The sequence below is a fragment of the Equus quagga genome, chromosome 20 (genome assembly GCF_021613505.1).
Source record: "Equus quagga isolate Etosha38 chromosome 20, UCLA_HA_Equagga_1.0, whole genome shotgun sequence".
Lineage (NCBI taxonomy): Eukaryota > Metazoa > Chordata > Mammalia > Perissodactyla > Equidae > Equus > Equus quagga.
In genome coordinates this window covers 40,454,924-40,663,643 of record NC_060286.1, presented here as the reverse complement: position 1 = coordinate 40,663,643, position 208,720 = coordinate 40,454,924, and the positions used below count along the sequence as shown (strand labels likewise).

At 48.4% G+C, this 208,720-nt stretch overlaps 2 protein-coding genes and 1 long non-coding RNA gene across 8 annotated transcripts; 2 read left to right on the top strand and 1 right to left on the bottom strand.

Moving 5' to 3' along the window:
• The first annotated feature begins 10,061 nt into the window (after nucleotides 1-10,061).
• LOC124230685 (uncharacterized) lies at nucleotides 10,062-17,281 on the top strand. 3 transcript variants are annotated; one of them, XR_006886273.1, is made up of 4 exons: nucleotides 10,062-10,773; nucleotides 11,546-12,618; nucleotides 12,849-14,004; nucleotides 16,035-17,281. It is a non-coding gene; the product is annotated as an uncharacterized LOC124230685 (long non-coding RNA). The 3 variants fall into 3 exon arrangements; XR_006886274.1 differs by lacking the exon at nucleotides 16,035-17,281 and having other exon boundaries at nucleotides 11,546-11,710; nucleotides 12,507-12,618; nucleotides 12,849-14,935; XR_006886272.1 differs by lacking the exon at nucleotides 16,035-17,281 and having other exon boundaries at nucleotides 12,849-14,935.
• An 11,068-nt stretch (nucleotides 17,282-28,349) lies between these two features.
• Nucleotides 28,350-48,586, top strand: DEGS2 (delta 4-desaturase, sphingolipid 2). The gene is made up of 3 exons (XM_046647217.1): nucleotides 28,350-28,490; nucleotides 43,303-44,045; nucleotides 45,516-48,586. Exons 1-3 carry the CDS (start codon nucleotides 28,409-28,411, stop codon nucleotides 45,660-45,662), a joined length of 972 nt encoding a protein of 323 aa, XP_046503173.1. The 5' UTR covers nucleotides 28,350-28,408; the 3' UTR covers nucleotides 45,663-48,586.
• Nucleotides 48,587-48,631: 45 nt separating this feature from the next.
• On the bottom strand, nucleotides 48,632-175,074 carry EVL (Enah/Vasp-like). 4 transcript variants are annotated; one of them, XM_046647215.1, is made up of 14 exons: nucleotides 174,944-175,074; nucleotides 111,515-111,683; nucleotides 103,154-103,331; nucleotides 69,960-70,023; nucleotides 66,616-66,677; nucleotides 64,680-64,909; nucleotides 63,766-63,887; nucleotides 60,188-60,248; nucleotides 56,898-56,961; nucleotides 55,045-55,111; nucleotides 54,887-54,949; nucleotides 51,294-51,360; nucleotides 50,795-50,852; nucleotides 48,632-48,844 (listed from the first exon to the last, which is right to left on the bottom strand). In XM_046647215.1, exons 1-14 carry the CDS (start codon nucleotides 174,964-174,966, stop codon nucleotides 48,807-48,809), a joined length of 1,266 nt encoding a protein of 421 aa, XP_046503171.1. In that variant the 5' UTR covers nucleotides 174,967-175,074; the 3' UTR covers nucleotides 48,632-48,806. The 4 variants fall into 4 exon arrangements, with proteins under 4 accessions (XP_046503171.1, XP_046503172.1, XP_046503169.1 ...); XM_046647216.1 differs by lacking the exon at nucleotides 174,944-175,074 and adding an exon at nucleotides 156,435-156,469; XM_046647213.1 differs by lacking the exon at nucleotides 174,944-175,074 and adding an exon at nucleotides 130,419-130,500.
• Between the last annotated feature and the right edge of the window lie 33,646 nt (nucleotides 175,075-208,720).

The following is a 208,720-nucleotide window of genomic DNA, read 5'->3' as shown; positions in this document are numbered from 1 at the left end:
CGGCTGGTTGGCCCGGCGGCGGCGCGTGACGCCCGCGGCCAATCCCCGCGCCGGCGGGCAGGGCGGGCCAGCGCGGACCGGCCGGCAGGGGGCGGCAGAGGGCGGGGCTGCAGGACGCGCTCGTCCCCGCGCGGGGCCCCGAGCGGCGGCTCCCGGGCCGGGACCTGGCCGAACGACCGTCCCGATGAACTTCCCGTGACCCTGTGTCGCCGAGGCCACCCGGCGTCCGGCGTCCGCTGTCCGCTGGGCAGCGATCGCTTCTCGTGCGGTCCGGCCCGTCGTCACTGTCCCAGCCCGCTCTGCCCAGCCTCGGGTCCTGGCCTCGGAGGGTCACAGGGACCCGTTGGAGATATTGGAGTTACGACAAGTCCCCTCTCCTTCTCCATCCCCCCTGGGTTAGGTCCCGACCTCCAAGCGCCATCGTGCACGCCGCCTCCTCCGGGAAGCCTTCCGAGAGCCCCGGCGGCTCGACTCCCGGGCGCTCCGCGCTGTTCTCTCGGCCTGGGAGCATCGTTACCTGGGGATGTTTCTCCTGGAGGGCCTGCGCGGGGGCCCCTCCCCAGCAAGGGCCGCAGGCTCTTTGGGGGTCCATCGAGGCGAAGTAAAGAGCAGAAGTTGGCCAGAACCATCTCCCGCCACCCACCCTCAACTGACTCGGAGGAGATGCAGACGGGGAGGCCCCTGCCAAGGCCCGCAGTCCCCTACGAGGAGCGTGGGCTGGGAAGCCTGAAAGCGTCCTCTGGCCTCTCCGAACCTCCACCCGTGCCAGTGCGGATGGGGACCGGTGACTGGCCTGGACCCCTTCCAATGGTCGAGGTGGTGAGGTGGGATTGATGCTCCTTAGAAAGCATCCGAGGGAGGATCATTTGTGCCCAGTATTTAACCTTAGCATCAAACGTGGGGAAACAAGGGGCCGGCGCGGTCGCATAGCGGATAAGTTTGCGGACTCCGCTTTGACGGCCGGGCTTGGCCAGCATGGATCCCAGGCGCGGACCTACGCACCGCTTATGAAACCATGCGCTGTCAGGCGTCCCACGTATAAAGTAGAGGAAGATGGGCACAGATGTTCGCTCAGTCTTCCTCAAAAAAAAAAAAAAAAAAGGGAAATGCACCAAGACGTGCACACAGCAAAGCTTCGGAAAACGGACTCCTCTACAAAACATGGTGCATGGAATTGAACTTTACTGGTTTGTCTTGTTATGGCCTCTCTCCCCATCTAGAAAGTCAGCTCTAAAGACACCAAAGGGTGTGCAGTGAAAAGTTTACCCCTTATCATTTTCTTTAGTGTATTTGTATATCTAGCATCTTCTTAACTAGAGCAACTGCTGATTTAGCTATTTTCAATTTTTAAAAATTTATATCTACTAGATTTATTTCATTTGGATTAGTTCTCCTTTTTTCTAAATGATTTTACACTTTGATCTTTATTTCTATTGGTTTGTTGTTGTTGTTGTTGTTGACCTCTCCCTTGAATGAGATTCTTAGTTCATTAGTTTTAATTCGTCCTTGTTAATATCAGAATTTAAAGCTATGAATTTCCCTCTGAGTACTGATTTAGCTGTTTACCTTAGGTCCTGATATGCAGTGTTTCAATTATGATTGTTTTCTAGACATTCTGAAATTTCAACTTGATTTCCTTTCTGACCCAAGAGCAATTTAGGAGTTTTAAAATTCACAGGTAGTAACAATGGGAGAAGATATTTGCAATCCATGTATCTGGTAAGGAGTTAATATCCAAAATATATAAAGAACTCATACATCTCAACAACAAAAAAACTAATAACCCAATTAAAAAATGGGCAAAAGTTCTGAACAGACGTTTCTTCAAAGAAGATACACAGATGGCCAACAGGCACATGAAAAGATGTCCAACATCACTAACCTTCAGGGAAATGCAGGGGCTGGCCTGGTGGCACAGCAGTTTAGTTCACACGTTCCACTTCAGTGGCCTGCAGTTTGCCAGTTTGGATCCTGGGTGTGGACATGGCACCGCTTGTCAAGCCATGCTGTGGCAGGCATCCCACATATAAAGTAGAGGAAGATGGGCACAGATGTTAGCTCAAGGCCAGTCTTCCTCAGCAAAAAGAGGAGGATTGGCAGCAGACGTTAGCTCAGGGCTAATCTTCCTCAAAAAAAAAAAAAAAAAAATCAGGGAAATGCAAACCGAAACTACAATGAGAGGGGCTGGCCTAGTGGTATAGTGGTTAAGTTTTTGTACTCTGCTTTGGCAGCCAAGGGTTCACAGGTTTGGATACCCTATATGGACCTACACACCGCTCATCAAGCCATGCTGTGGTGGCATCCCACATACAAAATAGAGGAAGACTGGCACAGATGTTAGCTCAGGGCCAATCTTCCTCAAGCAAAAAGAGGAAGATTGGCACAGATGTTAGCTCAGGGCCAATCTTCCTCAAGCAAAAAGAGGAAGATTGGCAACAGATGTTAGCTCAGGGCCAATCTTCCTCACCAGAAAAAATAAAAAACCAAAACTACAACGAGATATCACCTCACACCCATCAGGATGGCCATAATTAACAAGACAGGAAATAACAAGTGTTGGAGAGGATGTGGAGAAAAGGGAACTCTCATCCACTGCTGGTGGGAGTGCAAACTGGTACAGCAACCATGGAAAACAGTATGGAGAGTCCTCAAAAAATTAGAATAGAACCGCCGTACAATGCAGCTATTTTACTGCTGGGTATTTACCCAAAGAACATGAAAACACAAATGCACAAAGGTACATGCACCTCTGTGTCCACTGCAGCCTTATTCACAACAGCCAAGACGGAAGCAACCTACGGGCCCATCGAGAGACAAATAAATAAAGAAGATGTGGTATATATACACAATGGAATACTACCCAGCCATTTTTTATGAAATCTTGCCATTTGTCCGTGAGGGTTTTATGATAAGCAAAATAAGTCAGAGGGAGAAAGTCAAATACCGTATGATCTCACTCATAAGTAGAAGATAAAAACAACAACAAACAATGACATAGCAACAGAGATTGGATTGGTGCTTACCAAGGGGAGGGGGGAGGGGGGAGGGAGAAAGGGCTGACTAGGCGCACGCCTGTGGCGATGGATTGTAGTTAGTCTTCTGGTGGTGAACATGATGCAATCTGCACAGAAACTGAAATATAATTATGTGCACCTGAAATTCATATAATGTTATAAACCAATGTTACCACAATTAAAAACAATTACGGGTAATGAGGTCTTTTTGTTTTGTAGTTTGGTTATTAATTTCTGGTTTGATTTACATTGTGATTGGAGAATGCTGTCTGTTCCATATCCACTTTTTGGAAAATATTGTTTTGTTTTGTTTTGTTTTTGCTGAGGGAGATTCCCCCTGAGCTAACATCTGTGCCATTCTTCCTCTATTTTGTATGTGGCATGCTGCCACGGCATGGCTGCTGACAAGTGGTGCAGGTCCGCACCCAGGAACCGAACCCAGGCTACCAAAGCAGAGCACACTGAACTTAACCACTAGGCCATGTGGCCAGCCCCTGTACTGGTTCTTGAAAAATGGTTTGATGTGAGGCCGGCCTGGCAGCACAACGGTTAAGTTTGCACGTTCCATTTTGGCGGCCCAGGGTTCACTCCTTCGGATCCCGGGTGCGGACCTACACACTTCTTGACAAGCCATGCTGTGGCGGGCATCCCACGTATAAAGTAGAGGAAGATGGGCACAGATGTTAGCTCAAGGCCAGTCTTCCTCAGCAAAAAGAGGAGGATTGGCAGCAGTTAGCTCAGGGCTAAACTTCCTCAAAAAAAAAAAGTTTTGATGTATGTAGTCGATCTTTGTGAATGTTCATATGTCAATCTACACAAGTGTAGTCTGTTTTTAGGGTAGAGAGTTTGACATAAATTAACTGAATCTATCTCACTGATTATATTATTAGATCATTAATCTTACTTAATTTTTTGTGCACATATCTGTGAGAGATGAATTAAAATCCCTACTCCTGATGTACTTTTTTTTTTTTGAGGAAGATTAGCCCTGAGCTAACATCTGCTGCCAATCCTCCTCTTTTTGCTGAGGAAGACTGGCCCTGAGCTAACATCCATGCCCATCTTCCTCTACTTTATACATGGGATGCTTACCATAGCATGGCTTTGCCAAGCAGTGCCATGTCCGCACCCAGGATCCGAACTGGTGAACCCCAGGCTGCAGAAGCGGAATGTGTGCACTTAACTGCTGTGCCACTGGACCGGCCCCTCCTGATGTACTTTTTGCTCTCTCCTTGTAGTTCTTCCATTGTATGAATGCAGATGCTGTGTTATTTGATGCATCCATATTCGAGCATGCTATTTGCCAGCTCTGTGATAGCTTCATTGTGCCTTACATTCATTCTCATTATAAAGTGCTCCTTTGGGCCTCATCTAACGTATGCCTTGAATTTGACCCCTGCTTTCTGTTTGTTCGCATTTGCCTGTTGCCCCTTGAACCTTCCTTTTATTTTCATTCTTTCTGAGTCTTCTCATTTGGAGAGTGTCTTTCGCCTCCAGCTTAGAGCTGAATGTGAACCATCTGACAGGCATTTCCCTTTACAGAGGAGTTAACCTATTTTCATATCTCAATGTGACAAATCTATCTCAGTCTCAATGAAGTCATCTTATTATGCTTCCTATTTTTTTCTTTTTCTTTTATTTTTTTTACTTTATTTATTTATTTATTTTTGAGGAAGCCTGGCCCTGAGCTAACATCCATGCCCATCTTCCTCTACTTTCTATGTGGGACGCCTACCACAGCATGGCTTGTCAAGCGGTGCCATGTCCGCACCCGGGATCTGAACCGGCGAACCCTGGGCCGCCGAAGCAGAACATGCGCACTTAACCGCTGTGCCGCCAGGCCTGCCCCTCTGCTTCCTATTTTTGTAGGTTATAAAATATTTGCTTAATTAGAGTGCAAGTGTTTCTTCTGATATCTGGAAATTTTGTAGCTGGTCCTTGTGGTTACTTTTATAATTTTATATAACACACTTAATGCTTTATTTCTCTAAAGAGTATCTATTGACTCCCAAGTATAGGTGAGGATAACACTGTTAGGTTTTCTTTGCCTCCTTCCTTCTCTCTACTTTCCCTATCACAATGTAATTTTATTTTATTTAAACTATTTTTTTTTTTAAAGATTGGCACCTGAGCTAACAACTGTGCCAATCTTCTTTTTCTTTTCTTTCTTCTTCTCCCCAAAGCCCCCCAGTACATAGTTGTATATTCTGGTTGTGAGTGCCTCTGGTTGTGCTATGTGGGACGCCGCCTCAATGTGGCCTGATGAGCGGTGCCATGTCTGCGCCCAGGATCCGAACCAGCGAAACCCTGGGCCGCTGAAGTGAACTTAACCCTTGGCCACATGGCCGGCCCCCACAGTGTAATTTTAAATGAAAACAAATATCAGGCTAAATACATTAATTTACATCATATATGTGATATATGTATAAAAATATATCCTTGTGTCTAAGAGGTCATTGATTTTAAGATATTCCATGATGTAGTGTGAGAGAATAGAAAATATATATTGGTCTCTGCCCCGGGTTCCCAGGCTCCTGAAACCGTCGGAATTTCCTACGTGATAAGAGCACCAGGAGCGGCGCTTGTTCTCATGTTTGGTCTCTGCCCCGGGGTCTGGCACTGAGGCCTAAAACCCTTGGAATTTCCTGGGCGATAGGAGTGTCTCTCGCTCTAATGAGGCGACTCTGGGTGGGCTCCCAGAGTGGGGCTGGTCACCAGAACCACCAGCCATGATTCGAAGCCTGGAATTTGCAGCTCTCCTCCCACTTCCCCAGAGAGGGGAGGGGTCCGGAGATGGAGTTAATGATTGACCGTGCCCACGTGAGGAAGCCTCCATGAAATCCCAATGGGACGGGGTTCAGGGAGCTTCTGGGTGGGTGACCACGTCCACACTGGGAGGGTGATGTACCCCAGCTCCACGGGGACAGAAGCTCCTGCACTCGGGACCCTCCCAGACGCCGCCACTCCCCCCGCCCCATGCATCTCTTCATCTGGCTGTTCATCTGTATCCTTTATCAGCTCCTTTAAGAAACTGATCAGTGCAAGTCAGTGTTTCCCTGAGTTCTATGAGCTGCTCCAGCAAATTAATTGAACCAGAGGAGGGGGTCATGGGAACCTCCGATCTATAGCCGGGTGATCAGAAGCACAGAGATAACTGGTGTCTGAAGTGGGGGTGCGGGTGGCAGACTTGTGGGGCTGAGCACTTACCTGTAGGATCTGACATTGTCTTCAGGTAGATAGTGTCAGAATTGAGACAAATTGTAGGACACCCAGCTGGCGTCAGAAACTTGCCTGTCGTTGTGGGGAAAACCCACACATTTGGTGACCAGATGTGTCAGAAGTGAAATGCTCCGTGTGGCAGTAAAGGAGACTCACAGGAGAGACACACAGGAGGAAGGGCTGGGTTTTCCCTACCCTGGGAGGAAATAACTGAGTTTGTTCCTTTATATGTAGCAACAGCTTTTTGAATGAAAATGAAACTCTGTCCCATCCCGCAGGCCCTACAGAGGGCTAACAGCGCTCCTGCCTGAGACGGAGGCTGGGGGCATCTTCATTTTCTTCCTTCTGGACCCTGTGTCCCTCCTGGGCTGCCCAGCAGAGGCCTGCCCTCCCTTAGGCCCCTTGGAGGAGGCTTCGGTGTCCTTGCCAGTGATCACAGCCCTGAGAGTCTCAGCAGGAGCCACCTGGGTGCAGGGGCTCGGACTGTGTCACCTGGGTTCCAGGTGGCACCAGGCCCTGTGTCTAGGTGTGCCAGGTGGATGACGTCAGATCCATCCTGCTGGATGCTCCTCTTCCTCCAGCTTCTTTCATGAATCTGGACGTGGCTGACACTAGCGCAAAAGCAAATCATGTTCGATATCATCTTATTAAAAAGCATTCTGGAACTTTCTCAGGACCCTGGAGTTCCCAGAAGAACCCAGCATTTCCCAGTGCCAACTTGTGACTGTGCTGGCCACACTCCCCTGATGAGCCTCCTCCAGCTCCTGCATGCCAGCCCAACCAGGGCGCCCCCATCCCAACCACACGGGGTTCCTGCCTCCCCTGAGGCCTCTGCTTCTGCTGTTTCTTCCACCTGGGCTGCCATCCTCCCTCCAGTTTTTTTTTTGTTTATTTTTTTTTGAGGAAGATTAGCCCTGAGCTAACATCTGCTGCCAACCCTCCTCTTTTTGCTGAGGAAGACTGGCCCTGAGCTAACATCCGTGCCCATCTTCCTCTACTTACCACAGCATGGCTTGATGAGTGGTGCCATGTCCGCACCCGGGATCTGACCGACGAACCCCAGGCCGCCGAAGCGGAACATGTGCACTTAACTGCTGCACCACCAGCCCGGCCCCCTCCCTCCAGTTTTTGTGGTTTAAACCTTGCCCATTTTCTAAGACTCAGCCTGAACATCACCTCCTGCTGGAAGCATTGGTCCCTCCCTCCTCTGGCCCTCAGCCTGGCGGTGGAACTAGCCACAGTGCCCACTGGAAGCTCAGGCTCCATCCTCTGACTCACGTCTCTGCCTCCCCTCCCAGAGCTGGGGCGGCCACAGAAGTTTCTGGAAGGAGCTTTGGAGTCAGACAAGACCCGGCTTCCACGCACCGCCATTTCCTCGGTTGTAAACAGGGGATACTGGCTGTTCTCCATTGTGGTTGTGAGGATGGATGGCGAGAGTCACCCCCCCAGGGCCTGGGTACCCAGCAGGTGGCAGCCCTGCACTTGACTCTGGGGACACGGTGGCAGACAGCCCTGCCTGCCTGCAGGAAAGGGGCTCACAACAGGGAACTATCATTAGTACCAGCGGTATGTTATTATATCAGTTTTATTGGTGTATTTACATGAAAGCGCAAAATCTTATGTGAGCAACCAGAGGGATTTTTCCATACGTCCACGCTGGCTCCACGCAGACCGAGTTACAGCACATTTCAGCTCTCGGGAAGCCCCCTCCAAGGGCACTCTTTAGACTTCGACCATCGCAGATTAATTTGGTCTGTGTTCTGAGCTTTATATAAATAGAATTACACAGTGTGTGCTCTCTTGGGTGTGGCTTCTTTCACGGAACATCAATATATATTATTTGTCCCTGTATTATTGCAACAACAATCATAATAATATTTGTATCCCCTCCCCCTGGGGCCTGGCATGTGGCAAGTGATTAATTAACAGTGAGTCTTGGTTGAGGGAACTTGACCAGTTCAGCTTTTTTTTTATACTAGAATGTGACCTGAGTTGAAGCCATTGTTGAAAAGGCACTGAAGGGGAAACTGGGGCAGCCGAGAAGGCCGAGGAGCTCAGTTTACGGGTCACTGGCATCTGCGGTTTGGCTTGGCTGTTTATAAATGCCCCTGGCAGCATCCTGAGGTCACCTCGGGCAGGTGGCTGTGGTCCATCCCTGGGGTCACCGGGCCCTGTGCCTCCGCTCCTCCCAGGTCCGCCCAGGGAGGGTGCCTGCTCCCCACCCAGCCTCGGCGTCTCCACCTGCCAAATGGGTTCCAGCTCTTGTCCTCTGTGGTCTGGGGTGGGCACCCAGGAAGTGAGACTTGTGAGGCACCCCTAGGCTTGGTCTCAAAGGGAGAAAACATCCCCTGAGCCTGCTCCAGAGTCCCCAAGTAGAAATCTCTGGGTGCCTGCCTTTGCCCTGGGGGAGGGGGGGTGGTCCCTAGGGGTGGGTTCCCACTGGTCCCAAAGTGTGCACCAGGTCACTCCTGGAACCACAGGCCCTGGCTGCTCTCCCCAGCATCCATTTCACGGGTGAGAAACTGAGGCTGGGACTGCAGGCTGAGTCTGTATTCAGTGAGGAATGCACCAGGCCTGCACCTATTAGACACCTGCTGCGTGCCCTGACTTGGCACCAAGGACCCTGGGATAAGCCGACCTGCCAGGGCCAAGGAGAGCCATGTTCAGGGGAGGGGTCTGGAGAACTTCACCAGGTAGTGGCCTTTGAAGGGCGAGTGGGACTTTTGCCAGGCTAAGTGCGGGCATGCCAGGCAGACGGGACTGACTGAGCAAAGGCAGAGCCAGTGAAGGTGTTCGAAGGCCAACAATGGGCTGCATGTGTGAGAGGAACATTCAGGAGAGAGGCTTGGTGCAAGCTGGTCAGGGACCCTGCTCAGAGGTGGTGCCCACAAACCCTGAGACTCTTTTGGGGCAGTGCAGGACCCAGTTCTAGGCTCTCCATTCCCCTCTCTGGGTGACCCTGCGCTGGCTTTCTGTAAATCCTCCCTGTGGCAGATGGATGAACAGGGCGGGAGGGGCGCAGTGAGTCAGTGAAGGGGGTTTGAAAGCTGTGCTCAGGGCCTGGGAGGCAGACTGGAGCCAACGAGCCAGGCTGCTAGGGCTGCGGGGTGGTTAAGTCAACACAAGGATTAGCCCCGGTGATATTAGTCATGTTCTCTGTTCTCGCCTCCTGGAGCAGGCCATTCTTGCACCCCACCCTCCCAGAGGACAACCACGGTTTCTCTGGCAGGGTCACCGAGAGGCTTGACCGCCTCCCCTGGTTCAATTAGTGACCAACTTGCTGCATGCACTTTGTTGCAAGGCCTCAGCTGTAGTCCCGGGTTTGCCCTTGCTTTTTTCGGAGGTGCAGGGGTCGCTGACCCAGGCCCTGCCAAGCCGGCCCCTGGAGCAGGGCCCCAGGAAGAAATGTTCAAGGAGGATTCACTCTTGAACGGATTCGTTTGACAGGGCCGTTAACGGTCCTCTCTTGCGTCTGCACCTCATCCAGGCGCCTCTCCCCCAGCACCTCTGGCGCCCTCCGAGCCCCTGGAGATTGCCCTTTCTCAGCCGCAGCCCGGGCCGCAGCAGGCGCCCCTCCCCACGGCCAGGCCTCTGTCCGGAGGCGCCCTCCGCTGGGAATCTCACCCTTCCTCTCCCTCTTCGTCGTCCTTGGAGGCCCGAACCCACACCTTCAGGGCTCCTCCCACCGCCCGGCCCGGGCCACCAGGCCGTTAACCTCTGGGGGAATCCGAGCAGCTCTGCACCTCCTCCCGCCCGGGCCGGGGCGTGACTGGTGCTGCGCGCGTGCGCAGAGCCCTGAGCGGGGCCCAGGGAGGGGCCGGTTGCGCCCCCTCTCCCCAGAGAGGGGACAGATAGGGCGGCGGGAGAGGGGTTAAGATAAGGACTTCAAGAGCGAGTTTCTCCTCCCCACGTTGGGACGCTGGCCCTGGGTTCCCGACCCTCTGCGGGCGCGCATCTCGGGCCGTCGCAGGCGGGAGGGTGGGATGGGGCCTCGGGCGGCGCGCGCCGCGGTTCCCACCGGCTACATGCACATCCCTGCCCCACGAGAGCCCCGGGTGGGGACCGGGACGGGCTGGGCTGGGCTGCGTCCGCGGGCCTGACTTCGGGCTCGGCCCGCGGTGCTCCCGGGACGGTCACCGCGAGCAGAGGCCCCGCGGCCTGGGGACCCGGCTGGCGCGGGCGCGGGTGGACCTCCCGGCCGGCAGGGGGCGCGAGGCGGGGATGCTGGCCCCGAGGGGTCCACGGATTTTGAGAACATTAAATTCGACTTCTTTTATGCTTTTCAGTGACCCACGCTGGTAAAACTCAAACAGGGCAGAAGCATTAAAATAACCACCGTCGTCCCACAGCCTTGCCTCGCGAAGGAATCCCGGCCTCCAGTTCGGGAGCATCTTCCCAGGCCTCCTCCAGAACATTCGCTCACACACGGATACTCAGGCTCGCAGACGTATACGGACGCACACGCATATGTACGCAGACACACGTGCACCCAGACTCACAGGAACACGCGGACACGTGGGAACACTGATTACGTAAAGAGGTTGGTCAGAATATTCTGTGGTGTGGGTGTATTTATGCAGAGTTTCTAGGGATGAATCAAGGCGCATTTGATTTTTACGGGTTTTGCTATAAGAAACCCCACCTCCTTTTCCGGCCCTCCTCCTGCCGCCCCATCAAAGGCATGCCGTGTTACCAGTCTGTCTCCCTCGCCGTGGGGCGTGGCGGAACTGAAGTTGCTAGGTGCAGGGTGGCCCGTGTCTAAACACTTCATGGCTGATGACACATTGCCAGGGCTGTTTGGCTGGTGGTGATGGGTTGCCCTGGGGTGTGGAAATGGGGTAGCATCCACCCCTCAAGATCCAGGAAGATGCCCTGGGCGTGAGAGCAAAGCCAAGGAGAGAAGTCTGAGGCCAGCTGCTGGACAGGACCCTTGACCTTCTTGAGGGAGGTGTCTGAGGCCTTTGGGGCTCTCTGGATTTGTGTGGGCCACAAGCATTGACTATCCCCTGAAAATGCAGTTACAACCAACTAAAATAGACCCCCCCCCTCCCCCCAGAGACCCCTATGGAGAGGGCTCTCCCACGCCGGGGGTTTTCTGTGAACATGTAGGTGACCTGTTACTCTGCCTGGGTTCCACATTACCCCACGATCTGTTGAGTGCTGGGGAGTTCTCTTCAAATTCACTCTCCCCTGATGGGGGTGACCCTAACCACAGCAGGGCCGGGGGTTTGACTGGTTGACACTGACTCCCGAGGTGTGTGAGTGTGTGTGTTGGGGCGAGGGGGCTGAGCATCTTCCTGTCTCCCTGCCAGCATTCCCCCTCCTCAGCTTCCTCTGTCTGTGGACCAGCTCCGCGCACCAGCTCTGAAGGTGTTTCCATTGGGTGAAGGCACTTGGTGGCCTTGCACGCTGCACGAGTTCTGAGCTTCAGAATGTGTCACTGCAGGCTGTTGGGTTCAGGAGCCAGTCTCACACAGGTGAATCCCGACAGGACCCACAGACAGATGAGGACGGAGACAGGAGGAGACTGAGTCTGCAGTGTGCCAACCCTGGGCTGCCCCTGTGCTTGGCTGCCACACTGTCTCACCTGGGTCTGGGCTGAGGACCTGGCCCTGGAGACCAAGGACATTCCAGAGCTTTGGTTTGGAATCCTCAGTTCCGTGGACGTGGATGTCCTCGTGGAGTGTGCACGAGCCAGACAGGCCTGGGCTGGAGCTCGTGCCTCTGCTCTCTGCGAGTCTGTTTCCCCATGGTCAGATGGGAGAGTGAGGGCTCCCAGCTTGCAGAAGGGCAGGAACTGGTGCTGTTGACCCGGGGTGGCACTGGCATGATCTGGAGAAGAACCTGGCTTCTGGTTTGGGGTTGGCCCCCACCCGTGAGGCTGGTACCTGTTTTGTCTGTGGACAAGTTATGCTGTGAGATTGTCTTTGCCAATAATTTATTTAACACAAGTTCACTGGGATTATAACAATTTCACAAGCCAGTAGCATACAGGATAATGTCTCTTAATAAGGCAATAAAGAAATAAAAAGGGGCTGGCCCTGCGGCCTAGTGGTTAAGTTTGGCACGCTCCACTTCGGCAGTCTGGGTTTGGTTCCTGGGCACAGACCTACACCACTTGTCAGCAGCCACACTGTGGCAGCAGCTCGCTCACAAAATCGAGGAAGATTGGCACAGATGTTACCTTAGGGCAAATCTTCCTCAGCAAAAAAAGAAAAAGAAAGAAATTGTATACTCCAAACCAATGATCGACTAATTACACTCTTGTTCCAGGCAAAGGGGAGAGGAAAGAAATAAAGTCCAAATTTACTTGAGGTGTCCCTTTCTCTGAGCTGATTCTTGGACAAGTCGACTTAGAGCTGACATCCAGCTGCCATTGCAAAGTGTAAGTCCCTTGTTGGTAGAGCACGTTGCTGGGGAACAAAGGCTGGTGTTGGTGGGCAAGATCATCTTCACGGGGTGCAGCATGGTTTTCACCATGCTAGCAAGGAGTCACCTTGCCAGGGCAGCAGCGAATGTCCCAGGGTTTTTGGAGAGCTGTTTAGATCAGCGAAAGGTCGCCTTGCCTGCACCGAATGCTCTCAGTAAGTTCTCATGAGCTCTTGGTCTTTAAAGTCCAGCTGTTCCCTGGCCACAGTCGCTCTGCCACGGTTCTTGTGGAGAAGACCCCAGCAGCGCCTGTCACCTGCGCTCCTGCGTGCTTACAGACAACAAATGACGAATGTCAACGACGGCTTCCTGGCACGGCTTCCTCGGCGTGGACAACCTCAGATGGGGCAGCTCCACTCTTGTCCTACATAAGTGGGCTTGAAGTCGCGTCAAACCGAGACACAGCAGCCCCGCGTCCCATGCTGCAGACATCCACACCCGACTGGGGTGGTTTGTGTGCCGCATGCGGTTGGAATTCCTCCCCAGAAACAGGGCAGACTTCTCCAACCGGTTTTTATTTTGTCCTTAAGCCACATATTTGAAAATTGCTTAATCAAAGAGGGTCATGAACTAAATCTCAGGCCTGGCTCTGGGGCCCCAGGAGGGGAGTTCGTGAACGTGGGCATCACTGGGCAGCTGATGGCTCCCTCCGGGTCCTGTGCACGCCCTGTCTCGGTGGACTGGGTCTCCCACCTGGCCACGGCCATTGATTGAGGGCCTACTATGTGCCAGGCAAGGTCTTGGGTGTTTCCCACAAACGCTCTTGCGCACAACCACCCTGGGAAGGAGGGTGGCTACCCCCACTTTGCAAGTGAGGAAGCTAAAGCTCAGAGATGAAGTGGCTTGCCCTAGTTCACGCAGCGGGTGAGAGGCAGAGCTGGGATGTCAGATGCCAGATCCCACATCCTCTGTCTGTGTCCAGAGGCTGTCTGCCCCTCGGGCAGGACGGGAAGACCAAGACCACAGACGTAGTGACCTGTGTCACTGGGAGAGAGCGGAAGAGAGATGAGCCTCTGGCTCAGGCAGACAAATCAGGGAAGCTTCTGGGAGGTGGCCCTCGGCCTTGGCATGAGGGATCTAGAGAGAGATGGGAAGGCATGCAGGATAAGAGATTTGTGAATACAGGGAGGCAGTGGGAGCGATTGTGGGATGTGGCTGGAGGAGCGCACTCAGGCAGATGGGCCAGTGCTGGCCTGGTCTGGGCTCACTGGGACAGACCGGGGGCAGACTGTCCTGGGAGAGAGGCCAGCGTGGGCTGGGCGTGAGGGCCTGCGCCACCATCTTCCTGCGCACAGCGTCACCGGTGAGAAGTCTGTGGCCAGGCTGACTTGTTCTTTTGGAGGTAATTTATTTCCTGTCTCTTCTTGGAGGCTTTCGGGATTTTTCTCTTTGTTTGGGTGCTCAGAAATTTCTCTACGGTGTTCCTAGAGGGTGATGTCTGGCTTTTTTGTTGTTATTGTTTCATTTTGTGTTCACTTTTTAATTAAAGTGTGACGCATATAAAACACACACATCTTAAGCATATGGCTCGAGGAGCTTTTACGTTTGTCTCCACTCACGTAACCACCACCTCAGTGCGATGCAGACCACTGCTTCCAGGCCCCCTTCCATCCCCGGAGGAAACGATTAGTTTTGCCTGTTTTTGGACTGCCTGTGAATGGGAACATACAGTTGGGTACTTTTTCATACTTTTTAAAAATAATCTTTTAGAATTTGAGAACAGTTTTAGATTTACACAGTTACTGGGAAGATAATAGGGAGAGTTCTTGCATACTGAGTGCCCGTTTCCCCTTTTATTAACATCTTAGTGCGGTAGATCTGTGAAAAGTGATAAACACTGATACACTGTTACTAACTAGACTCCATTCTTTATTTGGATTTCCTCAGTTTTCCCCTAATGTCCTTTTTCTGTCCCAAGATCCCGTCCAGGCCTCCACAGGACGTTCAGTCGTCATAGCTTCTCAGGCTCCTGTGGGCTGTGACAGTTGCTCTGACTTGCCTTGTTTGTGATGATCTTGGCGGTTTTTCAGAGGACTGGCTGGGTATTTTGTATAATATTTCTCAACTGGGATTTGTCTGATGTTTTTCTCCTGATTAGTCGAGTTACAGGTTTTGGGGAGGACTGCCACAGAGGCCGTTCTTAGAACATTGTACTGTGGGGGACTGGCATTGGCCACCCCAAGATATGTCTCTTTGGCACAAGGATTATTTGGCGCTGGTTACTTTTAATAAACTGCAGACAGGAAGGAGGCTCTGAGGAGTGGAACTTGCTTGCCCTTTGTTAGGAGACATTTACATTGTAAAGGAAATCTCCATCTGTAAAGATGTCTCCCTCTCTGTACCAGGAAGAAGGGGGGATGACCTTATCTCTAGAAACTCTTAATCAGTGCCAAAGGCAAGGACTTAAAGCTGTGTTTGTTTATTGTGCTTGTCTGGTAACCTCCTGTAACTGACTCCCCCCACCCCCAACATCCTCCTTTGTCTTTAGCTGGATATGATATTTAAGATGGGGGCTTCAGCCATTTTGGCGAGTTGTTCAGCTTGCCTGAGCCTCTCCCATGTATACATGTTATAAAGCTTTTTAAAATTTTCTCCTGTTATTCTGTCTCATGTGAATTTAATTCATTCTCTGGCCAGACGAACCCAGAGAGGGTAGAGGAAATGTCTTCCTCCCGTACAGTACCAAGGGTACGTCCTGTCGACATGACTGTCCTTGTTGACGTTGCCCTTGACCGCCAGGTTGAGGTGTGTTGGTCAGGTTTCTCCGCTGGAAAGTGGAGCCCCCGCCCCTGAGTCCTCTTTGGAAGGAGTCACTGTGCAGCCCCCACTGAGGAGTGGGGGGCTGGGCAGCCCCCGAGGGATGGGCCTCTGCACAAAGGGTGTGGAATTCTTCTGCTGGGAGGTTTCTCTCTTCTCCTCCCTGTAGTTATTTACTCATTTATTTATATCAGTGTGGACTCGTGGATATCTATTTTATACTTTGGACTATAATCTGGTGCTACTTTGTTTGTTTGGTTGCTCAAATTGTTCTGGCCATTGGGAGCTCTTTCCGTTGGCCCTTGTGTCCTTTGACATACCCCTGTGTGTGTGTGTGTGCGTGTGTGTGTGTGTGTGTCTATCTGTGTGTGTGTATGTCTCTGTGTGTGTGTGTGTCTGTGTCTGTGTGTATGTGTACTGAGGACTTCCTTACTTTCTGGGGCTACGAGATCCTCCAGGCTCCCTTTGTATATTCCCTGCCCCAGTCCTAGAATCTGCCATTTCTCCAAGGAGCCCTGGTTCTGTCACTGACTAATTGCCCCAGAAACTCAAGGATGGGTTTGGAAGCATTTAACTATTTTTCCAAATTGTTTTTTTCCCTTTGGTTATTTTAAGGAGATGCCATCACCAGCCTCCCTGACCACAGCAAGCCTCACCACGAGAGGCCTTGTTGTTAATGCTAAGGTCTCTCCAGGAGGAGCTTAGGCCTCTTATCGTAACCTGAAGTGTACGTGGAAGCGTGTTTTCCAACTGAGCCTGCGCAAGAGGATACCCACCTCTCCCTTTTGAATATTCATCCCCCATCCCAAATAAATGTCCCTGCTTCCCGTTGTCTGGGGACGCCATGACTCTGGAGATGATAGACAACTACTTCTGGCGGAGAGTCTGATTTAACTCGCTAGGAGGGACCCCCTTCGGTTTCGGTAACAGTTCCTTTTACTGGAGAAGGGCTTTCTCCAGGGAGAAATCCAGATTGCATGTGACCACAGCTACTGGATGTGCCTGCTTTCAGGTGCTCTCAGGGGACAAAGCAAGGAGTTAGATGTGTGTCTGGTAACCCCTGTGTGTACACATCTGCAACTGTTGATGATGAGGATCAAGGCTGCCCCAGGGAGAAGCCCAAGGTGACCTGCCCTACATACCCATCTATATCATCCTCCGGAAACACAGGATGTCCTGACCTGATCCGATCTGATCCTTATCTAAAGTTATAGGACCCCCCAATAACCGGACCCCACCTACACTGACACCATTTTAATGACTTTTTTACATGATCTTTCCTTTGTCTTGTAAAGAAATAACTCACATACCTATGCCTTATAAATTTAGCTTTAACCGTCAACACATTGCAGCTCTTACTGCCCATGGGTCCTGTCCCCATGCTACCCCATGCTGTGCTCTGAATAAAACAACACTAGTGCCAGACCTTGAGAGTCCAAGAAAGCTTTCTTTCTGCTCCTCGGCTCACTGAGCCCGCGTCGTTTCTACATGTAACTCTTTGTATCTATATCAAGGCAAACATAAGTTTATATTGATCTCTTCCACTCGAATCCATTACCACAGGGAACATTGTAGCCTCTTCCCCTTGCTTATCTGTAATCTCCCGCTGCAACAGTCGGAAACCTGCCTTCCACCATCTGCTACTTGTTTACCCACTTCTTCAATTGCGGCACACGCGCAGTGGTTGCAGAATTGTGAACTCGTGCTCCTGCGGGAAACAACCTTATCAACTAGAGTAAGTCCTTTTGCCTTTGGTCCTGTAGCCTCTACTCATTTCCAAAGTTACTTAGGTCAGCGCCTCATTCTCCCCTGCTCCTCAGTGAGGTTGTTTCCTACGTTTCTAACACAATTAGATTCTTTTCTCACTTTCTGCATTCAACCCTAGGATCCTTTTTTTTTTTTTTTTTTTTTTGAGGGAGATCAGCCCTGAGCTAACATCTGCTGCCAATCCTCCTGTTTGTTTTTGCTGAGGAAGACTGGCCCTGAGCTAACATCCCTGCCCATCTTCCTCCACTTTATATGTGGGATGCCTACCACAGCATGGCTTGCCAAGCAGTGTGCAGGTCTGCACCTGGGATCTGAACCGGCGAACCCCGGGCTGCCAAAGTGGAACATGCGAACTTAACCAGGCTGGCCCTGCTAGGATCCTTGACTCCTAAATGCTTTTTAAAAGTTTTCCATACATTAAGGGTCGCTCTTTATGACATCAAGTTCCATAAGTTTTGACAAATGCTTGTGTCTTATATTCATGATTATAGTCTCATACACAATAATTTCACCTCCTTAAAAATTCCCTTCTGCTTCCCCACCCCCAGCACCCCTGGCAACACTGTCCTCTTTATAGTCTTGATAGCTTTGCCTTTTCCAAAATGTTACACAATTGGAATCTTACCATACGTAGCATTTTCAGTCTGGCTTCTTTCACTTAGTTGTATGCATTTAAGATTCGTCTGTGTCTTTCATGGCTTGTTAGCTCATTTCTTTGTATCTCTGAATACCATTCCATTGAATGGCTGTAGCACAGTTTATCCATTCACCAATTGAAGGCCATCTTGGTTGCTTCCAGTTTTAGGTAATCATAAATAAAGCTGCTGTAAACATTCCCATGCAGGTTCTTGTGTAGACGTAAGTTTTATAATCAGTTAGGTAAACACCTAGGAGTGCAAGTATTGGATTGTATGTTAAGACTATGTTTAGTTTTTTAAAGAAACTGTTGAACTGTCTTCCAAAGTGACTGTAGCATTTTGCATTCCCACCAGCAACGAATGAGAGTTCCTGTTGCTCCATATCCTTGTCAGCACTTGGTGTTGTCAGTGTTTTGGATTTTAGCCATTCTGATAGGCATGTAGTGCTATCTCATTATTGTTCTAAGTTGCATTTCCCTGAGGACAAATGATGTTGAGCATCTTTCCTATCCTTCTTTGTCATCGGTATGTCTTCCATGGTGATGTGTCTGTTCAGATCTTTGGCCTATTTGTTAATTGGGTTATTTGTTTTGTTACTGTTGACTTTTAAGAATTGTTTATATATTTTGGATACAAATCCTTTAACAGATATGTGTTTTGCAGATGTTTTCTCCCAGTCTGTGGCTTTGTCACTGACTAATTGCCCCGAGGAACTCAAGAGTGGGTTTGGAAGAATTTCCAAATTTTTTTTTTTAAACAAAGATACTTTAAAAAAAAAAAAATGGCACCTGAGCTAACAACTGTTGCCAATCTTCTTTTTTTTTCTTCTCCTTCTCCCCAAAGCCCCCCAGTACATAGTTTTATATTCTAGTTGTGAGTGCCCCTACTTGTGCTATGTGGGATGCCACCTCAGCATGGCTTCATGAGCAGTGCCACGTCCGCGCCCAGGATCCGAACCAGCAAAACCCTGGGCCACGGAAGCAGAGCACGTGAACTTAACCACTCAGCCACGGGGCGGCCCCTTTTCCTTTTGTTATGTTAAGGAGACACAATCACCAATCTCCCTGAACCAGACCACACCTCACCATGAGAGCTCCGCCTATGACCTATGACCTATGACCTTTGCTTATTTTTAATGCTAAGACCTCTCCAGGAGGAGCTCAGGCCTTCTTCCCCTACCCTGCAGTGTATGTGGAAGCCAGTTTTTCACCTGAGCCTGTGCAAGCAAATAAATACCTGAAATAAAATGTCCCTGCCTCCCTTTGTTTGGGGACGCCATGACTTGGGAAATGATTCTGCATCTTCTCCTATTTGCTGCATACACTTCACTTTGTGAGACGACTGCTTCTGGTGGACGGTCTGATTGAACTCAGCAGGAGGGAACCCACTTTGGTTTCGGTAACAGTTTGTCTTTTCATTCTTTTAACAGTGTCTTTTACAGGGCAAAAGTTTTAAATAATAAAGTTGAAACTATGGTTTTTTCTCTTTCATGGATTGTACTGTTGGTATTGTATTTAAAAACTCATCACCAAATTCAAGGTCATGAAGATTTTTCTCCTATGTTTTCTTCAAGAAGTTTTATCATTTTGCATTTTACGTCTATGATCCTTTTTTTCTTTTTTTGAGGAAGATTAGCCCTGAGCTAACATCTACCGCCAATCCTCCTCTTTTTGCTGAGGAAGACTGGCCCTGAGCTAACACCCATGCCCATCTTCCTCTACTTTATATGTGGGACGTCTGCCACAGCATCGCTTGCCAAGCGGTATGCAGGTCCACACTTGAGATCCAAATCGGCGAACCCCCGGCCACTGAAGCAGAACGTGCAAACTTAACCGCTGTGCCACTGGGCTGGCCCTATGACCCATTTGAGTGAGTGTTTGTGTCAGGTCTGTGTCTAGCTCATTTATTCTTTTGCATGTGGGCATCCTGCGGTACCAGCACCGTCTGCTGAAGCCACTCTCCGTTCTCCACTGAATTGCCTTTGCTCTGCTGGCAAAGACCTGTTGACTCTAGCTGTGTGGGTCTATTTCTGGGCTTTCTATTCTGTTCCATTGATCTGTGCATCTGTTTTTTCACTCATGATGCATTGTCTTAAAATCTAGTAACATGAAGCCCCCAACTTTGTAGCTCTTTGGTATTGTGGTGCGTGGGCTCTGGATTGGCTCGTTCGCGTCTGGAAGGCACTCTCCCACGCTAGCCATTTACCATCTCTAGGAACTGGTTAGCCCTGGGCGGGGCAGTCTCTTTGTGGTCACCAAGGCCCCGAGACGTCATAGCGTCAGAATTGCATAAAATAAAAAGGCACGTTGAATACAATTGGTCCTCTGCTGCCTTGACATCATGTTAAGGCATCTTTGAGGTGACGTTAGAGAGCAGGGCCTGTTTCCATGAACAGCATCGAAAACATTTTTCAGAGACTAGAAAGGAGGGACACCAGTGGAAATGTTAGGAGTGCTTCTAGGCTGGCCCGTGACTCAATTTCTCATTATATGGCATTACCCAAGAAAAGAGATCTGAAATTTCCAGTCTCCAATAACAATATCTCAGACTTGTAGAGTGTGTCGAAAGTATAAGATAGCGGAGGGGTCCCCCGCTCAGAGGCAGGTGCCCCTGGGGGAGAGCAATAGCTCCATTAGTTTTCAGCCTGGCACAGACAGTAGTAACTTCCATCAGATTCCCTTAGGCTTGGGGGTGTGGGTGTGTACGTCTCAGCAGAGAGCAAGGAGCGTGCCAGGATCATGACCAAACAGGCAGTGAGCTCAAAAACGTAATAGATCCCTGCTCTCAAGGGAAGAAAAGCAATCCATGTCCACGTCCACTTCGTGCCTCGGCAGAGGCCGTCCATGGGTGTTACTGGGGCCGGGGTGAAGCTGTCTCTGGTGCAGGAAGAGATGTCATCTCTGGCAATGAGCTCCCAAGCCAGGGTGATGTCATCTGGGATGTGGGCCTGGGGTACACTTTCCAAGAGGGTCCCCACTCAGGCCAATGTGGGTCTGGTTCTTGTGACTGGTGTTGTGACGAGGCTGAGCTGGGACTCCAACTTGAGCCTACAGGCGGGCCTTCCAATCAGGCCAATTACTCTGGGCCCTTCGCCTCAGTTGTTGGTTTCGTTGGTGGGAAAGTGGCAAGGTCGTTGGGTTGTGAGCCTCGTCTTAGCCAAACTTGATGCCTGTTTGAAACGATGGCTCCCTTGGAGGGTTCAGCCTCTGATTACAAACCAATGAAAGCTCCCAGGCCAACAGTAATGAGCCCCGTAGTCAACAGAATGGTGTGTGCCACTCTTGACGGGCTTTATGTTTCCTGTGTGTGTGTGTGTGTGTGTGTGTAAGTAAGTTTAGGCTCAAGTGGGTCCCCATCAGATGAGCAACTGCCTGGCCCGTGGGCCCAGCTACCGTTAATGTGTCCCAGGAGAATGTGTGCCCTCACTCTGGCCTCCAGCCCTTATGGGATGAGAGCGAGATAGAAACTTTATAAGGGTGAGGGAGCTGTTATTAAAGCCCTCATAAGTAACGAGAAGGGGCAGATCCCCCATCCTCGGTGGTCCAGAGCCTCCACGGGCGGGAGGGGAGGTTGCCGAAGCCTCTACAGTGAGGGAGTCTCAGGCATTGATGGGAGGGCCTGTTGGGTTTAATTTGGACAGATTCTAGAGGCTTTTTTTTTTTTTTTTTTTTTGAGGAGGATCAGCTCTGAGCTAACATCTGCTGCCAATCCTCCTCTTTTTGCCGAGGAAGACTGGCCCTGAGCTAACATCTGTGCCCATCTTCCTCTACTTTATATGTGGGCACCTGCCACAGCATGGCTTGCTGAGTGGTGCCATGTCTGAACCCAGGATCTGAACCGGTGAACCCTGGGCCGCTGAAGCAGAACGTGCGCACTTAACCACTGCGCCACCGGGCCGGCCCCAGATTCTAGAGGCTTTTAAGATGGGCTGATTTGTAAGTGGCAGCTTCAGTGAGGTTAAGTAAAATTTGTAAATGAGGAATATGGCGCCACTAGAACCCAAAAAGGACTAAAAGATGTTGGACTTGTATATCCTTAATGAGCGTGTGAGATAAATCTCCTTGCAGGAGGATGTCATCAGCGCAGTGCCATCCCCGTGCTCCTGGAGGACGGTGGCTGCAGTGAAGATCCCATCTGCAGAGATGGCGTGTGAGGGCGTAGCTGTCGCGGTGCCCCACGGGCAGCCTGGCAGAGCTGTGTGTGTCCCTTCGGAGGTAAAGGCAAGCTTCAGCTGAGAACCTGTTGAAACAGGCACTAAATGGAATGTATTCGCCAAATCTATAAGAGCAAAATGTGTACTGGGGTGGAGGCTGGGTGGAGGTAGTGATCGTAACAGCATTGGATGCTGGGCGTGGGGGTCTGAGTGGATCGGACGACAGCATTACTGTTGCAGTGGGTCCACCAGGAGGCGCCGTAGGGATAACCACCGCTTTATTAGTCAGGTTTCATGTAAGTGTTACTCCCCGGAGACCCTGTTTCACTTACATTGGGCCATATTAACTTTTTTTTTTTTTGAGGAGGAGGATTAGCCCTGGGCTGACTACTGCCAGTCCTCCTCTTTTTGCTGAGGAAGACTGGCCCTGAACTAACATCCATGCCCATCTTCCTCTACTTTATATGTGGGACGCCTACCACAGCATGGTGTGCCAAGCGGTGCCATGTCTGCACCTGGGATCCCAACCGGTGAACCCCGGGCCACTGAGAAGCGGAACGTGCGAACTTAACCGCTGCACCACCGGGCCGGCCCCTTATATTAACTGTTTTAACTGGGGGTCCAGTTAATCAAGCCAGTTTGTCAATGCCAAAAACTTACTTTAATTTTAATTTATTATTCTTTGTGTTAGCGCATCTTTGCCTGATGTGGGATATTTTTGGACAAAGAGTACTATGACTATGGGAAATTAGGCAAGGCTGCGGTTCGAGTGAGGTCTGTCTGTTTTCCCTCTGTTTTATATTTAGTGACTTCCCAAGGTGATAGGGACTACGATGTTTACGTCTAGTGGGATCCCCAGCTGTGACTCTCCTTTGAGCCCCAGTGTTGATTAAGGCCGTGAAGTTTGTCAATGGGTGCATCTTAGCAAATAATTTAGCACCTACGTGCACCCAAGCCAACTGGCACATTTAAAAATCTTTTTGTTATATAAATTATTTTTGTATATAGATAAATTCTGTTGTATATTTGTTATGTATAATTATTATACATATAATTTGTTATGTTGATTTTTAGCATATAAACTTTGGATTTCCAATTGGGTCAAATTATGGACCTTTGTTTTAATATATGTAAAATTTATTTATTGTATATTTTGTAGCTGTATTAAAAATATTGAAAAATGGATAATATATTTATTCGCCTTTTGCTTTCTTCCCCTGTATCTAGGGGGAGTTTTCCTCCCCCCCTTTTTCCTGCTTCAGGCTTTTAGCTCCCATCTTGGGCTGATAGGGAAAAGGGAGCAGGGAGACGGGGCCCAGTGCCTGCCTCTAGGCAGCAGCCGAGACCTGGGATGGCCCCTTCTTCCTGTGTCTCCCTCCTCCTCGTTCCCTTCTTTCCCCTCCCCATTCTCACCCTCCTCCTCCCCCTCCTCCCACCTCCCCCTTCTTCTCCTCCTCTTCTCCCTTCTTTCCCCCTTTCTTCTCCTTCCCCAAGATCTGCAAGGATGTGACCCCTCCTACCCTACTGGGTCAGGGGAAGAATCCAGAAGGCAGCAAGGCAAACACACAACAGTTTCAACCCTTGCCACAGCACCTCAGGGTGCCACAGCCTCTGAGGTGGCGGCCCCCACCCCGACTCATGTGGGGTTCACGGCTCACGGGCTCCTCTGAGGAGCACTCCCTCGGCTCCCCGGGGCAGGCCGAAAGGTAGAGAACGTGGCATCTCGGTGTGCCTGGGACACGGTCAGCGCTGCCTGGTCCGGCCCGGCCACCACACTTGGAGGGAAGTCACACCCGTCTTCCTTTGGAGGTGCCTTTCCTAAACGTGGCTAGTCCACCAAGAAAAACAGATGCCCGAGCACGTCCTCCCGGGATCCAGGCGAGTGACGGCTCAGACCAGCACTCGAGGAGGCCTCGGCTTTGGAGTTCTAAATGGGGATCCACAGCCGCGCCCGGCAAACGCACCAGCAGCCATCACGCCAAGGGCAAGTGGTGCCAGCAGGCAGCGGCACCCTCCCGGTCTGCCAGTGGCGTCTGGTGGAACCAGTCAGTGAGGCGAGAGCCGTCCAGTGGCTTATCCTTCTAGTTTGATGCCAAACCACCTGCTTGCTGTACTGAGGGTTTTAAAACGTAGGTTTTATTATTATTCAGGTATGGTGAGGCCAAGCGATCAGGAGACAACTGCCATTGGCCAGATGGCTTGTTCTGTATGGTTCTTAGGAGGCAGGGCACAGCACGCCCAGCAGGGCCACGTGGGGCAGCACCAGGTCAGCCAGGGGCAGAGGGAGTGAGGGGAGGCTCTGCAGGAGCTGTGGTCCCACGGGGGAGGAGCTGTGAGTCAGGGGAAGCAGGCTTACGATTGGCTGGTTGGAACAAGTTCATTCCAGCTACCTGTCAAGTTGGCAGGTACCCAGCCCTGGGCTGACCCGGGCAGGGGAATGTGGGCCCTGAGTGGGAGAGCTGTTGGAGAAGGCAGTGGCAGAGGCAGATGTAGCCTCGGGATTGGTGAGTTTGCATGTGAAAGGTGTGCTCCCAGGCTAGGCATTTACTGTCCCTATGAAATGGCCAGCACCGGGAGGGACAGGCTCTGCAGGGTCAGCGACACCGAAAGACGTCACAGCCTCAGAAATATGGAAAATAAAAAGGCACGAGTAACACGCCGTCTGGGTGTGTGTATCAGTCCCTCCTGTTGGATCGCTTTATGTCATTCCAGCGTGCGGATCCAGCACGAGGTGTCTGCCTGGTCTCCCGTGGCTGGAGCTGGGGGTGTCTCCAGCATTAGGCTCTGGGCAATGACGCTGCCTCGGATCCTCCTGCGCATGTCTTTGGTGGATATATATATTTTCATTTCTTTGGGCTGAAGTGTGAAATTCCTGGATGGTAAGGCCGATGTATGTGGAGCTTCAGGAGATATTGCCGTAGGGTTTTCCAAAGTGGTCAAAGCAAGTTTTAATCTTGTTGACACATTTGAGCCTGGTCTGAAGACTCGTGTCTTTCTTCTGGTCTGGGGAACCCTCATTTATTACTTGTTTAACGTGACTCACTCCTTCTTCCATTTAGCAAGTCATTATGGAGGGCATCTCCTGGTCTAGCCGTTAGGGTTACCAGGGGTGAACCCAGAAGAACAACACACGCTCGGCGGGGGGACAGACAAGCAAGTAAATAAATATAGGCTACAAACGTTTATTTCAGATAGGGATAATCATACTCACATATAATTATATTATAATTATAGTGTCAGCGAGAGATGACTTCTGTGAAGAAAACAAGGTGGCGTAGAGATAAATGTCACCTCTCCTCCATTTTCTCTATTCTAGAAATCTTGTTAGACGGATGCTGGGACTCTGCACCTCCTTCCAAGTCGAGTTTCTTTCATGTGCTTCCATCCCAGTCGAGGGCTGGTGTTTTTTTTGAGGAAGATTAGTCCTGAGCTAACTGCTGCCAATCCTCCTCTTTTGGCTGAGGAAGACTGGCCCTGAGCCAACATCTATGCCCATCTTCCTCTACTTTATACGTGGCATGCCTACCACAGCATGGCTTGCCAAGCCGTGCCATATCCGCACCCAGGATCTGAACCGCCGAACCCTGGGCCACCGAAGCGGAACGTGTGCACTTAACTGCTGTGCCACCGGGCCGGCCCCATGAAGGTTGTTTTTTAACAAGCAGTTTATAAACGTCCATCTCTGGTTTGCTTATTTGTTTATTTTAATGGATGAAATAGCCTTTGGAGTCCCTTGGGAGATGTCACTCTCATTCCTCAGTCTGCTTCTGCCTTCTCCAATGGCTGTTTTGCCAGGTGGAAAGTCCTACTCTTTCCTGGGGTGGGCGCCCGTCTTTGGTGGAGTCATTGCCCTCCGATGCTGGCCGACGCTGGGTCACGGGCTGTCAGGCAGCTGGCTCCAGGGCGGGCTGGGAAGGGCTGGATGGAATGCATTCTGGCCTGTTTTCTGCAAACATGGGGCAAAGAGGACTTTCTGCTGGGGAAGCAAACACAGTTAGGACTTGTGGGTGCAGGTGCTCCCTGCTCCTCACAGACACCAGAGCCCTCTGACCAAGGGCCCTCCTGAGAGTCAGGGAACCCCACCAGGGCTGGCGCCCGGCCCAGCGAAGTTGGGCCTGGAAGGTGTGCAGGAGCCCCCGTCAGCTTCCTCGGCTTCCATCCACCAGAGTCCCTGTTTTCCAGTTCTGTTAGGAATTTAACGACAGCAACTACATATATATATGTGTTTAAAAAATACTTCCTTTTAAAAATAAACTTTATTCTTTATTTATTCATTTGCTCAGGAAGATTGGCCCTGAGCTAACATCTGTGCCCATCTTCCTCTATTTTATGTGGGATGCTTGATGAGTGGTGCCAGGTCTGCATCCAGGATCCAAACCCCCGAACTGGGGCCATCAAAGTGGAGCAGGCCGAACTTAACCACTACACCACCACGCTGGCCCCAAAATAAACTTTATTTTTAACAACAGTTTTAAATTTACAGAAAAATTGTGAAAATAGTATTCATAGTTCATATAGCTTCCACATTCAGTTTTAATATCTTCTAACAGTATGGTGCATTTGTTACAAGAATGAACCAATATTAATACACTATTACTAATTCACGTCTATACTTTATTCAGACTCCCTTAGTTTTTACCTAATGCCCTGTTTCTAGTCGGGGATCCCACCCAGGACACCACGTTACAGACGAGGATGTCTTCTCTTCCGTTTCTAGGACTGGGGACGTGGTGGGCCTGTGCCGTGTGCTGGAAGCAAGCTCCCCATCTTGGAGCTGAGTTTCTATGGTCCAAGCAGACAATTTTCTCATCTGTAAAATGAAAGCATTGTGCTGGTTTCAACTGGCAGAGCCCTGGGGTAGGTGTCTGGGTGGAGGGAGTGGCAGGGACAGTGGTGTCCCGGAGGCCACAGCTGGGACCCGGGTCGCACTGAGCTCAAGGTGGGGGCCAGCACTCTGGCTTTGGCTTTTCAAGTCAAAAAGAAGGTTCGCTGCTTATTTAAGGTCCTTTTCATCTCTGAGCCTCAGTTTCCCCATCTGTACAGTGGTGGCTGGTGGGATGACTTCTGAGGGTCCCTCTGCCTGGGATTAGAGGAGGTTGTGCCGGGGAGAGTACTGAGCTCTGTTTCTGGAGTGTGCATGCGGGGCCCCATGACCCCGTTGGGTGCTGAATGGGGTGGTGGCAATGCTAGGCTGTGAGGGTCTCCCTGTCTGGCAGGAATCCAGCCTCTGTGTCCACCCGTTTCCCACATCTCACCCAGGGGCAGGCGGCTGGCGGTCACCGGATGCCCACACAGTCACCTTTCTTCTCTGCTAGGCCTGCCTTTGGCCCTGGGTGGAGCGAGGCCTGCCAAGAGTACAACACCCGTGACCACAGACTTCTCCTGGAGAGAAGCTCCCCATGATTCCCTGCCTGCCTTGTGGTGGCTTTGGCTGCCAGGCCAGTCTGCTACCCAGGCGGCTCCCAGCACAGGCCAGGCTCCAGTCCTCGGGTCCACCAGGTACACCCTCCAAAGTGCCAAAGGAGGGAGAGGAAGAAGAGAGGATGCCCTGAGAAGATGAAAATGAGGAGCCCGGTGCCCCACTCCCCCCGACCGGACTCTCCATTCCAACAGTGTCCAGGTTCTTCCAAGGTTCTGAGCGTTTGTATCTTCTGTTCCCTCTATCACCAACGCCCTCCTCCCTTTTTAGCCGTTGAACTCCTACTCATCCTTCAAGGCCTAATGCAAAAGACCCCTCTACTGGACCTTAGCTGTCCCAGGGCCTCCCTCTGTCATGGCACATATCACCCTGAGTCATAATAGGCCTCTTCCGTCTGTGTCCCTGTGTTCCTCAATTTCCCTGAAGGCAGAGGTGGGGCTGACACCTCCACGAGGTTGTCACAGGCGCATCATCCGCCCTCTGTGTAACTGTGAAAGAGGTGGGTAGAAGGGATAATTGCCCTGGCAAATCTTTCCTGAGCACCTTCTGTTTACTGGCCCTGTCACAGCCATTTAATCTCCATCCTTCCGACGCTCCCCCAGCTCTGCGCACACCGGCTAGTCGGTGGGGCAGGGGCGGCAGGAGCGCGAGCAGGTCTGGGCCACGGAGAGAAGTGGCGCTCAGCCGCGGTGGGGCCTCCGTGAATCCGACGACCGGCCGCGGAGAGCGGGGCGGGGAGGGTGGCTGAGTGCACACGGCGTCCGCGCACAACCCGGCCCCGGGGACTCGCGCGGAATCGTCCCCTTTTCCCCACCAGGGGACGGAGGCTCCGAGAGCCCCCGCGACCGCCCAGGTCAGGGCGCCGGCGACGCCCCGAGGCCCCAGGCCCCGCGCACCTGGCCCCGCCCCCGGAGGCCCCGCCCCGGCCCCGAACTCGGCTCGGGCGGCGCGGCTGGGCAGGTGCAGTGGAGCCTAGCCCGCCTTGCGCCGGTGCCGCGCTCCCCGCCCCACCATGGGCAACAGCGCGGGCCGCAGCGACTTCGAGTGGGTCTACACCGACCAGCCGCACACGCAGCGGCGCAAGGAGATGCTCGGTGAGCACGGGCCCCGCGGCGGGAGGGGACAGCCCCGCGGGGCCGGCTGGAGTGGCGGGCCAGCCCGAGCCACGCGGTGGCTCTTGCGGGGCCCGGATGCCCAGCAGGCTCTCCCTACCCATGCTCGAAGGAGGGCGGGAGCGCCACTCCCCTCCCCAGCGTCGCCTGTCCGCGTCCCCGAGGGTCCCTCGCTCCCGGTCTGAAACTCCTCTGCGTCTCTGCCTCGGTCCTGGGATCCGGGACCCGAGGATCCGAGCCCGGATCCGCGCGCCGGGGAGCGCCTCTCAGCTGCTCCATCCCGCCTGTGGGACGTGAGCCACTCCCGGGGCGCGGACCGCAGCGGCGCAGGGTCGGCTCCGGGGCACGGTGTGTCCGGGATGCGCCGCCCGCGCGCCCCCCGCGCCTGTGCGCGGAGCTCCTGGGTCCCGCGGTCGCCCGAGCTCAGGGCGGAATGAGCGCCTCCGAGGACGCGAACGCGAAGGAGAGACAACTTTTCTTAAAAACAAAGATTGTCCCAGACCATCCCGTCCGCCTGTCCTGTATTTTATGGTGAATACGCGGTGGCCGCTCCTCTGTGTGGCTTAGTGCCCCGCGAGGTCGCCTTTTGTACATGGGCGCCCGTCCTGCGGATTCACCGTCATTGATGCCAGCGGCTCCGTCTTGACCCAGGACCGTCCCTTACCCGGAGTTCGGGTTAAAGGGCGCCCACCTCCAGAAAAGCCTTTACCGGACGCCACCGGGTCGTCCCCGCAGCGCCAGGCCTGCTTCCAGCAGGCTGGACGCGCTCCCCGTCCCCAGGAACGGTCCCGGTTTCCCCACACCCTCGCCTACACCTGGCGATTAAACCTACAGATTAAACCTTTTAATCTTTACCGATCAGACTAATGAAGCAATACTCTTTTATTGTGGGCTTAATCTGCATTTATTCGCTGATTGGTTTCAATGTTTCATTGGCCATTTTAACCTTTTCTTTTTTCTCTTGGGTTGGTCTTTTGCTTGCCCAGTGTTAAAGCTCTTTGTATAGCTCTTTTAACCCTTTGTCTTAGATGTCGCGGACATTTTTCCCCTTTATAATTTGTCTTGCTATTGCAGCAGCTTTTTTTTTTTTTTTTAATGCGTTCCAATCGATTGTTTTTTTTTGTTAGAGTTTTCCCTTTGGTGTCTTCCTGCCCCACCTCAAGACTATGGAAAGATCCAGCCCATTACTTTTAAACCTTTCGGACACAAGATGCGCTGAGTGGTTAGCGCATGACCATACCCTGCTGTGGCTGGGGGTTAAGGGCTGGAGGCCCCTCCGGGTGGGTTTGTGACTTCCGAGGTTTTCTTCTGTGAGGTGAGCAGTAACTGTTTGAGGTCTCAGCAGTGGCAGCATCCTCTCCCCCAGAGCTGGGAACTTCCTGGGGGTGGCTCAGAGGGGTCTTGGCGATCATCTGGTCCTCCCTCCCCCCAGAGGGCAGGGGTGTTGGCTGCTGCCCCCCAGCAGGTCCAAGGCAGGGCTGTATTTCCTTCCCCTCCCCTGGCTGTCCCCCCACGTCCCCTCACAGCCCCCCTGGGCACCTGGCCCCAGGTGGAGAAGGCCGAGAGACATATCCTGGCCCACGGAGAGGCCTGGAGGGATCCCCACACTCTGGGCAGCAGCCTCAGTTTCCCAGTCTGCACAGCGGGTGCAGTCTTTTCTGGCAGGGTAGGTAGGAGGATGAAAGGTGGTCTTGGAAGGGATGTGCCCAGTGTGGTACCCAGCACTCCTGGACAGGGAGAAGGTTCTCTCTCTAAAGAGAGAAGCCACAGGCCCTGGAACCAACCCAGGCAGCTTCCTGGAGGGGTGGCCGGCGAGGCTGGGAGACTTGGAGCACAGGGAGGCGACGGGCCAGGGCGGGGACAGCACAGCTTCTCGAGGCTGACTCTTCAGGGAGCTTTGCTCAGTCGTGGCTTCCACTGGCTGCCAGGGATGCCTCCACACGGGTCCAGTTTTGAGCTCAAGAATGTGGAATGTGCCGTTCCCTCTCGCTCCCAGGCATTTGCACAAGCTGTTCCTCTGCCTGGATGTCCTTCCTTCCCGCTCTGCCCGGCTTGCTCTTGCTCAGTGCCACCTCCTGCAGGAAGCCCCCCTGGCTGCCCTTGTGGACCCTGGCTGCCCTCGTGGACCCTGGCCTGGGCTGGGTGAGGGCGCTCCTCTGGGATTCCCCTCCGTGGCGCCAGCCCACGGCCTTCTTATCTCTCTGGGGCAGTCTGCAGAGGGCTGGAGCTTGGCTGTGTTGCAGATATCCTGGCAAGGATCTCAGCACTCACTCATTAGTCACGTGACGCTGGGCAAGTCAATAAAGAGATGAGGAAATTGAGGCTTGGTTGAGTTAAAAGGGGTTAATGCCAATGCTTTGCTTACGGAGTTGCTGTTTGGATTAAATGAGGTAGTGATATGCGCCAAGCCCAGCACTCAATCAATGTTAGCTGCCATGTTATTCCTTCTCACACTCAGGCCTGTGTTCTCCCCAAAGACAGGGAGTCCCTTCCCATCTCTGCTTCCCTGATGCCTGTGCCATTCCCAGCCCGAGAGAAATCCTGTAGGTCTTTACAGAAGAGGCAGCAGAGTGGGGCTCAGAGAGGGGAAGTGATTGGCCTAGGGTCACACAGCTCAGAGGCCACAGAGGCCAGCTTGGTGCTCAGGCAGACACCTGCTCGAGGATGTGCTCCGGCCCCACCCAGGTGGCTTCTCAGCCCATGCCAACCTCCTGGGGGCCATCGGATGCTCAATAAAGATCCTAATCTCAGAGTCAGAACTCAGGAAGTCCCTGCACAGAGGTGGCTGCGGTGCTGTTTGGGCAGGACCAAAGTCCATCTCTCAGCTCCTGCCTGGATGGGGACATGCTTCCCAGGGCACATGGGGTCCCACTGCCCCCCAGTAGCCATGTCTCCCCAGCCGGGGCTGCGGCTCCCTGTACTGGGAGGCAGGCACTGAGCCACAGGACTGGTCCCATCGGAGATCAGAGTCTGCCGGGTGTGGCCAGCGGCTTAAGAAGCAGGCTTTGGATCTCTCTTTTCAAAAACAAATAGCTTTGTGATTTTGTCTCTGTTTTGTTTTACTTATTTATTTTTCACTTATAAAAGCAGGGCACACACCTGGTAAAAAAAAGACATTCAAATAACCAAAGGAAAACAAGGAAGTCAGACTCTTGGCAGCTGGTGGCTCATTTGTTTAGGCGAGGCCCTGGCCGGGGCTCTCTCGGTGTAAAATCCAGAACAGAACTGTCCGAAGCTCTCAGGGGAGCTTGTGGACTCTCCTCGCCCAGCCGCAGGGATGTCAGCGGGCCGCAAGGCCAGTCTCCCTGTGCTCCTCATCCCCACTGCAGTCAGCATGTGGCCCTCGTCTTCCTCCATCAGGCAGGCCTCAGGCAGCACCAGGCCGGTGTCCGCCCAGCTCTGAGACTCCACCGAGGAAAGAGGCGCTCCGTGCCTCCTGCCCCAAGGAGCACGCCCTCCCCTGGAGGCAGCCCACATCGGCCAGTGCTGCGAGTCCTGGGATTGGCCAGTGGGCAGGGGGCTGTGATGGGCGAGCCCCATAGCATCACCTGGTAAGGACAGAGACAAACAGCTCTCCAAGAAAGGCAAGGCACTCTGTGACCCTGCGCTGGGTGGGGAGGATGGAGGCGTCTGGGGTACACAGGTGCACGGCAGCACAGACAACAGGCGATCCCTAAGAGGTCACTCCTGGACTGTATTTGACCTGTTGTGTCCTCCCTCGCTCGACTCCTCCAAGGGCTTCCCTTCCTAAAATCCCGTCTCTGCCCTGGCGTGTTAGGCACCCCCATGCTCTGGCCCCTGCCCTTTGCCCTTTCTCTTTCCTTTTTGACCTCTAGCCATTTTGTGGAGTGCTCCCCCATCTGTCGATTTTTTTACTTCATGGCTTTTGCAAATGCTGTTCCCTCTGCTTGAATTCTTTTCCCCTACTATTCATCTACCAAACTCCTATGCACCCTTCAGGTCTCAGCCTGAATGTCCTTTTCTCAGAAACACTCTGTAAGAACACACACACACACACAGTATCCTGGTAAACATAAATAATTGACTCTCAATTGTTTATTGTTTGACACTCATAAACACTTGGACAGAAAGCCCTGATTTGCAAATTGGCATTTGCCTATTTCTATAAATATTTCCATTGTGGCCAATTTCAAGCTACCAACAAGCATCGCTGAGCACGGAGATGGGGGCTGCTTGCCATGCCACTGCTTACTTTCCCCCTAGGCACCCCCTCCCTGGTCCTCCTGCGGGGTGCCGTGCACTTTGACCTCCTGGCCTTTGTCCCATCTGTGACTCTATTAATGTGTGGGGTGATCGCTTCAGTTGTTTGAGTCTCCTGAGGGCAGGGCCAGGCCCACACCCACCTCCCCCGAGGCCGTTCCCCAGGCGGGCCCACAGCAGCTCCCAGGGGAGGGAGCCCGGGAGGTAGTGGGCAGCTGCACGGGTTTTGCCCTCTCTAGTCCAGTGCCCACCAGGAACGCCGCCGGGTTCCCTCCCTCCCTCCCTCCCTGCCTCCCTCGGGGCCGGGGACCTGTCACGCTGCTCTGCACGCGCGCGCAGCTTGTGCAGCTTAACTCTCACCACTGGTTGGGGGAGTCGGGACACATCCCGTCTGAATTGGCATTTCTGAGCTGGATGGTGAGGTTGAGTACTTCTTCTTTGATTTTGCTCCTCCTTCTTTTGTGAATTTTCTCCTCATGTCCTCGGCTCCTTTGTCCATCGGAGCCATCCTTTTTCTTGATTCCTAAGAGATTTTTACATATTACAGCTAGGAGCCCTGTGTTCGCCACAAGTATCTTCCCCATCTGGCCCTTGTCTCTTGGAGGAGGACTTCTTTCTTTTCGACTTGTGGCCGGTTACACCTTCTGTGCACCGCAGGCCCCTGGGAGGTTAGGTTGGTGGCCGAGCTCACTCACCCGGCCTGCGCTGGCCCTCGCCCCCATTGCATCCTCTTCTCTGTGGGGCCCTGACCATGGCCGCAGGGCGTCCTCAGTCCCTGCCACACGACTGCTGTGCGGCTGCCAGCTCACGTGTCCCCGGGGCCTTCTTCAGTCCAGCCCTGTGTGGATGCGTGTGCTGGGCCTTCCACCTGGCATTCCTTCCCCCGTGTTCTTTAATTTCTACCAGCTTTTATGAGGCAGGATTTATGTACCATAAAATTCACTTGTATAAAGGTGCAGCCCGTTGATTTTTAGTAAAGATACCTAATCCAGTTTGAGAGTATTTTCATCATCGAGAGAGCTCCTCAGAGCCCTGTGGTCACCCTGCAGCCCCGCCCTTATTCTCGCAGGCAGCCCTTCTCCTCCCACTTGCAGGTCGACTGTGACGGACTCTGTGTGTGTCCCTCGCGGCACGTTCCAGCGGCGCCGGGGCCAGGCCAGCAGGGGTGACACCCCCGCCCGCACTTGCCAGGTGCCCCTCCCTCTCTGTGGTCCGGGGCCCGGCTGGCCACAGACCTTCAGCAAATATTTATCAATGAACCAAAAGCAGCTTTAGCAAGAGGCAGCGAGGAGGCCGAGCACAGTGACTTCTGAAGGCACTTTGGGCCACTTCCCGCGTTTTCGATGGTGAAGCGGCTCCCCACGGTGCCTCCCACACTGACCAGACAGGGATGGGCTCGCGTTTCGGCTCTGGGCTTGGCGTTAGGGCCCGGGCTGCGAGGAAAGGGGGCGTGAAGGGGACTGGTGCCCCTGTTGGCAGGGGCTGTGGGGTGAAGGCACTCCGCTGTGGGCAGGAGAGCCGAGGGGTGGAGTGCTGGGCTCCTGGGCTCCCCAGTAGCCTGTGGGGGGCCAGGGTCAAGTGGGAGCTGGGAAGCAGGTGGGCAGCAGGGAGCTGATGTGTGGGATGGAGGATCTGAGACTTGGGTCACTTGGGTGATGAAAGGCGATGACAGGGACATCCCCCATATCCAGCGAGACTGTCGTGCGCCGGCATTTGGCCTCTGGGGCGGTGGTAGGAGGACCCAGCCCTGGATAGGACCAGGGCGGGTGCAGGGACGGGTCCAGGGTGGAAGGGACGAAGCCCGTGTGCTCCTGGCATTCCTGCTGGAGGCCAGAGAGAAGTGACGTCATGGCCAGCCGGGCGCCGGCCCGGGGACCTCCTTCGCAGCCCAGCAGCCTCCCGCCGCAGCTGCCTTTCTCCCGTCTTCCTGCCCTCTTGCTGGCTCAGCAGAATTTGCCGAGAGAAGTTCTGGGAATAACCAAGTATCCACCGGAAGACTGTTCTGTGGGACTGGTGGGGGGGCGTTGGGGTCAGGCTGCCCTCCCTTCCAGCAGGCGCGTCCTCCTGCTCTGCTCTCTGCGTCCTCAGGAACAAGTGTGTCATGCATGTAAATATATGAACTGCATGTACATGTACAGTTCTGCGGGAGCCAAGTTTCCCAACACGCCAGCGCCTCCTGCCGCCTCCCCCTCCCACACTCCATCTCCGTGGGCTCACAGCCCCAGGGCTGTCAGAGCCAGCACCTTAGAGATGGTGAGTAAGGAAGCCAGCCCAGAGAGGGACAGGGGCTTGCCCAAGGGCACACAGTAGTTGGGCTGAGCCAGGCTGCAGTGTGGCTCTCCTGACCTGGGACCCAGGGTTTTCTCTGGGCGCTTTGCCCCTAGGTGGCCCAGCTCTGGAGCCAGTGCCTCTGGGGGCTGAGGCAGCCTGCGGAGTGTCTTCCCTCTCTCTGGAGGGGCCAGTGGAAATCAACCTGTTTCCTCATCTCCCAGATGAGGGCATGGTCCCCTGCTGGGCAGGGTGGTGAAGCCTGCATGAGTAAGTGTGTGTCAGACACTGGGCATGTGACACCTGCTGATGTCCCCGTCCATGCCTGGGCCCTGGCTCACTTCCTGTAGGCCCTGAGTCTGAGGTCCATTCTCAGCCCTGTTGACCTTGCCCTGCCTTCTTTCTGGACCCTTTCTGGGCCTCCCTGGCCCTCACACCCGCCTTTCTGTGTCATGCCTGGACAGTGTGAATTCTAGCAATGATGGCTGCTGCTCATGGCCAGTGGCCCAGCTGCCGTGGACCCTGCCCGGGGCCGCTGCTGGAAGAGCATTTGCATGGATCTATTTGTCTTTGGTTCCAGGAGGCTGGGCTCCAGGCCGCCCCACGGACAGAGGGTCTTCGAGGCATGCCTGTCCTAGTCCAGCTACTCCTGTCCTCTGAGCTGGAGGTCTGAGCGGGCAGGTCTGCCCGAGGTCAGCTGGGATCCCCCCGGGGCCCAGAGAAGATGGAGCCCAAGGCCGTGGAGCCTAGCGTCTCTCCTCATCCCTGTCTCTCTTCCCTGAGCCCCTGGAAGAGGCCCCCTCCTGTTGAGCCAGCACCCGTTGCCTTCTCCATGACCCCCGCCCAGCATCCCTGTCCCCTGCTTCTGCTGTCCCCTGGCGTCTGTCTCTCTTCCTGACACCGCAGCCGGCCCCCCTCCCCCCACGCCTGCACTCACCACATCCACCCCTCAGCTCCTCACCTAGCTGCTACGCTGCCCCTGGCCATCTGAGACGGCTCCTGCTGAGGCCCTGTGACCTTGCTAAGTCCAGCGGGTGCCTGTCCTGTCTTCCTGTCTGTGACCCTCCTTGACCCCCGCAGCTGGACACCCCCAAGCCCATGGCTCCAGTTACCCCAGATCCTGACTGTGCCTGGTGACCTCAGCTTCCTGTCTGTGTGGCTACTGGTGCCCTGAGCATCTTCCCCCAGGAGGTCCCCAGGCCTCCCACCTCCCCAGGGACCCGGGAGCTGGGGAATTGAGAAGTTAAATGTTGGCTGTTTGCCTTGGGCAAGGGTTGAGTCCTCCGCAGGAGGGCGATGGGCTGCTGGGCCGGCTTGCCCCGGAGCTCACCGGTGCTCTTAGGGGGGTCCGTCCCTAGGGTCTCCACTGAAGGCCCGGGGTGTTCAGTGAGCTCTCCCAGCCCATGCCGCCTCTGGAACCCACAGGACTCCCAGCTCCCTGGCACTGTCCCTGAGCCCTTATGGGGTCTTGCCCGCACACACCTTTAGCCAAGGCCTCCCTGGTGGCTGTGCTCGGCCGGCGCTGCTTGTTGGGGCCCTGCCTGCCTGCACTGTGGTCCAGAAGGGGCCTCCGCAAGTGGAGGTGACCCGGGGCTCACGTGCTTGGACCCTCTGAGGGCTCGCCACATGCTGCCTGGCGTCCAGCTTGTATGTCAGCTCCCTTTGTCGTTGCTTCCAGCAGGATGGCCTCGCCCAGTGACCTTCATGCCTGGGAACACGGGGCCTGTTCTTGTAGGTCACAGCAAGCCCGGGGCCAGATCAGCCTCCAAGACCTGTACCCACAGCCCTAGAGGTCAGAAATGGGACGTTTTCACTCTCAAATCAGAAAACTGTATTTAATAGCGACAATAAAAAACAGCTCCCAGGGCTCAGAGCTGTCACCGCAGCCTCACCACAGCCTACCTCCCAGATGCAGGGACCGAGGCTGGGCAGGTGGGGCGGCCACAACTGGCCCTGGCCTGCTCCGTCAGCCTGGGTGACGGGCTGGGGACCAGGCACCCCAGGCCCTGTTGCGGCTGTGCCAAGCTGGGGGCAGCTGAGTCCTTGGGAACCTGTCGTGAAGGAGGAAGGGGCACTGGGCTCCCTGAAGGTGGGCGGGGCAGGGGTGGGGCAAGGAAGGGACTGCCAGGGGTGTTCTCCTTTGAGCCCCCATATCCTACCCCACAGGTAGGACTTATTATCTTTGATCAATGTATGGGGCACCTGGGGCCCACAGTCCAAGGTCACAACTGCCGGGCTCTGTTAATTCTCCTGCCTCTGGAGGGCAGGGAGTGGCTTGTGTGCTGGCCTGGATCCCAGGAGCTGGGGTCCTGGACCCGGTGCCCCAGAGCTTGCCAGTCTGTGCTCACCTGGTGCAGGTGTGGCCTGCCCTGGCCTCCTTCCCCAGGCTTGGCCTCCTTCCAAGGGGAAGCAGGGGAGGCCTGCCCCATGGGGGCTGGTGGCCTCCAGCCACCTGGCTCAGCTCTCAAATATGCCTCAGCAGGCGAGGGCCTGGTCCCCGGTTGCCCGAGCAGGGAGGCTGGTGGAGCCCTGTGGCCTGCGGTCCCAGCCCAACCTCCAGGTATGCAAAGGTTCTCAGGACTTTGCACGCGATTTCCCAGGCACTGGGTTGTGGTCGTGAGCATCCCTGACAGCTGGGTGCCAGCACATCCTCTCGTCCTGGCTACAGGAAGACACCTCTTCCTTTGCTGGCTCCACCTCACTGCAGCTCCCACCCCCAGGCCCCCAGCCACTCCCTGGAAGCACCCATCTTCCCAGGCAAGCCTGAGGCCCACCCTCTGAAGTGTCGCTGCTCACTCGGACCCCTTTTGGGGCAGGGACAAGCTGGGCTAAGGCCTTCTCCTGCACCCCCTCTCGAATGGGGCTCACATGTCAGCCCCTGCCCCCAGACCTGGGTCCTTTTGTGTCTCTTGCCCTACCTGGCAGGATGATGCTGGCCGAGCAGCACCATGCCAGCTCATCCACCTGGGCCAGGGCTGGCAGGTAGCGGGGCCCTGGAGGAGCCGGGCTGGGCATGAGTCCCCACCGTGCCCAGTGCCTGGCACGGGCCAGTGGAGGGATGGGGCAGGAGGAACAGGCTGGTGTGTTTTCCGGGCTGCTAGAGCCCCGGCTGTTTTCTTGTCCCGGGTCCAGTTGCTGTGTGAGTTTCCTAGGACTGCGGTGACAATTCACCGAAAGCTTGGGGGCTTGGAACAACACACTTCAAATCCTACAGTTGTGGAGGTCCGAAGTCTGACACGGCCTCCCTGGGCGACAGCAGGGCCGAGCTCCAGCTGGAGGCCCCAGTGGGAGGATCTGTTTCCTGGTCTTGCCAGTTTCTGGAGGCCGCCTGCTCCGCCCCGGGCTCCAGGCCCCTCCTGCATCTGCAGCCAGGAGTGGCGATGGAGTCCTCCCCGGGCCACCCTGCCTGCCTCCTCTCCTGCCTGCTCTTCCACTGGTGGACCTGGGATGATGCTGGGCTGCCTGGAGAATCCAGGACCTCCTCCTGTTGTCAGGTCAGCTGACGGCAGCCTGAATGCCACGTGCAGCCTTGGTTCTCCTTGCCCCAGACTCTCACGAGCGCACAGGCCGTGCCATTAGGACTGGACATCTTTGAGGGGCCATTAGCTGCCCACCACGGCTGCCAGTCTCTCCCTCCACCCCGTGCTCAGCTCTCCTGGTTTACAGCCACGGGGCCTTCGTGCCCCTCCCTCGTCTTCCTCCTCTGGCCTCTGCAGCCGCCAGGTCGCCTCCCGTGGCTCAGGCCCAACACCAGCGGCTGCATCAGGCCACGTGGGCAGTCCGGAGGAGAGTAGTTAATGAGCCCACGCTGCTCCATCCCCATTGTCTCCACCACCCTCCAGCCGTGCTGGCTCTTTTCCGCAGCAGTAAACCGTCTGCAGTCTGCGGTTGGCCTCCTGGGGGCTGCCTCTTAAAGCTCGCCTCCTCCCCGGTGCTTGTGTGGACTCATCCGTCAAGCCCGGGCCTGGCATCCGTCTGCGCGCAGCCCGCGCTCTCTGAGCCTTAGCTGTTAATCCTCCCGCTGGCCTGGTTTATGGTTCAGAGATGAAGGAGCCGTGGAGCTGAGGTCCCCTGCCTGGAGCTGGGATTTTTTTAAACATTTTTTTATTGTGGTAAAACATATGTAACATAAAATTAGCCATTTAGCCCTGTTTTGGTGTGTGCTTTGGTGGCATTAATTACATCACAGTGTTGAGCAGCCATCGCTACTATTTCCGAAAGCTTTCATCATGCCACACGGAAACTCCACACTCCTTTCGGGGGCCCGGCCCCTCGCCAGCCCCTGCTGCCCTCTACTTTCTGTCTTTGTGCCAGACATTTCATATGGGTGGAATCAGACAATACGTGGCCTTTTGTGACTGGCTGGTTTCATGTAGCTTAACATTTTCGAGGTTCATCCGTGTTGTAGCTTGTGTGAGTGCTTCATTTTTTTTTTTGGGTGCTGGTAGATTATTCGGGAATCAATTCCAGGGAGTAGAATTAAGGGAGTTGGAATCGTGAAACAGAGAAGGTGGAAAATCCAAATAAGAGTGTTTTTGTAATTGAGGTATAATTAACATATAACGTTATATGAGTTTCAGGTGTACAGCATAATGATTCGATATCTGTTTATGTTGCAAAATGATCACCACAGTGAGTCTGGTTAACATCCGTCACCACATACAGTTACAAAATTTTTTTTCTTTTTTTTTTAAGATTGTCCCTGAGCTAACATCTGTCGCCAATCTTTTTTTTCTTCTTCTTCTTCTCCCCAAAACCCCCCAGTACATAGTTTTATATTCTAGTTGTAGGTCCCTCTAGTTGTGGCATGTGGGACACCTGCCAAGCATGGCCTGATGAGCGGGGCCATGTCCGTGCCCAGGATCTGAACCCACGAACCCCGGGCCCCCAAATCAGCGCACGCGAACTTACCCACTCGGCCATGAGGCGGCCCAAAGTTTTTTCTTGTGATGAGAACTTTTAAGATCTACTCTCTTAGCAACTTTCAAATATACGATACAGTATTATTAGCTATAGTCACCATGCTGTACATGACATCCCCAGCACTTATTTATCTTATAACTGCAAGTTTCATTCCTTTTTAAGGTTGAATAATCATTGTTTGTGTGGCTAGACCACATTTTGTTTTCCATTCATCAACTGATGGACACGTGGGTGGTTTCCACCTGTGGGCTATTGTGACTAGTTCTAGGAACATTGGTGTACAAGAATCTGTGTCCCTGATTTGAATTCATTTGGGTATATATTTAGGTAGGAATGGAACTGCAGGGTCATTTGGTAATTCTGTGTTTAACTCTTTGAAGAACTGCCAAATTGCTTTCCACAGCAGCTGCACCATTTTGCGTCCCTGTCAGCAGTGTACAGACAAGGGTTCCAATTTTTCTGCCTCCTTGTCAGCACTTGTTATTTGCTGTTGTTTGAATCTAGCCGTCCTAGTGGGTGTGATGGGGTGTCTCACTGTGGGTTTTTTTTCCTGAGGAAGATTGGCCCTGAGCTAACATCTGTGACAATCTTCCTTTATTTGTGTATGTGGGATGCTGCCACAGCATGGCTTGATGAGCGGTGTGCAGGTCCACGCCCAGGACCCGAACCACCAAATCCTGGGTGTCGAAGTGGAGCATGAACTTAACCACTATGCCACTGAGCCCGTCCCTCACTGTGGTTTTGATTTACATTTCCCTAGTGACTGATGGTGTTGACCATCTTTTCGTGTGCTTATTGGCCAGTTGTACATCTTTGGAGCAATGTCTATTTTTCAAATCCTTTGCCCATTTTTAAATTGGGTTGTTTGTCTTTTTGTTGTGGAGCTGTAGGAGATCTTTATAGATTCTGGACATTAAACCCTTGTCCAGAGCTAGGATTTGAACTTGCTCTGACTCTGCTCCCTCCCAGCCCCCCAGGGATGCTGTGGCCCCTGTGGTCCCCTGTGGCCCCTGTTTATGGGGCTGAGGTTTGTTACCCTGTTGCTGGGCTTGCTCGTGCTTTCTGAGGTTTTCTTTTATCCGCACACCATGACCACCATCCTTGTGGATCTGTTGGGTGGTGTCCTTGGCCGGCTTCCGGGAGAGAGCTCCTGAGGTCAAAGTGTGTGTATATTTGTGTGTGTGTGTGTCAGGGGAGTTCTGGTTCTGCTCGCCCCTGCTGGCTGTGTGGAGTTCAGACCCCACATCGGCCACTCACAGGCTGTCCGGGGGACTGTGTGGAGCCACTGCTCACTTGGTTGGAGCCAAGACACCCATAGCTGCCAGATGAGGCAAGGGCTTGGTGGCAGCGCTGGTGTGTAGACAGCAGGGGTGGAAAAGCTGCCGGGGGATTCTGTTGGCTCTTCCTGGGTAGTCGTGGCCCGTGGTTCAAGGATGTGGGAACCCCAACTCTCCCACAGCATCTCCAGCAGGACGATTCAGTGGGGACAAACACCCTGTGAAGCACATCACACCCTTGCTATCTTACTCTTGGACACCGAGGCCCAGAGAGGGTGGGAATGCACCATGGCCACACAGTGAGATTGAGACTGACCCCGAGACAGGCTTGTGGCGTGGCAGCTTGGGCAGCAGGATTTTGAGCCTGAGTCTCCCCTCCAACTGGGGCAGAATCCCTTTCCCCATGTTGTGATTCTCTTTGCATACCCCTAGGGACAGGTAGTTCACCACCTCTGAAGCAGCCTGTTCCACTGCTGGGTGTCTCTGACACAAAGTTCTTGGGGCTGGGAGGAAGGGGGTGGGGCCTAGCCGAGGGGGCCTTGGGTGGCTGAACTGAGCTGTCACATCTTCTCATTCTGAGCACAAAGGGGCAGCGACTTCCTGGGTCACGTGGAGGAAAGAGCCAGGCAGGATCTGACCTTGGCCTGGCCAACTCCAGTCGGGACCCAGCCTCTGCCGCAGCCCTGGGGACCCTTCATGGGCCAGTCTGAGGAGGGCGAGCACGAGGCTGGGCGGCAGCTCACTGGGCAGGAAGGGTGGACACTGAAGGCACTGCAGATGGACACAGGTGACCGAGGGTGCCCTGGGACAAGCCCCTGCCCTTGCCGGCATCAGTTTCCCCATCTGTGCATCACGGTGCTGGCTCCCTCCCTGAGGGCTGTCTGTCCTGCCTGGGAAACCAGGGGATAGAGCAGACCTGGGGGTGTCTGTCACCCTGAGCATGTGATGACCCCTGGCCTTGTCCCTCCTTGCTCCTGGACGCAGCACCAGCCTCCTCACCCACCTTCTGCCTGGCCCAGCCAACCACAGAGGTTTCTGGAAGGCACCACTGTCCTGCCCTGAGGGGGCACAGCTGTCCTGCACTGAGGGCGCCCACCCCACCCGCTTTTGTTGAGGTTTGCGGGGTCTGGCTGCTCCCTGGCCCTCCCCTGCTTGGCCAACTCCCACTCTCATTGTTTTTCCCTTTCCTGTAATAAAACAAAATACAGGAAAGTAGAGAGAGTGTAAGAAGCACCCACCGCCCGAAATAAACGTGTCCAACATTGTATCCTGTTTCCTTCGGATCTGGTTGGTTTTCAGAACCGGCGCACGCAGAGCGGAGCCCTGCGCGTTCTCCCCGCCGGCCTCCCTTGCCCCCCAAGTCTGACAAGTGTGGGGCGTCCAATCGCCCCCCGATCAGTCTCGGGCTGCACGGAATGCGCACCCGCCCCGACGCGTGCATCTAACCTGCTGCTCGTGGAGCTGCTTGGATCTCCAGCATTATGTTTCTGTGACCCGGGGGTGACACCTGCTCTTCATTTATTTATTTTTAATTTTTTTAAGATCGGCCCTGAGCTATCATCTGTTGCCAACCTTCTTTCTTTTTTCCCCTTCTTCTCCTCCTGAAAGGCCCCTGGTACATGGTTGTGTATTTTAGTCGTAGGTCGTCTGGGTTGTGCTATGTGGGACGCCACCTCAGCGTGGCCTGATGAGCTGTGCTCTGTCCGCGCCCAGGATCCGAACCGGTGAGACCCTGGGCCGCCGAAGCCGAGTGTGTGAACTTAACCACTCGGCCACGGGGCCGGCCCGCCACCTGCTCTTTATTTCGGCTGGTGGCAAACATCCCCCCTCTGGGAGGCCTCCCCAGAGGGGCGCCCCCCCATGGTGGGGAGGCAGGCCTGCCTGTTCCTAGGCCCCAGAGGTCTTAGGGATCCTCGAGGAGCAAGTTTATCTCCGTGTCACTGCCTGGGGGCTTAATGGGTGGTAGAAGGAGTGGGGGAGGGAAGAGGGCAGGAAGGAAAGAGGAAGGAAGGAAGGGGGGAGGGAGGAAGGGAGGGGAGCAGGCCTCGGGCGGCCCCTGCGGCCAGTGTCCCCCTCACACCTCTCTATCCTGGTCCCGCCTGCAGCCAAGTACCCAGCCATCAAGGCCCTGATGCGGCCGGACCCTCACCTCAAGTGGACAGTGCTGGGGATGGTGCTGGTGCAGCTGCTGGCCTGCTGGCTGGTGCGGGGGCTGGCGTGGCGCTGGCTGCTCTTCTGGGCCTACGCCTTCGGGGGCTGTGTGAACCACTCGCTGACGCTGGCCATCCACGACATCTCGCACAACGCCGCCTTCGGCACGGCGCGCGCCTCCCACAACCGCTGGTTCGCCGTCTTTGCCAACCTGCCCATGGGTGTGCCCTACGCCGCCTCCTTCAAGAAGTACCACGTGGACCACCACCGCTACCTGGGCGGCGACGGGCTGGACGTGGACGTGCCCACGCGCCTCGAGGGCTGGCTCTTCTGCACGCCGGCCCGCAAGCTGCTCTGGCTGGCGCTGCAGCCCTTCTTCTACTCGCTGCGGCCGCTCTGCGTGAACCCCAAGGCCGTGACCCGCATGGAGGTGCTCAATGCCCTGGTGCAGCTGGCGGCTGATGCCACCATCTTCGCCCTCGGGGGACTCAAGCCCATGGTCTACCTGCTGGCCAGCTCGCTGCTGGGCCTGGGCCTGCACCCCATCTCGGGCCACTTTGTGGCGGAGCACTACATGTTCCTCAAGGGCCACGAGACCTACTCCTACTACGGGCCCCTCAACTGGATCACCTTCAACGTGGGCTACCACATGGAGCATCATGACTTCCCCAGCATCCCGGGCTGCAACCTGCCCCTGGTATGTGGCCACGGCCGGCAGGGCTGCAGTGGGCGAGGGGCGCACGGGGGCCTTAGGAGGTGGGGAGGTGTGCAGAGGGTGCTGGGCCGTGCTCTGGCCTCCTTTTCCTTTCATGCTGATCGTGGGATGGCCACATTCTGAGCTGTGGTCCTCATGGCAATGGGAAAGGTCACACGGTACAGGTGAGTGCTGGGCTGCAGAATAAGGTGAATTCAGGGAGGGCAGAGGCTGGAGGAGCATTTTAGTTTAGGCCGTTTGGTTTAATGAAAAGCTGTTTGAATACAGCTATGATACGTACTGGGTGTGTGTCCTCGGGCAAGCCCCTTGCCCTCTCTGTGCCTTGGCTTCCTCTTCTGTAAAATGGGGCAGCAGTGTCCATACTGCACGTGAAGCCCTTCTCCTTCCTGGCTCCCGACTCCCTCTCCCTGCTACTTGTTGCTGCTCTGTGACCTTCCAGGGGCTCCCTTGTGGCACAGAGAGGACAGGGTGGGCCTTGCCCTGTGTGACCAAGAGGGTGGCCTGAGCTGCCACAGAGCGGAAGCCTCTAGGACTGGCGCCTCTGTCTGGGAGACCTGGGCTTGGAGAACGTCTGCAGAAAGGGGGCGGGGGAGGAGGAGGAGTTCCAGCCGGGCCCTGGGGGCTAGAGAGAGCTGAGGAGACCCGAGGGAGCAGGGGTGGGGTGTCAGTGTGCAAGTCTGGGTGTGTGCCTGTCTGTGTGTGCATGTGTCCCTGAGGTGTGAGTACACGTGTGTGTGCATGCATGGTCAGTGACCCATGTGCATGGGCGTGTGCATGCCTGTGTGTGCAGGTGTTTGCACGGATGCCCGAGTGTGCTCCCGTGTGTACACGTGTTGGTGCACATGGTTATATGTGAGCACTTGCCTGGGGTTGCAGGTGTTTGTGACTCTGGGGTCCCACAGCCCGTGTGTCCAGCCCTGGCTGTGCAGCCCCCTCTCTTCCCCTCCCCTCCCCCCTGCTAAGGGCACCGTCTCACTCGAGCCCTGCCACAACCCGTGCACAGGTGCCCACATTACCCTTGTCCCCATTTCACAGATGGGAAGGCAGAGGCTCAGAGAGGGCAGGTACTTGTTTCAGGAAGTGGCAAAGCCAGAGTCCTCAAGCTGTCACGGAAGCCCTTGCCCTTGGCTGTGAGCCTTTACTTCTCCCAAGCAGTCAAGGCTCCCTGCAGGTCGCCTCGTGGGCCCCTCGGCCTCTTGGATCCGAAACTCTGGGCAGCGAGGGCTCCGGGCGGGGAGGTGCATAGCTCCTCACCCCCATGGGGCAGGTGCCCGGGGCCAACGGCCCCTCTGTCTTCAGGCAGCACACCAGCCTCCTGCCTGGCTGAGCCGGACACAGGGACAGGGTGTGTGCTCATGCTCATGTGTGCCTGTACGCTCACACGTGTGCTCGTGCGTGCACATGGACGTGCACACATGCTCACGGCCCCTGACCTGCTGGCCCTCTCTGCAGGTGCGGAAGATCGCGCCCGAGTACTACGACCACCTGCCGCAGCATCACTCGTGGGTGAAGGTGCTCTGGGATTTTGTGTTCGAGGACTCCCTAGGGCCATACGCCAGGGTGAAGCGGGTGTGCAAGCTGGCAGAGGACCACCTGTGAGCCCGGCCTGCTGGCGCCCGGACTGGACGGACCTGCCACGCCTCGGCCCTCCTGCTGGTGCCTCAGTGCTGAGGTGGGAGCCGGGCCTGCGGCTCGCCCCACCCTGCCCACCTGCTGCAGAGCTGGCTGTCACTGTCCCTTCCTTGGCTAGTGCCCAGAACTGGTTTGGCTGCCTTTGGTTCCCGTACCCTGGGCTGCTGCTCGGGGCCATGCCTGGCGACAGCGGACACAGACTGCAGCCTGGAGAAGCTGGGTCTGCACTGGACACGCTGCCGACCTGGGGTTGCGCCCTCTGTTTCCGGGCCTCCCAGGGCGAGGCCGGGCCCTGCCCCAGGGGCATCCTTGGAGCGGAGCTTCCCATGCCCTCGAATAAATCAGCATTGGTGTGTTTCCACACGCACGGATTGTTTCCGTGGCTGGTCTTGGCTCCACCTGGGCCTCAGAGAATGGCCCCCGGCCGGCCCTGGAGGCCTCACCAGCCTCCCCCTCTGGCAGCCCCTGGTCGTACCTCTGCTCCCCACTGCTTGGGCACTGCTTTGCTCACACACTTTGGTGCTTAGGCAGCATTCCCTGGGGGCCTTGTCATTGTGGGTGGCCGGCCTCTGGGAGTGCAGACAGCAGAAGGCCCTTGCCTGCCCTGGAGGTTCACGTGGCCCTGAAGCCCCTCAGTACCAGCCCTCCCCTCTCCACCGCCTCCCCTCGGCCCATGTCGCCGGCTGCTGCCTCACCTTGAGCCCTCACCCCTGCGAGAAGCCTTCCCCGAGCCCCGAGAGTTCAAGCTGGACACCACAGGGTCTGTCTCCTCCACCGCCCTAGATGTGCGACTTGAGAAGATTCTCACCGAACAGGCGCCACAGGCCAGACAGACGGTGGGTGGACAGGTGGTTGGACGCACAAGTGGCTGCCCAAGTGAACTACAGCTGGAGGGCAGGAGGCCGATGGCACAGCTGCAGCCTAGGGAGGCATCCTTCTCGTCAGCCCCCTGGCCCTAGGGGGCTGCACTAGGGTGGGGTGGGGTCCTGGTCTCCCAGAAGCAGGCAGGCAGGCAGCAGGAAGGGTGCGTGGGTGGGGCTGCCCTGCCCCAGAAGTGTGGGGGCGAGGCCCTGCAGCTCCCACGGCAGCCCCTGCAGCAGCCCCAGGGAAAGGGAGCCCGTGGGTGTGAGGCTGGGAGGCCGAGGACCATCCCCCCAGGGGTGGGCAGGGTGGGGGCTGTCTTAGCTGACCCAGGAAAGGGAGGGCTGGCAGGAAGGCCCGTTGCATCCTCTGTCTGCCCAGTGCCTGACACCCGGCAGGCGCTGAGCAAGGACTTCCTGCCCTGGGCTGGGAGTGGCCTCGTGTAGTGCCTGGCGCCCCTGTCTCCGAACGGTCTGACCACTGAGATGGCCTGGGGAAGAGGTCCCTGGACCCTGGGCTTGCCGTGCAGGGAAGTGAAGTTCAGCCTGGGAATACTTGAGCCTCGGCAGGCAGCCCCTCCTTGTGCACACAAGCTAACCCAGGCCTTGGGGAGCCCCCCGAGAACCCGCTCCTACCGCAGCTGAGCCCCCGGGCTCTTCTGTGTCCGCCAGGGCGCTTATCTGCAGACAGGGCAGAGGGGCACATCCCAGCCTCACCACAAGCCCGGCAGAGTTCTCCTGAGGAGAAGGCTGCCTGGGTAGGGGGAGTGCCTTGTCACCACCTGCCAGCTCCCCCACCCCCAGGCTCTGAGACTACAGGATTCCTGGACCCTGGGAGGTGGAAGGCAGCAGGAGAGCAGCTCCTGGAGCTGTGGAATCTGCTGGCTCTGGGTTAACACCGCCACGGGACCTGGGGAAACCAGTGAGATCTGAGCCTCGGGCTGCTCACTTCCTAGCGGCAGACCAGTCCTTTTCCCGTCTTCTTGGGTTGGTTGGGAGCACTCAATGAGATGAACTATGTCCACAGCTGGGTCAGAAAACAGTAGTGCCCCTGTCATTAGCCAGATGGGGCCCATGCTTCCTCCCTCCCTCCTATGGCCTCCAGAGGATGTTTGGGCACACTGTTGTGTCCGCTGTGGCTGTGGGATGGTCCCAGCATTTCAAGGCCCACCCACTGGCTGGGGCCTGGCTCCTGGCCCAGGGGTAGCAGTGGCTGAGGCTGAGTCAGACCCTCTCTGGCTGTGATGGGGAACTTGCACGCTCTGAGAAATGACTCGGGTGGGCATTCAGGCGCCCCTGCTGCCCTGGAGACGGGGACCGTGTCCTCCCTGGAGGATGCAGGAGGAGACTTTGTGGGGCAGAGCGGAAGGCAAAGCCTGCCTTCATTCCCACCCCACTTGCGGAGCCCGAGATGCAGCCCCCCATCTGTGCAGTGGTGGGTGAACAGGCACATCCTCCCTGCCAGTCAGAACGCACAAGGCGTCCCTTAGATGTTCCAGGCATGGGCACCACTCAGGGCCTGTCTCCCTGGGGGAGTCTGTGGGGGTGGCTCCCTGAGGTAGGACCTGAGGCCTTCCCCAGGAGCCCCGGCCGGAAGTGCCTGAGATGCCCTGCTCACCCTCCCCGCCCCTCCCTGTGTCTGAATTCCGCCCAGCCACCTGTCCAAGGCCCTATCTTGCTCCTACTATTCTCGGCCACCACTGTCGTGGGCCCTTCCTCAGAAAGGGGCCTCCCCCCCCAGGGTCGACCAGGAGCCGGTGTGAGAGAGTGAGAGCTGGAGCCGGGGGTGTGGACAGTAAGCGTTTATTACGATGTGGACACAGACACCGCGGGGCGTGGACAGACCCTCACCACCAGGATGCTGGGGAGGAGCTGAGTGTGGACAGCTCGCCACTGCCAGCCAAGGTGCTAACAGCGTCACCTAGGAGGAAACTGGGAAGCCATCTAATGAAGTGTGATTTGGGGGTGTCTTCTCTATAAACCAAAAGAAATGTACACTTAAATAGGCAAATATAAAATACAAAAAAAGTAGACCTGGTGTTCTGTGTCAGGTAGAATTTAAAAAAATCCAGGAACTGAACTTTTTTCCTCATTTTAATATTTTATCACAGGTTAAGACTTTTAAATGAAGCACATCCTAGCTTCAGTGCGTGCTCATGTGTGCTGGAGGCCTGGGCCGGCTGGGCTCCTCACTGTCCCCCGCCGCGGGGTAGACTGGCGTCTCGGGCGGTGGCGGCAGGGGCCGGGCGCACTACGAGGTGCTGATCCCACTCAGCTCCTGCCTGATGGCTGAGGGACAGGACAGGAGAGGGAGGCTCAGGCGCAGCAGGGACAAGCCCACATGCTCCTCCGCAGGGCCCTGCCCCCACACTTCTGGTGAGGTCCTTTCTGGTGTTTGCTCTGCTCCATCTCCTGAGAGCCCTGCCCAGGCTCCCACCCCAGTCTTTGGGGTGACAGCAAAGCCCCTGTGGGTCTCTAATCTACCATTTCTTGAGCCAGCAGAGTCCCTTGAGGGTGGTCCTGCCTCCCCCCTCCCCCATCCTTAGAGAATGAGCTGAGGTTAGGGGAGTGTGACCCGCCCACAGCCTCAGAGGTGGTGAGGGGCTGGCGGGCATCAGGAGCCCTGGAAAGGTCTGGACAGGGGCATCCTGGTTCTGCCTGGAGGACCTGGGAGCCGCTCCCCTGCCGGCAGCAGCAGGAGGCCCCTGGCTTTGAGCAGGCTGGACGGCTCCTGCCCCCCCACTCCCCTGGCCTGAGCTCTTTCCCCTCCAGGGAGGGGCAGGGGCTTCTCTTGCTCTTCTCTCCAGCTTCTTCCTGCCCCACCCCTTAGGGTTCTCCCCCAGATTTGGTCTTTTCCCCAGATAAACCCCACTGGGCCTGGAGCCAAAACCCAGGAGAAAGAGCTGAGGGCTCAAGTAACAAGGGGAAGTTTCTTGGGCCCCTGCTTGCCCTCCTCCGCCCCAGCCTACTCTGCTGCCCACCCGCTAGGCAGCTTCCACCTGTGGCTGCACCTTCGGCAGATGGGGACGTTGAAGCCCAGAGAAGGGTGTCCCATCACCCCCACTGCCTCCATCCCCCTGTTCCCTCTGCAGACAGGCTGGCTAGGCAGCCTTGCCACTGGCCCCACACCAGTCTAGCCCTGGGGGCATAGGCAGCCCCCCAAATGGGGGCACCAGCACTAAGCAGAGTTCATAGTTGGCCTCTGGGACTCCCTTTTGGCTCCAGCTCTATCTCATCCTCTTCATTCATTAACTCCTTATCTGCCCAGCCCAGACCTGCAGGGAAACTGGACAAACAGGAACCGAGTGCTCTCTGCTGGGACAAGGAGAGGGTGTGGCCTGGTCAGCCACCTCTGGGCAGGGGGATCCAGGTCTGTGGGGCCCTCAGGCAGGCTCCCACCCTGGCATCCCCTCTCCAGAGTCCTGGCAGCCCTCTGCTACCAGCGCCCACCCCTGTGAGTTCATGGAAACCTCTCCTGCCCAGGTCCCCTCTGATGCCCCGGGGGCCAGGCCTGCCCCAGGTGTGACCTCATCCCTTGCCTCTGCTTGGGGAGGAGACGGGTGGCCCAGGCTGTGCCTCAGTGCACAGACCTGGCCAAACCTTTCCTTTTCCTCTGGCTCCAGATCTGAGCCAGCGCATCAAAGGCTCTGGTGGGAACAGGAAGGACGGATGTGATTCACTGTGACGAGGCCCCGCCCGCTGGAGCCAGAGGCTGCTCCCCCAGCCCAGGGCCAAGCAGGCTGTGGACTAGGTCAGGCCCAAAGGTCGTTCTGTGGCTTCTTGGTCTCCCTAAACCTCTGGGAAGGCAGGAATCACCCGCATAACCCCAAAGCCAGTGACTGGAGGTGGCAGAATCAAAGAGGCGCTCTAAGTCCAGATACTGAAGGAAACACAGGTCACTCAAGCTGTGGCGACTGCTCTTGGCTCTGGAGCGCACAGGGCTGTTCTCCCTTCTGTGCGCTCCCCAAGGGTCCTCCCCGGGAAGCGCCCCTGGGAGGGAAGATTTAGGTGTCGTGCCACCAGGGACGTGCGTATACTCAGGCAAGTCACTTAACTTGTCTGAGCCCCAGCTGCTCAGCTAGACAATGAAGAGGGTGATGTGGGCTGTCCGGAGGGAGAAGGACGCCACCCAAGGACAGCCGCAGGCCTGCCGGGCCATCCTGGCTCCAGCGCTTGGCAGCCCCGGACAACAGCAGCTCTGCGCGATCTCAAGGACCCCTGGGTGGGCCCTCCACTCACCGTCGATGATCTCCTCCTTGACTTTGTGGAGCTCTCGGACCACCTCCTCGAGGATCTCCTGTTGGCAGCAGAGACGGGAAGCTGGCCTTGCTGGGGGCAGTGTATCTGAAGGGGCAGGGGCACCCTGGGCCTCCCTCCAGAACCTCAGCCCTCACCCCCACCATGTCCTAAGCTGGGGAAGGATGGAGTGTGAACTGGGGGCGGGACACGCTGGCAGGTTCTGCTGACGCCCACACCTCAGGCACACTCTGGAGAAACTAAGGGACGCCCTGGAGGAGACAGTCCCACAAGAGGCTGGGAGTGCCCAGAAGGGCAGAGACTTCGTTCTGGAGATGGCGGGGGCTGGGGACGAATGCTGCACGTGGGCACCCCCTCCTCCACTGCTGGCTCCCTAACTGTGGCAGCTATGTGGGCTCGCTGGGCCTGCCTGCCCACGCGGACCTGAGATGGTGCCCAGCCTCGTGCTGCTCCACAGCCTCTCAGAAAAGGACAGACTCACCTGTTTCATCCGGTCTAAATCTAAGGCATCCAGGGCCACGTCGTTCACACTCCCCGCTGGCTTCATCCTGGGGACAGATGGCAGGGCGCGGTAAAGCGGGTGGCGGGGCCTGCAGGCGCCAGCCTCGCTGGAGGGCCGAGCGTGGATAGGCAAGTGGGGTGCACAGGGCCTCCCTGCTTGGGGGCCGGGCACTGCCCTCTTCCCTCCGTCCTTCAAATGCTTCCTGCTTTGACCTCTGGCTACTCTTTAGCTACTTGAAAAGGACTCTAATGCCCTGTCTCCACCTCAAGAGGGTCTCTCTCATGGATACTGTGACCATATTTCCCAACCCAAGAGTCAGGACTTGGGCTCCACCAGGGGAGCTGTCTTCTGATTTGAGAGCTCTCACACAGATGTGGCAATGTGAGCAGACAGCGTTACATGGCACATGCTGCCTCCCCTGGAAAGAAAACAACGTCAATATGCTACTCCTCCGTGTGGGGGTCTCCGTTCCTGGCTAAACTGAGGCTGGGGGAAAACTAGGAATGATAGCCTTACATACAATGTGCACCACACAACCGTCCAGTAACTCCTCCTCCTCAAGGACCCACTTCCCACACAACCAGGGCCCCAGGTGCTGGGAAGTGGCTCTCGTGCGTCACCGCGTCTTCAGGAAACGTCCTTGCTGTGGTTTTGCTCTTTTGGGGCAAGGTATCAGTCTCATGGATTGTACTTCTTTGAAATTTTCTGAACTGAGGTTAGCTTGTTTGAAATTTCATGTCTCTTGCACATGAATCGACCCTGGAAAATCTTGGCAAATGCTCGTCTAACCACCTGGCCTTCAACACAGGCCGACGGTGCCAAAGGGCATGCTTTCTGGATCAATTTCTCTGCCCATGTGGAGAGAACGGCTGGAGCCTGCAGGTTCAGGGAAGTAATGTGAACCAAGCCAGTGAGAGGGACTGTCGAAGTGATGGTTGGTGGACACACACTTAATCTGGCAGGGCCAGCCCAGCCACAGGGCATCACCTAATCTGGGGTACAGGTTAGGACCATGTGGTGAAATCAAGGACCGTCTGCAGCTGAGGAGGACAAGCATGAACACTAACATGCTGATGCAGCAAGTGTGGAGAACAGCATGGAGAGTCCTCAAAAAATTAAAACACCACTCCCACAGTGGAGAACAGTGTGGAGGGTCCTCAAAAAATTAAAACACCACTCTCATAGGAGCCAGCAACCCTGCTTCCAAGTGTACATGTGAAGGAGATGAAATCACTACCCTGAAGAGACACCTGCCCCGTCATGTTCACTGCAGCACTGTCACAACAGCCAAGGTGGGGAAACAGCCTGAGCAGGCACAGACGGATGAATGGATGGAGAAGACGTGGTGCAGACACACAATGGAATAGTATTCAGCCATGAGGAAGCAGGAAATCCTGCTGCTTCTGACAACATGGGTAGAACTTGAAGGCATTATACTAAATGAAATAAGCCAGACAGAGAAAGACAAACACTGCGTGATCTCACTTACACGTGGAATCTGAAGAAGCTGAATGCCTAGAAACAGTAGACTGGTGGCTGCCAGTGGCTGTGGCAGGGGGTGGGGAAATGGGTGAAGGTGGTCAATGGGCGGACACCTCCAGGCTTGAGATGAATGAGTTCGGGGGTGCACTGTACAGCACGGTGACTAGAGTTAACCGTGCTGTACTACGGACTTGAATGTAGCTGAGAGAGCAGATCTTGAAAGTTCTTACCACACACAAAAAGGAAACTATGTGATGACTAGTGTTAAGTAACACTACGGTGGTAATCATTTTACAATATATACATATATCAAATCACCATGTTGTACATCTTAAACTTACACAACAGATGTCAATTAATCTCGATAAATCTGGAAAAACACCCCAGTGAATGCTACATAAATGAAATGTTAGTTGTTCAGTGTACAAACCGGGATTAAAAAAATAAAGAAAAATAAAGTGCTCCCACACCCCTCCTGGGTGAACTCAAGAGGTGAAAACGTGGTGCTGAATGAGTTTGTAAGTAATTTTGGGTCCCAATGGGGAAAAAGGTCCAGCCCAAGGTCCCTGGGCTCATCACACCTGTCCTGCAGGCTCGAGTTCTTGTACCAGTGACAGTTTTCTGGGTCACCTGGGCAAACCACTTCACCCCTATGGCCTCAGTTCTGCCCCTCTGCACACCTGACGGCCCCCCGATGACAAGCCCAACACGCTCTGTGAGCTCTGCAGCACCACAGCCTGAGGGCCCCTTGTGACACGTCCCCTTGGAAGCCATCTGTGAAACCAGAGAACAGATTGTCTCAGAGTTGGAGAGCCCCATTCTGAGTGGGAATGCCCTTGACAATATCCTTGCTCTGTGAGGGCACTTGGCCACTCAGAACTTGGCCAGGGGGACGGCCTTGCTTTCTCTTCTTGGAACTTGCCAGGTTGGTCACCTGCTCAGGGCCTCAGCACTTATGTCCCTTCAGCTTGGAAGGCTGTCCCCACAATCCATCCAGGTCAACTCAAACACCACCTCTGAGAGAGGCCTGCCCCAGCCCACGTGCTGAAGCACCTCTGTCCCTGGCACTGTCACTCTGTCCCTGGCACTGTCACCCTGCTATGTCTTCTCCAGAGCACCTCTCAGAACCCAGTGTCTAATGATGGGCCTTTCCAATAGAAAAATGAACTCCTTGCAGGCAGGGCCCAGCAGGGCCCAGCTCAGAGCCTGGCTGAACACAGGCCCTCGACAAATCCTGGCTGACCGCCGAGACCTCCTCATCCCTGTTCACCCGTGTCTGTCATCACCATTCCTGCCAGGGCCAGGCCAGAGCTCTCTCTGCTCGTCACCCTGCTTCTCTTTGCAAGATCAGACTCGAATGCCACCTGCTCTGTGGTAAGAGCTGTCTCCCTTCCATTTGTGGGCAATAGAGACATTGCTTAGTCCATTTCTGGAGACCTGCAAATTCAGGCCACACTTGGCCTCTGCTTACTGTGTGGCTGTTTGTCTCTGACTTTTCGGGCAACCTCAGTTTCAAAGATCCTATCCTGTTATCACACCAGCTTTTGGTTTGGGAAATATGGTCAGTGTATCTCTGGGGAAAACTGGCTGTGTGTGCTATGTGCCAAGGAAGGAGATGAGGCAGGGTGCCGGGCCAGACCCAGGAGCAGTTGAGCCGTCGGGTGTAGCTATGGCTAGTGAGCACTTCCTGTGTCCAGCTGTTGTCCAAACAGCTGTCCCCATGATTGCCCTATGAGGCAGGGGTTAAGTGACCTCTTTATGGGGTGGGGGTGGAGGCCTGGAGAGGTCCCCTGGCTTGCCCAGTGACACCATGAGCGAGTCCAGAGCTGGACTCTGTCTCAGCCCCACTTCACTGTCTCTTTGGATGGGGCACTCCCTCCCCAGGCCTCAGGCTCTCCCTCTGAGAGGAGAGGAAGGAGCAGGCCTGCAGCGTCCCTGAAGGCCTCCAGCCCGACCTTCCGCCGGAGCTGAAAGGAGAACAGACACCCTTCCCCAGAGCAAACTGTTAGGTGACAGGACATGGGACAGGGTCCGGGGGTGTTAGTCACGAGCAGGGGACAAAGGAGGCCCAGAGACGGGTTGTTCGGTACCTAGAGTGAGGCTGCGACTGAAGGGGGCTCTTAGCTTCAGGGCTCTTTGCCACAGACGGGGTTCTACGGCAATGGAATGAAACAGACACGTGAATTGGCACTGTTACCCGCCTTGGCCCCCCTGGACTCGCAGCTCGGGCCTTCTCAGGGCAGCTCACCTGGTCAGTAACGAGGACACGGGTTTCTCCACTGAGTTGCTCCGCTCCCAGGGCTTCCGGCCAGCCTCTGTCAATTCATTTTATGGATGAAGAGCCTCAGAGCTGAGAGGACTCTCAGTGGCCACCCCTATGCCCTCAACACCCCTAGCAAGACACCCCCCCCCCGACACTGAGGGTGCAGAGCTCCCCCATCAGGAAGGTCTGGTTTGAGCGGGGCTGAAACCTGGCTCCTCACTCTCAGCACCCCTTTGGCCCAGGCAGCCCTTGCAGGGTTGTAGATGGCACTGCTGTCACCCTGTGTTCCCCCACTCAGGACACAAGCTCCCTTTCCCTGGACCCGGTTGACCTTGACTTGTGGCCTGGTTTCCAGTCCTCTCACCATGGTTGGGTCTGTCCTTGGAATGTGAACCAACTGGTGAGAGAACCTCTTCACTACAACTTCTAGAATCAACCTGTGACCCCAGCAATGGGCTGAGCAAGACAGAGGAAACCCCTCACCCTGGACACTCTCAGGCAGTCTCAGATGCACACTGCTTTTGGGGCCAGGCCCCTGGGCCCAGGAGCACCCACTGTCCGCTGACTCCTTGGTCTTCCCCACACACACAGCAGCTGGCTCTTTCCCATCCCGGGCTTGAAAGATGGTCTGTCTTTTCTTTTTCTTTTTTAACTTAAGTGGCATTAAATTATATTTCATTTTATTTCAAGAGATTTGTTGAACTTAACTGAATTCAATGAGTTTGCAAATGAGCAGAGAGCAGCAGGGAAGCTGACTGCCCCAAACTGAGCACTGAGACTTGGCAGGCTGAACGCACATCTGAGGCAGGTCTCTTCAAAGCCACCCTAGGGGACACATGCTGGGTCTGCAGGCAAGAGAGCTCCAAGAGAGCATCCAAGCTCCAGGCATGTGGCCTTGAGCAAACCACTTAACCACAATGAGCTGCAACTCCTAAACCGGGAGACACCTAACCCAGCCGCTGAGAGGTGAGGTCTGCATGCAGTCAGGAATCCACGACAGCGCCGTCTGAGGACACGGAGCACAAGCAGGCCACCAGAGCCTTCGGACGCGAAGCCTGTGCAGGTGCGGAGCCCTGTCCCAGCGAGACAGCCAACAGCTGGTGAGAGCCTCCCTCCCGTGGGGGGGCAGCCGGGTTCCTTTCTGCCTCTCCCCACGGTGCTTAAAAGCACAGGCCTGGCTCAGAGCAGATGCTGAGCAAATGTTTGTGAATGACTGAGCAACCAACACAAGCATCTTCTTCCCACTGTGCAGCCTCAAGGCACTTTTCTAATCACATCTCCATGTCCTAGAGCTCAGATTGGGGATTTGGGACTGTTTCTGGTGGAGCAAGACTCACTGGTGGTCACTGTAACAGCACTCATAGTTGGCATGGGGCAGGGAGATGTGAATACAACATTTGAACACTCCTCTTCAAAACCCTGGCCCCAAGCCGGCAACCTGAGCCCCAGGCACAATCTCCCGCTGCTTCATACACGCTGGCAGGCCAGCTCCTTCCCTTGTGGGGAAAATGGGAGGGCTGGACAGTGGGCTTCAACGGCTGGCCAGCTCTGATGCCCCAACAAGGCCAGGTCATCCCCTGGGCTGCCAGCATGGGCAGCCGCTGTAGCACGTCCGTGCTCCTGCTCGGGCTCAGTGTGGGGGCCACAGCTGAGCTTGCCCCTGGCTCCTCAAGGAGGTTCAGGGCTCCCAGGAGTGGGGCTTCCGCAGAAGAGGGCAGGGAGACCTGCTAACATAGCGTCTGGTCCTCTCTGCTCCTCCGTGAAGCGAGGTGGTCAGATCAGCTCATCCTCCTGCTCTAGGATGTGGGGCTGGTGCAGGGCAGCACGGAGCCTCTTACCTGACGAATTAGGCGGCTGGCTGGCTGCTCGGCTCCCCGGAGATGGAGAGGTGCTCGGCTCTTCCTAAGATGGGAACAAAGGCTCTGCCATCAGTCTGCTTAGGAAGGCTGGTTGGGGCAGGATACCTCCAACCAGGTCATCTAGAAAACCGCAGTTTTCCCATTTTCCTAATGAATAGATATTGCTTTTATAATTAGCAAAACAATGAATATTAACAAATGAAAACTCGAAATCTCGGTGAGGAGTTAGTCTAGCCTGAGACTCGGGCAAGGAGAAGGCTGCAGGGAGACAGTCTCCTCAAAGCAAGGCAGGTCTTCTTCATGGCCCAACATGACCCGACCCATCATTGAGCCTGCCCCGCCTGGCCGACTTCCCAGGAGCACGACAAACGTGGCCCGAGCTCCTGGGCTGTGCCAGCGCTGTGCACAGCATGCACTGTTGTTACCAAGGAGCTTCTGCTCCCTTGATCACTGTGACGGCATTAGCCCGGTGGGACCCACCTAAGGGACCTCCCGCCATCAGGCCTGGGTCACCCCTTTCTTGGCTGGTGTGAGGACCAGATGTCTGGGTGACCCTAGAGGGTGCTGTGCAGGTAGACCAGCTGCATGGCTGGGTCAGGGCTGCTCACGGGCACAGCCTATGTCCCAGAGAGCTGGTATGGAAGACCTCAGGCGTACTTCACTTGTCTTTCACAAAGACAGAAGGGAGTGCTGAGAATCTAAGGCTATCTCTATCTCCAGCCAGCCCTCAGGTGCATCCTTGTTGTGGCCAAAGGGTTCTAAAACCTAGGCCTGTCCTCACTAGCCCTCTGCTAAAAGCCCCTGATGTCGCCCAAGTGCTCGTGGTAGGCAGGCTCGAGTGGTGGGCAAGGCAGAACCCTGGCCCTGGCAGCCCCAGCATCCCTCTGGCGCCTCTCACCACCACCTGCCATGGGCCCACGTGGGTCATTCTCCCAACTAGCCCACCTCTCCATGCCTTTGCGTATGCTGCCCTCTTTGCTATGCCACTTTCTGCTCTGTCTCTGCCCTGAAAACTCCAGCTCATGTTTTAAAGCTCAGGGCAAACACCACTCCTCCTGGTTGACTTCTCCCTTGACTCCCAGAGCCCCTGGGGCTCTGCTCTCTGCCCTCAGTGCTTTCTTTGTCGACAGTCTCTTGGTTGGGTCCTCTCCCTCCAGGACAGTGGCCATGTCCTATCCATCTCTGAATCCCACGCACACAGTGCCTGGCCCAGGGCGGGGCTCCATGAAGCCTGGCAAATGCATGACTGTTCTGCCCATGAAATAGGTCTGTGGTGATGCTCAAATAATGGAGGCGCATAATCCAACAGTAATAAAAGCTGACATTATTATGCATGCGTACTTTGGAAAGATTTTATACTATCAAGAAAATGGCATTTATTAAATAATCAAAAATAATTAATAAGAATCCTCCTTGCACAAACGGAAGCCATGCTTCAGTTCCAAGCTAGGAAGGAGGCTGCCACAGCAGCTCCCCAGCACCTTTGTATAGCTGTCTGAGCTCACAGGGCTCTGCACCTGCCTTGCTCTGCTGGGCATACAGCCTCCGGGCTGCCGGGCTGGTGCACTGTGGGGGCATCATTTCCTCATGGTGGAACTGGTCCTTAGAGTGGTACCATAATCGGACCGTGGCCAGCAATTGGCAGAGCGCCTGCCCGAGCCATCTGACTCCACATTCGGGGCTCCTGCCGTCTTTTAAATAATGTTTGCTTGTTTCTCCATTAGTTATAAAGCTAGCACATGTTCTGTGAAGAGAATTTGGAAAATATTGAAAAGTATAAAAAAGAAAGCCGCCCGTCAGTGGCCTGCCCACACTGCGCTTGCTCTGCTGTATGGCGCTCTCCTAGCCCCGCTCCCGTGAGACCCTCGTCCCAGGTGTGGGAAGGGCCTCCTGACCGTGTGTGGGACCAAGGCAAATGGAACTAGCAGTGACCAGGAGGCCTACTAAAAAAGGAAAGAAAAGTGGGAGTCAGAAGAAAGAACACATTTAGCGGTGAAGGTTTCTTCTGGAAGTCCCTGGGACTTGAAACCCACTACTCTTTGAGCCCTTGCAGTGGGGAGACTGGGTGTGTGGGGACCGTGGCTGGGAAGCGCCACAGTGGCCTGAGAAGCGCTGGAGCTCTAAGGCCACTGGCCGAGACAAGGCCACAGCCTTCAGCCTTCTGATACCTGGGATCATCCTGTGGCTCGCGGCCAGACAGGCCTCTGCACTTTTAGAAACTCATGGTGAGTCAGTTGGATGAACTCCAGACTCGGTGCAAGGCACAGGGACAGTGGAATCCTCAGGCCTGGCCCTCACAAGGCTTAGGATCCGGCAGGGAAGAGCGAGTCTGAACAAGAAAAATGCATGTGCTAAGGGCCCGAGGAGAAGAACGGGGTGGGGGCTAGGGATCAAGCAGTGGGGAGCTTTACCTAGCCTGGGGATCTGAGAGGCTATTTCTCAGGGAGTAATGTTTATGCCAAGAAGTGGAGGCTGAGGAGGAGTTAGCCACTGGGGCCAAGCAGACCGCATGTGTCCAGGTGTGGGGATCAGAGGAAGGGAAAACAGGCCGGCAGGGCTGGAGCCCAGGGTCACCCCAGGTTAGCCTCACCCTGCTGGTGGGGGAGATAAGTCAGCAAGTATGCACTGGTGCCTGGTGTTTGTATTTCTGTCTCCTTCTGCCACTGAGATGTAACCTGTCTGCCATTTGTAGTTAAGGTCTAAACTTAGCAGTTTCAATAGGAGTCTATTTTTATAGGGAAAGCTTAACACAGAGGAAAAGAGAATTAGCCACCCTAAGTGGAAGCAGATGCTTGGAGCTAAGTGTGGCCAGACTAGGCTCCAGGATGCCCACTAAGGACAAAAGCCAGAGTCCAGGTTCCTCCACCTAGCTCACTGGCAGCTCCTGCTGGAACTGATGGACTCAGGTGGAGTCATTAAGGACAGAAATAATTTGAAAATAAAAACTGCCCTGGTCTGCCAGCAGACATTCCCCACTGCAAGTGCACTCTCTGTGGCGAGGCTGCGAGCTCCAGAGCAGACCAGTGTCTGCCAGATGCTCGGTGAGTGCAGGCGTGCCAACTGAGGGCTCCTCAGGCCCTCCTGTCCTGCTGCCCCCTACCTCCCCACCTGGCATGTCCCCTGCTCTCCTACAAATCACCTGGTGAAGTATCTATCATGTGTTTGTCCACATCACGTGCACCTCGGTGCCCAAAGGCCTGGCTTGAGGCCGGAGAGCCTTCCTGGTCTACTCACACTGCAGGGGTGGGTGATGGGTGGGCATCCCTTACCGTTTGGCTTTCATCTTCCTTTTTATCAGCTGGCTTGTCTGTTTGGGAGGCTGCTTTTCTCCTAATGCAAGGAGGAAGAAGACAGACATCAGCTCCTGAAGGTTTTCACACTGATGTCTCCTCTGTGCTGGAGACAGCATGGTCCTCAGACGGCCCAGTGGTAGGGTCTGCCCCTTGCTTTGTGTGAAGGAAGCACTTGTCCAAGCCCCCATGTGGTCCATGGCAATGAGCAGGGGAGTGTCCAGGCCTTCTGTGCTTGTCCCATGGCCCTGGACACAGAAGTGGCCTGGGCAGAGAGGATGGAGTCTGGGGGACACTGCCATCTCTGTTTACAGCAGCTGAAGGCTGGAGGAAGTTGGTTTGTGCCCTCTCTAGGCTTCCTGGAGGGCCTGGGCTTGGCTGGGTGGCAGCTATTCTTCCAGGACACTCAAGGCCTGGCCACATGGGACAGGGAGAGGTGCCCCTCTGGGCCGCAGGCTGTCAGAGGTCAGGGCTGCGGGAATGTTCTGTCTGCAGGCTGCCTGGATTGAGTAAGCGGACCCCACCACCTTGTGAGAGGGAAGAAGAACCCTTTTTCTCTTACCCTAAAGCTCCTATCTTTTTTTCTTTTTGGTGAGGAAGATTTGCCCTGAGCTAACATCTGTTGCCAATCTTCCTTTTTGCTTGAGGAAGACTGGCCCTGAGCTAACATCTGTGCCCATCTTCCTCTATTTTGCATGTGTGACGCCATCCTAGCACGGCTTGATGAGCAGTGTGCAGGTCTGTGCCCAGGATCCAAGCTCATGAACTCTGGGCCACTGAAGTGGAACTCATGAACCTAACTACTATGCTACCAGGCCGGCCCCAAAGCTCCTCCTATCTTGGAGCTCAGTTACCCAGCCACACTCTTCCCAATCTGGAACGCCACCAATAACCTGGACATGCTCAGAAAGGAAAGACTGAATAAGCGCAAATTGATGCCTGTAGTCAATTCACACCTTTCCCCTACAGGCAAGAAGTCTCTTTCCATGTACTCTAAAAACTCACTCACACTTTCTGGCCCCAGAGGTCACCCATACCTTGCTAACTCTCAGGTCTATACAGGCAGACCCTTAATATTCCCCAAAGACATGCCTTTGGGGATCTTCAACTCTGTGAAGCTGCCAGAGCATATGACTCTCAGAACTCAGGAGGTGAGCTGCCCATCGAGAGGGAGGTTGGCCTGATGAGTGGTGAGGGTTGCCGGCTGGCCGTCAGCAGTCGAGTGACGGGCCCCCCCATAGCTCCCTCAGCCCCACAGGGGCCTCCTTCTTCAGTCTTCTCATCTCAGGAAGCACAGATCTACCCACCAACGCTCCTCCCACAAACCTGGGATCATCCTCAACACCAGCTTCTTCCTCACCACAGGAAAGCCCAGCCAATTCCACCTGCATTCGACTTCAAGTCTGTCTTTTCCCATCTTCACTTCCAACACCGAGTGCAGGCCACCATCATCTCTTCTGGTCTGCAGCAGTCTCCTCACCACTGCCCACTGCTACTGCGCCCCGTGATGTTCTGTTCCTACCCAGAGCCAGCATTTAATCTTTTAAGAATACAAAGCAGACCAGGCCGTTCCAGTCCTGGGAAGGTTCAACGAGCTAAACGTCCATGAAAGCGCTCAGCACAGAGCTGCTCTCAGCAATACTGATTTTCCCTCTCGTGCTCCACTGCCGGGACAAAGACTCAACTGCAGCCCTCGGGGAGGAGCAGAACATCCCAAGAACCTTCCTTAAAGAGTCTGCAAGGGCATTCTCAGGGTCAGCTCCGCCCAGCAGCCATCACAAGGGGGTTTCAAAGAGCGGCTTCATTGATCCTTGCTGGGCAGTGCAAAGTGTGTTTGTTCTCAGTAGGGGCTTGACTCTCTACCAGCATCTGGCCGTCTCCCTGGCTCCTGGCAACACTGGCCTTTTCCTGTTCTCAGGAACTTCCTCTCCCTAGGTCTCAACCACCTAGGCCAAGCTGTTATTGTTAATGGGTTGGTTCTGGACTTGGGGACAGCGTTAACATTTTCTTTTTGAGAAACACCTATGATGAGGCCCCATTCACCTCTCTGAGATGGCATCTCCTGTGCTTGCACAACAAGGCTCCCTATTCCAGCCTGATGTCTGGTCAATCTCCTCTGTGACCCCTGCTCTAGGCACAGTGGACACCTCAGCCTCCCCAGGTACATTAACACTGCCCACTGCACCTCTGCTCTTCTTTCTGCATGAATGTGCTCCTCTCCCACCTCAGCTTGGAGAATCAGTCTCGACCTTCAAGGCTGAGCACATGGGGAACCTCCTCTGTGAAGCCCTCCTGGCTCTCTCCACCAGGGAGCTGTTCCCACCATTGTGCAGCCACAGTCACCCTGCACATCTCCAGTCATTGCTGTATGACAAGTGCTCAGAAGTTTGTCCCCTGCCTTGGTTACCTATGTATGCTCAGGCCCAGCTGGAGGCTCAGGAAAGGCCTGTGCTATGGATCAACCTCACTGCTCCTTCTGCCGCTTGTGGTAGGCTCTCCTCTGTGCCGTCCCTTGCTGTGTGCACAGAAGCCCTGGGCAAGAAAAGTGGCTCTGGTCCTGCCATGAAGCGCCAGACCAGCCACCTGCACTTTGTGGGCTTCTGTGTCCCCCTTCCTCCTCGCAGAGCTGTGTGGATTTAATGAGGTGAAAACCCCAGCCCACAGTGAGTTCACACTCAAGGGTTAGTGACTGGGAGGGCAGCAGGAAGAGCCTGAGAGTGAGAGAGGCCGGAGGGTCACTGCTGGAGCAAGGCCCCTGCCACGGCTTTTCTTGGACAAGAAGGAGCGTTCTGACAGGTGAGGCTGGCTCCTGGGCCCTGTGGTGCCCAGGTGAGCTATGGCACTGGTAGCCTATGTCAGCACATTCCTGCTACCAGGCCACATTTACAAGTGAAATCCCAGCTTTGCAACTCTTCTGAGAAGGAGCTGTCTGATTTCTCCACTTGCTCAGGTTTCAGTTGGGAAACAACCAAGAGCCATAGTGACAGGCTAATGGCTTTGGGCCAGCTAGAGCCACACCTGCTAGTGTGGATGGATAAGTGGATGACGAGGCACCCAGAGCCCAACCATGACGTGGATGGAACTGTTCTTCCATCTCTCAGGGGTCATGACCCCTGGGCTCCTGCCCCTTCCTAATTCCTTCTTCTGTGTCCTCCCTATCGGTCCTGTAGGGTTGGCCCCTCGCCTGCATTCACCACGCTGTGCTCGAGCAGCTCAAGCACTGGGGCCACACCTTGTTTACCGTGCGATCTTAAGTTCAGGGAATACTCCTCTTTTCCCTCTGAATTTATCTCTGACATTATCTCCAAATTTCTCTCTGCTCAGGACAGGGCCAGCACGTGGAAGATGCTTCAATAACCACTTGTCATACAGAAATGAAGGAGGGTTTAGAGTAGAGACTCCTTTTGCCCTGATGCCTCAGAGTGACCCCTTAAGAAGGGAGAAGTTGATCTGCAGTTCCCCTGCTTGGCTAGCCCAGGTAACAATGGCTTCGCTGGACGATGCTAAGGCACAGGTGTTCCGGACAAGAGCTGAGTTTGGGGAAGACTAACACCTACCTCTTGGCCAGCAGTTTGTTCATTTCTTCCATGAGGCCTCCTCCTCCACCCCCACTGCTTGCCCGGTTGGCGTCAGACTTGGAGGTCCCGCTGGGACTGGAGCCTCCAGATGCATCTTCTGGCTAAGGGGAAAGGGTGCAGCGTTTATGTCTGCTCTCTGTGGCAGGACATTACTGGAGAGGGTGAAGGGCATGTGTGTGAACGTGGATGTGTGTTCTCATCCTGGCAGCGCAGGAAGAGGCCTGAGGGAGAAGTCATCTCGTCCAATCTCCCCCAACCCCACAGGCAACAAAACCAGAGTCCAGAGCGAGACCAGGACTGGCCGGTCACACATGGGCAGACACTCCCCAGGTCTACTGGCTCATAGTCAGTGTCCATGCCAAGACGGTGTGATATGAGGGGGGAGGAGAGGCAATTCTGTGGAAGAGGTGTTCTTAGAACCACAGCCACACGTAGTGTATGCCAGAAGTTCCACCTTCCAGGACATCTGTGGAAGGGCTGGGGAAGAGAAGCTGAGTCTGATGGAATTGATTTCCATGACAGAACCTGGTACAGTGGAAAGAGAGATGGACTTAAGTTTGTGACCCACGGCCTGAGTCCAAACTCTGCAACTGATAAACTGCGTGACTTGAACAAGTTGTTTAAACATCTGTGCCTCAGTTTCCTGATCTATAAAGAGGGAAATATTTCTTGCCCTACTCAAGAAGGGCAATTTATATAACTGAAAGCACCTTATGGTCTACACAGCACTGTCTCGTGTTTTCTCATCTAACAACAACCAGCAGAGGTGTTGTCTAGGTTGGGGGAGGGCGGTGCTTTGCTCTGTCTCTCGCAGGTGACATGGGAAGGCTCTGTCCATTTGGCAGTTAGAAACTGGTCCCCCAACCCATCCACATGCGCCTGGGGATGCTTACCCGCTGGACTCTTCTCAGTTTGGCCCCAGCCAGGGCAGCGGCCAGTCCTGACACGGAGCTCTCGTCGTGGCTGGCACCCTGGGCTCCTCCAGCTGGCAGTGGGGGTGGTGGAGGGGGGGTAGCCCCTGTGGGTGGAGGTGGGACAGGGGGTGGGGGAGGGGGTGGAGGCCCGCTACACGAGAGGGGGGCGCTGGCTGCAGATGAGGGGTGCCCTGGTGGAAGGATGGGTCCTGAAACACAACAGTGGGGCTCAGTCAGTCCCTAGCCCCTAGCTGGTGTTGTCCTGGGAGGAAGGACAGAGGGCAGCCTGCTCCTCCAAGGGATGAGGAATAGCTCAAGGTTGCCTCTTCCAGGAAGCCCCTGTGGGATGTGCTGGGCACTGTTCCAGTCATTCCCTATGCTGGTCTCCCCAGAATTCTGGGGCCAGGCTTGACCCACAATGTTACACACTTGGTTAACATGCCTTGAGCTCAGCTAATTTTCCTTTGCTCCAATCATGGTCTTCCAGTGGGAGGGGAAGCTCTTTGGTGGCACAAAGTGTACCTTTTTTTCCTTCTCTGTTCCTTCTCAGTACCTAGCACCATCCTAGGCACTGGGAGATGTTGGTTCCTGAGATGCGGCTGTGACCGACCCTTGGCCTTTAGGGGCTGTGGCAGGTAACTGCGGGTCACAGGGCTGACTGTGGCATATATGTTAGGGAGCAATGGTGAGTGCTGGGCTGTCCCCTGCCCCCTGTCCATCCCTCCAACCAGCCCTCCCTCCCACGATGTCTGAGCCTCTACTGTGTGCCCAGCACTGTGCCAGGTGCAGGGAAAAATGGCCACAGGCCCTCTGTTCACGGTGCTTGTGGCCTGGTGGGGAAGCAATCGAGCATTCCCAGATGAATGCACAATCGTTACTGGGGCAGGCTGACAAGTGCCACCAAGAGCAGGCACACAATGCCATCTTGGCATACAAAGCAGGGCTCCAACCTGGCCAGAAGTTCGTGGAAGCCCTCCTTGGGGAAGTACTGACTGCACCGGGACGCGAGGAAGAGCAGGAGTTCAGTGGTGAAGGGGGAGTGAGTGCAAGGAAGGAGGAAGAGGACGAGAGGAGGCTCACAGGCACTGGAGGCACCGAAAGCAGATACCAGGAGGGGAGAGCTGGGCAGGAGGTGTGCAGGAACCAGGCCTGTGCTCCTGCAAGCTGTGCCACGGAGGTCGGGCTGTTCAGGAGTGACTGGGAAGGGGTGACAGGGTCAGACCCACATTAGAAATGCAGAGGGTAGACCAGCGCTGGAGCAGGAGGCCGAGAGGGGGTGGTATCAGCCAGCATTCTCATAAGCAGGGGTGCCTGCAACCAGCGAGGGCTCAGTTTTCCCATCAGTAAAACAGGATAATATTCACCTGTTTACTTCCCAGGGCATTTGAGAGAATTAAGTAAGACAGGATATGAAAGCACTTTGTAAGTTATGAAGTGCTGTACTTACTAACCAACATTGCAATTTTCCAGACAACCCTTCTGCTTTACTGTGCTGAGCCCTGGCCAATGTTCAGAACTGACCCCAGGCTGATTGGGCCCTTCTCTGTGTAGCTCTGAGCCTCACTTGGTCAGCTCGTGTGCTCAGTGATGATCCAGGGTCTCCTTGGCTGAAGAGTGGGCTCCCCAGGGGAGGGGCTGTACCTGCCTCCTCCATCGCTGTGTCCCCACACTTAGCATGGTGCCCGAGACACAGCAGGTACTCGGGGAATGTGTGGTGGGCAGGGCCAGACCAAGCTGAGCTCACCCTCCACCTTCTTCTCTGTCCTCTTCTTCCCCTCCTTTCATCGGACGTGACTGCCACATTTTGAGACCTTTGCAACCAACAGCTCTTCACAGAGGGCCCAACGTGCCCCTGGCACCATCCAAGTGAAGGGGCTGCCAACCGGGCACAGGTACAGGAAGGAGGGGCTCTCACCTGTGGCTGAGGTTCTTCTCTCTAGAGATTCCTGACGCTGCTGCTGCTGCTCCATCACTTGTCTGAAAAGCAACAATATCAGAGCTGGTCTGACTTCTCAGAGCCGAGAACAACGCGGCTGTGTCCACAGAGCTCTGGCTTTAGAGTCAGGTTTTGCCAGCACTTCCTGAGCCCCCTGCACACCCTGGGCTGGGCACTCGGCAGCGAGCTCCTCTCATCCCGCCCCTGGCTCCAACTGCTGAGCCTGCTGCCCTCACTTAATAGAGGCGGGGCACGTGACTGGTTCAAGGCCCCCAAACAGGGGAGTGGGGCAGCCCTCTGAGTCTCAGGCACTCGTGAACAGGAAGCCCCTCACCACGACTTGGGTGACTGTCTGGCTGAGTGACCAAGCTTTTCCCTAGGCTGGATGGGCTCAGCTGGCTTTTGGGGCCAATGGCCTCAGCAGATCCGACCCCAGGATCACCCATTCCTACTGCACCTGGCTAAGCTCCCTGGAACAACTGTCAGGCATTGTTAGTTGTCAGAAGTGGACATACGGCTGCATGTCCTCGTTCTCTTTACCACAGATCTAGGCGCAGGCCTGGCCTCTATTTAGAGGGCCATTTGGCACGCTGCACTGCAATGCTCTGAGCACCCCAGTGGGAACTAACATCCTAGTTCCTTATGGCAGAGTGGCCTCAGGGTGCTAGTAAAGGCTGGTCGAGTGAAGACACCGACCCATAAACACATCCACAGAACCAGGGACTGAGTTGCCAGAGCAGGGGGGGTCGCAGCAAGGCCTCAACTGGTGTGGAGCCAACTCTAAGTGCCTGCTAATGGTGCACGAGGCCGAGGGGTGTCTGAGGTCCTGGAGGCCAGCAGTAGTCTCTGCCACGGCAGGGAGGGCGGGAAGGACGTGAGGCTGCAGGCCATGTGTCTGCACCCTTGGCCTGCAATGAGCTAGGGTTTCTCTGGTGCTGGCACTGTGTCTGGCACACAGCAGCTGCTAAGTGCTTTGTGAAGGAATAAATACATGAATCTTGTCCAGCTGCTTTCATCTTAGAGGAAGGTCAAATGGGACCCCAAGTTGACTGCAAAGACCATTTAGAGGTACAGAGCTGTCTGGTTCCCGTTCTGGGATTCACAGCTTTGTGATCACAGGCAAGTCATTTCCCTTTCCTGGGTCTCAGATTCTTCTCTGTAAAATAAGCATAGAACACCTGTTTCATGGGTTCTTGTAAGGATTACTCCTGATACCGAAAACAATTGGCAAAGACCCCTTTGGCATTAAAGGTGTTTGAAAACCTCCCAGCAGCATCTGCAGTAGCCTCTCCGTCTAACTGCCAAAACATCACCCAAACTCAAACCTCCCCAGCAGGAGCCACATGCTTAGAAACCCTTGCCAAATGAGGACTTCTGGAAATATTTAAAAATCAGGTGCGAACTTATGATACTGTTTTTGTAAAAACAGGAAGGTTCCTGTGCGGCCCAGCACCAACTGTCGCTCTCCTGGGGCTCCCCCTGTGTTACCCGCAGGGACCAGGGTTTGTGGTTTGCGTCCTTGTTCCGTGGTTTAACTCCTGCAGTTCACACACTGACACCCAGGGGGCGTTCTGGCCTGTGACAGTGGACTGCAGGCAACACTGAACCGCCCTCTGCAGCCAGCAGCCTTGGGCATCCTGGACTTGGATGGGGTTAAGATAATGCAGCGCTGTGTTTAACCAATGCTGAGAGAGCAACTGAAGGATCTGTTTGGGACCTGTGTGCCCCCGTACATTCATTCCTTGAGTCTGGTGGGGTTCATGCATGCCCTTTTCTGGGTGGAGGAGCCCTGGGACCCGGCAGAGGGCTGAGCTGGGGCCAGGGCAGGCTTCCAGTTCTGGTTCTGCCTCTAACTCCTGGCTACTTTGGGCAAGTCCTTTCCATTCTCTGAGCCTCAGCTGGCTCATGTGAGAAGCAGTACCAGTAACAGCAACCCCTGAGGGTTAGTGTGAGGATTAAAAGGAGACAAAGCGTATAAAAGCCCTTCGAAAAACTGCAGCGTCCTGTATTCCTGAGAAGCTACAAGACAGGCCAGACCCACTGGATCAGTAAACACGTGGGAATTAATAAAAAGGACTCTCTAGGAGGCATATTCACACGTGTACCTCCTGTGCTTGAGATAAGCAGAGCAAGGATTCACATCGTTATCTTCAAACAGGGAAAGTGAGGCCTAGAGCAGTAACATGCCCAAGGTCACGAAGACATCAGAGCCAGAAGGCGCCCCAAAGAGCATTCACCCTTGGCTTTCATTCCGCAAAGTGGGGTGGGAGTAGAGAAAAGAACGTCCTGAGAGGGCCTCTTAGCTAGGTGAGGGCCTCCCCAGCCACAGCCTGGGCTCTACTTGATCTAGCCACAGGCCCCTGGAATCACTCCCTCTTCAGGGACCCTGGGTGAGGATGGCTTTGACCAGGCGTCCCTCCTCAGCGCAGCTCCCACAGAGCTGGGCTTCAAAGCCTCTCGGAGAGTCAGAGCCCCTGCCGGGCGATGGCGGACGGGGTTCAAGCCCTGGCCCTGCCACTCCTGGTAATGTGACCGGGGGAGGCTGCTCCCTCCTTGGCCACCATGCCCTTTTCTGTAACTTCAGGACACAACAGCACTGGCCTTACCCCCTGGTTCTAACCCTGCAGAAGCTCCTCGGAAGGGGTGGGTGTCATCCCATGGTCCATATCCCTGGGGAGCTGCCTCCTGCACAGGCAGCCCAACGACGACATCAACACGGCCCTGGCCGAGCCATCGAAGTGCAGCTCAGCCCACAGAGTGCTCTCACGGTCTCTGCCCGCTTGGACCTCACTGGGAGGTTAGCAGGCAGTGGGTGGAGGCCCTAGAGAGGCCATGGTATCTGCCCAAGGCTTCCAGCGAGAGAGCGGCAGCACCAGAGCTCACAAGACCTTCGGACAGAATGTGAGGAGAGCAGCATGGACGGGGTGAAGGCCAAGGCCTCAGCCAGACAGACCCGGGTGGGTCGTGTCTACCCATCTCCAGCAGGACGGCCTTCGCCTCGTTAGTGAACCCTCCAGTTCTGACAGCTACCTCCTGATACACTCGGGAGGGCTGACTTAAGTAAGAACGGACAGCTCTCAGGATACTACCTGGCTTATCACGAGGGCTGCCTGGCTCGAAGTCAGCGGTGCTCTATCTCTGTGAACCACACACACCATCACTGCTCTAGCAAAGCAGCAGTGAACTTGCTTCCTCCTCCTCCTGGTCAGGCCTGCTCCCCCTGCCCGTGTCTTGGGAGGCCTGGCTCTAGCCACAGGTGTGTCCTCGGCTCACTGAAGGGCACCTCGGGCCCCGAGGCCGGCCCTCGCCGGGTGGGGGGTTACCTTCTCTGGACGTCCATCTCCTCAGGAGAGGGGCCATTCTGCACCTGCCGCTGGGTGGAGGGGCCTGCGGGCAGAGAAGCACAGCAGCACGGTGGTTAGCGGAGAGGACAGGCCCCGGCACACTCCTGGGGCGCCACCCGTCTCTGCCCCTCCTGCTCCCACAAGACGGGCCCTGACTTTTCTAGCTTTGCTCTCTGTCCCGTGTGACCCCCGTCCCCATCTTGTCCACTCAGTCATCCCTCTCTCTCTCTTATCTCATGGCTCTTCTCTCGGAGCCAATAAATGGGATTACATTTTTGACATGGTTCAAAAACATCCCTTTCAGCTATCGACCCCTCTCTCCTTCCCTCTCAAAGTGCACCTGCTGTTTCTACTTCCTCACCTGCCATTGTCGCCTCAACCCTCTAACATCTGGCCCTGGCCTCTCCTCGTCTCATGAAGCTGTTCTAACTAAAATCACCTGTGGACTTCGCATTACCAAACCCAGTAGATCCATTTTATTCCACTTTTGAGCAAAGGAGTGACCCTTAGAGCAGGTAAGTCTCAGAGCCAGGGTTTAGCACTGGGCCGTCTGAGCCCCAGCCCATGTTCCTCCTTGCCATGTGATGCCCTCCTCCCGCCTCTAGGGGCCTGCAGCTGTGGGGTGGGAAGGAGCAGGCAGAAGCAGAGGTGGCAGAGGCTGTCACTGACAGCGCACCCATGGAGATTCCAGGCCACACCCTCACCCTGGACCCCGAAGGGTGGGCCCCAGAGCAGGTGAACCCCGTGTTCAGACGGGGGCTGGTGCTGTGCCACATTTACAAGAAAATCCAGGCTTTTGCCCCAACCTGAGAAAGAGCCGACTGTTCCTTTTTGCCAGCTCAGGTGTCACTGAGGAACTGCACAGAGTCACAGTGACAGGGGAGGGACTCTGGGCAGGCTGCTCTCACGCCTTGCTGACTCGATGGGGAAGGGGATTTGTCTCCTCTCTGGAATGAGCTGACAGGAACACTCAGCCTACACACAATCCAGGACGTGCAGAAGGCCTCTCCCGCAGGCGCTTTGAGCAGCTGTGGGATTAGCAGGTTGTCCCCAGATCAGGGGCACGGTGGGATAGAGAGTAACAGAATCTCAAAGCTGAAACAGATCATCTGACTCTAGAGCAACCTCCTGCCCAGCACCGGGACCCTCTGTGCCTTCCAGGCAGGCCCTCTGAGCATAATCTCAGCAATGGAAGCTGTGACCTCCAGGTGACCAAGCTCTTTCTGAAACTGAGGTCCCAAATCTACCCACCCATTGAAGGTCCTGTTTCCACATCAAGTGTGACACAACCTGGGTGGAACCCTTTTCTGTGCTTGAGTGCCCTTCTCATGCCCAAAGCTGGCTTCCATAGTGGGCGCTTTCAGGACACGCTGTCCTGGGCCCCAGTATCTGCTTCAGCCAAGTTTCCAGTGAGCTATGCTTTGCCGCCCTCCTGGCCCTGATGTGGATGTTTCAGGTGGGAAAAGGGGAGGCTCCAGATGGTGGGCAGTGGGCCTGCTGCTTGGTGGGGGGAGAAGTAGGCCTCCCAGCACTTGAGGAGGAAGTCCTTCCCGGGGTGGACCTGCCTGACCCTGTCCTTGCTCAGCACCCCTTGTGCTCTCAGAGGACGGGCAGGAGAGAAGATGTCTGGGCACTTCATACACAGATGACTTATGTCAGTATCTGGCGTGGTGGCCTGGCATGCGGGAGGCATGAAATAAAGATTAGTTTTCTTTCCCTATCTCTAAACACATTCTTTTTGCTTTATTTATTTAACATATAATAATTTTGCTCTTTTTAAAAAATTGGTTTTTCTGACTATAAATAACATGTAATATATTTTCAGTATAGACATTAGAAAGTGTAAAAGTTTAATAAAGAAAATAAACATTCCCAATTAAAAAAAAAATCCCCAACAGGGGATCTCTCTTCTGTTTCACAAGGCCCCGGTGTGAGGGCTCCTTCTCTCCTCGTTCCAGGAAACCAGAGCAAGAATACGAGAACGCTACTTTACAGTGGTGCCAGGGCACTTTTCTTAATTTAACTTAAATTTATTTAAATTCTCAAACCCTATAAGACAGCTCCCACAGGACTTGTAACATGTAAGGAAACGGCCCAGAAAGGGTAAGTGACTTGCCAAGGGCCTCACAGACAGCACGTGGCAGAGCCAGACTCAAACTACCTACAAAATGCCACTTTCTCCCTTAAATTCAATCACACTGGTGTTCGACTGAGACTGGCTTGAAGAATGAAGACCGAGGGGGAGGCTGGCATGCTGCCAGAGGAGCCATGGGCACAAGGGGCTGCAGCCCTCGGTGGTGCTCTCAGGCCCTGCCTGGTGTGCACACAGTGGTTACGTGTCCCCCAAAGGCTGTGTGCTGTGCCCACGCATCCTGGCTGAGGCAGGAGGGATTCAAGACATCTCAGCCCAGCGTTCTGGGGCTCAGGCCCGAGTTGCTCTGCCCCTCGCTGGGCCCCAGCCTTGGGCTCGGCCTGGGCCTTGGGCTCCAGGTCAGACAACTGGAATTATGTTTTGTTTTAAGACCTGGCCCACTCCTGAATTGGGATTCTGTCCTTCTTCCAGGGGCTGAGCCCTATTCTGCAGACCTTGTCTAGCACCTGGTCTGAAAACTAGAGCCCACACTTACCCTGGCCAGGACTGAGGTCTTGCAATGCTAGGGCACCAGAGATCTCTCTGCACCTGCTGGCCTGGCCTGGGCTCGTTTCCCATCTGTTTGTCAGGACTCCAGATGGCTGCCAGCTACCTCCATGGTGGTCTGTTGCGGCCCTGCACTTGGGGTCCTCATTCTGCTGGGCTGGACTTCCTCCCCACCCCCTCAGCCAGACTGTTCCTCCAGAGGGTGGGCGAAGTCTGACAGAAGCCCTTGCTGCTCCCAGGGGGCTCTGGCCCCTGCACTTGAGACATATTTCAAAACCAGAGAGCTGGACTGTTAGATTCTACAGAGCAGAAAGAGAGAACACTTGTTGCATGAAGCCTTTCATTCTTCTTAAACTAAGAAAACGTTAGTCTGCTTTGAGCTATGAGGGTCCTAAACATTAGGAAGCACAGTCCCTTTGTTTTAGAGGTGGGAGCTAAGGCTTGGGGAAGGGGTCTGTCCAGCGTCACACAGGGTATCTGCAGCAGGTGTGAGATTCCCACTGTCTCCAAACTCCTGGCCTAGTCCACTCACTGGCCACAGCTGCACCAATGGCAAAGACAGGGAGGAGAGTCTTTCCTTCAGAACTGTCTAGGGTCCCTGGGGAATACCAGGCAGCGGCCCATTTAGGCGCCTCTGCAGCGTTGAAATATCAGGGTGGGAGCATGTGGGTGGCTGGTCATCACTCTCATTTGTTCCAGTGTCCAGTTAGTCCCAATGATTCACTGCATGGTGCAATCAGAAGCAAAGATGGAGTCACACCTCAGGTCAGCCATACTCCTGCCTTCAGGATCCAGCTGAGGGAGTAGGTGGGAACCCCAGCTCCCCCTTCTCCACCTCCCATGTCTCGTTAGCCACTGAGTCTTATGGCTGCTGTGTCTGAGATCCCTACAGAATTCATTCGTCTCTCCTACGTGGCTGCCTGAGCATCTCTCTCCTGGACGGATGCCTCAGTCTACCAACGGGACCTTCTGCTTCCATTGTCTCCCCTTCCCCCGTCCGTCTTCCACACTGACATCACAGCCTACGTAACCTCTGGAAAACACAGGCCTGACCCCTGTGAGGTTAGGTCCAAGCTCCACCGAGTAAGATTCCAGCCCACCCTGCAGCCGCTCCTCCCGGACCCTCCTGCACGTGGACTCTCTGCATCTGCTCCCTAAGCCTGGTGACAGGCAGGGCTTCCCACCTCTCTGTCTCTGTGTGGGCTATCAACCCACCCGGGACGCCTTCTTCGCCTGCCAGGCCTTCAAGGCCCAACTCCACAGTTGCCTCTTCTAGGAAGTCCTCCCCTGTCTTCATGCTCCTCCTGCCTAATACCCAAGGGCCTCTCTCATAACGCAACTTTCTAACTAATATTACGGGGATTTGAGGGTATGTCTTCTCTTCCCTACGAGATCTTGAGCCTCTTGAGGGCAGAGACCACATTTCTTACTCCTCCCTCCAGGCTCAAGGCCTGGCTCACATCAGATCCTTGGTATATTTTATCACACAGAGTTGGGAAGGGTATAGGGAACCTGCAATCACCAAGAATGGGGAAAGCACAGGTGAAGGAATGGGGCCGAACCGGCTCATATGAGAATAAAACCAGAGGTGAGCCACAGAAACACAGGGACCCCCCAATTCACGCTTGTTGGAGAGGAGGCTCACCAAGGGACACTTCCCGGCTAACTTTACTGCCAGCACCAGGAACCCACTGCCGACCAGAGGCCTTGGGGCAGACCCAAGAGATGGGGCTGCTGAGCCAGCCTGTGTGGCAGGGCACTCTGCTTCAGACGTGCTCGCTGGCAGAGGACAACCCTCGGTTCTGCCTGCAGCTGCGTGCTGACTCTGCAGTCCCCTTCTGCAGTCATGCAGTGCCCCTCTTTGTAAAGCAAACGTATGGAGACACTCGTTTGAAGATCACATTTAACTGCCTTGTCCCCACAAGGTACGACAATCCTGAACAGGCAGCGGGAGTGAGGACGAAGACTGGCCTGAGCTCTGCCCACGCCTGTTAGCTGTGCCGCCTGTGTAAATCCACCTGTTTCCTCATCTATAAAATAGAAATACGAAATTAATACTAACACTAATAGTGGCACCTCACAAAGCTGTGGTGAGGAATAAGCGAGCTGCATGAGAAAAAGCACTTGGTAAACCATAAAGCCCTGAATAGTGTTAGCTCTTAGTACTATTTAGAACAAATTCTTGGTGGACCTCTCCACTGAGTCAAATCTCTCTCGCTAATCATTAACCCACGTGTGGACTTGCACATGGGAATGGCCCTTCGCCCCCAGCCAGGTCTGCTGGTGCTGCTAGAGAGGCCCCTCAGCCTGTTCCCAGGGCGCTTTCATCTCTGCCGACCCCCTGCTGTCTGCCCTCACTGCCCGGCAGGTCCCACCCTGGCCCCAGGAGGTACACAGAATGAGTGGTGGTGATTCCAAGAGGCAAAGGGACTTGCCTAAGGCCCTGAGGCTCATGATCCTGGCCTTAGTGTCACAAGCTTGTCATTCTGGCAGCTGACCTTGCAAGAGGTAGAGGTCTGGCCCACCCACTGGGGAGCATCCAACTAAGACAACTCTTATCCTTCTCTCACCCACTTCAAGTAGGTTTCGCCAGAGTCAAAATCAAGAGCCTATTCACATTACAGACACACGGAAAGAGGAAAGGAAAATTAAGGTGGAACATCAAACAAATGTCAGGAGAAGCAGGGTGCCTGTGAATTACTGTTGTTTGGTGGGTCTGGCCCATGGCATCAGAGCTCACACCCTGGTGGCAGGCCAGGGCAGAGAGTGACACATACCCTGACGGACTTCCTGTCCGAACACAGAGAGGAGCAAGGAACAGGGGGCAAGACCCCAAATGACACTTGCATCCAGGCTCATCTGCTCTAAGTCCCACTGGACCATGATGCTTCTTGGGGAAGGAACTGACTTCTCACTGTCTCTGAGGCCCACTTTCCAGCTTCAGGTCTAAGTCCTATCAAACATCTACTCTTACAAAACACGGTGGTGACTTGGAGGAGGTCTTTTATCCTTGGGAGACATGAGGTAGGGAACACAGAGAAGAAAATCAAACTCAAAGACGGGCTGAGGCTGGCCACATTCCAGTCATGAGCATACCTGGGAGGGGGCAATGGAGGTGACGCCAGCCACAGGAGATGGGAGCTGGCCCTGCACCGCAGATGCTGAAGGACCTAAGGGGAGAGTATGATTGACTTGAGGCACTGCTGTTGGCCAGCCTGAGGCAGAAAGTGGGGCCAGGAGGTCTGAAGTCACCTCTGAGTGGTGGCACATGCAGGTGAGATGGCTGACGGTACCTGTACCTGGGACTCCGAGGACTCGGGGCAGGCCACTTCCCCTCAGTTCCTCACCTGTGAGCGGGTGTTAATGGTCGCCACATCCATCACAGGTGGGCTATTCCCAGGTGGGATGAGAGCGTATTCAGTACCGGTACTGCACCCTTTCTAAAGGCCTTTACAGACTCTGTCTTGGACAAAAGATTCCAACACAAGGCACGACCATCTTTGCGAAAGCTGACCTTGTTTAACAGGAAGGGGCAGGGGAGGGCAGATGGGAGTGAAAACTTGGTTGCACATGATTAGGCTTCCAGGAGAATGCACCAGATGTGGCTGACGCCCCCTCCCCCTAGGCCTGCTGCGGGGCTGAGAGGTGGGCAGGGACAGGCAGGGCCTAAGTCAGGTTTGGCTGTGCAGGGGGCACCTCCTCATGGGGACTCCGCTGGCGCCGAGCCCCTCGCCCACTAGGACACATTAGGTACACCCGTACACACCAGGAAAGACAGTGAAAAGAGCCCAGGCAAACAGGGCAGCTGGACTTGTCATCTCTGGGGACACGACTGTTGAGTTCTCCTCCGTATTCCCAGCACTTAATGTAGTTCTCGGCATATGGTCAATAATTAATATTTATTGAGTAAATGAATGATAGGGCCCCAGGCAAACTGTCTGAAGGTCTCCAGCCAGGTGTTGAGACTGGGACAGGTGACATATTCTTGAAGCTCTCACCTCACAGCTCGCAACAGTCAGTGGCTTTGCTGAGGACTGTGCCTCATAAGCCTTGAGACATTAGAGCAGGTGAGACACTGCAGGTCCCCAATAGGGGTGGTACTTGGAAAATACAATGGGAGGCGATAAGAGGAGTGAGAACTCATGGTCACTGAGTAGTCACTGTGCTATGTGCTAGGTCCTGTGCCAAAGACTTCACAAATGATACTTAATCCTCACACTCGTCCTGGAAGCCTTGGTATGATCTGTATTTTATCCATAAGAAAGCTGGAAAGTTGGAGAACTTAAGTGACATCTTCTCGGCCACTCAGCAGGTAAACAGTAAGACCACGTTTGAACCCAGGAACAGAGGACTCTAAAGCGAACGCCCCTCGCTGGCTCACCGTGACTTCAGCACATGTTAGACACGGGCTGTTGAACTTCTCCACCTCCAGAGGAAGGAAGGGTGGGGAAGAGGAGCTGGCAGGAGAGGGGTGGAGGGTCCTCAAGAGGAGCAAGCAGAGCTGAGCAAAAGAAAGCCCCGGGTGCGGGTAGAGGCTGCCTTGGCGAGGAGGCAGAGGACTGCCGTTCAAAGCATCCTGGCGCACTCCTTTCTCGGCAGGAGCCCCGCCCACACGGCTGCCTCTCAGCATCCAATGGCCCCTGGAAAGTGAGACAGTGGGTCTGCCTGCCAGCTGCCATCCTGCCTGTCCTGGCCTCGGTGCCCCGTCCACGCAGTACTTGGATCAAGTGTGCAAACAGATGTTCCTGTCCCTGGAGAAAGATCCAGATCCCAGGCTCACAAAGCTATACGGAACCTGAAGGGCCCAGCCTCGCAGTGATGGGCTGATACGTGTGAAGGGGCTTAATCGCCCCAGTGAGGTGAAACCCTGGAGGCAGTCCCAGTGTAGGGGCAGATCTCCTGCCACAAAATCTTCCTCCTCATGGGCTGAAATCCATCTTGGTAGCACTGTTCCCAATGGTCCCTATCAGGACCAGATAGGTGGCCTTTCAAGTGATGGCCTGCTGGGTCTTGGGACAGTGGAGAACAATGCTCACGCTCCCCATCCAGTTCTCACCGAGGAAACAGCCCCAGTCCTCCCACTGCGCCTCACTCCTGTTTTGCAGTCCCTCCTCTTTCCTGGCTGGCCTCTTTTGGACTGTTCCAGTTATACAAATCCCCTTCAGAGCGAACTTGGAACCAGGAGACCCAAGTTCTTGTTGGAGTTCTGCCGCTAAGTAGTTAAGACCCTGTCCTCTCTGGGCTTCAGTTTCCTATAAAGTTAGAAGGATGGAACCAAGGATCATCTAGTTCTAAATCTCTGCAAAGGAGGAAATACACCAAAATGTAAACAGTAGCTCTCTCTGGATTGTGGGATTATTTTCCTCTTTTTGAAATTCCAAATTACGCACAAGTAGGATGCATTACCATATAACACACAGATAAATGGCTGAGAGTCCCCACAGAGGGGACAAGCACTCCTCTGTAACTTCATCCCCGCGAGTGTGGCAAGTGCAGGGCAGGCAGAGGCTGTTACAGCTCCTGTCCCAGGCACTGCACTTTAAGTTTTACAGCCTCAGGTTGGCAGAGGAGGCGAGGCATTGCTGACACCTCCTCCTGAGAAAGGCCGTCTTCCTGCCTATTCATTAACATTTATGAGGCTCTGGGACACCAGCCCCCAGCTCCTCTGGGACAGAGGGACAGACTAAGTTTCCAGTTAGTCTCTATAGGAAAGGCATCCCCTGGGCCTCCTGAAAAGATGGAACCTGAGATCCCAGGAGTGCCACAGACAAAGGATCCAGCACCTGCTCAGTGATGCTTGATGGAATTTATGGCCAACAAGCGACAGCCACCTGGTCTGGGCTGGGCACTGTCCCAAGCCCTCCTGAGTCCCCCTCTCCCCTCCACCATCTCTCTGGTCAGCTCCTTCTCCTTTCTCCAGAGGGTCCCTCCATTTTGGATTGGCTTAGAGTGACACTTTGAGATGGGGTGCAGCTGTCCCTGGACCAAGTCCCCAGCACACCTTTCCTTGTTTCAAGGTTCCTACTGCCCAGCAAGCAAGTGTCCAGGTGGGAACGGAGTCTGTGACCTGGGCCTAAGCCCTGGCCTGGTCGTGGTCTCAGAGTCACCTTGCCAAGGTCACAGAGGAATTGGTGGCAGAGCTGGGACCAGTGCCCAGGACAAACGTCTCCCAGCCCAGAGCTCTGTCTACCCCAGCACACTGCCGCTCAGCTCTGTTTAGACAGGCAGCTGCCTCCCAACCTCCGCACTGAGGAAGCCAAGGCAGTGGTACTTAACCCGCCTCCTGCACTCAGCTCAGCAGCAGACATGTCCTGACTGCCACCTCCCTGCTTTCATGCCAGCTTAGTTGCTTGCTTAAAGTTACCCTGGGTGAATTTTCTAGTGCCTTTTCTGCTCTGTTCTTGCTAATGACTTTAGGCTCACAGCAGGCCGATATGTGAAGCAGTTTGTTTTTACTCAGATCACCAGAGCCAGCTGACTTATCCCCACTACAACCCTGTAATACACCCCCATCCGTGGGTTCAACCCCATGGTGACAAAGAGTTAAAGCTGTGTCTAAGAGGCCAGTGTCTAAATGACCTGTAGACCTGGAAGGTCAGCATGTGCAGACATGGAGAGTGCAATTCAGAGGTGCTAACTGCCCAAGGCACACGGTCGGAAGCACCTACCATCTCTAGCAATTAAGCACCAACGTGGTACGGTGGAGAGGAATGGCCTTTTCACTCTGACACTGAGAGCAGTGGGCCCGCCGGGCCGTCCTGGGTGCTAGTGAGCAGCACCACCTCCCTGTCCCTCTCCTTGCATAGGGTAGTCCTGAGGCCTGGGGAAAGGGAGGGACATGTCCTAAACCGGGGTAAGCAGGGCTAGAACCTAGGTTTCCCAGCTTCTAGGCCAGGACACTGCCAACCAGCCTGCTTGGTCCTACTCAGACTGTGGTCCTCAGGCCACTTACTTTCCTAGTAAAATACTTTTTCTGTTTTTTCTAATAAGCTCATTTTGGGACACATAACAAATTTGAAAAGAATCTCAAACAGAATAAAGTACAATAAAAATTAGTCACGCCTTTATAGCATGTGAGACAAAGTACCTTTGCATCATTTTTGTGATTAATCTGCTCAACCATCCAGGGTGAGGCCTATCAGACCTATTTTACAGATGGGGAAACTGAGGCTCAGAAAGCGTGAGTGACTCGTCCAAGGCTACACGTCCTCAAGTGAAGGGTGCTGCTGGGACAGGAACCCATACCTCCAGATGCCCAGTCCGCATGCTGCTGCTTCTGCCCACCACTTCTGCAAGGCCTCAGTGCCAAACAGCATCTTAACCTTCTCACTGCTCAAGGACAGGGACTTCATCCCAGGATCCAGAACTCATGCCTCCCCGCCCCCACCCCAGAGCAGCTGGGAGCAAAAGGAGAGGCCCGTGAGGAGCAGGAAGGAGAGGGAGGAGCTCCCGTCACCTACAGTTCACTCTGCAAAGCACGGTGCAGTCGCAGTGGCAGAAGCAGAAGCAGTGGCAGGTCCACTCCCTGCTGACCATTACGGGCTGGCCCCTGGCGCAGTCTGGGAGCTGCGCTTCTCGCATCCTGGCGACTTACCTCTCCTTCCTCAGCTGCCTGGCTTACACAGTGGGAAACCGATATGCCAGCCAGCCGTGAAATGGACTTCACCGCTTCAATCTTTAATGAGGCTTCCCAGCTAACCTATCAGAACCCTCCTGTCTACCTGATTCCAACAAGCTCTGGGGCCCTGGAGGAGGGTCCAGACCCCTCGTGGGGCCAGCTCATGGACCTTGATGACACCAGGTGTCTGCCAGAAGAAATCTCCTGTCGTGGCTCTCCTCTTGTCCCCTGTGGGTGATGGGATAGGACAGGGTGGGTACAGAGCCAGAAGGGAAGAGGTGACCGGACAAAGGAAGAGTCCCCAGTCACTGTTCAACTCAGCCACCCATTCTTCCAGGCTCTCTCCAGGTGGTCCTGCTTGGCTGTCCTTGGCCTTCTTGTCCACGCTATCACATCTGCTTACTCTCTTATCCAATCTCTGCCACTCCTGTTTTCTGTCTCAGCCCAGTTAGCTCCAAGGCCTGCAGGAAATCAATCCTTCAACCTGCTAGCAAGCATGCCTCTCTTCCAACCCCCTGGGACCCTTACTGCCATCACGCGTGTAGGCACGGAGGCTGGGAAGGCTTGTCTGCACTTCCCTAACTGGCAAACCCCCAGGACCCATAAAGCCATAAAGCCCAGCTTAAGTGGGTCTCTGTCCCTGTGGAGCCCTCCCTGGCTCCTCAGGTGGCAGCGTGGGCAGCTTCCTCTTCTTCTCCCCAGCTGCTCCGCTGTAGTATCCTGTACCTCAGTGTCCTGAGGAATGTGCTCACTGCCAATTTTTGAGTTTCTGTTTAGTCCACTGAACTGTGAGCTCCTTGAGAGTGAATGCCACGTCTCGCCCCACACAGAGCCTGGCATAAAGTGTGCAGAGAACATCTGTGGGACGTGCCCAAATTCGGCATCACCTCCAACCCTGTGTTGGAAACCCAAGTTAGCATCTTCTCACAAAAGCAACGCCCATTTCCCCAGTCTGACTTTGGTTTCTCTCGCTCTCTGCCCTCTACTGGACAGGAAATGCTGTCTCCCGCAAACTGTCTCTCAGGTCCACCTTCTCTGGCCTGTCTAGATCCTAGCCTCATGCTCCCTCACTTGGGGGTCTTTCCAGCAGCCCCTAACTAGTCTGTCTGCCTCGGCCTGGCCCCTTAAGCTCAGGTTTTCACATGAAACATCACAAGCATAGCTCTTCCTGTTGTTCCCCAGTCAGGAACATATTGGTTCCTATGGGAAATCCTTACTTTGGGACCTGAGGCCTCCTACACTCTGACTGGCTGGCCCAGCCCCCAGCCCCTCCTCCAGTCCCCTTTTTCCCTAGGAGTGACCTACTTGGGTCAGGCACCGTCTCCCTTGGAGTCTTTCCTCATGGGTACTGACTGTTCCCTCTTTACTTCCTCAGACTAAAATGCAAATATGTAAAATATGCAAAGGTATTTGTAAGGTACAACACTGGCCTTCAAAGGAATCTGAGATCCCCCCAGGCCTGCTGCCTAGGAGGGGCACCTGAAGGTTGGCATCTCAACTCCCCCTCTATTTCCTCCCTGACACAGGGCTCACACGGCCCTGCCTGTCCAAATCCTTCACTGGATGATTAGCACATGGATCCTAGCGGGCTTTGGACCCTTGGGCCGGTAGTCACATTCCCTCTTTGGGACTGAATTTTCCCACCTTTGGGCTGAACTAGAGAGGAAGCACCATGATGGTGACAGCAGCACCCACTACTTATGGAGTGCTCACTGCATGCCAGGCCCTGCTCTGAGCAAGTGGACTTGAAGCCACTTAGAGCTAAATTTGAGTACTGGCTCTGTCTCATTGATCTTGGGCAGGTTGCTGAATCTCTTTAACTCTGCTTTCTTGTTCGAAACATAACAAGAACATGGTTTGTCTTGGGGGTGGATCAATGAGATGTTAGTGTCAGCCTAGAGTCTGATATAGTACAACTCCACACTGCTGTTTTCTCTCCTACTTAGGCAATTCTGAGCGATTAACATTTTGTATTTGTATCTACTAAATTTTCATAACACACCCCATGAAGGGGTCACGAGTGCTATTATCATTATCTGATCAGGCCAGGGATGCCCAGAGATTAAAAACTTGCCTAAGTCAAATTAGTGAGTGAGAGTCAGAACCAGAAGCAGGTCCTGCAGCTTCCAATCGCGTGCTCTGTCACAACTAGCTTCCTCTGTCTCTTCAGAGGTCACCTCCACAACAAGTTATGTGTGAAAGCTGCCCAAAGGAGAGACCTTCAGGAGCAGTCTATCTCCTTGGTATCCATTGGTCAGAAACCCAACTCAAGGCCTGCCCACCAGCAGTGGACCACTTCTGCTTAAAAGAGTGGTAAGTGTCGGGAAAAAGCCGCTGGAGAAACTGAAGGTGAAGTAGGAACCAAACCTTCAGTCTCTCCGTCACTTCCAACTGAAGAAAATGTGTCGGATGGGATCCGTGGAATTTCACATCCTCCCAGGTGGGCAGGGCCCACATCCCCTAGCACGGCTCAGATCCTGACCGAGCTGCCAGCTCTACTTCTAGGTGCTTGGTGCCCCAGGAAGCGAGCAGTGAAATTTCAATATCAGGGTTTGCATAAGGGAATCAGGAAGGATGTGCACTACCAAAACACAACTGAGCAAACAGCTGGATTTGAGCCCTGATTCTGCCAGTGTTGACTTTATGAGCTAGTCTCTCCATCAATAAAACTAGACTCTTGGCTGATATGGCCCATTCTGACACTATGAGCCTACGAACTAGGTAATTAAATGCATTTGTTTCTTTAACCAGTATTTATTCTTAAGTTTTTACTCCAACGGAGGAAGGCAGTGGAGGGAAGTTATTTCTAGACCAGATCACGTAAAGACACTCTGCTCATTATGCTTGGCTTGGCTGATCTCTGCTGTGCCGGCTTCCTGAGGTCAAACCTGGCAGCTGGCAGTCTCTCTAAGCTGGCCCCTCCTGCATTCTGCTACTGAGGCCCAAAATGGGCCCCTCTGCCTCGAGCAGATCCTTCCAACTTGGGAGTGGGAACCCCAACAGCTTGGTGTGCTCTAGGGGTGTGTGGAGAAACAGGGAGAACACTGACTACCCTTCCAGGGCATCGGTTTTACTGAATGGGAAATAATTCAAAATAGGGAAATAAGTACAGATCTATCATGGAGTAGAATGTAACATCTGTGCGAGCTTTTTTTTTTTTTAAGATTTTATTTTTTCCTTTTTCTCCCCAAAGTCCCCCAGTACATAGTCATATATTCTTCGTTGTGGGTCCTTCTAGTTGTGGCATATGGGACGCTGCCTCAGCGTGGTTTGATGAGCAGTGCCATGTCCGTGCCCAGGATTCGAATCAACGAAACACTGGGCCACCTGCAGCGGAGCGTGCGAACTTAACCACTTGGCCACGGGGCCAGCCCCTGTGCAAGTTTTTACAATACAGCACAAGACTCCCAAGGACTTTGGAGACTGGGGGGGTCTCTTTGGGCTACACCACACACTAGCCCCAGGAAAGCAGGCTCTGGCTGGCATCCAAGGCCCCTGGACTCACACTCGGAGCTGAGCCTCCAGCTGCTCTCTTGCCTGACCTCTGCTGTCCTTCAGTAGGTTACGTGCAACGTTTCTTCCTGAAATGCTTCGTTCCTGCCTTTCTCTGGTGGTTCCTGTGCCTGTGAAGCAGCATGTTCCCATTTCTGCCTCACGAGGCCCAGCATCCTCTGAGGCCTGCTCAGGGACTTCCACGAAGCGCCTCCTAACATCCTCCCAGAGAACGCGCCTCCTCTGAGCCCTGCCCTGCCCGGCGCCCAGGCTGCTGCCCCTGCCGGACTGGGAGCACCTTGCATAAGAGAAATAGCCTACATTTATGCTTCCACATCACTGTGTCTAATTCTCAAAACAATCTGACAAGCTGTTATTATCACTTCATGTAACAGACCAGAAAATGGAGTTTCAGAGGCAGGAATCACTCATCGAATTGGTGGTAAAGCCGGGTCAGGCCAGGACTCTTTCAGCTATGCCTTTCTGCCACCCTAAACAGCGCTCTGTGTTCCTCTGAAGCCGGGAGACAGCAGGGGTGCTGCCCATGCACAGCGGTTATGGAGCCAGTTGGCCAGAGCAAACCATCACCGACCCCATTCAGGAAGAACTCACGGAGCTGCCCTGCAGTCGGGCGGGGAGGCAGAGCCCGCAGCGCTCAGGCCTCAGAAAGCTGCAGGCCAGCTGGGACTCTGCCGGGAGGCTCTCTAAGTCCTGCTAAGAGCCGTGGCTCCAGGGCAGGGATATCCAGGCTGTGATTTTTCGCCTCTGAAGAGCTGTCTGGCAGAGAGAGGAGGCTACAAAGGCCTGGGCCTCCTTCCTCACAGCTCCAAGAGCAGGTCTAAGCCTAGGATATTATACTCAAAGGCTGCCCTTCAAGACCTGGCCCTGCCTATTCCTCACCGCACCTGTCTTCCCACATCATCCAGGACGGGTAGTGCTCCTGTGCACGGTGTCACTCTCAAACACATCTCTGCATCTTTGCATGTGCAGCTGCCTCTCTTCGGACTGTTCCTTTCTCTTTTCTAACTGGCAAACTTCTATCTATCCTTTAAGACGCAGATTAGGCACGCCCACCCCCCGAGGCTTTCCTGATAGCTCTGTCCCTACACCTCAGCCTGCCTTCCAGGCCTCCTCTCCAGGCTCCTGTGGGCCCTGTACTTCCCTCTGTCATAGCACTTGCCACACTGTACTGTCAAGTCTCTCTTCCCCACCTGACTGCACTTCGAGAACGCAGGAAGCATGTCTTATTCATCTTTATGTGGTGATGCACAGCCCAGAATAGATGCTCAGTAAATGTCCATTCATTCATTCGTTCATCACACATGTATCACTGTGCGAGGCACTGGGGATACATCCTTAAAGTGGGGACAACAAACTGCTCTCCTGAACTTAGGTCCTAGAGAGGAGAGGCAAGCAACAAAGATACAACATGTGAGAAGAACACAGCAGGGAAGAGAACTGAAGTGGCAGGTGTGTGGGTCCCACCTCTTCGATGAGGTCATGCGTGAGCAGAGGCGTGCGGGAAGGAGCCATGGTATTTGGAGGTAAGAACATTTTAGGGAGAAGGGACGTTAGGTGCAAAGGTCCTGAGCTGGGAGCATGCGTGGGATGCTCGGGGAAACAATGAGGCGGCCAGTGCGACTGGAAATAGGTGAGGTAGAGTGGGAAGTGAATCAGGAAGGCAGCCAGGGCCCTGTGGTCCATGCAGGCCTTGGCAAGGATTTGGATTTTATTCTGAATAAGATTGGAAGTCCCTGGAATATCTTGAGCAAGGGCTGACCTGACCTAACCTAGACTTGAAAAGATCAATCTGCTCCTGTGTGGAGAACAGACTATGGCAGGCTAAGCGCAGAAGCAGGCAAATTGAGTAGGTGTCTATTGTGAAAACCCAGTCGTCTGCTGAGTGAATAAATGGAGGAATCAAGGCAGGCAGCACAAGCAGTTGGGGGGCAGGGCCTCAAATGCTCACACCCTGTCCACTCTAGAAACTGCAAGTCCTAGCCCAATTTCAGCACGTGGGTTTCTGAGTCCCTGGAATGGTTACTTATTAAGATATCTGAGCTGGTTCTTATCCTGTGTGAGCTAAACTTGGCAGAAGGCTGACTTGTGAAATTAACATTCTTTAGGATGATATATCATTCTCTAGATATTATACATGCTAAGTGAGAAAAAAGAAAATGGATGCTAATGAACATTTGACTAACTTCAGGTATTTGGCTATAAAGATGGGCCAGGATAAATGCCCAGAATAATCAAGCCGTGAACAAGCTGGGCTATGACTCAGACAGCATGGAGGCCACCAGCTGACCACGGTCTCTTTTAAGAGGCAAGCTGGTCCAATGGACAGAGACCTGGACTTGAAATTAGGAGACCAGGACTCCGTCACTCGCCAGCGTGGTTTTGGGCAAGTCACTTGCTGCTGTGAGCCTCTGCTTCTTCATGCTTCACGTGGGGACAACAATTCCTAAGTCTCCCTGACAGTCTCAGGACGGTGCTGTGAAGACCCAATGAAGAGGGGCATGTACAACAGAGGACATGTTCCTTTCCTTATGGAGTATGTGCATTAGCCCCAGGGAGGTGTCACAGCTTCTCCTCCCACCAGTAATGGCTTTGGCCACTGTTGACAGTGCCAGTAGGACAGTGTTTTGGGATTGGTTGCCCCAGGAACAACAATGACAACTGGTATTCTTATGGTGCTTCACAGCTTACAAATCACATTCTCATCTATTTTATCGTTTGAGCCTCACAACAACTTTGCAGGCAGTTATTACACCCATTTTAAAGATGAGGAAACTAAGGCTCAAGGTGCTGAAACGGCTTGCTCAAGGTTTCACAACTGCTACATGTGACAGAGCCTAAAGCTAGGGCATGACATTCTGTCACCTGCCCCCGTAGTCTGTGCCATTTCTGTCAATCATATGTGCTGCCCACAGGCTGCTCATCATTGCCCCAAGCTGAGGCGTATCAGGCAGGAACTGGTGAGACAGCATTCTGTAATGGACCATTTGATAGCTCAAGCCCTAACTGGGCGTGCAGTGTCTAGGCCATATCTATGGAAAACTAAAAGCTCCAGAGAAATCTTCCCATTAGTGTTTGGGAGATGATCCTGGGGCCGGTGGACGGAGGTCTTTTTTCTCTAGGATGTGAACTGCAAACCAACCAGCAGCTCCGAAAGGAAGACAACAGCAACAGCAGGCTGCTAGTGGGATGCTCAGAAAGTAGGGAGCCCCAAGAGGGGGACACAGTACTGCCAATGCACAGCGGGAGACTGCAAGGGTCAGGCAGACCTTCTTCTCAGACCTTGATTTGAAGTCCCAAACCACCAAGATCTGCTTGTGCCCCCATCTTCCTTACTGTCAGGTCCCCCCCAACCACCCTCGATCCTGCAGGCCTGATTCCAGCCCCGTCCCCGCCCCCTCACCAGCCCAGCCCAAGCAGCCTGGCCTCCCTCTGTCTCCCAAAGCATGGGCTGTGAGTATCACCACAGGAGCTGATATTGTTAGACTTTTCAAATATTAAATAAAAAGAGTAACTTCAAATTGTTACAGTTATTTAAAGCTGACAAAGAACTTGTACAAACATCATCTCATGTTATCCTCACAACAACCCTGTGAGGTAGGTATGGTTAACCAATTGTACAGATAGAGGAATTGAGTCTCTGAAAGGTGAAGCAACTTGCCCAAGGGCACGCCCTTGGCACAAGCAGTGCTTGATTCCAGATGTGTCTGACTCCACATCTGACGGGCACACCTCGGGGCCACAGAGAGCTGTGGGTCCATGGAAACAAGGCCTCTGGCTGGGGAAGGCGCGCTCCATTGTTTAGTGGTGGTAGGCGGGCCAAGGTGACGGGTGCGATTTCTGTGTGAGACAATTCTATTTGCCATGTCCCTCAATCACAGATAGCACCCCTCACCTTGAGCCCAGGTTCACAGGCTTGGGAGCGTTGCTGGCTCAGGAACGTCGTCTTGGTCTGCAGAGGATGGTGCGATGGCAGGAAGCTCCAGGCTACATGAGGCACGCAGACAGACACGGGAAACAACAGGCATGCTTGCTCACTCACCAAACACCTAGGATGGGTCAGCCCTTCTTCAGGGTGCCGGAGACTTGGAAAGCACAGTGCCTGTCCTCCAGGGCTCACAGTCTAGACAAGCAAATCACGAGTTCCAACTGGGGGACAACAGTGTGTCCAGAGTTAGGGAAGGCGCCCTATGGTCTGCTGGGGCGCTGGGCTGGATCCCCAGCACAGTAATGTGGAGGAGGGCAGGTCAGCAGCAGACAGAGGGACCTCAAGTGCAACAGCACTGGGAGTGGAGAGCACGGCATGGCCTGGTGTGGCCTGAGCACAAAGTATGAGCAGAACATAAGTGAGGCAGGAGCAAGGCCATGAAGGGGCTTGTGAAATTGCCCTGAGTTCTGTGGAAAGGTCACGTTAGAAGTGCCAGTAAGGAGGACAGACTGAAGAAGGAGAAAAGAGGCTGATCAGGCAGGTCCTGCTACAACCCTTCAATGGAGAAACAATGAGTATATGGGGTTGAGGTGGTGCCAGGGAGGAGACGAGGAGTCACATGTGTGTCTGGGGTCAGGCCCAGAACACACCCTTCATTAGTACAAACTGCCCAGTGCAATCCCAACACAGAGCTGGGGGCCTGGGCTGAGAGTCCCAAGACCCAGCAAGCCCCTGAGTCTTGGTCTGCTCACCCAACGTGGTATGGATACAGCAAGGGTTAAGTTAGACACTGTGCTGGTTTTTGAGAGTCCAGAGACAAACAGGACACTTTCTGACTCCCCAGCCTGACTGCATTCACATGCTGGAACAATAGGACATGCCAAGTGGTGTCAACCTAAGTTATAATGGAGGCAAAAAGACAGCATGTGGGGGTAAGGGGAAGGAGCGATCTCATTATGGTGGCTGGAAAAGGCTTCATCTGAGTAGCAACGTTGTGAGAGGAGGCATGGGGCTTGTAAATGTGGGGAAAAGTGAGAGGGGACAACGTCAGGGGGCACTCTGGGGAACGTGTGGTGGCGTGCCCTGTGTAGCTGTTGGCACGGATGAAGTCGAGGGCCCTGACTAATCCCAGGCTGGTGAGGAACCAGCCTGCCTGGTGCTCAGGAAGTGGCCACCAGAGGGCAGTCAGGAGGGGATGAGGCCGTGCCGAGCAGCTGTCCTATCCTTTCAAATGGGGCCATGCTGCGTCTACTTTCTGGTTGTTCTGGTTCTATCTCTGGTGGGGCAGAAAGTGCCAATGGCCTCAGCAGGAGGCAGATGAAGACAGGTAGGTATATTTTTAGGAGAAAAACGTAGGGAATTTTCAACAGAAACGTCTATGAGAAGCAAAATCTGGCCCCACTCTAAGTAGCTGTGAGGTGGAACAACGTGAGGAACGGCACTGGGCCTCTCTTCATGAGAAGGCTGGGCTGTGTAGGAGCCCCTTGCCTGCACAGCTTCCCCTGCTAATGTTGATGCTGCACTGGGCACGGATTAAGGACGTGGGACACTGGAAAAATTGGGAAAACATTTATCATCCAGCACCAGGAGAGTCATATCTTGAAATATACCAATGATGTTATTACAAGCAAACCAAGTAAGAAAAAGACACACTGTTATGTTCGGAGAGGCCAATGAGACTAAGCACTTCATCATGTGTTCACTTCATCATGGGAAAGAAACTAAGCACATCATCCACCTCACGTGGATTCCCAGTAAGCTGCCAGGTTTTTCTTCTGTTTCTTTCTGTCAGAGTCCCAAAGGACAAAACAGATAAAGCAGAACTATTCTGCTTGCATCCGATACCCAGGTGGACCTTTAGAACTCCTCAAAATAACCAGTGTGAAATTTGCTGCATTCAACCCAAAAAACTGTAGACGAAGTTGCCTTTGACTACACATGCTTCTGTGCCACCCCTTGCCTGCCCCTCCAACACCAGGCTCTAACGCTCTGAGGCACGCACACGTCTGATCTTGTGGCTAACGCTTTTAAAGGAGATCTGCACTCCAGCTTGGGGACACAAGGCGCTAACTGAATTTCCAGGTCGAGGTTGTTCTCGCCAGCCAGTCTTCAGAGCTCCTGCCATCAGTACTGTGCTTTGCTGCGCCCCATGACCTCATCTGAGATAGGCATTACCACCTCATTTTATAGATGGAGAAACTGACACTTGGGGAAGAGCTGTCTTGCCCAAGGTCAGACAGCCTGTCTGCAACAGCCAGGCCACTACCCTGTTCTACCCTGTGAACACAACTTCACCCTATCGTCTAGCAGGATAACTACTGTTCCAGGAGGCCAGTCCTGCTATAGAAGTCCAGGCACTGGGGCACATGCACTCTGGTACCCGTTCCTGGGGGGCTCCATGGCTCCAGAAGTCCTAAGATTCTGGGGCAAAGGGGCTCCTTCCTCCAGCTCTGGGTACAATGGCTGTCTACTAGAAGTGGCCCCAGACCCCAGTGGTTCACGGGGAAGGCCTAATATGTGGTGGGAAGGGGTTCTCTGGGTCTTCTCTTCCACTCTTCCCCACGCATTCAGGCGCAATCACAACACGAAGTTTGGCCAGCTCCCCTCGTCACTCCCAGAGACCTACTGGGAACGTCTATGACTTTGGGATGAGTTAGGGGTTGCCAGATCTTCTGATCTGGAAAGAGTTTCTTGGGCTCTTAGCAGGAGTTGAAAGCGAACCCTCTGTTTGGTTTGGGGTCTCCCCACTCTGTCCTGAGTTGAGAGTAAGAAAGGTGAGGCTGTGGGAGAGTGAGCTGAAGGCAAGAACAGTGGAGAAGCTTGCCAGAAAGGGCAGATTGTTCTACACACTGGGAAGGTCTGACTGGATTTCATTAGAGACCCAGAAGGGAAAAAATGGGGCAAAATCAAGCTAACGCAAGCCCCCCTGAGCACTGACTTCCAAGTTCCTCAGCGCTCTTCCTAAAGTCCCACCCTGGTCCTAGGCCCCAGGGAAAATTCTTTTTTAGGAAGGAACGGGTGTATCAAACCTGGGTTGTCTGGGATAGCGGGAGAAGCCTTGGGTGCAGGCCCCGGCTCTGCCCCTGACTGCTGTGTGACCCTCCCCTTACTGGGTCTCAGTTCTGTCATCTGTAAATGTACGCTCTGTTCCTTCTCTAGGTCCCACTCATCAGGCCCACCTGGGCCTCAACCATCTGTCTTCCACACCACAGAGGCTTTGAGGAAGAAAGTTTTCTCAAAAATTCACTCCTACCAGGTGGCTGGATCCCATCAGTTTGGGGCCCTGCTCTCCTGGAACAACGGGAGACGACTGTACAATGATTGTGGTAAGTTTGGAGAGAACTTAAAGGAGCTGAAAGAAGAGTACTGGACCTGAGGACAAAAAGTGGAGCCCAGTGGAGGGCAGCCAGAAGGAGACAAGCTTCACTTACTGGACACCTACAGGTACAAGGGGTCTTACATAGGTATTGTGTCAGATAACCCTCAACAATCAATGGTATTATGACACCTATTTTCAAGATGAAGTGCCTTGCTCAGGGTCACACTGCGTAGAAGCAGCAGCGCAGAATCTGAACCCAAGAGTGGAGAGTGGTGCATCAGAGAGCAGGGGAGCTCTGCGCCCTTCCCCCAGCCCATGCCCTTGGCATGTGGCCCACCTGGCTGTTCCGGAATTGTACCTTTACAATAAGCCAGTCATCTAAGTAAGCAAAATGTCTTCCTGAGTTCTGTGAACCACTCTAGCAAATTTATTGAACCTGAGGGGGTCATGGGAACCTCTAATTTATAGCCTGTCAGAAGCACAGGTGACAATCTGGACTTGCGACTGGTGTCTGAAATGGGAGGTGGCTGGGCGGGCAGTCTTGGGGACTGAGCCCTTAACCTGTGGGATCTGATGCTATCTCCAGGCAGACAGGTCAGAATTGAGTAAAACTGTAGGACACCAAGCTGGTGTCGCAGAATTGCTGAGTGTGCGGAAAACACACCATGTGTATCAGAGTGAAGCTGTGTTTAGTCAAGTCCCAAGAGCAGAGGAGACACACAGGAGGAGTGAGTTGTTTTCCTTCATCCCAAGGTAGCCTGGCTCCAAAATGCGCATTCTTCCCTCAGTACCACATTGCTTCTATGACAGCTCCTTCTCTCTGGAGGAGAGGAAGAGGCGTTCTAATTGCAGCTTCTCTTACTGCCTGTCTGTAAGTGGTGTGGGCCGAGTCCTCACTTCCCCCCTCGGGGGCTCAGTCTTCTCAGCTGTAAGATGGGCGCAGACACAGTGCTATCCACCTGGCACTGTAAGTGGTGATGAAATGGGACAAGAGATGTGATGCGAGAAGGAGCTAGTCTACTTTCACAGAGCTCCCAGTCTACCCTGTTAGACTCAGTGGCCCCTTTTTCTTACAAACATTTTGTAATGTTCCCTGTATTATCTTGAAGTGAAATTCATAGATATAACCTACCTACATAAATGAGAAAAAAAATAATGCCTTAAGTGTACTATAAAGGAGAGATAAGAGAGAAGTGATCTATAGTATAACATACTGCAACATGAGAAAGCACAGACACAGCTACACTGGGAGACAGAATGGGTCAGATGCATGCACATACCCGCAGACTCAGTGCACGCGACCGCTACAAACACATCTGACAAAGGGGAGTTGTGTGGATGATGAAAAATCTCACAGTGACAATGCTTCCAAAACAGAAAACAATTCCCAGTAAAGTTACAAACAAACTAAAGCACAATTCTATCTTGAAGTATGTGGTAGTCGCATTCCTAGGAAATTCAGCACATATTAACTGGTAAAAAAACAACAACAGTGCTTTTTCTTAAAACAGAGTTAGGTTCTGGCTAAGATGATTAAGTTTTTCACTTCCACGTGTTTGGTGGGACATGCAAAACAGTACTTCACCGTGCGGGACAGCCTGCACACTGCACCAGGCCCAGCACTCCCGGCCCCTCTGTCTGAGTCTGCAAACAGCTCCTCGCCCCTCCCACGCTGTCCCTGTTGAGAACTACTTGTCCAGTCCAGCCCTGCCCCTTCAGGGTGTAAACACCAGCGCCTATGCAGGAGATAAAACGTGCCTGAAATCACACGCGAGGTAGTGGCTGACGGGCCAAGAACCAGACTCCTGCTTCTAGACCAGGCTCTTCCCTCAGACTCAAGGAAACTCCCAGAGGGTCAAATTTTCTCAGGAATTTCAGACACTGTGGCAGGGGAGGTATTTTCCTCAGTTGAATGGGACTTAGCCAAGCCACTACTGCTGGTCCCCATCGCAGCCTGTCACATCTGCTGCGGCATGCTGAACACCTCAGAACCCTTCTGTATCAGCACCTCCTCGCACTCTCATGCTGTGAGGCGGACATGCCACCCCATCTTACAGATGAAGAAACCGAGGCTCAGATAAGGAAGTGATCTGCCCTGGTCACATGTAGGTAAGTGGCATGGCCAGGCCCAACATCTGGGTCTGCTGACTTCCTCGCCACCACAGCCTTTTCCTCACTAGAGCAGATGGCAGCTCACCTGGCAACACAAAGAAAGGGCTACGATCGGCCTCTAGCCTGGTGGAGACCTCGGGGGACAACCAGCACTTCCTCTTGCAGATGAGAGAACTGAGGCCCACAAAGGTCACTGGACCTGATCGAGGTCACATAGTCAGTGAGCAATGGGGCTAGGACCAGAGCCAGGCCTCCCAAGTTCCCATCCAGAAGAACAGCACTCAGGGACTCTGTTCCTTCCAGGGTTGCTGAGATTCAGAAGGTCAAAAGGGTCGATGTAGCCCTCACACGTTTCCTGAGTTCCCACCATGTGCCTCCCCTGCACTAGTTCTAGAGAGACAGAGGTGACTGAGACAATATCGGTCCTACTACAGGAGAACTAGCGGTCTAGTGGGAGGGCAGGCACGACAGAGGTATTCTGAATAAAACAGGCTAAGCATCACGGTGGAGTGAATGTGCAGGGGCCAAGGGTGCTGGCTGCAGCTGCCCAAACCAAGAGGCAGAAGGGCATACAGCAAGTGTGCGGCCTGGGTGTTAGCAGGACCGGCAAGGTCTGTGCTCTCTGGAGCCTGCAGCTCCACAAAGCCCCCCACAAGGTCAGCTCCTCTCTATCCTTCCCCATCAGCCAGAGAAGTAGCTCCAAAGGTGAAAAAAACTGGACTAAATAGCTCTAAGATCCCTCTCATCTTTAAATTTATTTCTAAATATAAGTAAACATAAATATATAGTAAATGTAAATATATAGCTCGGTGAGGGAATTATTTCTCTACACTTGATTTTCCAATGGGAATAGCCATTTTTTTTTTCACATTACTGCAGTAAATCATTCAGGGAAAAACCTTCCCAAAGGGGCACCCAGACTCCTGATAGCTTGAAATAAAAATCACCGTTACTACTGTTATTGTTTTTATTATTATTATTATTTGTTGTTGGTGGTGAGGAAGATTCGCCCTGAGCTAACATCCGTTGCCGATCTTCCTCTGGTCTTGCTGGAGGAAGAGCAGCCCTGAGCTAACACCTGTGCCATCCTCCTCTACCCTGCACTGGAACACTGCCACAGCACGGCTGGTGAGTGGAGTAGGTCCGCACCCAGGATCTGAACCTGCGAAACCCGGGCCACCAAAGCGGAGTGTGGAACTTTACCTACTCGGCCAAGGGGCCGGCCTCCTGTTTTTATTATTTTTAATGTATAGCCACTTCATCCCCATCATAATGGCAGCTTTGCAAGAATTATAAAAAGAGGTCTAAGAAAAAGGAAAAGAATAGGAGAGAAGGAAAGGCGAGGGCAGATTCTCACCGGCTTGGAGCTGCACCTGCTAGAGGTGCCAGGGCTTTGCTGCCTGAGGTCCTCACACTGCTGTGGAATTTTCACAAATAAACCAAGTAGCCAACTTCGCCAGTTAGGAGGAAATAACTCACAATGTGAGACAGTATTATCCACATTAACAACCAATTCACTAAATACGAGAAAAGGAGTCCCAAAGCCAGGGATCTGATCAACAGTGAGAAGTCACAGCCAAGAGTCTGACAGAGAGGAAGGAGATACAAAACACTCTCCCCTAACACCTAGGAGAACTTGATAAGGGAAGTCTTTCAGGCCGCTGAATGCAGAGGCGACCTGCGCACTCGCTCCCAGCCCAGTGCCACCTGGAAAGGTCAGAGTGGGCTTTAAAGGACAGCGTGCACTTACCGAGCACGCAGCGTGTCACGAGCCATCCTCGGCACTTTATGGGGATGAGCACAGTGAACGCTCCCCACAACCTGGGAGGCCTGGCACGAGCACCACCATCCCCCCTTACGGCTCAGGAGACTGGGCACAGAGGCGTAAGCTCACGCCACGCACGTACGTGTGTAACACCTACATAATGCACACAAACCAACCTGCGGCTGTGAATACAGAAGCGGCTAACGTGACTCCTGCTCTCAGGAACACATATTTAGGCACTCAACAGTTCTTTCTGAGTGCTGCTGATGCGGCAAGCACTGCGATGGGTGCTGTGGGTCCGCTGGGGAACAGGTCAGACGTGACCCCCCTCCTAGCAGCCAGGCTTTAACTTCACAAGTGGTGGATGTGGACAGGGAAGCACTGGGAGCACACAGAAGGGGCACCTCATCAGACCTGGGGTGGGGCAACGAGGGGGCCCAGAAATCTTCCCAGAGAAGGCGACATCCAGGGAGAGAGAAAAGGTGAGCATCCAAGACAGCAGAATGGAGAAGAAATGGAGAGAGAGAGAGGCAGGAGCCACCTATCACAGGAGGCCAGAGGTGGGGGCCGAGAAGGTAGGATGAGAATTACTGAGATGAGAGTTAGCAGGGGACAGGGCTGGGGAGGATTTTGATAAGTAAAGATGGTAAGAAAACATTCCAAGGGAGGGGACATTTGAAAAAGCTTGGCATCCAACCCCTATGGGGTTCTGCCCTTTCTAGATTTGTCCTTGGCTGTGTGCCCTTATTCTATCATTGCCATATTCTTTGGAAAAAACGCAAACTCATCAGAAGGCTCCCTATGTGCCCTTCTTGTCACTTTTGGTATCCTTTCTTCTTTTTTAAAAAAAATCCCTGGGTAACTTAAAATTACAAGCTTTCCAGCCCTCTCAACCCCAGAGCCATCGAATCCCATCCCTCTGGTTCCTGTCCATCTCTAAAAGTAGGGTACAGTAGGACAGTGGGTGCCCGGATCAGTAGGCAGCAGAGAAATACCCTGGTCAGAAGCACCCTGTAGGAGAAGGAGGAAGGTAAGTGGGGGCTGCACTGATGAGGAAACCGCCCGACCTTCCAGCTGGTGCTTCTGGCAGAATCCGAGGTCTTTCAACTCCAAGACCCCTCTTCCTTTCTTTAAGAAGCCAAATGAAGGAACAGCCAAGGAATCTCTCTGTGACCTACCAACATGATTCTAGATACTAAAGGTGAAGAAGTTCCTCCAGCGGAAGTAAAGGTCCAGCGAATGAACGGGAAGGAAGGCGAGCGTTTTCTTCTTTGGCTATGCAGATGAACACAAACAACGACGACTCATAAAACACGGATAGTGTGGATGCTGCCTTACAGCAGCTTGGTGAGGCCCATGTATTTATTATCCATCATGACCTCAAACACACCATATGACACCAGACAGCCTCCACTCACTCGCCGAAGGAGACACAAGGTCCCCTTGTCATCAGAGGACGCACACATTCTGGGAGTGGGAAATTACGGAGATGTGACTAAAGGTGCAAGAGGCATGCGTTCCTCCGTGCTGTACTGCACTTAATTAAAGCTACTACTGAAAACAATGTGAAAAATGAAATCACCAACCAGTGTACGAAAATCTTCATCCATACTAGTAATCAAAAATGCAAAGTATGGGGCCAGCCTAGTGGCACAGTGATTAAGTGCACACGTTCTGCTTCAGCTGCCTGGGGTTTGCCGGTTCGGATCCCGGGTGCAGCCATGGCACCGCTTGGCAAGCCATGCTGTGGTATGTGTCCCACATATAAAGCAGAGGAAGATGGACACGGATGCTAGCTCAGGGCCAGACTTCCTCAGCAAAAAGAGGAGGCTTGGCAGTAGATGTTAGCTCAGGGCTAATCTTCCTCAAAAAAAAAAGCAAATTAAAATGATATATTTTCCCTTCCCTTGAGTTTACTAAGATTATTAAGAGCACTAATGCCTAGACTGGTGAAGGCTGGGGCAGTGGGTGACTGTCGTGCGTGCTGGACAGAGCATAAACTAGTACACTCATTCTGGAAGGCATTTTGGCAAGATATATCAAAGCTTTAAAAATTTATATATTGTTGGACACATAAATATGCCCAAGAAATAACTGGACAGGTGAGCAAAGACGGACACATCAGATACAAAGCATGTGTACAAATAAACACACAAAAAAGCCCTCTACTACATAAACATAATAATGTGAAATGGGACAACCTGCACGTCTAAACGTAGAAGACTGGTTAAATTATGGAACATCTTTATATGGTATTCACTGAAACGGCCTGACGATCTGACCTCTTTGACACAGAAAGACATTCATACCATAGAGTGAAGTGAGAAAAGCAGATTATAAGACAGAATGTATAGACTACTTCTGGGGAATAGCTATGAATTCACATATGAACACAAAAAAGTCTGGAAGGGTATATGTGTTAAAGCAGTTGGAGGAACAGAGGTAATTTTTGTCTGCTTGTCTGTATTTTCTACTTTTCAATAGCACACAAAGACTGACTGACTCAGCAACTATGGATGATGAGGGAGCCTGGCTTCCAGAGGTGCTGGGGTCCTCCAGGAGGTAAAGAAGGACATTCTGCTGTTCCAGCTTCTTCACAGCGTTTTACCCACTCCTAGCAACGGCCAAGTGACAATACCTGCAAGTGGTGAACTAGAATTCACTCCTGCCCAGACAACATACATCAAACCATAAGCCATTTGAGCTGGGAGGACTTGCAGAGATCTTGATCAAGTCCATATCCCTCCTCCCAAAGATGGGGACACTGAAACCCACAGACAAGTGGCCTGTTTAATGTCACATATGTCAGAAGCAGACTCCTGTTAAAGCACGAGGAAGCAATTGCCGTTCTAAGGCTACCAAATTGTGAGCGGATACCCGCTAAGAGAAGAACGTGTGGGGGAGGGAAGCCGAGCTGGGCTGGGGTGTGGAGCGCAGCCTGTAAACATTCCGCCCCGTCCTCTCCCCCCACCTCCCCGTCTGACAACTGGCCACTAAAGACAGCAGACAGAGGAAGTCTAGGTAAGTGCTTTCTGGGGTTGACATCAGCAATTCAGGAGTTGTGATGGTGCAGACCCACCGACACTGAGGCCCGTGTCCTCGGTCATCCTTCTGCAAGTGGCTGCACCCTGCCACGAGCCCCACTCACTGCCACGCCCAAGACCCTGTGATCCCCAAAGTAAGAGGCCCGCCTGGAGCTGTGGGTGCAGGCTGGGCTCATGGAGCACTAGCCTCCTGACCTTCCTCTCTGACCTACTGAGGCAGTGCAGAGTAGTAGAAAAACCAATGGATTTTCAACCGGAAACCCTACATTTGAGTCTCAGTTCCACTGGAAGATGCTGGCAGATGTGTCACTTTTTTTTTTTAACACTTTCTCAGCTAATGATTTACTTTCTCACAAACATTTCTATTTTTTTGTTTGTTTGTTTCGAGGAAGATTAGCCCTGAGCTAACTTAACATCTGCCGCCAATCCTCTTCTTTTGCTGAGGAAGAGTGGCCCTGAGCTAACATCCGTGCCCATCTTCCTCTGCTTTATATGTGGGACGCCTGCCACAGTGTGGCCTGCCAAGCGGTGCGGAGGTCCGAACGGGTGAATCCCAGGCCACCCAAGCAGAACGTGCGAACCCAACTGCTATACCACCAGGCCAGCCGCAGATGTGTCACTTTTTAAAATCTCAACCCCCTCTCTGAATAAATATGTATAACAGTAGCTGGCCTGGCTACGTACTGGAAATTAAAGACAAATTATAAGCACTTTAGAGTATAAGGAAGCACTTCCTTAGCCAGACAAGGTCTTGTGTGGCTGCTGGGCCCTCATCCTCGAGGCTGTTTGGTTAGTGGGAGCCTTTCCTTAAGAAGGTCAGGGAAGGGGCATATGGGAAAAGGAACCTGGTAAAAAACAAAAGCCTAGGCTTTGAAGAGAAAGTCTAGATATTATTAGTATCAGTATAATCATTATCTTTGTCAATCAACTGGCCAAAGAAGCCCCACTCTGAGTTCCCAGCTAAGCATATGCACCATCCTTGGCCATCACACCTTGTCACGCAGCAGCCAGAAACCCAGAAAAGCTGGGCCACGTGGTCTGTGAGCCAAGCCTGCAAACAGCAGGGGGCCAGCAATGCACACAGCCAGCTGCGACCATAGGAAGGCTGCAGCCCTGCATTTGCACCGATTTTCTTCTCCTTTCCTCAGAAGATAGGCATGCATTAGGAACCAGACAGCTCCTCCTTGCCCCTCAAAACAACCTCCAGATGTTAGTTTCTCTAGAAAAAGCCCCCATAACCCAGTGACTGTCCCTATCCACTGAGATAACCCCTGAACCCCGAGCCTTGTGGGGCCCAGGAGAATCTTAAGCTGGCTCTGCACTCCTGTCCCTGACCCAGGGAACTGGAGTCACCAGCCCCCGGACGACTATTTTACTTGCTAAATTAACTTTAGGTTCCCCAGGTTGGGCCTGAAGTTGAAGAATGAGTATCCAAAGCTCACTGCTGTAAACAGACAGATTTTGTGGGTGCCAAGGAACAATGTCAGAAAAACAGATTTTTCAAGGGTCAAATGCCTGACTCTCTCTTCCATGTAGAAATTAGGCAGCAAAAATATTTCTCTGTTATCCCCATTCTTTCTGTAGAACAACCTCAAGAATCCTGGCTCAACAGTAGCCTCCACTAGGTTGGGAGGCAGGAAGGAACAAAGACAGAGCGCAGAGTACAGCTCGCTGCCTGTCTTCAGCACACAGATAATGCAAACTGTGAACGAGTAAAGTTCCGGGTTTGGATTGCAGCTGATTCTCTGGAAGTGGAATTACAGGGAAGTCACTTCCCTCTCTGAGCCTTGGCTTCCTGACCTTGGGAACAGGGAGGTTATCTGGGATGTCACCTCCAGGGCTGTGGCGAGAATCAGGTAAGAGAGGGGGATGTGAAACCATTCAGTCCAATGTCCTCGGCATCTACAATTTTCTCTGATTTGCTTTCAGGTTTGTATATAAGTGTCTTGTATCTGCCAGGTTTGGAAGACCCCACAGGAGGCCCCACTAGTGTCTGCCTGTACATGAGGAGGGAAGGCGGGAAACAACGAGCAAGACCCAACCTGAGGAGACGGTGAGTCTTAGAAAACACCACGATCTGAGCGCCCCAGATGCCCACCACAGAACAGGACATGCCAGAGAAGAGAAGAAGCAGTGAGAGAGCATTTACAAGTGCCAGGTGCCACGCCGGGCCCTTGGATGCTCTCCACAACTTTGTAAGTGGGACTTATGACCCTGTTTTACAAATAAGGACACTGAAATTTACAAAAGTAACCACATTTCACAAGACCAAAAGGGAAAGAACCAGTATTATTTGTGCTCTTATCACATACCAGGCACGATACGCTAAGTGCTTTATAAACATTTCAAAATTTAGTCTTCATAACAACCCCAGGAAGTAGGGTTTATTACCCCAAGGCCACAGGTGGCACAGCAAAGACTTACTATAAGATCCACCTGCCCCAAACAAGTACTTTTTTTGACTACAGCACATTGCCTCCCACCGAGGGAGTAGGATGGACTTGCCCGACACTGACAGGCTTTAATGAAAAGCATCACAACTATGTGGCAGCAAGAGGGCTTCTGCCATAGCTGGTGGACAGAGATGGGTGGTCAAGAGGCTGCCTGCGAGCTCTAAAGGCTGAACTATGGAGCAGAGAGGCTGGATCTACGAGGCACAGCACATCACGGAGCAGCACACCACAGTGACAAAGAACCACCTATGGAGACACTTGATTCTGGGGACGAATCCCTCAAATATAACGTGGAGGGAAAGAATCAGGTACAAAAGCACACACTGCGCGAGTCCATTCACATGAAGTTCAAACACAGGCAAAAGTGTTCTGCTGTCACAGAAGCTGACATCCTCGTTGTCCTGGGGGAGGGGGCAGGAGGGCTACCGCCTCCATCAGGACCTGGTGGGGGCACACGGCGTGCATACGTCTAAAAGCTCATCGAGCTGCACACTTCTCTGCATGGCAGTGTTGGCAGGTTACAGTTCAGGTGAAGAAAATGCTTAATTCTCAGTGGGCCCAGGACCTCCCCTCCACCAAAGGTCACGCCCGCAGAAGCAGGAGGTCAGGCCACGGCCAAGAAACTGGGAGGAGCAACTGCTACTCCAGATGCAAGCTGGAAATCAGGCCCCTCTCACCTCATGACCACACACCCAAAACCAGATGGGGACCCTCACTCCCACACCAACAAAGATATCTATTCAACCCAAAGGAGATGTGGGAGGGAGGGCTCTGAATCTGAGTTACTACCTGACACCAGCCAGTTATTTCCTCATAATGGTCACAGTTTTCTTATTGGAAAATAACAGTGGATTAACTGATTTCCTTGTGATTTTATGGTGAATTTAATAAAGAAATTAATAGTTTTTATTTAATTTAAGCAGTTGCTTGAAAGAGTTAGTTGTGTGATTAAATTAAAACTTTTTTTTGTCCCTCGATGTATCCATATGCATAGATAAAATAAAGCTTGACTCTCCCATCCTGGGGCAGGTGAGGTAGTCAGATGGGGAACCTTACACTCAGCTCGCTGTACCGTGAAGCTCAGGCTTTTGGGTGGAAAACAGACAGCCGAAGAAACATTTATTGGGTGCCTTTGACGTTTTGGGCCCTGTGCTCGTCACTCAGTGCCACTGTGGTCGAGCAGCTTCCTCACTACACATCCCAGTTCTCAGCAGAAAATCCCCAAACCTTGGAGCCTTTCCCTGGTGGGAAAGCACTCTACAAGTACCCACCCATTCTGTGTATGACCTATGGGAAGCATCCTCAAAACGCGTTATTTATCTACTTAAAAACATTCTCCTAGGGTTTAAATTGGATCCCAAAGCTCTAATATATCAGGCACAATAGATATTTAAAAGCCATCTCCCTCCAGGTTCAAGTACCATGTCTCCTCACTTGCCATTCCAATTCTGGCAGCAGCAGCAGCAGCAATGAGAATAATAATACTCACAAATACTAATACTGGGTGATTAATATGTGTCAGGCAGGCTGATAAACATTTTACATTCTAGAGCATTTAAATGTGAAAATAATCCCATGTCACCCCCAGTTTATAGATAAGGAAATTGAACCACAGAAAAATGAAGTAACTTGTCCAAGGGTTCCTCAGCTAGAACATAGCAGAATCAAGACTCACACTGAGCACTGTGACCCCAAACCTGGTTCTTAACTACGATGCTCTACTAAGGTCAGATCTCTAGCAGAGCACAGGATCATGTCCGTGGCCATCAAGACACCCGTGCCCTGGAAAGCCTCCGTCCGCCCTCTGAAGCTAACACTGTAAATTTCCAATAAAAGTCACATGTATTTCTGCTTCTGTGCTTAACTGCCCTGCTTAGAAACTCTTGCTAGCACCAACCCGCCACCCCTGCACTGTCTATACCGAGTATCCAGCCCACCCAGAGTCTTCTAGGTTGCAGCCTTTCATTGTGCAATGCCCACTGCCCTTCCAATGCCATTTCCAACTCTCTCCTGTCTGCACCTGAGGCCCCAGAAACAGTGCAGTGGACTCTGTCCCAGCATGTGCCGAGCTTTCATGACCGTGTCCTTGGGCACTTGCTGCTCCCTTTGCCTGGGAAGCCCATGCCCACCTCTGCCTTGAACTCTTCACCCTTCAGAACTCCAGCTCAAATGTCACCAGCCCCGAGAAGCCTCCCTCGGCAGCCCAGATGGGCAGGTGCTTCCTTCCCTTTCTGTGCTCCTTAGTCCCCTGCTCATGCCTTGTTAGAGCGATTATCACAACACGGTATAATTAGCAGCTTATGAATCTATTCCAAAATACCAAGTGACTTGAGGGGAAGGACTCCATCTATCCATTTCTTATCTATTCTGCATGGCCAGTTTCTTACATCTGTAAATATTTAGTAAAAGTTTATTAAACATATGAATGAATAACTTAATAACTGAATAAACTGTCACTTGTTCCCTCCAAGCTCTGCTAAATATGTGTTCTAGAATACAAAGCAGGACGACAAACGTAAAACACATCTGGATAGACAGCTTTAGGAACACATCAGTAGAAATCTGTATCTCACAAAGGGCAAAAAAAGATGTAAACGTCATTCTCTCCTCCTTCAAATTGTTAACGTCTCTTTAAATCTAGAGTCAGGCAGGAGGTTTCTCTGAGAACCCCTATATCATCAGCTCCAGCAGTCGAGGCCGGGACATCCTGAGAGCCAGGGCCTCGGGAGGGCAGAGGTAGAACAGGAGAGGATCTTGGCGCCAGGCCGAGACAAAGCCCCGCTTACCTCCTTCTTGGGAATTCATGATGTTGAGGGCAAATAGCATGGCATTGGAGAACGTGGTCGCCTCTTCCTTACTTGCAAAGTTTAAGCCGTAGACCTGGCGGGCGTCTCGCCACTGATGGAAGGTTGGTGTTGCCTGATTGTACTTCAGCCCTTTCACGATTGAATAATTGATCACAACCTAGAGGAGAAAGAGAGAAACATGTGTAAATAAATAAAAGGTAGGTGAGCAGGAGGGAGCTGTTATGCGGCAAGGATACTGTGTCCCCTGCGGCTACAAGAGGACAGGGAGAGTAGGATGGGGTCAGAAGAATGGGAAAGCATGACCAGGCAGTTTTTCAGCATGACCCATAGAACAACGAGGGTTTGAAAGCCAGTTATTTCCTTTACTAATGCTGTGTAGTCACAACCTCCAGATGAGAGACCTGAGCTGGGGGTGAGGTCCCCAGGGTCCTGGCTCTGGTCCTGCCTCCTAGCCGAGTCACCCAAGGCAGTCACTGCACTTCTCTAAGGCTTACTTTCTCCAATTAAAAAATCAAGATAATAATCCTGGTTCGACCGACCTCACAGGGTTACTGCAGAGGTCACACTGCGATACATATCTAATGTAGATTTCTAGATATAAAGATCCTTAAGGGCAAGAGTCTTTTCTGATTCATATTTATGCCTCCCATAGCCTTCTGCATAGTGTCTAGTACTTAGAATGTATTAATAAATGGGTTATTAGCTAAAAGGATAACTTGGAAAAGCTAATGTCACACAGATGTACAGTGTTATTAATATCTTTATTATTAATCAATCAATAAACATCAACTGACTGCCAGGAAGCAATGCTAGACTCCCTCAGCAGGGAAAGATACAGAGAAGACTAAGATAGAATCCAGACGATCAGGTGCTTACACGCAGTCAGGGGATTCCACACCAGGTCCACCTGACCTCTAAACTTGGCTCTTTCAGACATTTAACTGAGAATTATTTCAAAGTTCTTCAAGACTACACTTAGTAAGTGGGGCTCAGTGAAGGCAGTGGGAGGCCTAGAGCCATCATTCTTGGTCCCTATCCCCTCTGCTCGGAGTCACATGATCTAACATCAGGGAACTCATTAGTTATCAGTTTTCTTAACTGTAAAATGAGGAAGAACGTGATGTGACTATGGCACGGCACCTTCAGAGCGCATTGTAAGGACTAAATCATGCACGTGAAAGCACCTAACACAGCTGCTGGCACACAGCAGGTTGTCAACAGTGTTAACTGAGAAACACTAAGGTCCCTAGATATGAAAGCATGCAAGCAGAGTCCGGATGAAGCTAAATGGCCTGCTGCTAGTGAGGTGATGGAGGGACTTTTGCTCTAGGAGAGGTACAGGATGATTTCTCAGCTCTCCTCTGGCTTTGAGGCTCCAGGGTTTTGTGATCTGAAGTTGGAGATAACCGTTTACTGTCGCTCTCGTCAGGAAGGTGAGCTCTGGAAAAGATGCAGAGATGCAAAGGGACGTGGCCAAGACACTCTGCTAGTTGGGTGGGGCACTAAGATGAGAACGCTGATGTATTGCTCTCCTTTACTGCTCTATAATGCTATGCTGTCGGATAAAATAAGGCCAGAGGATAGCAAATATGGGCACTATCCAGAACAGCTTCTATCCAAGTCTTAGTCAGGCAGAAGGTGGGTTTGGGTTGTTCTATAGTGAAGAGAGAGAAAGAGCAAGCAAGAAAGAGAATGTGTGCTCTAAATCAGCTATAGAAATGCGAATGTTTCATAACTTAATTGTTACATACTGACACACAGAAATTTTGACCAGCATCTATACTCAGGTTCCTGGGGTGCTTCTCTCTCTAGGTTTAGCTCTTACTCATCAGAAAAAGGGCTGGAAGTTTTATGGCATACATGCATGATGAGAAGCATAGTGACTTCTGGTTAAACAATTAAGATTGGAGGATACATTAACAGCGTGTAGTGGCCAGAATGAGGGTTAAGACCCTGTTCCTTTCTGCCGTGGTAAGTCCATATTAGGAGTTCTGTGTTCAAGTGTTTTTGTTTTTGGTGCTGCCTTTTAGTGGATATTGACAAACCGGAGCAAGCCAGAGGGAAATGTTTTAAATGGAAGAAAGTTGGGAAACCACATTCTGCTCAGAATGGTTGAGGATCCTGAAGCAAGACGAAAGGAAACTCTTCAGGGTATCACGACTACCATCTGCAGGTACTGGAGGGGATGTTCTGGGGAGGTGAGATTTAGAATTCTATGATTTGAAATTTCTGGTTGGCGATGTTCTTGGAGGCGGACTTAGGGTGCATGGGAACTGGGGGAGGCTGATGCCTATCCAGAATAGGAAACCGTATGGCCAAAAGAATCAGTGAAAGGAACTCAAAGAGACCACAGAGAATATCTAACACAATCTTCTTTCTACACTTGGGAAAACTGAGGCCCAGAGAGGATGAGTGACTTGCCCAAGTTACACAGTCAGTTAACAGCAGAAGTGAATTGAGAAGCCAAGTCTGTAGCCCAGGACTTTGTGCTGCTTCTGATTGCCAGTATAAAGAGTTGAAATCTTTCTTCCCATAACTCCCTCTCTGGTCCCAGCTCTAACCCCTGGAGCCTCATGAACTGATTCCCTACTTCTGGAGAAGATTTTTAGATATTAGGTCGGGAGAGTGCGATGGAGCTGTTCTAGAGGATGCACCCCTGTTCTAGAAGTTTTCTGGGTTCTTTGCTGCACATGGCTGGTCTCTCATCTGACTGCAGCTCTCGGGACTGCCATTTCTGTTCTGTCTATACCGAGAGTATAGGGGCTGCTCACCAAGTGCTGCTGTCTGCTAGTTAGACACAGCCCACAACAGTCTAGATTGCTCTGAAGACAACTATGGTACTAGGTACAAGGAACGAGCAGCGGGTTTTGAGTCAAATAGTTCTGGGTTAAGTCTGGCTTTATCACTTTGCAGCTGAATAACTTTGGACAAGTTACTGACATTCGCCTCTTCACAGGTAAAATGAAGATAGTATTATAAATAATGCTCCAGTGAATATCCTTGTGCATATATCCATGCGAACACATATTTCTATAGGATATATTCCTGTAAGTGGAACTGCTGGATCAATGGACATGACCATTTAAAAACTCATATTTACTATTTGAAAAGGTACTTCTAAGCTGCCTTCTAAAAAAAGGAAACTCACGCACTGTATTTTGGATGTATGTGCAGATGACACCCAGCCGATATGTCACTTGACCATCTGACGACAGGTAGCTAGCATTCATTAACTGCCAGACAGACCTTTTGGGCTGATAAAATCTCTGCACCTAGCTAATGGTTCCATTCCTTTGTGTACTCTGCTTAGAACGTGCGCATGACTGCAAGTCCCTTTGGGGGTGTGGACCAGACATTTAATACCCCTTTCCCAATGTTGCTCCCCAGAGAGGACGACATTTCTGACTCATCACCAGTTAGTCACCAGTTTCTGACTCTTGTCAGTTACTTTTGCCTGTTCTTAAAGTACACAGAAATGGATTCAATGGTATGTACTCTTCTGTTTCTGGCTTCTTTCACTCAATATCCTGTCTGTGAGATTCATCCATGTTATTGCATTTATAAGTATTTAATTTTTTTTTTTTTTTTTTTTTTTTGGTAAGGAAGATTGGCCTTGGGCTAACACCTGTGCCAATCTTCCTCTATTTTGTATGTGGGATGCCGCCACAGCATGGCTTAACGAGTGGTGTGTAGGTCTGTGCCCAGGATCCGAACCTGAAAATCCCAGGCCGCCAAAGCAGAGCGTGTGAACTTAACCACTACGCCACTGGGTCAGCCCTTAATGGTGTCTTTTGATAAAGAATTTTTTTTTTTTTTGGTGAGTAAGATTGTCCCTGAGCTAACATCTGTGCCAATCTTCCTCTATTTTGTACGTGTGATGCCACCTCAGCAAGGCTTGATGAGTGGTATGTTGGTCCGTACCTGGGATCTGAACCTGTGAACCCCAGGCTGCCGAAGCAGAACACACAAGCTTAACCACTAAACCACTGGGCCAGCCCCAAGAAAATTTCTTAACTTTAAAAGACTTTTTTCATATTGATATCTGATTATTCTGGGATCATTTGTTGAAAGGTCATCTTTTCCTCACCGAAAGCAAGGGTGCCTTTGTCATAAATCAAGTGACCATACATGTATGGGTCTATCTAGACTCTTTTTTCAAAGAACCAAAACATTTTGTTTTTCTCTATTGTGTATCTGCTATTTCATTAGATTTTAGTTTTTGTTTTCATTTTTTCCTGCTACTTCTGTTGGGTTTAATTTGCTTTTGTTTTTTCTAACTGCTTGAGATAGAAACTTAGACCACTGATTTTCAATCATCCTTTGCCTAAAATATGGATTTATAGCTATAAATTTCCCTATAAGTACTGCCTTAGCTGCATCCCCCAAGATTTGCTATACTGCATTTCCATAATTCTTCCATTCAAAATACTTACTAATTTACATTGTGATTTTTTTTTTTGGTCCCATGGCTTATTTAGTAGTATACTGCTTAATTTCCAAACATCTGGAGATTTTCTAGTTATCCTTCTGTTACTGATGTATGGCTTAATTCCTCTGTGGTCAAAGAAAATACTCTGTATGATTTTAATATTTGTTAATTTACTGCAACTGGCTTTATGGCCTAGCACATGGTCAATTTTGGTAAATGTTCAATGTACACTTGAGAGGACTATATACTTTATAGTTGTTGGCCACAGTTTCTATAAACGTAAATTAGGTCAAGTTGGTTAATAATGCTATAAAAATTTTCTATGTCTTTACTTATTTCCATCTGCTTGCTCAGTCAGTTTCTTGGAGGTATGGTTAGAATCTCCAACTATGCTTCTGGATGTGTCTACTTCTCCCTTTAGATCTGTCCGTTTTTGCTTTATATATTTTGAAGATATATTATTAGATACATGCAAATTTAGGATTGTTACATCTTCCTGTTATCATTAAAAAGGTCCTTCTTTATCTTTAGTAAGACTTCTCCCCTAAAGTCTATTTTGTATAATATCAACATAGCTACACTAGTTTCTGTTGGTCAGTGTTAATAAGATTTATCTTTTTCCACTCTGTTACTTTCAACCTGTGTCTTTATTAGCTTTATTTTAAAAATAATTCTCCAAGCTTTGGTAGGACTAATCTGGACAATTCCTGAAGGATAGGCTTATTTTAAAAGGTCACACTTTGTGCACAGCAGCCCCCAGTGACAGTGTGCACATGTCTTATTTTGGGGAGTGCAGGAATAAGTGGGAGTGCTGTTCTGGTCCTTCTAAAGGAGGGCCTTGCAACTCCAAATACTGGTCAACACGTTTCTGAGGCTTCTGAGTAAAAATACTCAAGAGCCCTTTACAGAAAAAGACTGATGGTGGAGAACTGTCTTCCTGATCCACTTACTCACCTTGATCTAAAAGCCACAGACTACAGGTTGGCAAAGGCCTTTGAGGTCTCATCTCACCCAAATCTCCACCCAATGATGGAATGTCCTTCTCAGAATTCTTACTAAATGGCCAGCTAGCTCATAGGCTCACACAGCAATACATTCCATCTTTCAACAGTATGCTTGTAAGAAAGTTCTTCCTTTTACTGCATTCAAATCTTCTTCATTACAGTATTCATGCAGTATTCCTAGTTCTGTTTTCTGGAGTATACAGAAAAAGTGAGATTTCTCCTCTACACGGCAGCCCTTCAGAGATTTGAAAACTGTGGCCATGCCCCCTTCAGTTTTTCTCTTCCCCAAGTAAAGATCCCGTTACTCCTTCAATTGTTCCACTTATTATGCAGCTTTCAGACCTCTCACCAGTTTGGATGCCCTCCTCCTTAGAGATTCCAGTTTGTAGCACTCAGGTTTGGTCCCAACATTCTTGGTGAAGTGTGACCACTGCAGAACAGAGAAGGACTATAATCTCCCTCCTTGTGGATCTCTACTTGTATTAATTCAGCCTGAGAACTCGCTAACATTTCTGGTGGCCATAACTCATTCTCACCTAAAAATCATCTGTTTTTTTCCATCCTCAACGTGAGATTCAGGTTACATCTTGTCTAATGATACTATAACTTACCAGTCCTCTTCCCCACAAATGATCACTTTTGTTTTGTTTTGTTTTGTTTTCCCTTGGTGAGGAAGATTAGCTCTGAGCTAACATCTGTGCCAATCTTCCTCTATTTTGTATGTGGGTCACTGACACAGAATGGCTGATGAATGGTGTAGGTCAGTGTCCGGGATCCGAACCCACAGAATCTGAGCCACCAAAGAGGAGCATGCTGAACTTAACCACTATGCCATGGGGCCAGCCCCTTCACCTGGTTTTATATCCACCTATTTAGCAAAAAGGGGTGATAATTCTTGTACCGTTATCTTCGTGGGATTATTGGGAAACTGAAATAATAGACATGAAAAGTGCTCCACAAACCATAAAGAGCATTAACACATAAGATATTCCTATTTGGTCATAAAATCAGGAATCTGTCTCTCAAAATATTTGCCTCGTAATCCATACTGACTGGAAAACAGACCTGTGAAAATCATCTTTTCTCCTGAGGTCCATAAAAGTTATCATGGACCAGGCTTCCTGCCACTTTCTCCAATGCCGTGGTTTACTGAGAACTTTGCCTGTTCCCAGCTAACATGCCCCATCCACCTGGGGAGGGAGTCTCAGTCCCACTCTAGAAGCCTGTCTCTTGAACACGCAATTCCAAGTGGAAGGCTGTGTTGGTAACTACTCTGTCAGATTCCAGGAAATCTCTAAGTTAGAGTCAACACAGCCTCTTTGAATTTATCCAGGAGGTCACTGAGAACTGCTGCCAGGCCCTCTCTGCATGGGGAAAAGGTTTCTTCCCAAATGAGCCCCAGCATGCAGTTTCCTCTGAAGGAGCAGTGAGGTGCTGAGGCTCCTGAGAACAAGGTGCGTGTTGGTTTCAGGCAATCTAGTTTTCCAGTCCTATGCCCTCACCAGCACACCATGCTATCTTCCTACTGTGCCCTGGAGCACAGCCAAGACGCATGAAGGGAATGGAAAACTTGTCACAATAAAAGAAATCACTTAGGGAACAGCCACTATGATTCAGGAACTGAACTAGGTAATGAACCTCATGTCAAAGGCAAGTACCAGGGTCGTCCTGCCACACCAGCCTCTGCCCATGGGTTATGGAAATTTGTGAGATGTTTTGGGTTGTCACCATAATTGGGGCTAATGGTGCTATATCCTGCAATGTATGGCAGTGTGTCTCTAAAAGGCAGAGCTAGAATCAATGAATTGGAAGAACAGGGCAACAGCTTCTAGAATGTTTCTAGAAAAACCTTCCTACCAGTAAGCCTCATCAGCAAGAGAAAGGGATGCCCCCTGAAGGTACCAAGAGTTCCAGGTTAGACAGACTATTTCTAACCAGGGGTCCTGAAGTGGGGATATCCCTTTTAGCCACAAGACTCTGAAACTTAATAGGGCTATTTCGGCTAACGCAGAAACCTATTCAACAAGCAACATACTAAAAATAGAGCCTTAAGTTTCTGTTCTCTCCTTTCTAAATGCTAGCACGCTGATTCTTGCAGAGATAGCAGCTAACCTGCTGCTCAACTTAGCCAACACTACACCAACACAGGATGTCAGAAGATGCTATTTAGGTGAAGTTTTTCACAAATACCAAAACTACAGCTCTGTTAACTTCCCTGCTAAAAATGTCCTTGTCAATCTCTAACAAGAGAGCTGGAGGGAGAGCACTGAAGCACTAACCAACGTCACTGTGGTTAAGTGCACAACTCCTTTCTCCACATCTCTATTTTCGTCCATGTCACACCACACTACTCCGTCTTGGTCATGCGTGCATGGCTATTCCTGACACAGGTGGATTTATCTTGTGTTTGCACAGGTACTTACCAGGTAGACTCACAAATTATCTCATCTAATTAGCCCAGGATGTACTACTAGGGAGAGAAATGATCCCAAATTCTTCAAATCATCTTGATATTCCCTCCGAAGTAAGACAAAAGGGGTTGATGAACCAAAAATCTTCATAGCCAAATTACTCATGGATATGTAGGCATAGAAGAATACTAACACATTTGTACAATATGTTTTTCAAAGCTGTTTCACATCTATTATTTTATTCTAATATGACAACACTATAGTGAGGTAGGCAGGGTGGGGATTACTGTCTCTATATGACAGATGTGAAGATGAAGCTCAGAAAAGATAGTTTGCTCAAGGTCTCGTACCTCGGAGTACGAGAATATGGAGTTGGAATTTGAACCCAGACCTTCTGACTCTAAATCTTGCCCTTATTTTTTTCTGACCTCCTTTCACTATACTTGTGTGTGTGTGGTGCGGGTTCGTGGGTACAATCTGTTACTCCAGCACTCACCTGCTGATCCTGAAGCTTGACTCCGACGACTCTGAAGGTGTTGCTGGCAGTGTTGTGGTAGATGGTGATCCGGCTGAATCCCTGCTGGCCAGGTTTGATTGGTACCCATTTCTTACTGGTGTCATCGTAGACCATCACAGAAGCCCGGGCTTGGCAGATACTCTGTTCACTGCAGAGCAAGAGAAAACTTAAGCGTCAGCCTCAGCTACAAGGAGTGGAAGCTGGCTTTGCCCTTTTCTAAAACAGAGACCAACTGCTACTCGACACAAAGGAACTTTCTAATTGCCAGAGCTCTCAAGTGTTTATGGAAGGGCTGCTCTGTGACATGACGAGCTTTCGTTCTCTAAAGACTTTGGGGAGTGAAGAAGAGGTTTTGTGCCAAAAAGTTTTGATAGCATGAAAAAGACTCACAGCTTTGCCTTCAGGAGAAAAGGCGCTTGAATAAGAAAGGAATTACAGCTACAATTTGCCAGCTGTCTACAGTATTCTAGACATTGTGTTAAACCAGACAATGCAATAAAGCACCTAAGATCCACAAGTTAGGTAGTAGCTATTTATTACCCCCATTCTGGAGATGAGGAAAGGGTGGCTCAGAGACTTGGAAAGATTTATACAAATTCACATAATTCAGTGATTAAATTTGGGATTTCCAACCAGTTCTGTCTGACTATGTCTTGTAAGACATAGATAATATTCTTTACAACATCCAAGAAAATGCCCAATTTATGAGATTATGATAGGGTAGCATCACACAAGCTATGTCAACAATAAAATGATTGGGTGATCTTCTAGAGAACAGAGCGATATATATCAAAATAAAGAGATGGCTGCTCCCCACTTTGCTGAAGACATGCAGATAGCAACTTCATCTGTTCAGACTATGACAGAAAACCAGGGGAAAAGCAAAGTAAGTCCCTGCACAGAGAAAAGAGTCACCACTAAAATCACTGCATTACAACTCCTGCCACTGTATTCAGAGGACGTCTCTCAGAGCCCACTGGCCTCTCCACGTACACGCCAGCCTAATAACCTTGAACGTTTACTTTCTCGGTCTCCAGAATATTAGAATTCTCAAATTAAAAAGGTAAGATGTGGTTGTTAAAGGTAGGCACACCAACAGCAGGGAGGAGCGGCCATTATCAGAAAGGAAGGCATACAAACACAACTGGAGAATTAGAAACAAGAAGTTGAAGCCCAACAATTTGGGGCCAATTAATATAGTAGCAGAAGTATGTACAATAACAGATAATCATAATGATGAGATCAGCAGTCAAGAGAAAGGTCACATCATGTTCACTTTACCATATTTAAGAAGGCAGGTAAACAAAGTATTTGAAAAAGATCCCTATACCCAGTCAATAGTCACCGGGTGAGAAAATAGTGGTTTTTAGGAGATTAGCCCTCAGTGACTTGGAAACCTCAACTCGGCCCATGTAGTCAGTTCCAAAGTGTTCAGAGGGTGGAGCTTCCTCTGGACCCAGCCCTCTGATGACTCAGGGATGGTGGATGATCCAGCGGACAGATTATTACAATCTTCACAAGAATTCTGTGTATAGCGCATACACAAGCCTTTCCACACATATTCTCTCACCTACTTTACCTGAATCCCTACGTACGTTTTGATTGTCCAGCCAATGACTTAATGTGCCAGTGCTGGGTCTGAAACCCACTCCAAATGCCTATGCTGCTGGGTCTCAATCTTGCTGCTGACGCCTCAGCTCTGCTCTGGGATTTAGGAGGCTAGGGTACGCTTGACATCAGCTGTCCAAGCCTTGTGTTAAGGGTTCTGTCTGTGGACAGATGGACCAGGAGTGAATCATAAGGGTTTTGTTGTGCAATTGTGCTGCATCTTTTTTTTCCATAGTTCATCATTAATTCAACAAATATTTAAGGGGAAATCAGTGACCATGAAAACAGGCACGGGTCTTCTCAGAAGACAGCTATATTATACTGGCAGGGAGAAAAAAGAAAAAAAACCCAAAACAGTACTATGCTTTGCCTACTCTGAGTTTTCGAGCCCGAAACCACGTATCCTCTAAGAGAATATGCTTTGGAGGAGTTGCTCCTGCCCTAAGTCTTTGGGGCCCTGTTCTCATGAAATCTAGTAGAAATTAGAGTAAACTGTACATAGAGTCACAGAGACCTTGGTTCAAATCCTAGTTCCATCCCAACATACACAGACGACAAATCAAGCTCTGGGCTAAGCTGTGTCACCTAGTGCTACTGCTACCAAGTTGCTAACTGTGACAGTAGGTGTGTGTTCCAGCTGCTGTCTCAGGAGCTGGGAGAGAGCCTGAGACACAGCATGGTATTAGTTAAGAAACACGGACTTCATTAAGTCAGAGGGATCTGAGCTGAAATCCCAGTTTTACCACTTGCTGGCATGTGACCACAGAAGGATGTTTCTGGGGGAGTAAATCCAGGAAGGTACTGTGTGATAGGGCGATGCTTTCTAGAATCCTGTGTAGCAGCCATGGAAGTGTGCCCTTCAGATCTCCTCCAAGAGAGCCTGTTATGGGAGCAGAGCTGACCAATGGTCCCAGCTACGGCCTCTCTGGATGCCCACTGGTTTGCAACAGATCATGCTTCTCCAGGCCTGCGCTCCACCAATGACTGAACACGGCAGGGCTATCAGCGCCGGCCCATTCCTTCTGGACGTGGGGCTCTTCCATGGGGGAAACCTCCACTCGAGGCCCCTTCCTCAGCCTGTACGCTGTGTGGTCAGAGACACTTCCTCCTCAGTCCTTCCTGCGCTTTCTCCTTCGCAGACAGCAACCTGCATCATGGCCTGAGGCTCTCCCTGTCGGCTCCTGCTCCTTCTATCCTTCACTGATGTTCCTGATAGACCTCTTGCACTCTCACCCTCCACAAGGTCTTGGTGTCTGCTTCTTGAAAGACCCAAAGTAGCACACACTGTTATATAGCGCAGGTTCCCTGAGGGCAGGGGCATGCTTGTCTCATTCTCCGCTGTGCCTCCAGAACCCGGCACAGAGCAGGCGCCTAATAAATGCTCACTGTAGAATCTCGGGGCTAAAAAGAGCTCTAGAGAGGACCTAATCCCCTCTCAGGTCAATACAGCATGCCTCTGAAAGCAGCCCTAAGTGCACACTGAGCCTCTGAACGAAAACTGCCAGGGACGGGAACTTCCTGCTCTCCAAAGCAGCCCCTATCGTTGTGAAATGGCTTTAGTAGTGAGGTACTCCCTCCTTGTTCTGTTACATTCCACTCCTGCCCTCCGGAGTTACAAAGGCGCTCTGGACAGCCTATGACAGCCCAGTGGACAACGGAAGGAATATCTTGGTCCTTCCATCCATTATTCATACGACAAAGCTACAAGCCTCCTTGCCATCCCAGGTGCTCTCTTCTAGCGCGTCCCAATTTGTCACATTTTCTCTTAGTGTCTGGGTCCTACGACTGGGTATGATACTTCCATTTCAGCCTGACAGGCACAGATGCCAGTGAGTTAGAAAATATTTAGTGATGAGATGAATGTGACAGTCCCTGCTCTCAGTGAGCTCACAGCTACTCAGGAAATGGGACAAATGACTACACCCCTTACTCTGCCTGGAGGGGTTGCAGGAAGCAGGGGAGACTTTCTGAAGAAAATGCTGTGTAGGCTCAGAGATGAAGAGCTTTCAGCCCCCAGCGAATTCAGGAAGGGGATGTGGGATTCTAGGTGGGGGAGGCAACAGCCTGCGGAGGCTGGCAGGCAAGCAGAGCGTGTAGGCAAGGAACTGCAAGCCCAAAGGGGCTGAAGCGTACCTGGGGATGCCACACCACCCAAGGCTGCTCGGACAGAGAGGACAGAAAGAAAGCATCCACTACTGTGGGTGCTTAAATGTCAGTAACTCTGTTTCTTATTGTAATTATTGCCACAGGTTCCTTTTTTAGTTGTTGTTTTTAACACTTCAGGTTCAAATTGAACTTGTGGTTAACCAAAAAACCCTGTTTTCTTTTTTCCCATTTGAGTATCACTTGTCTGTCTGCTTATTTTATTATCACTAACAAAACCTAAAAGCAAGAAAATATTCATTTATTCTACTGAAGATTCATCTTGCTTATTATCCTTTTGGGATTTTTGTTTTGTTCGGATTTAATAGAATCTCGATAGCTACCAAGCCTAGACATTGCCTCTGAGCTCCGTTCATTCAACTGTCTTCTCAACATCTTCCTGGATGAATATGCAAACTCTGTACTACACACATATCCACAGGCATCATAAACGCTGTTTGTCTAAATCAGTTATCGTTTGAGGAAAGTGAATTTGATAGACAAATATTTTCTTTTTAAAAATACAATTTATTGAATGAGTGAACTATTTCTTTGAACATGTACACACAAAATTTCCTTTACTAAATGAAAAAAGACTCCCTACTCCCCCTGTATGGGCCACAGGCCCCATAGAATTTGTGCTTGTGTAGACACGGCCTCAGAGCTCCCCACTGTCCTCTGGCTCCAAGGAACACCAAGCCACACGCAGCTGGAGAGGAAAGCTGAGGCGGAGCCTTACGAGGGCTCATCTCTGACAGGCTGCCTTCATATGATCAAAACAACCAGTTGATTACTGGGGAAAATCTGTCAAAATACGCTGTTTGGTTTTTTCTACACGGTGTTGAACTACCAGGATGATGGACGTTTTCCCCCGAGGACCTAACAAGCTGCTCTGAGCAGTAGGTACAGCCAGAGCTTCTCTCCCAGAAGAAGCCTCTTTTAGAACAAGCAGTCCAATTCCACTGTCAATTTGGGCTTTTGTACAGGTATCTGTGGGCAGTGTAAAAAATTCAAGCCTGTAATTTCCCTCCCAGTGGCACATGAGACATAAGCTAACAAAGCTTTGGACTGCCCTTTGTCAGGAGCTTAGAGAACAAAGACTGTGTGACTCTGGGTCAATTTCCTCGTCTGTACAAAGCTAGTCCAACCTTGGTGGTCCCTCAGACAGCGCTGAGTACTCACAGCTCTGCCCAAGAGCCCAGTCCCGACCAAGGCCGAGTCTAGGCCTTGCCACTGGTCGCAGTTCAGTCCTTTAGACGATACACCAGAGACCACTACTGAGTATCTATTGAAATCTCTTACTTAAAAAGAAAAAAAGCAAAACACACCCCAAACTTTCTGCATATACCTGTGAAACCTAATCAGGATCTCCCTGGACCTGACATAAGAAACCACCCATGCATCTGGAGAGAGAACTAACACACAGGGAAGAAACCTGCGGCACACCACACAGTGAAGGCAGCCGCAGTCTCTCCCTCTGTTGAAGCCTCTGGACCAGCACAGACTCCGCCTCACCAGCTGTCGGGACTCTGGCTTCACCATTCCCTACATGCCCGGGAATGAGGTTTCTGAACTTCTTGAAGGCTAACACAGACACTCCATCCAGCCATGCTCTTCCCTGTGCACAACGTGGAATTGCTTCCCACCCTACACGTATCTTCCAGGCCTTTACTACAACAACTTGAAGGATGCAGTGTAAATTCACAAAGGGCAGAAGGATGTAAAGCCAGAAAAGGAAGAGAGAGGAACAGGGCTAACTACAAGATGCTTCCTGGAAAGCTGAGTCCAGGGTTGAGCTTGAGAAAAGTAAAGCACCTAGACCTGTAAGACAGGAGACCGGCTCCTGCAGCACCTTGCTCATTTCTGCCTCTTGGCACAGCACTCATCAGCAGTTTGTCCTGCTCTCAACATCTGCATTAGCATCTGTCTGCCCCACGAGGCTGTGCGCTCCTTGAAGGCGGGGTCTCTGTTGTTTTTCCCTTGGTAAACCCAGTTCCTTGAATGCTGTAGACACCAATAAATGTGTGTGGAATTAATGACTAACTGGGAATAGTCATTTATGATTGTGCACCCATGGGAATATTCCACTTACAATCCTACTCCACTTATTCTGGGAGAGAGTAGCTGCCAAATAAAAGCCTCCGTTACAGATTACCGTCAGCCTCCTATCTCACGACAGCCTGGGATCGCAGAGCCAGGAAAGCACAGCTCGGAGGGCGGCCTACTGTGCAGAGTGGGGCTGCAGCCTGCGAAGGCACCTCGGCTCCAGGGCCAGCCTGGGAAACGCGGGCTGCCTCCTCAGCCCCTCTGGGGGTTGGCCTAGGAGCCACATGCTCTGTTGCTTGAATCTCTTACTGGAAAGATGAGGATCAGCGCCTCCCTCTCTCCTGCAGCACTGGCACAGTGGTCCTGCTCAGCCCAATGCCCTGACTTCGTCACCCCCTTCAGACAGAACAACTCACCACACTGTCAGATCCTGTCTCCCAGCAGGACCAGGAACCCAGGTTGCCTGAGACTGAGGGGTTTCCTGGGAGGTAGGACATTCAGCACTAAAACCAGGATAGTCCCAGGCAGGCCAGGGTGAGTAGTAACCTGACTGGGAGCTCCTCTCTCCCCACAGTTACCATCCCAGGGGTAAGGACCTAATCAGCACCCACTGAATGGGAGTTTGGCTGATGTCAGCTGATACGAGCTGCCACCTCCAGCTCTTTTCTCTTCCCTCCAGCTCCTATCTGCTTGTTTCTCCCTTTCCTCACCACTCACTCCCTCCCCGAGTCCCAGCGGAGCCCGGCTCAGTCCCTAATACACACTCGAACACTCCAGACAAGGTTATCGACTCGGCCCTCTCCAACTCCAGAGGGTGCTTTTCAGTTCTCGGATCACTTGATCTCTCTTCCTGAACTCAACACTGCTGACGACACGCTCACTCTGAAAACCTCTCCTGATTGACCCCAATCTGATTCTCCTGGTTCTCCATTTCTCTCTGGTGAGTCCTTCACAGCCTCCTTCATAGGTTTTGCTGTGCTCACCGCCTACATCAGGGGTTCTTCCACTGGGGTCCATGGAAAGGTTTAAAGAGCCTAAGAATCCCCTGACACGATTTACAGAAGTGAGAGTGCAAGCTTTTTCCGAAGTAGGCTTTCACTGTGTCTCCAATGGGTCTTGCTCCAAAACAGACTTTAAAGCCACCTTAAATCTTGATGTTCCCCAACGTGAACTACTTAGAGTTCCTTTTCTCTTCACTCCATGCCCACGGTTCTCAAAACTGTGCGCATCGGACGAATCAGGAGAGGTGTCTATTAAAATAGAGATTCTCAAATCCCTCTTTAGGAGATTCTCATTCAGTGTGTCTCAGGTGGGGCTTGGGTCTCTGATTTTAACACATATTCTTGCTGATTCTGATGCAAAGGGTCCACGAAGTAAATTCGAGAAACACTGACTTTCAAATCTCTCCATGGGCTCTTTCACCTGTGGCTGGGGTTGACACGATCACCAACATGTTGACAAATCCTACCATGCTGAACCTCTGATCTTGAACTTTCTTCTAACCTACGGAGCTGTATTTCTCACTACCAGACGTTTCCACCTGGACATACCTCAGAGACCTCCAAACTCAACGTGCTGGAAACAGAAAGTTTCCCTGCTGCAGGGAACGGCAGGACCCTACCCTGTCTCCAGGTCTGACATTGGAAAGTAGTTCCAGACAACTCTTTTTGCCTGCTGCGGGGAACGGCAGGACCCTAACCCGTCTCCAGGTCTGACATTGGAAAGTCGTTCCAGACACCTCTTTTCGCCTCACCGTCTATGGCTGTCATCTCTTATACTTCTTAAACTTCTTTCAGATCTGTTCCTTTCTCTCTCTCCTTGTTGCTGTGTCATTTGTCATCTAGACCACCACTGCAGGCTCCTGGCTATTCTGCCTGCCTCCAGGTTCAAGTCTCATGCCCCCACAACTCACCTTTCATCATCAGCACCAGAAAGACCTTTATAAAATGCAAATCTGATTGCGCCTTTCTCCCGCTGGGAGTTCTGCCACTTACCAGCCACGTGACCTCAGACAAATACTGAGCTTCTCTTTTCCTCAGTGTCCTCATCTGTTTCTTTCGTTACCTTCTTCACGGAGTTGTAGTGAGAACTCTAAGACTTAAGGTGTGTCAGCACCTGGAGCCATACCCGGCACCCAACAGTGCTGAAGAATGCGATTCACTATTATTACAGGACACAATGCCAGCTCCTTGGCAGGCACCTGTGGCCCTTCACATGCTGGTCCTCACTTACCTGTTCACAGCTGACCCACCAACCCTGGGCTTAGCCTGGTGGAGACACTCAGGACCCCCCACACGCCCTCTTCTCCATGGCCCCTCTGCTCCAGCTCTGCCTGGGATGCTTTTTCCAGCCCAGCTTACCAGTATTTATCCTGAAGACTTCAGATATACGTTCAGTCTTTATTTATTATTATTATTAAAAATATTTTCCTTAAGCTTCAGCGCATAGTTGTGTATCCTAGCTGTTAGTATAGTTCTCTATGTGAGCTGCCACCACAGTATGACAACTACCTGACAGACGGGTGGTGTGGTTCCACGACCAGGAAATGAACCCAGGCTGCAGCGGTGAGAGTGCCAAATCTTAACCACGCAGGGCTGGCTCATGTGTTCCTCCTTCAGAAAGCCCTCCTTGAAGCCCCAGGTTGAGTGAGATGGTCCTCTGAGCCTTGTTAGCATATCCGTGCCTTAGCACCATAACTGCTCCCACCACAGGGTACTGCAACAATTGTCCACTTTAGGTCCCTCTGCTGGGTGTGAGTGCCACCACGGCAAGGACTATTTCCTCAAGACAGGCTTCCTTCCCTTCAGCTGATCAAAGGTCTGGGCCACAGTTCCCTTCCCACCTGTTAATCCTTGGAGGTCCAAGACAATAGGGCAGATTCTTTGCTGGCCCAGGAAACCTCCCTGTTTGCTCTCCAGGAACTGATGCTGTCCACACCCTGCCTGGCGGAAATCAGTAAGGAAAAGGGCAGTCTGTCTGCACAGCCCAACCAGCAGACTGGTGGTAAAGCCAGGTCTGAGAGCAAAAGCATCCTTCTGATATTTGGGCTAATTAAAATGACTTTCTGGTATTACTCAAGGAATTAAAGAAGAAAGATGCTTCCTCTGCCTAAGATGCTTTCTCATTCCGACACCTATAGGTTTGCATCTTATCTTTTCTCAAGCTCAGGTCAAGTCACCGCCTTCAGAAAACATCTATCCACTCATTCCCTTTCACTTAATAGCTACTAAGAGGAAGGGACTCTGCTAGGCTCTGGGAATGAAAGTGACATGCTCTGCCCTTAAGGAGATTAAAGTCTACAGGAAAAACAGATAAGACAGCTACAAAATGGGTACCCGATGGTACGGGGGGTTCTGAGGAATAATTCTCGTCTGTAAAACAGAGCTAATAAAACTTAAGTATTTTCCTATGGCGATTAACTGAAACAAGATATATGAAGGTGCCCAGTATCCAGTGCATTCTATGTGCCTCTCATGTCTGCCTCTGCCCCCCACCCCACTCTGAGGCCCTGTGTGCCTTTGATCACTTTCAGGCTTTCGTGATAGTTATTTAGAGGTTATCTTCCTCCTGAGACCGTGAGCCTCCTGAGGATAGGCCCAGGGCTGAGCCATCAAGATCCCTTGCCTAACCTCCTCGGTGTAGCATGTTACCTCCACCTCAGCAGGCGTGGGCTCAATAGCTGGCGAGGGAATTAATAAGTAAGTGAGGGAACAGTAGGAGGCCAGAGAGAAGTGGCTATAAATAAATGTTCCCAAACCAAGCAGAAACAGAGCCAGTCTCTGAGGCAGTTTGTAAAGTCCTGACTTGTTTACTTTCAACATACAAGCAATAAAAGTGAACTTGAAAAGTGGGCTGAGAATCATCTGGAAGGCTGCCTCTCAGCTGGGAGCAGAGCAGCCGACACTGAGAAGCAAGGGCTGTGAAAACCTGTCCAGGTGCTCCAGGACAGAGTGAGCTCGTGTTTACCTCCTGAACACCAAGGAAAGGAGCAGTGGGGACAAGGACACAGGGCCTCGCCTTTGCTGAGTTCCAGTCTCTCGGAAGCACACCTCCTGCTAGTGCAGTAGGCCTTCTGTAGGCCAAACACTGTGTGATTTCACGTGATGCTCAAAACAGTCGTTAGGAGGCAGTGATTACACTTATCCCTTTATATTAAGCAACTTGTTTGGAGTCACCCAGGGAGTAAGAGACACCACTGGCTGGGACCCTGTCCTCTTCCTCCTTTCTCTAGAGGCCTCTCCTTGTGGCTTCTGGGTCTCACTCCTTCAGTGTTCTCAACTCACATATTGAACTCTGCCCTCCACTCACAAACACGCTCCACTCCTCTCTCCCTGAGGCCACCACGCCATCTCCCCAGGTCCCAGGCCACAGAGCTCAGGCCCTCTTACCACTCTGCTCCAGCTGATCTCTCTGAGGTCAGCAGTGACTTTCTGGCCACCAGAGCTGACAGGCTTGCCCTCGTGCTTGTCCTCTTAGTCCCCTTTCTGACACTTTTCCATTGGCTCTTGTGACAGTGCTAGCTTGGTTCGTCTCTGGACTGCCCCTTTTCTGACCACTTTCTTTCTCAAGGTGGACAGGGCCAGAGAGAAAGTCTGATTGGCTGGTGCCTGTCAGGGACCAGAGATATACCAGAAAGACAGCTCATGAACATCTAAGTAATGCTGTCACTCATGGAGACAGTGTGGGGAAGTAAAGGGAGCACCAGATCAGAGTCTGAGCAATGCCCAGGCCTGGCTCTGTCATTTGCTAACCACGGGACCTCAGGGAAGGCAGTGTATGCTGTGTAAAATGAGGGTAATGATCTTTCTTGATTAGCTTTTAAAGTCTGTTGGAGGGGCCGGCGCAGTGGCATAGTAGCTAAGTTTGTGTGCTCTGCTTCAGTGGCCTGGATACTGGGTGTGGACCTCACACTGCTCTTCAAGCCATGCTGTGGTGGCATCCCACATACAAAACACAGGAAGATTGGCACAGATGTTAGCTCAGGGCCAATCTTCCTCACCGAAAAAAAAAAAGTTTGTTGGAGCTCGAATAAGACTGAGGAAATAAACAGGAGTGCAGTTTACTAAACAGGACTAGCACTGAAGATACTATCTTGAATAAGGAAAATGCTGGTTCAAATAAGAGCAAATCTGCATGAGGTGAGGATTAAGGTGGAATCAGTATGAAGCATTTTCTGTGTCCACATGCAGAGCTGTTATTACTCTTAGTCTTTTAACCTCTAAGGAGAAAACCAAGGTCGCAGGTTCCTAAACGGGGCCTGGAGCATCGCCTTGGGCGTCCAGGTAGGACACAGGCTGTCAGCCCTGTCTGTGTGGAGCACCCCAGTGCTGAGGCTCATCCACTGGAGGGGAGGCCTCACTGTGGGGCATCATCCCCCACAGGTCTCAAGTCCTGCTTTGCCCTCGTACACTCCTCATGTGTCACCTCCTGCCAGAGTGATTCCCTACCCCCACAGGAAAGACTCAGCTTAACTTTTCTTCCTACCATTTATCATACTCATCGCTGTACTGAAGGTCTGTTTATTTTCTCTCTCTCCTCTCATGAGGCAGGTTTTTCTGGGGTGGGTTTGTTAAAAATATTATTCATCTCTGTAGCCCAGTAACTGGGATCTAGTGATTGCTCAGTAAATATCTCTGAACAAACGCTTGCTTTTGAGTTTGCCTAGTTCTTTGCCAGGGATCTCAGCCTCTGAGGATTCTTTGTGGGGGGAAGCATGACTCACCTGAGATCTGGCTACCTCTGCTTTCTCTATCTCTCTTCCTGCATTCATTTAAAAAATAAACCGAGAAAACATCCCATTTACTGAGGACAGACTATGTACCAAATATATTCTCGTGCCTAGTACTTAAAAGAAATGCAACTCTCTGTTGAAGAAAAGATGCGGTCTCTGTCCTCAAGTGGAAGGCACACATGCACAAGCAAACAGCCCACAATGCTGTGAGTGCCGCCTCCAGGTGTGAACAAAGAGCCACCGGTGCAAGAGAAAGGCATACATCATCTTGCCCGGGAGGCAATGGACCACTTCAGGCAAAGCGAAGTCACAGGGGAGAGCGCAGCCTCTTCAGCCATCACCCTGGGCCTCCCGTCACCTCTCAACATGTATTCAAGGGGAATGAGGAAACCCACATCACAGATGTTGTCACCATGTCCCAATTCAGCGACTGAGAAACAGAGAGACTGAGAATCACAGCCTTGTCAGAGCTGAGAAACATTCAGGAGCACTTTTTTTAGATGGAGGAAACAGGCCTAGAGAAGGAAGTAAGTTTCCCAACGTCCCAGGGCCAGCATGAGGAAGGGCTGGGACTAGAGTACAGATCTCACTTTCTGCTGCAAGACAGGGCTTTCTGCTCAGTAAAGCGTTTTTACCACATGAATTTTCTCTTTCGATGTCATTTTTTTCTGAACCATTTGAAAGTAAATTGCAGATATCGTGATACTTCAGTCCTAAGGTTTTTAGCACACATTTATTTAAAATAAGGACATTTTAACATATAACTTAAATACCATTATTACATCTAGGAAAATTAATAATTTACTAATAAATCTAATACAGAGCCCGTATTAAGCTACCCAATTCTCCCCCAATTTTTTTGGCTTTTATGGATTCAGGATCCACTCAGGCACTGTATCTGGTTGGGTTGTCTGCTTATTCTCTTTTAAGCTAGAATGTGAGGCCACTTTTTCGTTTTTCACTGATACTGATTTTTTTGTGTGAAGGCTTCAGGCTGTCCTGCAGGCTGACCCTGTTCTGGATTGTTTCCTAGTGATTAAATTCAGAGAAAGGAGCAGGAGCACTCCTTGGTGACCGTGGGTACTCATTCTATCTCACCGCATCAGGCAGCACATGATGTTGGCTGCCTAACAAGAGGCATTTCAACCCTTGGCAATTAGTAAATCAGTAAATCATCCACAGGGTGACATATATTTTTTCTTAATAGGAACAGGCTTGAAACAGGTTTAATGTTGTCTTCTAAACTTAGAATGTTTATTATGAAATATTCCATGCCTATAAGAAGTCAGTTCCCGTGATCCCACTACTCAGTCTAGGAAATGTGAAGTTACCTCACAAAGCTGTTTAGTTCAAGAGAAGCCCCTGCATCCTCTTCCAGTCCCAGGACCCTCTCTCTATCAGTGGGAGTCATCATCTTGAACAGGGCACTTACCAGTTCTGTGCACGCTTTTTGAAGTGCAGTCATATAACAATGTTTTAGAGAAGTGGTCCTAAAAACTTTCGTCGTCTCAGGACCCCTTTATACCCATAAAAATTACTGAGGATGTCAAAAAGCTTCTGTTTATGTAGATTAAGTCTATCCATATTTACCATGTTTGAAATTAAAACTGGGAATTTTTTAAAACACAAGAATACACAAAGGGCACATATCATTTCTTGTCACAGTGACAATGTCAACACACGTCAGGTAGCCTCTGGAAAATTCCACCGTGCACTTGTGAGACAAGAGTGAAAAAGGCAAATAATGTCTCAGCATTATTATAAATATAGTTGTGACTTATGACCCCTAAAAGGGTAGATCTCCTGACCACATTTTGAGAACTGCTATATTACAGTAATGAAAACAGTAAATTAGATCTGCATATATTAACATGCAGAAACTCAAATGGTGACTTTTGAGCCCCATTTTGTGAGGGTTGGAATTAAAGAAATGAAGCCTAAACTCATTAAACCCAGACATCCTCTCTTCTGTCCACATTGCTGGGAGGACCAGACGGCTGACACGTGTAATCAAGACGTTTGCCTTTTCGCCACTCTAGTGCCACCCCCCAGATGCCTGGACAGCTGGTTCCCACTTCTCTGTGCAGTCCAGTAGAAACTGGAAAAAACACTCCAACCAACTGTTGAGAGAGTCTGATTTTCTTAGATTGAACCTGTCTCACCCCACTTCCCACACCTGCTTTCAAGGCCACCAATGTGGCCCTTTTCTTAGGGAGCCATCTGATAGGCCATATGGACATTCAGGCTCCTCTAACCTTAAAAACATTTACATTCTGATACATGTTGTGTCCCCTGAGTCTGCGACTCTGATCACTTGTGGCAGTGGAAGGGGTCCCCACACAGCCTCGGGACAGCAGTAGAGATCCGCTGGGCAAAGGATTGGGGCCATATGCTCATCTCCGAGGGTAAATCAACAGCCTGAGAATGAGACCTGGGTGAGCCCCAGCTAACACCCCAATTAAATCATCTGCATATGTGGCAATTTGGCTCAACTCAATACACATCCGAGTACGTGCACACCGTTTACTAGGCACAGGGACAGACAGAAATGAGTGACACCGCGTCTTGTCCTCAAAGTGCTCTAGGCTGGAGGGGAGACAGTGAAGGATAGAAGCTTGACAGCGACAAGCATGAGGTACTACAGGAGGACAAAGGACTGTTTCTCCCAGTATTAACAGTGTAAATCAGAGACTGCAAAGGATAACAGAGATTAGGAGGCCTTGATTCTAACCTTGACTCTGCGATTTTGGGCAAGTTCCTTCAAGAGGCCACAGCTAAGCTTAGCTTTTGAAAACACAACAGATCTGGCTTCAAATCCCAACTCTGCGAAGTGATACCAGTGTGACCTAGAACGAGTAACCTAACTTTGCTGCCTTGTTTTCTTATCTGTAAGATGGGAAGGACAATGCAACACTTCAGAGGACGAAGACAAAAGACAACATATAATATAATTAGCATAACGCTGAGCATGTAACACTCCAAAACAGCGCAGCTGTTGTTATTTTTCTCCTTTTGGATTCAGTTACCACAGTGAAGCCACTGGACAGTTCCCAAGCGTTTTCTGCCCCAGGACACTTGAGGAACACAACATGCTCTCGTGAGAATAGCCTAGAATCATTACGGTAATGTTTCCCAACTGGAGGCACATTGGATCCTTTGTAATAGACGAAGATAGAGAAATTTCAGGAAGCTCTCCAAATGATCTGGCTACACGGGCCAGGGGAAGAGTAGCTAGACAACATGCTCTCTGAGGGCTTGTTCGGTTGTAAGCTTCCGGGATTCTCTGACTCGTCTGTGAGGACAAGAATATGTCAAAGGAAATACCAGCTGCTCTTAGAGACTGTCTTGCAAACCCGTCGCAGAGGCAAGGGTGGGGGCTGGAGGGACTGTGGGGTGGACCTGGGCTATGGGAGACTTCTATCTTTACATATTCAGCATCTGCAGGACAGTGGAATAAGCAGGAATTACTGTACCCAGGCAGCCATCAATCGACTGTGCAGAGGGCCTCGGAGCCTTCACTACCTGAGAGCAGGCGGAATGTCTGCTTTTCTGGCCTCTTCTCTAACATGCCACGGCAGGAAGCTCCACTGAGCAGGAACTTTGGTAGCCCAGGCATCTCCAGTGTTATAAACCAGAAGGAGTTAAGCAAATCCAACAATTTAATAAATGCGTATTGCCAAGCAATGTTTTAGGCACTGAGGATACATCGATGAGTAAAGAGACAAAAGTCCCTCCCTTCTTGGAACTGACATTCCAGAGAGGGGGAGACAGATGACAAAGAATAAAAACAATACATAAAAAAGTTATGTAATACATTAGAAGGTGATAAGTGCTTTAGAAACAAAGCAAAACCACCACCAAGCACGATAAGGACAAGACGGAGACATAGGAAGGGACTGACATTGGCTGGCTCCAGCAGAAAGGCTCAGACATACCACTCCTTCAGGTGGCTTTTCTTGCTGCACTCTGATATCAGGGGCTGCCTGCTTAGTTCAGCCTTGTTCTACAATCACTGGGAACCTGTTCTGCACAGGCTCAAAAAACCCTACCAATCCCCAGCTAGCACTCCAGATGCTTCTAGCAAGCCTTCTCCATTGTGGTAAAGGAAACCACTGTTCACCTGATGCAGGTTTGATTCATTCCTTTCCTTCAGAGTCACATCGCATCCATCAGGAAGTCGTGGAGGCTAGACCTTCAAAGCACATCTGGAAACCAGCTACTCCTCCCACCTACACCAACTGCTCTATCACTAGTCCAAACCACCACCACCCCTTACTGGATGACTGCAACAGCCTCCCGGAGGTCCTCCTGCCTCCATTCTCATCACGCTACAGACCTTAGCCGCCCAGTGGCCAGAGTAATTTTTCTTATCCTCTATCAGATGTCTTTCTCTTTGCTTGAATCCCTCCAAAGGCTTCCCATGACACAAAGAATAAAATCTACAGTCCTCACCAGGCTCGCAGGCTCCGTGTGGGAAGGCCTGTCTAATTCTCTGCTCTTGTCTCCCTTCACCCTCCCCTTATTCATGTAGCTTCAGCCGGGATCCCTGTTCTCTTTCTGACCCTTGAGCCCACTGAATTGTTCCCATCTCGGGGCCTTTACACTTGCAGTCCCTCCCTGCGTGCTCCCCATCTCATGTTTTCATCTTCGGATTTTTGCATAGCTGCCCCCTGTCACCACTGAGGTCTCAAAGTCAATGTCCCCACTATGAGCATTAGCTAAGGCAGTGGCCCAGTCACTCTCTATTGCATTGCTTTAGCCTGTCTTTTTCTCACCTCTTATTTATGATTTCTTGACTGTATTCTCCCTCCTCACCCTGCTCGCAGCACAGTTCCAGGACAAGACTGCCTGTCACGTTCACCTCTGTATCCCTGGCACCTAGAGCAGGCCCTGTGTGACGCTGAGACACTTGCTCAGTCCATTTTTAAAATCACCCCATCCTTCAGAATTTACCAGATCCCACTTCCTCCTGGAAGTCTTTCCTGATGGCCTCAACTTCTCAAGTCTTGTTGCTTTTCCTGTCTACGCTGCTTATTGTCTATACCGTGTGGCACTTGTGCCTCGTGGTCTCTCCATTTCTGAGAGTCTCCACGTCTCCAGGCAGAGATCAGCTCCAACTTGGTGTGTAAGGGCCAAATGACAAAGCTGCAGTCAGGGGGCAAGGTACGTTTCCCGTCAAGTACTCACTCCTTCTCTGCCTTGGTTTCTTCCTCTATGAAAAGGGAACAATGGAAGCAATACTTGCCACTTCCAGGATTGTTGTAAGAATTAAATGAAATAATGCAGTGAGAGCACGCCGTACACTGCCATGCGCTCAAGAGAACTCCAGCTCCCGGTGCAGAGCTAAAGGCTCAGAAAACATTTCTTGATTGATGGATGGCCAGAGCTGGGGCTAAGATAGGTATTCCCGATACGAAGACCCTTTGTATCCTCACCAGAGGCACCATGTGACTTAGGAATCTAGATATTATATCCCCATTATGTCAGTATGAAGAAAACCAAAAAGTTTAGTTTTTATAGCATGGTACTCGCAGCTCCACTGCCGCTGCTCCCGCAGTCCTGTGAGAGGCCAGAGCCTTGCCCCGGTCAAGGGAAGCACAGAAAACCTGCCTCTGGGTTTGTTTGAGCCACTAATTCACCAAAGACAAGTCCTGCCCCGACTCTGGGCCTTAATATCCTCATCTGTGTACCTCAGAGCTAGGTAGTTTTCAGACTTCAAAATCATCACAAACAATACAACTTTTTTTCCTCAAAGAAATCTAGAGGAATACTTAAAAAAGATAAAAGAGAATTAATTTGGTTGAAGAGGAGAGTGAGATGCCTGAAGCACCATTAACCTCAATGTCCTACTGCAGACGGTCTCTAATGCCCTTTCCAGATGGAAACTTCCAAGATTCCACAATTTAAAAAGACCTTGAAAACAGCTGCTTTGTCTCCTCCCCATTTTCTTTCGGCACCAGTTTCTGCAGTCAGTAGTTGACAGGATAGAGTAAACTGCCCGAGCTTTCACAGTGTAATTTACAACTCAAAATGACTTTGGAAGTTAACCCGCCTCTGAAATGGAAAGTATGCTGTGCTCCACAAATCCGTTAACGCTAAAGGAAAATTATTAAAATGATAGGAAACTGGCTGCACAGGAGCAGGAACAAAGCCAACCATAAAAAAACCGGGTGTTTCCCTGGCCCTGTGAGACTCTGGGGCCTAGAGGAGGTGATTCCAACAGCGCGGCCAAGACTCCACCCCGAGGGAGAGCCATGCTCCCTCACCAAAGCCCTCTTCTGCTGACCAGGAGCATCAGACAAGTTCTATTCACTGTGATGCCAATTTTAATAACTCACTACAAAATGCTTCTAGAGAGCCTGTGTAGCGTCCTGGAAAAAACACCGGACGAAACCGTCCCGGTTGGTTCCAGTTCCAGGCCTTCCTCACCCAGCCATGCGATGCTGAGCTACTGCCACAACTTTCAGAGGTGGGGCTTCCTCATCCCCAAACAGGAGAGAACACCTTCCTGATCTACCCAACAGGTTTTTATAGCAGGATTGAAAGAAGCAAATAAGAAAATTGGTGAAACAGCAATTTGGAAGCTGTTTAAGGTGGGGGATTATAATTTTATGCTAAGACACAAAGCTGTAATGAGTCAATCAAGCGAATGCCAAAAATCCCGGAGGACAAAACTCTGTCCTATCACCTGCAGTCTTTCATGGAGTCTAGGGCAGAAGGGAGTCATGTCTAAAACGTAACCCCACCTTTGGAAAGAACACTCACAATGAGAGGTGCAGGAGGGAGGCCGGCTACAGCTGACACAAGGGCTAAACAGCAACAGTCTACGTGACCTATGGCCTACACCAGTCACAAGTCTTCCAAGCAGAAGAGCAAGACACTGCTATTACAGTCCGTGAAGTTTCTACTATAAAAGGAACCTCCGTTCTTCCTCTTTGCCCAGTATTCAGAGAAAACAACATGAATGTTTTTGGACCATTCTAGAGAGGAGAGACAGAACCCATCCACAGCACCTCTAAGCCAAACCACAACCCTTTACATAGTTGAGACCCCTCCACATCCGAGACAGGTGTCTGACTTCTGAGTCAGTGCTTTGACACAGAAGCCATTAAATCTCACAGGCATTGAGAGGCACAGGCCCGTGTAATGGACAGACCAGCAGATGGAGAGTGAGTGGGCTCTGCCGCTAACTTGCTGTGCAACCTTGGGTAAGTCCTTTGCCCTCGGGTCCTTGATCTCTCACTAGTATAACAAGAGTATCTGGGATGATTTCTGTGGCCCCTTCAGCTCTACACCGTTATGATTCTAGGTTTCCTCTTGATATCCCTCTGTCCCCATTTTGGTCCCCATACTCACCCCGTGGCCATGGCTGAAAGGCTTGAGCACATGGAACCCTGAGGAGGTGAGTGCTGTCCTCCCACCAGGCTACGCTGCTCAGAGGACCACAGACCCTGAGATGGCAGCAACTTGATCTTTAGACTACTTAAAACCAAACAGGAAAAGGAAGCTAAACCAGAGACAAAGGGGAAACAAACCCCATTTAAAAACTGAAAGCTAGGTAGAGAATAGAGAAACAAGAGGCTCACAGAGCAGAGCCCCACCAGCGTGGGTGGCTGAGAGCCACTGCGCGGCCTGAAACCCCCAAGGCTGGCAACCTCAAACCTTGAAGCGCTTCCTGCAAGGCCAGAGGCAGCCTGGGCTGGGGGTGGGGACCAGGCTGTGGGGCCGGCTCCACCAAGTTGCTCTACAAGTCTTTCGAAAGGTCTAGGCCTCGGCTTTCTCATCCGTTATAGAAAGTGGAGGGTCAGCTCAGATGGTTTCCTAAAGGCCTTTATGAAAAGGCTCCAAGAACTCAAAAGCATCCTTGTTCATCCTCCAGAGAATAAAAGACTACATGATGATGTTTTAATAGCTGAAAAAGGCTTAACAGTTTACTCTGGTCAACTTTCGCACTTCTGCTGGGGAGACACTTCTCTCTAATGGTGCTATTTCAGTCAGCAATTTAGGGCCTGAAAGGAAAATGTTTGAGGAACACTGGAAACCTGGGCTTGTCACAGTTCATGAGGTGAGCCTGGGCTGCAGTTTCCTCAACTGTAAGATGGGGCTAATAATCCTTATTTTGCCTGTTTCCACAGAGTTCTCATGAAGATAAGAACCACTCCCAATCTTTCATTCAAAATTTACTGAGAACCCACAAAATGTCATGTATTCTGCCAGAAACTAGAAAGAAAACATCGAAAAGAGCAGCAGTTCTTATCCTTAAAGGCCTTTTACAGTTTAGGAAAGAAGAGACTGATATGTTAGCAAACAGATGTGTTAAAATGCTATTATTAATATAGTGAAAAATAGCTGTACAGAGTACAGTACAAAAAAAAGATAAGTTGCAACTGGAGAGCTGAAAGCACTTTGAATGTTGAAAACGTATTTTAAATGGCTTTCAAAGATGTACATTTCCCTTTAAGCACCACTCTAGGTGGAAACCACAAATTTTTACACATTGTGGTTTTCATTATCTTTTAGTTCAAAATATTTTCTATTTTTCCTTGTGATTTCCATGGATTATTTAGAAGTATTTTGTTTACTTTCTAAATATTTGGTGTTTTCCTACATCTGTTATTGTTATTTACTTCTAATTTAATTCTACTGTGGTCAAAGAACACACTTAGTATAATTTCTTCTTTTGTTTTTCCTGGTATGATTTTAATCCTTTAAAATTTATGGAAACTTGTTTTATGGCCTAGCATGCAGTTTATCGTGGTGAATGACTATGCGCACAAGAAAGGAAAGTGTGTATATTCTGAAATTGGGTGCAATGTTCTAAAAATATCAGTTAGCTCAAGTGTTGTTCAGATCTTCTGTGTTTTTACTGGTTTGTTGCTGTTGATTTGTTTTTGTCTAATTGCTTATGAACTTTTCAGAGAAAGGTTTAAAATCTCCCACTGTGATTGTGTATTTGTCTATTTCTCTTCTTAATTCTGTCAATTTTTATTTCACGTATTTTGAAGCTCTTGTTAGGTACATCTACTTTTATGACTATTATATCTTCCTGATGAATCGACTCTTTGATCAGTATGACATCTCCCTCTTTATCTCTATTAACACTCTTTAAGTTTACTTTATTTGATGTTAACGTAGTCACTCAAGCTTTCTTAGGCTATTTGCCTGCTATATCTTTTTCCATCCTGTACTGGTTTTCTATTGGTGCTATAACTTATAGTTTATGAAACAAATTTATTGAGGTATAATTCACAAAAATTGCGTACATTCAAGGTGTATGATTTGATGTTTTGATATACATACACATGGTGAAAAAAATCACCACAATAGAGCTAATTAACATATCCATTACCTCACATAATTACCATTTTCTTTTCTTTTCTTTTGTAAATTCTCCACTTAAAGGGCCCACTGGATAATCCAGGATAACTGCCCATCTCAAGTCCATGACTTTACTCACATCTGCCAAGTCCACTTTGCCACGTAAGGTAACATATTCATAGGTTCTGGGGATTAGGGTGGGGGGTAATATTACTCTGCCTACTACACATCCTTTTACTTTCAATCTGTCTGTGCCTTTGTATTCAAAGAGTGTCTCCTGTAGACAGTATACGATGAGTCTTGCATTTCCATCCTGTCTGACAATCCCAATCTTTTAACTGGAGTATTAGTCCATTTACAGGTAATTTATTGATATGGTTCTACCATGTTGCTATTTGTTTTATGTTTGTCTCATCTGTTTTTGGTTTCCCTGTTCCTTTCTTCTGTTCTTTTGGGTTAACTAAATATTTTTTAGAATTCTTTTTTTAATTTCTCTATTGTCGTTTTAGCTATATCTCTTTATACTATTTTTTAGAGTTCTTTCTAGGGATTACAGTGTACTTAGAATTAACATTCTACTACTTCACGTAAAATCTAAGAACTTTGCAACTGCATAAATTCATTCCCATCCTTTATGGTATAGTGGTCATATATATTACATACTCACAATACAATGTTATATATTTTTGTTTTAAATGGTCATACATACACATACACTCATCTATATCTTAATTATGAAAAAAAGTCTTTCATATGTACCCATATATTTATCTTTTCCAGTATTCGTCATCCCTTCTTCAACATCTGAGTTTCCTGGTATCATTTTTCTTCAGCCTGAGGAACTTCCATTAGCATTTCTTGTATATCAGATATGCTGGCAATAAATTCTTTCAGTTTTTTTTTCATCTGAAAAATATCTTTATTTTGCCTACACACTTGGAGGTACTTTTTTCTGAATAGAGAATTGTGAGATTTTCTTTCTTTCAGTACTTAAACAAATGTTGTTCTACTTTCTTTTGGCATCCATGGTTTCTGATGAGAAACCAGCCATCATTCATACTATTGTCCTCTGTATATATCATTTTTCCTCTGGTCACTTTTAATATTTTCTCTTTTTCTTTGGTTTCCAGCGGTGTGACTATGATGGGCTTAGGTGTGGCTTTTTTGTATTTACCCTGCTAGGGGATTGCTGAGATTCTTAGAGATATAAGGTTTTTCACCAAATTTGGGACGTTTTTGGTAATTATTTCTTCAAACATTATTCTTCTGCTCCATTCTCTTTCTCTTCTCCCTCTGGGACTCCAATTACACATATGTAGACCTCCTGGTATTATCCCACAAGTCACTATTAATTTTTTTCAATATTCTTTCTCTGTTTTTCAGATTTGATGATTTCTATTGATCAGTCTCCAGGTCCACCAACCCTTTCTAACACAGTCTCTGATCCACTTTTAGTCTCATCCAGTGAATTCTTAAATTTCCCATTTGTGGTACTAGAATTTCCATTTGGTAAATTTTTTATAATTTCCATCTCTCTGTCAAGATTCTCCATCTATTTGCTCATTTTATCCATCTTTTCCTTTAAGTCTTTGAATATATTTATAATAGCAACTTTGAAGTACTTGCCTGCTAATTCCAACTTCAGAGTCATCTCAGGGTCTATCAATTGCTTTTTTTTCCTTAAGTGTAGGTCACATCTTCTGACTTTGTACATGTCCACTAATTGATGATTGTATGTTAGACATTGTTATGATACATTGTAGAGAATATGGATTATGCTGTCTTCCTTTAAAGGTGTTGAGTTTGTCCTGGCAGGTGGGTAAATTATTGGCAGATCCTTTTGGTGCTGTCGAGCTTGCATTAATTCTTTCTTAAGTTCTATTTCCATTTTGAACTTAGCCCTAGGGACTGGCCCTTATTCAAGGGTGCAGTCCTTACTCATAAGGTGTGGCTGTTCTGGGTCTCAACTGAATGCCTAAGGTACTCAGTGAGGTCTCTTCATTCAGGTTGACTGGAATCTCCAACATCTCCCAGAACTGCACGGCCTTTGGCATCATCACTCAGTTCTTACACTACAGCAGGCAATCTGTGCTAGGCCTCATGGAGAGTTTCAATCCATACACACACAGCCAGCCCTCAGCCAACAACCCAAAGTGAATCCCTACACAAAACTCTGCTATCCTTGCTCCTACCATGAGGCTTCCACTTCTCTATTTCCTTGTCTTGCAACCATCTAGCTATTTCAGTAGCCTGGAATTCCAATATTTGCCTCTTGAGCTCCTTAAAATCAGCTTTTAGCTTGAGCTCTATCATTCTGTGCCAAGATCAGAAAGAGACTCCAGGCAGAAGGTCACAGCCATTGTGGAGCTTATGTGTGTTTCTTCACTCAAAGATCAGAGTCCTGTCCTGCCTGTCAATGCCTGAGAACAGCAAGAATTTAATATTCTGTGTGAGTTTCAGTATCCCTTGTATATTCAGGTGCTTCATATATTTTGTTCAGTGTCATAGTTGTTTTTGTCAAGAGAGCAAGTCCATTACCATTACTCTGTCATGGCCAGAAGCAGAAGTGAACCATGATTATTAAAGGGCCAAAGGGTATTCTTTTTCATTTTCTCAGCATTTCCTGAAGATGTTAGCCTGAGTGTGAGAATTCACTGTGAGAATGGGCCTTTCACTTCCATCTCTCATTTCCTCTTGTCCTTCACAGACATTACTACCATCTTCTGCTGGTTTCAATAAGTAGGTAACAGGTAAGAGTGAACCTTTTGGGGACATTCTTTTAATTCTACCATCTAGCTTTAATAAGGCACTTGAGTAGAATTATGAGGAGTAAGAAACATGGAGATTTCCGGCCAGGGTGTTACAAGATATGGGTTCTAGCCCAAGCTTTATGATTGACATGGTCTATGTCCTTGGGCATTCATTTCCCCACTCACGACCCTGGCCTCCTCATCTGTTCAATGAAGTGACTGGCTGTATTAATAACTATGGACTGCAGGTATAGCATCAATTCCTAAATCAATCATGTCAGGGCAACAGAAAATGTAAGAAAAATAGGATAGGAGCTTTGACACTTGAAGAGTAATTTAGTAACAGAGTTAAGAAACGTCCTGTTTAAGGCAGAGCCTTATAATGTGTTACTATGAACAGAGCTCAGCACCTAGTACTGTTTAGGATGCAGTACGTACATGGTAAATGTTGACTGCGTGAATGAATACATGAATGAATGAATAAGACAAGGGCACCAAATCTCACACAGGATATTAAATGCTAAGGCATCTGGCTCTGGATCTTGAACATAGCAAATGCTCAACAAATGAAAACTATAATGACTTGGATTGAAAGAGGTGTTTTCCATGTGTCTAGATCTCAATGGAAAGCAGAATGGTTGACAACAAATCAGGTAGCTATACTAAAAGACACTCTACTTAGGAGATCTAGTCAAAAGACTTGCTGTGTGGCTTGGGAGAGTCATCCTACTTCTGTGGATCTTAGCTACCTTTCCTGTAAACAGACTAATCTCTCTTCTACCCTCTCCTGGAACGTTTAAGCATAAAAAGGTCTTTGAGTAAGAAATATAGGAAAAAATTATGCTTGTATAATACTGGCTTTTCATAAGAATTTGTATTAAAAAGAAGGCAGGGTGTTCTGAGTAGATCCTGTATCCTAGGAGTGGAGAAAATGGGGATGGAGAAATGGCCACACAGAATTAGTTACCATCACTGACTCATGAAAACCTGTTAGGAATACTGCATGACCAGCTGTAGTTGAACGCGGGTTTGCTCTTCAAGATCCAATTTACGTATTACCTCTTCAATGAACTGTTTAATGAACCCCTAAGATAGAGAAAATTATTCCTGCTGCTGTTACTTCTGTATTTCTCAATATTATCAGTTTAGTTGTCACAGATCATTGTCCTTTAGATAGGGGCTATTATATTTTATTCATCTTTTTAACCAATTGTGCCCAGCACAATTCTTGGTATATAGTGGGTGTTCAGAATATTTGTTAAGCTATTCTGCTGAAAAGACTGGGACTTAAGAAGTGTATGAACTACTAAAGGTACAGAGAGGGTACAGATATGACCTTGCTTTTCAAATCTCAGCATTTGGAAAGGGACTGGTTGAGCCTAGTCTGCAATACTACGGTGCTCTGTCCCGAGGAACTTCCATCCCAACCAAGCTCCTTGCCAAACTCATCTGCAGCAGAAGTAGACATTACTAGCCAAAGCACTTGAATGTTCCAAGGAAATAACGATGAACTTACAGGGGAAAATTATAGCACCTCTGAGAACTGCAAGCACTATAAAAGAACGACAACAAACGAAGCAAGCTGTGATAGATAAGAAATATATATTTGGTCTTTATCCCTGTTTCTGGGCCACAGCTCCCAAAACCCTTAGATTTCCAAAGCATAAGAGCAATGGAAGTATCCTTTGTCATAATATTTGGTCTTTTGTTTTCATTTCCTGAAATAACTTCAGAGTAATAAAAGTGAAATGGCTGTCTTTTGTTTTTCAAAACAAGCCCCTTTCAACCAACCCTGAGTTTAATGAGGTGACTTCGGGGAAAGTCCTTAAGAATGGGGGCTGGTTGCCAGGGGAACGAATCATACCATTAGAGGGTTGGAACTTTCGGCCCCAGTCTTGACCTCTGACTTCCAGGGAGAGCAGAATCATGCCCATGTAAAGAAGATTTCATAAAATCCCAAAAGAACAGGGTTTGGAGAACTTCCAGACAGGTGAACCAGAATGCATCCATGTGCTGGGAGGGTGGTGCACCCTAAACACAAAGATAGAAGCTCCTGTGCTTGGGACCCTTCTAAACCTCACTTTTTCTATCTTTTCATCTGGCTGTTCGTTGTATCCTTTAATATCCTTTGTAATAAACCAGTAATCTAGCAAGTACACCGATTTCCTGAATTCTGCAAGTTGCTCTAGCAAATTAATCAAACCCAAGAAAGGGGTCATGGGAGCTTCCAATTTACAGCCAGTTGGTCAGAAGTACAGGTACAACCTGGACTTGCGATTGGTATCTGAAGTGGGAGGTGGGGATCAGTCACGTGGGACTGAGCCTTTCACCTGCGGGATCTGAGGCTATCTCCAGCTAGATAGTATCAGAATTGAGTTAAACTGTAATATACACAGCTGGAGTCACAGAACTGCTTGATGTGTGGAAAACCTACATACTTGGCGTCAAAAGTGAAGTAGTGTAGTAGAGTAGCATGAGAGTAAAGGAAGCAGGCAGAAGTAAGTTCTTCCTTTAGACAGCCTATGCCATGGGAAACAGAATTTGAAAACTCAATAAGCATAATAAGTGCCATTGGAGAGAGAGAAGATACTTAAAATATGAGGTGGGAATAAGCAATGAGGGAGAAGAACCAAGCAATTTTTTTTACATAAAAATATAATTGTTGAAATAAAGAACTCAATAAATAGGCTAAGCAGAAGAACAGAGAGATGAAAAACATAAAATCAGGCCAAAAACTGACCTAGACACATTAGGAAGGGAAAAAGAGACAGGGAGGACAGAAGCAGAAGTATCAATTTCTGTGAAAAAGGCATCTCAGAAAGAAAGACAGACAAAGAGTTGGAATCTTTGGAGAAATAATGACAGAGAATTCTGCAGAATTCAAGAAAGATGTAAAAGCTCAGACTGAAAAGGCTAACAGAGTGACAAATAGAATTGATAAGTAAAAAACGTAAGTGTGCATGCGTGTACACATAAGGATTATAATATTTAAGAACATCAAAGAGAGAATTCTAAAAAGCTTTCCAAGTAAAACCAGCTCATCTATAAAAGAAGAAAAACCAGACCAGACTTGTACATCCTAGCTGCAATAAGACAATAGGATGTTATCTTCAGAATGCTGGAGGAAAAACTTTGAACCTTACATTTCATACCTAGCCAAACTACTATTTCAATATGGTGGTAAATAAATATATTTTCAGAAGGTACACAAGATCTCAGAAAGTTTTCCAGGTACAGACCTTCTTTAGAAGAACTTTTACTGGATATATTCTGGCACAAAAGAAAATGTAGGTAGGAAGAAATACAGTAGTCTCCCCTATCTGAGGTTTCACTTTCCAGTTTCAGTTACCTGAGGTCAACTGTGGTCTGAAAGCAGATAATCCTCCTCCTGACCTATCTCAGAAGGTCAACAGTAGCCCAATGCTACGTCACAATGCCTACACCATTCCCCTCCTTTCATCTCATCACATAGGCATTTTATCATCTCACATCATCACAAGAAGAAAGGTGAGTACAGCACAAAAGATACTTTGAGAGAGACGACATTCACATCACTTTTATTACAGTACATTGTTATAACTGGTCTATTTTATTATTAGTTACTGTTTTTAATCCCTTATGGTGCCTAATTTATAAATGAAAGCTTATCATAGACATGTATGTACAGAGGAAAATATCGTATATATAGAGTTTAGGACTATCTGTGGTTTCAAGCATCCATGGGGGGTCTTGGAACGTATTCCCCGTGGATAAGGGGGGACTACTGTAACAAGATATGAAAAGTGGGAGTATACAATTGAATACCATTCCAACGTAAAAAGGATGTACTGATACATGCTACAACATGGATGGATCTTGAAAACATTACACTAAGTGAAAAAAACCAGACATGAAAGGTTACATATTGTATGATTCATTTATATGAAATATCCAGAATAGGCAAATTCATAGGACAGAACACAGGCGAGTGCTGTGACGGGGTGGTGGTAATTTGTGCCTGTGTCTTAATCTATAAAGGCGACTGAGTGACGACAACACCATTAAAAGAAAAGTTTAATGTTACTCACAGTTCCCCGTGAAATGAGGGGCATGGTATTGGGGAAGCACCAGTGTTGGTCAGGAGGCAGGAAGGAGTAAGGGGAAGGCAGAGGCCACAGCCTTCATTGAGATTTCCGTGGGAAAGGCAGGGCAGCGTAAACAGATTAGAACTGGCTAGTTTGAACAATTCCAGTGGGCTTTGGAGCACAGTGCTGTTCCTAGTTGTGTGGTTCCTGGTCCTGGGTTGATTTAGGGCAGGGGAAACAGCGGCTTGGTCTGTGAGACTTAGATAAAGGAGGTGGTTAGGGGTATGGACTTGGGACTGGTTGCTTTGTATATGAAAGGTGGGCTCACCAACAAGTTTACTGTAGATAGGAATTAGCTAGCCTTGGGAGGGGCAGTCTTTCTCCAGCCAGCAAAGCCCCTCAAAGATGTTGAAACATCAAACATAAAAAATATAATTAATGGGGGGGGAGGTACAGGAAGAGACTGCTTAATGAGAATGGAGTTTCCTTTCGGGCTGATGAAAATGTTTTGAAACTAGATAGTGGTGATGGCTGCACAACATTGTGAATGCACTGAATACCACTGAAGTGTACACTGCAAAATGATTAAAATGGTTTTAACAATAGTTTAGAAAATTTGGGGGGAGCAAAAATCTAACAAAGTTTCTTATTGCCTGAGGTTTAATTATGCATGAATAAGCAATGATAATCAATGACTTTTGTGTGTGTGTGTGTGAGGAAGACTGGCCCTGAGCTAACATCTGTTGTCAATCTTCCTCTTTTTGCTTGACGAAGACTGTTGCTGAGCTAACATCTGTGCCAATCATCCTCTGCTTTATGTGGGATGCCACCACAGCGTGGTGTGACAAGCAGTGCTAGGTCTGTGCCTGGGATTCAAACTTGTGAAGCCTGTACCATGGAGGTGGAGCACATGAACTCAACCACTATGCCACGGGGCTGGCCCCCGATGACCATCTTTAAGGAAAGTATATCTATAACTTTGAATAAAAATAACAGATACACTAGCTTTTGTGTGTGTGAGTATCACTCTATGAGGAACAGAAGGAAGTAAGAGAAGCTTAGGACTCAGAGAAGCCATAGACACCGACAAGCCTTAAAACAAAATGGTAATGAAAGATAAGCATAAGTATGGGCCACGATAAGTTAGGAGTGGCAATCAGGAGAATGAAAACAGAACCTACAGTTTTCAAGTCAATTGAAGAAAATTTAATATATAGCCCAGAAGGCAGGGCAGGAGGGAAAAAATAAGGAGAAAAAGCATTAAAAATAGAAAATAGCAGAAATAAGTGCTATTACTCTGGTTTCCAAATTTTTCTGCTTGTGTACACTCTAGAAATATTTAGAAAAGTTATGTATCCTGTCGCTATTTTTTTATTGAGTTAATAATAGTTTGCATCATTGTGAAATTTCAGTTGTACAATATTATTTGTCTGTCACCATATAAATGCTCCCTTTCACCCTTTGTACCCACCCCCCAGCCCCATTCCCCCTGGAAACCACTGAACTGTTCTCTTTGTCCGTGTGGTTGTTTATCTTCCACACATGAGTGAAATCATATGGTGTTTGTCTTTCTCTGTTTGGCTTATTTTGCTTAACATAATACCTTCCAGGTCCATTCGTGTTGTTCCGAATGGGATGAGTTTGTCTTTTTTCTGGCTGAGTAGTATTCCATTGTATATATACCGCATCTTCTTTATCCAATCATCAGTTGATGGGTACTTGGGTTGCTTTCATGTCTTGGCTATTGTGAGTAGTGCTGCAATGAACACAAGGGTACATATGTCACTTTGGATGGTTGATTTCAAGTTGTTTGGGTAGATACCCAGTAGTGGGATAGCTGGGTCATATGGTGTTTTTATTTTTAGTTTTTTGAGAAATTTCCATACTGTTTTCCATAGTGGCTGCACCAGTTTGCATTCCCACCAGCAGTGTATGAGTGTTTCCTTTTCTCTACAACCTCTCCAACATTTGTTACTTTTTGTCTTGGTGAGTATAGCCATTTTAATGGGTTTAAGGTGATATCTTAGTGTAGTTTTGATTTGCATTTACCTGATGATTAGTGATGCTGAACATCTTTTCATGTGTTTACTGGCTATCTGTATATCTTCTTTGGAGAATGTCTGTTTACATCGTCTGCCCATGTTTTGATCAGGTTGTTTGTTTTTTCGTTGTTCAGTTGTGTGAGTTCTTTATATATTATGGAGATTAACCCTTTGTCGGATATATGATTTGCAAATATTTTCTCCCAGCTGGTGGGTTGTCTTTTTGTTTTGATCCTGGTTTCCTTTGCCTTGCAGAAGTTCTTTAGCCTGATGAAGCCCCACTTACTTATGTTTTCTTTTGTTTCCCTTGTCCGAGTAGACATGGTATTCAAAAAGATCCTTTTAAGACTGATGTCAAAGAGTGGACTACCTATATTTTCTTTCAGAAGTTTTACGGTTTCAGGTCTTACCTTCAAGTCTTTGATCCACTTTGAGTTTATTTTTGTGTATGGCATAAGATAATGGTCTACTTTCATTCTTTTGCATGTAGCTGTCCAGTTTTCCCAACACCATTTATTGAAGAGATTATCTTTTCTCCATTGTATGTTCTTGGCACCTTTGTCGAAGATTAGCTGTCCATAGTTGTGTGGTTTTATTTCTGGGCTTTCAATTCTGTTCCATTGATCTGTGTGCCTGCTTTCCTACCAGTACCATGCTGTTTTGATAACTACAGCTTTGTAGTACATTTTGAAGTCAGAGATTGTGCTGCCTCCACTTTTGTTTTTTTCCTCCAGATTGCTTTCGCTATTCACGGTTTTTTGTTGCCCCATATGAATTTTAGGATTCTTTGTTCTATTTCCATGAAGAATGTCACTGGGATTCTGATTGGGATTGCCCTGAATCTGTAGATTGCTTTGGGTAGTATGGACATTTTAACATGTTTATTCTTCTAATCCATGTGCATCGAATCTCTTTCCGTCTCTTTATATCATCATCTATTTCTTTCAATAACGTCTTACAGTTTTCATTGTATAAATCCTTCACCTCCTGGGTTAAATTTATTCCTAGGTACTTTATTCTTTTTGTTGTGATTGTAAATGGAATTGTATTCTTGAGTTCTCTTTCTGTAAGTTCGTTATTAGAGTATAGAAATGCAACTGATTTTTGTAAGTTAGTTTTGTACCCTGCAACTTTACTGTAGTTGTTGATTATGTTTAATAGTTTTCCAATGGATCCTTTAGAGTTTTCTATAAATAAGATCATGTCGTCTGCAAACTGCGAGAGTTTCACTTCTTCACTCCCTATTTGGATTGCTTTTATTCCTTTCTCTTGCCTAATTGCTCTGGCCAAAACCTCCAGTACTATGTTGAGTAAGAGTGGTGAGAGTGGGCATCTTTGTCTTGTTCCTGTTCTCAGAGGGATGGCGTTCAGTTTTTCCCCATTGAGTATGATGTTGGCTGTGGGTTTGTCATATATGGCCTTTATTATATTGAGGTACTTTCCTTCTATCCCCCATTCTGCTAAGAATTTTTTTTAATCATAAATGGATGTTGGATCTTGTCAAATGCTTTCCGTGTGTCTACTGAGATGATCATGTGATTTTTATTCCTCATTTTGTTAATGTGGTGCATCATACTATTGATTTGCAGATGCTGAACCATCGCTGTGACCCTGATATAAATCTCACTTGATCATGGTATATGATCTTCTTGATGTATTGTGTATTTGGGTTGCCAATATTTTGTTGAGGATTTTTGCATCTATGTTTATCAGCGATATTGGCCTGTAGTTTTCCTTTTTTTGTGTTGTCCTTGTCAGACTTTGGTATCAGGGTGATGATGGCCTCATAGAATGTGTTAGGAAGTGTTCTGTCTTCCCTAATTTTTTGGAATAGTTTGATAAGGATGGATATTAAATCCTGTTTGAATGTTTGGTAGAATTCTCCATGGAAGCCATCTGGTCCTGGGCTTGTATTTTTTTGATTACTCTTTCAATCTCTTTACTTATAATTGGTCTATTCAGATAATCTACTTCTTCTTGATTCAGCTTTGGGAGGTGTAAGAGTCTAAGAATTTATCCATTTCTTATAGAGTGTCCAATTTGTTGGCATATAGCTTTTCATAGGATTCTCTTATAATCTCCTGTATTTCTGTGGTATCCATTGTAACTTCTCCCTTTTCATTTCTAATTTTATTTATGTGACCTTTCTCTTTTTTTCTTTGTAAGTCTGGCTAAGGGTTTGTCAATTTTGTTTACCTTCTTAAAGAACCAGCTGTTTGTTTCATTGACCCTTTCTACTTTTTTTGTTTCAATTACATTTATTTTTGCTCTGAGTTTTATTATTTCCCTCCTTCTGCTGACTTTGGGCTTTGTTTGTTCTTTTTCTAATTCTGCTAGGGGTAGTTTGAGATTGCTTATTTTTCTTGTTTGTTAAGCTATTGCAATGAATTTTCCTCTTAGTATTGCTTTTGCTGCATCCTATATGAATTGACATGGTATGTTTTCATTTTGTCTCCAGATATTTTCTCTTTTAATTTCTTCAATGATCCATTGGTTGTTCAGTAGCATGTTGTTTAGTCTCCACATCTTTGTCCCTGTCTCAGCTTTTTCCTTGTAGTTAATTTCTGGTTTCAGAGCATTATGGTCAGAAAAAGTGCTTCTTGTTATTTCAATCTTATTAAATTTACTGAGGCTTGCCTTGTTTCCCAACATGTTGAGAATGTTCCGTGCACACTTGAGAAGTATGTGTATTCTGCTGTTTCTGGATGGAGTGTTCTATATATATCTATCAAATCCATCTAGTCTAGTTTTTCATTTAATTCCACTGCTTCCTTGTTGACTTTCTGTCTGGAGGATCTATCCATTGATGTGAGTGGAGTGTTGAGGCCCCTACTACATTTGTGTTGTTGTTAATGTCTCCTTTTAGGTTTGTTAATGGTTGCTCTACGTACTTTGGTGCTTCTGTGTTGGGTACATAGATATTTATAAGTGTTATGTCTTCTTGGTGGCGTGTCCCTTTGATCATTATATACTGCTCCTCTTTGTCTCTCTTTATTTGTCTTATTTTGAAGTCTACTTTGTCTGATATAAGTATTGCAACACCAGCTTTCTTTTATTTGCCATTAGCTTAGAGTATCGTCTTCCATCCCTTCACTCTGAGCCTGTGCTTGTCATTGGAGCTGTGTTTCCTGGAGGCAGCATATTATTGGGTCTTGTTCTTTAATTAATCTCACCACTCTGTGTCTTTTTATTGGAGAATTCAATCCATTTACATGTAGAGTGATTATTGATATATGAGGGCCTAATGTTGCCATTTTATTGCTTGTTTTCTGGTTTTCCTGCATTTCCTCTGTTTATTGTCCTGTGTATTTTGTATGACCAATTCAGTTAGGTAGTTTTTTATGCTTGTTTTCTTAGTTTTCTCCTTATTTACTATCTGTATCTCTGTTCTACATTTTGTTTAGTGGTTACCATGAGGTTTGTATGCAAAATCTTGTAGATGAGACAGTCTATTTTCTGATGACCTCTTATTTCCTTACACCAAGTCAATTCAGTCCCTTTCCTTTTCCCCTCCTAAGTAGTTTCAGTGACATCTTATTCCATCTTGTGTTGTGAGTTTGTGGTTAAAATGACAAGATTATCTTTGTTTTTGGTGTTTTCCTTCCCTTTATCTTTAATGTTATACTTGAGTATTTACTACCCTGTACTAATGGATAGCTACAACTTTCTGATTTTGTCTACCTATTTATCTCCTCACTCAGGACTTTACAACTCCTTTCTTCTTCTTTTTTTGTTTTTCAGGTATGAGGGCCTTCTTGAGGATTCCTTGTGTGTGTGGGGGGAGGGGGGCGGTTCTTGTGGTAATAAATTCCCTTAGTTTTTGTTTATCTCAGAAAGTGTTTATTTCTCCATCATATCTGAAGTCTATTTTTGCTGGATAGGGTATTCTTGGTTGAAAGTTTCTGTCTTTCGAGATTTGAATATATCATTCCACTCTCTCCTAGCCTGTAAGGTTTCTGCTGAGAAATTTTCTGAAAGCCTGACAAGGGTTCCTTTGAAAGTTATTTTCTTCTGCCTTGCTGCCCTTAGTATTTTTTCTTTGTCATTGACTTTTGCCAGCTTCACTACTATGTGCCTTGCAGTAGGTCTTTTTACATTGATATAATTGGGAGAGCTGTTGGCTTCTTTCATGTGGATTTCCATCTCTTTCTCCAGATTTGGGAAGTTCTCTGCTATTATTTCTTTGAACAAGCTTTCTGCTCCATTCTTCTTCTCTTCTCCCTCTGGAATACCCATAATCCTTAAGTTGCATTTCCTAATTGAGTCAGATATTTCTTGGAGACTTTCTTCATTTCTTTTTAGTCTTAGTTCTCTCTCCTCCATCTGAAGCATTTCTATATTTCTATCCTTAACATTGCTGATTCTTTCCTCCATAATATCAGCTCTATTGCCCAGGAAATCCATATTCTTATTTTTCTCATCCATTGTGTTTTTCATCTCCAATATTTCTGATTGGTTCTTCTTGATAGGGTCAATCTCTTTTGTGAAGTAGCTCTTGAATTCATTGAACTATCTGTATTTTCTTTTAACTTGTCGAGTTTTTTAATGATAGCTATTTTGAATTCTCTGTCATTTAGGTTACAGATTTCTGTGTCTTCAGGATTGATTTCTGGGTACTTGTCATTTTCCTTCTGTTCTGGAGATTTAATATACTTTTTCATACTGGTGTATGGCGTGAATTTCTGCTTCTGCATTGTCGTAGTATTTGATTGCTGCTTCCACCTGCCACCACTGGGTGGGGGTCAAGAGCTGCTTATTCTCAGCCTGCTGTGATCTGCAGCACAGCTCCCTGGTGCTGAGCTGGGGTGCCAGGCAGGGAGGAAGTGCGCTTTATTTCTCCTGCACAATCGGGGGATTCTCACTCTGCCTTCACTATCTGGTCTCCTGGGGTGTTGGCTTGATGAAGACACCCCCGTGACAGCTAGTCAACTCTGTGTGGGGCTTTCCCCTGGGCTGTGAGGGGCCTCAGAGATCTATGGTGTTCTGGTGGAGGGCTGCCACTCCCTCCCCCCTTTCCTCTTGGAAGCTGTGCACAATCCCTGGATTGCTGTCCTTTGGGAAGAAGAGAAGCCTTCTCTTACCTTGTTCTACTTCCTCGGTGGTGGTGGGGGCTGTGGTTAGAACAAGCTCCAGCACGTCCATCTTCCAACGTACTGCTGTGTGGGTCTCTCAGATGTGTTCTGTGTTGTGTGGATGTCCTCTTGGAATATGAACGTCCTTTTTGTTGTATCTTAGAGGGCAGAGTTTATGGGGAGAGTTCACTCTGCCATGATGCTGACATCACTCCTGTAGCATATTTTTAAGGTGATATCTATAATTTTGCCTCATGAATTCAGATAGTTGCAAAGGATTTAATATTTAGAAATATTATATATGGCATATGTGCAATAAATGTTAAATTTATAAATTCAATTTAATATGTAAGCTTAAATATGTTAAATTTATAAATGTAATTTAATATGTGAGCTTAAACTCTTTCAATTTATGAAAAAGATCTGCCATAAAACTTAACTGGCAGAGCCTGTTTGCTCTATCAAACCATTCCGCCAAATCAGATTTATTTTCCATCAGAAGAAGCTTGACTAATTTTCCAACTCAAACATGCTTATACACATCACACTGAGAGCAGATCACTTCTGAATTCTTATTTTTAACCAGACAACTAGACAGATAAGACATGACACTTTGGCAGGAGCTGCCCTCTTCGATATCCTCTATAGATGCTTTCTTTGCTCTCAGGAGACTCTCCTTCAGGACTGATGCATTCTCAATTTATTCCGGTTTGGTTTGCTGTGCTGAAGGTTATTATAGCCTGAGGCAATGAATCTTCGTAAGATTTGGAAAGGGCAGGCAACATGCCTTTCATCTACTCAGCGAGAAAGGAGGAATTGTGAAAGGCGATGTGAGGAAGGGGAAGCAGCACACCACAGGCACACTTTCAGACAGATCAATATTAGGATGGAATATATATGGAAGCGGGAACTCAGGAAACTAATTCCTTTAAAACTATCCTTGCCAATGTCATCGCAGAAGTCTTGATGTACCCCCAGGAATAAACGTGGCCCCATTTGAAGACAGCTGTGCTAATGTAATAGTAATGACCTCTTATAAACGGGTTAAAATCAATGGTCAAGAGACATGGATTATTGGATTTGACAAAAAACAAGAAGCAGAGTTATGCAGTCTACAAAAAACAGTTAAAACAAAAGGATATTTCCATATTGAAAATTAAAAATTTGAAGCTATAAGGCAATTATAAATAAAAAGAACACCAAGTTAGGAATCTTAATATCAGATAAATAGAATTTAAGGAAAAAAAACATGATTAAGGATCTAAAGGAATATTAAATACTAGAAAAATAATCATGAGCATGTACGCATGTAATATAGCCTCAATTATGTAAAGTAAACTGAAAAACTTTGGGGATAGTTAAATAAACAATCCTAGTGAAAATTTTAAAATATACGACTTATTTTGTAAAACAAAGAAATACAAAGTAAAAAAAGTGGGGTGGCATTAGCTCCCCATTCAGATATCCCTTGCTTTAAAGTTATATTTGTTTAAAGGCAGAAAACTCAAACTACAGAGAGATACAGAAGGTAAATTAAGGCCCCTCCCGTCTCCCCTGGGCCTCTCTCCCCAAAGATGACCATTGTTAACACTGGGGAAAACATTTCTTTGGGGAGGGGGTTATAATACTCATTGATCACATTCCAGTGTTGCTTCCATTACATCTGTGTCCCCTTGAGGGGTATGGACTAAAGTAAGTCCTACTTTGTAGACAGGCACTTGTGCAACGTAATATCTCAAAAAGTGGTGCATGCATGCTATAACATGGAGAAACCCTAAAAACATTAGACCAAGTGAAAGAAGCCAGATACAAAGAACCACATACTATACGACTCCATTTATATGACATGCCCAGAATAGGCAAATACATTGAGACAGAAGTACATTGGTGGTTGCCCAGGGAGAATGTTTTGGGAGAAACCAGGGAGTGACTACTAATGGGTACAGAGTTTCTTTTTGGGGTGACAAAAATGTTCTAAAATTCATTGTGGTGATGGTGGCAAAACTGAATATACTAAAAACCACTGAAGTGCACACTTTAAGTGGTTAAATTTTATGGCATGTAAAGTATACCTCAATAAAGCTATCATTAAAAAATGCCCCAAATGCAGACCGAAAATATAATGCTTTCAAATGGGTTACGAATTAACAGGGGGACTTTGAGACTGTTGAAGAAAATCGTCCCACCAATCTGGCTCACACCAGAAACAACACTCAGTAGAAAGGACCTTCTCCAGGGCAACAACTCTCAAGTTATTTTAGCTTTCTAGAAAGTGGAGAAAAGGGGCCGACCCCATGGCCAAGTGGTTAAGTTCGCGCACTCCACTGTGGCGGCCTGGGGTTTTGCCAGTTCGGATCTTGGGTATGGACACGGCACTGCTCGTCAGGCTGCGTTGACGTGGCGTCCCGCATGCCATAACTAGGACCTGCAACTAAGATATACAACTATGTACGAGGGGGAATTTGGGGAGATACAAAGCAGGAAAAAAAAAAAGAAGATTGGCAACAGTTGTTAGCTCAGGTGCCAATCTTTAAAAAAAACGAAAGTGGAGAAGAAATAGAATGAAGCGGGGGCACGTCTGACTAAAAGGGCTCCCCCAGAACACAGCAGGTGCAGTGTATGTGTTCTCCGGTTTCACGGCAATTCCTATAAACTTCAACTATGCTCAGGCTTCAAGGCAAGCCTGTGAACTTAACGTGAGAACTATTCACTTCTCAAGCTATATGCTGAGAATTCTGATGTTTCTACACTGCCTCCTTTCAATGATTTCCAATGGTTTTAATGAGCATTTAAAGAAAATGGAACACATTAGCTAGATCTGGTTAACTACAAATCAAATAAATCCAAACGAAGGTAATAATGAGAATCCATTTTTCATTATTAAAACTACTGGAGCTTTTTATTTGTTTTTTTCTCAGAATTTTTGGTTTGGATTTTATTTCATTTCTGTGACTTTAACACCCGTATTGATCTGCGTAAGCACTGCCACAATCAGAAGATATAGTTCCATCACCCCCCAAACTCCCACTAGCTATCCCCTAGTGGTCACAGCCTCCCCCCACCACTTACTCCCAGCAACCATTGATCTCTTCTCATCTTAACAGTTTTCCTTTGTAGAATGTCATGCTAACAGAACCATACCGTATGTATGATTTTAAGACGCTTCCTGCACTCAGCATAATAATGCCTTTGAGATTCACCCAACTTGCTGTCTTTATCAAATAATTTGCTCTTTTTTTCTTTTTTTGCAGAGTAGTATTCCATTGTGTGGATGTACCACCAACTGTTCATGCATTCAGTTGAGGAATATCCGCGTTGCTTAGTTTGGGCCCTTATAAATAGAGCTGCTATAAGCAGTCCCGCACACGTGCGCAGGTTTTTATGTGAATTCAAGTTTCCATTTCTCTAGGGTGAATATCTAGCATTGAGATCGCTGGCTTATAGGTTTAATTTTATTAGAAACTGCCAAACTGTTTTTCGGAGTGGCTGTACCATTTTTGTTCCTCCTAGCAATGTAGGAGCGTTGCTGTTGCTCTGCATCCCACCAGCACTGGCATTGTCAATATTTTATTTCAGCCTTTTTAGTAAGTACTTGGTAGTATCTCGTAATTTTAATTTGCATTTCTCTAATGACTAATGATGCTGTATATCTTTTCATGCACTTGTTTGCCATCAGTATATCCTCTTTGATGACATATCTATTCTTTTGCTCATTTAAAAAAACTGCGCTATCTTACTGTTAAGTTTTGAGAGTTCTTTATACATTTTGAAGACAAGTCCTATGTGATTTGCAAATATTTTCTCCAAGTCTATCTCTTGTCTTTTCATTCTCCTAAGAGTCTTTCACAGAGTAACAGTTTTCAGTTTTGATTAATTCAAAATTATTTTAATTTGATGAACTCCAATTTACCTTTTCTTTTATGGATGGTGCTTTTGCTGTCGTATCTGTGAATCCTTTGCCTAACCCCAGGTCATGAAGATTATCTCAAGTTTTCTTCCAGAAGTTTTATAGTTTACATTTAGATTTACAATCCACTTTGAGGTAACTTTTGTACAATGTGTGAGGATTAGGTCAAAGTTCATTTTTTGCATATTGATGACTAATTGTTCCAACTCCATTTGTTTGAAAAGACAATACTTTCTCCATTGAATTGCTTTTGCACCTTTGTCAAACATCAACTGACATATTTGTCTGGACCTATTTCTGGGCTTTCCACCCAAGTGTCCAACATCTCCATAAGTCATCCTGAAAAATCACAAGGCAGGCTTGTTGGTATCACACATGTCTCATCACCAGAACTCAGAACCTGAATCAGGAACAGGGACTGGGTACTTGATTCATTTATTTTGTGATACAGGCTGTGCAGTACGTAACCCATTCTCTCTTCAGGCTAGACTACACAAGGAATATTCAGATCAGTTTTTGATATCACAATATGAGAGGTACTGGAAGCATTCTGAGACAGTGACAGATGATAAAGCAAATAGAAACCATAACATATGAGGACTGGCTGAGAAAAATGGAGCTTTCTGGCCTGGAGAGATGAAAGGAGAATGAACACTAGCTCTGGATCTATGAAAGGGAGTTCACTGGAAAGAAAGAATCCTTGGATGTGATCCCAAGGGAGATGATTAGGACTGGTGGCTACAGCCAGGCCTTGTGCTAGGTGCTGGGAGTCCAGAGATGGACAAGATATGCTTCTTGCTTTCAGCAAGGGAAGCCACAGGGAAAACTATTTTGGTCTGACCTTGGCCATCCAGCCAATTGTAAGCATAATGTACATCTGCTTTAGGTAGGAGATTGGATCAAAAGACTTGCTTTGACGGTGACTTTGCATGGTTGCCAAAGATGGCCCAAGAACTCTGACAATTCTGAACAAATGACTTGTTTCTGTCTTTGGGTTTAATGGCCTCATGAAGAGAGTGAGATCATGCGAAAGAAAGAGATCTAACCAAGGTCTCAAAATAGTGGTTGCAAAACTGAACATGGAAATCAAGCCTCCTGATGCCTAGTCCAGGACTCCTTTTTACTGTTTGTCAAAATTCTTAATCAACACCCTGTTTGCTGAAAAATAAATAACTCAGTGCCTCCTTATACATACTGTCTCCTGGGTTTTTCTGACTTTGAGCTTTCAGTCTTGCAGGCATACTGTCTCAGAGGCCTTTAAAGAAAAAAGAACCATACAATTTGAAATTTCAACACTTTTTTTCAATGACAAGGTGGGGAAAAAAATCATATCAAATCAGACAGGTCTCTTCTGAAGATTTTATTTCTGCTCTGAGCGGCTTTTGGGTGACCTACTACTCTAATTAGGCTGGAAATAAACCTGGCTTTCACGAGATTCAGGATATGGCTGGAGGAAAAATTTGTCAAGACTACTTAAGATCATCAGTGTCCACAGTGGCCTCAGAGCATTTCAGGAATTCATTGATTCATTCCATAATTCATCCCCCTGATTAACCACAAACACAGACGCACAGGGAGAACAAACATCACTGAGTGATTTAGTCTTACTAAAAGACTCAGGGCAGCACCACGCAGAAAAATGACAACACTTCAGTTTATTGCTGGTCCCCTCCCCAGGCGCCTCCAGCAGGCGTGTGGTGCAGGAGAGCCAGGACCCAAGGGTTACAGTCCCCACCTTCCTTTCTCAGGTGTATGCAAGAGAAGAAATAAGCCCAGTCCTTTCTAGCTGACAGAGTGCTGGTGAGGATCAGAGGAGACGATGGATGGGACAGTGCTTTACACTGAAAAGCACTGTACCCAGGTGATAGGTTTAGTCACTTAACAAACGTGTTGGGCACCATGCTAAACACCATGGATATAAGGTTAAATAAAATATAGTCCTGGCACTCAAGAGACAACCAGACAGAACACAGTGCAGCAAAAGACCATGAAGAGTGCAGGGTGACGTGAGAACACAAGCTGGAAGAGACGACTAGGAAGAGGTGGCACGAATAGAGACTTACGGCAGGAAAAGGAGTGTACAAGATTCTAGAAAATATCTCACTCTCCTTATTTTATTTAATACTCGAAACAATCTGTAAAGTGGGCATGAATTTTATTATCAAGTGGTGGCTCCCAACCAGGGAGGGGGAGAGGGTCTACTGGCACCTAGTGGTAAGACCAGGGATGCTGCTCAACATTCTACAGTGCACAGAAGAGCACCCCAACAAAGGGTTACCCCGCCCCAAAGGTTAGTTGTGCCGAGGGGAGAAGCCTGCTGTAAAGGAGACTGAGGCCTGCAGCGGAGAAGCAACAAGTCCAAAAGGCCACAGCAAGTCAGCAGCAGGCCTCCGGTGACCTGGTACCGCACACGAGTTTCCCAGGTGATCCCCTACACGGGTCCTCAGGGAGCATAAGGAAGGAGCGTGGAGGATGATGGGCTGCGGCAGGAGCTTGACTGATGCGAGAGGAAATACCCGAGTCCTAGTGTATGAGCACCACCAACAGACCTCGAGCAGTGAGAGCACGGAAGGAGAAAGGGGGAAGAACAAGCAGAGGAAGAAGTGGGCGGCCATCAGGACACTTCCGACTCTTGACCCGTTAACACTTCTGTAGGGATCTGCATCTAAAAAAGCTCCTTTCACACTCTCAATCATCACAACAGCCACACCAGTGAGGTGGGGGAGGCAAAGACAAACATTCTTATTTTCTGAAGCCTAGAAGAGTGAAACGCTTCACCCAGGTCCCAGAGCTTTGTGGAGAGGCAGGACTCAATGGGAAATGCCCTTCCGGGCAGGAGGAGCCCCACACCAACCCGACACTAGCCTCCTGTTCCTTGGCTCCCTTGCAGGCCAGGGAGGGGGCCAATGGTCTCTCTGAAAGGTGTCTCTTTTCTGTGAGCCAAAGGAGACAACATGTGAGCCAGGAGATGGCCGGCACAGCGCCTGCAGAAGGGCAGGCACTCCAAACCCTCCTGATGCACGGAAGCGTCGAGGCAGAGGCTGCAGACCTAGGCTGCTCTCCAGACCAGGTGTCTAACTTCAGGCTAGTCACCTGGCTTCTCTGGGCATACTGCCTGTCCTGACAGTGAGAGATCCACAAGATCACTTTTGAGAGCACTCCCTGCTCTAAAAACAGAGTCCATTCTCTTATAAAATTCTCTTTTCCTGAAGCCAGGAAACTGCTTTCAAGTGTGGCCAACAAAAACTGTTACTAGGAAGGCAGCTGGTGTAGCTCAGTTCCTTAGTCTAGGATGACAGGAAATATAAATACTTTGTTAATGAATTAATTTCCAAAAAAACTGAATCCTTAAAAATATCTTGTCCAAATTTCCTGACTGCTGTTTCCAGCAATTTTGCTGATGACTGCTTTAATTCCCTCTCATGCTAACATCTGTCCTATGAATTATGCACTGACGTGTGCCAAGTGGTCAGGGGCAGCTGGCAGCCCTTGCAGATGTGGCAGGGCATTGTGGAATGAGCACTGAGCCAGGAGTTAGGAGACAAACCACATCAGCTCTAGCATCTCAGGAAAACTACTCGCCGTCCCAGAGCTTTAACAGTAGGAATTGGATTAGCAGGCCACCTGTGCAGTCCCAGCACTGACTCTCTCAGACCACAGTCATGAACCGCATAAGGATATTTCTGTCAACAATGGACCGCATACACGATGGTGGTCCCATAAGGCTAGCACCATATAGCCTAGGTGTGTAGCAGGCTGCACTGTGCGGGTTTGTGTAAGTGCACTCTATGATGTTCACACGACGACGAAATTGCCTAACACACTTCTCAGAACGTGTCCCCATATTTAAGCAACTCATGACTGTATTTTAAGTCTCAACTGGTCTGAATCTCAGTTTCTTCATTTTTGCTCTTCTTATGAAGGTTAAATCAAACAATGAATGGGAGAGATTATTTAAAAGAAGAACATTTCATTTGTTAGAGAAGGCTGTCAGAGAGATCTGGAGCTTGCTTTATTAATAACACTAAGAGACATTTATACTGACACCAACACACTCATGCACAGGGATTTTTAGCCGTAGTTTGCGTCTAAGGAACTGCAACTCGGTATGTCAGGAGAAGTTCTACAGAAAATTGCACTGAAAGGAATTACTGTGAAGTATCAACATTTGCAAGAGTTACATTTTTCCCCATTATGAAGCCAAATCAAAGTTTTCCCTATGACATCATTCTCTCTAACTTACATTGCAATACGATCTTTTTAGTAGAGGGGTGGAATTACACTCCACACCACCCTGAATGTGCACCCTCTAAGCGACTGCCACCCTTCTGACAGTCATTTCCCAGTCTGGGGTACTCCCTTCAACTTCCACTGTATTCTACTTTAATTTCATCAATCTGGATCTAGCTAATAACAGAGTTCAAGGTTAAAAAAAATTTTTTTTTAATCTTATCATCCTGGCCTGGACTCTATGAACAAATGTATATTTTTGACACATGCCACTAAAATCTTTCCATACTAACAACAGGCATGTAAATTCGCTGGGCTTTGCTTTCTCTGGATGTTCACTCATCCAACACTCCAGTAGAAATGCCTCAAAGTCACTGGCCTTGAAGTCACCAATTAGACAGTGACTAGATCCATTTGCCAGACTCTCAAGGAGTTTACAAACTCCAGCTCTTCACAAAACATTTAGCTCCTGCTAATAACACATAACCACTATTGCCCACTCAACCTCAGTCTCTTTCTCAACCTTGAGTTTGCTGCCAGGAAACGTGTCCTTAATCAAGGTCCTGCCCAAATTGATTCAGAAGAGACATACCTGTGAGCCCTGCGAGGGGAATATGGAGGGGCAGACCACCCTGCAACATCCATCACTGTCGATCGCAGCACTGATGTCCTGTGAGAAACCCTGCCCGGCTATGCCAGAAGTTACCTTCTTCCCTCTTCTCGCTGCCCTGCCAGCCCATGGACAATGTTTCTATAGGACACGGCCGAGGTGATGTTTTTCAATGATCTGTCTGACTGGCTGCTCCACCACCCACTGAGCAAGCTGGGTAGGGACTCTGTTTTATTATCTCTGCAGCCCCTGGCCCCAACACGGACTGGACACGGCTTTTATTGTATAAATGGAGGATTACTGGATGGAGGAAGGTTGACTCAGGGGAAGCACAATCCGTTATAGTGAAATGGCCTGACCCTGGACCCAGAAGGCCTAGAAAGTCCTAGCTCTGTCCTTAGTAGCAGTGGGACTCCAGGCCAATCTCATCCCCTCTCTAACCTGGCCTATTTCATCTCCTATAAGATGAGGTGATGGGTCCTTATTTTGCCATAGGAGTGATGTGGAGATAGTGGACCTGGTAGCCATGGGTATACTATAAAGCAAGTGCAAACGTGAGGAGTTGCTTTTATTTTAAAACACCTTGTACAGCCTGGCATTTGGGATAGCAACTGTCAATTAAAACTTCTGCTGGGTGCTTCTTACCCTGCAAACATGAACAGTGCCAGGCTAATCCCATGTGGTAACATTTTGCATAAAGCTAAGCTTAGGAGACACTCGTTTTAAGTCATGGAGGAAAGAGCCCTGGCCCAGGAGGCATGAGACTCTGGTTCTCCTGTCAGTCCTCTAGGAGCCTTGGACAAGTGAGTCCCCTCTCTGGGCCTCAGTGTCCCTATAAACAGCGAACGGATACACTCAGAGGGTCTCAAAGCCCTCTCCTGCTGGCTCCTGCCTTCAGGTTGAGCAAGCTGAGATGGCTCCTCGGTGGTCTCCCTCTTTTCGCTCGCTTCCCTGCCCTTCCCCACTGAAGAGTTCACAGGCTGCTTTAATTCCCATCCTCTTATGTAGGAGGCTCACCACCCCGTCACAGCATTTAACACACTGGCTGGCATTACTCACTCTTTCATCGTCTCTATTCCTAGCTCTTCCTCCAGTAGTTTCTATTTTAATTAATGCTACCACAATTTCTTTGGCAGGCAATCTGGAAATTTCTTTCCTATTCCTCCCTGTCTACATCTATTTGCCAAGAACTGATAACCCAGATCAAACCTTAGCAGTTCCCAGCTGGGCTAATTCAACAGCTTCCTACCTGGCTTCGCTGCCTCTAGTTGTAGCTCCTTCAAACCCATCTTCCACAGAGTTAGTTCCAAGAGTAATCAAGATAAAATGCAAATCTGACAACGTCATGCACCCACATAAAACTCTGTGAAGATACCCACTCCTGTGGGAAAGCCACCATGCTGGTGAGCTTATCAGCAGCACACTCCACGCTGTCTCTCACTTTCCACTCAGGCTGGAGGGAAGGCCGTCTGCTTTGGTGACCTCCCGCTGATGTGAGAAGACTCAGTTTAGGCTGTCTCTGCACGCAGCTTTTCATGACTCATGAAGCTGGGGCCTATCCATCAGATCCCCACCCCCACCCAGTGTCTGTGGCACTGCTCGGATCGCACTGTAACTACAATGCCCTGCTTCTGGGTCTGTCTTTACACCATGGGCTCTCGGAGGGCAGGCACCATGTTTTATTCTTCTATCTTCCCAGCACCTGGCTGACGGAAAGTGTTCAACCCATGTTTATTTTCCTCCAGCCTTTGGGTGAAGCTTTCTGGATAGTTTTAATGTGTGATTCTAGAGCAACAGGTTGTTGTCATTGTTGTGTGTGTTTAAGCAAAATCTCTATGTTTAGGAATGTTGCATGTGATGAAAAATTAAAATATTTAACAAGAGTGTAAAATATCTCCCTCTTATCCTAGCTCCCGCCAGAGGCAACTACTGGTCCTAGTTTTGTGCATATTCTTTCCCAACTACCGTACACTCATTCACGCATGTGGTGAATCCCTAACTCCTTTCTTCCCTCACAAATGGGCGCACACCACACATCCTGTTCTGAACCTGAGGGGTACAGATTGCCTTCAGGGATCCATACACCCCCTGAAATTGGATGCAGTGTTGTAGTTTAATAAGCATGCTGTACTTTTTCAGGGGATTGTGTTAATAACTTCCGATAATTTCTCAAAGGTATTCCTGATCTCCTAAAAGAGACCTTCTCATCATAAAAAGCACGTGAATTGCCCGGAGCCCAGTGATTGCTACTGAAGCCACTGCCCCAGTATGATCACTCCGCTCAGAGCTCTCTGAGGCCACAGATGAAGGGGTTAAAGAAGGCAGCATCTCCACTGGGCTCTCGTCAGTAACAGAGAAAGCAAGAGCAATTCAGAGTATTCAGAAACTTTCAGCATCGATGCAAATCTAATACAGAGCAAGGACTACTGCATAAATCTGGAAATTCTATTTGGCCAGCGCCTTGAAGTCCATTTGCTAAATGCAACAATGTAATAGAGATCTCTGAGCTACTTTCTGTCTCTCAGTTTATCGGAGCTGCACTGTCCTATGCGACAGCCTCAAGCCACATGTGACTAGGAGCACTTGAAATGTGGCCAGGCTGAACGGAGAAGTGATGTTAATGTAAAAGACATACCAGACTTCAAAGACTCAGTAAAAAAGTCAGCTAATAGAGCTAATTAATCATTTTTATACTGATTACATGTTGAAGCTATATTTTGGATACAATCGTTTAAATAAATACATCATTTAAATTAATTTTATCTGTTCTTTTTTACTCTTCTTAATTGGGCTATTAAATATTTAAAATTCTTCAGTGGCTCATTTTTGTGGCTCGTGCCATGTTTCTATTGGACAGAGCTGCTTTAGAGAATGGGGCACCATTATTCACTATTTTATGTTCCCCATCAAAGACATATTATTAATTCCTATCTTAGAAATGTTCTATTCTTTGAAAATTAAAAGCAAAACTTCCAGTGAGGATTTTCTGAGTCAGGTATTATTTTGGCACACAAATAAAAAACACTTCCCCAATAATACCCGGGCAAGTACACTAAGTCAGACTAACTGATTGAGGGAGTATACGTCTGTGGTGAAGGCCTTTTGGCAATACCCAGTTGAAAATGTCACATCAGGATGTACATCTAATAGTCATCTCTTTTTAAAGACATTTACCAAACACCGCTGCGTACCGGGCTCTTCACGTTTATTATCATTATTTCCATTTTAAATACTAGAGAGCTGAAGCTTGGAGAGAGGCTCAAGGCCTCTCAACTAGTAAGTGACAGGCCACCTTGAACCCAGGTCTTTGTACCACAGCACACCCTCCCCCAGCCTTCCCTCTGCCAACATTCTGCCTTGTTTTACGTTTGCATCACACTTTACAGTTTACAAAGTTCTTTCAGATATATTACATCATTTACTCATCCACTCTTCTGTGAAGCAGACAGGGAGGTTATCAATCACCATATTAAAAGGAGGTCATTGAAAGCCTAGCATGAAGGACTTGCCCTACATCCCACAGCTTGGTAGAGCATAATCTTACACCTAGGAGTTCTGAAACAAAGTTCCATATCCTTTCAAACGCATCTTCTCCACTCTACCAAACGTAACTTTCTCTTTTTAATTACTACTGATTGCTTTCCTAGTCTCGGAGTTAAAGGGAACAATGGAAGGGGACCTTTATTGTCAACAGGAATCATATTCAATGACAACGCACATACTACCACATATGATATATCCATACATTATTATTGTAGTAACAGCACCATGAATTATAGTGTGATATTTTATGTATTATTACACCCATTATTTCATTTGCTCTTCCATGCCTACAGTATCATACTAATTTGAAAGAGGAAGAAACAAGCATACAACAGTGAAGTGACTTTTATGAAAGCTCTCAGAGCTACTTATGGACCAAACAAATTAACAACACAGGTAGTACAAGTCATGAACAGTTACACGGAGAAGCACAGAGCAGAAACTGCTCCTCTTGGTCTCTCGCGTTCCAGGGGAGGCATCCCACTGCCTGATGTATAGACCCTTTGGTGCAGACTGGGGAAATGTAAAAGCAAAAGGACAGGAACACCCATTAAAGGCTGAATTTCTTGGGCGTGAACTGTGTTCACTGTGTAGGAGTCAGGTTTTGTTTTGTTCTGTTTTGTTTTGTTTGGTCCAGGCAAGTTTTCTGAGGAGCAGGTAAATAGCCACACTACCCTCTCTCTGCCTCAATGCTTAAAGTCAAATCATGGGAAAAACAGTGGGAAAGAGAAGTAATCCAAATGCAGAGAAGGTGTCGCCTGAGTGCAGACCAGAGAGGGGGCTCTCAGAGGGAGAGGAGCCAGGGGCAGAGGAGTAAACACACAGCATATCATGAACAAGGAGTAAGGAGGAGTTCAGAAGAGGAAAACACACGGTAATTTAAAAAGTGCACAAAAACAAGGAGCAGAGAGAAAGCAGAGAAACAAAAGGAGTTTGTGAGAATTTGTAGAAGGGAGCAAACTGCTATTAACACAAGCACCATGTACTGAGCCATTTGCCAAGTTGTCTAAGTGCCAGAAGCAAGCACACTGATAGGAGAGAAACCAGTAAGAACAACAGCGAGGCCAGTGCCCGGACACACCAGCCAGAGAGAGCGGAGCGGGTTAAGACGTGCCGGAGTCCAGGCCAGGAAACCACTCACCACCCTTAGGTGGGGGATGGAACTCACGGTTGTTTATTTAGAACTTCCTTGCATGTGGTTTATTGAACACTTCAATAAACCTAATTCTTTTATCCATACTGTATACCCAAGTTATTTATTTTATTTCAAGTTCCACTTTAAGAAGCCTGACAAAGATTGCTTTAATTAGAGAATGAGTGAACTTCATCCTAACCAATAGTAGAAAAGCTGGAAAAACTGAAATAATGGGGTAGTTATATGAGGACTCTTGTTTAAAAAGTGTTTATTATCTGTGAGGTCTCTGCCCCCATAGTTTAACTTGGAGAAGCGCCGCTCTTTTTCTTTACTATCCTTTTTCCCCTCAGCTCTCATGTTTATTTGGCGTCTTGGTTAATGACCCCATTTTCTTTTCTGAACTGTTATCTGCAGGGATCACTTCCAGGCTCCCTGGGGAAAGACTGGATGAGACACAGTCCCTGTTCTGGAGGAATTCTGCTTTTAGGAGAGTCAGCATATATTCAAGAGAACCCAAACGAAGTCATAAGAGTAACCAATAACCCAAAACTTGCCACCTAATTTCTAATCTTTGTGAGTAAACAAAGCCATATTGTCTCTTTACAGCATTAAACACACACACAATGAAATCCCAGGCTACACAGGGTCCTAAGTTGTGCCCAAGACTGTCCCAGACAGCTACTCACTCAAGCTCTGGCCTCTGGTGAATGTTTACGGATCCCAGTGAAGCTGCAGCATTATTCTGTTTGAGCCTTTTATTGTGAGCAGTTATTAACTTTTCAATTAATATAGCTAGCTTATTAAAAAGAAAAAAGTTTAAGGGTGCAAAGGGACAAGTGAAATGCAAATGGGGCCCAGACCCATTTGCCATTTTAAGATAGTAACTGATTTGGACTAAGAGCCCTGGCCATCCAGACTGTGTGGGCATTAAACAAGGGGAGGTGGTGTGGGCTTAGCAGGTCTGCCAGTCTCGGTCCACGGCTCCTGCTCTTTGACGTTGCAAGTCAGGGATTTACAGCCCAACAGAGCTAGCAACCTGTCCAGAGAATGGCATGATACGATCAGTTTGTCTAAAACCTGCCATAGTTGCTTTGCCCATGCTGAGCAATTTGCTCCACTTGCCACAACTTCTTTAGATTTTAATTTCTTTTTTTCCTCCTAATTCTACAAGGCACGGCCAATGTGGCGCTTTATAAACCGACAGAGCTGGCTGCCAGCGCCTCTGGCTCTCCTGGCGGGTATCCAGGGTCTAGGACCCTTGTGCTGCCTTCAGCTCGCCATTTGTGGGCATCTCCCAGGACTGATTTCCGTGCCAGCCTTCCCTGGTCTACACTTTCCCCTCATTACAGAGCAAGGGAAGAAACCCAACAGAACAGGAATCCGTAGATATGAATTCTAGTCCTGGCTCTGCTGCTAACTACCCTGGTGACCACGATCAAGTTCTCACCCTTTCTAGGTTTGTTTCCTCATCTGTAAGAGAGAGCTAATTTCTAACTTGCTGAGCGCGGTGTTAATTAAATAATATATTGTAAACAGAGCTCTCGGCACTTAATAACTGAATAAACAGAAGCTATCCCAGCTGCATCCCTAAGGTCTAGCTCTGAAGGAACACAAGATTACTATACACTGCCTGGGATACAGAGTGTGTTCAGTAAATATCACTTCTCTTCCCCACTGGAGATGCCTCAAGGGGCTCTGAGATATCTGCTTCATGAAAGTGAAAAATAAAATACTATGTCCAAAAAACTGACTCCCAGAGCTCTGCACCAGGATAGCTGATGCGCTTTTCCTGTTCTAACACTGCCTTTTCTTCTTCTAAGAGCACACCCCAAGCCTTCCTGGACTGTCCCTCAGACATGGTCTTGAGTCCCCTCACCATGCTCCTCTTTCTTCTAAATGTGCCTGATTAGTTTGCAAGGGCTGCCATAACAACATACCCTCCACTGGGTGGCTCAGCAGCAGCAATTTATTTTCCTAGTTCTAGAGGCTGGAAGTCGCATATCAAGGTGTCAGCAGGTCTGGTTTCTCCTGAGGCTTCTCACCTTGGCTCACAGATGGCCTTTTCTGTGAGTATGAGCGTTCCTGGTGTCTCTTCCTCTTCTTATAAGGACACCAGTCCTATTGAATTCGGGCGCCACCCTTATCACCCCATTTAACCTTAATTACCTCTTTAAAGGCTCTGTCTCCAAATACAGTCACATTAGGGGTTAGGGCTTCAATACATGAATTTGGGAGGACACAATTCAGTTTATAAGAGCGTCCTAGGCCGCAGTCCTCTGTTAAACCCCTACACGGAATCCAACACTTTGAAAGTGGTCTGACAATTTGGAAGATGACTGGGATGGTGACGTCCTCTGGAGGTAAAAATGATACGAGTTTTAGTATACTTTTTATTTACCTTGCAGTTTTGTATTATTTGGGATTCTTTGGTTGTAACTTACAGATATTAATGGGAAAAGATGGAACTTATCAGTTCACATAGCGCAATAAAAAAAAAAATAAAGGCTCATGGAGAAGCCTGGCTTAAGCAGGGCATGAATGCCTGAAGCACAGGCTCAGTGATGCCAAGAGAATTTGGTTTCCTTGGCCATCTCTGAACTCTACTTCCCTTCCGTTGGCTTCATTATCAGATAATCTTTTCCCTTATGGTGGAAAGAAGGCTACCAATGACTTGAGGCTTTCATGATCCTGACAGCTCCTGATCCCAGGAAAACCCGGCATCTTCCCTAGCAGCTCTAGCCCAAGTCCCATGGGGAACTCTTAGATGGCAGACCTGCCCCTAAACCAGCCACCAGAGCCAGAGGACTGAGCCTTGGCCTGGGTAAGCCTGGGTCATGTGCTACCCTCAAAGCAGCGGGGAGGGGTTAGGCCCACATAAACCACAAGACCAGGTCAGGTGACTGTGGAATGGGCTGCTAGTTCCCCTCTACCCAACCCCTTGTCTCCAAATCAGCTGCTGGACAAAATGCAGTATCCTTCTAGGAATAATGCTGTTCCAGCAAACAAATGGGTTGCTAGAAAATGATTTGACTGCCTCTCTTTTTAAATTTCTTGATCTTTGTGCAACGTCTTACCTATTGGAATAATCTCAAACTCATATCTATCTCTTTGGCCAGATGCTGAAAACCAAATGGCTTATTTAAAGCAGGTAAAGAAGGCCCTCACACCTCTCAGCATGCTCCAGCAGTAAGAACTGCCCTGGTATGCAAAATTGCAGGTTTCTCTTCCTGACAGTCCTTAAAAAGAGCCAGACCTTATCATGGAAACATCAAGAGTAACTACATCAAGAGGGTGAAATGTTAGAAGTTCCTTAAAAAATACACACACACACACAGATGGGCACATCTGAGGAATGAGCAGTGTAAAAAAACAAAAACAAAAAAACCCAACACATGCACACTGTTGAATGAAATTTACCATTTTGGAACTGTCCAAGAATTTCTTGCTGCCAGGGACATGTCAGAAAAACACAAAATAAACTGTCTTAGCAGTCCAAATTGGGGTACAACAAAGTGAATGTGAGAAACATGGTTCCTGATTTTCCAACTGAGTGACTTCATTAAACTCCAAGAACATAAAAACCAGCAAAAACACAATGTAGAAGGAGAATTCAAGGAACAAAGTGTTATTAAAAAAATTTCAGTGTGTCAATTATATCTCAATAAAACTGAAAGAAAATAATTCTTCAGTTGTAACATATCAGAATAGAACCCAGAGGCACAGAAGAGAAAATCATTCATCCAACAATGGTTAATTGTCCTTCAAATAGCTGGCAGATGCTGTTCTAGGTACTGGGACAGAAATGAACTTGGTAAATAACAATTAAAAACAACAACTTAAGAGTTTTAGTGTTTACAAAGCATTTTTGCCTATATAATCACACTTTCCCTCACACAACCCCACCTTACAGATAAGGCAAGTGAGACCCAAAAAGAATAAATGATTTGGCCCAGATTAGACAGCCAATAAAAGCAGGATCCTGAACTCACACTCAAATGAGACTTCGAATCTTACGCTCTTTTATCGTCTTCCAGTTATGTATTTTGTCCTGAAGTTTCTCTTTTTTCCCCCATTTCAAATTCCCAGGCTCAGATTCTTCTTCCACTAGAGCAGTATTTTCCAGAGTATAAACTGAAAATTAAGTGTTAGGCAATAAAGTTCCTACATCAAATAAATGTGAGAAACTCAGGGGCAAAATTCCCACCTCCCCCATGCCCAGCCTGCCCCGGCAAGACCTCTCAGAGCCTTCACACCACCAGGCACTGTCCTCTTCCAGGGGAGTGGGTGTACAATTTTTCTCAAACAGCTGACCACATAACTTTCGTTCCCCATGAAGCCCTTGTAGGACTAAGACAGCAGTCAAAGCACAGGTCCCAAAGTCAGATGGTCTTGGGTTCAAATGCCAGCTCTGCGTGATGCTAGATAGGTTATTAAGCCGGCACAGGAACTGTTTTTTCAAATCTGTGAAACAGATATGACAACAACAGCAGCTATTTCGTAAGATCCTTATGAGGACGGCAGTACACGAGTTTATGCATATAAAGTGCTTAGCAGGTTACAATGCTCATAGTCAAAGTTCAACAAATGCGATAGATTCCTTTACTCAACAAAACATATCAAATAAATATCACTAGAATACCCGACAGATTTTCCTTGTTTTACAAAATTAGGGTTGGAGGCAGCTATGGAATGACAACAACAAGCATTACCTTTTCAGTTAGAAGACTTAGACCCAATTTCCAGCTTTACCAATTAGGCAGATGAGTGACTTTGAGGAAGTGATCTTCTTAACTGTCTCTCAGGTACAATGGTAATAATAATGACTAGCTCATAGGACGGTCATGAAAGTCAGAGGTAATAACAGACGTGCCTGGAATATAGTGGGTACACTTGCACATGTGTTAGCTTGTTTGTATCTGAATCTAGAAGAATCAGAAATTTTTCATTTAAATGCGTACGGACTTTTTAAACTTGACAGGCATTTTTACTAGCTCAAACCCTTTTGTGGATGCCTACAGCTCTGAAAATCCATCACCTGGCCCTCCTAGGCCTTCCTGCTGGCCCCTGCCTGGACCCCTTCTGCCCACTGAAAAGCTAGTCCTGCTCACTGGGCTCACTCTCTCAAAATCCTAATCACGCCTTCAGGCTTAGAAATGAAAAGCCATCCAAAAGGCAGCCACTGTCCTCCTTCCTGCTATTTCCCCTTCTAGGGCCCATAACAATGATTGGCATATGGCAGGAGGTGGCGGAAAAGACAAGGTAATAAAAACGAATAAATAAAAAGTGCTGAGAAGCCGCGATGCTTCCAGCTCTGTTCAAGTGAGACAGATGGAATGAAGATGTAGCAAACATTGTTTCTGCTTTCCAGTAACTCTCAAGCTAGTCAAGAAAATGAGATTGAGAAAAATTAAATATTAGATTGTGTGTTTACACCTCAAGTGTTGTATGGGAGTTCAGAAAAAAAGAGAAATTTAAGTGGGCTATAGGTCAGAAAAGGTTTCCTGAGGGAAGTGTGCACAGTGCTGGGTTCTGAAGGGTTTCACGGGGCGAAAACAAGGTTTAGAGATGAGGAAGCAAAGCAGTATGTGCAGATCCGTCACTAAATCAACGTTTTGGAGCAGAGGGAAGATTCCTGGCCACTGAGCTGCAAGAGAGAGCGTGCGGTCAGGCCACGGAGGGCCTCACTGGCAGAAGACGATAAGGAGCCGGAGTGGCAACGGACGGAGCTCCATTACAAACCCGTAAAGGAGCGACCCCCAAGTCCCAGGGCCCACCCCTCCCACTTCCCAGCTTTCTCTGAGGCAGGCGGAATTCCGGTTCCAGTCAGGGCAGGCACGAGCTGATTTGCACTTTGTTCACACCAGAATCTGGTTATTACGAACGTCCCAACCAAGACCAGGAAAACAAAAAATTTTACCAACAGCAGCAAAATGTGTCTACCTTCTTCTACCTCAGGAATCTCTGCTTCCCTCACTCTTCAATGAGCGGGAGATAATAAAAGGACACTGTCTTCACTCTGGCCTTGGAAGTGCTCCAAGGTTCGTTTGACTATGAAAGCATCCTCTCTCCAAGAAAAGGAATTTCATCACCAGGGTACAAACACTTCTTTAAATCACAGAATTTTGTTTGATGTCCTGCTCATAAAAGTACATCCAACCACAGAGTTTTACCCATCTCCGTCAAGAAGGCTCTACCTTGACTTAACACACAGCTTCTGATCTACCACATACAGTGAAAAATGAAGAACAGAACACAACTTCTGGACAGCCAGGAGGGAGCCCTGGAGGGAAGGCCCACCTTCCTGCTCTTGGTTTTCTCCCTGGCGTCCCCTGAGCGCAGCCTGCGCACCAGTGGCCAAGAGGCGATCTTGAAAGATGGAGGAGGTCCAAGTTTGCATGTTTTCTCCAGGGCCTCCACATGGGAACACGGGCTCTCTTCTCCCTTCCAGCTCCTGTGCTGATGAAGGTGGAGGACAGGCTGATCTCAAAGAATGCACAGCGAGATGAATCCTGGCATTTGGCAGGCTCAGAACTGGCTGACTGGAGTGAAAACAACTCCTCTCACTTGTAAACGAGTACAAAACAAACCCCTGACAGCCAAGTGACCAGCTGTGCAGTTAGCAAACCCAAGAAAGACCACGAGCCAGCACGGGTTCAGTTCCGGACCAAATGTTGTAGCCTGTACAAGCCACCCATTTAACACATCTGGATTCAGTCTGACTTAGGAGGTGCCAGCTGAACTCAGAAGCACATGTAACAGCACCTTTCAGCATCCAGGGCTCTTGACTTTCCAAGGTTCCCACGTGGCCATCACCTCATTCTCTCTGAATCACATCCCTGTAAATAAAATATTATTTCTACTTTTCTAGGTGGACAAACCAAGTCCCAGTGAAGTTAAGTGACTTATCTAAAGTAACAGGTATCATTAAAACTAGGGTTTCCAGGTTCTCAAGCTCAGGTTCTCCCCACAAACTCTAACTGGGGGTATGCCTCACAATCATCAGTGGAGCCTTAAAAAATGCACAAGCCTGGGTCCCACCCCTGAATATCTGGACTTAGTAGGTGTGAGGAACAGCCTGGGCACCTGTGTTTAGACACTGATGGGCTCTCCCAGGTGAGAACCATTGCACAGGACCCCGAAGTTGAAGCTCTTCAGCAGCACCTCCTGACGTCCAACAGAACCACCGCAGAATGCATCCCATCATATCTACAAGAGCTCCTTCCTGCTGGAAGGGTGCTCACCACTGAGTCCTCGCTGGTAATTCACTCCGTCCCCCTGACGGAAGAGACCTCACACGTGGTACCTGTCCAGTGCAGTCCATATTAGTTCAAGAGCTCTGGAAATAAAGCGGTATGGCACAGAGGAACGCAGAATAACGAAGAGTGGGCTGTGGTCTACGAATGGAGGCACCGGGGAAAACGTTGACACTCGGCGGCGGGCTCCGGCTGTGCTTCAGACAGAAAGCACTCCAAGGCCCAGCGGACCAACTGCAAGGAACTTAACTAACCTCTCAGAGGAGTGAATGCCCATGTCGAGCAAGCCAAGCCCTAAGCTCCCAGGTGATGAGTCACGTCATGTTGGTTTATTACATCATCAACGTTTCAGGCGTAAACAGGATTATCTTCCAAGGACTGATTTCTAGCGTTCTGAGTCTGAACACTTGGTGAGACGGGGAGGTCAAGGGGCTCCATTCTTAGAGTGTGTCAGGCCTATTTCCTGGCTCCTATGCAGTTTCTAATCCAGGATGAGGGTCTAATTAAATGCTTCGCTGCTTAAGGGAAATTAAAGGAATTAATTTACTGAGTATCTACTAAGCGCCAGGCACCGTGCTAGATGCTTTACATAAGTAATCTCATTTAATCAACACAGTAACTCTGGGAGGGAGGTAGTAACAGGGAAACTAAAGCACGAAGAGCCTAAGCAGCTTGCTGCAGTTAACAACACGAGTGGAAAATCAAAGGTGCCAGCACTGCAGAGCCTCTAGCAGTTTCCCATGAATACTACTTCCCATGACTCCCTTGAGGTGAAGCGTTTACCTCTGCACAGTAGCGAACCTCAGGGCAGAGAGGGGTCACCAGTCAGAAGGAAAAGACAAACCGGAGAATCACCTGAAGTCTCCTCTCCTCAGGTTTGGCCAGACAAGGCCTGGCTGAGAGCACGCTGTGGCCCTGCTTCCATGCCTCAGCTCCGGACTCGCCCGGCACACGTGTCCACGCACCCAAACCCTCCGCTCCTCAGGCCACCCCAAGAGAGGCCGCCCCCTGCGTGTGGCGAAACCACGTCCTCCTCCTGGCCTACAGCGCCCTATCTGAATCCCTGGGGAATCGATCCACCTAGACGTGGGCTCGCTTTGTCTTTGGCTACCCCACCTCACACTTTGGTGCTGGTTCAGTACCTTAGGAGGACAACAAATTCCTGAAGGCAGAACTAAGGATTACACCTATTTGCATTTTCTCCTGTGGCTTACATTTAGACGTTCAAGACACACACAGAGTTTTCAGAACCTACACAGTTGAAGATACTTTTGCAACTATCCTAAGTAGCTGGCAAGAGTCATACAGCTCCAAGCTGGTATCCCGTCCCAGGACTCATTCTTCTAGGTAATAAGTCTAGTTAAATTCTTCTCTCTTAGTTTTGTTGCTTTTAACATAAGAGACTATTACTATGCTAAGGAAAGAGGAATGGGGAATGAAAACCAGAACTGTTTTAGAAAGTAGCACCTGAACTGGTTAAATAATAACTGACTAAAGCTTTCCAGTGATTCCAAAACATAAAGTACAAACATTACAGCAAAATTTTATAATTTATACACCTCTTTCCTACACGTTATCCTCAAAGCAGCCCTTTTCCTCTCAGCGAAGCAGCTGAGGCCTGGAGAAACACTGACTTAACGAAGGCCACACCTTTCAAGCTCACATCGTAGGAACTGAAGCCAAGTCTCTGGGCTGCAGGTCCACCACGCTGCCTCTCTGCGTGGAACTCAACCATAACTGTAACACTTAGTTAATAACGGAGGATAGATTGGTATTTTTAATATATCTCCTTTGCTATCTTAACGGCTAAATTACTTGTTTCCAAAAATGACATTTTGCTTGTGGCTAGTCAGACAAACACTGGTGGAACTGTCAAGTCAATGAAATTCGCGTGTCCTTCCCCGCCTCCTGCTGTTTTTCTCTCCCTCAGTTCTCCATCCTCCGCCCACTTCCACCAACCAGGGGCTCCTACCATCACCTTTAAGACGCACACGGTGTGCATTCTCATAGGCCCTGGGGGCTCAAGGGTAGAGTGCTCATAAACTCCTCAGTTAGGGGCTGTGACTTATTGAATTCAAATTACTTCAACAGCTACAGTATCAGTATGGTAAACATTTAATCATCCCTCCTGAGCTGCCACTGTGCTGGTGGTTGGCAGTGATATAAGATGACTAAGTGTGCTCCCGGAGCTGACCTCAAAGAGCTCACACTTTAGTAGGGCAGAAGACACGACAGAAACCACGTGTTAAACAATCGCACTGCAGTAAGTCCTACACAGAGACGGGACGTCAGAGCCGTGGGACTTAGCAGGAGGGTCAGTCCATTCTACCCTAGGTGGGGACATCTTCTACTCCCCTTCTGTTCTCCATGATTCCCACAGACATGGAGGTGTGCCAAGTGCCAAGCACTACAAGAGGCTCTGGGCCCAGAGGACAGACTCAGACAGGTTGTGCTGGCTAGAAGACATAAGGTCAATTCACAGGATGGCACTACAGGCACAGAGTATCTGGGAAAGATGGACTGGACTGAAATTAACTGGACCCCTTTAACTGCTGAGTGACTTCAGGCAAATTACTTAACTTCTCTGAGCCTCTGTTCTCATTTTATTCATTCATTTAACAAATATTTATTAGATACCTACTATGTGTAAGGCACTAGGGATACAGCAGAGAAAAAAAAAAACAGATTAAAAAAACTGACCCTTGTGGCACTTACATTCTGCTGGAGGGAGACAATAAACAAATACAAAGTTAAAATCTACAGTACGTACATGGTGATATATGATCTGGTGAAAAAAGAAAGCAGACTAAGTGGGAAAGGGAGTGCCTAGTGTGGGGAGGGGTATATTAAAAAAGGAGGTCAGGGCACGGCTGAGCCAAGACCTGAAGAAATGAGGGAGCAAGCCACGTGGCCATCTGGGAGGCAGAGCTCAGAAGAGGGAGAGCGTCCGGCATGCTCAAGAATAGCACGTGGCCAGTGTGGCTGGAGTGGTGCAAAGTAGGGGGACGCTGTTGGAGACGGAATCTGGGCGGTGACAGGGCCAGGCTGAGTGGGCCCAGCGAGCCACGGCCAGAGCGTGGGCTCTGGCTCTCAGTGAGATGGGAAGCCATTGGAAGGTCTGAACACAGGAGTGATGTGATTTGATTTTATATTTTAAAAAGAAAAACAGCTGAAGAAGTGAGAATAGAGGAACAGGGCAGGCTGGCAGGCAGCTTTGAGGCCAGTTACAAGGCTACTGTGGTGATGAGGGTACAAGACGGGGGCAGCCTGGACTGGGCTGGCAGCACTGGAGATGGTGAGAAGTGGTTGGCCTCTGGGAATAGTTTGAGGTAGAGCTGCCAGGACTTCTCTCAATGGACGAGAGAAGGAGCACAAGAGAAAGAAAGGAGTCGCTGACAGAGCAACCAGAAGGAAGAGCTGCCATTTGCCGGGCTGTGGAAGACTGTAGAAGGAACAGCTGAGGAATGAACAAGAGAACGGTGTTAGGCACGCTAAGTTTGAGATGCCTGTTGGATTTCCAGATAGGGACGTCAAGCAAGCAGTTGGATATATGGGCCCAGAGTTCGGGGAAAGGTCTGGGTTGGAGGTATACGTTTTGGGTTGTCTGTCTCCCTGAGCCTCCGTTTTGATTTATAAGATGTTACGTGGGTTAAAGTTACCACAGGCAAAGCAACCAGCAGTGTCTGGTACCCGGCAGGTGCTCAGCGAGTGAGACCTGGGCCTGCCCTCCCTGCCCAGCCCTGCCTCCATGTGCTACAGACCGGAGACTGATTTCCTCACCACAGCGCGACAGTCATGGTCCCTAAACGTCTGTTTCTTCAAGGGATTACAGCACCCTGGGAACAAGAGGGACTAAGCTGGCCTGGGCTCTTGACATTTAGGTGGGCTCTCCTGGCTTGTGAACTTCAGGTCTTCCCCAATACCACTCATTTTAACACATTTCAATATTCCAGTGAAAGGGCAAAACAAGTTATAACATTTCCCAGGACCAGATATAAATGTGAATTAATAAAGCAAGAGATAGTTGGAGTTTGAGCCCAATCTTTCCATGATAACGTTTTGTTTAAAAGAAAAATAAAATAAAACAAAACAGATTCAAAGCAGTAACTTCCCACTTTCACGTGACCGACACATTCCAACCACGGATTTTAAATCTTGGAGTTGGTATACTACATTCCTTCTAGAAATAAATCAGAATAAGTAGCAGGAATCCCGAGACACAGTGATTTTTGATTTGAGTTCCATGCACACTTGAGGGATTATGGAGCAAAAACCCACATTTAAAACTTTATTCTGGGGATGGTAAGGGAATGCAGTCACTGCTCGGGGTCTAGAGGCGAAGGAAACTACACAGTACCCCACCAAGCTGCCTCCAGCAGCGCTCGGAGGCCAGGCTCCACGGTGTGCAGAACAGGTGAACGTTTACTTAAACTCTTAGCTCTGTATACGTCTCATCTAAGAAGTGTTTGTCAAAAAGGCAAAACCACAAGTGAAGTGTGTCTACCACCACAGCCAGCTAGGACAGATGCCCGGTATCAGAACAACACAGTCTTGTAGCCAAGAGCAGGCAGAGATCCCTGAACCAGCTGGAAAAGGCTGCTCCAAGCTCTCAGGCTCTGGGGATTTTGCAAATCTCTGGGCTTGGGCACCAGGCCCCAGGCCATCATCATAACCACCAGCACGTTCTAGAGTGAGATCATCTACAGAGAGTTCTCATGCAATGCCATCGCAGTTCTCTGGCACTCCTGCAACTGGGGTGTGCCGAGGACACTTCACATTTTTCTCAGGTCAGCTGTCAGCTTTCCCACATGCTCTTCTGAACTAGCACACTCAGTGGGCACCATGGCACCAAATCAGGCCTGCACCGGGCTAGCCAGATAGCTTGCTTGCTTGTCCTTCATTGTTAAATCTTCATGAAAATGAACTGTGTCAAATTGCATCAACCGCCTACTAAGGTCTTACTGTGTGTCAAGCACTTTTAGGTATGAAGGAAACAAAGTTAAAAACAAAGGATTCATGAAAGCTCTCAAGGAACTCATAGTCCAAGAACAGCATGTACACGTGTTCCTGTCAAAATCAGACTGCCTTTTTCAAATGAATGTGGCCCTTGTGCTCTCTGCCATGTGTGTATCCACACGGGAGGCCTATAAACACGTGTGGATAAGCTGATGGAGTCACCCCAGGGTCCTCTCCTTCCTTTATATTATGTAGAAAGAGTACTTTAATTTGTAAAGTAAGTTCACGTCATCTCATTTAATTCTAGCAGCATTAAAGATTTTCTTGGTAAGAATTACTATCCCCATGTTTCAGCTGAGAAAACTGAGACTACAAAGATCAAGAGACTTGTCAAGTCCACAAAGGTACCACACGGCAGAACCAGGGTTATAAAACAAGCCCCCCACTCTCGTCCTAGTCCTGCTTTGCACAGCTCTAAGAGCCCCCAGGAGGAGGGCTGTGGTGACTGACTTAGTCATAGTTTAACCTCCCTGTGGGTAGGCCCTGCTCTGGTCCACCTGCCTGAACTTGACCTGCTGTTTCTGGCTCCTGACTTCTTTCCTACCTGCACCTGAACCTTGCTTTTGCCTCAGACTATCCACCTCAACATCAATCTGTCTGCTTTTCCTAAGCCAATGGTTCTCAAAGTCTGGTCCACAGACCTGCAGCATCAGAATCCCCTGGGACCTTCTCAGAAATGCAGATTCTCTGGATATGGACCTCTGGGAGTAGGGCCCAGGTTTCTGAATTTTCATTTTCCTGATTCTGATTCCAGGTGATTCTGTGGCCTGATACAGCTTGAGAGCCACCTTGACCTATGCTAAAAACTATACTGCCTGCGCTGCTCCACTGTGATCACCTGGTCCCCACACACAAAGCCTAAAGAAGAAAGCCATGGGGCTGGCCCGGTGGCACAGCAGTTAAGTTTGCACGTTCTGCTTTGGCAGCCCAGGGTTTGCCAGTTTGGATCCCGGGTGCAGACATGGCACCACTCAGCAAGCCATGCTGTGGTAGGCATCCCACATATAAAGTAGAGGAGGATGGGCACGGATGTTAGCTCAGGGCCAGTCTTCCTCAGCAAAAAGAGGAGGATTGGCGGCAGATTGTTATCTCAGGGCTAATCTTCCTCAAAAAAAGAGAGAGAAAAAAAAAGTAGAAGAAAGCAGTCAGTCTATACTGCAGCCACAAAATGCAATCATACCCAGCAAAGCTCTTCAGGGCAAGCTTAGGCAGAAGCTTGAAGCAGGGGTGGGGGACCTCTCCTTTCTGATCTACTTTCCACAGATGGCTCTACTTTCTTGGTGCAGCAGTGTAGTGGCCTTTACTATGACCCCCTCCCATGTCACAGACCCAGCTCCTGACTCTGGGCTAGGAGTCCACCACAATGGGAAGGGGTTTGTGGACACACATCCCTTTTCTCTAATAGAAAAGGCAGTGAAAGGCTCAAAGCTCTGTTCAAGGTGGTAGCTAAGGCTGCCTCCATCCAGAATAAATGCTAAAAATAAAATACGAACCTCATGATTATACTACTTGCTACAATTTACAAAACTCTTCTACAACTCTCACAAGGATCAGAATAGCTAGTTTTGAAACTAGGACTAGAACCAAGGACTCCCGATTCATTCCCTGAGGATCTATCTATTGTAACATGTCAAGAATTAAATAAATTCTTGTTATTTATCTAACAGAACTATCATAAAATAATAAATTCTGGTCACTGTGTAAGGGCACAGGCCCCATGTCATCAGAGCATGTTGCCACATGGAAAGAATGTCCTCTTCACAAGTTCAATCCGTTAGAAATAATGCAGAGACACGCTCTTAAACAAAGGATAACTTCCTGGATGCAAAGCCCCAAGTTTACAGAACAGGCGGGGGACACCCTTTGTAGCTCTGCTTTCTTTGTGGAAATCTGATGATCCTCTCATCTACCCTCTTGATTTTGATTGAAAGGTCTCTAGCCTCCTCTTACACATAACGAAAGGTGGTCATTCTAGTATCATTTTAATGTCTATTGCAGCAACATTTGGAGGGAACGAAAAAGGCATAAAGAGGTTCCCACACAATCACTTCTTCGCCCATCAATATAGTATTTATGCTCAGTTCTAAAATACACAGAAATTCCATTTGAGACTTGAGAACCCATCAGAGGTTAGAAACAGACACACACATATTTATACTTTCTTCCCTACATTCCAGAGAGGTAGAAATAGGCTCAAGAATGATCAGATGACCCTCCATTCCACCTCCTTTATTTTCATTTCTTAGAAACTATCTCTGCCGGAACATCCCCTCCCACATTCATACCCACAGACAGATTCCCGGAGAAGAGATGGAGGAAAGAGAAGCAATAAGATTCACAAAAGACTCTAATTTGGAGCATTAATAATTACAGCAGCTGAAAAGCTTACAAAAGCAAAGAAGGACCCCGTTAACAAAACATTACTAGGGCACTTCCCAGAAAACTGCCCAGCCATGAGATCACTATTAACAATGAGGAAAATCAGAGCCAAAAGCAAACCTCAGCTCAGCAGACAGACTTGCAGAATTTTTCACCTTCACTGCTAGAATTAGCATTTTTTAAAAGAGCAGCAGGCTCCATGAGTTTGACAAAGGAAGAAAAACAAAAGATAGCAAGAGACTCATTCTGGATAAACAGTTGCTATTCTGTATTCAGAACTTACACCAGCAACAGCAGCGCAAATGAGGCACAAGGTGGGGTTCTCGGCGAATTCACACACATCAAATCAATTACCCACGCTGCACTCGTGCATGCAGTAAACACCCTAGACCTGCAGCACCTCTGCACCTCCCACCCCACGGCCGGGAGAAAACCCCACCAAATGCAGAGAAGAATCCTTTTTTTGCGAGAACCAGCCAGAGCCTAAGCTGTCATTACACAGCAAAAACCCAGCGAGAACAAAAACCCAGCAGCAGACTGATGTAGGAAACCCAGAACATACCTGAATTCTTCAAATGCAAACATGACCTAGTCAAAGACAATTGCCTTAGATTGTCTGGTAGCCTTTTTGGTTTGGAGGACAACCATTTAGTCAGTCAGATGGTGCAAAGTGCAGAAAAAGGAGGCGGGGTTTCCACACACCCCCCCCCACCCCAATATTCTGAAGTAAAAGGCTTTCTGCAGACAGGGGCCTGCAGCCTCCAGCTCCGCCAGCTGCTGACAAGCGGCAGCTAACAGGGGAGGCAGCTAGAAAACCATGTGATCATTCCAGCAAGTCTGATTAATGCAGTGTATGCTTAGGCTCCAGGCTGGGAGCTGGATTAGTCCAAAGAAATAAGTCGAACCCTGGGCATGCCTGGGATCCTGGGTAAATCACCTAACACATCCACCTCCTCATCCCCGAATTGCGCAGGTTGGGGGTGGGGGGCAAAAGCTTACAGGAATGAGAATGCAACCTGTTCCACTGCGATCTACCCAAATGCCTTACCTTCCTGTGGCTGTTGCTGCTATAATGATCAGGTAGGACCAGCGTGGTCAATGAACATAGTGTAGAGTGATACCGGGCTACATTTTACTGAAAATTCTTCAGAATTCTGTATTTTACCCTTTCACTACCACACATTATTTTAGCACAAATGCATAAGCTGCTTTAGAATCACAGAAGTCACATTTTATGCCCACTACTTGACCACTAACAACACGACCCTGTAGGTCAACCGTGATGAGTATCTCATTGATTTGATTATTCATTTATTGTCTAATATGTACCAGGCTCTTATCAATTCCTTGAAGTACAAAAATGGCCATAATAATTTCAGAACAGAAGTTAAGAAAAAGGAAACGAGATGTCAGCCAATAAAAGAGAAATGTTTACTAGTTTGTAAAGCCCAAGCTGGCAAGATCTGGCAAAAAAACTGAGGCTGTACTCTGAAAGCTGCCATCAAGGAGAATCTTCAGCATGTGGACTGCAAATCTTTATAAAATAAGAGAGACAGATCTCCAATAAAAACCTGTGAGTCTCTCTTGACTTTCCTCTCCCTCACACCACAAATATAAGCAGTCACTAATTCTGATTCTACCTCAAAAAGGTTTCTTTGAATCTGACCCTTTCCCTACCCCCAGGCCCACGCCTTGGCTCAAGCCTTCAACATTTCTCACTGAGTTTCCTGTATTAGTACCTGGTCTTTCTTGTTCTATCCTTTCTCTAAAAATCTGCCAGAGCCATTTTTCTAGATCTGATTTTGATGTCCCCTTATTGTAACCCTGCAGTAGTTCCTCAGTGCCCACAGGATTAAGAAAAAATGTCTCAGCCCAGTATACAAACCCCTATTTCTCCAACTCTTTCTCCCATTCACAAACCCAAAAATTCACCCATTCTCAGTCCCCAAAATATGCCAGGACCTCCTTTCTTTGGTCCATAGCCTAACTGGCCCAGATTACTCCTTGCTCTCTACATGACCTGCACCCTTTATGTGGCCCACACTGTTCCCTCGGCTGCTCTGTCCCCAGGAGCCTGAACTATCCCCAGGATACCCAGCGGCTCTCTCTGCTGCCAACTGTACCGCATTATAGCATTCTGCCTGCCCCACACATTTATGAGGCCCTCAAGGGCAGGGTCTGTGTGAGCTTAATTTCTGTATTCCCAGTGTGTGGTAACAGAGCTTGACAAAGTGGAGTTATTCAATAAAGGCTTGCTGAATGAACTGCCTTCTGCCTCCGCTTTCCATCAGAGAGAAAAGCGATCTAGTTCTCGTGCTCACGCGAAGATGCCCTGGGATGGATGCACCCCTCTTTATATGTTATCTCTACCTTGAAAAGAAGTGAGAGTCCAGAGCTTGACTCAAAGAAACGAAGTGATAACAGCCACCAGAGGCAGACTGATTAGTGAGGAAGATAGTCTGAGGAGTCCTGTGGTCCCTCAAACCATAGAGCAATCATCAACCAAGCTGATCCAGAATGCCTCCCACAATATTCCTGACAAGTCTCTGCCTGAGACCCTCCAGTGACAGCAGCTTCTTGGCAGAATCGTGATACAACAGAAAACATGGGCGAGTCACAGTCACTAAATAACCCGAATTTAGGTCTCAGATCTGTCACTTACCAACTCTGTGATCACTGGCAAGCTATTTAAGTTCTCTGAGGCCTGGATTCCCTTATGTAAAACTGGAATAATGCTCACTCTGCCCATGCCTCTCTCAAACAGGACAGTTGTGGGGACCCAACAAGGTAGGACCCGTGGATCAAGTATATAAAGTTATAGAAACACTCATCATCTTTATTACTTCACAAGGTGGTCTCCAGTGACAGCACTGACGGCTGGATGGCTCTTCTTTATGGTGAGGCCACTCTCCTCACTTAAGTGTTCTGCCTGTTCATTCGTAGCTCAATTTTTTTTGGGGGGGGAAGTGGGGCCAGATAGTTCTGTCCTGCGATTCTCAGGACAAGGGGTGTGGGTGTGGGTGTGTGTGTGTGTGTGTGCGTGCACACACACATGCATGCAAACACACATACATAATATGTATGGATGTATGTATAAAATCACTGTCCTAAATCCTAAGTTAAAAAAAAAAATGGTAGAGATTACCCAAGCCTTAGGAAGAACAACTCGCTCACAACAAATACAATTATATGCTGTTTTTACTACCTAGTTATAGTCATAGATGGATAGGGTAGGGGCAGTTGGTTTTAAGCAGATGCAAGCTTCTCGAGGGAAGGGAGATCCCAGAGCATCCCATTACCAGTCCTTGCCAGCGTCAAGGACAGGACTAGGAAATAGACACTCCATAATTACTTGACGGATTTGTTGGATGGTCCAAAGGTCAAAACCTACATTCCTGGCACTCGTTGCAAGGTATGGAGAGAGCAGCAGAGGTCTTAACTCCTAGCCATTTGGCATGCTGGGAACTGGCCTGACGTGCTTTACCCTGGCCACCAGGCAGGTCCAGTGTGACAAGAGGCCCAGTGGGACGGAGAACCTCTGGACTTAGTGTCTATTTTCCACAAGTGAGTCAAGAATCTCCTCTTGGAGAGCTGGTTAAATCTTTCAGGGCAATTCATAGGTTCTGGTAGAAAGCAGAGTTGATAGAAATGGTGAAAAATCTCCAGGCACCAAGTATACTTTAGACATAACTTTATGAGATTCCCCAAATTACTCGTAAAAAAAAAAAGAGGCCAAAGTCGTTAAGTAACTTGCCCAAGGTCATCTTGCTATTAAGTGGCAGAGCAATGCCTCCGACTGTTTAATGCCAGTTTTCTTGATTGGAACAGTTTAACGCCAACGTTCTAACCCCTGTGCCCTCTTGGTGGCCCAATACCAACTGACTCAGGCTGCCTCTAGAGGAGGACTTATCCCACAGACTGTCAGGCAGCCTGAGGCCAGAGACGGGGCTGGGACACAGCGACACTCTGGGCTTCTTTCATCCAGCTGGCCCTGGCTAATCCCCAGAGTTCATGGCCAGGCAAGAGACCACAAAGGGCTGACAGAGCCTCAGGTGTCCCAGGAAGTAAGGGGTAGAGACCTGAGCTGTCACGGCCTTGGGACCAGACAGGGAATGCAGTCTGCTTCAAAGGCTGGGAACTCCCACTTGACCACTTGAGAAATGATAACACCAAAGTGGCAGGAGTAAGGACACAAGTGAGGGTCTGTGGCTCCTGACTGCTCCACTCCTCTCCTGAATGGCCCTTCTGTGACCACACAATGTTCAAAAAAAGTCATCCCAGGTCATCTACCAATGACTCAAGGCTCACACAAAACATGTTCCTACTCCAGGACTTACGTTCCTTTTGAAACATGAAGGAATAGTGAGATATTAATTTTTTAGCCTTTTGTTTCTTTTCTATAGCACTTACATGCAACATAAAACTGCTGAAAGTAGACGGCTCTGGTTGAAGAAGGAGTGAAAGAGCCCAGGAGTCCCTGCTGCTAGGCCATCCCCTCCCTGCACCAGGGACAGGCCCAGGTGCAAACACCTGGCCTAAATGACCCGGCAGCCCAACAGAGCTGACATCTGGAGGGGCTCTCTGAGCTACACACCACCACACTCAGCCTACTTAATCTGGACTCACGTCCTCTCGAGTCTCATCCTAAGAACAGCAGCCTCCTGACTGGGCCTGCTGTCATGACAGAACACTGTCCTACTGCAGTTACTGGACATGAAGCTGCCCGAGGCTTCTCCAGAGACACAAATGTGGAGATACTGAATAAGAACACGATCACTAACAAGAGGTGTCCCCAGGCCCCTGACAATTTGGGAAAGCTAAATGAGAAGAATATTTGAAACCAGTGTCCTTAGCTTAACATGTACCTTAGTTTTGCAAGCAACATGTCTTTCCACATGAAACAATTTCCCAAGAAAGTGAACTTATGATTTGTTGGTACTGAATCCTCATCACAGTTCCTTTGAAGACTGACAATCTGTGAGTTTAAGGCCCTGATGTCCTTGGGTTTGAGGCCTCACAACCAAGGTTTCCTCTCCTACTTTTTTTGGTTGTAGGCACACAGCCATGATGAATGTGCTACAGAATCAAGTCTAAAGTTCCAATCAAGGAAACAGGAATGTTCTTCTGACATTTATGGACGCGCATATTCACTGCTGTGCTGTGTGGAGACCAAATAAGAGACATAAATGGAAATCAGTTATGGTCATGACTAAAAATATGCTTCTTTTCTCATGGCCCAGTCGCGGATTTTTCCAATGAGCAGGGGGCTGAGTGGCAACAAGACGCAGCCAAGAGCGTCCTCTGGGGCCCAGTTCTTTAGTCTGCCCTCCAGCACCCTAATTAAGACTCTCTTCCCCTCTGCCTGACCTCCCTGCCTGTCCTACTCCCTTCCCACACAGTCACCTGCCCTAGCACCTTCGTTTACAAACCCACAGGTCCTTTTCACTGTCTGCAGAATGAAGTCTCAGCAATCCAGCATGGCATAAAGCTCCTCCATACACCTCCCACACTCGCCAACCCGGACCCAGGGTGGTCTCCTCACTGACCCCGCACGCTTACTCATGCGTGTCCACAGTGCCTTCTGCCTTTTCTCACAACAGTTAAGGAACGCACGGTTTTGAATCCAGTTCTACTACCCACCTGAGAAGCCTTGGGCAAATGCTTACCCATCTAAGCCTCAGTCTCCTAATCTTAAAATGGGACGATAGCACCTCTGTAGGGATACTGCAGACATGAAATGCCAGGCACACATCAATCACAATCAATTGTAGCTAATATTATCCCACATGTTTCAAAATCCCATGGAGTTCCCCTCCTGACCAAAACCAGCCTGCAGTCATCTCTAAAACTCTGGAATTCCTATGATAATCAATAGCTGCTTTCAAAAATCTCATATATCATCTTGTACTGAGGAGTCACCTTTGTCCGTTACATGCCTTAGGCCTCTGACCAGACGAGAGTCGCTGCGGACAGGGACTGAGGGGGGCTGGCAAGAGGAGACCCGAGGAGTTGAGCTCCTCATAACCCCCATCAGAAATACACATACACTCTAAGTAAAAACAACACGCTCGCCATGCAATCACAGCTTCGAGAGAAACCCCTCATAACTGTGGACCACCATCCCAAATTCCATTTTGAAATTGTGGGTAGCGCACTAGCAGTGGGCTTGTTTTTAGTCCTTTCTAAGGCTTCATAAGGCACAGCACACTCTTAGGCATATAGTAAGGTCTTTGGTCAGAAACTTTTGAATTCACTGAATGCACTTTTATTCCAGCTGAATTAACCTTTCCAAAAATTTTAAAACAAACAAAAAAATCCACACCTTGAATCAAAAGGAAATGTGTGAGTCCTACATTTTGAACCAATTCTTTCCCCCAAATTACATAATTCAACTGAACTTCTACAGTGACATTTAACTTTAAAACAAAAGTTTTAAATAAAGCCATTCCTTACCTCCATTTTGGGAATTCTATTTAAACTAAAAGCTACCCCCAAAAAATTCTACCATAAAGCAAACACATTTACAATACATTTTTCAGTCTACCACTACTCAAAAGTAGGAGTTTATTGGTATTACTTTTGCATTCCTGTCGGTATCAATCTCTCTCACCAAATAAGCACTCTCTAAATATCTGTACCAGCTTACTGAAAATTATCCTTGCATTCACTCAACAAACACCTGAAAGCTGCTCTGTGTTAGACCCTATTCTGGGTGCTGCAGAGAGAAGTGAGTAAGCTAAAGCCCCCAGAGGCACGGTGGTCACGTTCTAATGAAGGGAGTCAGAAAAATGAAAGAATAAGAAAAGATGATAAAACAAGGCAATGTACCAGAGTGACTGGGGGCTACTGAGAAGAGGCCCTCACAGGTAGTGGTACTTAAGCTGAGATCTGAATGACAAGTAGGGACAGGTGTGCAAATATCAGGGCAAGATCACTGCAGGCAGAGGAAAGAGTTGGTAGAAAGGCCCAAAGTGGGAGGAGACACCCTGGCACTTGTCTCTCATACAGCGGTACCGTGTGGCTGAAATGGGGAAGTAAGGATGAGAGGGGAGGGAGATGAAGACCAAGAGGAAAGCAGTGCTTTACTAGCCAGGGAAGCCACTGGAGAGTTTGAGGCAAGGGAGTAACATGACCTGATTTTCATTCTTTAGAAGAAAAACGGAAGTGGGGAGAAGCTGCTGCTGCAGGCCAGGTAAGGGATGCTGGGTGTGGACTTGGATGGCAGCAGCCAATGGAGAGAAGTTGATGGTTTTTAGGCATGTTGTAGAGAGAGTCTTTCTCATAACTCAGTTGTTTCATGAGATTACTAATGAAGCAGAGCAAAGACTGAAAATATTTCAACAGAAATACTATGAACCAGCAGGACCAGGAGCCAAAGGAAGTGTAACCTCCACGACAGGAAGGCTCTTGCCTCATCCTTACTGTTCTGTCCCAGGGCCTGGCACCCAGATTTATTCAATAAATATCTGCTGAGTTAACGAATCAGCGGTTTGTAGATCTAGAGAGATTTCATAAAAAGACGAAATTGGATTAAGTCATCAGTCTGCTTTCCGGTGAAAGCATCAAATAAAAGGGCAGATTATCCTTTTGAATGAGCAAGTGCAGCTGCTCCAATGTCACCCAGATAGAAATTTGCCAAGAAAGTCCTACTAGGAATAGAGAAGAATCAAGAAGATAAAAGCACGTAAAACAAATTCCTATCTTCAATCCAGAAATATTGACCGGGCACCTGCTGTGTGTCCAGCACGCTCTATCCCTGAGGAGAGGGAGGTGAAAGAAGATTCACAGACAGGTCAGGCCTTGCCAACAATTAGGAACAGACCACATAAACTCAAAAAGCTAAAATGAGAGGCAGGAATGATAAATCAATATGCAAGGTGTCTGAACCTGCGGCACGGGATTACTCTGTTAGCATTCAGGTTTTTTCCCACTTCAACTCACTATTCTTATCAAGATCCTCTTGAATCCTGGTTCCGTCATGCGGTTGCCCACGAGCTTGGAGTGAGAACAGCTGGGCTGTGGTCCTAGCTCCACTCCTTACCAGCTGAGTGCCCTCTGGCAAGTCACTTTACCTGTCAGAGTCTCAGCTTACTCACAGAATGTGGGTAATAATTCCTGTCCTGCTCCCGAACAAAAGAATCAAGAGGATCAAATACAACAGTAGGTGTGCCAGTGTTTTATAAACTATAAGTGCTGTATAAATAAATAATAGTACTATTATTAACCACAAAAGAAATGATACTTTTCCACTCTGTGCCATCTGAGATCTTAACAAGGCAGGAGTTTTAAACAGTCATCCAGACCATATAATGAGATGATCCATAAAGGCAACTTACCATCCAAGTGACCAAAAGAATTTAGATAAACACTTACAACTGTGGGAATTCAGGGCTGAACAACTTGGAAGTCAATAGTCAAACCCCACTCCCGGGTAAGCCACCTAAGATGCCCCTCAATATGTACTCAGTTCTGACAAAGTATAATTTTCAAAAAGCTAAAAACACAACCCTCATACAAATACACAGTATGTATGTGTCAAGGACTGATTTAGCTCATTGATGAGGGGACCATTAGGACAGCAAAGCTGGTTCAACGGTAATACAAGAAACATACAAATACAGAGACAGTGGAAAAAAAGAATGCTGTAATAACCTTGCAGAAAGTTAGGTACAAAACTGGTCAATGTCCAGAGCAACTAAAACATAACCGTTGAAGTTATTTTTTCTACTTAACAGAAATCATTTAGATCTCTACTGGACAAAAGTCGTTTGTAACTTAGCAATTTTCCACAGGTTAACATCTAACTTTATAAAAGTCAGTCTTCTCCAAGAATGTCAGACATCCCTTAGATGGGCTTGCTAGACAATGCTCTTGACTGACACTGAAAGGACACTCAATAATCATTCTGCCATTTTTCCCAGTTTTAGATAATTTTCCTCAAATATCCTTAAAATACCTAAGTATAGCTCATTATCCGTTCTGGTGCACTGGCTGATAGGGAGTTCTTTCCTATCTGGTCCATTTTTGCTTCTGCCTCATTTACATCCTCTTAATTTGTGAAATCTTCAAATGCTTGAAGTCTATTCTAAATTACTGCTTAGTCTTCTTAGGTCAAATCATCCTGAAATTTGGGGGCCCTGTTTTCCAGAATTTCCAGCCTTCAGTGCTTCTCTGAATTGTCACTATCACACTTGTGGGTCTCTTAAAGATGAAAAAAGAACATCTGATTCATAGGTGCTGATTCACAGAGCCCTTCCCCTAGGCTCTGGCTATTCTGAGGCAGTTACCATGATTAACTCTAACTCCCTAGCTTCACAAACCCACTCCCATCATCCTTTTCTTTCCAATAGAACAGTGCTTGGAAGTCACAAACCAAACCCACTACAACAACCCATATAAACCCAACCCACACTAACCGGCACAATAATATAAAGTCAAAGAAACCTAATGAACCAGAAAATGTCTTGTTCATATCTGTATTTTCCACAGAGGCTAGGGAATTGGAATGAATAAACAAACAAATTAACTAATTAAACGTTCCAAAGAACTGAAAGAATGAATGGATTCCAAAGGCTTTGGCATGTTAAATGTCTTTCAAGAAGCTAAGCGAGGAAGGGAATTTCTGGGGACTGGTCCAGTGGGACCCTTCAGAAATGGAGACTGTCTTAGTCTGTTCAGGCCATCGTATACTAACATACCACAGACTAGGTGGCTTATAAACAGTTATTTCTAACAGTTCTGGAGGCTGGAAGTCTGAGATCAGGGTACCAGCATGGTCAGGAGAGGGCTTTCTTCCAGGTCACAGACTTCTCATCGTAACCTCACATGGTGGAAAGGACTAGGGAGCTCTGTGGGGTCTCTTTTATAAGAGCACTAATCCCATTCATGAGGGTTCCACCCACGTAACCTAACCACCTCCCAACGGCCCCACCTCCTAACACCAACACATAGGGAGTCAGGATTCCAACATGTGAATTTTGGGGGGACACAGACATTCAGACCACAGTAGAGACCAAATGAATGAAGACTGTGGGAATTTCCAGCTGGCAGGGCAGGGATGAGGGTATCTTATTCTGAAGGCAGAGAAGCAAAGGAAGGGTATAAGTATGCACACCTAAAATCAAAGCACACAGGTCTGAAGGCACCCAGGCTGCCTCAAAGACAGTAGCGTTCCTATGTTTTGAGTACCGAAGGTCTGGTGTCGAGGCACCAATCCTGACCATGCCACCCCTTCCTAATCTACAAGCACGAAAAAGGAGAGCCATTTAACACATGTTCTGACTGGAGAAGGAGTTAGAAGGCAGGCAGAGATAATGATAAAGAAACTGCACAGAGACATCCCTAAGAGACTTGTAATTTGAGGAGTCTTGCTTTAGATAAATGTATTTTGTTCTCTCAAGAAGCTAGTTTTTCTTTCTCACATTTTATTTATGTTAATCAGGCTTTCTCTATTTCTGATTTTCCACTAAAATGTACAAGGTGGTGTTTTTCCTCATCCAAAATAGCACTGCTTCTTAGTTTCCAAGAGGTCCATTTGCATGAGTCTTGCAATGGTGTTTATATTCCTTCCTACAGAAAGCTCCGACACCCAGCCTAGAACCCGGTGTTTAAATCAACAGGGATGAGGACACACTGACTGAGACCCTCCCATGGATTGCTACTGCTGAGCTAGGATTTATTAGGTAGTTGACTAAATCGGAACTGCAGTTCTCTGTTTAAAGACATATTCTTGCTAACACGAAAAAAACGAGGACTTGATTATCTTCTAAGGCTCATTCTCAAACCATTCAACTCTCCTCTGACAGTACCTTACTTGGACCCCATAGGAAATACTGAATAAAAGAAGGAAAGAGAAAAGAGCGCAAAAGGACACAGACATTGAATGAGCCAAACCTGGAGAATCACTGTTTTACATCAGAAGAATATGGATTTTGAAGGGTTTCACAGATTTCATTAACGTGGTAAGTGACCTAACAAAAATGTCAGTCCAATCTGCTCATTTTGACCACAGAAAGAGAAAACATAGCACCTTGCCAGGGGTCACACCACACTCAGAGATGGAATTGGAACTGAAGTCTCCTGATTTCTAATTTAAGTGCTTTTCCTTTACACCAGTGGCTCTCAAAAGAAGGGTCCTGTAGGGGCCGGCCCTGTGGTCGAGTGGTTAAGTTCACGCACTCAGCTTTGGTGGCCTGGGGTTTTGCTGGTTCAGGTCCTGGGCACTGACCTAGCACTGCTCATCAGGCCACAATGAGGTGGTGTCCCACATAGCAGAGCCAGAAGGACCGACAACTAGAATATACAACTGTGTACTGGGGGGCTTTGGAGAGGAGAAGAAGAAGGGAAAAAAAAAGACTGGCAGCAGATGTTAGCTCAAGGCCAATCTAAAAAAAAGTAGGGTTGTCCACGAGCCAAATCAGCATCACCTGGGAGCTCGTCATATTGAAAATTCTCAGCCCCCTCCCCAGACTAACTGAATTAGAGACTTCGGGAGGAATCCAGCAACCTGTGTTTTCATAAGCTCTCCAGGGGATTCTGATGCATGCCAAAGTTCGAGAACCACTGACTGCTCTAACACCAGCGATTCTCAGCTGGCGGGGGGTGATTCTGCCCCCAGGGGACATTCGGCACTGTCTTGTAGATAATTTTAGCTGTCATAATGTCGGGGGGGGGGGGGGGGAGTGCTACTGGCATCTGGTGGTAGAGGCCAGGGATGATGCTAAACATCCTACTGTGTGCAGGCAGTCCCCTACAACAAAGAGTTATCTGGCCCAAAATGTCAATGGTGCCGAGGTGGAGAAAGACAGCTCTATATGTACTACTGGGAGGGCAGAAGAGAGAGGAAAAGTTGTCAGTGTTGCGGTCTCTCTCTAGAAAGCATCTGGTCCCTTTAGCTGGAGCTTTAGCTCTCTTCACAACTGCATCCACTCAAGCTGTGCTCCCCAGTTGGTGTGTCTCCACTAGGCAAGGTGAGCTGGCATCCAGAGCCCCCGCTGTCTGTGAGGCCAGAGCCCCAGCCCCCGAAGCCAGTCACTCTCACCGCAAGCAGCTACATCCAATTCCTGAGTGTGCCACACAAGTATTGTCTTCCAGGAGTGCCACGATGTGACTAAAGCTTACAGATCAGCACTGAAATTTAAAGAGAGAGTCAGAGCCACTTCCCATTGCCAGTAATGGTGAATAAGCTTTTAGAGATGAACCCTTCTAGTGAAAATAACCACAAAAGCCAGGAAAAACAGCTGAGAAACAAACAACACCTCTAAAGGCATCAAATTGCTGTCAAGACAGTAAGGAATTTCTAGGCTAAAATGGAAGAGGGAAAAAAAAGAGTCTAAAAAGGCAAATGAGCGCAGCAGCCCCTTTTTGCCCCGAGTGCATTTGCTGATCCCAGACAACAGAAACTTTCATGCCGATGGCCTCACAGGGCAAGAGAGTCACCCTCTGAAGGTGCTCCCCTCTTCACCGTAAGCTGGAGGGACCCAGACATCTCCCCAGACGTGATCCGTGGCACTTCAAGTGAACTCCTATCCCCACCACCCCCCACCCCACAGGGAGGGGCTGACACGGAGCAGCAACTGTGTCCCAGCCACTGCCCCACCTACTTTACGGGGGTCAGTTAACTGAATCCTGGGGCAGCGGCACGGAGTTAGGTTCTATTATTTCTCCCATTTTACAGATGAGGAACCTGAGGAACAGAGAGATAAAATAATTTGCCCAACATTACAGTCCAAAAGTGGCCGGCTAATCATACTCAGACGTAGGCTGCCTGACTCGAGTCTGTACACTTAACCACTATAGACAACAAGTTAAAACCAAAAGAAAGGGCACAAAGATGTTTATTCCTGTATGACAAAACAGCAAAAAACTGGAAATAACTAAATATCTACCAACAAGGGATTGGTCAAATAAAGTATAGTATTTACAAAGAGTCATTATAAACACAGACCTTCACTGATTGCAGAGGCATTACCATTACTGAGTAAAAACATATTAGAGGATTATTACAGTTTATGAATTATTGTTGAATAAACACCTCCACAAATCAAACAGAGAAGTAAGTTATAGAAAAGTATACACAGTGTATTCTCATTTAGGCAAACCACATATATTTTATACAACATAGCACAGTAGTTACAAGCTTGGTCTTTAGATTCAGAGAGCTCACCATTACTTGACTTTGGGCAAATTACTTCACTGTTCTAAACATCAGTTTCCTTCTGAGTAAAATGGGGTAACACTATTATCTCATAGGGTTTTGGTGAAAGTCAAATGATATGATGCATGTGAAGCTGTTCAACCCAGAGCCACTGTGGAACAGCTTGGTAAACACAGCTGTTCCATTATTATTATGCGTGTGTGTATCTATGTGCATAAAGAGATGTCTGGAAGCATACTAGCCAAAGTGCTATCAACTGCTTATCTCCAGGGGATTGACATCTCTAGTCATTTGCACTTTATTTTTTTGTACTTTTCTCTGTTGCTTAATTTTTATAATGAATGGGTATGATTTTTATAAAAACAATAACACAATTTTATACATACCTTCCCAGCATACAGACAATTGGACAATAAGACGACACTCTCTATTCCAATAGCATTAATGTGATAAGCAATATCTCAAATTAGAGATCCACGGGAAATAGAAAGGCTAAGCTGGGGAGAGTCAGCTCCTCAGCCTGGAACGCTGCGAGGCATGTAACAGACATTTGTTGCATGAATGGAGGAACATATGAATTGAGACGCAATACAGTGCAGCAGTATTGAGTTCTGGAGGCAAACACAGCTGGATTTAAACATCAGCTCTGCAACTTCCTAGCTGTTAACTTGAACAATTTATTTTTAACCCCCCTGACCTCCAGTTTCCTCATCCATACAATGGGACTGTACCAATTCATATGACTATCATATGAATTAAATGAGATAGTAAATATGAAAGCAGTTTGCATTTAGGAGAAGTTCAATAAAAACGAGTTCTTTCCCCCGGTTCCAGGTTTGCCCATGACAAACTGTGTGACGGTGGATGAGCTGTTTCTCTGAGCCTCAGTTTTCTCACCTAGAAAACGAGAATCATGCTCACCTACCTCTTGGGATGATCAGATAATTAGGTAAAAGCTTGTTGTATAGTATAAATAAGAAAACTTAGGGGCCGGCCCTGTGGCCGAGTGGTTAAGTTCCCACGCTCCCCTTCGGCGGTCTGGGGTTTTGCCGGTTCGGATCCGTGGCACAGACCTAGCACTGCTCATCAAGCCATGCTGAGGCAGCATCCCACACAGCAGAACCAGAATGACCTGCAACTAGAATATACAATCATGTACTGGGGGGCTTTGGGAAGAAGAAGAAGAAGGAAAAAAAAAAAAGTTTGGCATCAGATGTTAGCTTAGGGCCAATCTTTAAAAAAAAAAAAAAGAGAAAAGAAAAAAGAAAACTTACTATGATTATTATGGGAATTTTTTGGGGCAGTTTATTTTATAGCCTCTTGGCTCCAATAAACTAAACTTAGGTAGCCTCTAAATTCTGACAAACATGCAGATTTTATTAATTAGTAACAATTTACTGAGCTTTCCCAGAAGAGCCTAGTCCCTGTCTACCTGGAAATAAAGTTTACCTCGATCTGACTGACTCACTGCTTCCCAAGAAACCCTGGTCTGGTTCAGCCCGTTGTTCTGACTGCACAGTACAGGATGAGCGAGGTAGCACATGAGCTGGGTGCCTGTGATCTCCGTTTTGTTCTCCCAATGATAAAGACAGCAACTCCTGCTTCTTCTCACTGTTTAAGAGAAAGTGCTAACTGATCTGAGGTGCCACCAGCTGACACCCTTACATAACTGGCACATCTATGGTCCCACCGTGTAGCATGTTGATAATATCTAACATTTATAGAATCCTTTAAAAGCACCTCTCATGAAAGCATTGCTTTCTTCAGCCAAAGAATCACCTGCCATGGTAGGCCAAGCAGGCATTACTCTCCCTATTTTGCAGAGGGCAAATGATGGATCCAAGAGGTTAAGTGAACTCCATCAAAGTCAAGTTTCACAGTCCCAAAAACCATGCTTGATGAGAGAAAGGGAACTGTAAGTAGTATTTTCCTTTGGGAAAGGTGAGGAGAGAGGAAGGTAAAGCTACACCTTCAACCCTACTTAATCAAGAGGAGGGCCAGAGGCTGACACCAGGGAGGAGAGTTTGGAGTTTGCCTACATCAGGATCACTTCTCCCTAACACAAACAACCAAGAAAAGGAGATATTTATGTTTATGACCCCGCGTGACTTGTTCTGCCCTAATTTTGGATGTTTCACACCCCAAAAAGGTCTGTTCTCCTGAGTCAAAGAGGCACAGAACCAGAGACTACCAAAGCGGAAGGGTTCTTAGACATCACTGAGGTCAATCCCCTCCTTTCACAAACAGAGGGTAACGATGAGGCTGAGAGGAGGTTAGTGATTTACCAGTATCACCAGTGAGCTCAGGCAGAGCCAAGCCTAGACCCTCTCTGCCCTGAATCCAAGCCCAGCGCTCTCTTCACTCGCTTCCTCAAACGACTGACTTCAAATCTATCTCCATTACTCTCATCTCCATTCCCAGTACCCTCCTGGTCCTAATCTCTTCCTCTCCCAGAATCAAAATCCTGCATCCTGGTCAACGGACATTGAGCAAATACCTCGTGCCCAACTGTGGCAGTAAAACACCCCAGTCTCCTGACCTTTACTACATGAAGATGAGCCCACACGCTCACTCACATGCACAGGACAGCCATCGCCCTGCCCTTTCGGCAAGAATAACAATGGACAAAAGAGACTCAATTGTGCCGACTAAACATCCACATTATCCTTTTCTTCTGGCTTCCTAACTTCCTGAAAGCTTGAAGTTCTCAATGAGAAGCCAGATATCTATGTTAGCCATACAAGAAACAGCAAAGGAGTTTACTTAGGCAAACAACTATGTTTACAAGTGATGAAAAAAGTGAACATGCTAACAAAGACGAGGAACATCGAGCACAAACTGAAGGCCTAGAGTGCAGGTTAAACAGGTTTACCTGGAACCCCAGTGCTGTGAAGCTGTGAGCAACATGGTACTGTGACGCCGCAGCCTGGGACCTGCTGGGGCCTGTGCTTTCCAACCAAACAGGCAAGTCACTTGTCCCTCTGTGCCTTAGGCCTCTCCCCATTAAAAGAGAGCAGTAATAGCAACCACTTCTGGGCTTCCTGCAAAGATTCGATGAGCAATGCGTGTTAAGTGGTTAGAACAGTGCCTGACGTGAAAAATACTCCTGAATACAAGCTATTGTTGTTGTTATGACTATTAAGCACATTAATAAAGAAACAGAGTTCAGATCTTCTTACCAAGCTGCACTTTTGAACTCAGAGCTCACATTTTATCGCATTTTCACAAACTATAGAAAGGGATTAAATTATTTCCCAGAGAAAGCTGACTTCAAAAGAGAAAGCATGGGACAAACTAACGTTTAGCCTTACGGAAGTTTTCTTAGCTTTGCTAATATCCCACCACATGCCAGAAGATGTTTTTTCATAGCCAAAGCGTTTATTCAATTGCTGTTCTTGTGAGACTTTCACCAATTAGATATCGTTATATAGTCATCACTTACTTTCCTAGGCAAATAACCAACCTCGGTGGAAGGGAGAAGGGGCAAGAAGCAGCGAACCCTCCCACTCGTATTTTCTCGATTCTTTACAATTCTCATACCTCTGCCACCCATCATCAACAATCCAGATGAGACCCACCATGGGAAGTGGACTGTTTCCAAAAGGCTTGGTATGACTGAAGCCATCAGGAAGAGAGGCAAAGCAGAATGAAACAGAAATGAGAGATTTATTCTATGCTGTAGCAAGTTAAAAATGAATGAGTGCAGGGCCAGCCCTGTGGCCCAGTGGTTAAGTCTGGGACGTTCTGCTTCCGTGGGCCCAGTTCAGTTCCCAGGTGCAGACCTACACCACTCATCGGCAGCCATGCTGTAGCGGCAACCCACATACAAAATAGAGGAAGACTGGCACAGATGTTAGCTCAGGGCAAATCTTCCTCAGCAAAGGAAAAAAAAGAATGAGTAGATAGTCAAACGATTTTCAACAAAGGTGCTAAGACAACTCAGTGGGGAAAGGACAGTCTTTTCAATGAATCATGCTGAAATAATTGGAAATCTACATGCAAAAAATGAACTTAGACCCTTACCTCACACCATACACAAGAATGAACTCAAAATGGATCACAGACTAAGTGTAAGAGTTAAAACCATAAACCTTCTAGAAGAAAACATAGGAGAAAAATCTCTCTGATCTTGAGGTAGGCAAAGAATGATCCATAAAAGAAAATATTGGTAAGCTGGAGTTCATCAAAATTAAAAATACATGTGCCTCAAGACACTCTAAGAAAATGAAAGGGCAAGCTACACACTGAGAGAAAATATTGCAAATCACATATCTGATAAATGACTTATAAACAGACTATGCAATGAAATCTCAAAACAACAATGAAAAAAACCACAATATAAATGGAAAATAAGCTAAATATCCAACAATAAGGACTGGTTAAACAACTTAGATACCTCCAGTCAATGACATAGAGTTATTAAAAAATTAAACTCTTGGGGCCAGCCCTGTGGCCAAGTGGTTCAAGTTCCACATCCTCCACTTCAGCAGCCTGGAGTTCGCAGGTTCAGATCCTGGGTGCGGACATACTCCACTCATCAGCCATGCTGTGGGAGTGTCCCACATACAAAGTAGAGGAAGACTGGCACAGATGTTAGCTCAGGGCTAATCTTCCTTAAGCAAAAAAAGAGGAGTGGCAATGGATGTTAGCTCAGGGCAGATCTTACTCATACACACACAAAAAAATTAAAATCTTAAAAACACAAAATAAATTGATGGAAGGAGAGAGAGATGGATATGTGGCTAGAGAAGTAACAAAGCAAATACAGTGAAAAGGTAGTGGGTATATATGTATTTACTGGATAATTCAATTTTTCTGAGTCTGAAAATTTGTACAATAAAATGTTGAAAAAAGTTAAGCTCTAAAATATTTAATGACACAAATATGTCATTAAACATGACGTATCAGTATAGTAAAAAGGTTACAAAGCTGTATGCATAGTACAAATGTGTGACATATACATTTTTTTTAACATGTGGCCATAGGAAAAGAAGGATACAGAGTAGAAAGTTAACAGTGGCTGTCTCTGGATGATATGGTAACGAGTACTTTTCCGCTTATTCTTGCTTATCCACATTCCTTAAATTTTCTACAATGATCAAATAGTTTTATGATTCAAAAAAGAGAAGTGCCTTAACAGCAGTGAAGCAAGAAACAATTTCAGACAAGAATGATTAGAATTTGATCACAAACTCAGTGACAGAAAATACTGCTCTCCAAAAAATCTTTAAAAGTCTTAAATACAACATACATTCAATGAATAATTCTTTTGGCTTGTTACTGGCACTGAACTTTGTGCCAGGTGCAGAAACTTAAACAATTACGGCTGCACAACTTGAAATGTACATATCAGAAAGAAAGTTGATAAAGCCCTTAATTTTAGAGTTGATAAAGCACTGGTGATACTGTATCTGGAGTCAACGATTTGTAGGAACCACTGATAACCTGGAGTCCGTTGACTATGTTATTCAAGGCTCAAGTGAGCAAAGCGTTTAACCTAGGGCAGAGTAGACTTCGAGGAAATGACTGCCATATGCTAATAACATGGGTGCTGTTATGGATGATGTAAAACTTGAATCAATCAGTAGAAATTTCAGAGAAGCAAATATCAGGTAAGCGTAACAAGAAGGACGAAGAGATAGCTAGGGCTGGTTTAGTAATCCAACTGCTGCCTCATAACCCAAGGAACACCTTACCACTGAAAATATTAAACCAGAAGTTGGGTCAATGCCTGTCATAAATAATAGCTATGATTACATTCATTCGTTCAACAAATATTTACTGAGTGCTTATGATGCAATGATGGAAGTGTTCTATAATCTGTGCTAACATGGCAGTCAACTGCTACATGTGGCTGTTGATAATCTGAAATGTGGCATTACAATCAGGAGGAATATCATATGAAAAAAACGCATGCGGGGAAGTTTCTTATAATACGGAGAACAGAGGAAATCAATATGGAGAGGCAGAGAGAGGCCAGTTCACGAATAACTTTACATACTATGCTAGGGAGTCATGACTTTATCCAGAAAGACATAGAAATATCCTGAAGAAACTAAGGAAGGGACTACTAACTCAGATTTGATTATTAACAATTTAACAAAGTGCAGAGGAGACATTTTAAGAGGTAGAGAACAAAAGTGTAATGTCATTATGGCATTTTAATAATGATGAAGACCTGACTTAGATCAGTATCGTGGCTCTGGAGAGAAGGGGACAAAGAGATTTTAAGCAGGAAGAAATGATAATGACATGTCCACCTGGATGTGACGAGAGGGAACTGAATGACTCCATCAAGCTTCCAAGTTTCTATTTTGGATCACAGAGGGCACCACACTGAGAATGAGGATTCTGGAAGGAGACAAGTCTGGGAAGGAAAGCAGTGAGTTCAGTTGTTTTTTTTAAAAAACATACTTACTGAGAAACTGATTTTTATTTAATAAAATTCACCCATTTAAACTATACGTCAATTTTTTTTAGTATATACACAATATGCTATGCCCAACACTGCAATCTAATTTTAGAATGTTCTCATGATCCCCAAAAGAAGCCTTAGACCCATTAGCAGCCACTCCTCATTCCCACTACTAATCTACTTTCTGTCTCTACAGATTTGCCCTTTCTGAACACTCCATATGAATGCAATCATATATGTGGTCTTTAGTAACTGGTTTCATACACTTAGCATCACGTTTTCCAGGCTCATCCACATTGTATCAGTATCGGTACTTCATTCCTTTTCATTGCTGAATAATATTCCACTGTATGGACACACTGCATTTTGTTGATCCATTCATCAGTGCATAGACATCTGGGTTGTTTCCACTGTTTGGCTATTATGAATAATGCTCCTATGAACATTTGTGCATAAATTTTGTATGGATGTATGTTTTAATTTCTCTCGAGTATATGCCTGGGAGTGGAAATGCTGAGACACAGGAAACTCTATGTTTAACATTTTGAAGAACTGCCAAACTGTTTTCCAAAGTGACTGCACTCTTTTACATTCTCCCCAGCAATGTAAGAGGGCTCCAATATGAGATTTATCCACATAGCCACTTACCCAATGTGTAAAGGTATCCACATCCTCACTAGCATTAGTTATTATCCGTCTTTTTTATTCTAGCCATCCTAATGTGTGAAGTGGTATCTCATTGTGGTTTTGGTTGGCATTTCCTCATGTCTAATGATGCTAAGCACCTTTCCATGTGCTTATTGGCCATTTGTATGTCTTCTATGGTGAAGCGTCCATTTAGATATTAGCCCATTTTTAAACTTGGTTACTTGTCTTTCCATTATTGAGTTCTAACTCTTTACATATTCTAGATATGTCCCTTATCAGATATATGATGTGCAAATATTTTCCTCCCTTCTGTGGGTTGTCTTGTCACTTTCCTAATAGCATGGTTTGTAGCACCTAAGTTTTCAATTTTGATGAAATCCAATTTACCTACTTTTTTTCTTTTATCATGTGTGTTTTGGTGTCATTTCTAAGAAACTACTGCCTAACCCAAAGCCATTAAGCTTTACTCTTATATTTTCCCCTATAAGATTTTTAAAGTTTTAGTTCTTACATTTAAGCTCATAATCGATTTTGAGTTAACTCTTGTATATGGTGTGAGGCAGGGGTTCAACCTTGTTCTTTTGTTTGTGGACATTCAGTTGTCCCAGCATTTGTTGCAAAGGCTATTTTTCCTCCATTGAATTGTCTTGGCATCCTGGTCAAAAATCAATTGCTCATAAATGTAGCAGTAGTGAGCCCCGTTTTAGACATGTTGAACTTGAGGTACCTGTGCTCTATCTCCTTGGGACTAAGCTACATGTACAGAGAACCACATCTTCTACTCATAGCCCAGGAACAGCACAGCAAAGTCAATAAATATTTGGTGAATGATTATCCATCTGTGAGATTCACAATCACGCTGCCTCCTCATCCACAGAATTGGACACTCTGAAGCATGGCACTCTTTGCTCTTGTGAAGGGACCAGCTGGCTCTCTTTCTAGTGCTGCTCTTCTATTTGGGACTCTTTCTTTAGCTGATTCAGTCTGTTGCTTACAGTTCTATTTTGCATAGTGACACAAATCAAGGAGAGCATTTTCCTTCTTCTCAGGAAAAGAAGTGTTTATAAACAGTACCCTAAAGCTGCTCCGTTAGAAATCTCAGCTGGCACAAGGAAGCAGTACCAGTGAATACATTTGATTTTGACCTGTCTACGGGCACATAGGCTCAGAGGTATGGTATGTTTCTATTGTGCATAAAGGATTTTATTTGTGTGCCGGGCACAACATCCTTCTGTGTTCAAGCCAAAGTTAAAGTATTTAAATGTTTAAATTGCTAATGGGACTTCAGCAGGTCAGTGAAAGGAAGGCCTCAAAAAGGACACTTATTAGAGCTAAATCATAAGTAACTGGAAGAACTGAGGACATATAACTAAGATAAGGCAAGATTTTCTGAAGACCATTGTCTTCAAGCAACTGAAAAGCCAATTTGGAAGAAAGAATAAACCAGTTCAAAGAACTACAAAAGGGAAGAACCAGAACAGAAGATAATATCACGTAGCCTAGGCAAAATTCTGCCAGTTCCCCTAGGCCCACTGCAAATGCAAAAATAATAATAAAAATCAATCAATCAATAAAAATTGCATTCCTCATACCTCTTTTCTGGCACTTTCTGCCACATGCTCCCCTTCTTGGCTCTATATTCCTTAAGGCCCGACTCTCACTTGTGTCTGTAGCCCTATCCCTAACCCCACTGTCTTGCATATGGTAGGTCACAATATACATCTTTCAAGTAAAAATTTAAGCAGATATGATACATGAGAAGAGATAAATAAGGAGAAGTTACGTATGTATAATACAGAGAAGCCTATACTTTAAAAAAATTATATTTACTATAGTAAATTTAAAATATTTTTAAAGTACTCACATTTACACAAATCATGTTTACATTAATTGACACCACCTTTATGGTATAAACAAGATCCACATGTGTTTAGATGGCCTAAACCAATCACAATGTATACCCCTGTCAACGATAAAAAGCTTAAGGTCAAAGTGTTGACCTCCAGGGGGGTCTTCTAGCTCTAAGTTCTAAAAGCCTGTGACCATCAGTCCAATTTCTCTCCCGTCCCATCCTCAAAGCTACCTAGTATGGGATTAAGCAAAGATGTTTGCAAGCATGCAAATACAGCCGAGGACAAGTGGCAGACACCTGTCCACCACAGACAAACAATAAACCCTCTTGTCTGGAGCCTGAGTTAGCCTCTTAGCTGGGACAGCCATGATGAACAAGGAAAGGTGCACACGATTTATTTCCTTGAACAGACTAATCATAGTTCTTTCAAAATCCAAGTCTGATGATTTCATTATGTTTGTTCTATTGTCTATGTTTTCTCTTGGCTTTTGGTTAAGTCTTATCTTCTCATACATGTGATAATTTCTGATTGAGTGCCATTCACTGTATCTGAAAACTATAGATAATTCAGAGAGGATTTACTTTTGCTTCGGACAGGCAGGTGGGTCAGGGGTACAAACGACCCCAGGTTACCTTAATATAATCAGATATTGAGAAGAGTAAAGCAGTACTTCAGTTCCTGAGAGGACCAGTCTATTTCTGTTTCACCCCTCTCCCTAAGCAGAGCCTTTAAGAAAAACCTGAGTTATTTGTTAGGGCTCCTCCTCCTTGTCATGCTCTGAGAACCAATTTTTATCTTCCGAGTCCCATGAATCTGCCTAGAGCTCTAATTATCTTCTCCGTTGACAATTTCAGCAATGACAACTACTTCAAGGGAAGAAACAGTGCCAAATGTGAGGCTTGCTTGTCCATCCTCTCCCAAATCGTGGCTCTGCAAATCCCTTCTGCCACCTAGCTCTGCTATGCCCTCAAATTGATTTGCGTTTTTAACTTTTTTTTTTTTTTTTTTTTTTTTTTTAAGATTTTATTTTTTCCTTTTTCTCCCCAAAGCCCCCCGGTACATAGTTGTGTATTCTTGGTTGTGGGTTCTTCTAGTTGTGGCATGTGGGACGCTGCCTCAGCGTGGTCTGATGAGCAGTGCCATGTCCGCGCCCAGGATTCGAACTAACGAAACACTGGGCCGCCTGCAGCGGAGCGCGCGAACTTAACCACTCGGCCACGGGGCCAGCCCCGAGCTTGCGTTTTTAACTTTCACCTTCTCTTCTTCTTAGCAGGACTGGTCCAAACAACCTGACAAAGCACTGCCAGAAGCAGAACCCCCAAATCCAACACAACTCACCGCGACTTTTGTTTAAACTGAGACAGAGGGGAACTTTCTAACATAAATCATTCATAATTTCATTTAAGTTTTTTCTAGTTGATCTCCACAACTTTTGCAGTTTTGAAATGTGAGTCTTTCCCAGGGGACTACCCAAATTAAGACTGGATGAAGCAGTTTAGGGTGTGGGAAAACAGATTTGGAATTACTGCTGACTAACAGAAAACCATAAAACCCTAATTAAAATAAAGGATTAATCAAAAGTAATGTCATTATCCATTCTAATCTAAACTCTAACAGGCTTCACTGCTGGAATTGGGGGTGTAGAGCTCCCTTCATAAAACAAGTCGGCTGTAAACGCCTAGGCTCGGCGCCGGCGCCCAGCAAATACACAGGAATGGTGGTTCCCTGTGCCCTTGCCTCCCTCTCCTCTGTCCTTCTCCACTCCCCACCTAGAAGTGGGCTGACACTGAACACAGGCTGAAATTTCATCCAGTCCAATCTCATTACTACAAAGTCTAAGGCTCATGCCCAAGTGTTTCCTGTACTGAGTAGAAGGAGCTGGGATGAAGGTCATAAAAATGGACAACACGTGAGTCAAGACAGCAAATGCTCCTGCCTACTTTTGCCTATACTACAGAGGAAAATATAGATGGAGGAGAGTGGGAAAAAAAGACAAGAACTAGGAGACAAGAACCCTGAGCTTCATGTTCCTATTACTCCACTCCCTGTGAGCCCTAGGCAGGTGACCTCTGGAGTCTGTCTGTTTTCTCATCTGAGGAATGAGGGACTCGTGCATCCTTCGGCCAACATTTATTCAGCACTTCCTGCATTCAGGGACACTGCTGGGGGTGGGACTACAGTGCCCAATAACCCAGCCCTGCTCCGGTCCTCAGGACCAGGCCGGCAGTTCTCAACTCTGGCTGCACACTTAACCTCAAGACTCAAAACAACACACCGACAACAGAACACCTTCCTCCAGACTACAGGGATTTCTGAGGTAGGGCCCTGGCACCGGGAGGAGGGCGGAGAAGAGGGCCTTTTCAAGTGATTCTGACACCCAGTGAGGGTTAACAACCTCTGGACCTAGAGAATGTCTAAGTTTATGAATCTAACTTTCTAGGGTTTTATCAATGAGTATTTTTTACCAGTCAAAAGCTCCAAAGTAAACTGTGGTTTCATCATAATTTGGAGGGAGGGTGACTGGGGGTAGCGGGTGCTTCAACTGTGCTAACAATCCCATCCTCAAGTCATATGGCCTGTGAGTGACCTGTGGCCTCACTCAGGCCTCCTTGGATTCACATTCAAAAGCCATATGTGTCATGTCATAAATGAGAATTGTCCCCAAGGGGCGTACAGATGCCTAAATCATGCCATTCTGGATTCAGTCCTTTGGGTTAAAGCACTATTTCCCAAACTTTGGTCATTCATGGTTTTTGTCATGTCTGTTTAACATGAGTGCTCTTCTTCTTTAAAATCAACTCTCTAGAGCAATAACAAAGTATTAGCCCTACTAAATATTAAAACATATTACAGAGCCGCTTTAACTGAAAGTGAGGTATTGGCATATGAATAAATACAGACCAATGGAACATAATAGAAAATCAAGAAATAGGTCAAATTAATTAAATATGATGAAAGAAGACATCTCAAAACACCAGGAGAAAATGGAATTTTTAATAAGCAGTATTTGGATAACTGAAAAACTATATGGAAGAGGATAAGATTGGCTCCAGTCCTCAAACCATATATTTCATTCCAAATGGATCAGAGATTTAAAGGTTTGAACAAGTAAAAAGAAAAAAAAAAAGAAACTACACAAGTACGAGAAAAACCATAAGTGAATTCAAGCTGAGAGCACAGAAGACTTTCCAGCTATGACTGAAAATCAAGAAGCAATGAGTGAAAAGACTGAAAAAAAAGAAATCTATTTACTTTCTATCTAGTAACAATATCCACAAAATCACGTGCTCGGAGCACCTCTTCTGCAACATTTCAGCTCCGCCAGCCTTCTCTGTTTCTTACTCCAGCCACCCCGGAGGCAACCAGTTTTGCTCAGGCTCTGACCTGCTTCCTGCCCCCTGCTCCAGGGTGCTCTGCTGCTGCCCCAGGGGGTGCCCGGAGCATCCCCTCTTACCCACGCCTGAACAACTCTAGGTGCAGGGGCGATTCCTGGCGAGGCGATCCTTTGTCAAGTGAAGACAGCAGCTAAGGGTATATGCTTCTCTCCTTCTCCCCCCAAATGTCAGTCCAGTGCCACGGAGCAGCCAGTTAGCTGGCTTATAGCAGGAGCATAACCAACATGAATGTTTGCACTGGCTCCCCCTCCTTGCTCCTCACTCCCCCCCTCACTCCTGCTCCCAGAGGTAACACTGCCCTCCAAAACACCTCTTGCATGAGCCTTTGTCTAAGGTACAGCTTTCTGGGGAAACCAGTTAAAATACCATGGATTCGATCCACTAATTTTTTTTTAATATACATAAAAATAAATGCTTAATTATTACAATTTTAAAAGCATTCATCAGGAGGGGCATAACTCCTTACTCCGTAAGTGTGGGCTGTGCAGAGTGACTTTCTTGAAAAGAGGGCAGTATGAAAAGGGGAACTAAAGAGTAACTTTACAATAATGAAACCTGACAAACACTACTTCAGCCAGGTGATCAAGGTCAACACCAACAGTCATAAATCATGAATATAACAAATGTGCCACGTAAGATAACTCAAAGCACTGTCACCCCAGTAATGCATGAATTCCCTAAGCACATAATGAAATAGCTTTCATCTTGGATGCCAGCTCCAGCTGCTGGGGGTGGGGCTTGGAATGTTGTACTTGGAAGGACCCATGCCAAGCCGGAATGACCGCCATAATTTACCACGCATTTTAGGTATAGGTGGCAGTGTCAATATTTATTAAGCATTTACCAAGGGCCAGGCACAGCAGTAGGCTCTAGGGATCCAACAGAGATCAAAACAGGCATAATCCTTTACGAAGTACAGGAGGAAAAATGTAAGTAATTACAAATAAAAGAGTTACAGAAGAGGAAACAGGGGATACCATGGAGGCAAATAACAGAGTAGGGATCAAGGAATGCCTCTCTGAGGAAGTGACATTTAAATTAAGATTCAAAGGCTAAGAAGTTAGCAAAGTGAAGAGGCAAAGGAAGTAGTTTTGGTCAACTCCTGAATTAGCCTATCAGATCTTTTCTTACTTAAGGATGCTCTGAGAGAGAAGGGAGAAGAGAAGATCAGAGCAATAGACACAGCTCCACAAAGACAGCCCACAGTGGAGAGCAGGACCCAGATAAGGTTTAAGGTTGCTGGCAGGTTTTAAGGAAGGGGCCCACAGCAAATACATCACAAGGGGGAAAGCACTGGAGAAGGTAGGCAAGAGGCTTCCAAAACCAAGCTGTGTAAGGCAAGTTGTCCACTGTCACCAAGATACTCAGAAAACACGTCTTCAGTGCTCTACACAGGCATGTCTCTGTTGTACTACACAACGAGAGGCACGTGTCGGTGCGCGTTGCCCTTTCTGCTATGGCTTCCATGAATTTCACAGCTAAATGTGTTCAACTGCAGTAAATATTTCTTAATTTTAATTTTCTGGTATAATTACCTCCTCTACCTCCAAAAAACATACCTCCTATTTGGTCTATATTTCAAAAGTTCCATTTTCTGTCTTTTATAGAGAATGTCTCTGAATCTTTTTCACAAGTTGAAGCATCAATAGCAACTGTTGTTTCTAAACCAAAAGATTATCACATATAGTAGATAAGTTATATAGTGATCTGACAAAAGGGCTGAATATTTGAAAACAAATTGTCCCAGACTTTCCAGGGTTTATCTTCCTCTTAGATGTAACAAATTGGGGTGGGGGAGGTAAATAACCCTTGGTGAACACCATACGCTAAGAACTTTTTATGTATTCTCATTTGATCCTCACAGAATCCTGAGAAGGAAGTAGGACTGTCCTCATTTATATCTGAGAAAAATGGAGGCTCATGAAGGTTAAGTAGTTCGCTGCAAGTCCGTCAGCTGTTAAAGAGTGGCTCTGAGGCCGAAGCCAGGTCGGCCTAGCTCTAAAATCCAGGCTGCTCAGAATACAGGGGCAAAATGGGCCCGATTCACAATTTAAAAAAAAGTCCATTCACATACCTACGGTAACTCTAAACTGAGGAGGAGAAGATGTCTTTCACACGACAAAGACTGAGCCCGCCTTCCTACACCCTTCCAAGAGAGGGATTGGGGCCAGGGCTCCCCCAACTGGTGTACAGATGGAACCACACCACTTACTTCTGATTCCTTTCCTAGCCCTTTGCTTTTGGGAGAGAACCTCCAAGTTGAGACCAAGATTAAACTTCCTTTCATTAACTTTATCTGTTTGTTTAAAATTAACATTCTGATAATATGTACTGATAGTCTTTAAATGTTTATACCCTTTCGTAGCAGTAATAACACTGTTTTGCTAATTTATCTTAAGGAAATAATCAGAGATGCACCCTGAGATTTATGTGCACAGACATCGTGTTATTTACAATGATGAAATACTAGAAACAAGCTAACTGTTCCAAAATTGGGGTACCGGTAAATAACTTATGACATACCATCTGATAGACTATTATTCAGTTATTTAAAACATTTTCAATGAATATTTAACAAAGGAGAAATGTATATATGGTAAACATAAAATGTCCAGTACAAATATACAGTATAATATCAATTTTGTGAAAATGTTACACTTACATATGAAAAAGATAAAGAAATGACACCCCACATTTAATGTGGTTATCCCTAAACTGCAAGATCAATGCTTATTCTTATTGTCTTCTTTATACTTTTCTATGTTTTTAAATTCTCCATATTAAATACATATATTTAAATCAGAAAACAGAATTTCTAAAAAGTAAGAGAAAATTGCCACTAGAAATTATTTCTATGGGGCTCTTCTGCTTCCAGGTTAGGAAAGAGAAAACTCTACCTACAGCTGTTAGCTGAGGGGACCACTGCCCTTTCCAGGCACTCTGATGTCGCTGGAGGCGCTCTTTTCCAAGCTATCATCACATTATGCAGCACTGAGGACACAGCCATTTAACAACTCGGAGTCATCAAGCTGATACTCTATTCTAAGTTCAAACTCGGGGAGTGTAGAGATTTCCTTTAAAGGGAAAAAATCTCTATGTGAAACAATGCTGATTTAATTTATTTTCACGCAGCTTATTTATGTACAATTACAAAACTAAGTTTAAATTTCTTACGCTTATATAACTAGATACAAACAAAACTACCAAACCAGCAAAATTCAAAACGACATTACTTTAATAAAAAGATGATGTCGCTCATATTAAAAATCATCATCCACAAGGTAAATATAAATATGGTAATGGCACTGGCCTAAAACCAGGCAGATGGAACAGCAGAAGAGAGCCTAGAAAGATAGACACACAGAAGCCCTACAGCTGTCTCCCTAGCATGACTTCTAAAGACAACTGGAGAAATGCTCCCTTGTCCCCATTCCATAGCACTAAGTTCAGATAAGTACTTGTACCCAAATGCGTTACCTAGTGCAGGGTAACGGTGACAAACAAGGACTGTGTTTGTGTCTGTGTATCTTATACTGTACCCTATAATCACACTGCATTCTGTATCACTCCAAGACCGATAAAGTGCCCTTGGCCCAGACGAGGTGGTTCCTTGGCACATAACCAGACTGCAAGATGCTAGACTGGCCATGCCTTACACATATAAGGCTGGCCCTGGTGGGGGAAGGCAAGCTTTCTGAGGATTGGAGCTGATCCACATTCACAAGTGATTAGCTGCAATCATGCACCCCTGGAGAGGATTTTGGGATCCAGATATTTGTACTGCCATCCAACTTAGAAAACATTCCTGATATCTCTGCCATATAGCTAATAGCTACTGATATAGTCAAGTATCTGATCAGCAATTTTGAAGAAAAATGTAATTTTGATCTTCACCTCCTATTCCAGACAATTTGAAGGATGAACTGTTAACAAATTTTATATATAAAACAGAAAAACAACTTAATTCTTACCAAACTTCTGGAAGAATGCTATTTTAAATATAAGAAATGATGTAAAAGTCACATAGAAAATGACTTAATGACATAAAAATCTTAAACTTCTATACATCAAATCTTTAAAAGATAAAAGGAAGATAGGGAAATTCACATAAGAGAACATCCCCAACAGATAAATGACTAAAATATATAAACAGAAATATATAGTATATTGTGTATATGGGTGTTTTCTTTTGTTTGCTTGTTTGAAGTAGAAAAAAGGATGCAGCAAGGGATCTGGTAGATTTCCGTAAATCTTTTAGGGATGAGAGCTATTTGCGGGAGGGAAAGGTCTGGTCCCCTGCACCTCCTCACCTACCTCATCCACTGTCAGGCAACAGTATGCCCTCAAAAAATGATTTCTGAATGAAGACAGGAAAATATAGAAGGTCTGTTAGGAAAGGGGTAATAATTCAGGCAGTGGTCTAGAGAATACAGAAAAACTCAGACACAGCCTTAGTTATCCAAGTAATTTGATTCAACAGGGCTTTTCTGCTAAAATATGTGGACATGGGCCTCAGATGTTCAGTTTATTTGTTGGAATGCATTGCCAGCCTTATGTCCCTCCGAGACACTCCTTAAAGGGGACAGCTGGAGACTACATTTCAGACCTTTATCAATAGGTCACTTCTATGTGCTCCCACGAGATTACCTAGGAAGAAAAATGATGCATTATTTTTCGTTTAAAAAATTCACGAATGAACAAAACAGAAAGTGTTTTTCATGGATGAACCAAATTGCTTATAAATATCCAAATCGAATGAGTTGATGACAGAGGTAATGAATAGATCCCCTTGACTCATTTAGGTCCATCTGCAAAAGCCAAGCACTGGAAGTACATGCAAACATGCACATAGAAATGTTTAACTACAAACAGTCTGCGACAGAGAACCTTGTTAAATGGTCAGCAGCGTTTTAAAAAACCTTTGTAAAAAACAAATGACTTATAGAAAAAAATAACTGAATGATTCATTTTGGAAAAATCATCTAAGAACTTTCATTTGTACATTCATGTCTTTTTATCTGATCCAAAAGAATGGGATCTGAGACTGCTATTATGCTTTTATTGATCAAAAAATTCAATGTTCTATTCAAGAGGACCAGATAGAGAATAATTTTTAACAAAGATATCAAGAGAAAGAAATGAATATGGAAAGAAGAGAGGAAAGCACCTGCTTCACAATAACGCTCTGAACTAAACTGTCACTTTTTCAATTAGTTATATATTAAGAGGAAATAAAGATTTATTCTGAAAATTATCTTGATTCTAAGAGCATTTCACAAACTGAGACAATCTAACATAGTTATGACATAACACAAGAAAACAGGTGTTATTATTCTCCACCACTTCTGTAACCTGGCAGCTTAAATCTCCTCCAGAATTGAATATGGACTCAAACTGCCCCTAACATGCATACATCAGGGATTTTTGCTTCCAGTAACCACGGACTAAGTAAACCAGAACAATCTTCCAGCTGAAGAGAACTAGAAAAGCAGGGAAAAGACCTAATAAACCTCTGCTTGGAGGCTTGGGGTAGGAAGGCATGTGAGAGGCTGAGGACGGTAAGCTCAGTATTTGGGGCTACTCTCCCCTGGGCGTGTTTGCCAGTTCCAAAGGGCATGCTGAAAGCTTGTGCTGGGTTGGGGAGAGGTGGGGCTGGTGAAGAGCTGAACACGAGGAACAGAGCAGAACAGAACAGGCTGGCTCTCACAGGACTGCAGCTCCTCTTAGAAACGTCTCAATGCCCGAGACTCCACTGAAGTGACTCCAGATTGTAAGAGCCCCATTTGCCTGACTAAACAAATGTGAATTATCTCTGGAAGAGAAAAACAACATCTCAGGCCTCAAATCATTTCTACAAACAACTTTGCAAATATGAGGTCCAGCACACATACACACAAAACAAGTAGGCATTTAAGGAGACAATAGGAATGAAAACCAAGAGAAACAGACATTGGAAATGATTCATGAATATTGTCATAATCAGACAAACTTTAAGATAATTATAATACTATATTCAAGGAAATAAAAGACAAGATTAATAATTTTGGCAGATAACTGGAAACTATAAAAAAGACAACCAAATGGAAATTAAAGAAATCAAAAAAATATATAATAACTGAAATTAAAAACTCAATAGGTGTAACAGCAAATTATTTATAGCAGAAGAGAACAAGATAAGTGAGGAGATATCCAAAATGAAGCACAGAGAGACAAACAGAAAACACAGAAGAAAAGTTAAGAGACACAGGATATAACGAAATGATCTAATATGTATAATTTAGTCCCAGAAAGAAAGGTGAGAGAGAAGGGGCCAGAAGCAATATTTGAAATACAAACGGCTGATGACTTGCAAAACTAATGAAAGACATGAAGCCACAGATTCAAGACGCCCTAAGCATCCCAATTACAGGCATACATCCTTTTACTGCACTTGCTTTACTGCGCTTCCCAAATAATTGCGTTTTCTACAAGACTCTCCACCAACAAAAAGACTATGACTCACTGAAGGCTGAGGTGATGGTTATCATTTTTTAGCAATAAAGTATTTTTTAACTAAGGTATGTACATTTTTTTTAGACATAACACTATTGCATACTTAATAGACTACAGTATAGTGTAACTATAACTTTTATATGTACTGGGAAACCAAAAAATTCATGTGACTCGTATTGGGATATTCGCTTTTTGTGGTGGTCTGGAATCAAATCTGCAGAATCTCTGAGGTATGCCTGTATAAGCAAAAGAAAAGACAAAAAAAACCTAGAGACAGCATAGAAAAACTGCTGAAAACCAAAGACAAAGAGAACACCTTAAAAGCAGTCAGAGAAAAAGACTACAGCCATGCGTTGCTTGATGACTGGAAGAAGTTGTAAGAAATGCATCATCAGGTGATTTCGTCACCGTCCAAGTATCACCCAGTGTACTTACACAAACCTAGATGGTAGAGGCTATTACACACCAAGGCTAGACGGCACTAGCCTTATGGGGCCACTGTCGTATAGTCAGTCCATCGTTGACCAAAGCATCATCAGTGGAGCATGATCGTACTTTCAAAGGAACAACAGACTGACAAGTGACTTCTCAACAGAAACAATCCAAGTTAGAGATAATAAGACATCTTTAAAGTGCTAAAAGAAAACAATGGCAAACCAAGAATTCTGTAACTAGCAAAAACACCCTTCAAAAATGGAGAAAAATGTTCTAAAATTGGGTTGTGGTAATGGTTGTGTAACTCTGTGAAAATACTAAAAACCATTGACCTGTACATTTTAAATGGGTAAACTTTGTGATATGTGAATTATATCTCCATAAAGTTGTTTTTAAAAAATGAAGGCTCAATAATGACATTTGCAAACAAACACTGTTAAGAATTTGTCACCAGCTAACCTGGACCAATGGAATACTAAAGGGTGTTCTTCAGGTGGAAAAACATGACCCTAAACAGAAAACTGGAAGATGACAAAGGTGGCACTGCAGAGCCTTGGGGAAAAGACCTTTTTGATAAACAGTGCTGAATAAATGGTCCTGGTAAAAATGAAATTTGACCCCTTTTTCACAAGTTATACAAAAATCAATTCCAAATGGACTATAGAGCTTAATTTGAAAGGCAAAGCAGTAAGACTTCTAGACCTTATAGGAAACTATCTTCTTGACTTTGGAAGAGAAGTCCTACAAATTAGGAAGAGAAAGACAGGTAAATCCCAAAGGAAAACTGGGCAAGACATCTGCACAGGCACTTCATCAAAGAGGATCTCAAAAAAACATGAAAAGATGTTCAACCTCAATAGTCAACAAGAAACTGCAATTTAAAAACACGATGGGACACCATTTTACGGTCACCAGAATGGCTAAAATTGAAGACTGACAAGACCAAGTGTTGACAAGGATGTGGAGCACAAGAACTCTCATACACTTGCTGGGAGGAGTGTACATTGGTACAAACACTTCGGAAACTTGGCATTATCGACTAAGGCTGAAGATATGCATGTCTTTTGACCTAGAAATGCCACTGCTCGGTATCTTCCCAACAGAAAGGAATGCACCAGGAGACATAAGAATACTCATAACAGCGTTATTATTAATAGCCAAAAGCCAGAAACAACTCAAACGTCTACGGGACCGTGGACTGGATAAACCGTGGATATTCATACTACAGACCAATAAAAATGAACAGTTAGAACAGACCGGATGACCCTCAAAGCCGCTTGAGTGAAAGATGCCAGACACAAAAGAATATATATCGTATTATTTCATTTATGTAAACTTCCATAAACAGGCAAAATGAAACTACAGACCCTGAAGTTTTTATGGGATATGTGTTTAGAAGGTTAAATTACAGAAAAAAAAAAGGCACGGAAACGATTATTCCCCCAAAAGTCAGGATGGGGCTACCTCGGGCGAAGGAACTCCGGGCTCCTGGGCGCTGGCAGTGTTTTATTTCCTGATCGGAGGACCAGCAGATACCTCCCGCCCCGGGGTGGGCGATAAATCAATGCGCAGTGACTTGGGGTCTTGCACTCCACGGGCGTGCAAGAAGAAAAGAAAAGGGGCCGGGAAGGGGAGCGGCTCCGGGTGGAAGGAAACTCCCGCCGCGCGGAAGGCGAAAGCGGGCTCCGAGCCCCGGCCGACGGGGAGCCCGGGAGGGAGGGCGAGGGGCTTCGCGCCGGACCCCCCGCGGCTGGAAGGCACCGAGCGCCGCCCCCGCAGCTTGGGCCACCGCGCGGCCGGACGCCGCCACTGATGCCCGCGGGGGTCGGCCTCCCCCGCCGCAGACCCCCGCCCCCGCCGAGCGCCTCCCGCCGGGGGCAAAGGCCGGCCCCCGCGCGGCTCCGGAACGCCGCCCTCCCGGCCGCGGCCCTCCCGGCGCCCCCGA

Excerpts from the sequence above, each read along its gene's own strand:
- DEGS2 (XM_046647217.1), top strand. The coding sequence starts at position 28,409 with ATGGGCAACAGCGCGGGCCGCAGCGACTTCGAGTGGGTCTACACCGAC. Across the intron at positions 28,491-43,302 it reads GCGGCGCAAGGAGATGCTCG|CCAAGTACCCAGCCATCAAG; the intron begins GTGAGCACGGGC and ends TCCCGCCTGCAG. Across the intron at positions 44,046-45,515 it reads CGGGCTGCAACCTGCCCCTG|GTGCGGAAGATCGCGCCCGA; the intron begins GTATGTGGCCAC and ends CCCTCTCTGCAG.
- EVL (XM_046647212.1), bottom strand. The coding sequence starts at position 166,152 with ATGTGGAGGCCCTGGAGAAAACATGCAAACTTGGACCTCCTCCATCTT. Across the intron at positions 103,332-111,514 it reads TCAAGCTTCAGGATCAGCAG|GTTGTGATCAATTATTCAAT; the intron begins GTGAGTGCTGGA and ends TTTCTCCTCTAG. Across the intron at positions 55,112-56,897 it reads CCAGCCGCCTAATTCGTCAG|AGGCTGGCCGGAAGCCCTGG; the intron begins GTAAGAGGCTCC and ends ATGAATTGACAG.